This window comes from Cololabis saira, chromosome 23 (assembly GCF_033807715.1).
Source record: "Cololabis saira isolate AMF1-May2022 chromosome 23, fColSai1.1, whole genome shotgun sequence".
Taxonomy (NCBI): Eukaryota; Metazoa; Chordata; class Actinopteri; order Beloniformes; family Belonidae; genus Cololabis; species Cololabis saira.
The window spans coordinates 28,608,701-28,897,058 of NC_084609.1; the positions used below are offsets into that span (position 1 = coordinate 28,608,701).

At 40.2% G+C, this 288,358-nt stretch overlaps 4 protein-coding genes across 11 annotated transcripts; 1 reads left to right on the plus strand and 3 right to left on the minus strand.

Annotated features, from left to right (window-relative positions):
* Positions 1-2,767: 2,767 nt before the first annotated feature.
* Positions 2,768-138,626, minus strand: osbpl8 (oxysterol binding protein-like 8). Of its 8 annotated transcripts, none has more exons than XM_061714646.1 (24): positions 138,413-138,626; positions 114,023-114,107; positions 80,143-80,179; positions 76,525-76,725; positions 41,987-42,060; positions 41,154-41,234; positions 40,286-40,387; positions 37,347-37,550; positions 35,507-35,591; positions 31,868-32,033; positions 28,898-29,123; positions 26,959-27,143; positions 26,051-26,132; positions 25,853-25,951; positions 24,974-25,070; positions 24,795-24,893; positions 23,575-23,672; positions 22,802-22,891; positions 19,800-19,936; positions 19,524-19,709; positions 17,451-17,538; positions 12,988-13,090; positions 7,215-7,320; positions 2,768-5,905 (listed from the first exon to the last, which is right to left on the minus strand). In XM_061714646.1, the coding sequence occupies exons 2-24, from the start codon at positions 114,065-114,067 to the stop codon at positions 5,776-5,778; spliced, it is 2,721 nt and encodes a 906-aa protein (XP_061570630.1). In that variant the 5' UTR covers positions 114,068-114,107; positions 138,413-138,626; the 3' UTR covers positions 2,768-5,775. The 8 variants fall into 8 exon arrangements, with proteins under 8 accessions (XP_061570630.1, XP_061570628.1, XP_061570629.1 ...); XM_061714644.1 differs by having other exon boundaries at positions 17,385-17,538; XM_061714645.1 differs by lacking the exon at positions 138,413-138,626 and adding an exon at positions 119,826-119,885 and having other exon boundaries at positions 17,385-17,538.
* Positions 138,627-144,441: 5,815 nt separating this feature from the next.
* Positions 144,442-191,025, plus strand: zdhhc17 (zinc finger DHHC-type palmitoyltransferase 17). Its single transcript, XM_061714546.1, has 17 exons — positions 144,442-144,516; positions 158,261-158,364; positions 159,381-159,503; positions 161,296-161,373; positions 164,500-164,644; positions 164,857-164,921; positions 168,316-168,478; positions 168,587-168,712; positions 172,886-173,028; positions 175,366-175,466; positions 181,902-182,026; positions 183,606-183,668; positions 183,747-183,840; positions 186,069-186,152; positions 186,517-186,674; positions 188,481-188,575; positions 188,655-191,025. Exons 1-17 carry the CDS (start codon positions 144,454-144,456, stop codon positions 188,791-188,793), a joined length of 1,869 nt encoding a protein of 622 aa, XP_061570530.1. The 5' UTR covers positions 144,442-144,453; the 3' UTR covers positions 188,794-191,025.
* A 746-nt stretch (positions 191,026-191,771) lies between these two features.
* csrp2 (cysteine and glycine-rich protein 2) lies at positions 191,772-214,704 on the minus strand. Its single transcript, XM_061714252.1, has 6 exons — positions 214,566-214,704; positions 209,736-209,858; positions 204,375-204,543; positions 200,451-200,580; positions 196,571-196,664; positions 191,772-192,222 (listed from the first exon to the last, which is right to left on the minus strand). The coding sequence occupies exons 2-6, from the start codon at positions 209,845-209,847 to the stop codon at positions 192,146-192,148; spliced, it is 582 nt and encodes a 193-aa protein (XP_061570236.1). The 5' UTR covers positions 209,848-209,858; positions 214,566-214,704; the 3' UTR covers positions 191,772-192,145.
* A 5,803-nt stretch (positions 214,705-220,507) lies between these two features.
* Positions 220,508-234,206, minus strand: e2f7 (E2F transcription factor 7). Its single transcript, XM_061715220.1, has 13 exons — positions 234,054-234,206; positions 232,807-232,906; positions 231,584-231,877; positions 230,594-230,753; positions 230,243-230,479; positions 229,140-229,295; positions 228,000-228,143; positions 227,689-227,880; positions 227,519-227,603; positions 225,511-225,808; positions 225,275-225,422; positions 223,685-224,067; positions 220,508-221,723 (listed from the first exon to the last, which is right to left on the minus strand). The coding sequence occupies exons 2-13, from the start codon at positions 232,891-232,893 to the stop codon at positions 221,583-221,585; spliced, it is 2,325 nt and encodes a 774-aa protein (XP_061571204.1). The 5' UTR covers positions 232,894-232,906; positions 234,054-234,206; the 3' UTR covers positions 220,508-221,582.
* Positions 234,207-288,358: the final 54,152 nt, after the last annotated feature.

Sequence of the window (288,358 nt, forward strand, 5' to 3'; positions counted from 1 at the left end):
AGGGATGTTACATAACGTTAAATGTGTGAAACGTGTTTCTGCCATCACATTAAAAACGATGGTTTGTGTAAGGATGATCCCTCCACTTAAACATTGGTACTGTGTCTAAAATGTGGGTTTTGCAAATCATTGTACTGGGTTTCAATTTACATTTTTTTAAACTGGGGTTGTACTTACACCTTCTGTTGTGAATAAAATACCATGTTTGCGGTTCTATTTCTTGTTCTGCGATTTGATTATACAATAATCAAGTACAATAACGTCCATAAACCTGGCTCATGTGAAATGTAGGATAAAACAGTGAACCTTACAGAAGTTGGCAGCCGGATGTGGACCTGAGAGAAAGACTCTACGTCGCCCCCTGCTGGCAGTCAGGGTTATTACACTAATACACTGCTATTAATGATCCCTTGTGGTTTTATAGTTGGAAATATAACATTTTATATTCCAAATCAGAAGACAAGCTTGGGCCCAAACATTCAGACTTGAATTTAATTCAATTATTATTGCTAGTTTTACTACTCCTTTAGTTTTTTCTGGGCATGTGGCTTCTCAAAGTTTTCATGGATGAGAATCATAGTGAAGGATTATAAATAAACTGAAACCTGTTTTCTGGCCCTGTCTGTTCAGCCTTTTCTCACCAAAAGTAAAAGCAAACACCAGGGATGTAATGCTCCATAGTTTGGATAATAATGTACCTTTTATACCAAATACAGACAAGAGGAAGCCCGTATGCTATTGGTTTTTATTCTATGTTACACGTGACCATAAACTCTGGAGATGGAAGTTACAGTTGAGATAAAGATACATTAAATATATTCAGGTAGTCGAGTAGGAAAAAGGGTTCGTGTATGTGTTGTGAGAGACAGTATGCACCACATGTGTTTTATTTCACGAGACAAGGAATGGAAAAAAAAGTGACTTTAAAATCAGTTTTGAAAATCACAAAAACAGGACATGAGAACTGGTGGTCTGGACCTACGTGAAAAAAAACTGAACATAAGCCCACATACAAAAGAGGAATAAATAAAACGTTATTATTTCACAGACACAGCAACAACAGACGGCAGAGATCTTCCTTTCCCTCCGAGTTTGGTGTGCTAAAGAGAGAGAGGGGACGATAACGAGGAGAGGGTCTCCCTTCCTCTGTCTCATGTGGCAGGAACCTCTGGATGCGTAACTATGCCGATGTCTGAGGAGGGGAGGGGGAGATGGGGGGGTTTCTGCGGGGCGGCGTCTCTAAGGCTTCATATGGCACGTCCACACTAGAACTGTACGGTTACTCCGGCCAGAGTCTCTGGCTACATCTGTGCCCCGCAGTCACCCCCATAGACATAAATACGTAGAGGCCCAATTGGATGTGGCAAGACTGCTCTGTAAACTAATAGAATATGGATTTATTTTCATAAAGCGCCTTTCTACAAAGAAATTTACGTTTTACGTCTCATTTATTTATTCACACACGCACTAATATACTTGGGAAACAGTTAGGCACCAAATATAATATATTAAATTTGCTCAGATGGCAAAAATAAGAACTTTATTTATCCCACATAGGAGTAATTCATGTTATATCAGCTATAGAGAACAAGGTAGTGCCGACAAACAATATATATCAACAAAGCATATTTTACATAAACATATTTAAAATTTTACAAGTAACAAAATAACATATTTGAACCATTTTTCAGATTTTTTCATTTTTTTATTGTCTGAAAAATGGTTCTAATGTTATTTTATTGTCTGTTATTTGAAAATTGGTTTTGTTGATGAGAAAATATGTTTCTCTTTTTTTCTTATTTTTGTGAGGGTGGATATATATTGTTTTCCAGCACTACCTTGTTCTCTATAGCTGATATAACATGAATTACTCTTATGTGGGATAAATAAAGTTCTTATTTTTGCCATTAGAGAAAATTAAAAATATTATATTTGGTGCCTAACTGTTTCCCAAGTATATTAGTGCGCGTGTGAATGAATAAATGAGACGTAAAACGTACATTTCTTTGTAGAAAGGCGCTTTATGAAAATAAGTCCATTTACTTGTATTAGTTTACAGCGCAGTCTTGCCACATCCAATATGGCGGCAACGTTGACGTATCGCAGCAGTGGGCAAGAACACTTGATGGATGCATCTACGTAAATATGTCTATGGTCACCCCCCCAACGTCACCTCCTTTCCTCCTCGAAGCCCCCCGACTACACGAACCCATGTCTGACTCTAGAAGGCACTGGTATAGACTTGTTTCTCCAACATTCTAACATCTGGATTTTCCATGACACGTGAGCAACTGAGGCAAATGAGGATGCAGTGGAACACGCGTACAGACACACTCGGGCCAGCCGGGTCTCTCCGGGGCTGCAGCTGGCTCCCGCCATCGCTACCAGGTCTCTCCGTTACAACCTGCGTTGGTTTACGAAGTTTTCATCGCTTAACAGTCTGCTGACGGCGGAGGCAATAGGATATGTAAACGTCGACAAGGCTAACTTTATGACAGGCAAAACGTTCAGACAGTCCTGGAGTGTTTGGAGTCGTTTCTGAATTGGTTGTTGAGATGAAATCGTGACGGATGTGGTTTTGAAAGGTCAGGAGTTCCCAGATGTTGCCTTCATCCTTTTTTTTAAGCGACAAATGTCTCGGCGTATTCTCGACCCCTGGAAGCACACGTCAGTCCTTGAACACATAAGTCCTTAAAGACATCGGTCCATAAACACGTCGGTCGATAAACACGTCAGTCCATGAACACATCAGTCCCTAAAGACGTCAGTCCTTGAACACATCAGTCCCTAAAGACGTCAGTCCTTGAACACATCAGTCCTTAAAGACGTCAGTCCATAAACACGTCAGTCCTTGAACACATCAGTCCATAAACACGTCAGTCCTTAAACACATCAGTCCTTAAAGACGTCGGTCCTTAAACACATCAGTCCTTAAACACATCAGTCCTTAAAGATGTCAGTCCTTAAACACATCAGTCCTTAAACACATCGGTCCTTAAACACATCAGTCCTTAAACACGTCGGTCCTTAAAGACGTCGGTCCTTAAACACATCAGTCCTTAAAGACGTCGGTCCTTAAACACATTAGTCCTTAAACACATCAATCCTTAAACACGTCGGTCCTTAAACACATTAGTCCTTAAACACATCAATCCTTAAACACGTCGGTCTTTAAACACGTCAGTCCTTAAACACATCAGTCCTTAAACACATCAGTCCTTAAACACGTCAGTCCTTGAAGACGTCAGTCCTTAAACACATCAGTCCTTAAAGACGTCAGTCCTTAAACACATCGGCCCTTAAACACGTCAGTCCTTAAACACATCAGTCCTTAAACACATCGGTCCTTAAAGACGTCAGTCCTTAAACACATCAGTCCTTAAACACGTCAGTCCTTAAACACATCAGTCCTTAAACACATCAGTCCTTAAACACATCAGTCCCTAAAGACGTCAGTCCTTGAACACATCAGTCCTTAAAGACGTCAGTCCTTGAACACATCAGTCCTTAAAGACGTCAGTCCTTGAAGACGTCAGTCCTTGAACACATCAGTCCTTGAACACATCAGTCCTTGAACACATCAGTGTTTAAACACATCAGTCCTTGAACACATCAGTCCTTAAACACGTCAGTCCTTAAACAAAGGCCACATTTTCAAAGAATTATTCTGAATGTTGAGTTTTGAAGCGACATCTAAAGCTGGACATGTGCAGGTAGTTTCATTTATACTCGAGTGTTTAGGCCCACAAAAAAAAAACACACACACACAACTTTTGAGACTTAAAAGACGAAGGCAACAAATTGGAAGAACGACGGATCCCCACAAGACTTTTGGAGACTCCTCCCGGGGAACTATTGAGGCTGTTTGGAGGGAATGTTTGCTTATGCAACATGTTTCTAGTGGATAGACACAAACGTGGAGGAGAGGGATTTGTGCAAACATCTAGTGTCTTTACTGCAGACCTTAATGTTGGGGGGATGTGCACTACTCTGGAGGAGCTGCCCCCCCCCCAATGAATATTTACACAGTGATCAGGACTGACTGCTAGTCAACACACCGGGTTCGGCTGTTACTTCTACACCTGGAATGGTTCAACACAATTACAGTAGGAAAAAGTCTACAAATCTATGTCCTCTCGCTAGTAGTTTACTAAAGTGACTATTCTAGTTCTCCCGGTTAAAAATCGGAGGCTCAAATGCACTGGAAGAGCTGACGGATGCTCTGACCGTCGACAGACGTCTCCCTGGTCTGATCTGGAGTCTGCTGTTAAAACTGGGGAGCATTTTTTTTCTCTATTCTGCTCACACAATGAAAACCTGTAAGAAACCAGGTGGATTCTGGGAAATATGTATATTTTCACTCCTGCCATAAGTTAGAAGTGTGATTATTTGATCTGCCTCTGCGTATTGAGTAAGTATGACAACAACTACTTGAAGTTGACGGCAGTTTCACAGTGATAAAAAGACATTGCTCCACACTTAAACCCTTGTCAGACTTCAATATATCATCTTTAGACTGTGGTTGTCGTGGAGACTTGATAACAAAGACACAAGATGTGCATTAGTGGACTTCAGCGCTGCGTTCAGGTGCAGAAGAGGCAGCTGGTTCCTGTTTATGCAGAGGCTGCTGGGTGATTTGAAATGCCTGTAGACAGGAAGGAAAGTAGATATATTTCCAGGAGAACACTAAGTTAGGTCTAAGACCTGAGACAGCTCAATAACCTTGGCTGATTTTGTGTTTTTCTAGTAGAGAAAAATCAGCTGGGAATGCTTGGACAAAATCCATCAGCTCATTTAGTCCGAACGCCGGGAGGAGAGCGGTCACTGAAATGTAGGAAAAAAACTGAGAGAAAGCGACTTTGTGGCCCGCTGTTGATGAAAGCATCCGACCGATCACAGGGGGAACCCATAAACACGGCGCCAGGGGCGAGACGATTGAAATTTCAAAAGCATTTCTGCCTTAAAATACTGTACAAAGGGCTGAAGTCCGAACCATACTGGTTTGCAGATTGCTCCAAAATCTAGCCTTTTGTTCTGTTTCTGAGACATTTATACCTTTTTCCTTCTCTTACATGTTCACACATGGAATCCAACGCCCATATCAGAGTATTTAATAATAAGAATTAAAAAAAAGAAAGAAAAAATATATATATATATATATATATATATATAACATTGATTGGACCACTTTTTCTCCCTTTTGTTTCTCCAAGCAGACTTCTGTTTATAAATGACATGTAAAGCAAAGAACCAAGACGTTAGAAAAAAAGCATTAAAATGTAATGCATCGCACACATCTGTGTTACATTCTGAGTTGTGTTCCTTGTTTCTGTTTTCAAAGGTTCCCTGTCATCTGAGGTGAAATGTGATTCAACAGAGCAGCGTCTCTCCGTCAGAAAAAGCACAACAGAAACAAAAGAAACTGCTAAAAAAGATGGCTGCTGCTTGTGCCTCTAAGATCAAGGCAAATGAACGAGCTCCCGGGTGGCAGACGAGGCGTCGTCGCATCAAAATCCCCCCTCCAGCCGCAGCCTTGCTTTGAAATCTGTGGATCTCCCCCGAGACTTGGAATGGACCGGTTTCTAAATACACAGGAGTTTGTAAAAAGTCTGTGGAGTGGAGGCTCCCACTCTGGACACGAGGACAGGGTTTAGTAAAGACAGAGAGGGACAGAGGTGGAGGACACCGTCGTCCTGAGAGGTCCCAGTCCATGGGCCAAAGTGCTCCGCGCCGCGATGGCTCGACTTCAGCCGCACTCGCTCCGGCTTATGGCTGCTACTTGAAGACGTAGTTGATCAGAACCTGAAGGACGATGAGGAAGAGGATGACGACGTAGTCGCGCTGGCGGAGGAAGGAGCTTCCCTCCGTCCGGCTGACGGCACGGTTCCGCAGAACAGCGATGCTCCTGCAAACATAAAGCACAGAGGCCGGGGTCAGGGCGGCCGTGTGCAGAGCCGGACCAAGGTATAAGAGAACTAAGAGGCTGCTTAGAGCCCTGTGACCACTAGGGGGCACCCAAGAGTTAAAAATACAATAAAATAAAAATACAATTGTTTTTTTATGTGTGAGTGATGATTCTACAATGGAGTATTAGGGCCAAACTAAGACAAAAAAAAATGGAACTTAAATAATATTACGGAATATTACGGGAATAAAGTAATATAAAGTAATATATGAGGACTCTAACATATGAGAACTCTAACAGGAAGAGCACATGGGTGGAAGAGGCGCTGTCTGGTATAGTAGAGTATAGTATAGTAAAGTAGAGTAGGGTATATATAGTATAGTATAGTAGTGGTGACTGCAAGGCTAGTGGTGGTTCCATCTGCTGAAGAGGTTTTGTTGTTTCTCAGGAAACAATGAGGATGATCATAAAGATTTTCTTCTTCCACAAAAGACGCAATTTCTTCCAAGTCTGTGTGGTTTCTTCTCCGAAATAGACGCAGTCGTTTGCACAATCGTTTTAAAGTCCTTATACTGATAATAATTCCATGCTGATGTGCCAAAAGTATCTCCTCATTTTTGAAACCGATACCAAAATATAACTTCACAAGATGCTCAATATTCCTCATTTTAACACAGGGAGAAGAAGCTCTTCCTTCTCGTAATATTACGACTTTATTCTCGTAATTTTACGACTTTATTCTCATATTATGACTTTATTCTCGTAATTTCCAATTTTTTTTTGTCTTAGTTTGGCCGTTATACGACGGAGTATGATTCATACATTAGTAAAGGTATGTTATTTTACAAAAACACAATCATTCATATTATTACATAAACACTATAGTATTCTATCACTTTAAATATTAAGTGTAAATCCACCCCAGGCTCCTCTTGTAGCTCAATTTGCTCCATTTCAGATTAAAAACCATAGATGGTAAAAACCTGCCAGGCTGACAGTAGGATGATGGAAACAACACTGCTGAAACTGTGCAGCTCTTTGACCTTTGACCTGTTGCTTCTCTGTGTGGCCAGTAGGGGCAGTTGCTGACTTTGGAAAATATTAATTGAAAGATTTTTCTGCAAGTTTGTTAATCTGTTGTTGCTTCCATGGTCTTAATCACTGTGGATTACAATCTAACTACAACAAAAAGTTCTTACATCTAGTTTTACAAGTGTATTGTAATGACAGGGAAGAACATGAAATAAGTTTATAGAGGGCGTGAATGATCAATAATCAGTATTATTGGCAGTAATAGATGCCCTCTCACCTGTTAATGTCCTCCTGCGTCTGCTTTATGGATTCAATGGCACTTTGGAGTTCTCCGAGGTCGGCACCTTTTTTCCTCAACCGACTGTTGTGTTTGCTTTTGTGTCCTGAGAGGGAGAAAAGAGGAATGGATATTTTTTTCTCTATTCTGCTCACACAATGAAAAGCTGTAAGAAACCAGGTGGATTCTGGGAAATATGTATATTTTAAACTGTTATGTACGCTTTTGTACGGAAGAGTATTAGGGCCAGGCAGGAGAAAAATAAAAATAATAATTTAGGAGGAAGATTTTTTTGTCATTATGCACTTCGAGAAAAAAGTCGAAATGTCGAGATTAATGTTGAAATGTTGAGAAAAAAGGCAAAATTTCGACTTTAGTCTTGAAATTGTATTTCAACATTATTCTCGACATTTCAACTTTTTTCTCATCATTTCGACTTTTTTCTCAAAGTGCACAATAAAAAGAATCTTCCCCTCTCAAATATTCTTTCTCCTGCCTGGCCCTAATACTGTTCCGTACGTTTGTGTCCTGAGAGGGAGAAAATAAGAATTCCATATTATTCTCTTTATTAAGTCAGAGTCCCAGATACCGGGAGGATCCAGGACTTTAATAAGACAGAGAAAACAGACGAGCCTGCAGCACATTTCTTTCCATGGTGCCATGCAATCTAGGTGGATTCCTGAGGGAATGTATGATCAAACACAGCATACTGGCGGCTGTGATGGTGCTAAATACTTTGTAGGATAAAACTAAGAAATAAAACAAAAAGAGCAGAGAAGCCCGAGTATTTCACTTCTTCTCCTCTCCTGCAGCGGGTCCAGCCATCATCGTCTCTCCTAACATGTCCGGCTTTTCCGGTTCGTCTCTTCATTTTGTGAAGGACTGAAGGAGGTTGAATCCCTCATCATTCCTCCAATGGTGAAGCCCAGATGCTGCAGACTGAATACCCAGCATGATGCTGCTGCCACGGCGCTTGGCTGTAGCTATGATGATGATAATGGTGATGATGGTGGGAGCTGCTCAGCTGGCACCTCACAGTCATTATCTATGAAACCGGGCTTCATCTAGCGCTGCCTCTTCTTACACCGGGAGCAACTAGTGTTGTTTTTCTCCGCCCGTTTCAGTTTTAGGGCCAATCCCAATACACCCCCTACTTTCTACCACTAGCCCTAAAAATTAAGCCACAGGCGTAGGGCCCTTGTAATCTTCTCTAGTGATTGGGACACCACTTGCTACGTCACTGCGTGGTTTACGTTCGGGTACGTAAGCGACTGCGTAGTTACGTTTGCACATACGTCACACCATATCAGGAAGCCCAGAGCCAAAAGCTGTTTTAATTTCAGCTGTAGCTCTGTTAATATGCCACTTTATTAAGTTTTAATATTTTTTCCAGGCGTAAAAGTAACCGTTAAGATCCCCAACCTGGGCTCAGTTTATCCAAATAACGCCTGTTAAGAAATTTGATCCGATGTTTTCGGAGATGAGAAGAGCCGCCGGCTCGGGAGCTGATTTATGGTTCCGCGTTAAATCGACTTTTAACGCGGAACCATAAATCAGTCTTTATTCTGGCGAGGTTTGAAAAAGACTTGATTATATACATTCACTGAGTGAATATTATGAAAGTAAAATATATATTTCTCGCTAGAAATGTAATCAAAACGCATTTTTATGCAGAAACTAACTCAAAATATTGATTTTATATACTAAAAAATAATTAGTTTTTATTTTAGTCTAGTTTTAGTCAAAGATTGTATTTAGACAAACCCATTTTATAATTCAAACAAGGTTGACCATTTCACTTCCTACAAATCTGCCATCAACACAGCCAGGTCCACCTACTACTCCCATATCATCAACTCTGCTGACAGCAACACCCGGACTTTATTCTCAACTGTCAACAAACTCCTGAAACCAGCTGAAACTCCCTCTCATCTCATCTCCACCTCACAGTGTCAAGAGTTTCTGGACTTTTTCAATTCAAAAATTGTCAATATCCACCAACAACTGACTCTTCCTGCACCAACGCAACCCACCTTCTCCCAGCGGAACACCCTGGACCCTCCACCCTCCAACACCCTGTCCACATTTCAACTCCCATCTGTTGAAGGTATTAATAGACTCATCAAAGCATCCAAGAACTCTACCTGCCCTCTTGATCCTCTCCCCACTGCCTTAATTAAAGCCTGTCTGCCAACAGTCTCACCCATAATAACTGCCATAGTTCACTCCTCTCTTTCCACTGCCACTGTTCCACCATCATTAAAGACTGCTTCCATCACTCCCATTCTCAAAAAACCTGGTTTAGATCCAATCGACCACAATAATTATCGCCCCATTTCCAACCTCCCATTCATCTCTAAGATTCTGGAAAAGACAGTAGCAACCCACCTCCAGAACCACCTGCACAACAATAGCCTCTTTGAACCATTTCAGTCTGGTTTCCGCCCAAAACACAGTACAGAAACTGCATTAATCAAGATCACCAACGACCTCCTCCTGGCAGCAGATTCTGGCCTTCTCACCATCCTCATCCTCCTCGACCTCAGTGCCGCCTTTGACACCATCTCCCACTCCATACTCCTGGAACGCCTGGCTGGCACTGGGGTCTCTGGTACTGCAATAAAATGGTTCACCTCATATCTCTCTGACAGGAAACAGTTCGTTCAAGGCAAAAATGTACACTCACAACCATCACTCATCACACATGGTGTTCCACAGGGATCAGTACTTGGACCGCTTCTCTTCATTGTATACATCCTCCCCCACTTTGGAATCCAGTTTCACTGTTATGCCGATGACACACAACTCTACATCTCCACTAAACCAAGCACCTCCCTCCCCCCCCCCCACTCTTACTGACTGTCTCAACACCATCAATTTCTGGATGACAAACAACTTTCTTAAATTAAAAATCGTCGGCACAAGGTCCACACTCTCCAAGACCCACCCCTTCAATATCTCCATTGATGGTCACCCGGTCCACATCTCCTCCAAAGTCAAAAGCCTTGGCGTCATTCTGGACAGTGTTCTCTCTTTTTCCCCCCACATCAGTAACATTACCCGTACTGCTTTCATGCACCTACGGAACATCGCCAGAATCCGCCCATCTCTCACCCAGCACAACACCCAGGTCTTGGTCCACGCACTTGTCACCTCACGCATTGATTACTGCAACTCCATCCTCACTGGCCTACCCAAAAACTTCTCCACCGTCTCCAAATCATCCAGAACTCTGCTGCCAGAATCACCACCCGTACAAAACGCACTGACCACATCACCCCCATCCTCATCCAGCTCCACTGGCTACTTGTCCATCACCGCATCCAATATAAAGTTCTTCTCCTCACATTTAAAGCTCTCCATAACCTGGTCCCTCAATACCTGTCAGACCTTCTCCACCCGTACACCCCCACCCGTGCTCTACGCTCCTCCTCAGCTGCTCTCCTGTCTGTACCCAAATTTAAACTGGCCACTATGGGTGGCAGAGCCTTCAGTTGCTCTGCACCCAGACTCTGGAACTCTCTCCCCCCCTGCATCCGTCAGATTGACTCGATTGGACAATTCAAATCTCACCTCAAGACCCACCTGTTCAGACTTGCATATCCAGTCTAAATTTTTTTGTATTCTATTTTATTTCCTGTTGTATTTTATTCGTATTTTCTATGTTTTTTGTAAGGTGTCCTTGGGTGCTCAGAAAGGCGCCAACAAATAAAATCTATTATTATTATTATTATTATTATTATTATCTTATTACTATGGATCTGATTCTCCAACCAGAGGAAACTACTGAAAACATGGACATTAAAGATCTTTGTTAGAATATTTCATTTAGTTTTGGTTGACAAAAATGAAGACACATTTTATCAGAGTTTGCTTCCGTACCCGTGCGACTCGGAATGCGTGTTTAAATAAGCTTGGAAGAGAAAATCTTCCACAGATAGTAGCTTGTTTCGAGTCATGATGGATCGATTAACCAGCCATGGTATCAGGTGATGGATCATTTCCATTATTTAACGGAAACTGTTAGTTTGTGCACAAACGTCAGAGTTGTGTGCAAACTTGTAAGTGTGGCAAACACCGTTTAACATTTATTAGTGGATCTAGATAGACAGAAAAGAGCTCCTTCGAGTTGTATAGTTCTACACTTTTGTAAATAATTGCCATCAGCTATTGAAAACCCCATTCAAGTCCATTTTAAATATTCCAGTTTGTTGTGAATCTTTTGTTCCTTGAAACTGTTCTTGTGCAACCAACCAAATCCTGCCTAAGAGCAAATTATCCATAACTCTGCCAACAAATCATTGTTGTGCACGAAATGTCAGGCTACACATACATTTTTATATGAGTTTATAAATATTACAAATTTGCCAGCATTTTCGTTGCGTCTCGTCTCGTTTTCCTCAGGTGATAAAGGTTCGTTGATGATATTTACTCATAATTTTCCTTGACGGAAGCAACTTTAAGAGCAACTAACATGATCAGGTATTTGTAGGGCTGCCACCTTTCAGAAATAGAAATAAGGGACACCCCGATTTCAGCAGCGCAGGCGCCAAAAAAAGGGACATCCCTAAAACTTCTAAAATGCATAGAAATGTATTTATTCTATATGAACAAACAAACAAAATGCTTTGATTTAAAGTGCTTTAATAGCATTGAAGTTGCATGACTGTACAGACAGACAACCATACTGGGAACTGAAATGCTATGTATGTCCAAATCAGCCCAGATGTGCTGTATGCAGGTAAATATAAATATAGATACAGGTGAAGGTCGGAAAATTGGAATATGGTGTAAAAGTTAATTTATTTCAATAATTCAACTTAAAAGTTGAAACTAATATATTACATAGTCTCATTACATGCAAAGCAAGATATATTGAGCCTTTATTTGTTATAATTCTGATGATTGAATTGTTTATTGATGTCATAAAAGAGATAAAAGAGAGATTTTTTATTTGGGGTTTTCATAAACTGTGAGCCATAATCATCAAAATTATAACAAATAAAGGCTTGAAATATCTCACTTTGCATGTAGTGGGAAATAATATATTTGTTTCATCTTTAGTTGAATTTACTGAATCGAATGAAGTGACATGACATCAATAAATAACAGAGCGTACCAACATACAGGACTGTCTCAGAAAATTTGAATATTGTGATAAAGTCCTTTATTTTCTGTAATGCAAAAATGTAATAAATTCTGGATTCATTACAAATCAACTGAAATATTGCAAGCCTTTTATTATTTTAATATTGCTGATCATGGCTTACAGCTTAAGAAAACTCACATATCCTATCTCAAAAAATTTGAATATTCTGGGAATCTTAATCTTAAACTGTAAACCATAATCAGCATTATTAAAATAATAAAAGCCTTGCAATATTTCAATTGATTTGTAATGAATCCAGAATGTATGACATTTTTGTTTTTTTAATTGCATTACAGAAAATAAAGAACTTCATCACAATATTCAAATTTTCTGAGACAGTCCTCTATGTTGCTGTCTTTAATGTATCCTGTCCTTTATTTTGTTCATTATTGTTAGTTCGTTAGTGTGTGTGCGTGTGTGACAGACGTGCATGGGACAATTGAAATACGGAATAAACGGCATTCCGTATTGGTTCAATACGAAACGCAACTTTTAATTCCCAATTACATAACAATTCTGTATTTCAAGGGACGGACGGTCAACCCTGGGTATTTGTGTGTGTGGTCCAGGCGGCCCCAGGCCAACGTCTGGCCGTGATTGTGAATATGGACGTGCACTACTCACGCTCGCTGCCCGAGGAGTCCTGGCGGTCCGGTTCTGGTGAGGAGCAGCCGCTCTCCGGGCTCTTGGGCTTGTCGCTCTTGTGTTTCCTCTTTGGCACCGTTACCTATCGACACATGCACAAACACAGACATGAGCAGCAGTAGACGGCTCAGCTGGGCTCCACACGGCGTGCACGGCTACACGGATGCACATTTAAACGGAGGTAAATAAAGCAGAAGACGTCCCACCCGTCCAGACAGGTGAGAGGCAGCTGGCACTTCAGTGAGGGATCACTGACAGAAGTAACAACAGCAAGCAGCATCGCCGAGGGCTGGAGGTGCAGGTGATTCATGAACGATGCCTGACAAGTTCTGTTTAAACGCCCCATTTTAAGAAATTAAACTAAGAATTAATCCCTACGAATCCGAGTATTAATCCGAGTATTAGGGCCAGGCAGGAGAAAAATAAAAATAATATTTTAGAGGAGGAAGATTTTTTTTTCATTATGCATTTAGAGAAAAAAGTCGAAATGTCGAGATTAATGCTGAAGTACAATTTCGAGAAAAAAGTAGAAATTAATGTTGAAATAATATTTAAAGAAAAAAGCCAAAATTTTGTGAATAAAGTTGAAATGTTGGGAAAATGGGCAAAAAGGCAAAATTTTGACTTTATAAAAAGAAATTTCGACTTTACTTTTGAAATTGTATTTCAACATTATTCTCGTCATTTCAACTTTTTTCTCAACATTTCGACTTTTTTTTCAACATTTCAACTTTTTTTTCGAAATTTTATTTCAACATTAATCTCGACTTTTTTCTCGAAGTGCACAATAAAAAAAATCTTCCCCTCTTAAATATTTCTCTTCCTGCATGGCCCTAATACTCTTCCGTAAATCCGTCATTACAAGTCTGTGAACACGGAAAATACCATGACCCTCATGATGTGAGTTTGCAGGTCAGTTATGGCTTCTATTTACTTCAGTCTGATCTCATCCAAATGTTTTCCTGGCCGAAGCGAAGAGATTCATTTTGAAGTCAGAAGAAAAGGAAAGATGCGTCTCCCTTTTGGCTGGAAAGATTTGAAAGGTTATAAAACTGTCTGAAGAGATGTGTAGGCCTGTGTTGAAAAGATCTATTTTCTGATTCTAAATCGATTCTCATATTAATTCCTAAAAATCGATTCCTACCTGTATGTCTAAAGATTGATTTTTTTTCATTATTACATTTTCGCCCGGTGAACTTTAATCACAGTAGTCACGTCATTTAATTCACACACATGCTGTTGCAATTTCTTTCTTTTTTTCACTTTAAACAGATATTGAAAGGCATATTTGAGTTATTTATTTCTTAGTTATTTATTTCATACAAATAACTTTTGGAAATTTAGTTTTTGCCCAAAAAAGGAATGTTTTGTTGGACACGAGCATAACTAGTGCCATGTTTTTGCCTTTAAATATGTTTAAAGGTATGAAAATATTAAAATTTTCAGTCCTTACAGCATCATTAGCTGCCAATACTTGTTGAATCTCAATATAATACTAGAATTAATATGTTGCAGAACTACAGTCATATAATTCAGGCAACAGCTCAAAAAAACATTTTTAATAACACTAACCCAAATCAATATCGAATTGAATCAAATCTTGATAATCGATTCTGAATCTTAAGAATCGGAATCGAATCGATTCTTAAGATTTGAATCGATACCCAGCTCTACTTGTGAGGCTGGTTGTTGTTTTAGGATTAGCCAAAAAGACCAGAATATCAAAGTATCTGGAACCAAGCTGTACATATGTTTTCCCCCACAGAACTGCTCATCAATACATTTCAAGCAGTGTAAAAAAGAGTGATAAGCTAAGGATGCTTAATCACAGCCAGATCTAAGGATAAGGACGTCCGATCTGGACTCTGATCCAGCAGACTGCACCTGGTCTCCTCAGATCTGCCCAGTCAGAGCGTAAACAAAGCCTGCAAGATGATGGAGACAGATGCTGATTCATCTGCTGACTTTACTGGCTGCAGCATTCGGCGCGTTGTTGCTCTAAACTCACACTCATGCAAGAGAGAGGAAACAACGCCGTTCATCTGCCGCAGCAGCCTCGAACCTCGGGCCTTCCCCACACGCCTTTAACGAGCAGTGGCCGAGTCAAGAGTTCATTAGTGAACGCAAACATAAAAGATGAAGTCGAGGACGAGCACGGAGGGCATGGCGACCACCAACAGTCCGGTAACGTAACTCGACAAGGAGCAGTCACCGCTTTTACAAACATATTTACTGAATAGGTCTGTGTTGAAAAGATCAATTTTCTGATTCTAAATCGATTCTCATATTAATTCCTAAAAATGGATTCATATGTCTAAAGATCGATTTTTTTTTTCATCATTACATTACAACTTTTGGTATTTTTTTTTTGTTTATGCAGAAAAAAGGAATGTTTTGTTGGACACGAGCATAATTAGTGCCATGTTTTTGCCTTTAAATATGGTTAAAGGTATGAAAATATTAAAGTTTTCAGTTATAAATGCGTAAATTGTCTATATTTCTTTGCTTTATATACTGTCTTGGGGTTACATTTGCATAAAATGCTAAAAACTAAATTCTCATAAATGGGGAAAACTAAAAGCGATTTCATCCGTCTCTCTTTCCTCCCTGGATCTTTTTGGTAATTCTGCCACACAATGTTTCTGTTTGCAGTTCTATCAGCATTCTGGGAGCTGATTGGTCCTTACAGCATCATTAGCTGCAATACTTGCTGTTGAATCTCAATATAATACTAGTATTCATATGTTGCATAACTACAGTCATATAATTCATGCAACAGCTGAAAAAACTGTTTTAATAACACTAACCCAAATCAATATTGGAATCGGATTGAATTAAAGCGTGATAACGATTCTGAATCTTAAGAATCGGAATCGATTCTTGACATTTGAATCGATCCCCAGCTCTATTAGTGAATATAAAGAGAGAAACTTCTTTCCTTTCAGACTTGTGAACTTTACATATTGTAGGTAAATAGTTGTATTTCTAGAAGGAGCTGATGTCATGCATGTCTCCTCCAGGCTGAGGAGTAACTGTCTCTTCAGAAAACACTGAACACAAAGTTACCACTGTCAACTCCACCTCTCTTCCCTCCAAAGGACGCAAGGACAACTCATGGATTCAGTCCAAAGACGGCAATGTTTTATTTGCTTTCATAGTTTGTGAAATGCTGGTTAATCTGGTCAAGTTTATGTTTAACTGCTGTGTGATGGTTAATGAAAGCATTGAAGCATTGACTTCACTGGTTTTGTGTTGAATGAGTTTGCACTAAAATAATATTTCATTTTTCAGTAAAAAATATTTCATTTTGAGTTTGAAAAATTAAAACTATAGAATACAGAAGGATAATACAAAAGTGAAAATGTTACAATTCTGTTGAATGTTAAAACTTTACTAAAAATGTGGAAAGTGGAATGAAATAAGATTTTTCTTTATTCCATTTAAAAAGTTTAAAAGGCTTAAAATGCCACTTTTCCTGAAGAAGTAGGATAAGCAGACTTATGCCCAGCACAATTATTCATTTGTTGTGGGTTTATCCACTTCTTTTGCACTTTTTTTTTTACAATGCACTTTAATGCATTCAATGCATTTTTTTGTTTTAAGGCCTATGTTAATTTTTCAGCAGTCAGTTATAGGCATAATGTAAGCTCAAAGATGGAAAAAAAATATTTTGCTAATGTATTTATTTTAAGTTATTGTGCTTTGTTGGTATAATGTCTGCTGGAATATTTAAAAAATGCTGGGAAATTAAAAAATGTTCAGCTGTTCATGTTCAATAAATATTTCTTGTGATCAAAGTAAAAGATGCCTAGAGCACATTTATTTGATTTATGCAATGGTGAAAAAATTGGCAAAATAACTGAAAAACTGCAAAGAACCATGTTTGGTATGTTATTCGGCCAAGTGTTAATCATTATTTTCGGTTTCGGCCACAAATTTTCATTTCGGTGCATCACTAGTTTAAGTTGTTAACTTTTGTTTCTGTCTTTAAAGGTTTACAACCTATTGTGGTGAAGTGACCTAGCGACCTAAAGAAAAATAAAAGTTTGAGTTGGAAATTGGAATTGAGTTGTCCTTGCGTCCTTTGGAGGGGAAAGAGCGGTGGACTTGACGAGCACCAAGCCACAGCATGCAGTCCACATGATCGTCCATCTCACGGGGAGACAACAGCCAGCGCCAGGACATCCAATAAAAAAAGAGGAAGATGGACGAAAAGACACAGATGAAGGGCAGGCAATGATGGCGGCAGCACAGCGATGGTGACACAACGAGAGGAAGCGACAGCTGAGATGAGGCGCCGGGTGTTGCAATGGAAGATGGCTGAGACGGCGAAGATGCTTTCTGGTAAAGCTGGCGCTGCGATCGGGGCCACATACCTGGCACTTGCAATTGTCCCTCCGCGGCCCCTGGTTACTCAGACTAATAAGACTGCCAGAACGTACCATAGGGGTGCGGTGTCGGACCTTGGTCTGGATACAGCCGTCTTTCTCAAACTGGATCAGGTCGTTGAGCGGGTCCCAGGGCCGTGTGCTGAGGAGAGAGAAGAGAGACCGGAGGAGAGGAGAGGTGAGGACGGACAGAGCTGGTCTTTGTAATTTTAACTAAAGTAACCTGACTCTGCACAGTTCTTCAAACGCTCCAATCTTTTCTTTTTTTAATTTTAATATTTTATTACTTTACTATTACTATTTTATTTATTATTGTAAGGCACAGTAGAACAGGAATCAATTAAATTAACATTATTTCTGTATGGCAATCTACAATATATAGGATATTTGACACTATAACAATACTGTGCATCTCGATGGAATGAGAAAAAGATATACAGTCTACCTTCTAGGATGTTTTTCTTGATTTAAGGAAAGAACATTACACAATTCAACAAAAATAATATTAATAATGATAAATAAATAACCAATTTTTTTTTTAAGTAATTAAGTATTAAAGCTACACAGTATAAATTAAAAAAATAGATGAATAAAAAGGGAAAAAACTAAACAAAACAAAAAAAAACAACCAAAAACCAAAGAAAAAGTAAACAAATAAATAAAAAGGAAAAAGAAAGAGAGAAAAGAGAGCAGCCTGGACGTTACAGGGAGCCGCCACTAGATGGCACTCTGCCCTTTCAGCGCCACTCCAACCCGCTGAAGCACTTGCAGAAACATTTAAACAGGTAGTGTTGTTTTTTTCAGCCTGTTTCTATTGTAGTTTAGTCTAGTCTTTGTGTCGAGCTATAATTTTAGTTTTTATTAGTTTTAGTCATGTTCCTTCTCCTTTTAGTCGTGTCAAGTTTCAGTCGACTAAAAGTCTGAGTCTTATTTTAGTCTTATTTTAGTCAGAATTGTCCAGGACTATTTTAGTCTAGTTTTAGTCAAGGATTATATTTAGCCAAACCCACTTTACAATTCAAATAAGGTTATCTTATTATTATATTATTGTTACCTTATAGACTCAAGAATACATTCATTCCAGATACAGAAGACTCTAATTTGAGTTTACAACATATTTATTTTTCCGCATTTCTCCCCATCTTTTTCTTTTTCCACGACACATTGGGTTTTCTTTTCCACGTCTATGTAGGAAAGTGGATCCAAAGATGGATCTTCTTCTTCTCCAGCCCAGAGCAGATCCCCCGCGTTTCTCTATGTAACTTTGTTTTTAATAAAGTGAACCTAGAGCTCTGCGTTAACGGCATCAGCCTCTAACTCTGCAGCTGCATCTTTTGCAAATTATGTGGAAAGCTAAGAAGAACATTTTGCCAATCAATATACAGTAAAAAATTGAAAAAAGAGAAAATAAGTATAACTTAAAAGGAACAGAGATCTTTAAAAAAAAACAAAATTCAGGACAAAATTAATGGAACGTTGTGTTTCTGTAAAAGGTATCAGTTTATGGAACAATCTGGATACAGAAGCCAAAGAATGCAAATCAAACAATACATTTAAAAGAATAATAAAAGCCAGTTTGATGAAGAAATATCATGATAATTGTTAAGTTAGGTGGGTTTTCTTTTTTTCTCTCTCTCTCTTTTTAGCACCATTGTCATATTTTTTTCTTTCAATCAAAAAATAATATGTCTTCACTACCTGTGTTTGACAAAAGTTATTTTGTGTTATTTTATAACTTTGTTGTAGTTTTTTTTTTTTTTTTTAATTACGTTTATTGAATAGTGTTTATTTTTATTTTTTTTAATTGTGTAATTTGTAATTAAGGCCCGAGCACTGACAGTGCAAAGGCCCTTTTTTTAGTATTACATTAATTGAAATTTGATTTCTTAGGAAAGAGGGACAGATAAAATTCCCTTTCATTGAAGGAAAGATATTTGTTGTAATTATATTGAACTGTTTTGTTTTTCTTTTAATGAATTAAATAAAGAATAAAATAAAATAAAAATAAAATGTTTGTTAAAGAAAAAAAAAAAGAAAAGAAAGAAAGAAAAAGCAAAAGAAAAAAAAGAAATAAATAAAATGTTTGAGCTGCACGACTGGAACCTGGACTAAAATGAAAGGACTCACTCGGCATATTTGTAATGCCACTCTCCGGTGACCGGGTCCTGCTCAAACAGGGCGGGGTTCCACTCCTCACACTTGGCCTTGCGCTCGCGGGCCGACTTCCTCTGAGCTTCTTCCAGGAGGAACTTCTCGTTGGTGGCGTCGGTCTGGTCCTTGTTGTTGATGGCTCGGGTCACGTGCTGCCACAGTCTGTCGGGGCGGGAAGAGAGCGGCTACGTTTACATGGAGAAAAGGGGAAAAAACGAGCATTAAAACTGGGGAGCAGCTCTGACGTCCCACCTCTCGGACTCAAACTCCCCCTGCTCGTCGGGCGGGACGGTGCAGCGGGTCAGCCGGTCCTGCCTCAGCTCCGGGGTGGGGTTCCAGAACGTGTCCACCGTCCCCGTCTTCTTGTCGTTGATGAAGATCTCGCTGTCCTTTAAGAGGAAAAAAACAAAAACATTTATTTGCTTAATTCAAAGGATAGAAACAGTGGAGCTGTTATCAGTCATGAACAAGAAATAACACTTTATTTTTATTCCAATATCCAACAGGGACACCAGGTCCCTTAGTAGATCGTACAACAACCATCTGACTCAAGAATACTTGGGTATACGGGGAGGAGCTCTCCACACACCATGGTGACTATCCGAGCTTTAAAACTGAACCTGCTGACCATTACCACCTGCAACCTGTGTGTTCCACTCCCGCCCGCATCCGCTAAACTCTGAGAATTCATGCTGCACAATAATAGAGATGCATTGATTTAGTGTCTTCCTGTCCCGCAAGAGAAATGTCCTGGACAAATCTATCTGATTTAATGTTAACATGATGATTGTGGAGCTTGATGGATGATTGACAGTTCATAGGTCACCTGACTGAAAGTTAGATGATAATCCATCATTGTCATCATCCCACAAGCTATTTCACCTTTCACGCAGCATCAATGACTGCGTTTCCCTGCAGTCAATAACCCTTTTAAAACCAGAATATTAGCAATAACCCGGTTTTGCACGGCCATGTAAACACCAATAACTTTTGAATAACCGGACCCCTGGGTTACTCCTTTTAAAACCCGAATATTCGGTCATGTAAACGCCAAATGTAATATCCTAATCAAAAGGAACATGAATTTGTTTTCTGCGCATGTTCTTTTCACAAGGAATCTTGGTCTTTTGAGTCCAGGAAGTTCTTATAAACACGGAGAAACGCAAGACCCGGGGCCTCATTTAAAATGGAGTGCGTAGGATTCATACTAAAAGTGCACGTACACCCAAAAGCCGAAAATGGCGGGCGCAAAAAAAGATCCGGATCTATAAAACCGCGTGCACGCACATTTGCACGCAATGTTCGCACAGTTCAGCTGGAAGGTTGCGCAGGTGAATCCGCCTCATATCCCGCCCTCTACACGCCCATAAATGCATATGAATGAGCCTGCTGAGCATGCGCAGTGGCTTCCTCCAGCCTGTTAGGAATGAATGAGAGGGTGTCCAGCACGTGACACTGACTTTCACGGAGACCTAGATGTTGTAGATGAGGTGGAGGACAGGAAAACCACATTATTTGGTGGTCACAGTAAAAGTTAGAATAACTATATAAATAGTATACAATAAAATAAAGCGAGTGAGTGGCAGCACGCAGTTGCTGCGCTAAACGCTGTGAGTTCCCCGGTGCAACAGGGGGGGGCATGTCCCCCCGTCTTTTCAAAACCATGTTTTTTCCCCTTAATTTTTACAGTTTAAAAACTAACGGTAGGCTCAGCCTTAAATTGCAAATTATCAAGACACTGTATGAAAGCGATACGAGAACGGCCCCGCAGCCCTGCTTCACCCCCCTCCTCCTCTCCCGTCTCCCCTCAGAGCTGCTCAGGGCGGGTTTATGGTTCTGCGTCACACCAACGCAGACCCTACGGCGTAGGTGCGCGTCGCCACGTACCCTACGCCGTAGGCTCAGCGTCGTTTTAACGCGGAACCCTAATTTAGGCACCATACACCCGCACGCAAAGGTTTCACGCGCGCGCAAAACTCATATATATGAAAAAAAATCTGAGTCCCTTTAGGGGCTCCGTGGGGCTCCCTAAACGCAGCCCCTGATTTGCTCTGTCCTAAAGCGGTGGGTGTGAGGAGGTTCCCCGCGTGTCCCCGCGGCTGCAGCTCCAGCAGCACCAGAGTCCTGACTGACTGAGCTTCACACACAGAGGAACACGATCAGCGCTATTTTTATTTTATTTTATTATTTTACTATTTTAAGTCTGACATATGTTGTGATATGTGATGACATTATTAAGAGTATGACATGAATCTGGCTTCATTTCACCACCTCACAGCCTGCGTCGCCAGTTCCCCGTGTCTTAAGTAAATTCTTACGGGAGGGTCCGAGTTGCCGTAAAGATAAGCAGATTTTTCGTAGATGGCGGCTTCCGCAACTTTCAGGCGCTTTTTCTGCGCAAGCAAGCTTTATAGATGAGGCCCCTGATCACTTTTGGAGTGAGGAGGAGACTAATCACTTCATAAATGTAATGAAGGATATGAACATTTCTGCATTTGTAGACGGTAGAAAGTACCGGGATACAAGATTTACAAGAAGGTGAGCAGAAAGTTGCGCAAAGAAGCATTTGTTTTGGATTTGGATACAGGAAGAAGAAGCAGAAATGACGGGAATTGCGTCATCACGTTCTCCATGCGTCGCTGGTTTGATCCAGATATCCTAAATGATTAATTACCATGTAAACGGAATATTCTGAATATTTCAGTAACCGGAATATTAGCAATAACCCGAATTTTGACTGCATGTTAACGTAGTCAAATATGTGATTGAGGTTATAGCAACGAGATTAGGCTGTGAGTGGCTCAAATAACACTAATGAATAACATAAAATAGACAACGTTAACGAATGAAATGAATTATTTAACAAATTAACCACTTGGCCATTACATTACTGTGGAGGAAGAGAATGCTGCTGACCGACTGAGGTTCCAATCCCTGCGTCTCTTCCAAGCTGCTGCATAGACACTAAACGCACTTTCTCCAAATATCTGACTGGCCTTGCTTCGTCCTTGTTTTGTAAAGACCTTGTTTGAGGTTCTGTTCCACATAATTGATTTCCATCTTGTCGCTATGCTACATCCTGATCCTGCAGTGTTTTTTTAGCCGCCCGCAGCAAAGTTCAAACCCGCCTGCTCCCGCCAGATTTGTGTTGAGTCCCAAATCTGAGGAGAATCTGAGGAGAATCTGAGGAGAATCTGAGGAGAATCTGAGGAGAATCTGAGGAGGATCTGAGGATGATCTGAGGAGGATCTTACCCAGTGTCCCTCCAGCGTGGCCAGCACTTCCTTTCCCAGCTTGATCTTCCCGTTGAACTGATTGACGCAGTCGCTGCTGCCCAGGAACGGCTGAAAGAAACACAGGAGCAGGACCGGGACGGAAGGAGAAGAGGGAAGGACGGGGAAGAGGGAGGAAAGAAGGGGCCAGGAGAGATGAGGGTAATAAAAGGAAGGGCATAAACGAGAGGCCGTGTGGAGAGAACAGGAGAAGAAAAGCAAAGGACAAATAGACGCCCACATACGATTTACTGCCTGTAGTTACAGAGCAAAACTCAAGTTTATCTGTATTTCTGTCTCTGTTGGTCGCTTAAAACAAATCATTTGTCTCATTTCAGCTTTTATAGTTTGATTTAAGCTCATAAAAATAAAATAATTTGGTGAGAAATGCCAGGAAAAGGAGGAGAAAAGGATCTGCATCTCATTCTGCTCACTCCTGTGTTACAGATTTGAGTTTATCCGTTAAATACCTGTCGCTAGTTCATGGAATGACGATGCAGTGAATGATGTGAGTCGGGGTCGGGGGGGCGGGATGTTTTTCAGGGGAGGTAAAGGTGTGGAATGGTGGAAAATTTGATGGCATGGGTAGGCAAGGCATCCACAAAAGTCACGTGAGAAACACTGCAGCTTTTGTATTTCTGAAGCACTTAAGAAGCTGCTTCATTATTTAGTTCGAGGCTGAACGTCTCGTCCTACGAACAAACTGGCTACTATTATTCTACTACTATTCATCCAAAGCAGAGATGGAATGATACCTTCAGTTTGAATTCCAGCTGAGCGCTGTAGCCCGTCTTTTCACACGCTATCGTGATCTGACCGCCCAGTTCCAGGGTCATGGTTCCGTACAGGATACCTGACAACAACAAAACAGCAACAAAACAAACCCCATGACTTGTTTCAGTCGACACAGATAAATCTAGGACTGGGGATCGATTCAAATGTCAAGAATCGATTCCCATTCTTAAGATTCAGAATAGATTATCACGCTTTAATTCGATCTGATTCCGATATTGATTTGGGTTAGTGTTATTAAAAATGTTTTTTCAGCTGTTGCATGAATTATATGACTGTAGTTATGCAAAATGTATTATATTGAGATTCAACAGCAAGTATTGCAGCTAATGATGCTGTAAGGACCAATCAGCTCCCAGAATGCTGATAGAACTGCTTTCAGAAACATCATGTGGGTCAGAATTACCAAATAGATCCAGGGCAGTAAACTACGGAAGAGTATTAGGACCAGGCAGGAAAAAAATAAAAATAATATTTTAGAGGAGGAAGATTTTTTTTCCGAGAAAAAAGTAGAAATGTTGAGAAAAAAGTCAAAATTTCGTGAATGAAGTTGAAATGTTGAGAAAAAAGGCGAAATTTTGACTTTATTCACGTAATTAAATTGTATTTCAACATTAATCTCGACATTTCAACTTTTTTCTTGACATTTCGACTTTTTTCTCAAAAAAAAAAAATCTTCCTCCTCTAAAATATTATTTTTATTTTTCTGCTGCCTGGCCCTGATACTCTTCCGTAGCAAACACAGGCCGTATGAAATCGCTTTCATTTTTTCCTCATTTATGAGAATTTGGTTTTTAGCATTTTATGCAAATGTAACCCCAAGACAGTATATACAGCAAAGAAATATAGACAATTGATGCAATTATAACCGAAAACTTTAATATTTTCATACCTTTAAACATATTTAAAGGCAAAAACATGGCACCAGTTATTCTCATGTCCAACAAAACATTCCTTTTTTGGGCTTAAACAAAAAAATACATAAAAGTTGTAATGTAATGATAAAAAATAAAAAATAAATATCGATCTTTAGACATACAAATCGATTTTTAGGAATTAATATGAGAATCGATTTAGAATCGTAAAATCCATTTTTTCAACACAGGCCTAGGTAACTGGGTTGATCTACAGCACTGTTTTCAGTAACACAACACCAGGAGTGAGGTGCAGGGCGACCTCTGACCTTTACAGTGAGCGTAGGGCATATTCATCACGTAGTCCTCCCCTCTGTTGAGGAAGGTGAGCCGGCCCTCTCCGTCTAGGATTGCAGACAGGGAGTTTCCTGGAAGGCAGAGAAACGAAGACAACCGTCAGCAGACGGCGGGGCCCGACCCTGGAGGAGCTGGAGGATGAGTGTCGTACCGTAGAACTTGGACTTGGCCAGGATGCTGCCGCTGACGCAGAAGCCGTCTTTCCTGTTGCTGACGTAGAAGGCTGAGACGGGCGGGTGGTGGGACACCTGCAGGGAGAGGAGAGGAGAGGATGGGTTGCTCTGGGGAACATCTTAGATGGCCCTCATCGGGGGCCCACAACGGCCACAGTTACATGATGTTTTTTAATTCAGAATGAATTATTCCAAATTAAATAATTCTGAATTAAACTATTTTCCTTCGAGTTTACATGGAAATAGTAATTCTGAATTGAGGTTTACATGGAAAACACGTTTGATCGGCTTTCTCCAATTCCTCTACAGGTCTGGGGGTTGGGAAGGTTCTGATTGGATAGGGGGGGGACCGGAAGTTAAACTACCGGAAGAAAAACAAACTTAGCCGCTACAACTTTGAAAAGCTCACAATTTTTATGTTTCCTGTTTCCATCTGTTCTTTTAATTATTTCCAGGTCCTCCAAGCTATTTATTAAATAACTGGTCTCTGCTCTTGACCAGCGTTTACTGCGTGCTGCCATCTTGAAACTTTGTTTGGAAAACCAGCCCAGCGCGGAATAAAATCGTCATGGAGACAGACGGGCGAGGGAACGAGCAGAAAGAAAGACCGGAATTAATTTAAAGAGGAATGAGTGTAAACATGATCTGGAATTATTCTATTGGGATTTAAAATTGGAATAGACCATCCACTTACTTCGGAATTAAGTTTAATTCGGAATGGCCATTTTCATTCGGAATTAGGTGTTTACATGGTGATTTTTACTATCGGATTTAATTTTAATTCTGAATTAAAGAGGAATTAAACTTCCCATGTAAATGCACTCAACGCTGGCCCTCCTCAGGGGCCCTGCCGTTACCTGCTCTGCCATGTAGAAGGTCTTGCTGTTGGTCTTCTCGTGGAGCCACATGCAGCGGAACGTCTCCCCGATGATGGGGTTGTACGGCTTCTTCAGACCCTGGGATCAATAATGGGGACAAAACACAAACTGTGACTTCAGCTGCATTTGTTGCACAGAGAAAAGAAACATGAAAACCACTGAACGAGCTGAACTGACCTTTGGCTTCTTGTAAAACCCAGAGATGTACCATTTCACCACTTTCTTCATGCGGTTGTAGGCGTTCTCCTCCACTGCCGCTCTGGGAGAGAAATCAACATAGACTGATGCTCAACTACAGTCACTGGTGACTCAGTGTTTTCATATACTGGCTTTAAAGTGAAACTTGCTTGAAACCTGAAAATGCAAATCAAACATTACATTTAAAAGAATAATAAAAGCCAGTTTGATGAAGAAATATCATGATCATTGTTAGGTGGGTTTTCTTTTTTTCTCTCTATTTTTAGCACCATTGTCATATTTTTGAATCAAAAAAGAATACAACTATCTGTGTTTGACGACAGCTATTTTGTGTTATTTTGCTGTAGTTTATTTTTTTTTATTTATTTTTTTTTTTAAATTACGTTTATTGGAAAGTGTTTTTTTTTAATTGCGCAATTTGTAATTTTTTTTATTATTATTATTACATTAATTGAAATTTGATTTCTTAGGAAAAAGGGACACATAAAATAAGCTTAGTCTTCTTTCTGTTCCATTTCATTCAAGGAAAGAAATTTGTTGTAATTATATTGAACTGTTTTGTTTTTCTTTTAATGAATGAAATAAAAAATAAAGAAGAAACTTCAAAAATAAAAGCACACAACAAACACAGAAGTATGTTTGGCATGAAATGCCTAGTTAATCTCAAATCTAAAAATAAAAACAAAGAAAAACAAGATAAACTAAGCAGGTAATCGTTAAGGAACTCTCCAAACTTATTTCTAAGATTTTAGTTTGTTTTAGCACTTGGAGGTATGGAGAACTAAAACTAGCTACTGTCTGTTATTTCAACAGAAGAACAAGAACAGAGAAAAGTGCGTTTCCCAGATGTCAGACTACTGCGTTAACCGATGGACAGACAGACGTACTCTGACAGGAAGTCTGCGTGGTAGTAATAGTCCGACAGCTTGTCCAGGAAGGAGCGCGGCTCCAGGATGAAAGTAGGCAGTACAACCTTGGACAGATCCATGCCGGGTCGGACCTGCTTCAGCAGCGTCCAGATCAGAGACTTATTCTCCTCAGACACCGTCTCTGTCTGAGCCGCCTCGCCGGCCTGGAAGGGCAGAAGGAAACAATAAAAGGTGAAGTAGTTTTACCTCATATAACAATGTGCAATACAAACCTTTCTGGTTACTGATGTAAAAAAACCACGACTACATCCACAAACATTTATATTAAATCTGGCTGTTATTGTCAATTTCCTCCTGTCTGAACTTTAACTCCTGTGTTATGTGTTAAATTACTGTATTACATTTCAAGTGTGGAAATGTACTGAATATTAGCAATTTCACGCTTGCTGTTACATCCCCACACTATCGTGGAGACACAGACAGCCATCAAAGACTCTCTACTTCACTGCATCCACAAACTCAGTGATACAATATGGTAATTTCTCATTATGTAACAAACATTATTAAAAAAAATCTTTTGATGATTATTTAATTCAAGCTAAAGATGGAAATGATAGCTAGATATCCTATACCAATATGTCCTGAAGAAACAATCAACTATGTTCTTTCTTGTACATAAAATGAGACAGATTCTATTGCTAAAGGGGCGGTTTGGTTCTTTTACCAGATTCAACACAGCAATACTTCATCAAACACAGCGAGTATTAAGCAGACATGGACGGATGAGCTGAATGTACAATTGGAAGAAAAAGTATGGGATGAATGTTTGAAAAGTATAGCCAGGCACTGTCTTATACAGTTCAAGACGTTACATAGACTATTATTCTAGAGAGAAGCTGCACAGTTTCTTTCCCGACGTAAGACATTTTCCAGATGCAGGTCTGTGACTGGTAATTTAGTACATTCTTGTTGGTTATGCAGTAAGAGATAAGATAAGATAAGATAATCCTTTAATAGTCCCACAGAGGGGAAATTTGCAGTTTACAGCAGCAAAGGGGATAGTGCAAAAACAAGAGGCATCAATAGAAAAGTAATAACACAGTAATAATAACACATTATAAACAGTAAACTGGTATATACAATAATAATAATAAGAAAAATAAATAATAAGAAATACTAGTATATAAAAAGATAACAGACGGATATTTACAGATGGATATTTACATATTGCACGTTGCAGTGAAGGAAAGATATTGCACATTATTTCCCTTTATGTACATTTATTGTCAGGTTGTATGTGGTCTACTGTGAGCAGTGCTGGTTGTGTAGTCAACTTCATACATACTGGAAAGGTATTTTCCAGTGCTTCTCTATGGCTTATGGGAGATGTTGGGAGCCAGATTCTCTGGGCAACTACCCTTTGTCTTTTGCCAACAAATATCAGAAAAAGGCTATTCTGTTTGGAACTGAGATTGCAAAAAAGCTTATCCTCCGGACTTGGAGGGCAGACGCTGCACCAACATGTGATTTGTGGCTGAGAGAAATGGCAGGTATGTTTCACCTGGAGAGACGGAGACTTTGTAACGAAGACAGGGAACATGTTTAAGAAAATGTGGGACCCTGTACTGCAATGGTTTCAAAGAAAATACTAATGTATCAATGGGAACCTGCTTGCTGTGTATAGTAGTTATTTTACTTTTTACTTTGTACAGTTTTCTTTAATTATAATTAGTTTATTATAGTGATTGTGACCTTTACTATTTTCTTACGAGATGTGCTGAATCTGTTCAAGTTTTGTTTGTTTTGAGGGTGGGGGATGGGTTTTTCTTTTATCTTTTCATTTGTCTGTTCTATATCTTTGAAATACTGAAAAGCAATAAACATATATTACATTTTTTTTTTGACAGATTCAAAGTTTGAAAGCAATATAATTGCGGGAGCAAACGCTGTTTCGTACCTCCCCCAGCTCCTCGTGGGACTGCTCCATGTACGAGGTTTCCCTCAGATGTTCGTTGGGGTCCATGTCCACGTACGAGTCGTCCTGGCGCTCCGACGTGTCGCTGTCGCTCTCCTCGCTCTTCTCCAGGCCTTCTGGGTCCGACTCCTCGTGGTCCTGCTCTCCTTCCCGGTCAGATTTGTCTGAGTACAGGTCTGGGTCTTTCAAATGGTCACTGTCATTGAACCTGGGGAAGAAGCGTTGGAGTGGGAAGACATTTACTGGAACATATTGTGCTGAATACTAAAACACACCTCAATAACAGTGTGAAAACCCCCTGAGTGGAACCAGAGGGGCAGAGCTGCTTTAAGACACTTGTTACCTTTGTTTCCTAAATTTGGCATCCTTAATATCTATCAGATTAATAACCTCCTAATTGCTCAATTTGTATATGGTTCTTTAAATAAAACTCTTCCTAACTTTTTCCACAATTTCTTTTCCCCGAACAATGAATTTCATAATTATTAAACCCGTAAAGCCTCCCAGTTTCGGCCCCCACAATCGTGAACTATTTCATCTCAATGTAAGATCTCTTACAGAGTTCCAAGATATGGAATTCACTTCCTTCCCACCTTGTCAAACTTTCTCATGAATTAATTAATAATTAAAAAAATCTGTGAAACATATTTTGCTATATCAATAGCTTAATAATATGATGTAAACTTCTACTTACTCACATTTGTCTTTTTTCCTCATTTTTATACAGTATTGTAATTTTTTCTTCCTTTCCCTTGTCTTTTCTATTTTCTGGGGTATGCACTATTTACTTTTCTTTGTGTGTGCGTGCTGTGCGCGGGGGTGTATGTGCTTGTGACGCGTGTGTGTGTGTGTGTGTGGCGTGTGTGTGCTGCGTATGATATGCATTTATCAGGGTTCATACACATTTTAACCAACAAATTTCCATGACTTTCCTATGACTTGGCAGAAAGTTTCCATGACTATACATGACCTCTAAAACATCGATGTATGAATGAAATATAGAAATAAAACTATGTAAAAAGTCACTACAGTGGAGATCTAATGACAATTATGGTTTTATACAGAAATCTGTTTAAAGCGACACTACGTAACTTTTCCACCTTAATATAATATCAGAGTCATTGTGATGGTACATCAACTTCCAACAGGTTTAATGAACCTCTGTCATGGTCTGAGGGGTCTGTATCGCCTTCACTGGCACTATGTAACTTTGAGGAGCATGGTAGGAACCCTGCCACACTAAAAAACTACAAATCTTTACGTCTTTGACTGCTTTACGTTATACGTCACTTCCCCCTCCTTCCCGATTCGTAGTAGAGACTAAAATGGGCGGGGCGTGGAGCTCAGAGCTCCGCAGAAGCTGGTAACCCGTTGCTGTGTTGTGGCTGCAGCAGCTCCACACAACAGACGTGAGGAAAAGATCGCTAATGGTTTAACATTTCACCGCTTTCCTGCTCGGAGGCAGAACCACGCAGGCCAAGTATCTGATATAACAAAGTAAAAGAGTGAAAGAGTCGTCGGCTCGCTTGGATCGCGGCTGTAACGACCAAACCTTCCACACAGTAAAGCCTGAATTATGGTTCTGCGTTAAATCGACGCAGAGCCTACGGCGTAGGGTACGCGGCGACGCGCAATGTACGGTGCGTGTCGCCGCGTACCCTACGCCGTAGGCTCTGCGTCGATTTAACCCAGAACCATAAATCATCCTTAAACCACAAACACTCACACAGACGGGTCGGATCAAAACACGGGTTTTATTCCCCACTTCGTCAGCTAAACGCAGTTGCTGGCCAGCTCTCTGCGGTGCAATTAACCCCAATCTTCAGATAAAACTAGGTTGTTGAGGAAAATACATTAACTCTTATTTGTAGCTGCAGAGGAAAAAAATAATCTCACGAGGAAAACAAAAATATTGCTCACGCCTCGGAGCCTCTTCAACATAATATAGCAGTCAAAAAAGAAAAAAGTAAGAGTAATACAAAACACGTACTGTATGTTGTTGTACTATTATACAAATTTATTGAAACACATGGCGAGTCAAACATTTACCAAAGCAGCTGCCAAACACTAAACAAGGTAGCCGGAGACGGTGGTTCTGCAGAACTGCGGCAGTAAATCCCTACTAAAGAGTGCAACTCCGACGAGGAGCTCCATTCTTCAGTAGGGATTTCATATGGATCCAGACCGTTAATAATCATTATTTTCTCCATATACCGCTCCCTGGCTTCCTTGTTTAAGGTATCCCGGTAAATTCCAGTTCCTTTCCAGCAGTTTAACATCTTTTTTTTTGCGTTCCGTCTGTTCACTTGGTGAAACAGAAAAGCGTCCTGTCTTCTCTCATCAAAACAAAGGCACGCGACGGGACAGGAGTTTTCCGGCAGTACGCGCTGGTGCTCATGGGAAACGTAGTGTTCTTTCTGGTAAAACACTACCGATTTTGTCCAAAAGATGCCGCCAAACTTTTATAGTAATCTAATATAATCTGGTCACTCGATCGGCATGATGCGCAAGATGCTACAGTAGGAATGTCACGCGTGAGAACGCGCAAGACTTTTCGATACAAAATATTTATTGATCAATTTTAAATCTACCTTATAACTGTTATTACTAAATGTTATCATTAAGTGAGAAAAATTAATTCCATGACTTTTCCAAAACTTTTGGGGTGAACTTATGTTTCCAAAACTTTTCCAGGCCTTGAAAATTACATTTTCAAATTCCAGGACTTTTCCAGGTTTTTTCAAAACGTATGAACCCTGATTTATGTCCATGATAATGTCCATTTTTATGCTCATTTAAGGAAGTCCTCTTGTCAGGCCCCTAGAGGGTTGTTTGGACCTCCTTGAATATATGTTGTCTATTGTTTTTTTTTTGTTTTTTTTTTAAATGGTAATAGTATTACTGACTTTTAATATGTGGTAAATAAACAACAACAACAATTCTAGCACTCACTGGAACCCGTGCATGTTGTGAGCTCGGAGGAGACTGTAGAAGTTAATAGAATGCTCTCCACTGGTGGACACGGTGCTCATGTCCTCCTTCCCCTCCCGGATCATGGTCCTCTTCAGCAGGCCGGAGCACTTCAGGGCCAACTCCAGGGCGTCCATCCAGCACCGGCCTGGGGACACATGTTGGATGATGAGCAAACAGCAACAAAGTGCAACTGGGTCTGGTGCTTTTTTGTGACATTAGTTTTTCTGTGACTACACCCTAAAAGATGGGAATCGAGAACCGGTTCTTATTCAGAACCGGTTCCCAGTGTTTCAATTCCTTGGAATCATTTGCAAATTTTGCAAACGATTCCCTTTTTGATTCCAGTAGGAACGAATGACGTCATCACACATGTTGCATAAGTCAGCAGTCAATAGTACACGGCGCCTAATTAATCAAACGCTCGGCAGTCCGGTAACATTTCAGTAAAAAAGACGACAACAGGGCAACTTGAAATACTTGCTAAGTGAATATTTCGTCAAACGGAGGAAATACTACCAACATGCAAAAACATTTGTGTACACAGCAGCAATAACAATCAATCAATGTCGTGTTTTCGATCCACTCTGGACCAACGTCAGTAATTCTCAACCCAGCAGCAACGTTAGCATGTCCTAGTGAACGCTGCCTATCATGTTAACGCCATTTGCCTAGTGATTTCATGACCGGCGTAATGTGGTCCAGTTTCCTGGTGTTTGTAAGGACTCTGCCGGCAGCGTTCTGGAAGTTTTTCCATATCTTGTTTAGACAGAATCCCCTTAATTCTAGCAATGTTTTTAGGTGGTAATAGGCAGATTTAGTGATAAACTTTAGATGGCTGTTGAAGTTCAGGTCTGAGTCAATAATTACACCCAGATTTCTGGCTTGATTTGTAGCTGTCAATGACATGGAGCCAAGGTGAGTGCTGATCTTTTCCCTTTCATTTTTAGGGCCAAAAATGATCATCTCTGTCCTTTCTGCATTTAGCTGGAGAATACCTCCAGTTACCTCTTGCATCGTCTCCCAGTGTTTACTCCCTCGCTTCCTTCGTGCTGCTTGCGCTGGCATGTATATACTGTGTTTGTGACTTTAAGTATAATCATCTTGCATGAAATCCCAGCCTCCAACTACACTGGCTGTGGGGGGGTCAGGGTTAGGGCGACACTGATTCAGCAAAGTCATTATTTTTGCAAAGAAAGAGAAAGGTTTCTTGGGTCTCATGTGGCCTCACTGCCTGAACTGAACAGAACATTTCACACTATGGATATCTATGGGTATCTCACGTCATTAGATGAAATGGACGTGTGACCTTTCCACCACGACAACACAGTGGGGGGGTCAGAGCGGCAGCACAGGAGGGCTAGGAGCCCAACTGTGGGAAAAGGGACAGTTTTCCTGCGACTTAACTGAAGCCAGGAGCTAGTACTGGGTTGTACGCCAGTCCAACTCAGTAAGGTCTATAGAGGGAATGTGCATGACGTCACAGATGCGACTTCACAGCGGGTTACACCCACTGAGTGGCAGAAGGACTGAAAAATAAGCATAAGAGAGACAAAGGGATCGCTGCAATTCGCAGAAACAACTGGATTCCAGGCACCGAAACGTGGATTTGTGGTTCCCATTTTGTATCAGGTAATGTTGGATTTTTGGGTAGCTAATGTTAAACGGTCAAATCATAAAGTTTGGTGTCCTCATCACTTTAATTTCTACAACAAATCCTGCCTTGAAGACTTTTGTATGCCTTCAAGCTTTGCTTCGTGTATTTCCCCGGCGTAGAAATTAAGCACATATAAATATCAGGAAACTGGATTTGTGGCCAAATATTAATGTCCATGGACCACTGGTTCTTGGTAACTGTACCAAATATTAATGTCCATGGACCACTGGTTCTTGGTAACTGTACCAAATATTAATGTCCATGGACCACTGGTTCTTGGTAACTGTACCAAATATTAATGTCCATGGACCACTGGTTCTTGGGGTAACTGTACGGGTCACTGTCAGGTCCAACTGCCTTTAATTTAAGCTGATAATCGTCTGTTATCCCGTCTTCTCCACTAGTTGCAGCTGTTTTTGCTGATGTTTTGCCACTCAGTGGGAGTAAGGGGGCTGGTCCAGTGGGGAAGTGACGTCCATGCAGACCCTATAGTTTGCTGCTGTTTTAAACTATTTCAGCACCATGGAGAGAGACCTGGTGCAGCGGTAACAGACTCCAGTAAATCTTTCAGCACCATGGACAGAGACAGGGAGGAGAAAGGTTTTCCAAGTGCAAATCACAACCATGATGTATGGAACAGCTTTGTTATTTTTGGGAGTCTGTTTTTCTACAAGAAAAAAAAATTTCACCTACAACCTTCTTTTCATGTCATTATATCTCAAATGTAATACATGCAATACATGTTTTTGGACTTGGGCAATGCGAAGCATGTTTTACGTTACATTTAGCGGATGCTTTTATCCAAAGGAATTTGCAACAAAGGAATACAAAAAGCCACAATATTAAAAGAAACCATACAAAAAACAACAAAACATTGCTATGGCCCACTAAAAATGTAGCTGTGGTTTCCACCAGAACTCCACTGGAATTGTGTTTTGACCCTAGTAGTCGGTATAGTGCCATAAAAAGTTGCTGCAAGGAAACTAACTAACTGTCCTAATGCCGGTGGTGATTCTGCTACAGTATATTACGGGAGTTTTCAGTCAATAGTGTTGAGTCAGGCTAGCAGAGGTGGGGGGTTTGTAACCAGTGTCTGCAGTATTCAGGGCTTTGTTGTTGCATCAAAAAGATGACAATATATAGCAGTGGTCCTCAACCTTTTTTCAGTGATGTACCCCCTGTGAAATATTTTTTCAGCCAAGTACCCCCTAACCAGCGCAAAGTACTTTTGGTTGTAAAAAAAAAAAAGACCTAAAACAGAGCACTGTGCCATCAGTAACTGATTTATTAAACATAAAAATATTGCTGCTATGCTCCAACCACGACTCCATCGTTGGTCCAAGTGATTGACAGGTGAAGCCAGGTGATTGACAGGTTAGGTGGAACCATCCTGGTGTGGGGGAACTTTTAGGATAATAAGTTGAATAGCCTACTCCTGAAGATAAAATTCATTTTATGAATTTAGACTTATATTTTCCTCAATTATTTATGAAATAATTATTTTTAAAGGATTTTTGCATGGATTCTACTTTTTAAATATATGTATATTTTAAAATCTCACGTACCCCCTGGAGTGCCTTCACGTACCCCCAGGGGTACGCGTACCCCCATTTGAGAACCACTGCTATAAAGGGTTCCTAAGCTCCATACATCTTTTTATTGGGAAAATCTATATAACCTGACCAATGATGATCAAAGTGCAGTCAATAGTTTAAAAAAATATTCTTAAGCTGTAAAAGTTATTCATCAACAGATGAAATTAACTAAGTATTACACTGCTGACAAAAATATTTCACAAACGTACTTGTGCATCCCAATTCAATTCAATTCAATTCAATTCAATTTTATTTATATAGAGTATTTTACAACAGAAGTTGTCTCTTTTTCTCGCATCCCTATCATTAAATATAAACTCCTAATGTCGAGCATCAGAGAAGTAGCTGTGAATCATTTATTTCTCTTACCATCAGACTCAGAGGCGGCGCGGAAGATGAGGTGGCTGCTGGGTAACGGCTGCGTGATGGAACCCACAGCTTCTCCTTTAGGACCCTGAAGACGAGAAGAAACAGGAAAGAAACATGTTCATTGTTAAATAATTACTGGGATGAGAGGTGATGGGAATGTTTTATGAGCCAGTTCTAAGATTGGAGATTTCTTTAAGGTGTTTTAATAACTTCTCATTGAACTTGTTGTTTATTGTTTTAGTAATTTGTCATATGAACATTAATAACCATGGATAAGTGCGTAATACACTAGATATTGATATGGATGTTTTATTTTAGTCATTTATTTTTGAAGATACTCACTTGAGTAATTGTGCTAATAAGAATTTGATTAATTATGTGAAGCAGACGGATGTAGAATGAGAGGAAACCTAATAATGCGGAGGATGGAAGGAAGAGTGGGGCCGCTGTGGTGCAAACAACAAGAACACAGCCAACAACACATGGGAGATTACTGATGAAAACCAAATAACAGCAAGAGTGGACAACTGACCCGAGCTGGAAACAGAAACAAGTGATATACGAGCTGTCAATCCTATAAATGGCTGCTTGAATTAATCCTTTTCTTTGTCCTTCCTGTCCTTTCCTTTGTCCTCAAGGTAATATATGTACTTAATCAAATAATGAATCAACATCTGGGTCATTGTTTCCACTGCAGGGAACACATTTTATTTTTAAATGAATGCTGCTTTTACCCCATCAACATTTGTTTGCATTCATTTTGCTTTGTTCTCTGAAGGACAAGAGAGAGCATTCAAATTCATCTATCTGCATTTCAAACCACTCACAAATCCAAAAACACAAGGATTATCCTCTTTTTGCATGACACTTTCTATCCATGTCTTTTGAAAAATAATGTTTGGCACATTTTCCATGGCAACATAGAGCTATATATAATAGCAGATTTAAAGGACTGTTCATTTTCTCCCTTTTTTCAGTTAGATGAGACAAATGCTACTAACTCCATCATATCATATAGCTATAGCTAAATGGAATGTTGTTAAAGTAAAAGTTAAAAGTAAGTTTCCGTTTTTTTTTTAAGTAAAAACTTAAAAGCAAGGAAAAGTTTCTTTCCAAAAGACATCCTGAACAAATACAAGTAAATCATGTCAGTTACCATACATTTTTAAAGACTTTATACTTGTTATTCCTATAGCCTATTATTATTTTACATTTCTGTACTTTTTACTTACTTGTTGTTTTTATTTTAATTGTTTTGCACTGAGCAGGAGATGTTCTACAATTTCATTGTACATTGTATAATGACAATAAAAAGGCATTCCTTCATTCATAAGGGGACTGATACGGGGCAAATGCATAGATAGATAACGCTTTGATTTTACACGGTTGTTTTTGAATCCTTCAAGATAAAAGAGTAAATAGTGTATTAAAACTTTGTGTAGTTCGGGCAACGTAAACTTTTTCATGACTTCTCGTAAATATTTGCGCAAACTACGTAGTTATTCAATATTTTCTTACAGAGAACATAATTTTTTATTTTATTTTATTTAACCTTTATTTCACCAGGAAACAAAACTCATTGAGATTAAAAATCTCTTTTACAAGAGGGTCCTGGCCAAGACAGGCAGCAACACAGTAACATGATAATAATAATACCATACATTTTAACAAAATAGCTACTGGAGATACATATACTTGTGCTTCCAGTCATTTAAAAAAGCTGATGATGTTCCCTTAAGCAGGTATGGTTTCCAACGTTGGCTTGACGGCCTCACTGCACCCGGGTACTTCTAGTTTTTCATTAATGGAGGTATGTCTATACTCGGATACATATTCTGACCTTGACAGCCCAGATTGACTGTTCCAGGGGGTGGAAGAGCTTGAAGCAGAAGCCATCTTTCTTGGAGGGCCTCTCGATCAGCTCGCAGGCGTTGAGCAGCACCGTCCCCACCCACTGGCCGTTTTTGTGGGTTTTGTAGATGAGAAGGACGCCTGGCTTCAGCACACACCACAGCTTGGTCCAGCTCTTTAGACTGCCACGGATCTGCACACATGTGTGTAAGAGAAATCTCTATCATTCTCAGGTCCTGATACATGAAACATCACAGGGGAGGGGGAGTGTGCCTGTTTTTAAACAATATGGAAATTGTGCTTTGTGGAGACATATTTAGTTTAGTTTATTGGTCCTTTCAATTTCCACAACACAAATAATCGTAAGTACAGGTGTAAATCATCAGTGTAATACAAGAAATATATAATTTTTTGGTATATATATATATATATATATATATATATATATACACACACAGTATACATATACATATATGTCGAGAATAATGTTGAAGTACAATTTCAACTTTATTCTCGAAATTTCGACTTTATTCTCAAATTTCAACTTTATTCACAAAATTTCGACTTTAATTCTCAAAATTGTATTTCAACATTAATCTCGACATTTCGACTTTTTTCTCCAAGTGCACAATAAAAAAAAATCTTCCCCTCTCAAATATGTTTTCTCCTGCCTGGCCCTGATACTCTTCCGTAGTTAACGCCACCACACAGGACAATAAAACACAATCATATGTATGAGAAAGTGGGGCTCGACATGTGCTACCTGTTCATCCTGGCTTATTCTGTTGCATGAACGCCAAGTCAGGATGAGAAGGGGCAGCTTTTTTGTGAGCCAGTTGTAACTGTTCAGAGTTTTCTTGAGCAGTGAGGGTGTTCACAGATTTACTGATGCAGAAAGCGTGTTGCTTGAGTTTCATCAAATGAGAAACAGCTTACAGGGGAAACATATGAGGAGGTCAAATACTTCACCTGGTCCAACAATGTAAAAGTTCAAAGAAAAGAGGCAGCTGTCACTGCTGAGCTCAGGGAGTCACACAGCAGATGTATCCCAGGATACAGGCCACACTTAAGGAGCTCATCTGCTCATTACCTCTAACCATGGCTGATGCCACACTAAAACTAAAACTAGGTGTGTGTGAATACACTGGAACTTCATTTAAACATGTAATAAAGTCATTTCATAAAGTGGATATGACGTGGTAAATAGGGCTGTTTGTTGAGATTTCACTGGGGCTCCAAAGAAAACATAAAACATGTTGCTTGTAATAATAAAAATAATAACAGTAATAATAAAAGTTAGAATAATAGTAGACAGTAAAATAAATACAACCCTTCATAATGTTCATCAGCTTTATAATCATACTATGGGGTATAAGCTATAAAACTACGGAAGAGTATTAGGGCCAGGCAGGAGAAAAAATATAAGATAAGATAATCCTTTAATAGTCCCACAGAGGGGAAATTTGCAAGGGTATGATTTTTTTTTATTGTGCACTTCGATAAAAAAGTCGAAGTGTCGAGAAAAAAGTCAAAATGTCGAGATAAATGTTGATGTACAATTTCAAGAATAAAGTTGAAATTTTGTGAATAAAGTCGAAATTTAGAGAATGAAGCTGAAATACATTTCGACTTTTTTCTCGAAATTGCACTTCAACATTATTCTGGACATTTCGACTTTTTTCTCAAAGTGCAAAATGAAAAAAAAATCTTCCTCCTCTAAAATATTATTTTTATTTTTCTCCTGCTTGGCCCTAATACTCTTCCGTGATAAAACAATGATCACTGTGCTGAATGTAAATTTGCCTTTAAATGTTGATCCGGGCTAGTAAAAATGAGGTAACTGTCATAAATAACTGTCAAGTGCTTTTACTTCTAATCTGACAGGCAGCTAAAAGAGCAGGGCAGCCGGGTTAAGACACCCCGGTTGTGAGTGCTCTCAGCCGGGTGAGCTGCACAGGACACATCCCTGTGGGAACTGATCCGGCCCTGCTGTCATGCAGCTGGCTGCAGGATTAGATCAACCTCTTATCTTTCTGCCATGCAACAGCCCTCCTGTCTTAAGCTGCGTCCAAACTAGTTTGTTGTGATTTCAAAATGTAAAAGCTTTGTTTCACAGGAAAATAATGTCAACCAGAAGAAATACCCATTTTTTCTTGTGTTCTGAATGACGCGCACCTTTCAGGCGTCGACTAGTTCCAGGATTCCTCTACTACATTGAGAAGCATCACATCGTTACTTTTGTTTTTTAAGAGTTCAGGAATGAGAAATGAAGACATGAATGATATTGTACAGCAGCAGGTGGACGGTGATGTCAGTCTATTATTTGAATGTCAACAGAGCACAAACTAAGGATTGTACGGAAGAGTATTAGGGCCATGCAGGAGAAAAAATATTTGAGAGGGGAAGATTTTTTTTTATTGTGCACTTCGAGAATATAGTGGAAATGTCGAGATTAATGTTGAAATACAATTTCAAGAATAAAGTCGAAATTTCGTGAATAAAGTTGAAATTTGAGAATAAAGTCGAAATGTTGAGAATAATGTTGAAATACAATTTCAAGAATTAAAGTTGAAATTTCGCCTTTTTTCTCAACATTTCAACTTTATTCACGAAATTTTGACTTTTTTCTCAACATTTTGACTTTTTTCTCAACATTGTACTTCAACCTTATTCTTGAAATTTTGACTTTTTTTCTCGCAATCTTGACTTTTTTCTCGAAATTGTACTTCAACATTTACTCGACATTTCAACTTTTTTCTCCACATTTCCACTTTTTTTCCACATTTCCACTTTTTTCTCGAAGTGCATAATGAAAAAAAAATCTTCCTCCTCTAAAATATTATTTGTATTTTTCTCCTGCCTGGCCCTAATACTCTTCCATAGGACTGAACTGGGTTTAGTGGGAGCAGATACTGAAGCCGGGCTCACCTTTAGCCAGTCGGCCATGACGATGCCCGAGGGGTCCGTGATGGTGCTGAGCAGCTCCTTAGTGGCCCGTTTCTTCTCTTCCCTGTAGTTCTTCTTCTGCACCTGCAGCGAGCACAGAGGGGATACTAATGTAACTATCTGGACCGCTCCAAATGCTCATTTATCACACACCATTTCTCTCTGAATTACATTTGCTGCTAGGAAATCTCTAAAACTAAAAACTTTCTAACTGATGGGTGAGTAATGATTTGCACTTAAATTGACCTAATTTAATGCCATTTATGGGCTTTATTCATCTCTTCTTACTGCGTATTCCTTTACTGTGATAACACCTATACGCTATTCGGAAAAATAAATTACTTTTAGTGACATCAGACGTTTTAAAATGATGCATGACAGGCCATGTATACGGAAGAGTATTAGGGCCAGGCAGGAGAAATATAAAAATAATAATTTAGAGGAGGAAGATTTTTTTTTCATTATGCACTTCGAGAAAAAAGTTGAAATGTCGAGAAAAAAGTCAAAATGTCGAGATTAATGTTGAAATACAATTTCGAGAAAAAAGTCGAAATGTATTTCAACTTTATTCTCGAAATTTCAACTTTATTCACGAAATTTCGACTTTATTCTCTAAATTGTATTTCAACATTAATCTCGACATTTCAACTTTTTTCTTGACATTTTGACTTTTTTCTCAAAGTGCACATTAAAAAAAAATCTTCCCCTCTCAAATATTTTTCCTCCCCCATGGCCCTAATACTCGTCCGTACATGTAACATCCTGCACGAGTGAGTATTTTTATAATCATGCCGACTCTGAGAATTAGCATCTGGATACTCCGGAGCTAAGCTGCTTAAAGCTGTCTTACCTTGAGCGACTCTTTTTTGGTGAGCTTTCCTCCAGACGCTGACACATCCCTGTCTGAGCCATTGTACAGCTTCGTCTCCGACTTCCAAGACAGGGTTAAGAGCAGGAAATTAAAAACTGAGCACAAAATTAGAATGGATTCATCTCTGAGAACGTTCCCTCCCTGTTTGATGTATGTGGTGATGTTGAACTGAGTAGAACCACTGGAGGAGGCTGTTTGTCTCTGGTCATTAGAAGGACCCCGTAGGTTAAAGCATCCAGTAAATGACTAAATATTATCTGCTGTGTGTGTGTGTTCCCTCATAATGACAAACCACTGACTTAAACTGTTATGATCAACATCATTTACTGAAATCCCTTCATAACAACACCAATAAATAGCATCATCTTTCAAGTGCTTTAATGGCTGATGCATGTGTGTTTGTGTGTGTGTGGGGGGGTAATTCTGCCTTTCCACAGACAAGATTAATAGCCTTGTCTACAGATTTATGAATCATAACAAAAACATGCTCAGATTTGTGTCTGGTTCAGTAGTTGCGGCTGTGACTCGGGGAACGGAGACGCCCACCTTTGCACCGACATTCTCTATCATTCAGGACTTTGGCAGATAACTACATGGACCTCCTCCACATCACGCTCACTCCACAGAGGAAGCTCGCTTAGGGCTGTAGTAGTTGATTAATGTTTGATGTGTATCACAGCGTACGGGATGAGTGAGTCATCTCAATGTAGGCTATATGTCGTGCCTCAAGCCAGATGTGGAAAATGAAAGAAGCAAAAAAAACGGCCTCCACACGACAGCAGCAGCCAGTGGCCACGTCACACTCGTCTTACCTTGCTTTTAGAAATGGAGTTGGAGTCCTCTTTCAAAGGCAGAGACAACAGGTCCTCCTTCCCTCTCTCGAAACCTGCAACAAACAAACTTGCAGCGTGAGAAGATGCTCAGGTGTGCACCGTGAAACCTGCAGACAGGACCGGCCCAAGCCTCCGCTTGTAAAACTAGATGGAAGAACTTTTTGTTGTAATTAGATTGTAATCCACAGACCAATCTTTCAATTGATATTTATCAAAGTCAGCAACTGCCCCTACTGGCCACACAGAGAAGCAACAGATAAAAGGTGAAAGAGCTGCACAGTTGCAGCAGTGTTGTTTCCATCATCCTATTGTCAGTCTGGCAGGTTTTTACCATCTATGGTTTTTAATCTGAAATGGGAGCAAATTCAGCTACAAGAGCAGCCTGCGGTGGATTTACACTTAATATTTAAAGTGATATAGTACTAAGTGTGATACTGAGTGTCATCGACAGTGTAGGCCTACTAAAAGAAACACAATAATCAAATAGATCATTTATAAACCATTTACTGTAAACACGTTATCTACTTTAGTTTTGGTTTTAACTTTTTAACAACTTGTGCTTTCTATTATTTTACCTATTTTCTTGTCATTTTATTTCATTTTATTTGTTATTTATGTTTTAATTGTGTCTTGTCGCTTTTAATGTTGATGTAAAGCTCTTTGAATTACCTTGTGTTGAATTGTGCTATACAAATAAACTTGCCTTGCCTTTTAAATAAACTGCAACAGAAATGTGCAACAGCAATTAAGTGCAACAACAAAGTACTACAAAAATTAGAACTATAATATAAAATCACTCAACTTAGATAACAGTACCTCGTCAATATGTTCTCCATATAAGAATAAATTCAAATGTACAAAAACAGACATTTTAAATAGAATAAACAAATGAATAAAGAGTGAATGAATAAACAGTGGAGCTCTGGAGCCGAGAGGCAGTAATCAATATGCCAGCAGTATCTACTCTAGTCTGTTAACATAATATTGTATATTGTTTATGTATATGTTGTTAAAGTAGGTAAACACACACGCGCTCTTGGCTCAGCTTTAAATCCAGTTAAAAGGAAAATAAACCGAGAGCCACATCAAACCTTGTAAACGGTCATCAAGCCATGGAATTCTGCGCTGGCGGATATTTTTTTAGAGCAAATGTTTTTTAATTAATGTGGAGATGGAACAAGCCATTGCTTATTCAATCAGTCTTCAACTGAAATTGAATGAAACTTGATTAACTCCTGAAGGGAAGTAATATTTGTGCAGCTACAGGCTTGTACGGTAGCAACTAGGAAGGTTCACCACTTACTCTTCCCCTGATACACCCATCACTCTGGCTCTAGATCTGCACTAAGACCACAGGATCTTTTTTCAAGGGTTTGGTCTTTCTTGTATTTTTACCCAAATAGCCTCACTGACAGTATTATTAGCAGGATGTCAAAGTAATTCTCTGAATATCCTCCAGCTGATCCTAAATGAAGAGTGTTGACAGGAATCAGCAGGAGAGACCACGTCTCTCCAGTGTTAGCCTCACTCCATCAGCTCTTCCATTTTATAACTTGCGTATAAAGCCCAAAACGGCTTAGCTCCACGATATCTGCAAGACCTGATAGAGCCTTATGTTCCTAACAGAGCTCTCCGTTCTCAGAGTGCAGGTTTACTCATAGTTCCTAGAGAATCCAAATGTAGATTTGGAGGGCGGGCGTTCTGCTATCAGGAACCGTTACTAAGGAACCAACTTCCAATCTGAGTTAAGGAGGCTGACACCACCTCCACCTTTAAAACCAAACTGAAAACATTTATGTTTAGTAATAGAATAGTATATATATGTATAATAGTATATAGTAAACCTAGAGTTAGTGTTCAGTAAACCTCTAGTTAGTGTTAGTAAACCTCTAGTTAATGTTAGTAAACCTCTAGTTAATGTTAGTAAACCTCTAGTTAGTGTTAGTAAACCTCTAGTTAGTGTTAGTAAACCTCTAGTTAGTGTTAGTAAACCTCTAGTTAGTGTTAGTAAACCTCTAGTTAGTGTTAGTAAACCTCTAGTTAGTGTTAGTAAACCTCTAGTTAGTGTTAGTAAACCTCTAGTTAGTGTTAGTAAACCTCTAGTTAATGTTAGTAAACCTCTAGTTAGTGTTAGTAAACCTCTAGTTAATGTTAGTAAACCTCTAGTTAGTGTTAGTAAACTTCTAGTTAGTGTTAGTAAACCTCTAGTTAGTGTTTAGTAAACCTCTAGTTAGTGTTTAGTAAACCTCTAGTTAGTGTTAAACCTCTAATTAGTGTTAGTAAACCTCTAGTTAGTGTTTAGTAAACCTCTTAAGCCTAAACCACCTTAAGCCTGAATTAAAGTTCTGCGTTACACCAACGCAGAGCCTACGCCGTTGCCGTGACGCCGTTGCCGTGACGCCGTTGCCGTGACGCCGTTGCCGTGACGCCGTTGCCGTGACGCCGTTGCCGTGACGCCGTTGCCGTGACGCCGTTGCCGTGACGCCGTCGTGAACCCTTCGGACTTCGGTCACTCCATTTCGCCGCGGTGCAGTACCCCCCCAGAGCGCTAGTTGATACTTTGTTTAGCTTCCGGCTTTTCCGGTCACAGTGAATCAAAGAGATAAGGACAATTATTGTGCAGCAAAAAAAAAACACACACACAAGAAGAAAAGAGCGCTGAAAGTTCACGACTGCTTCACAAACTGGAACTGGAAATGCGTTGCTGCCAAGCAAACCAATCACAGCCTCTCGGTCTGCGTTGGATCTGCGTCGCCTCGACACGTAGTTACATTTTTTGGGAGGTGCACGTCAGGCTACGGAGTAGCTACCGAGAGACCCCCGCGTAGCAGCATACGGCATAGGTTTCACGCAGAACCATAATTCAGCCTTAAGTGTAAGTAAACCTCTAGTTGGTGTAAACTCTAGTGTGTTAGAGTCAGTAGTCATTGCTGCAGCTATAGAACAAGACTATAATAGTTAGTCTCAAACAGAGCTTCGTTGTAGATATGCTGCTATAGATCTAAGCTGCAGGGGGACACTGACATGATACCCCTCCTTCTCTTCTATCTCATCACCATAATTGTTCTCCATTGTTGTTGTAGTTTGTTGTGCTGGTCTACCCCCTCTTTTTCTCTTCTGTGCATGTTTGCAGGCCAGAGCTTCAGGAGCTGCGTGCTGACCTGCAGTCCCCCCTCTGATCATCCCACTGCTGCTTCCACCTGCCTGTGTGGATGTCTGGAAGATGCCTGCTGACATCCTGGCTTGATTTGCTTACTCTTAAAATGACAACGAATCGGCCTGAAAACTGGGTATATTACAGTTGAAGTACATCTTGAACCTTTAAAAGTGACTATGCCGGATCTTAAAGCCTTTAAAAAAACTGAATGACTTGCATAAGTATAGCAATAAAGAAACTGTGACTTGCATAACTATAGCAATAAAGAAACTGGTGAAGCAGAAGTACTCAGACTTCAGTTCCGCGGCTGACTGTAGCAGTTATTATGCTTTTCAGCCCAACTTTGCTCCGTACATCCACCACCTCTGTGTGTGATTTCCACTAGTGCGACTCCTCTCACACTTGTCAGAATCGCCTCAGTGGCCAGCTGGGATCACATTACATAACGCCGGTTAGAGATGCACACTGTCCTTGACAGCAACACAATCTGACTGCCTACAAGCTGGCACCCTCTACGAGCGACTGATCCGCACCCAGCTCAGATACGGGAGAAATGTGGCTCCGAGGAGCGTCCACGTTTCTCTGGAGCTTGGTTGGAAGAATGCTGCTTTCGAAAGTGGATCGGATGCTCACTCACCTACATACTCACTCCGCAGTTTTGGGGGACAGATAATCACAGTAGCCTAGCTTTGATTCAGTCTCAGGGACCTGGAATGGTTGCTGCTTGTGTCTCTGCCTGTTCTTGTGTCTGTGTTTGTTTTGTCTCTTACAGATCTCCAAGGCTTGTGTGCTCATTGTGCGTTTCCTTGTGTTTCTCGCGTTTTAGACTAGCAGCGGATGTCACCCCTCACCCCCCCTTCACATAAAAAAAAAATATATAAAATAAATATATATGATATATTAAAATATATATTATATATCCAAAATGCATATATATATGCCTTAGGTTTTTATCAACATGGTATTAACCATTAATATATATTCAGACAAAAAAAGAAAAAAAAGAAAGGAAAGTGGATCAAAAACTATTACATATCTATATATCTATATATTAATATAATATTTATATTTTCTATATACTTATATGGATAATTATGTAGTAATAGGCATGTTTACGTAGTATTTATATAGACTATATTTATATGGATATTGTGTAGATATAATAATAACAATAATTCATAAAAAATCATAGAGTTATAAAAGGGTAGGAACTCTTCCTACTCCTTTTTTCAAAAATATGTGAATATGAAGATGTTACTATTTATTTTTATTTTTTTATATACATGTTCGAAATAAAAAATAATTCATTCATTTTTTAATTCATTCATTCATTCATTCATTCATTCATTCATTCATTCATATCAATCAAGGATCTCTGGAAAGAAGCATACATCTCCATAAATACCACACTGGGAAATAAGTTGTACAGGATGAATCCAGATGTGCAGCTTACTCAAACTCAAGCAACAGATTCCCCCTGAGACCATAACATCTGGTCACAGCTCGGTCACAGTGACCAGATGACAGTTTTAAGGTGACAGAGAGCCTATAAATATTTGAAAGCATCTGTCTCTCTCTCCGTCCCACCTCTTGCCATCAGTATTCAGCTGTAAGAGTGAAGGAGCCACTGCAGTCTCACAGAGTTTTGATGTTTGTTATCTAGAAAGGAGTGAGCAGAGTTTTCTGAGGGGACGGCGAGGGGATCTGTTGCCGTGGCGAAGCAGGTACAGACTCTGCTCTGTCTGCTGATGTGATGCAGACATCTTTGCTGCTGGGTTCCTCCCTGGCCTTTAGTGCAGTCCAGAAACCTTTTGGCTATATCTGTATCTATAAATATTTTGTTATTGGTGCCTTCTCCTTTAATTCCTTTCAGCAGCCGCCTTCAGAAATAGTTTGTGGCTTATGCGTCCCAAAAGGAACAAGAACAAACATGATAATAAAACAAGAGCATCTACTGAAGGAAGATGCAGGAGTGCCTTTGTATCTTTCAAGAAACTTTAAATGAACATTAGTTCTATTTATTTTAAAATGACCCACAAACATAGAGTCATCCATTAACCGGAAAACATTCAGCGCTGTGATATGATCAAAGTAACCTGGTTACTAAATGAGACCTGAAGAGCCTGAAGGTTAAATCCAGTTACGGGTCTAAAACAGAAGCAGGATGGAAAACAGCAGCGATGGATGGATGCCAGTGAGGTTGGAGTCGTGGCTCGTGGGCCAAGAGAGGCCAACACCCCCTTCCCCCATCTGCAAATCAATCAATCTAAAATCAATGCCTTTTGTGTCCTTCTGCATGGATTTCATGTCACTGCCTCGGACGTCTGGACCGCCTCGACGTCATAGGTCCAGATTACAAGCTGCCCTTGGAGCCAGGGAAGGAGACAAGCATCACAGAGTTACCTAGGCCTGTGTTGGAAAAAATTTATTTTCCAATTCTAAATTGATTCTCATATTAATTCCTAAAAATCAATTTGTATGTCTAAAGATTGATTTTTTTCTCATCATTACATTACATTGTACATTATTGTTTATGCCCAAAAAAGGAATGTTTTGTTGGACACGAGAATAACTGGTACCATGTTTTTGCCTTTAAATATGTTTAAAGGTCTGAAAACATTAAAGTTTTCAGTTGTAATTGCATACATTGTCTATATTTCATTACTTTATATACTCTCTTGGGGTTACATTTGCATAAAATTCTAAAAACCAAATTCTCAAAAATTAAAAACCAAAAAAACATAAAATGGAAAAAATTTAAACAGAATGTGGGAAAAAATTAAACCGATTTCATACGGCCTCTGTTCCACATGATGTTTCTGAAAGCAGTTCTATCAACATTCTGGGAGCTGATTGGTCCTTACAGCATCATTAGCTGCCAATACTTGCTGTTGAATCTCAATATAATACTAGTATTAATATGTTGCATAACTACAATCATATAATTCATGCAACAGCTGAAAAAACTGTTTTAATAACACTAACCCAAATCAATATCGGATTGAATCAAATCTTGATAATCGATTCTGAATCTTTAGAATCGGAATCGATTCTTGACATTTGAATGGATCCCCAGTCCTAGTGTTACCTGATTAAACTCTTTATTTAAAAAAGAAGAAAAGAAAAGAAACAGCAACATGTGGTCTGGTGCTTGTCACACTTTGTTACATCTCTCAAATAAAAAAGATTTTTTTTTAAATGTTAAAAAGCAGCACGGGTAGAACAGACGTCAGGGAACAGCTCTGGGAGAAACTAGACCTAAATTCTGGGAGTCAATCCACCAAACCTTGTTCCTGTCATATGAACATGGACGTCAGGGCCTGTGTGTTCGTGTTTCTGGTGTTAGTTGTGTGTGACTCACACCTCGCTGCAGACCGACTCAAGCAATTCCCTTTAAAAAAAATATAAATGCAACTGCAAGATCGCACTGCAGACGGGCGGAGGGAGAGTGCAAATGGACTGAAAGGGCGAAGAGACAGAAAGGGCTGCGTGCTGAAACATTAATGTTTTCCTCATTTATAATGTCAGATACAGAATGAGAGCCAGCTACGGTGGACAGCAGCACGCCGTGTGTCACCCAAACGCTGACTATCAGAGCGGGGGCGACGACAAGACTCATTAAAGCTCTTTTTCACATCCCAAAACATGTTTTATGAAGCACTTGACACTGCAGATTAAGACCAAAAGGACGTGATCGCTGCGCACCGAAGCTTTCAACCAGACCTCTCCAAAGATGCAAGGAAATATAAATCAATACAAACAAAAAGACTGGTCCCGTAAAAGCAGCATTTCCAGGTTTTAAACTGGCTTTCGTGAGGCTGCAGTAATTTGAGGGAAGTATGGCGGTAGCCATGGCAACAACCGAGCTGAGAACAACAAATGGAGGAGAAATCTGTCAGACCAGTTCATGCTTCAATTTTAAAAGTGTTTGACACAGTAATAAAATGATGAAACCGGGAAGAAACACTGTCAAAACCTGTGAGGAAACGTGTTGATTGAATGAATTAATTACTTAAGTTTCTAATAGAATTTCACGTTTTCACTATAGCCACGTTCCTCTTCCTTTGGATGTTTAAAAATGTCTCACAACAGGCATCATCTTAATGGTCAATGATTCCTCCGATTGTACCAGCTCTCTGCAGTTCATGCCGACCTCAGCAGCCATCTAATTATGGACCACAGGACCACCGTTTTGTCCTCCCTTTTATTAGTCCCCATTGTCCCTCTAGAGGTCGGTTTGCCCTGCACTTCATCCCCGGCTACAACACTCCAACCCCCATTCAGATTAATGAGAGAAAGCAAAAACCTCAAGACAGGTCCATCTAAAAACAGCCAAGTATAACACAATTAGAATATAATTTTTCTCTCATTAAACTGAATGAAAAGAATGAATTAATTTATAGTTCAACTGATTCTAAGGAGAGTATAAATTCGGTGTAATTCCTCATATTTGTATTCATATAGTACCAATCAGTATAAAGCAACCTAAATGGTTTCTATAGATGAGGAAACCAACACAGTTACATCTTTAATTCCTTTAAACCGCCCTGTGCTGAGTGTGCACAAAGCAGCAGCAAAACCGGTGAGGAAAAAGTTCCTTTTAACAAAGAGACCTCCAGTGGGGATTTTCCACTCGTACCTACTCGGTTCTACTCATCTCATCTCGGCCTGGTTTGTTTTCCACTACGATTCAGCTGTGACGTATTTGATTGTGTATCTAAAGGAAGAAGACAACAACACTAAAGATGTAGAACCTGGAGGAGATGATAGATGTGCTGCTGGGTCTGTGACTTGTGTTTGATATCAAGTTAAAAAATGAGAGTGAGAGAAGCTATGAAGAGACAGAGCTCCTGTTAGATCTGGTTGTTCCTTATCACCGTCTAGATCCCTTTTTAATTCTCTCCTCAGCACCAGGTTTATGAACATCTGCACCTCAGAGTTGGATCATCAAACAGACTTTTGCTGCCATTGCTGGTCGAATAAAATGAACCAGAAGCCGTCAGAGTCGGTTTTTCCACTGATTTCCTCCTCCTGACTCAGACGTCTGACTCCAACCCCCCGACCAATCGGTGGTCTGTAGTGTGATGATGTCAGATACAGCCGACTCAACCGCTTAGAACCTCAGCAGAATAGATACAGAAAAAGTATCTACTCTGCACGTTAGACCCCTAGTGGAAAAGAACCAAACCGAGGCGAGTGGAGTCGTGCCGAGTAGGTACTAGTGGAAAAGCGCCACAGCAGAACCCAGTCCGGGCAGGGTGGCCATCAACCTCAACCGGACAGAGAAGAATCAGAGAAGCCACAATAGTGCAGGAGTACGCACCATGAGAAACGTGGAACTGCAAAGCCACACCGACCAGTTCCCCACTGTTGGAACAGCCTCTCTGAATTAACACAAAATGAAACTGTTACTCCAGCTTGTAATAGAAGGAAGCGACGGGTCGAGAAGTGAATCGGCCAGAACCACACTATATATAAAATACTATATGTAATACTGTACAGCCGGCGTTTACCTTCAATATTCAACCAGGATTCTGGTGTTTTTGTCAAAGCAACAGCACTAACCAGGGAATCATGAGCCCTGACTGGCACTCCGAGCTCCGATCAACTGCTGGATGATTTATTTATTTATTTATTTATTTATTACGGATCCCCATTAGTCCTCACTGCAGTTTAATTATTTAATTGTTTAACTAGGATCCCCATTAGCTACAGCATGACTGCAGCTATTCTTCCTGGGGTCCTCCAACATTTTAAAATAATACAGTACTAAACATAACATAATAAAAGCAAACCAAATACATGTACACTAGATAAAGAGAATATCAAATTAAAAATACTCTGCAAAAAGGCAGAGACATTCCACAAAATGAAGACAGCGAGTGAGGACATAAATACTAACAAAAACACTGCACAGTTAAGAGTTCATGTGAGGTCGTCAAAAAGTCTGAAAAGCAGTCCACAATTTCATTTCATTTGTAGTCTAAAACTTCACAACTGATCTAATACAGAAAAAAGAAAGAAAAAAATACATTCAACAGCAGTCATAACCAACTATGTTTCCATTTCCAGCAGGTCAGACAATCAGTCTCAGCAGCTGCTTGTTTAAGTGCAGTGAAGACTGTTCTTCCTGGGGTCCAACATTGCGAACATAAAACAAAAAATACAATTCTTACAATTAAAACATAAATAAATCTTTCAACCCTTAAATTGTTAAAACCAGCCAGAACCAAACAACAAAAAATATTCCATTTTATAAACTAACTAAAACTGACTTCCTTGCTAAGTAGTGCTTTTCTTAATTTATTTTTGAATCTAGCTTTATTGTTTATGGTTAAATGTGGTGGAAGCTTATTCCAATACGATTCAGTGAATTCATCTAATGAACCAATCAGTTTAATGAGCAGATTGTGGTGATACAGCACACTGAGGAAATGCTGAGTTACGATGGAGTTGACTTATTGCCTGGATGCAGAGAGACGTGAGGCCGTCCAGGCCTCGCCTGGCCTCAATACGCTCGGCTTTGACTCAAAGCTGGGAAAGAGGGAGGTGTCGCACATAGGCATGGGACGATATGAAAATTTCATATCACGATATTAGTGGACAAAAATATCACGATTACGATATTATCACGATATTAGCGTGTCGCTTATAAAATTCTTAAAATGCAAGGAAAAACACTAACAGTGGATCCACTGGTTCCTTCAGAACATTTATTCTCAAATCATTCTCAACACAGTGACACTTGAGGTAGAGAACAAATAGTGTACTGTAAATGTTATGCATTACAAAGTGTAAACTATAGTACCGGTACTTATTTGAACTTTCTTTTTTTGTAAGAAAATACTTCCCTGAGAGTCGAAAGAAATAAGTGACAAATAGAAATAAAGTGACAAAGTAGAGCCAAATGCACACTGATTGTATTACTCTCTGAAACTTTAACAGTGGCTGGCTGCCTGCTACTTAGTACGGCTCTCTGGAAAAATAATAAAATAAAGGCACTGCTCTGTAGTATACAAAACAAAAGCTGCATGGCCAACACAAAGATTGAGTGAAAATAAAGTGCCACAGTAGTCAAATGCACACGGATTGTACTACTCTCTGAAAAAATATTAAATAAATAATAATAATAAATAATATTAATAAAATACATGAAAAAAAATAACACTGGCTTCTACCTGGCTGGTAGCCTTGTGTGACAAAAAAAAAAAAAAGAAAATATTTGGCGATAATTACAGTACCCCACGATAACGTTATCGCGGCCGTTTTTTATTGCTATATACAATAATATCGTATATCGCCCCATGCCTAGTCGCACAAGAGAGTAGCCTGATAAGTGAAGGCTCTGCCTTCTACTAGGGAAACTCTAGGGAACATGAGTCAGGGAGGAGGAATGTGGCCCTTACAAGGGAACGCAGCCCTAAGAGGCTGCATGTGTGAGGAGAAGAACTGTCACTGCTGTTGACTCTATCAGGAAGAGCATGAGGAGAGTAGATCTCTACTCTCATGAGACCTCTGCACTGCTTTAGCTCCGATGGGAGAGTCCTAGTAACTTTGAGACAGTCTCAAGTAATATTCAAACAACACAGCTAAGACCAAAGATATCCTGATCATTTCCAGTACTCCAGTCGATTCCGATATTGATTTGAGTTAGTGTTATTAAAACAGATTTTTTTGAGCTGTTGCCTGAATGATATGACTGTAGTTCTGCAACATATTACTACTAGTATTATATTGAGATTAAACAGAAAGTATTGTCAGCTAATGATGCTGTAAGGACCAATCAGCTCCCAGAATGCTGATAGAACTGCTTTCAGAAACATCGTGGGGCAGAATTACCAAACAGATCCAGGGCAGCAAACAAAGGTAGGGCTGTATGAAATTGTTTTTATTTTTTCCCACATTCCGTTTGAATTTTTTTAATTTTCTGTGTTTTTTGGTTTTTAATTTTTGAGAATTTGGTTTTTAGCATTTTATGCAAATTTAACCCAAAGAAAGTATATAAAGCAATGAAATAAAGACAATTTATGCAATTATAACTGAAAACTGTTTTCATACCTTTAAACATATTTAAAGGCAAAAACATGGCAGTAGTTATTCTCGTGTGCAACAAAACATTCCTTTTTCTGGGCAAAAACAAAAGAATTCCAAAAGTTATTTGTATGAAATAAATAAATAACTCAAATATGCCTTTCAATATCCGTTTAAAGTGCAAAAAAAGAACATGTGTGAATTAGATGACGTGACTACTGGGATTAGAGTTCACCGGGCGAAGATGTAATGATGAAAAAAAAAAAATCGATCTTTAGACATGGGAATCGATTTTTAGGAATCGATTTAGAATCGGAAAATTGTTTTTTTTCAACACAGGCATAATCACACGCACACATAACAACTAAAAGTAGCCCAATGCACACTGAATAGATGCACTCTAAGACAAAGACAAAGGCCCATCACGTTTGATGGAGCGATATTTCAAGTGTGACGTGTCTGAGTGAGAGAGGGGCATTAGGCCGCCTGTATCACCATGGTGCTGTTGTGTGTGTGTGTGTGTTCTGTTCCTGACAGCTGAGCTGAGTTCACTTGTACTGCCCGGTCCGAGGCTGCACCTCCGTCCCTGCAGTCTCAGACTTACCCGCCTTTTCTTCTCAAGACGGAAAAGGATGGAAGAGGTTCAAACTACTGAGTCGTCCTAACAATATAGCCCAAAATAAAGTAATACAAAGAATCGACTACTTGATCGACATCGGAAAAAAAGGGATTGATCAACGTAAATCACAATTGAAGATATTGATGCTTTTCAAACTAAATATTTGGCATGTTGGAGTTATAATTTCAAACACAGTCCCTAAAAATTAGCTCTTCTGTGTTTTTACTCCCTCAAAGCAATTTAATTGAATTTTGAATTGAAATTTTTATTTCGAACATGAAACAGTAGTGAATACAAAACAAAACAATAATAATCAATAATAAAAAAAATATATATATAAATAAAAACATACATCCATCATAGTTAACATGCTCGAAAAGTGGAAGAAGGAAGAAGTAAAAAGTTAAATCCTACCCCCTAAACTCTATTTCATTATAATCAAAATTAATTTAATTACTATACAAAAAACAAAAGATATATATATATATATATATATATATATATATATATATATATATATATATATATATATATATATATATATATATATATATACACACACACACACATACACACACACACAAATGTTATATGAATATCAATAATAACACATCCTCACACCTATATACACTGATATTATAAATTAATATATCAGCAATGACACAGAAACAATACATCGTTTATGCACTTGTAATCTCCTGTTTTTAGCAATACACCACCAAACATAAATGGGAAATGAGGCACAATGGAGTGGTGGAGAGGCCAGTGTAACCATCAAGGAGCCATTATTAAACTGTCTACGTAATACAGTTGCAAAGAGTTTTGTCTGCAGACATGAGGTCATGAGGGCGTAACAAAACAGTGTGAAAAGCACAAAGAGAAGTCAGTGGGTACAAGCAGGCTGCACCGGCAGTCTCCTGCAGGAAATCTGGGCGGAATGAGGCAGCAAAACATGACTCAGGCATCTCGTAGCTTAGGAGACTTTTACAGCTGAAGGAAGCGCTACTTTGAAAGGGGAAAGGGCGCCGGGCCGTGAGGTCACCAGAGCAAATCCCAGACACAGACAAGCCTTAGGGAGAAAGATGATGGCAAACCACGGTTGTTGAGAGGACCTAAAGTCCCAGACGCCAGCCGAGGACCATGAATGTACCAGGACATTTTAAATCCTGCTTTAAAGTGCAGCTACTCCACATCAGATCCAGCATTTGCGGAGCTAAAAGCAGTCATCGGAGAAGGTGGAGCAGGAAACACCTTCTTTTTGAAAGCACGGGTGGCTGCCAGCGCTCGGCCTCCACGTACGTGTGCTTTTTAGCAGGATGAACTAAGTGAAGATCACGCAGTGAGCAATTCCACAAATCGACAATGAAGTGATTAAATCCTTCATATTCCGTGGGATTAAGTGCACTTTTAAAAATGAGGATTACTTCTGCACTTTGGGGGATCACAGGAACTGTGGAACACTGTAAAACCACATCAGCTAAGCTGAGGGTGATCTCTGCATTAGCACATGCTTAAAAGCCACAAACCATTTGGCTCTTAATGTAATAAAACATACACAGATATTAAAAGTCTCACAAAACCCCCCAAAAAACAACGGTGTGCAACACCAAAACCCTGCAAAGAGCCCTACGGTCTTAACCAGGGGTGGCCAACACGCGGCTCGCGAGCCGCATGCGGCTCTGTGCCCGGTGTCAGGCGGCTCTTGCGACTTTATTTGATAGGTGCATTGAAAGACAGACACGCAGGAAGTGGGGGCAAAATATGCCGTAACTGGAATCGAACCCGCGTCGTTGTACAGGGGAAGGTATTCATAGTCGCATGCTCAACCCGTTGAACTATACGGACGAGCGCTCATGTTTGTGACGGAAATAACTCGAAGGGAAAAAAAAAATAGTCCCATCTCTCCAGATTAGGGCTGGGCGATATATCGAGATTTTAATATATATCGATATATTTTCAAACGCGATATGGTATGAGACAATATCGTTTATATTGATTTATAAAAAAAAAAAAAATGTATGATTTTGATATAGCTTATTTTGTGACAAATTGACTTGAATGTTTTATTTGAGATTTGCACAAATGTTTTGTTATTTGTACGACTGTCAACCTCAGTGGAAAAGTCTGCCTGTTACTGTCTACATTGTATTAATTGCACAGTGTATTTTAATTTAATTGTTATGCAGGAAAGGGATATTTGTTTTATTTTATTCAAGAAACATTTTTATTCTATATATGCAGGCAGTTTATTTTTATTTCATTTGTTTTATACATGTTGATATTGTGCAGACCTCTGTTAATAAAGGAACCTGTGTGACATTTGGCACGAGGCTTTGTATTAAAACTGACTGTTTTTGTAAGGGTTTGCCTCAGAAAAAATGAAGCTAACAGAGATGCTATGCTATAATGCTTTGGGGGAAACCCCAATTATGGCACAGAAAAAATATCGATATATATCGAGTATCGCCATTCAGCTAGAAAATATTGAGATATGACTTTTGGTCCATATCGCCCAGCCCTACTCCATATGTAGCTCCGCAAGCCGTCTTTTGCTCGTCTTTTTTTTTGGAGACAGGCACCCGTCAATCCATTCATCCATCGTTAGCTCCTCCCCGGAGATCAACGTTTACCGTGAACATGCCTTATTAATTGTTAACGAAAATAAAAAATAAACTTTAACACCAGCTACTTTTTGCTACCTGCTGTAGCTGTCAAAAAATAACAGTTGGTTGTTGTCATGGATACATTGGTTGCTTTCCTGACGCGGAATGATATGCTGGGATAAGGCTTTAGAATAGAAGTCGTGGTATATAAGATAAGTCCTTTATTTCTCCCTGAATGGGGAAATTCTCAAGGTTCAAAAAGTAAAAAATATATAATTACGAAATATAAACAGTATACATTGGAATGAAAAATAATATGCTCATAATACCACTCTTAACAACCAATCAGATTGCAGGATTTCACCTTTTCCATTTTATAATGGTATTTTTATGTCTCAGAGAGAGCAGGGAGTGAGAGATGGGGTAGTTGATGTTGCTCTTTGCAGTAACACAGTAACCAATTGTGGCTCTTTGCCTCTGACTGGTTAGCCACCCCTGAGCTAAACAATAACCACAGTAGCTATACTATAACATGGTGTGCAGCAGCAGAAGTTAATGCAGTTAACCTGTTACATCAGTCACATTTAGTGTATGAAAACACTGAATAACCTGCCCGTGAGGAAAAACCCAAACTGGGCAACATTAAATCTGGAAACCCATTAATAACAAGTGTGTCACCCGGCTCCCTTCCAGGTGTAGAAGTCTGACCCCAATATGGCTCTTTTTTGGAACAACTGCAAACACCTCAGACTTCGGGAGCCGATATGGATTCACTCAAATCAACAAAAACCTTTCCTTAAACCGCATTCATGAATTTACAAGAACATCCTGTATCTGTGCAAGTGATGCCTAGAGATGTGACTAAGCGGTTACGGCAGTAAAAGCCGAGAAACATTCCTGGACGCGCTGGGAATCATCCTCTGAGAGGACTGTGGGTGCTGCGCCAGATCAGAGTTCTGACAAGTGGTCATACTAGGCCTGTGTTGAAAAGATCGATTTTCCGATTCTAAATTCTAATTTGATTCTCATATTAATTCATAAAAATCGATTAATATGTCTAAAGATCAATTTCTTTTTATTTTTTTTTATCATTACATTACAACTTTTAGTATTTTTTTGTTTATGCCAAAAAGAGGAATGTTTTGTTGGATACGAGAATAACTACTGCCATGTTTTTGCCTTTAAATATGTTTAAAAGTATGAAAATATTAAAAGTTATCAATTATAATTACATAAATTGTCTATATTTCTTTGCTTTATTTACCGTTTTCGGATTACATTTGCATAAAATGCTAAAAACCTAATTCTCATAAATGGGATTTCATACGTCCTCTGTTTGCTGACCTGGATCTGTTTGGTAATTCTGACCCACACGATGTTTTTTGAAAGCAGTTACAGTATATCAGCATTCTGGAAGGTTTTCTTTCTTTTTTTGCACTTTAAATGGATATTGAAAGGCATATTTGAGTTATTTATTTCTTAGTTATTTATTTCATACAAATAACCTTTGGAATTTTTTTGTTTTTGCCCAAAAAAGGAATGTTTTGTTGCACGCGAGAATAACTACTGCCATGTTTTTGCCTTTATATACATTTAAAAGTATGAAAATATTAACGTTTTCAGTTATAATTGCATAAATTGTCTTTATTTAATTGCTTTATATACTTTTTGGGGGTTAAATTTGCATAAAATGCTAAATACCTAATTCTAAAAACCAAAAAACACAGAAAATGGAAAAGAATAAAAATGGAATGTGGTAAAAAATAAAAGCGATTTCATACAGCCTCTGTTTTCTGTCCTGGATCTGTTTGATAATTCTGACCTACACGATGTTTCTGAAATCAGTTCTATCAGCATTCTGGGAGGTGATTGGTCCTTACAGCATCATTAGCTGCCAATACTTGCTGTTGAATCTCAGTATAATACTAGTATTAATATGTTGCGGAACTACAGTCATATAATTCATGCAACAGCTCAAAAAATAGTTTTAATAACACTAACCCAAATCAATATCGGATTGAATTAAAGCGTGATAATCGATTCTGAATCTTAAGAATCGGAATCGATTCTTGACATTTGAATCAATCCCCAGTCCTAGTTCATACGGACCCGTTTCATTCCCATTTTCCGATCCGGGCGACTGACGGTCCACAGATGAGTGGCATTTTAACCTCTGAGGATGTTAGGACAAACTTAACGGAGGGAGGCGTACTGTACCTTCCTACAGGAACTGTGAGGTAAAACTACAAGGGCAACAAACGCGTCTGCGATCCCCGTCACCCAGGAAAGAGCGTCCACCCTGCCGAGCACCCACCTGGCAGCGAGATGGGCGACAGCTCGTTGTAGCCCCCGAAGGAGGCGTTGCGGATCAGCTTGCGTCCGTCTGGGTGTGGAGGTCGAACGGATGTTGTCCCGCCACACGTGGAGAAGCGGCGGCGGCTCAGCAGACCCTCCTCCTTCATCATGGGGCCGGCGGCAGCTCCCCCGGAGGGCCAGGGGGAAGGGGCGAGGGCTGGGGGGACGGCCAGAAAAGCCCGAGGGTGGAAGGTCGAACGGTGATCCACTGCGCCTCACTCAGCTGGTGTGTGAGTGAATAAATCAATCAACACGCAGAGAGAAAAGCCAAGTCCAACAGACACACTGGCAAGCTCAGACGAGCAGACACGGAGCCGGGGCAGGAGGCTGTTTCCCTCTCACTTCCTCCAGATGACTGTCCCTCTCTCCCTCTCTCTACTCTCTCCTCTCTGTGAGTGAGAGCTCCTAAGTATTTAATAACGGATACGCTGAGCCCCGCCTACTGCCTCTCCTCCGCATGGGAGGGGAGCTGCATCTTGGCTTGAGGAAAAAAATATAAAAGCCCTGATATTCCAGGTCACAACTTCTACTGAGGCTGAATTTATCACTACGTTTTTGTTTTAAGCTCAATATTTTATATTCAAAAGGGACATCCCACTGCTTTTCAACCAAACTTCAGTGGTTAATCATTGCTCTGACTCTGACACCCAGCATACAGATACCAGCATACCTTTTCTTGTTCTAACGGGACTGTAATCTGGACCAATACCAATTCCAAATAGTGTTGTTAAATGTAACCACAGCATTAGAGACCCCAGCGGGAATCAGGGACTGGAGCATCAGCCACAAACTGTGGCAGCGTTTACTCACACCCAAGTACAGGGTGGAAATTACTCTGAAATCAATAGACGAAGCACCTGAGACTACGCTAAATTCTATACCTTGCATCATATGGCGCTTTTCCACTAGTACCTACTCAGCTCTACTCAAGTTTCTTTTCCACAACAATTGAGCACCTGGAGCAGAAGTAGGAGGTTGGAGAGAAGCTGCTGTGACGTATTTGATTGTGTATCTAAATGAAGAAGACAACAACACTAAAGATGTAGAACCTGGAGGAGATGATAGATGTGCTGCTGGGTCTGTGGCTTGTGTTTGATATCAAGTTAAAATATGAGAGTTAGAAAAGGTTCAAGCGGCAATGCTTTTTAATATTTTTTTAGTTTGTCTGCGCTGCTGAAAAGTCAGCTGGAGCCGTGAGCAGCTATGAAGAGACAGAGCTCCTGGTAGATCTGGTCGTTCTTTATCGCCCTTCTACATCCCTTTTTAATTCTCTCCTCAGCACCAGGTTTATGAACATCTGACCCTCAGAGTTGGATCATGAAACAGACTTTTGCTGCCATTGCTGGTTGAATAAAATGAACAAGAATCCGTCAGAGTCTCTTTCTCTGATTTCCTCCTCCTGACTCAGACGTCTGACTCCAACCCCCCGACCAATCGGTGGCCTGTAGTGTGATGATGTCAGATACAGCCGACTCAGCCACTTAGAACCTCGGCAGAATAGTTACAGAAAAGTATCTACTCGCCATGTTAGACCCCTGGTGGAAAAGAACCAAACTGAGGCGAGTCGAGTCGGGCTGAGTAGGTACTAGTGGAAAAGCGCCAAGAGATAGAGTTGATAATATATATCTAGCTCTCTAGCTGGTAGCTGCTTAAAAAGTTTCAATGTGGATGTTTGACTTTGACAGCAGCAAACGAGAGTATCTTAGGTACATAACGTGATCTTCATCAGCAGAGTTCAGTAGAATGCTATGGGTTTGTGTCCACGGCATTCAAGCCTTTTAAAATGATAACAACAACAAAACTTTACTTTACTTTACTCTGAGATGCTGCGTTGTGGCTCAAAGATGCCACCGAGCCGTCACAAACTTCCTGAAGTAAGAACTAATCTGATGAAGACTCGCCGGTGATGTCGGCAGGCTGGCAGGGCCTGCGAGACGAGTCCTGGGGGTTAATGCCCAGCAGCCGCCGAACTTAACATCCTCGTGAATAGCAGTGAAATGTCCCTTTACGAGAACTGTTCCTTTTTAATCCTCACAGCTTATAACTGCTATAAAGACAGGAGTCACCACACATACACACACAGACACACACACACACACAGAATACAGAAGCTCTGTTGAAGACAGAAGGAAGTCATCACACCACCACCACACCAGCCCTGCGGTGCCGTCTACATGCACACCAGCATTTAACATTTTCAACACCATGTGTCCTTTAGGTGTAGGCCTGTGTTGAAAAAAAATCGATTTTCTGATTCTAAATTGATTCTCATATTAATTCCTAAAAATCGATTCGTATGTCTAAAGATCGATTTTTTTTCTTCATAATTACATTTTCGCCCCGTGAACTTTAATCCCAGTTGTCAGGTCATTTAATTACGGAAGAGTATTAGGGCCAGGCAGGAGAAAAATAAAAATATTATTTTAGGAGGAAGATTTTTTTTTCATTATGCACTTTCAGAAAAAAGTCGAAATGTTGAGAAAAAAGTCAAAATTTCATCTTTATTCACGAAATTTTGACTTTATTCTTGAAATTGTATTTCAACATTAATCTGATTTTTTTCTTGACATTTCGACTTTTTTCTCAAAGTGCACAATAAAAGAAAATCTTCCCTTCTCAAATATTTTTTCTCCTGCATTGCCCTAATACTCTTCCGTATTTAATTCACACATGCGTGTGGTGTGAAACTATCAAACAATGAACATGGCGTCGAAGAGTAGCATCAACAAAGCGCTGGTTTTTAAAACTCCTGAACTAAATTAACTTTTCTTTCAATGTGAAATTAGTGAAATTATTAGTTCACTAGTTATTTTACAGTCATATAATTCAGGCAAGAGCTCAAAAAACATTTTTAATAACACTTACCCAAATCAATATTAGATCGAATCGGATCCTGATACTCTATTCAGAATCTTAAGAATCGGAATCGATTCAATTCTTGACACTTGAATCGATGCCCACCCCTTTTTTTGGTGTGTACAAATAGCTACGTAAATAGGAGGAGCATTAAACCCAAACACAATCCTAGTCTACCATACAAAGATGTTAAAGTTGTTTGCAGTGTTGACTAGTCGTATCTAGACAGGAAGATGGAAGATGCTGGATGATTTAGTGCAGATGCAAGTCTGTTGTTGCTGCGCTGACATCACAAGCACAAAGAGCTGTCTGGCAGCCGACGCCGACACCAATACAGCTGTGTGTTGATGTAGCTGCAGCTTAAACGATATATTTATTCAACATGACCCCGGCGTTCAGGCGGACATGACAGGTGAGAGTTATCAGCGTGGTTTATAGAAACTGACAGGATGTGCACACGGAGGGCAGAGCGAGTCGTGAACAGAATCAGCCTCGGGCATCGTCTCTGAAACCTAATCTGGGATGGAATTGATCAGCTGTGCAGCTGTCGGTCTCATCGTGTCCCGGCCAGCCGATCTGCTGGGTCTTTTTCTTCCAGACCTCTCCACCAACTTTTCAGGAAGACGCGTCACCTAAGATTGCACGTCCAGATAAACGCCGTAATCCCCTCCCAAACTGCGGTAACTAATTACTCCACACGGCTGTTAAGTCTGCGGCTCGACCTCCCCGACTCAAATGTAGATTAAAACAAGTAATTAGATGTCCTGCATGTACAATTCACATCCCAGCCCTAATTAATCCGCTTGCGGAGGGAAAGTCATTTTCCACAGGGCCAACAGCATTTTCGAGGTACTTGAGAAACCTTTTCTAAATATAGTCACTATCTGGGACATTTGTCGGGCTGATTCTGATGAAATTAGGACTGATTCTGGCTCATCGGTTCCACCCCTAGAAGCTGAGCCCCTACGCGCTCACTGGGGGACCGGGAGCCCATCGTCAGTCTAGCCCGGGGGTCGGCAACCATCGGCTCCAGAGCCGCATGCGGCTCTTTAGCGCCGCCCTAGTGGCTCCTAGAGCTTTTTCAAATATGTTTGACCTTTTTTTTTCCTTTTTTTCTTCTTTTTTTTGTTTTTTTTTTCCTTCTTTTTCTTTTTTTTCTCTTTTTTTTCCTTTTTTTGTCTTTTCCTTTTTTTCTTCTTCTTTTTCCTTTTTCTTCTTTTTTCCTTTTTTTGTCTTTTCCTTTTTTCTTCTTCTTTTTCCTTTTGTTCTCTTTTTTCTTCCTTTTTCCTTTCCTTCTTAATCTCAACATTCCGACTTTTTTCTCGAAATTTTGACTTTTCTCTCGACATTTCAACTTTTTTCTCAACATTTTGACTTTTTTCTCGACATTTCGACCTTTTCTCGAAGTGCATAATGAAAAAAAAAAATCTTCCCCCAGTTCTAACTAATATAGAAACATGCAGCATGTGTTTTCCTTCATTCTAAGGCTTATACAAGACTTTTCATTTTTTGCGGATCCAGACATATTTGTTTTTTGTGTTTTTGGTCCAATATGGCTCTTTCAACATTTTGGGTTGCCGACCCCTGGTCTAGCCAGACCTGCCTAACGTAAAGATCCAGTGTAAATCCACCTCTCACGTCCTCAAAGATGGTCTGGTTTTAGACAGGACTGTTGCCACGTCTCCTAGAGGTTTCCTGGGATATAAAACATCTTTCATGATCCCACAGAGCGAATGTAGCACCCAACATCCTGGCATTTTGGGTTCCGAGTGAAATCGTCAAGAGATAATCACGATTCCTCCAATAATGAACCACATAATTGTGGATAATTGTTTACTTTCTCATCAAACCCAATCGAGACAAAAAAAAAGGTCCCTTTTTTTCTTGTCTCTACAGATCCTATCATGGAAATGCTCTGGCTCACGTGTACTTTGTGTTTAACTTACGCTACAACGATATCTCATGTTGACTGTTATCATATAACCATTCAGGTCAAAACAGACAAATATTCTCACTGGCCACGGTTACATGATGTTTTTTAATTCGGAATTAATTATTCTGAATTAAATAATTCAGAATTAAACTATTTTCCTTCCAGTTTACATGGAAATAGTAATTCCGAATTGAGGTTTACGTGGAAAACACGTTTGATGGTCTTTCTCCAATTCCTCTACAGGTCTGGGGGTTGGGAAGGTTCTGATTGGATAGGGGGGGGACCGGAAGTTAAACTACCGGAAGAAAAACAAACTTAGCCGCTACAACTTTGAAAAGCTCCCAATTTTTATGTTTCCTGTTTCCATCTGTTCTTTTAATTATTTCCAGGTCCTCCAAGATATTTATTAAATAAATGGTCTCTGCTCTTGACCACCATTTTATTCTATTCTATTATTCTATTCTATTCAATTATTCTATTCGGATTTAAAGTCAGAATAAACCAGCCACTTACTTCGGAATTAAGTTTAATTCGGAATGGCCATTTTCATTCGGTTGTTTACATGGTCATTTTTACTCATTTTAAATCAGATTTAATTTTAATTCTGAATTAAAGAGGAATTAAACTTCTTATGTAAACGCACTCAGTCACAATTCCTCCAATAATCAACCACATTACCGTACTTTGAGTTTTGTTTTTGTATTTGCCTCATTTAGTATGCACTTATTTATCTTTAATTGTACTTGGATTTATCTTTAATCTATCTGTTTTTGGTTGTTATTTGTTTTGTTCATTTTCTTTTTTTCATTGTTTTCTGCTTTTTATTATCTTTAGTTTTTATTAGTTTTTGTTTTTTGTCTTGTTTTTCTTTTTAGTTGTTGTTCTTTGTACTTGTTATCTACTTTGTTTTATTCTGTTTAACTAAGATTTTATATTGTACTGTAAAAGTTTTTTAGAAATGTATATTTGTACTGTTGGACCCCAGGAAGAATAGTTGCTGCTGAGGCAACAACTAATGGGGATCTGAAATAAATAAATAAATAAATAAATAAATAAATAAATTACTGTGGATAATTGTTTACTTTCTCATCAAACACAATCAAGACAAAAAACGTTGACTGCTATCATATAACCATGCAGGTCAAAACAGACAAATCTTCTCTATGAAAAGTAAATCTGCAATAAATAAAAACAAAATGTCTTTGTGACATGTTGATGTTAGCAATAAATCCTTATCAATACGACAAAACCACTGGGAATTAAAACCAAAGCACCTACAGATAATAATATTGTTATTTTTACATTAATTCAAAGTAAATGTATATTGTTTCAAAGAGTAGCGTGTCGAAATGAGGTGTATTATCATACACCAGTCCAGCCATGACATGTCAACCAATGAGCTGCTGTCTATCCGACACCGCGGTGCAAGTGAAATATTTACTGCAGGCCGCCGGTGTCACGTGCAGATAAACAACTATAGTCTTACATAAAGTCTGCAAGGAGACCATGTAAGCCTGGGATTAGCTCTGGTTGAAAGAGGCTTTCCAAAACACGGCCCTGCAGGCATCTCTGGCTGCACCCCCCACCTCTGAGATGCACCGAGACGTCCCAAACCTGGCCGTCTTTTTTCACTTCATATCTAATCATTCATGCTGGTGTGATTTCCCTTCTGTCGTCAAGAGAGCCGTCGCACATATATGTCAAAAACATGCACACAGACAGCAGACAGCACAAACCTGTGGGTGTAAACTACAAACAGCACTGCTCTCTACTCTCTACTCTGGGTCTGATGAGCACTGGTGCTCATTACTGTACCTTGCCTTCCTCGGCTAACGCTTACAAGAAATGGTCCAAAGCTGAAGGGCAGACATCCGTTTGACGTCCAATTCAAGGCTACAATCCCTTCTGCTTCACACCCGAGTCGCATGAGTCCGCAAAAGCCCGTGGCTGACGGAGCAGAGCTCCCGAAGTGGAGATACTCCCCATCACGTCCCGGCGTTTCCACCATGTATGACATATGCTGTATCCCTGTGGGAGCTCAGTCCCTGCAGGGCCCGGCCACTCAGCGGACGGTACTGCAGGTGAGAGACAGGACGGTGGACCAGCCGTGGCCCAGGGTGCAGGTAAGACCGGCCCCCTCCGTGTGGTTAACCCCGTCTGACGGGCCGTAATCCCATCAGCTGATCCTAAATCCACGCTAACCCCACCGCCTCCACTACTTCCGTGTTTGTCATCTCAAGTGTCTTCTTTGATTTCAGTTCCCTCAGGCGGTTTCCATCGTGGCCACCTCTACACTAGGCCTGTGTTGAAAAGATCGATTTTCCGATTCTAAATCGATTCTCATATTATTTCCTAAAAATCGATTCATATGTCTAAAGATCGATTTATTTATTTTTTTGGTTCTCAGTGAGTCCCCAGGTTAAGACTTGCTTGTCTGACAAACTAAAGACACAAACACGGTTTGTCTGTGAAATCTTAAATTGATTTTTTATTTTTTTAATTTGTATTTAAAATAAAAAAATTAAATAAAATTAATTATTAATTAATAATGATTAATTATTATAATATAAATCATAATTAATAATATAATAAATAATGATAAAAAATATATAAATATAATATAATAAATATCAAATAAATATCAAACAAATACAATATATAAATATAATATATTATTATTATTATTATTATTGTTATATAATAATAATATTATTATTATTATTATGTATTATTGTTATTATATTATTTATAATTATTAATAATTATTATTAATTCATCATTAATTAATTATTAATTAAAATATACATTTCACATTTTTTTTTTTTTTATTTTCATGATGAAGCAACACCCAGATTAAGTGATACAACCCAAACAACAATGCAAATATTTCATGAGAGCACTGAGTGCTAAACTGCGTGTGTGTTAATAAAAGTGTTGTTGCACTTGATTAAAGCTGAACTGCTTTCAACAACAAGTACCCTCTGGAGATGTAGAAAAAATAAAACCGTTGTTTCAAAACAGAGTTGTCTGAGGGGGATTGAGACTCCATGAATACGACCCAACACACCTCAACCAGCTCCAAAAGATGGAGGGAATTTGGTTAGAAAAATATAATTTGTTTTTTTATTACTCCAAAAATTTTAAATAAACAACTGGGTGAGCAACAATATTGCTGGAGACAGTGTGGGCAATTGAGCGCCAACCACTCTCACATTTCCTGCTCATGTAAGAAAGTACAAGCATTTTGGGATGGGATCCTGAGAGCCATGGAGAAAGTTTTGGGATTCCTAAAGATCCCCGGGTTTGGTTTAGTTTAGTTTATTGGTCCTTTCAATTTCCACAACACAAATAACCCAAAGTACAGGTGTAAATCATCAGTTTAATACCAAAAAAATAAAAAGATTTTGGTGTAAATATATTCAATTTTAACTAAAACCAAGGACCAAAAGGTGTAGACTGAAGCCTAACTTTATGACGCCTACCCTTTTCACAAAAAATAAATAAATGTTAGCTTTTAAAAACTGGTGCATTTAGGATTTAGATAATGAAATAAAATACATAAATAAATCCATATGAGAAGTTGCCCGAGTATAAACAAAATAACTGTACACATACAGCATATTCCACATGTCATGTGTATTATACCTTTGTTTTATATGTATTAATCATTTTGTATTTATAGGAGCTTTTGAATTGTAATAACGTGCTACACATTTTATGAGTTATTTACTTAGGACTGATACAAGAGGATGTAATAAATAAAGAGGACATATATATTTTTAAAATTCTATCTATTGCGGCTCAGAAAGCCATTACAAGAAATTGGCTGAAGACGGATTCACCTGGACTGAGCCAATGGTTGGACATTGTAGAAGAAAAACGATCAATGGAACAAATTACCTACAGCCGACGACTTAAAACAGAGTACTTTGCAAGATGGACAGAATGGCATTATTATATAAGACAGTAGTGCCCCCCCCCTTGTTTGACGGGAGGCAGACAACGACCTGCCACCCACTGATGGATCGATGGCCAACACAGTAATGTCATTATTTCCAACCGTTCTAACAGTACTTAGGATTCCACCGGGCCCAGCGCCGTGACACTGGATGGACCGGACTCATCGACTGCAGGTACAGAGACACTGCAGCACAAGCAAAGTAAAGATTTGTCTCAGCCTCAAAGCCACGTCTGGGAAAGAGAAGAGAACATTCTCTTCCACCAGTGATTAGCTGGTGATTAATGGCTACAGTCATGAAAAAGAAACATTCTTATATATTACAGGGGATATGGACGTTTCATCTGCTCTGTTTCAGGCTTTGAAATAAGGTGCACACAAACTCACATACAAGACTATATATTTCTATTCATTTAACAAAAACGAAGCCAAAGTTGAGTCTTGTGATTTGTTCAGATGCGGCTTTGTTAACCTGAATTGTGCAACTGTCTTAAATGTTTTGTTTTTTGTTTTTTTTTGGGGGGGGGGGGTGTAATGATGTAATCAAAAGGGAATGCGTTAAAAGGACTGAGAATTACCCCCAATAACCTACTAGCCGAGCAGCACCAAGCTAGCACCCATCAAACATTTAAACTAATCAATACAGATATTTAAAAGTCCATCCATCTTCACAGCTTGAAGATGGATGTGAATCTTCTCCTCGTTTGAGTTTCAGAAACTCTGCACGTTGTGAGTGTACAACTTCCCTCACGCTAATATAAATAAAAGTTTAATGTCCCAATATTAAAAGATTTACATGCAGTTTTACTGTCATAAAACAAGTGAGCAAGAAAAAGAAGAAGAAATCTCTAAGCCCATAACACTGGCCTTGTGTCAGCACTACTGGGAGTAAAATCAGTTGCTATGGAAACAGATTTTATACTGCCCATGAATGCTGAGCCATTGAAGGCTATTTTATGCTATTATTTTTATGCTTTTAACCTGTATTATGTTTAAACATGTAAAGCACTTTGTGCTACATTTTAACGGATGAAATAAAGAAAGAGAAATAAAGACGTATTATTATAATGATCATTATTACTGGAGCTTGCACGTTTTCAGCTGACGTGTCACCCTTGTGGATAATTGTCACAAAGCTATTACATGAATAACGAGGCCTATTTGTCGTTTATTATTCCAGTAAGATTGAACAGGACAGCACATGTTCCTGGACCATGACTGAGTGTACAGGAAGGACATCCAGTCGTCCTGCTTATAAAAAAGGATATAAATACATATCAGCGTATTTAGATGGAGGTAAAAGTCTGAAGCTGTTAAGGAATGACGCAGCGCCAGGTTTTACTGAGATACTAGTTACAGTAAACACAAAGTCTAATAAGCATATCCAAACATAGCGTTAGCACTAGTCAGACAGGGCCCACTGAACTCTTTTATGACAGCGCCCTCTTGTGGAACAAAGGCCTTCCAACACACAGATGTGTTTATTTATTAGTTTATGATCCCCATTAGCCATCTCTCCGTTGTGGGAGTAATGGCTATTCTTCCTGGGGTCCTCACACAGGACACAATTATATACGTAATAAAAACATACAGAATAAGAATAAAGTATAGAATTATACATGGTAGTAACACGGAAAAAACTACAATATTAAAATGATAATAATAATTCACACCAACTCAATACCTAGGCTTATGAAACCAAAAAACAACAAAAGCTTACCAAGAAACCAAGCACTCAGATATTAGTCAGATATTATACACAGACCTTTCTAAAATCCTCTTTTTCAATTTGTTTTTAAAACCACTTATGCTTTCAAGTAATAAGAGCTCAGGTGGAATTAACAGGGCGGGATGCTCGGAGGTAAGTTGATACACCGAGGCCTCAACTCAACACACACAATCACCTGAAACTAACGTCTCTCTAGGACGGCACAGAAGAGGCCCCGAGGGCCTGAGCCCCTCACTGCAAAACAAGCCCTCATCAGAAGACTGATGAGGGTTTTAATAGTGAGTGATACCTGTAAAATATCTGATCAAACGTTTAGGAAGTCGTGAAGTCCTCACTGAGAGACTCCATTCAACTACAAATCATTTTACTCCCGGCAGGTGTGATTTGTTCTGGTCAATGTTTACATCCCATCTCAGGCCTGTACGATCTAGGACATGGCTGAGCAGAAAACAGACGAGGAGAGAACATGACCAGATCTGTGGTCATACTTAAGCCTGATTTAAGGTTCTGCGTTAAACCAACGCAGAGCCTACACCGTTGCCGTGACGCCGTCGTGAACCCTTCAGACTTCTCAGTCACTCCATTACCCCCCACAGAGCTCTAGTTGATACTTTGTTTAGCTTCCGGCTTTTCCGGTCACAGTGACTCAAAGAGATAAGGACGACTATTGTGCAAAAAACCAAAACAACCCAAAAAAAACAAAAAATTCACACACACGAAGAAAAGAGCGCTGAAAGTTCACTACTGCTTCACGAACCGGAAATGCGTTGCTACCAAGCAAACCAATCACAGCCCTCTCAGTCTGTGTTGAGTCTGCGTCGCCTCGACGAGTAGTTACATTTTTTCTGGAGGTGCAGGTCAGGCTACGGCGTATGCTACGGAGAGACTCCCGCGTAGTCGCGAACCCTATGGCGTAGGTTTAACACAGAACCATAATTCAGCCTTTAGGGATCTTAACAGAGCAGACCTCACAAAGGAAGCCCACGCCTCACCAGAGACACAGGCACACTGGACTATTCAATCAGAAAGCATGGTTACAACTGTTCTCCGTGCAGCTTTGGGTCTCTCTGATTACCGTCAGCTCCATCCCATCCTGGCCTACAGCCAGACAAACAAAGCTTCTTCGCCTGTGGTGGGGAATGTGAGGAAATGGACTGAGTACAGGGCTGTCAGTCTGAGGTGGGGGTGTGTAACACCGGCGCCCCACAAGGAACTGTCCTGGCCCCATTTCTCTTCACCCTCTACACCTCCGACTTCCAATTCAGCTCACACCAGGGCCACCTGCAGAAGTTCTCTGATGACTCCTCTATTGTGGGCTACGTCACAGACGACAGGGAAGAGGAGTACAAGGCCCTGGTGGAGAACCGTGTGGAGTGGTGCGACATTTTAGGAGGAAGAGAGGGAGCTCAGCCCCCATCACCATCAAGGGAGTGGAGGTTGAAAGAGTGGACTCCTACACCGAGGCTCTTACCAGGAAGGGGCAGAGCAGGAGGTTTTTCCTGAGAAGGCTGAGGTGGTTTAAAGTTTGTAACAGGCTACTGAGAATCGGTGCGTCCGAAATGCCATACTTAACAGTATATACTCAAAAAGTATACTTTTGTTCCGCAAACTTTTGAGTAAATATCAGTATTATGCATTAATTGGGATGTACTACTCAGAGCCACACGGCACTTCCTGCCGTTGGGAGGGGGAGCTGTTACCATGGTAACAACTCCTGTCACAGCAGCAGTAGCAGCTCTGCTCCGCTCTTTCCCCTTTATCCTGGCCCAAACAAGATGACATTTCTCCTGCGCTGTGTGGTTTTATTCTTACCTCTTCAACTTCTAACGAGAAACAGAAGAAGAATAAAAATAATGTGATACATGATGAACTCATCTGCTTAATATCTTATGGAAACCAAACCGAAATCACACCTAATTCCTCACATTTGAATTGTAGCGTGATGCTGCTGCTGCTGCAGCTTTGCTTGCTACCGGTAACGTTATCCTCCATTTTTGTTGGTTGCTAAGTATCTGCGCAGCAGTTAGCAACCAAACACCGCTGCATTGCATTGTGGGAAGTTTCTGCTTAGATAGTGTCCATCAATCCCATGGATCTATTATAAAACACACTTATAAATTTCTCCGGAATGAGTATGGGTAGTGTATACTATTGTGTACGTACTAATGTTGTAAAAAATCCCACATACTGTTTTTGCTACTCATTAGGGTGGAAGAATGGAATTTTGGATGCAGGTAATGTTTTACCAGTCAGTGGTCTCCAGTGTCCTATGACCGTGGCCTGCTGGGGAGGCAACGTCTGTGCCAGGGATGCTACCAGGCTGAACAAGCTCTGTGATGGGGATCGGGTTGGACAGCCTGGAGGTGGTGGCTGAACAGAGGATGGGGGAAAAACTGGCGGCCATGTTGGCCAATCCCTCCCATCCACTGCACATGGAGCTGACGGGGATGAGGAGCAAATTCAGTGACAGATTTGTCCTCCCCCGTCAGAGCACAAAGATTTGGACAGTCATTTATTCCAGCTGCAGTCCGACTCTACAACCAGGCCCTGCAGGCCCAGGGAGACCTGGAGCTGGAGCTGATAGGTAACTGACTTAGACTCTTATCTGCACATGTTGCACTTTGGCAAACAACTACCAGCACTTCGTGTTTGTTGGACCAGCAGTGTGTTTATATGTATTGTTGCATTGTCGGCTCTGTTTTTCTGTTTGTCTTCCTCTTTTTGAATGTCATGAGCTGTTTGGCAACTGATTTTCCCCAGAGGGGATAATAAAGGTTTCAATCATCAATCAAATGGACCAGTTTTTAGGGAGGACATGTGTGTGCAAACCAAGACATTCTGCATTCGGTCTATCCATCTCTGTGCACTTCCATGGCTTTTTATGTGATTCTGCCACCAAACAGGACAGGAAAGACTAGCACGGTCTGGGACTGGCCTTGTTTTCCACCCAGGACCAGCACCGGCCCAAGGTCGGGAACAGAGCAGGAAAGGTCACTCCAGACCCCTCACATCCTGGACCCCAACTGTTAGAATTCCTCCCCTGTGGTAACTGCTTCACGGTTCCCATGGCAACACGTTTCCTCACACGTAGCTCAGTGACTGAGGGTATTTGACGTTTACTTTCAACCAAGACTTTCCATTAAGAGATTCAACACTGATTCCGTTTAAATGTATCTCCAGAAGCAACAAATAAATTCACTGCTGAAAAGATGGAACCAAGATAGCAGCCTATTAGAATTAAAACTGAATTATTTTAAATTTCCATCAGTCATTCGGCAACCCAACAGTATCCAACATCCTTTTTTCTGTTTTTGATATTAATTTGTTTATTTTTTTGTTCTCTCTGCCTATAAAAGGATGCATAAAAACAAACATACAGGAAACCTGAGAGGCAACCAATCCTGAGGAAAACCTCAGAAATGTGGGCAGACGACTCACAAAAGTCCACAAGGTGTCACTGTGACACAAGAACGAGAACACCAGCAGTTATATAAGACCCCTCAACTGTACCATCATCTCTCAGGAGCCATAAATCCTCAACTTGACTCGTCCCGTTTCTTCTGGATGTGGACCTTTATCAGCGCGGGGAACATTAATCCAACATGTCATCTATAACCACCATACAGCGCAGAATTGATTTCTGAAGCACTGAGGTTAAGGGCAGCATCAGTATGAGGATGAACAGCAAGTGCACGTTCAAATCTGAAACTAGATTTGATCATAAGATCTGACACACAAGAATACTGAGGAAATTAAGTTTGTGGATCTGCTTGAACCAGTTCAACGTCGTGGTGAGGGTGGAGCATATGTCAGCTCTCACAACGGTGCACACTGAATCAGGGAGTAATGGAAAAATAACAATGTATTCTACATTTAGGATACATGGTAATTCTTTATATGATGCATTTTGAATCCAGACTTGTACTTTGAATGAACTCACTGCCTGAGTCTTGGAAATGCAATCATCTTATCTTCTGCTCTTTGTTTGTTGTTTAACTTAATCTGAATCCAGGAAGGAACCACTGATCACCTGTCCATTGTAATTTCTTTCTTGACTGTTTACAGACCCTATGACATTTGGCATTACACCACGCCTATAGATTATTATACATTTACTTACACAATCTTTTTCTTGGAGCAAACCATCAGTGTGCAGTTATACTTTGTTGTGATTGTATGCTGATCCCTTGCAAGGTTTTCATTAAGTGATATAAAGACCATTTGGTTAATTTGTCAGTCTTTATTTTCAGATTTCCACCACAAGGGCTCCTGAAGTCCGGTCCTCAAGGGCCGGCGTCCTGCATGCTTTAGGCGTTTCCTCGCATCAACACACCCTCATACAAAAGGCCGCGTCATTAACAGACCTGGATGGGAAGCTGATGACAACCATTCATTTGAATCAGGTGTGTTGGTGCAGGGAACCATCTAGAAGGTGCTGGACAAGGACCGGACCTGAAGAGCCTCGCTCTCAACCGTTATCAAGAAATCCCTAAAGCCACGGAGCTGCTTTTGTTTTGAGTATTAGGGCCATGCAGGAGAAAAAATATTTGAGAGGGGAAGATTTTTTTTATTATTGTGCACTTCGAGAAAAAAGTCGAGAAAAAAGTTGAAATGTCGAGATTAATGTTGAAATACAATTTCAAGAATAAAGGCGAAATTTCGCCTTTTTTCTCGAGATTTCGACTTTTTCTCGGAGTGGATAATGAAAAAAAAAATCTTCCTCCTCTAAAATATTATTTTTATTTTTCTTTATTGTGCACTTCGAGAAAAAAATTGAAATGTCGAGAAAAAAGTCAAAATGTCGGGATTAATGTTGAAATACAATTTCAAGAATAAAGTCGAAATTTCGTGAATAAAGTCGAAATTTCGAGAATAAAGTTGAAATACATTTCGACTTTTTTCTCGACATTTCGACTTTTTTATCGAAGTGGATGATGAAAAAAAAATCTTCCTCCTCTAAAATATTATTTTTATTTATTGTGCACTTCGAAAAAAAAGTTGAAATGTCGAGAAAAAAGTCAGAATGTCGTGATTAATGTTGAAATACAATTTCAAGAATAAAGTCGAAATTTCATGAATAAAGTCAAAATTTTGAGAATAAAGTTGAAATACATTTCGACTTTTTTCTCGAAAGTTTGACTTTTTTCTCAAAGTGCAAAATGAAAAAAAAATCTTTCTCCTCTAAAATATTATTTTATTTTTCTCCTGCCTGGCCCTAATACTCTTCCGTATTGGATCAGATAATACAGGTAGACTCACACAAATAACAAGAAACACAAAGGAAGCGATATTAAAGGACTTGAGAGGCTCCTGCTGCACTGTGTGCATCTCTTATTCCAGTTCAGCAATGTATGCATTGAGCAGAAGTGTGTAGCGTATCTCTAGACTAGTGTGTGTTTGAGCAGAAGTGTGTAGCGTATCTCTACACTAGTGTGTGTTTAGATCAATCTATGATGAACTATGTTTACACTCTAAACACCTTGTGCTCTCAATGAGCAGGTGGGACTTTAATGACCTGCATGATGCTCAGTGGGCTGTATGATTGCCAACCCTGTGATTCAACAACCAATCATTATTTCTACATTTCATCAGGGAAACTGCTGAAGTAGATTTTGCAGCTGTCATTTCAGCCCACACACACCTGAGGTCACTTTCAGATAGAACTTTCTGGAAGCACGTGGCCACATCCTTCTGAAGGGGACATTTCAGCGAGAAATGTCTCTAAATCCCTGGAAAAAGTTAAGCATTTTCAATCTTTTGCCGACTTGTAGTGATAAAATGATTATAAAATTTTAAAATGCAGTCTGAAAACAGTAAGTAAGACGTCATAAACACTGTCTTGTAAGCAACTTGAACGACACGTTTGCTAAGATTGCCAGAGATCACAGGGCAGAAAAGAAGGAAGATTACTGGTAAAACTAGCAAAAACTAGATTGTACAAGAATAAGAACAGATATGTTATCTCTTATTTTATTCAGAATAGTTTAGTTGAATTTAGCTCTAATGTGGAACAAAGTGGTGATGTGGTGAAGAGACTGTTTAGTGTGTGTTTATTTATTTCCGATGTTATCTGAACATTTTAGCCACCTTTTTTTTTGTCAGCTCAGAATATGCACTGCACTCTAAGTTGTAAGAAAGCTTTCTTTGTTGATTTCTTTTAGTTGTTCTTTATTTTTTTGCTGTTTTTTTTCTTCTTTTTATTTTGTTTTTTTTTTCCCGTCAGTTTTTAGGCTGTTTTGTGTGTGTGTGTGTGTGTGTGTGTGTGTGTGTGTGTGTGTGTGTGTGTGTGTGTGTGTGTGTGTGTGTGTGTGTGTGTGTGTGTGTGTGTGTGTGTGTGTGTGTGTGTGTGTGTGTGTCACAATGATCTGTAATTATGTAGTCTAACCTTCTTTGTGTTTTGTTTATAGTTTTCATCTTGTTGTGTTTTTTGGTTTTTGTTTTTTTTTAATTACTGTTTTACTTCCTAAATTGAGGGGAGGTCCGCTGCTTAAGCCTGTTGGCTTTTTGACCTCTCCTGTCACATTTGTTTTACTGTTTTGATCGTAAGTGTTACTTTTATTGTGTGCAAACTAATAAAAAAAATAAATAAATAAATTTAAAAAAAATTTAAAAAAATTTATAAATGGATGTATATGTCCCTGTTTTTATGCTATGTATGTCAAATTGCCATGTGTGTCTTTTGCCGTATTTTCTGGACTATAAGCCGCACCTGCATATAAGCAGCATCCGCTCTATTTAAAAAAAAAAAGATAGCCGCAGATATTTATGTTAGATTAGATATTTATTACATGTACAGAAGGATTTTGAACTGTAAATGATGTACATGTATGTACCTAAATAGATCCTTTCCTAACAGTGTCTTTTAACACGGCAGCAACTTTGCTGATTAAAACGGGACAGAACCAAGAGAAAGAGATAACCGGTATTTATTTATCTGTTTGAAATCTGCTTCTACTTCTATCTGCTAAAGAAGAAGTAGCGTATTCTTCTTTGCATTTATTTTGTCTTAGTTTTGATTCTAATTCCGGTTAGAGTGCCCCGAGCGGTGGAAGAAAAATCCACAGAATAGCTGCACCTTTGTATAAGCTGCACGGTTCAAAACCTATGAAAAAAGTAGCGGCTTATAGTCCGGAAAATACGGTATCTATCTAGAGCCCAAAAAAATCTTCTATTATCCAATTTTATTTTATTCTGCAGTAACTTATCTTACACCTCGACAGTCACCTGGTGGTATATCACCAAACGATGAAAGGAAATACAAGTAAATGAGTCTTACCATGGCAGTAGCTGACCCCTGGGCTGAGGCCGGAGGGGGTGGCCACGTGCTCCCTGCTGGGTGTTAGGAGACCTGCCTCCTTCTCCTTCTCCCTCTCCTTCTCCTTCTCTCTCTCCTTCTCCTTGTCCCTCTCCTTCACCGGCCTCTGGCTCATGCTGCCGGGGGTCAGAAGGACGGTATCATCCCCGCTCGCTACGACCGCTGCAGACGGAGAGAAGCAGCCAGGACGGGGAGGGAGGGGGGGGACAGAGAGAGATGAAAAAGGGAAGACATGATGACTTCCTACTTCTAACAGAGAACATCCACACAGACGGCCCTCTTGTGGACGTTTCTGAGGCACAGCCTCGTGTTTCATAACCCTGTTTGATGGCTTACATAACATCTGCTCTTGTCCATGTCATATGATTGGAAAAGAGGGAGTTTCATGGGGCAGATAACCTCAATATTCCACAGTTTCATTTCATCCATCAATCCATCCCAAATTTGAGAAACTTAAATGTGACCTTTATGGTTTTTTTTCTCTGCTGCAGATCTAAATAGCACTTCCCATATTTATAGAGATAAAGGCCCACTGGTGGTAAAATCAGTAAGTAAGTAAGATTAATTCATTTCAGAGATTTACACTGCAAAAACTCAAAATCTTACCAGGAATATTTGTCTTATTTCTAGTTAACATGTCTCATTTTTAGTCAAAAAAATCTCATTACACTTAAAACAAGACTCATTACCAGAAAAATAACTTGTTATTTGACAATTTTCACCTGTTTCAAGTAAACTTTCACTTGAAATAAGTAGAAAAATCTGCCAGTGGGACAAGATTTATCTTCTCATTACAAGCAAAAAAAATCTTGTTCCACTGGCAGATTTTTCTACTTATTTTAAGTGAAAATCTACTTGAAACAGATGAAAATTGTTGTTTTTCCAGTATGAATGTTATTTTAAGTGTAATGAGATTTTATTTTGACTAAAAATGAGACATTTTAACTAGAAATAAGACAAATATTCTTGTTAAGATTTGGAGTTTTGCAGTGTATGAAGTATTTTTGAATTGAAAATGATGCTACAAGACATGCTGATGCTCACTATCTTTTTAGATCAATTACTTCCACAACTTTATGTGAGACAATGTTGTTCATAACCAGTTAAGAATGTCTGCTGGGAGTCATGAATGTGGGTAAACAGACATGACCCCTTGCTAAAGAGCACAATTCCCTCCCTTTCTCAGTGAAAATCCTCAAGATCAATATCCTAGATCAGAACCCAGATCAGTGACTTTCTGATTCCTCATCTGGGCTATGTTTCCTCCATGGCAGAGGGAGCAGAGTTTTGACCAGGTGATCCCGACGCAACGCCGCAAACTTCACACAGCCAGGAGTTGAACCAGCAACCCTCCCACCGCCAAGTCAACCATGTTGTCTAAATCCCACGGAAAGGGGAGACTTTTATTGATCTAGGTGGACAATCAAACATTTAACACGAACATCTGAGGTACACGAAGAGAAAATATTTGCACGTTTTGTCATTTTCACCACGGAAAATAACAACAAAAACAGCAGAAAAGTTCATGCAGCCACACAATTACTAAAGCTGGGAATTTATTATGATCAGAGAGAAAGAAGGATAAAGAGATAGAGAGATAGATAGAAGGATAGAGAGAGATAGAATGATAAAGAGATAGAAGGATAAAGAGATAGAAGGATAGATAGAGAGATAGAGAAAAAGATAGATAGAGAGATAGAGAAAAGGAGAGAGAGAGAAAAGGATAGATAGAGAGATAGAGAAAAGGAGAGATAGAGAAAAGGAGAGATAGATAGATAGATAGATAGATAGATAGATAGATAGATAGATAGATAGATAGATAGATAGATAGATAGATAGATAGATAGATAGATAGATAGATAGATAGATAGATAGATAGATAGATAGATAGATAGATAGATAGATAGATAGATAGATAGATAGATAGATAGATAGATAGATAGATAGATAGATAGATAGATAGATAGATAGATAGATAGATAGATAGATAGATAGATAAACCTCTTACCAGCTGTGAGCAGCAGAGATGTAAATGTGATAAATGTGATAAATGTATCACTTGTTAGTGACTTAGCACTTCCCATCACTGAATCATGTGTGATCTTACAGGAAGCAGAACAGGAAGTAGACTCTTCAACCAGATAACAACAAACTCTGTGCAGTGGCAGGATCATAAAAGTCTTTCCATGTTTGTTGGAGAGGGATTTGAATTATTTAAACTTATTATCAACTATCTTGAATAAACTGTCCTTGAGTAATTAAAAAAAAAAAAAAAAAACAACAACCTGACATCAGAGACAGAATAACAAACACACAACTATGCAGGATCTACTAAAATCAAGCCCTCATGACAAACACTGGGCCATGACAGTAGAAGAAAGGGGAATAACGTCACACATTACTGACCCCGTGCCATAAAACACAAACAGGAACACATTTGAAAGACTGAAATTCCAGAGCAGCAGTGAGAAGTACGGAAGAGTATTAGGGCCAGGCAGGAGGAAAATAAAACAATATTTTAGAGGAGGAAGATTTTTTTTTCATTATGCACTTCGAGAAAAAAGTTGAAATATCGAGAAAAAAGTCGAAACGTCGAGATTAATGTTCGTTCATTCATTCGTTTTCATTTATTTCCAACATGTATAAAAAAAACAAGAAAAAAAGATAAGAGAAACAAATACAGGTGGGCATTCCACCTCATAAATAAAAAAAAACATCAAAACACATATTTCAGTTACATGTTCGAAAAGCAGTGGGAGGAAGTATAAACTTATTTAATCCCACCCCCTTTCCACAACTAAACATAAATGATATGCCTGTATTTACTTTTTATACTATACACTAATTTGTATAAATAAATATATATAATTTTTACAAAAATAACCTGTTTAATACCAGATGTAAGCCCTATCATAAATATAATATAACTATGATATAAATATAATATGACTATGATATAAATATAATACGTATATCTATACAATGTTGAATATATGTTAAAATACAATTTTGAGAAAAAAGTTGGAATGTACTTCAACTTTATTCTCGAAGTTTCAACTTTATTCTCAAAATTTCAACTTTATTCACAACATTTCGACTTTTTTGTCGAAATTGTATTTCAACATTAATCTCGACATTTCGACTTTTTTCTTGACAGTTCGACTTTTTTCTCGAAAAAAAAAATCTTCCCCTCTCAAATATTTTTTCTTCTCCTGCATGGCCCTAATACTCTTCCATAGAGAACTAGTAAAACCACTTTAGAAAAGGTCTTTGGTATTTCCACCAAAACAGCAGAGCTAAAAACTGTGAAATAAAGTTTAAGGACATAAAAACTTGCTTGAACTTGCTCAGCACGATCGTTTAATATCATTTCATTCATGAAAAAACACCCTTGTAGGAGGAATGTTACTGCTGGCACAAGCCCAAGAAAAGGGGATTGACTGTTTTCATAGTGAGGAAAGTTGGGCCATGACGGTTCTCTTTTATGCGATGGTTTAAATATCCATCCGTGATAACTGTAGTCAGCCCTAAATAGCAGCCACCGCCCCGAGCTCTTCCTCTGAAAGGTTGCTTGCTTACCGGAGGTGGCATGATGCTTTCTGGACTCTGCATGGGGCTAGCAGGGGACAAGGGGCGGCAACAGAAGAAGAAAAGTCAAAGAAAAGGCAGAAAAGATGATGGGGGAAAGACAGAGAGAAGCGGAAGGGATGGCAGGTACAGAAAGAAGGTGTCAAAAGTTTGAAGGATGAAGATCAAATGAAGCAGAGAGGTGTCCGCCATGTGTTGTTGAGCAGATGTTGGCAGGTTTGCGTGCAGCAGGAATGACGATAGTGGTTAGGATCAGCAGCAGCAGCAGCAGGGGGAGGTTGCAGCCGCGCGGGATGACAACAGATGATAATCATGAAAAAAAAGGAGACAAAAGACAGAGAGCAACAGTTAAAACGGACATTAGTGCAACCAAAAAGATAATCAGACACTGGCAATGGGGCTGGGAAGGAACGACAGAGCATAAGATCAAACAATAGGGACAAATAAGACCTGAGACTTGTGATTTTCATGTGTTTTGCTTGAAAATGACTGAAATTAATCAGAATCATTGTAATGTCAGTGACCACAACGAGAACTTGCATCATGAAGGAAATGTTTTCTGCAGAAATCAATACAGACGGACACAAACGGGCCGGTAAATGTCTATTTCAGTGTTAAGGAGTTATCCTCCGATTCAGGTGAAATCAAGAGTTAGCGACCTAAAAAATCTGTAAGGGAAAAATGATGTGTAAAGGGATGAGCATCACAACATCTGGGGGATCCAACTTGGGTTTTCAGACTAAGACACATATCATAGAATACAATATACTTTGTAAAATAAGGATTTCAAGAAAAATATTTCAAAAAATAAAATAAGGATTTCATTTATCGAGGGAAAAAAGGTGATCCAAACCAATGAATCCAATCAATCATATTAGAAATACATTTACTGCTTGATATTAACTCTCCCAGCGTGGTACAAAAAAAGTCTCCCCATCAGAGTTAACATAGATGTAGAATCAAACGACTGAGACCAACCCGGTTTTTAACCAGGCTGAACATACGTTTATTTCTGCTCTAAAGCAGGGCGGGGGATCCATTCAAATGTCAAGAATCGATTCGATTCGATTCCGATTCTTAAGATTCAGAATCGATTATCAAGATTTGATTCAATCCAATTCCGATATTGATTTGGGCTAGTGTTATTAAAACTGTTTTTTGAACTGTTGCATGAATTATATGACTGTCTAGTTATGCAACATATTAATACTAGTATTGAGATTCAACAGCAAGTATTGCAGCTAATGATGCTGTAAGGACCAATCAGCTCCCAGAATGCTGATAGAACTGCTTTCAGAAACATCATGTGGGTCAGAATTACCAAACAGATCCAGGGCAGCAAACAGAGACGCATGAAATCGGTTTTATTTTTTCCTACATTCCGTTTTAACCGCAAGACAGTATATAAAGTGCTGAAATATAGACAATTTATGCAATTATAACTGAAAAGTTTAATGTTTTCATACCTTTAAACATATTTAAAGGCAAAAACATGGCAGCAGTTATTCTTGTGTCCAACAAAACATTCCTTTTTTGGGCATTAACAAAAAAATACTAAAAGTTGTAATGAGGGGAAAAAAAAAAAAAAAAATCGATCTTTACACAAATAGTTCCTATTGTTACACCGTATCATTATTAACAGGGAACGCAAACGAAAAACGTGCCCCCATGTTCCCTAAGGGGCTCTGTACGATCATTGTGCATCATGATCATTAAAAGGTTCCAGAAATGCCAAGCATTTATAAAAAAAATGCTAAATGTCATCCTGGGGACTGGTGAGAACCGGATTGTCACCGGCAGCAGAGAAATAGTGAAAAGCTATGATCTGCTTACTACAACGAGGTGAAAGGATTAGGAAACTGTGAGTGAATGTTAGAGATTAGTTAACGAGACTAAATCTCGTTCAGCTCATTGGAAAACAGTCAGACCTGGACACAGCCACTTTCCTGCTACTGCACTGGGGGTGGGGGGAGTACATTCCTAGATACTTCCTAAATAATCCACAGATCTTCTTCTGACTTCCAAATAAAAAAAAAAAAGTCATCATGGTTATTGGTGCTGAAAAATAAATAGGAAATGAAAAGCCAGGAATAAAAACCTAAAACCTCCAGATGTCACTACTGAACAATATGAACGGACAGGCAGCTTGTGAAGCCCAGCACTGCTTCAGCATGATGAGAGTGCACTAATTATAGCAAGTGGCTCACTAGCATCAGCATTTGTTAGGCTTTCTTTAAAAAAATGACAATCAAGCAATTGTGTCTGCTTGTGGTAAATCTACAATTAAAGTAATCCTAAAAAGGTGACGACGTTCTGAGTCACTCACACTTATACAAATGTATATTTATAGTCTGCTTCTCATGTTTGGACAACGCTGGTGCTTTCCACTAACCGTGGAGCACGGGACTAAAGTTTAGGACTAACTCTAACATTCACTTCACTTTGTCCTTAAGCACTTTACTGATTAATAAAAGATTGCGTAATAAACTGACATCTTAAACAAATGGACAATCTTTCGTTTAAAGCAGGGGTGTCAAACTCATTTTGCTTGGCGGGCCGGATTTGACCAATTTTTTTCTCGCGGGCCGCACGCTCAAAATAACAAAAATGGTGCGAAAACATTTTTTTCTAATTTTTTTTTTTTACTATTGTTATCTAATCCAATATCAGTTTAGTTAATTTTAAAGGAAATATGCACTTTGTTTACACTCTAATTATGTAAAATATATTTCTTCAGGATCTTTTCTTGAAATTTCTCGTTTTTTTTCTAATTATGTAAGATACTTTTAATATAATTTTACAAAGATAAAGAGAAACAAGTATGTTTTTTTTATATTTCGCTTTTTTATAGGAAATTTAATTAAAAGCAAAATCTTTCTTATTACATACGAAAGTGTTTCTTTGTGATTTAGAGATTTTTCCAGTACAATTGTGTATGTATTTTTAGAAATTGGCGAGGATATTTACGCCAGTGTGCCAAAAAAGTCAGCACTTCTCTTCAAACTGTTTTACTTTGTCACTATCCTCGTATTCAAAATTGAAATTCTCAGAATAAATATCTTCTATCATCTTTTTTAGCAGTGATATTTTTCCTGCAAGAATATATAATAGTAGTCAGTTAATAAAAATAAACGACCGTCTAAAAAGAAATAAAATTGGCAAATGCATTCTAGAAAACTAAAAAAATTTTGAAAACTGCTCTCTTTGTGGAATAACGATGGATTTGTAGAAGAAATATATTATCGGATATGCTGCGATTCATGGCAATTATTTATGCCTTCCTTTTTAGTAAATTAACTTCTCGCGGGCCGCATGTAAATCTCTCTCGGGCCGCATGCGGGCCGCACATTTGACACCCCTGGTTTAAAGGGACGAAGTGTTTTTTTTAAGTAAGTAGCTTGTATAGAAGTTGGCGAGCATGTTTTCCAGCTCATTTTGACCACACAAGGGTCACTAATACTAATATATGTCACTAATGAAGTTGATGAGTGTTATAATATAATACGGCTTTCTTTTTCAAACCACTGATTCCAAATATGTGGAGGAGATGAAACACGGGGAATCAGAACAGAGCAACAATTTTTATAAGTAATACATGGTTGTGCTACTGGAACAGGAGCCAGAACGTACTCGATAAAAGTTAGCAAATACTCCTTCAGATGGTACTGAAACTGATATTTCCACGTGAACAAATGTCCTGTGCTCGGCTTTAAAGCCGCTTTGATCCTTTTTTTTTTTTACTTTGATATACACGGCCTAAAAAAAAAAAAAAAAAAATCAAAAGGTGCACTTTCAAAACAAATCCCACTACAGTGGGAGAAAAATCACAGTGAATATATTCAGTGAAGCAGACTGTAAATTGTTAGGACTAAAAGGATGCCAGTATCAACTAACAGAGTAGGGATGGCTCGGTCCGATCACATGATCGGAGATCGGGGGGGGACATAAGGACATGATCGGAATTTCTTTTTCTTTGATTTCACTAAATTACATTATTTATTGGTCTGTTATCAAGTTACTCCCCCGGCCCAGGGCCCAATGGGGCGAGATTTCTTTTTCCAGGGTTCATACACATTTTAACCAACAAATTTCCATGACTTTTCCATGACTTTCCCATGACTTGGCAGCAAGTTTCCATGACTATACATGACCTCTAAAACATCAATGTATGAATGAAATATAGGAATAAAACTATGTAAAAAGTCACCACAGTGGAGATCTAATGACAATTATGGTTTTATACAAAATAAACATTTTAAAACTGATATACCACCACTATGTTGTAGTATATGTTGTATAGTAACCTAATATAACTGTAATAATAACCGATCTGCATGATGCGCAAGATGCTCGGCAAGTCACGCGTGAGAACGTACGAGACTTTTCTATACGAAGTATTTATTGATCAATTTTAAATCTACCTTATAGGCTGTTATTACTAAATGTCATGATTAAGTGAGAAAAATAAATTCCATGACATTTCCAAAACTTTTGGGGCGAACTTATGTTTCCAAAACTTTTCCAGGCCTTGAAAATGACATTACTTTTCCAGGTTTTTTCAAAAACGTATGAACCCTGTTTTCTTTTTTTTTGTGGCACCACTTGGTTCATATTAGGTATAAAGCATTGTATTATATGTTGTGCTGAGGTTTTCACACTCACAGTCAAGATTAAAGCAAAGGTAGCAAGTGAATCTCCAAATGTATTTTGGGTAAAATCGTTGGTCATCAACAGCCATCTATCAACGTCATACATCATCATGGATCACTTGTCAACAGAGCAGTAATCCTGCAGCCTAAACATGAGTGGGAGTTAGAAACACAAAAGTGGAGCGATAAAACACAAAGAAAAAGAAAAAAAGGGAGCAAGAAAAAGCCAAATTGCCCAAGCTAGACGCATATTTTGTTGGCCCTAATCTTCCTCCTGTGGGAGATGAAGCTGACGTTGTTAGCAGTGATTCAGTGTTCGTTGACTTTTGTTTTAAGAAAAACCTTCAGGAGTTAGGCTTCATTTATCATCTGAAAGTTGTTTCCCAGTCCTATCAAAGATGCTGGGTTTTACATCCACATACATTAGCCTATTAACTCCATGAAAATGTTGTCCTTCCTTTGTCGTCTTAGCACCGCTCTATTTTATCAGAGCTGAGCACACACAGCAAGTCTTTCTCTGGACCTTATTTAGCAACACCTTTAGGTGATTCAAGATAATTCACCGATGCAAATCATCATTAACAAAGAATCCTCTCCGACCCACTTGGGCTCATGGTTCTAATCTGAGCCTGCTATAGTTATATAAGGTAGTGAATCAACTCTTCAGTTACATCTCACTGCTGTCATGGAACAGAAAGTGACAGACAGTGAAAACAGAATAGTCTCTCTGAAGAGACGGGGAGTGCTTACACGGGACAAAACAGCAATACATTACATAATGTTTAAACATCACTTGCAGCACATTTCTGACCTAGTTTCTCTCCAGCAGCAGGGGGAGAAGAGCTCATGGGCTGGTTTTCTTTTGTTTTCATATCTGAAAGAAGATTTGAATTGCAAACACTGTGTAATGACACAAAAGCTAAAAATGGATCTTATTTATTTAAATGCATGTGAAGCGCAGTGCTGTTTGTTTGAGCTGTGACTCAGAGACTTACAGTATGGCTTTACTCGCCACACTGCAGCTAGATCTTTCTCTTTTTTAAACCAGGAAACTGTAGCAGAGCAGCGGTTACTTAGAGGTAAAGCTTGGCATCATCAGTCAGGTGATGACAGACTGGAGCTCCTGCATTAGAGATGACGTTGACGGGTTTCTTTCTTTCCTTTTCTTACTGTATATATTTAAAGTGAGTTTAAGTCCCCAGAGGAAACACTTTTTCTCATCACATTTATGGCCTGTTATGACTGCCGTGTCGGGGGGGGGGTTTCACCTCAGGCAAACATGTGATGCGTCCTATTTTTTCTTTTAAGTATGAAGCAATTTGCATTATTTTTTTTTTTTTTCGTCAGAGATGGAAGACAACCCTACGGTAGAGTATTAGGGCCATGCAGGAGAAAAATAAAAATAGTATTTAAGAGATTTTTTTTTCATTATGTTCTTCGAGAAAAAAGTTGAATGTCGAGATTAATGTTGAAGTACAATTTCGACAAAAAAGTCGAAATGTTAAGAAAAAAGTAAAAAATTTGTGAGTAAAGTGGAAATTTCCACTTTATTCTTGAAATTTCCACTTTATTCTACAAATTGTATTTCAACATTAATCTCGACATTTCAACTTTTTTGTCGACATTTCGACTTTTTTCTTGAAGTGCACAATAAAAAAAAAATCTTCCCCTCTCAAATATTTTTTCTCCTGCATGGCCCTAATACTCTTCCGTACGATCCACCTATCAAAGGAGTATCTTACTTTCTTTATGTTTCCTTTATCCTTCCTTGGATGAGGAATGAACTCCCACACCGCTACGGATTGACATTATTTTCTGCACAAAGGAAGAATTAAGTATCTGGCTGATGTAATCAGGAGAAAACTGATGTTTTCCTGCTTGATATTAATATGCTCCTGACATTTTAATTCTGGTGGCAGTAAAAGTATTTCCGCAGTACAAAGGCCGGAACTTGAGCATCAGTGTCAACAAACGTGTGGCTTGTTAATTATAAACCTTTTCTTAATACCACACAGTCAGAAGTTAAAAATATACGTCAAACTGCAGCATCTGGGCCACAAAATGTTATTTCTATTGTCTTCCTTTTTGTTGTCTTAAACATCAGGTTTACTGTTCCATGATTTCTCCATTTGTGGATAAAGGCTCTCACTGACGTTCCCTGGAGTCCCAAAGCTTTAGAAATAGCTTTGTAACCTTTTCCAGACTGATAGATCTCAATTACTCATTTGATCTTGAATGTCTTTGGATCGCAGCATGAGGTCTAGCTTTTGAGGATCTTTTGGTCTGCTTCCCTTTGTCAGGTAGGTCCTATTTAAGTGATTTCTTGATTGAGAACAGATGTGGCAGTAATCAGGCCTGGGTGTGATAAACCACAGATACAATAGGGCCTTCGCACTGTAGAATTTTTTATTTTTTTTCCAAATTTTTTATTTTTATTTTTCCGATGAAATGAGGGTCTTTTTGCCCCCCTAAACGTGCCCCAAAAGTCACCAACTTTTGCACGCAAGCCAGGCCTGGCGAAAAATATGATATTTCATGGTTTGCATTAATGGGCGTGGTCTAATGGCTCAACAGCGCCCCCTAGAAAACTTCGTGCCTCAAGCCCCACAATACGGTTTGACGTACATGCACGAAAATCGGTACACACCTGTATCATGTCGCAACTTAAAGAAAAGTCTCTTGGCACCATGGCCGAAACCGAACAGGAAGTCGGCCATTTTGAATTAATCGTGTAATTTTGGCACAATTTACGCCATTTCTCCGGCCGCTTCTTCGCCCGAACCGTAACGTGCACCCAGGTGTGTTATACATCAAAATGTGCGTCTCCATCCTGCGACGATGCGCATTACTTTTCTTTTTCAAAAGTGTTACCGTGGCGACGATAGAAGCCAAAAAGCACGCCCACCCTTCATCTGATTGGTCCATATTTGATAGTTCCTACTTTCTGCCATAACTTTTGAATGGTTTGACATAAAGACTCGTGGGTGGTGTCATCGGACTCGGTTTTGAGTCTTTGAATATAATTGGTGCAAATTAGCCCCACCCCTTTGGGGCTAATTTGCTAGGTTTGGATTTTTGTTTCCCCTTAATAATAAAAACCTTCATTTAAAAACTGCATTTTGTGTTTACTTGTGTTATCTTTGTGTAATATTTTAATTTGTTTGATGATCTGAAAATTTAAGTGTGACAAACATGCAAAAAAATAAGAGATCAGGAAGCGGGCGAACACTTTTTCATACGATGTTGCTATGATGAGTCAGTGGCTTCGCTGTGGACGACGTTAAACTCAGAAACACTACTGCAGGACGGCAGGTCCTTTACAACGCCGACTGATTCATGGACTCCTGCCTTTCACGTGGGCCGAGCAGACGCACCGCTTTTAGCAGCACTCGTGAATCATGCTGTCGTGGCGTTACACATTTCATCTACACAAGGAACTGGGCCTCTAAAAGAAAGGAGAAATTACAATCAACCACGAGCACCTCAAGTCTGGAAACGTAGTTCTTTTCCTTTTTTAAACTCGGATCGTCGGAACTCTGATTTCACATCTTGTTGTCATTTCAAAAACTGGGGATGTTATGTCACAGAGAGCTCTGACAGAAGTTGACAGATAATCTAATGGACCAGGACCGATGTCCTTCCTGAGTGCACAAGGAAGGATGACGTCCCACAGGACACAACTAGCACTGTCTTCTCTCTCTTTTACTCCCAAACGAAGCACAAACACAGAAAATCTTCCCCAATAATTTCCAACTCACATTGGTGTCCCTTTGGAAATGTTACTGCAGTGTTTTAGAAAACAATCGAACAGCAGCAGCTTAGGGCCCTGATGTTACGTAAACAACAATAGTTGCTTAAAACCCTTAAGACAGAGCTATGTTGCGATGAACTGTCCAACTTTTCTCAACAAATTACTGATAATCCAAAAAAGATTCTTAAGAACGATCTCTCAGTCTGGTAAACACGAACCATCTGCACCTCTTTTTATGGATTATTCACTATTATCCATTCATAAACTTCATGTTTTTCATAAGTTTCATAATTTTATCAATAGAAAAAACAAGATCTTCCTGTCACTTTCCAGCAGTTTTTGACTTTTTCATCTCATTTTAATTCATATCCAACTAGACACAGTGGGAATCTTCATTTACCCTTCTGTCCAACATCTGGTCATCAATTTAATATTACATTTAGATCTAAAACTCTGACTTGAATGACTTGAATGTGTCACCGAAGTCAACATTATCTTTTACCTCCTTCAGAAAGTTATTAAAAAAAACACCTTATTCTGTCTTAACTTTCAATGTCTTTATCTTTAATGTAATCCAGACCTCTTTTCTCTCTTCTACGTTGATATTTATATTTTTTTTACATTATCTTTGTTACTTCATCACAGTTGTTGATGGGATGGAACTCTGTAAAAGCCCTTCAGGCTTTGTTCCTTCCATGCACTGTTTTTTTTTTTTAAATTGTGCTAAATAAATAAATGAAATGAAATGAAATGAAATGAACGCACATCATGTCACAGAATCAGAATTATGGCTGATAAATCGTCGGAAAAGAGTCAACACTGCAACTCGGAGGTTAGAGAGGTTAGAGAGTCACAACCCACTGAGAGAAGCAAACTCCCAGGGCGAAGGAAAAGCTCAGTGGAGTGATTCTGTGCAGAGAAATGGTAACGGAGAGTGTAAATCCTCCCTAGAGACCTGGCAGTGTTACGATATTTCCCCAGAGACCCCAGGATCAACAGGTTACACTTCAAGTAGTCAGAAAAGGACCGACTCCCTTCTTCTTTGGAGATGGGACCTATCTGATCAAATATCGGTGTCAGGGGCTATGCTGACACGATTAGCTGCTCAAGACATCCAAATCACAGCACTGCTTGGAAATATTAAACTCAAGCCCAAACCTTTAAGTTTCTATTGTTACAATAGCCCTTCTTAAATGAATCCTGGGAAGATGAAGCATTGCTGATTCTGCCGTACTTGAGAATGAATAATGTTCATTATTTTTCTATAGTTTATTTACTCTAATGGCGAATATTACATCTGAAAACTGCAAACATCATCATCAACAATGCCCTTTTGAGAGCAGAATCTCGGGTTATCAGGAGGTATATATCAAAGTGTTTGAAATTCAAAATAAGTTCCTTTCTGCTCCTTGTCCTGTTATAACTCCCATGTTGCACCAACAGGACTCTGCACTCCTCCCAACACGCTGTCAGGCTGCTCCGTTCAGACGCTCGGGAGCTGAAGCTGCAGCTCAAAGCTAACTGGATGATTTAATCTGATGGCTGCGCTTGAGATTCCACATCTAAACGGTTCAGCTGCGTTCAAACAGGCGCCCCTCTGTTTGCTCGGTGCAGCTAGTTAAAAAGGTCGGAGATCTTCCAGTGAGGTTCCTAAGGGGCGTGGATGCTGCTCTCCGATGAAATGACGGGCGTGCTGTCCGTGCACCATGCCCACATGCAAAAACTCAAAATCTTAACAAGAATATTTGTCTTATTTCTAGTTTAAATGTCTAATTTTAAGTCAAAAACTCTCATTACACTTAAAATGAGACTCATTACCAGAAAAATAACTTATTTGACAATTTTCACCTGTTTCAAGTAGATTTTCACTTGAAATAAGTAGAAAAAATCTGCCAGTGGGACAAGATTTATCTTCTTATTACAAGCAAAAAAATGCTTGTCCAACTGCAGCAAACGGTAAAGCAGAAGAGAGCAAAGAGTCCTGATAACATCTTTCTACCTACTACGTCCAGGACATATATTATCCAGAAATCAAAACTACTGACTCAAGTTCCTTCATGGCTACTTATTTTACATGTAGTAGTGCATTATGTCAAAATATATAGATATTTTTTTATGTCAGCACCACATGCTCTGCTCTTTGCAGCAGCAAAGAGTCTCTCACAGCTGGGAATAAAAATATTGATTAACCATGCAACGCTGAACATTGTAATTATGGTTCTGTTGTGAGGTGAAGAAGCAGACTCTTGGCTAAAGTCTGACTCCATAATTAAATCCTGAAAGGAATTGCTGGGACGTTGGCTTCATCAGAAGTGATTATAATGCCTGACTGGGAGCTTTGCTACTTTTCTAGCCAATTACCGGAGCACATGTGATTGGATTTAGGAAATGTAACGTTAGACCGGACGGTTCGATTAAACTCATGTGGTCAGGAAAACTACAGCATGTGATGATGAACAGGAAGTCTTGGGATTGGATTGGCTAGGATTGGTAAGGGTTTTAAAGTCCAAAGATTCTGAGATACATTCGACTTTAAAAAAAAAAAAACTGTGAAATTTATGTGAGCCTTATTTCCCAATAAAGACGAGCAGAAATGGAAAACTCCTGACGTGGAAACTGAACAGAAAGGGTCCTCAGTTGTTGAGATAACCGCCGCGGGGAGCCGTTCGTGTTCACATGAAGGAGTTCTAGTAGCAGCCAGTGAACTGAAAGATAAAGTCATGTCATGCCAGAACTGTGTCTCCGATACCGACAGTGACATTAAGCTTTTTTGAGAGCAAATTTTCACTGTCTGTAACGAGTACAACCTCCCAAATCTCACGCGAGTTGTGCTGAAGGCTGCCCATCACTGGTTAGATTAGTGCTGGGAGTCACAAGACAGCTGGTTAGTCTGTTTTCATCCTCACAAGATGAAGGTTTGTGTATCACCGAGTGACTGGGTTGGATACTTGCAAAAGAGAAGATTTAATTCAGGAATCCACCAACTGTTAGGCTGGACAACCGTCAACTTTCTGAATTTCCTCTGGCTCTCTTCATTCCGGGATATTGTACACTTGGAGCCACAGCACGTTTGCATTATGCCAAAGTACAAAATATTATTTGTTGGTCGAACTTACTGAAGAAAATCAGTGTGTTATTATAACCATCCTTCGTCAACTGTCTTTTACCTATGGTTCTAGGTGTTTTTTATTTTGCTTGTATGTTTGGAATACTTTGTATGTGGGTCAATGACGAATAAGGATTTTCAACAGGTCAATTTTAAAATAATAAAAAAAAGAATATCTATTGCAGTAGTTCAAACATTAAGAATGTTGTGTACACATAAATTCATATAAAAATTTTAAATTAAGTGATTTCAGAGTTTTTTTGTCAAGATGAATTGGCACTAGCCTTAAAAAAAAATCATGTGGTGCAACCATGATTCATATTAAAATAAATTAATTTCCTTAACATCTTGACATCTTTTTTTTACAAGTTTTCAGTATTATACAGAAATGGTTGTTTTTTTAAATGGTCACGCCACATGATATTTCATAAAATAGGCATCGTCAGTCAAACTTTGTTTGTATATTATGATGGAAATATAAATACAAATGTGTTGCAATCTTACACACTACAAGATACTTGGAAATCATGCCAGATAGGGCAGAAGATTGATTTAAATACATTTAGAGTGATTTCAAAGAAAGTTTTCAAAACAAGAGTCATGGTCGGACGGTCGCACCACATGACATTTAGACGCTTAAAAACAACAACAGAATCCCAAATAACTAGTATTTTTTGTCAAATTCGAGTCCATATGTGGGACAGGTAGTTCATATATCTGGTATTTCTTTTATCCATTTAAACCTTTTTTGAATTGAAAAAAAAAATCTGTTTTTCAGAAAATATAGGCATCACGCCATTGACCTATACACATTATATATACATTATGTGCACTTTTTGTTCATTCTCTGGTGGATACATATACTTTCTGTGGATATCAATGTAAATGGTGGAGGAAATTAGCATTGTTGTGCGTTATTGGCTATCTTAATGTTGATGGTTTGTAGAGATACTGGGATTCCTGGGTAATAGGGGGAAGGGTTGGGGTAGTCAGGATTTGTTTATCTTCTGTTTTGTTTTTGCTGTTTGTTTAGTTTTTTTTGTCTGTTTTATTATTGCTGCTGTAGTTTTTTTGTTTTGTTTTGCTCTATTTTTGCTATTTCTTCCTGATTTCATTCTCTATGCCAGAGGTTTTCAACTGGTTTTGTCCCAGGGACCACCATTATAACCAAGAAGCAACTCTGGGACCACTGCTTTAGGGGATGTTTGTTTTATTTTGCACCTTGATTTTAAATAAAAGTATGGCCCTATATAGGCTATTTATTAGCATCAGTGTATATTTTTATTTGCACCTTTTGCTATAAAAAACAAAAAAACAAAAAACAGTCAATGAAAAATGAACAATAGGAAGCCAAGAGGGCATATAATATTACAAAGTTAACTCTCACTCATTTGACATCATTTGGATGGGTAAATTATTCACAAAAATGAATAGTAAATGGAAAACAAATTGAGTCTAAATAAATATATATTTTTAAAATTATTGTTTTCCATTTACAATTTCACGGACCACCTGCAATACCGCCACGGACCACCAGAGGGCCGCGGACCACCGGTTGACAAACCCTGCTCTATGCCATTTATGACAGTACTATCAGATATGACGATCATCTTTTTACCATGAGATTCTTAATAAAAAATTGATCACAAAAAAAAACTTTCTGAATTTCCTGTGCAATCCAATTCCCCCCCGGCCAAGTAAACAAATCCTGCAGGCACAGACGCTCAGGCCAGCATGGACGTTTCCCTGAGTGATGAAGACCCAGGATGCTGAATGTCTCTCTAAAATAATATCTGATGAAGACCAACGTTAGATCAGTTGATATCCTTCTTAAACAAAAATCTGATTCTAATGTCAGCGTGACGTTGGACACTGCTGCAATGATACTTGTTGTTTGTACACAAAAATAAAAGAATAAGAAGTGGTTCTCAGGTCCAGATTAGCTCTCCCCTACTTTTCAATTTTCAATGTTACCACTTGGGTCCATCATTCGGCATCATAATATTCAATATCATTCTTATGCTGATGACACACAATTATATGTATCTGTTACTGCCGATCCTTTGAGCCCAGTCAATGACCTCATTCAATGCATTACAGATATCAAGTATTGGATGGCAACAAACTTTTTACAGCTAAATGAAGAACAAACAGAGATTCTTTTAGTTGGTCCAAGTGCTCTGAGGCAACATATTCTCCCTCTATTAACTCCTCTGTCAGTAAAACCTTGTGAACTTGTCAAAAACCTGGGTGTTATTTTAGATGCTGATCTTAACTTCCAGAAACACATAGCTAATGTCTCCAGGACTGCCTTCTATCATCTCAGAAATATATCTAAAATAAGATGCTTTCCGTCACAATCAGACTCTGAAAAACTGGTTCATGCCTTTATCTCCAGTAGATTAGATTATTGCAATGCACTTTTTGCAGGACTGACAAAGCAAGTGTTACATAAACTCCAGCTTATTCAAAATGCTGCAGCCAGAATTCTAACAAAAACCAAGAGGTATGAACACATCACTCCTGTTTTATCCTCTCTGCACTGGCTCCCTGTTAAACAAAGAGTAGATTTTAAAATACTTCTTATTGTCTTTAAATCTATGAAGGGCTTAGCTTCCTCCGAATACATACTGGACAGATCCCTTAGATCAGGGGTCGGCAACCCAAAATGTTGAAAGAGCCGTATTGGACCAAAAACACAAAAAACAAATATGTCTGGAGCCGCAAAAAAGGAAAAGTCTTGTATAAGACTTAGAATGAAGGCAACACATGCTGTATGTATCTATATTAGTTAGAGATTTTTTTTTTCATTATGCACTTCGAGAAAATAGTCGAAATGCAGAGAAAAAAGTCAAAATGTCAAGATTAATGTTGAAGTACAATCTTGAGAAAAAAGTCGAAATGTTGAGAAAAAAGTCAAAATTTCAAGAAAAAAGTCGAAATGTCAAGATTAACGTTGAAATACAATCTCAAGAAAAAAGTCGAAATGTCGAGAAAAGTCAAAATTTCGAGGAAAACAGTTGAAATGTCGAGATTAAAAATGAAAGGAAAAAGGAAGAAAAAAAAGAAAAAAGAAAGGAAAAAAGACAAAAAAATAAGAAAAAAAGGTCAAACATTTTTGAAAAAGTTCCAGGAGCCACTAGGGTGGCGCTAAAGAGCCACATGCGGCTGTAGAGCCGCGGGTTGCCGACCCCTGCCTTAGATCATCAAATAAGAGTTTTCTCATCATACCTAGAATCCACACTAGATCTGCTCATGGTGTTTTCAGTCACTACTACACTCTCTGGAATTCCTCTCCACAGGAACTAAGGTCTGCTCCAACAGTGCCCTCTTTCAAAAGCAGACTAAAAACTTACCTTTTTGCACAGGCGTTTGACTAAAAACTCTACATGGTTGGCTGAGTGATCGCACTTTTGTTAAAATTGAATTATGGTTGTTATTGTTGTTTTTCTCTTTTCATACTTTTTGTCTATTTCTGTTATTGTAAACTTGTAATTTTCTTTGTTTGTTTGTATATGTATTTGAGCACATTGAGTCCATGCTCGTCGTGTGAAATGTGCTTTATAAATAAATTTGCCTTGCCTTTGCCTCTAGAGGATATTCCTGTAATTCTCCTGTTTGCCACATGGTTGCAGCAGCTGTACATGATTCAGATAAATACTACCATCTGCTCTTTGAGGAGAAAAAGAAGTCTCATGATGCCGCGAGTCACAAGCTTTGGTCTCGGTGTTGAACCAGCGCCTACTAATAAACTTATCAGAGAATGGATTTACAATGCGAGGAAAATAACACCACGAGGGACATTTGTTTGGAATGCTATTTTCGTGGATACTAATTGGCACAAGGCGTGGCTTCTTCCTTTCAAATTCTGTGTTACAAACAAAATCAGAGAACTACATTTAGAAATACTACATTATACCCATCTGACACATTTATCTCAAAATTCCTTGACATCGAGAACAAATGTACCTTTTGTAAAACTGAACCTGAAAGTGTAACTCACTTGTTTTATGGTTGCTCATATAGTAGTACTATTGGAAAGAACTTGCATATATTATGTAAAACAACACGTAAAATCAACATTGAAGGGAAGAACATTACTTATTTTGAATTCAAAGAAAAGAAGTTATGTACTAATGTCAATCTTTATATTTTATTAGGAAAACTCACATCCATAAATGTACATTTCAAAATTGTTTTCCATTATTTAAGTTGTTTTTGATTGACGTTGATTATTATTAAGTCTCTTAAGTTAATTACAAATAAGAAATGTATATCAATGATGGATATCTATTCTGAGATTTTCAATCATTAAGCTGTCACAAATATAATTCTCATTTTATACGAGATATTATGAAGACTTTTATGTATTTATTCTTTTTTTATTCTTTTTATTTTATTTATTTTTCTTTAACTTAATTTATCACTCCTTGTAATTTATAGTATGTTTTATGTTTTGTTTTTGTCCTTGTTTTTTTCATTCTATTCTTTTTCAATGTTTGAATCCAAATTACTAGTTTTGTTTTGTATAAAACCTCCTGAGTCGAGGTTCATAAAAGGGTAGGCATAATAAGCCTTGGCTTCAGCCTATACCTTTTCGGTGCCATTTAAAATATTGGACTATTTTTATGTTGTATTATGTTGTATCTAAATGGACCGAAATAAAACTCAAAATCAATCAAATCAACTGTCATTGGTTGTTGTTGTTCATGATGCATGACTGTGCACTGACGCTGATGTTGCACAGGTTGTGAACTGAAATGACTGATTGTTGTACACTGTTTGTATATTGTAAACCTTCAATAAAACATCAATGGTGAAAAATAATAATAAAATGTTGGACCATCGCCGTGGACTCTGCAGAGCGCTCCACTGCACACGGCTGCTTGAGCGAGCAACTGGAAAAAAATACTGGTAGGCAGAAATATAAACTACGACAGTGACAGAAGAGAAGGCTTGGTTACATATTGGATAAATGTTATTTGTTCACTTTTGGTTATGTTTGTTATCTCTAGATAAAATGGACCTCCATCCGTCCATATTTAGGCTGACTCTGACCCCACATATTAGTCCACAGTTGTTTTAAAAGTCCGGTATTCCATCTCAGACAGGACTAAGAGTGCACACATCCAACAGATGTGTGTAGAAACAGATGTTTTGACACAAGAGCTCAACAAGAGTCATGCAAAATGGTGCAATCTCAAACATTCACGCTGATGGTTTCAGTCCAACTATCATTCTGTTTTCCATTTCTCTGGACCAGATATTATATGGACAGCAGCTCGTGTCATTTGGGACTTCGTGGAATATAAACTGAGACCTAACATCTCCATGGAGACATTTCAAAACTAGATTTTTAGCTCGAATACGAAGAACTAGAAACTTTGAAATCATAGGAATATTCCAAGGAGCAAACTTCTGACTGCAAGACTGCTCCAAAGGGTCCTCTTCTGTTATTTCTTAGCTTACTAATGCACTTATTAAACGTTCACAATGAAATCGCAGATCAAAAGGTTTGCAGACATGTGCATGATGTCTGTGTTGTGATGGTGAATTATTATGGAATGTCTGAGTTAATCAGAAGAATTTAACTACGGAGCATCGTAAGCGAGTGTGACTAGTTTGTTTGTCGGTTGTTGTGTGGATTCTGTTCTCACTGCAAACGAACCGCTCCAGGTCTGGAATGGAAGCGAGCCGAGACCAACTCTCGTAGAAGATCTCGGCCCGCTTGTTTTGTGCCGCATCCGAGCGCGATTGCTGTGTTCACATATACCAAACCAACCGATCTTTAGGGGGAAACGCTCCCTGTTTCGGAACAACTGCTCTAAACGGGACAGGTGTGAAAACACCTTCAGAAGCAGGCCAGAATCTGCACCATTAAACTCCCTTAAAGCTGTCAGAAAAGTAAGATGCAGAAAAAAATGTCTGGATCTACTTTTAAAAGGGGGGGGTGCAGGGTAGTTGTGTGCTACAGTTCCATCTGCAATGCCTCAGGGCCGGGATGCACCATGTATGTGAGTAAAGAACCATTAGTTAGTTGGTTTCAATTTATTGTCCTTTCGGAAATTCTTTTTGCATCTGTGACTGCGTTTCCATGCAGTCAATAACCCTTTTAAAACCGGAATATTGGCAATAACCCGAATTTGCACAGCCATGTAAACACCAATAACCCCTTTGAATAACCCGAATTTGCTCATATTCCGGTTTTTAAAAACCCCAATATGACCCCTGGGTTACTCCTTTTCTAACCCGAATATTGGGTCATGTAAACGCCTAACGGAATATCCCCATCAAACGGAACAGGAATTTGTTTTCTGCACATGCTCTGTTCACAAGGAATCCTGGTCTTTTGAGTCCAGGAAGTTCTTATAAACACGGAGAAACGCAAGACCAGGAGGAGACTAATCACTTCATAAATGTAATGAAGGATATGAACATTTCTGCATTTGTAGACGGTAGAAAGTACCGGGATAGAAGATTTACAAGAAGGAGAGAGAAAAGTTGCACGAAGCAGCATTTGTTTTGAATTTGGATACAGGAAGAAGAAGCGGAAATGACGGTAATTGCGTCATGATGTTCTCCGCGTGTCGCTGGTTTGATCCAGATCCATCCCTAATTATTAATTACCATGTAAACGGAATATTCAGAAAATTTCAGTAACCGGAATATTAGTAATAACCCGAATTTTGACTGCATGTAAACGTAGTCTGTGGTAGTCAGAATACATGGTCAAAAACAGATCAATATACAAGACAATTTGGCATAGAACGATTAAGTGCAGTATAGTACAACACTATACAATAACATAACTTAACAGCATGATCCTAAAGTGCTTCACACCAAACCTAGTGGATTATGAAGTTAATAATGCATCTATAATTTATTTAGCAGAGCTATACTAGAGGGTATAAAAGATCTTTTGGCCCGGGAGGTCCGCATTGTTAAGGAGCAAGGTGAAAGAAGAGCGTTCCCCTTGCAGGGCACATCTCATTTCTTGAAAAACAGCCACCGTGCAAGCAGCCTGTAGCAGGAAGATGCAGCTCTGCGTTACGGCGTCTGAGCCCTCAGAACTGCTCTTTGGGGGGATCTGGACGGCAGCAGCTGTTCAGCATGAACGGGCGCGTGTTGCCAGTGTGATTACGCTCAGCCCGGTCCGTCTGGATGCAGCCAAGGCTCCGGCGGAGCCGCTATTGTGGGGTGGGAGGCACAACAGACACACAGCCGTCCCTGCAAGACTACTATTACACACACGGATGCCACTAACACACAGCTAGTTTATTCTGCCTCAATCACAAGAACCAGGCACTCGGTCATTTAGGTGGCAATTAAGATCCGAGATGGCCTATTTTCTTGTTAATTGGTTTGGGTTCCAGATAGGAAATAATTGCACTTCATTGAAGTTTTGTTGTAAGCCTCATTAGGAATGTCATTAGACTAGAGAGCTGTGCATTCTTCTGTTTCCTTAGTGTCACTGGAACCCCGTCTGCAGCAGAGACAACCTTCACCCACTTCCTTGACACCAGGACATTAGACAAAGCTTTGGCTACCAGCCTGCAGACACTTTCCCTGCTCGTCTGCATGCACACAATTCTGTCGAGTCACTTCAAGCAAATATTATGGCGTGAAAATCTGCCCATCATCGCTGTGGAAACAATGTAATCTGTCTGTGCAAAGTGTGCAGTGAGTGCTGGCCTTCATTTAGCGCCAGCAGACGAAGCAAACGTGAACCCTTGCGTGGGGCGACGCTGCAGCGTCAGCTTTCCCAGGTCAAAACTTGTCATCAGACTGCTCAGATACAGATACCAGCTTTTGTGGCGCTACGAATAATCAACGCACAGTTTCATCACCTTAGCCTCAGTGTGACCCACCCGAGCCAGCGTCGGTCAAGGGTTACGGTTCACTTAGAAAGACAGGAACTAAATAAATAAATAAATAAATAAAAATGAAAGAAATAATAAATAATTAATAAAAAACATTTAAAAATAATTTAAAAATGAATGAATTAATTAATAATAAATTAAACAAATTAAAGTAAAAAAATAAAAATAAATTTAAAAAAAGAAAGAAAGAAAGAGGAACTAAAGAATAAATAAATAAATAAATAAATAAATAAATACTAATTAAAAAAATAAATACAATTAAGAAATAATGAATAAATAAAAACATTTAGAAATAATTTAAAATTAAATATTATATTACCTATAATTAATTAATTAATAATTAATTAAAGAAATTAAAGTAAAATAATTTAAATAAATTTAAAAAAGGAAAGAAAGAGAGGAACTAAAGAATAAATAAAAAAATAAATAAATCATTAAGAAAATAATAAAATAACAAAAGAAATTAAAAATATTTAAATAAATAAATAAATAACGAAAATAAATAAAGAAATAAAAAACATTTAAATACAAAAAAACTAAAAATAACGAAAATAAATTAACAAATTTAAAAAATTTTATTAAATAAAAAAAATTAAGAAAATTAAAAAAAAAAAAAAAAGATAGAGAGGAACTGCGTACTGCGTGACCGTCAGTCAAGGGAGGCAGGTTCGGCTGTGCTCGCCATCGGACCGAGAAGACCAAAAGTGGTATGACATGACACTCAGCACACACACACACTAAACACTGAAGGGAGGAGGCAGAGCAATGAGAACATGAATGCAAGAGAATTCCAGCCTCTTTTCTCTCTCTGCTCTTCTGCCTTTCTTCCTCTCCATCTTCCATTTTCAAAGCCCACAGCAATTTTCTTTTTTACTTGCTCCTCATTTGTGACATCACTGCCGAACAACACACCATCATTTTCCCTCTAGTTTCTTCTCATCCATGATGCCTTCGCTGCTGTGTATTTCATCTCTTCCCCTCCGAGTACAGACTAGAGGTTTACCTACAGCAGTCAGACAGTTTTACAACCACAGAGCTCCAAATCAGGGTTTTCGGTCTCGCCTCATCTGACACACCGACTTGAAAGACACAGGACGCTACAAAAACAAGGAAGTGGGCCATCTGAAAGCCTGCACTCAGAGCCACAGTTTAAATCTAATTTAAAAAAAGATACAAAGAAACTTTTTTTTTTCAAAATACAGATGCAAATAAACATGTAGATATGTACATTTATTAATATATGTAGATATATAGGTTTATGTTATGGATATAGATATGTTATATGCAGGTATGTATATAGATATATTGAGTTATATTATACATACAGTATTTATATATACCGTAGTTGTATGTAGATATGTCGATATATAGATTTATAATATTTTTTATGTATATAATTGAGGGTAAATATATGAACCAGTATATAGCATATCTACTCTTATATAGTTATTCAAGTATATTGTTATATCGTTGCTGTCTATTTCCTTATCTGCTGTCTATATTTATTTGTATTTTATTTTTTTACTTTTGTATTCTTCTTTTTTTAACATGCATGTTCGAAATAAAAATCTTCAAAATAAAAAAAAATAAAAAATCCATGAACCAGCCATGTTTCCTTTTCAAACCATTCAGCATTTGTGCAGTTATAAAGGAGGCTGGGTATTGCCATGATCAAGCCTGGCTGCAGAAACGGTACCGTGTTTCTCTGGAAAGTTCAAAACGTAAATCTCTTCCATGGTGTGAGGTGCACGTGTGCTTGTTCTGCACCCAGACAGCTCAAAGCTGCATTTCCCAGGAAAACAAGTGTGTCAGCTTCAGTCCCCTGGGTGCATGATGCTACTATGGGGAAGGTAGAGTCATCAATCAACTGTTTTCCTGCAGTAATTAACTAAACGGTTATTTCAGGATGGCTATTATTTAGATTTAAATAGAAACCGGTATGTGGAGTTTGGCAATCGTAACACCTGGCTGTATGAATAATGGACTTAAACTCACCCAGACGCCAGTTAAGGCAGGAAGTCCGGTCTTATTTAAAGTCACTGTAACTTCAGTTTGTTACAAATTATAAAGACACTGTGTAGAAATACTTGTAATTCTCGTATCCTCTCTTTAGAACAGCCTGCTGCCACAGATTCCCAAAGCAGTGGTTGTAACCGGGCATGTAACGTCTCGTTTACCGAGAGAAGCTCCTCATTCACATCACGGGAATCTAAATTGTTTTAGTTGAAGTTAATGTTACACAACCCCCGAGTTCCCCTCAGGAGCCTGGAAAATCCTGGAATAAACGCCCCACAAACCCCACACACAGTGCTCATCTGAACACTGGTGGTCATATTCAATTCAATTACATTTTATTTATATAGGATCTATTACAACAGAAGTTGATATACATACATAACATAACATACATTACATAAATTACATACATACATACATACATACATATTAGGGCTGGGCGATATATCGAGATTTTAATATATATATCGATATATTTTCAAACGCGATATGGTACGAGACAATATCGTTTATATCGATTTAAAAACTTTTTTTTTTTTTTAATGATTTTGATATAGCTTATTTTGTGACAAATTGACTTGAATGTTTTATTTGAGATTTGCACAAATGTTTTGTTATTTGCACAACTGTCAACCTCAGTGGAAAACTCTGCCTGTTACTGTCTACATTTTATTGATTGCACAGTGTATTTTAATTTAATTGTTATGCAGGAAAGGGATATTTGTTTTATTTTATTCAAGAAGCATTTTTATTCTATATATGCAGGCAGTTTATTTTTATTTCATTTGTTTTATACATTTTTATATTGTGCAGACCTCTGTTAATAAAGGAACCTGTGTGACATTTGGCACGAGGCTTTGTATTAAAACTGACTGTTTTTTTAAGGGTTTGCCTCAGAAAAAAATGAAGCTAACAGAGATGCTATGCTATAATGCTTTGGGGGAAACCCCAATTATGTCACAGAAAAAATATCGATATATATCGAGTATCGCCATTCAGCTAGAAAATATCGAGATATGACTTTTGGTCCATATCGCCCAGCCCTAATTTGAAAAAGATTCCCGTTAAGTGATATAGATATAGATATATATATATATATATATATATATATATATATATATATATATATATATATATATATATCACTTAACGGGAATCTTTTTTTTTCATTAGCATATTCATAAGTTAATCACCTAGAAAAAGAAAAGTCTCCATGATTGCAGCTCTGGTTTAATTATCTCATTTCTCAACATTTAAACCAAAAGGTAACATCCTTCATCATAATCTCTCTTCCTGTGCTGATATACAAGCTTAGGAATTAATATGTGCGTTTGCCAGCTTTTGTGCACTGAGCAATTCAGACCAAATAATAATAATAATAATAATCACATATCAATGAATTTGGTTGGTTATGACTGTTGTTGAATGTATTTTGTTCTTTCTTTTTTCTGTATTAGATCAGTTGTGAAGTTCTAGACTACAAATGAAATGAAATTGTGGACTGCTTCCCAGACTTTTTGACGACCTCAGATAAACTCTTAACTGTGCAGTGTTTTTGTTTTGTTCTCATTTCGCTGTCTTCATTTTGTGGAATGTCTCTGATTTTTTTTTTGCAGAGTATTTTTAATTTGATATTATCTTTATCTAGTGGAAATTTATTTGGTTTGATTTTATTATGTTATATTTAGTACTGTATTATTTTAAAATGTTGGCGGACCCCAGGAAGAATAGCTGCAGTCATGCTGTAGCTAATGGTTAAACAATTAAACAATGAATTCCTGTACGGTACTTTGAATCTTGTTTTTTAAGGACAACAGTTAGACGGCAGAGACCAGCACACGGCACCGCCACAAATCAGTCACGTTACACAATTCTACAAAGATGACGTCTTTTTTCCTCTCGTTTGTCAATAAATCCATGTTCTTCTTTACTACCGCCCACGGCTTGGCCCACCCAACACAGTTTTTATGTCTGGAGCCTCTTGGCAGGAGATATTCTGCATCTTCCTCTGCACTTAGTTAACTCTTAAATTCTTAAATAATCAATTGCATGCAAGCAAGCACACAAGCACACACACACACTTTGTGACCCTTTCAAAGTTACTGCTTATTTTCATCTTTCATCTGCAGTTTCTCTGCCAAACCAAAGCTGTGGAGGATAAACTTGGTTTTCCTGTTTACTTCAATTCGTCGACTTCAGTGGTGAGAATGTGTCTCATCAGCGAAGGCCAGCAACTCTTCTGTCAACAACCACAGAACCACCGGTGAAGCACCTGCCTCCTCGCTCTGTAAGAGAACCCCGGGGTTAAGCTTCACTTCTGGCTCTGTCTTCTCTTTCACATTACACTGACGGCAGTAATTACAAATATTGAGTTCTGAGTAATCCATTGTTTAAGTCAGGGGTTGGCAACAAGCGGCTCTAGAGCCGCATCTGGCTCTTTAGCGCCGCCCTAGTGGCTCCCTGGAGCTTTTTCAAAAATGTTTGACCTTTTTTTTTCTTTTTTTTTCTTCTTTTTTCCCCTTTTTTTCTTCTTTTTTCTCGTTTTTTTCTTCCTTTTTCCTTTCCTTTTTAATCTCGACATTTCAAATTTTTCTCGACATTTCGACTTTTTTCTCGACATTTCGACTTTTTTCCTCGACATTTCAACTTTTCTCAAGATTGTACGTGAACATTAATCGCGACATTGACTTTTTTCCCGAAATTTTGACTATTTTCTCGACATTTCGACTTTTTTCTGAAAATTTTGACTTTTCTCTCGAAATTTTGACTTTTTTCTCAACATTTCAACTTTTTTTTCAACATTTCGACTTTTTTCTCGACATTGACTTTTTTCTCGACATTGACTTTTTTCTCGACATTTCGACTTTTTTCCCGACATTGACTTTTTTCTCAAGATTGTACTTCAACATTAATCTTGATATTCCGCCTTTTTTCTCGAAATTTTGACTATTTCCTCGACATTTTTCTCAAAATTTTGACTTTTCTCTCGAAATTTTGACTTTTTTCTCGACATTTTGACTTTTTTCTCAACATTTCGACTTTTTTCAACATTTCGACTTTTTTCTCGACATTTCGACTTTTTTCTCAAGATTGTACTTCAACATTAATCTTAAAATTTCGACTTTTTTCTCGAAATTTAGACTTTCGAGAAACTAATATAGATACATGCAGCATGTGTTGCCTTCGTTCTAAGGTTTATACAAGACTTTTCATTTTTTGCGGCTCCAGACATATTTGTTTTTTGTGTTTTTGGTCCAATACGGCTCTTTCAACATTTTGGGTTGCCGACCCCTGGTTTAAGTAAATGGAAAAGTGACGTCATGAAAGCTGCCTGCTTATAATTTGAGACCATCATGTGAAAAAAACAACAACAAAGCAACACTTTTTGTATCTGTGGCATGTTGCTTATACACTGAAACAAAAGGTGGAAAGTGCATCATTGCTGAGAGGAAGTAACAAGTCTAATTCCCATCTTATGTTCGATTCTGTTACCATGGGAGCCAAAGTGCAGATCCTTGTTCCTGCACATGGAAAGATACACATCACACGATCCCGTGTAAAACCGGTCCTAAGAAGAGATTCTGTATCAGTTTTATAATCATAACATTTAAAACGTATTTGTTGAAAGAAAAACAAGAGCAAAGAGCTCCAGCGCTGACTAGTCTTGTCTGGAAATGTCTCGCTGGGTGGGCCGGATGTTCCAACTGCTGCACCGTCTTCGCTCTGACCCCTGAACAACTTGTGCTTTTTATCATTTTACCTCTTTTCTTATCATTTTATTTCATTGTATTTGTTATTTAAGCATACTCTTAAATTAAATACTTGATTTTTGATTTTGATTTTTGAAAACTGCGTGAAGTTACACTAGTGATGGATAAGCCCTGAATGCAGGCATTGTGACGTAGAATTGTCAAATTGGTTTAATTCACAGCACTAATCGGCACAGATTACTTTTGTAATACTGTATTTGACCCGGTCCGAATGTGAGATGAAAGAAGAAAAAAAAAAAGGTCTTAGAGGGCCGAACTGATATTATTAAACTTCTTTAAGTATCTTTTAAAGATGTAATACAGACTTTACATTTCATCAGTCACAGCAGCATACTCTATTGGTGCTACAGGAAATTGATAGAGACACAGCTTATTTAAGATTTCTTATTTTTCTTTGTTTTAATGAAAAACATTTAAATTTCCTATGTTGATATTTGAGTAGAAGCGCTTGGAAACCTCTAGGGCAGGACATCACAAGTCTACATCTAATGTTGTTACTATAGAATCAGTTAGGGTGTATTTTTTTTAAAACAGCTCACAGCAACAGTGGGGATTCCGTGAGAACTGGAACAAAAACCATCTCGACAGAAACACACAAAGCTAGCCAGGCCGAGAAAAATGGAAAGCAGCATGTCAAAACAGGAATATCAAGTGAAGACTAAATCAAACCTTATGAAGAACATCAAGAAATTAACTCAAACAAAAACAGAGATTCAAGTATTGCAAAGGGTCAATGTGGAATCCAGAGACAAAGTAGTATCTAAAGTATCTAAAAGCAGACGCCAAGGGCCGAGGTCAGGAAAACCTGTACTCATCAACAACTGGCTTGGTGAGCCAGCATCAAGCAACCAGACAGGTAAGAGGAACACGTTTATGTATTTCATAAAAGTAACATACATAATCCTAGCACAATAAGTAAGGAAATTTGTTGTAACACTGACTGCGTTTCCATGCAGTCAATAACCCTTTTCTAACTGGAATATTAGCAATAACCCGGTTTTGCACGGCCATGTAAACACCAATAACCCTTTAATAATCGGAATTTGCTCATATTCGGGTTTTTAAAAACCCGAATATGAGCCCTGGGTTACTCCTTTTAAAACCCGAATATTCGGTAATATGAAGCCTAACGGAATATCCCGATCGAATGGAACATGAATATGTTTTCTGCACATGCTCTGTTCACAAGGAATCCTGGTCTTTTGAGTCCAGGAAGTTCTTATAAACACGGAGAAACCAAGACCAGGAGGAGACTAATCACTTCATAAATGTAATGAAGGATATGAACATTTCTGCATTTGTAGACGGTAGAAAGTACCGGGATAGCGAGATTTACAAGAAGGTGAGCGAAAAGTTGCGCGAAGCAGCATTTGTTTTGGAAGAAGAAGCGGAAATTACAGGAATTGCGTCATGATGTTCTCCGTGCGTCGCCATGTAAACAGAATATTCAGAATGTCTCAGTAACCGGAATATTAGCAATAACCTGAATTTTGACTGCATGTAAACATAGTCAATGCCTCTTGGCAATAAATGTTATCCCTCTGTAATGAACCAAGGGCCGAGCTCAGGAAAACCTGTACTCAACAACTGGGTTGGTGAGCCAGCACCAAGCAACCAGACAGCTGCAACACCAAAGTCCACCGAGGAACCAAAACGCCCAAAGGAGGTTTCTAAAGCATTGGATGTGAGCCTTAACACCGCTGAATCCAGAAACCTCATCCTGAAAAAATGCTACCAAAGACTAAAGATGAGACATCACTGACACTGAAGAAACTGTTATAATAAAACTGTACCCACATGGAAAAAAAAAGGATATGAATGCATATAAAGTGCGTTATAAATAAAATGTATTATTATTTGCTCTGAATGCCCCCTTACTGGACACGTAAGAGAGATCAATAAGGTAGTAAATAACAGAGTCTTGAACACGAAGCAGAACCGTGAGGTGGTCTGGGCTTTAATGGATCAGAGTTAAAGGTCAATACTGCAGTAACACGTTCAGAAATGCAGTGGACAGAATCATATTTCAGCTTTGACTCCAATCTTTCCTTTTCCGCCAGCAACTTAAACACCTTTTCTCTCCCTTTTCTCCAGCAGCTGACCTGCATTTCCCTCCAAGCACACTCAGTTTTGTACTGTTAGCAGCTACACTGCAAAAACTCAAAATCTTACCAGGAATATTTGTCTTATTATCTAGTTAAAATGTCTCATTTGTCTCATCCAGGTAAATAACTTGTTTGACAATTTTCACCTGTTTGAAGTAGATTTTCACTTAAAATAAGTAGAAAAATCTGCCAGTGGAACAAGATTTTTTTGCTTGTCATGAGAAGATAGATCTGGCAGATTTACTTGAAACAGGTGAAAATTGTCAAACAAGTTATTTATCTGGATGAGACAAATGAGACATTTTAACTAGAAATAAGACAAATATTCCTGGTAAGATTTTGAGTTTTTGCAGTGTATAGAGCTAATCTGGAACGATGGGCTTAACGCACCTTTCTAAAAGGGGCAATTTAATAGCAAGCAAGGATAAAAGTCTTTTCTCATTCATTACAGCCGTGCAAATCTTTTCAGAGACGACCTCCAAGTCCCCGAGCATCCCTCCTTACCTCTGCACTACGTCAAGCCCATTATTCAGGGACACAATGGTTGCCTTTTGTGCCATTTGAAGAGCTCCTGTTCTTATCGACAGGCTACCATGCTTTTATTATATTATGCACAATGCAAATGACAACAGGCTGATGGGGGTTATTCTAAGGAGGGAGGCTGGCGGCCAGGCGCCTCCCGAAGCACCTCCTGCATGTAAAAGGGGAAGTAGCAGCCGCCTTAAACTGGGCATACACTGTGCGATATTTTAAATCGTTTGATTCAGCCCCATCTCACACTGCACAACTAGATCACTGAGATCAAAAGTTCACAGCCCACGATTTATGGTCTCACACTGTACGACCCGATGCTCTGATGCGACCCGTCTGCTCACACTATACGATCATAAACGGACTTCTGTTACTGAAACTGCAACGTCAAAAAGAAGTAGAAGAAGAGGAGGAACCCTGAAGTGGGAGACACCGAAGATGCTCAGCAAAAACAAACGCGCTGCCATAAGCCTGAATTATGGTTCCGCGTTAAATCGACGGTGTAACCATACGGTGCGCATCGCGCGTACCTTACGCCGTAGGCTCTGCGTTGGTGTAACGCGGAACCATAAATCAGCCTTTAGCAATTTGTGCCATTCTGAGTGGCGATACATGAAAAAAGATTAGACAACGCCGTGATTGGACAAGGAATTGGCTGGGCAGACGTGGGAAATGCGGTCTTTTTTTTCTGCTATTAAAACATGATTTGTAATGTGAATTTGCAACACTTTAAACTACAAATAATAGTTTTTGACATGACATCAGAGATTGTGCATGCCCTCTGCGAAAGGATGAGTCCAATTGGGTCGTAGCTGCTTCAACTGTGCGATTCCTTCACGAGGAGCGACCAGGATTTCAAACACGTTTGATTTTTTTATTAATTTAAATACATTAAAATTCTGGGATCTAGTTAACCTTCAAACCTTATTGATCATATATAAAGCACATCATAATCTCCTCCCAAGATGTTCTCAGAGGCTGTTCCAAATCCACAACAGTAAATATGAACTAAGGAACACAGGTATGTTTAAGAAGGCATGGGGAAGAACCAAAAGTAAAGAAAACTGTGTATCCGTGAAAGGTGTGAAATTGTGGAATTGCTGTGATGAGGATTTAAGAATGTGTACCTCAATTTATGTTTTCAAAAAAATGTTTAAATATAAAATGATAAACAGTTATAAAGAATTTTTTTAATTATGTTGGTATAGCTTATTATAGATTAACATGAAAATAGCTCCACGATATACCCCTTTTTGCATTATTGGTTTTACTATTTTTATATAATGCAATGACAGTTTCTCTTTGTTTTCTTTTTATATATTTCTTTTCTTATTTGTGTATTATCATCCACCGAATGATATACACCGCACAGGATAGGCTATAATAAGCCCTTGGCTTCAGCCTACTCCTTTTTCGGACATTTCTATTTACCTTTTATTTTATTTGTGAAACTAACATGTAAATGTTTCATTCTGTCCGAAATAAACCATTCATTCATTTTCTTGCGAGCACACGATTCATGATCGGGAGCTCGTCGTGAGGTGTTAATCTGTCGTCGTGAGGTGTTAATCTGTCGTCGTGAGGTGTTAATCTCTCGTCGTTACCCCACGTATACTGCACGAGGCACGACCAACGATTGGGTCGAAATTTGGCCCGATCCAAAAAATAGTCGCACGACTGGAAAATCGGCTCAAAACGAGCCGATAATCACACAGTGTCTGCCCGGCTTCACGGGCTTCGTGGAGCCTTTCATCTCCTGTTGGAAGCTATCGTCTCTATTAACAGACCATTGTAGCCAATCAACAGGGAAAGCCCGCGTTACAGCTCACGGTCCAAGTCCGGCGTCGGACTGGCACTGTTGTCCCATATAATATACGATAACGTGATAACACTGCCCAGGAAACAAAGCTCAAAAGGTTGATGCCTAAAATGCAAGCAAATACTCATTGGGCATAATCCATCCCATCAGAAAGAAAGGACTCAAAAGTAAATATACCAAGGAGACTTTGCAATTCATGCAGCAGCAGTTAAATTATGCAGCCCCTAAAATAGGCAGATGATGGGGCAGGGAAAGGAATTAGTGCAATAATGAAAGTGTTTTAGTAAAACAGCTCTCACTTTCAGTGGCAAAGAAATCAGTGAGGATTTAGGTCTGCACTCTTATTATCACTGGGTTTCTTACAAGATTCTCTTGTAAGATTTGTTAGTTAGTTCAATATTTAGAATCAAGAAAGTCCCGATTACAGTATTTATTAAGACATGCTTTGCAGATGAACGTGGTAAATGCTCTTGCACTTATATATAGGCCTGTGTTTAAAAAAAAATATTGATTTTCTGATTCTAAATTGATTCTCATATTACGGTAATTCCTAAAAATTGATTCGTATCTAAAGATCGATTTTCTTTTTCATAATTACAGTACATTACAACTTTTGGTATTTTTTTGTTTATGCCCAAAAAAAGTGCCTTTAAATATGTTTAAAGGTATGAAAACATTAAAGTTTTCAGTTATAATTGCATAAATTGTTTATATTTCATTACTTTATATACTGTCTTGGGGTTACATTCGCATAAAATGCTAAAAACCAAATTCTCAAAAATGAAAAACCAAAATTGACCGAAAATGGAAAAAATTAAAACGGAATGTGGGAAAAAATAAAAGCTATTTCATACGTCTCTGTTTGCTGCCCTGGATCTGTTTGGTAATTTTGACCCACGATGTTTCTGAAAGCAGTTCTATCAGCATTCTGGGAGCTGATTGGTCCTTACAGCATCATTAGCTGCAATACTTGCTGTTTAATCTCAATATAATACTAGTATTAATATGTTGCATAACTACAGTCATATAATTCATGCAACAGCTGAAAAAAACAGTTTTAATAACACTAACCCAAATCAATATCGGAATCAGATCGGATCAAATCAAATTGTGATAATCGATTCTGAATCTTAAGAATCGGAATCAAATCGATTCTTGACATTTGAATCGATCCCCAGCCCTGCTTATACACCACATTTCAAACCTCATCCAGGTTGGACAAAACACCTGAAAATGTGAGCATCAGCTGTCTGGTGAGTATAGTAACCAAATATAAACATTAATAATTTTATTTAGCTTGTGGGACTGTTTGGCTACAACATGGGACCCTAAGCAACGTCACATGACACGCAGAACAACGATCAAGAACCGTGGCCCGCGGTGCCCTTTTCCTTCTCAAGTCGCCTCCGTAATCGTAATTGTCCCTCGCTGGGGAGGATGTTAAATCCACGTAAGTGTGCGTGACCTTCAGTCATCAAACAGAAGCTGTCCCAGAAGTTCAACTAAATGCAGCAAAAACAGGATTTGCCACAGCGAGCCAGACAGGCCTGCGGCCGGCTGACGACATTAGCACCTTAAGCTGATCATTAAAGTCCACACAAGGTATTCTTAGAGCAGACGCCCTGGCGCTGATTCCAGGGAGAAACAGCAACTCCGTCCCAGTGAAAACAACCAGTTATTAGGGGCAAATATTAGCCCGTAGGAAAAAAACCAGGCCCGGTTATCCTGATGACTGATTATCCTGAATTAATCAACCGTTACTGTATAATGCATACTTGCTAAATCCTTTCCTAATTTCTATTTTGAGCTACCGGGTAACACCCCTGTTGTAAATACAGGACTGTCTCAGAAAATTAGAATATTGTGATAAAGTTCTTTATTTTCTGTAATGCAATTAAAAAAACTAAAATGTCATACATTCTGGATTCATTACAAATCAACTTAAATATTGCAAGCCTTTTATTATTTTAATATTGCTGATTATGGTTTACAGTTTAAGATTAAGATTCCCAGAATATTCTAATTTTTTGAGATAGGATATTTGAGTTTTCTTAAGCTGTATGCCATGATCAGTATTATTAAAATAATAAAAGGCAGTTGATTTGTAATGAATCCAGAATGTATGACATTTTTGCAATAAAAAGAAAATAAAGGACTTTATCACAATATTCTAATTTTCTGAGACAGTCCTGTATAATGAAATATAATTAAATCGTATAGTATGTGGATAGTTACAAAAACAAATGTAATTTTACTGTTATCAAAACATATTTAAATGACAGTAATACAAGTAGGAACTGAAATGGTAAACAGACTGAAAATAACTGCCCTATGTGCTATTTTCAGTTGAGAGGTGTAAAGCCGGCTGAAAAAAATAAACACACCATCCTTACAATTATTTCCTCTAAAAGTGTAAAAGGAGGCAGACAGAATCCCCTGTGTTTTAATGACAAGCTGAACAAAGTGAGGAAGATTCTCTAATCGATAGACACGTCATTAAGAAAGTTTACCACAAAGGGAAACATGGCGCAACAAGCAAAAGAGAGGGTTTGTCACAACACAATTCAAAAGCCTCCAAACGCAATATTCATCTCCCCAAGAGATCATTTTAACCCAAACGACACATTTTACTAAGGGATTTTTCTAAATGTAAGCTGCTTGGAAGAATATTTTGATGTGCATTCCAAAAACTGCACAAGACCGGATGAAACTTTCAAAATTAATAGAAAAGAAAACTTCCTAAATGTTTCAAGGCAACCACAAAGCTGGAAGTTCACCTGCTTTACACGGGCTTCATAAACGGTTGATGTGCAGAATAAATCAGCACTCACCGTCACTGACGGGGGGAAAAAAATACACCAGATAAAACATAATAAGAAAAAGGAGACCTTCCAGCCCAGATCAATGCATGGGGGAATTACTGGATTACTGGATTTGTGTGCGGCTGTTTCAGCATCTAAGTATCAATTTTCAAGGCTATTTCAGGAACTGGATGAGTGGGACTTGCTCCGGGCAACGAGTCGCCTCACCAGCTGATTTGCTGCTATGAACAGTCATGACTGCATCATAATACACGGTTCACGAGAGAGGTGAACGGCATCAATTTGTCTGCAACATTATTGCTCAGTTTATTATTTCAATATACACGAAAATGTGTGAAAGTTTGGGGGAGATGGGGCAAATCTTTGGAAATAAATATCACTCAATCAAGGAATGATTCTTTCAACATCATATTATTATTATTATCACCAATGTCCTAAAATATGTTGAATTATTTGCAAAAACCTTTTCAAGTCAGACTACAAAAGGACACTGGACACATTTTGCAGGTCCTTTGCTCAAGGCTACGTGCATATAATGCATTCTGTCTGACAAACAAATAAATAAGTAACACTATTGTTGCTGCACCTTGCTTTAGCTCTGATCACGGTGCACATTCTTTGGGCCATAGTTTCAATAAGGTTCTGGATCAGACTTCTGTCAACCTTTTCAATAAAGCTTCATGAAAAGAAAAGGAGCTCCAGTTTCCAGTTACAGTGAACTGAATGGCTGAGATCTACAGTCTCGTCAACACTTTCACTATTTGAACCTGATAAATCCTTTGTCTGCCATCTTTAAATGTATCATCTGGGAATAAAAAAAAGATGAATTGATGGAAACAAGTCAAGTTATCAGATGACCTATTTTATTATGCACATAACACAAGCCTGAGCAACTGATCAGACCACATGTCCGATGTTTACCTCTCAGTAGCCCCTCCGATGCACTGTATCAGTAGTTTTATCAGTCTCTTATTTTATTTGCTCCATAATGAGTTGACCTTTCTGAAACAGAGTCACGTCTTGTCTATAACGACAGGAAGCTACTTCCAAAATGGTACTTTAGGGAAGAGAGGCTGCTGCTCGGAGTCATTCTGGGTTAAATCACTGCGGTCCTTTTCCAATGACAGGTTTACTGTTTACTTTGTTAATCCCAAGCTGTTTTTGATGGGTTTCAGGAGGATGGATGGTGCATATTGAAAATTATACATAACTATAAATCATTTGAGCTGTTAAAGTACTGAAATTAAGAATTTTAAGCCAATTATTTCCTCCAATTTGGATGTAAATATCTCTAAATGAACGGTAGAGAGGCTGCTCTCCATACGCATGTTCATCATCTAACTGTGAAGTGTGTAAAAAGAACAGATAAAGACAGTTGAAATTCTAAATTAAATATGTTAAAGTCCAATTCTTTCTGCTCACCAAAGTTTTGTCTGGCTCCTGCTGGGACTCAGAAGAGGACTCCATGGTGGTAGAGGCCGGAGTCAGGCTTCTCCACGCTGCATGGCTGCCAAAGGGGAATAGAAATGGATTAGAACCTGTATAACATTTACCGTGTGCAAATTCTAACTAAAGTTAACATCAGCTGAACGTAAGCAGAGTAGAAGTTTTTTACTAGCCCACCTTGATTGAATGAAACTTTGTATTTATCGAGAGCTTAGTACATTTCTGCCACACAACATAAATTAATAAAAGTATACAGTACACAATGCTGGCCATTACTTGGTTGAAAACAAAAGGAGCTGCTGAGTGGTACAGATTACTGTAATGACCCAAACATGTGGCCATCAATCCTTTGAATTAATTTATCATCTTTTTGTTCTTATTCCATGTAGCCCATCCACCCGGTTTCTAGGCCTGTGTTAAAAAAAAAAAAATACATTTTCCGATTCCAAATCGATTCTCATTAATTCCTAAAAATCGATTCGTATGTCTAAACATCAATTTTTTTTTTCCATCATTACATTACAACTTTTGGTATTTTTCTGTTTATGCCCAAAAACGGAATGTTTTGTTGGACACGAGAATAACTACTGCCATGTTTTTGTCTGTATATTTCTTTAAAAAAGGTATGAAAACATTAAAGTTTTCAGTTATAATTGCATACATTTCATTACTTTATATACTGTCTTGGGGTACATTTGCATAAAATGCTAAAAAACCGAATTCTCAAAAATTAAAAACCGAAAAAAAAAAAAAATGGAAAAAAAATAAAAAAGGAGTGTGGTAAAATATAAAACTGATTTCATACGTCTCTGTTTCCTCCCTGGATCTGTTTGGTAATTCTGACCCACATGATGTTTCTGAAAGCAGTTCTATCAGCATTCTGGGAGGTGATTGGTCCTTACAGCATCATTAGCTGCAATACTTGCTGTTGAATCTCAATATAATACTAGTATTAATATGTTGCAGAACTACAGTCATATAATTCATGCAACAGCTGAAAAAACTGTTTTAATAACACTAACCCAAATCAATATCGGAATTGAATCGAATTGGATCGAATCAAATCTTAAGAATCAGAATCGATTCTTGACATTTGAATGGATCTGCAGCCCTGCTGGTTTCCTGGCTGCATTGTGAAGCCACTGACTGCTAAACGCTCAACATGAGTTCATGAACAAGTGGGACCATCTGTTAATTACACAATGCTTTTGAGGGGATTTGTGTGAGTGGCCAGCGTTGTGCACGGCGGCTGGACAAACTGCTGGATTACAGTCATGGTGACTGCAGGTCTGCGCTGATGTTGTTGTGGCGTCAACCCAGTGACATGACCCATGAGATGACATTGAAACAAACTACATTTATTGTTGTTGTTTTTCTAAAGCTGCACTGACCCGGCAACAATCTTTGCAAAATTTGGAAACAAATTAATTGAGTAATTTCAAACTCTTTGCTTTGAAAACAAAACAAAAACTGTCACTCAGGAAGAAAAAAAGAAATCCTTCGGTGAATGACTTTGGATTAAGTGGGCAAAGAAAGCCGTTTGGTGCTTAAGAGGAAATTTAATCATGTTTTGACCTTTGTGTGGATAAATACAAAAAGACATAATTTGTCCTGCCCCTGTCTGCCTTCATCCCCCCTGCTGAGATTAGTAATTTGATCATGAGAAAGAGCAATCTCATCCAGAGCAATCAGAGCTCTCCAGCCGCGCAATAAATACCTTATGAGAAAATGGAGACTGTTTAGAGTCCCGGAAAAGCACAGACACATGGTAAACACAATGCTGCGATAGCGGCCATCAGGGGGAAGAGCAGTTGGCTTTCAGCAGGTTGTAATCCGTTTATGCAGGACAACAGTCATCGCAGCTTTGCAGTTAAATGACATTCGACCAATTAAGTAAAACTATAAAAACCCCACAGTTCCCGGGAGAATTTACCATCCGCCGTTATCAACTTTTGTTTTGGTAGCATGTGGGGACGTGACTATTGCCAATTTCAGTCTGAGAGCTTCCTGCTGAAGGCACTGAGATGAGATATAAACAAACATAGAAGGGAGGAAGGAGATCCGGAGACGCCTCAAAGACAAATGATGGCTCCTATCAGACGGGAGACACGAAGACCTTCTGACAATCATATAGTCACCAAGTCCCTGGAGCCGTTTCTCTACTGATGTGATGCTCCAGCGCGCCAACAGCCTCTTCGCTCAAGCCAATACACATTTCTGGCTTCAATTCCCAAGGAGCTATCACACTAAAACAGATGCTTCGCTCTTTTCTGCAGGTGGGAAAATAAAGAAATCAGGCGATGCTTTATTCCTGTGTGTGTAGTGTGCCTGTGCCTGTGCGTGTGAATTTGTGTGTGTGTGTGTGGGTGTGTGTGCGTGTAACCTCTGGACTCATCCCAGGGGTGTCATCTGGCGTGTCACCCTATGCACAAGGTAATATCAATCCCCGCAGCTGTTTATTTCTGGTTCCATGATGATGGAATAAGCTTCCCAATGCTATCTGAGCGGCTCATCCTTCCCTCCCCTTCAGTCATTCGGAAGTCTCGTGTCTTTCAAGAACATCTAATCTCCTGACACTTCTAAAACGCTGCACAGCTGCTGAGCTGCAAACCGGGCAACCGGGGGTCACGCAGAGACTAAAATAATAAAACGACTCCATCACCCGGGAACTCTGTGAAGTCTTCAAACCATGTCAACAAAAACTAGCCAGAAACAACAGGAAGAAGCCACACACAAGTGTTTTATATAAGGAATGGACCAAGGGAAGAAAAGAAGGGTGCGAGCTATGTGAGGATTCATGGAGAAGACCAACAAAAATGAGGGTTTGTGACCTCTATGTTGAACCTCTTTGTCTTCCTTGTGGTGATGTCACCATGCTTTCTCACTGTAGTTTTATGGCGCTTTTCCACTAGTACCTACTCAGCCCAACTCGACTCGCCTCGCCTTTACGCTTTTCCACTAGGGGTCTAACGTGCCGAATAGATACTTTTTCTGTAACTATTCTGCCGAGGTTCTAAGCTGCTGAGTCGGCTGTATCTGACATCATCACACTACAGGCCACCGATTGGTCGGGGGGTTGGAGTCAGACGTCTGAGTCAAGAGGAGGAAATCAGAGAAAGAGACTCTGACGGCTTCTTGTTCATTTTATCCGACCAGCAGTGGCAGCAAAAGTCTGTTTGGTGATCCAACTCTGAGGTGCAGATGTTCATAAACCTGGTGCTGAGGAGAGAATTAAAAAGGGATGTAGACGGGAGATATGGAACGACCAGATCTAGCAGGAGCTCTGTCACTTCATAGCTGCTCACGGCTACCAACAGACACAGACCCAGCAGCACATTTATCATCTCCTCCAGGTTCTACATCTTTAGTGTTGTTGTCTACTTCATTTAGATCACACAATCAAATACGTCACAGCAGCTTCACTCCAACCTCCTACTTCTCCAGATACTGAATTGTTATGGAAAGAAACTTGGCCGAGTTGAGTTGAGTCGAGCCGAGCCGAGCTGAGATGAGTAGAGCCGAGTAGGTGCTAGTGGAAAAAAGCGCCAATCAGTGTATAGTGGCCAGACACCCCGAAACATTTGGCATGCCTATCGACTACGGCTCTGCACTCACTCTTCACTGACGATGATGGACTACCAACTGGCAACCATCCACAGCTTTTGCCAGTTGGCGAGCTTGGGGACTGGGGATTTAAAAATCAATAAAAGCGACTGAACAAAGCTAACCTGGCCTTGCTTTGAACTTATGCACCTAATCTTCCTGTACCGTTACCTGAAAGGTTTTAGCATTCAACGCGTATACCAGGGTTTCTCACTGAAGCCGGAGTCTCATTCTGTACCTATAAGTGGTAATGCCACGTTTACACAGAGCCGGGTATTTACAAAAACGGATATTTCTCCCTTCTACGTTTTGAAAAATAACATAATTTACATCTGATCGTTTTCAAAATCTCTTCATTTACACGAACCCGCATAAATACGCTGTTAAGGTGCTATGAGCATGCCAAACCTACAGGGGGCAGTGTAACGAGAAGCATAAAGTCATGCTAGCCAATCAGAATCCTGGAAAAAAACATCAACAAATGACACGAGTAACTACGGTGGCCAAACAAATTATAAACACAGGTCGCACACATGACGCTGGTGACGTTTCTGTCCGATAATGTGACGTTCTGAGGCCTAAATGTCCATTTCCCTCTGTTTACAAGCAAATTTGAAGACAAAGTTTTTGCAAATCTCCACTCTCACGCAATCTCCTCCATTTTAAGAAATTATCGTTTTTGGTGACTTTGAGCTTCGTTTTCGTGTAAACGAATGGCCAAAACGCATGAAAACACCACCTTCATTTAAACACAGTTGTTTTTACAAAATTACTTCCAATCTGACCTATCGTTGTTGACAATGAAAAATACATGTACAATATCACTAGAATTAAGTTCATGATTTCGTCCTACTGGACTTACTTTTGGTTTAATTCAGAAAGACGTATTTATTATCATCCCCATTTGGAGGACAACTACTCCCTTTAGCCGAGAAAAAGTCAACATATACATTCAAGAGTCCCGTGCATATTGAAGTAGCTTTCCCACAACAGTGCCACTACATAATGTAACAATTGGCACATTAACACGGGCAAATAGAGGACTGTCCAACATCCTTTCTACCGCTGGCTGAGCAGAGAGAGATATGCCTGTGGTGGGAGAGCAAACCGCAGGCTTACAAAGTACTTCTGATGGCTGTGCACTCACAAGCTTACTTGTAATTTGGTACATTTAAAAGTCAGCAAAAAAAAGAAGAAGAAGTGGAATTACTAAGGGTGTAACACTACAAGATGAAGTGCTGTTAGAAGCAACAAGGTGACTCTGAATTGAGCAACGTTCACATCTCTGATTCATTAGAACAGTGGATCAGAATGCTGATTGGGGAGGAAGAGAATGGGAAGGACTCAACACACACGCTGTCAAGGACACTGTGGGAACCTGCTAGTGTGCAGCCCGATAACAGGAGAAGGAATCCTGCTGCCTGGGATTGTGGCTGACTGTTGGCTCCTACCACCCAGAACAAGCCACCGCTCCCACAAGAGAGGGGATAGATCACAGGGAGAACGCTCCCAGAGCCCCAATACAGACCTGTATCGTGAAATTGCGTATGACGCATTCAGCTACAGTAGAATTACAGACAGCGTAGTTGTGTATACAATACCTCTTGCATAAGAGGAAATGGAAAAAAGATAAGGGGCAGAAGTGCCAGCACATGCAGCTCAATAACGGAGTCATTTCTATGACACATATTGAACGATTTGTGGGCTTTGGAAGGAAGTTCAGAGTACAAAGGTCAAAAGCAATATTCCTGTGACAAAAGAAAGACCTTACTGAAGGGAGAGCTGGAAGATTGCATGCTAGACATCATTTCTACGCGATTACTGATATGCAACAGTATTACATGTTGCATATCTTCATATCAACCTGGGATTTGGACAGTAAGTCTGTAGTCTGGCACCAGAGACTCTGAGCAGCTTCCCAGCATCAGGACACGTCATCCAGCTATGTATTATTTTATATCATTTAAAGATATCTTACACACAGAAAAACCCCAAAACCCAGTAAATGTACAAAAAGAGTAACGCTCTTGTCTCGCACAAGACCGTACAGAGACGACACGGAGCAGACCGAGTGCCGGTAAACCAAATTACATAAGCACAGAGGCATGGACGGAGTCGGTCCACGACAGCATGCACGTGCACAGGAGAATGGCGGGGGAATGGATGGAGGACCTACCTCAATCAGCTCGGGGAGCAGAAAGCACCATGAAGTTCCACAACAGAATCAGAGAAAGGAAACGAGCGCGAGTCGAGAGAGACCTTCAGATGACATCACCATATTTTTTCTCCCTCCTCCTCTGAAATGTAGGCTAGCGCTGCAAGGCTGCCAGTGTCAGCAACAGAGGAGCATTGAGAGCTCCCTCTGTGTGTGTGTAATGAGAGAACAGAACCTCTAAATATAAGCTTTCCCTGCTGTTCGGTACTGATGAGGTTTCTGTGTGTATGAAGCTATATATATACACTTGCACCCAAACCCTGCCTGCAGACCACAACAGGGCTGCTGAACATGCAAACACATGCACATAGGAAGCATTAAAGCACCACACATGGACACGAATCAGCATGACCTATTCTTAAAACCATGATTAGACTATTTCACATGCAAAACATCCGACGTACATCTACTAGGTTTATTTTAAGTGCTTGGACTTGGATTGAAGATCAGTTAGCCTTTAACAAGACACTTGGCAAGATAATAGAATTTATGACACGTGTATTTATTGATTTATTGTTTAGTCATCTTTGGGCCACTTATGAATATCAATAATCATTACCTACAGCTCTAATCATTACCTACAGCTCTAATCATTACCTACAGCACTAATCATTACCTACAAGTATGCCTGTGTTGAAAAAAATCGATTTTTTTTCCATTCCTAAAAATCGATTCTGCAGCTTTTCATGAAGAATCGATTTATTTTCATCATAGCATTACAACTTTTGGTATTTTTTTGTTCATGCCCTAAAAAGGAATGTTTTGTCGGACACAATAACTGGTGCCATGTTTTTGCCTTTAAATATGTATGAAAGGTATGAAAACATTAAAGTTTTCAGTTATAATTGCATAAATTGTCTATATTTCATTACTTTATACTGTCTTGGGGTTACATTTGCATAAAATGCTAAAAACCAAATTCTCAAAAATTAAAAACCGAAATAAACCGAAAATGGAAAAAATAAAACCGATTTCATACGCCTCTGTTTCCTCCCTGGATCTGTTTGGTAATTCTGACCCACACGATGTTTCTGAAAGCAGTTCTATCAGCATTCCGGGAGGTGATTGGTCCTTACAGCATCATTACAGCATCATTAGCTGCCAATACTTGCTGTTGAATCTCAATATAATACTAGTATTACTATTTTGCATAACTACAGTCATATAATTCATGCAACAGCTGAAAAAACTGTTTTAATAACACTAACCCAAATCAATATCGGATTCGAATCGAATCAAATCTTGATAATCGATTCTGAATCTTAAGAATTGGAATCGAATCGATTCTTGACATTTGAATCGATCCCCAGCCCTACCTACAGCACTAATCATTTCCCATTACATTATCCCCATGATCGAGTGGACCTTAACAAGAAAAAACATGGGTTGATTCTTGTTGATTATGCACCGTACTGTCTGTTAAAAGAATTAAATAATAATCTTACTTATCTGGGTCTTGGTGACCAGTGACCACACAGAGAAATATTTATAATCAGGTTGCAGGCTGCAGCCTGAGAGAAAACAAGATATTCCTACGTCAACAAGGCCATGTCATGCTTCAATCAGATATCGTTTTCCTTGGGGACTTTTCCAGAAACCTTCTGTTAACCTAATCTTAACGTTTAAATCACATTGGGTCATTTTGTCTTTCTTCCGTCTCCTCCTGGCTGAACAGACCGACTGTGTGACCTTTGCATGTAATGGAAGTAAATCTGACTCGGTTCTAGTCAGCATCAAGTCTTGAGACACATAGTCAGAGAGTCATTGATATAAATATGTAGAAAAAGGGCCTTTTTTTCCACAACACTGTCCTCTGGTAAATTTACAGATAAACAAAAAACAAAAAAAACTCTTATTAGAGCTGCATGGTGTGACATACATCCTAACAATGACCGTGTGCAGTGATCACCAGAATCTGGTTTTGAAAACAGCCTGGGAGGCAGCATGTCATCTGATCACGTTGTGTTTCTTTTTAGCAACATATACATGTGGACAAATGCCCCTGCTGGCGTTTATGCTCATCTATTATCATTTGTCCAATATCTGTAATTACACCTCAAACTGCTAGGTGGTGCCGTGGGTTCTTTTCTGCAGTGATGCACATTGCAGGGATGTTCTTTGTTTTGTTTATTTCAAGCACCAACTATCTAACACCGTGTCCTAACTGCATGCGATGCGAGCAAGCGTCAGCAACAAAATCAATTCCATTGCTTTATTTTCTATTGGACTGTCCTAACTGGCCACGAGCGACGCTGCGCAGCGTGACGCGGCGCGCCGCTTTGAGCTGAACATTTGTCGGATGGCTTGCTTCTATTCTCTTCCTGTCACTCACGTTGAAAGCCGGTTGAAAGCGCTGTAGGAAACAGTCATGGATGAGGAACGGCTGATCCATTTAGTTGAAATGAGAAGTTATCTCTATGATTCCTCCTCATTTCACTACAAAAACCTCAATAAAGTGGCAGCTGCTGAAGGGAAATGGACAGGGAGCTGGAAGTTTCACAACTTATTATCTAAAGCTTGTGTCTTTTTCATTTACCTTAATGTGATAGTCAGTCTCTGCTTAGCGAGAGACTGACCAATGGGAGTCGCAATCGCTTCGTCTCGTCCATTGACCTCGCTGAGCTGCGCGGATTCCAGCCAATCAGCGCGTCGCGAGGTGCTGCCACTTTAGGAGCGCACGGGCGGGTAGTGCGGTGAGTAAAAGGCGAGTTTCAGCTGTCAATCAAAATAACGTGGGGGCCCATAACGGTTTCAGTGTGGACAGAGAGCGTCCGATGCCACGCAGTGCGACGCGATAGTCGGACGCTCGCATGCAGTTAGGACACGGTGTAACTTCCACAATGAGCCCAGCCCTAACCCCTGTTTCAGTCAACGTGTTAAACGGTGTACCCCGCTGGCCGCGCTCAGCTGAAGGAGGAGCTGGGAGAAACGCCAACTTTGATTGACATGTGGTGGGCGTGGTCCCCTCAGCTTGCTGAGCAACATGGCTCCGCCCCATATGAAGGAAAACAGGCTTCAAAATTGGTCTTCAGAAACCAGTGGGTCATGTGACCTAATGCTTCGTCCATTGTTGTATACAGTCATGGTTTAGTTTGTCGAGAGTGTGGCTAGGTAGGTCCCAGATGCAGGAGACGAGGCAGGAGTTCCAAAGAAAAGTGATTTATTTAACTTTAGAAGGCAAATACGCTGCTGAGCAGGGTTAACCTAAAATCACAAGATCTTAAACTTGACCAAATTACAAAAACCTGACCTGATACCAAAACTGTGAAAAACCATGACCTTAACTCAATAATCGTGACATTCTTTCTATATGTAACTCAACCACAGCAACAGAACAAATAAAGTATATCTTATAAAGTATTAATATACCCATAAATATCCTAATTCCACACACACATCTATCTATATATATATATATATATATATATATATATATATATATATATATATATATATATATATATATATATATATATATATATATATATATATATATATATATATATATATATATATATATATATATATATATATATATATATATATATTAGGGCTGGGCGATATATCGAGATTTTAATATATATCGATATATTTTCAAACGCGATATGGTACGAGACAATATCGTTTATATCGATTTAAAAAAAAATAATAATAATTTTTTTTTTGATTTTGATATAGCTTATTTTGTGACAAATTGACTTGAATGTTTTATTTGAGATTTGCACAAATGTTTTGTTATTTGCACAACTGTCAACCTCAGTGGAAAAGTCTGCCTGTTACTGTCTATATTGTATTAATTGTACAGTGTATTTTAATTTAATTGTTATGCAGGAAAGGGATATTTGTTTTATTTTATTCAAGAAGCATTTTTATTCTATATATGCAGGCAGTTTATTTTGATTTAATTTGTTTTATACATTTTGATATTGTGCAGACGTCTGTTAATAAAGGTACCTGTGTGACATTTGGTACGAGGCTTTGTATTAAAAGTGACTGTTTTTTTAAGGGTTTGCCTCAGAAAAAAATGAAGCTAACAGAGATGCTACGCTATAATGCTTTGGGGGAAACCCCAATTATGGCACAGAAAAAATATCGAGATATATATCGAGTATCGCCATTCAGCTAGAAAATATCGAGATATGACTGTTGGTCCATATCGCCCAGCCCTAATATATATACATATACATATACATATACATATATATCTAATGTTTCAACAAACTGCTCTTCTTTGTAGTGTCGTGTAGCCAACAGCAAACACTTTATTTTTCTATGTTGTCATTGATACATCTGCTTGCTTGTAATTGTCCACTAGAGATAACAATTCTCTGCTAAAAATATAAGAACATCTGGACTCATCTATACTACAGTCTTGAGACGGATCCGAGCTCCAGCTGAACGCCTGACTATCAATATAGTTCCAAATCATGCCAATTCATTGCTTTTTTCTCTCTAAAAGTCACATCTAAGGCCGTCTGTCAGTAGCAAAGTCATCCATTTCACGTTTCCGTTTTATTGCAACAAGATTGTGTTTCCTGCAGATGCACCTGTCTGATAATGAGCTTAGTGTTCCGTCACTGGCCATGCTGATCGTAAAGGAAATGACTCAAATTGGGCCATTGCCTGAAGCCAGAAAAGATTAGGTTTACTGTGGCGCCGATTCACCGGGTCTCCGGAGCTCCACAGCAGGGAGAGAAAACAACCACGACGAAAGAGAGAGATCTCCCTGCTCCTTGTTTTGATGAATATGGGTGAAGGTTAGGGATGGGAATTGATACGATTTTTACAATTCCAATTCCATTTTCGATTCTACTTAACAATTTGGTTCTCTATCGATTCCCTTAAGCTGGGCATACACTGTGCGATATTTTAAATTGTTTGATTCAGCCCCATCTCAACTGCACGACTAGATCCCTGAGTTCAAAAGTTCGCAGCCACGATTTATGGTCTCACACTGTACGACCCGATGCTCGTAGCTGCTTCAACTGTGATTCCTTCACGAGGAGCGACCAGGATTTCAAACACGTTTGATTTTCTTGCGAGCAAACGATTTGTGATCGGGAGCTCGTCGTGAGGTGTTAATCTCTCGTCGTTACCCCACGTATACTGCACGAGGCACGACCAACGATTGGGTTGAAATCTGGCCCGATCCAAAAAATAGTTGCAAGAGTGGAAAATCGGCTCAAAACGAGCAGACAATCGCACAGTGTATGCCCGGCTTTATCGGTTCTCATTTGGGGAAAAAGGGAAAACAATGAACCAAATGGTGATGATATGATAGGCTGTGTTCGTTAGTTAAATAGTTACCAGCAGTATTATTAGCCAAGGACATGCTAACGTTGCTGCCTCTACTGGCTTAAGAATTACTGACATTAGTCCGGAGCAGGTCGAAAACACGACATTGATTGATAGTTATTGCTGCTGTGTGCACTAATGTTTTTGCATGTTGGTAGTATTTCCTCCCTTTGATGAAATATTCACTTGGCAAGTATTGCAAGTTGCCTTGTTATCGAGCTTTTGATCACTTGGGCGCCGTGTTTACTATTGACTGCTGACTTATGCAACGTGCGTGGTGACGTTTGTTCCCACAGGAATCGAAAAGGGAATCGTCTCCAAACGATTCCAAGGAATTGAAACACTGGGAACCGGTTATGAACAAAACCGGTTCTAGATTCCCATCCCCAGTGAGAGTAGTCTTTTGGCTCTCAGGTGGACCTTAAACTTGGTGCACCTAAACTATAACAGTTTTTTTGTTGGCGGGAGGTGGGAACTAAAAGCACGTATTCAGGTAGCAATGTGTTTTGCGTACAATGACGATGCATCTGCTTCTACATAAGTCTGTATGCGTTTTCTCTATTAGAATTATGGAAGCAGAGATACATAAATAGGTTGCAGGGGAAACATGCTAAATCCTAAGTCCTCCGAAGTTATGAATTTTAAATGTTCTTGAACTCCATTACCCTATGGAGAAAACCTGTTCTCAAAATGATTTCTTATAACCAAGCCATAGCACATCTGTGACCTTTACTTGCTTGTTTGGTTTCCCTGAAGGAGTAAACAATCCCATTTCTAAACACCATTCATGCAAAAATCCAATTAACTGTTTCAGGGCAAATCAATATTTTGTGGAAATGAACCAAAACATAAGAGGCGAGAAACGAGACAGGAAAGACCTTCATACTTTAAAAAAATGAAGTGAAAATAACGTAACACAAGTGGTCTATACACTGTAAACCAGATAGCTAATCAGAGATTCTCTGAGTTTTTAGTACTCTCTTTTATCATTCAGACCCATTTTACCATGGAAGTCTGCCACGGACTCAGACTGAGCTCTTCTGGTAGAACACTCTTTTTCTGCAAACATTTCTCTTTAAATCATTTAAATCACCAGGCTCCTTGAGCTTAGAAAATCTGAAAGTAAGCCTTTAAACAAAATGCTTATTCACAGACTTACCAGAAGCAAAAAGAGTACTTTGCAAAAATCAAAGAGCTGCAGCTTTTCATGAAGAAAAACTAACCCCAGTCACTGAACTGGCATTTATGTAACTTTCTTTTTGTAATCTTGTGTGTTCAAGGTTTGTTCCTGCACCTTCTCTATTTACTATTCTCACTTAAATTTGAGGTCAAACCTTTAAACTGTTTGTGATTTTCTCAACAAAACATCCTCAATGCTTCCACCAGAATTAGACCATACTTGTGGTCGACCAAAACTGCGTCTGCCTCCATTGCATCGTCTATATTTAGAGCTCAGCGATATGCTCATCATCCTCTCAGAGCCAGCAGCAGGACCAGACTTGCTGCTGGGTGTCCTCTTGAGGAAAAAGTAGCTTCAAGGGTAGGAAAAACCATTAAAAGTTGCAAAAACAAATAAAACCTTATTAGGTAAACAGTCCAACCCAACAAACATGCCTCTCACGCATGTTCATTTATTGGGTTGGGATGTTTATTAGCTCTGAGCGGAAATGTTGATCTAGCGCGAGAGCATGTGTCTGAGGCAGAGACGGACAAGCGGATAAAAAAAAACTCCTACTTAGCACAGTAAAATGTGTATGCGTGTTAGGGCTGGGGATCGATTCAAATGACAGTAATCGATTCAATTCCGATTCTTAAAGAGGACCTATTATGAAAAACAGGTTTTTTTCTTTCTTTAACATATATAAAGTGTTCTCCCCTCAGCCTGCCAACTCAGAGGAGGAAAGCAACCAAATTCTGCAGTGTCTGTACAGCCGCCCAGATGAGCCGTCCAGTGAGATGTGGATCTACGAGCCAATAAGATTCCGCCCCTGTCGTTACGTAACGACGGGAGCGATTTACATAGGTTGGCCTCCGATGCGTGAAACCACACCCACAACTAACTCCGCCGGCCGGAGCTTCCGCCATTTTTTCGTAGCGGTGTATCGCGTCATTCAGGCAGCCAATCAGCACAGAGCCTCATTATCATAGCCCCGCCCACTCAGAATCCTGCATAGATAATGAGGTTAGAGAATGGGAAGATAAAGACATGGTTTAGAGGCTGAATTTCTAATTTATTTAGCAAAAACAATCAAAAGCTTGTTTTTAAGACATTAAAGGCCTGTTTAAAATAGGTATTAGATACCATAATAGGTCCCCTTTAAGATTCAGAATCGATTATCACGATTTGATTCGAATCCAATATTGATTTGGGTTAGTGTTATTAAAAATGTTGCTGCATGAATTATATGACTGTAGTTATGCAACATATTAATACTAGTATTATATTGAGATTCAACAGCAAGTATTGTCAGCTAATAATGCTGTAAGGACCAATCAGCTCCCAGAATGCTGATAGAACTGCTTTCAGAAACATCATGTGGGTCAGAATTATCAAACAGATCCAGGACAGCAAACAGAGACGGATGAAATCGGTTTTATTTTTTCCCACATTCCGTTTAAATTTTTTGGTTTTTAATTTTTGAGAATTTGGTTTTTAGCATTTTATGCAAATGTAACCGCAAGACAGTATATAAAGTAATGAAATATAGACAATTAATGCAATTATAACTGAAAACTTTAATGTTTTCATAACTTTAAACATATTCAAAGGCAAAAACATGGCACCAGTTATTCTCGTGTCCAACAAAACATTCCTTCTTTGGGCACAAACAAAAAAAATACCAAAAGTTGTAATGATGAAGAAAAAAAAAAATCGATCTTTGGACATACGAATCAATTTTTAGGAATTAATATGAGAATCGATTTAGAATCGGAATATCAATTTTTTCAACACAGGCCTAGTGTGTGTGTGTTTGCTGCATATACGTTGTCATGTTCCTCAACCATTGTAAAAGTTTGGAGATTCCAGAGTCTTTGTTTGGATCATGTTTAACGATCACCGTCTGACTGCATGTTAACTATTTTTATCCTGGAAGTGTGTTTCATCTCAAACCCCCTCAGGTGCTTTACAGCACGCCTGCATGTGTACAGTACAGCGCCGGGCGCGGTGATTGATTAATCACGTCTGTCAATGCATCACACACCTACGCTTTATTGGGACAGGTCCAGCAGGTTCAACAACACCCAAGTATAACTCATCATATTGTAATGGTTTTAGTTCCTTTTGTTTCGTTTTGTTTGTTTTGTTTTAAATATTTAAAATTTGATCTCAAACACACTGACTAAAGAGCCATCTGTAAACTTTTCCAATGTGTTCACATGCTGAATGAAAGCATGTTAAGTCATAGAAGTACATACTGATTTTATTTAAATAACCAGAAGTCAACCCTTGAAGTGGATCCAAACCACACGTTATCCTAGAATCGTAACCAGTATCGCTTCTTGTCTAAGGCCACGTTTACACATAGTCGGGTATTTACAAAAATAGATATTTCCCCCTCTACGTTTTGAAAAATTCCATCATTTACACGAGATCGTTTTCAAAATCTCTTCATTTACACGAACCCCCATAAATATCTGTTAAGGTGCTATGAGCAGCCAAACCTGCAGGGGGCAGTGTAACGAGAAGATAAAGTCATGCTAGCCAATCAGAATCCTGGAAATAAAACATCAACAAATGACACGAGTAACTTCCAGTTACTTCCAAGATGAACGAGAGTATTTCGTTTGTGTATTACTTTTAAGTGTGACGTTAGAATATAAAACAGGTAAAATACAAGAAAATATTGACGGTTACAAACAAATTGTAAACACAGGTTGCACTCATGACGCTGGTGACGTTTCTGTCTCATAATGTGACGTTTCTGAAGCCCAAATGTCCGTTTCCCTCCGTTTACAAGCAAACGTGAAAACTGAGTTTTTGAAAATCTCCACTTTGGCGTTTTCAGAACTGATCGTTTTTGGCGACTTTGAGCTTCGTTTTCGTGTAAACAAACGGCCAAAATGCATGAAAACACCACTGTTTTTGCTACGTGTAAACGTGGCCCAAGGACAACTTTCAGATGAGGTTGAAACCGTTGCAGTTTTGTCGCATAATTTTGCAACTTTGGATTTTCTTGTTTCTTCCCCACTAAAATGCAACAGCCTGGGAAAGTTCACAAAGTTCCCCTCCCTGTACTGAGTCAAGCTTTGGCTCTGCCTGGCATTCGTGAGTTGACAGATGAGTTCACACTGTTTTTTTAAGGTACCGGTAGGCTGAAATCACCGTCTTCTGACAACCGGCTCGGCGGCAGCGTGTCACGGCCAGGATCTGACTCAGTGCACGTAGAACATTTAAAACAAAGTTCCTTATGAATTCAATATACAATATACTGTTCACACGGGAATGTTCACTTGTAGCACAGCCAGCTAAAAAGTGTCTCTTTTCGCATCTTCATAGTTTCTACTGACCTTTTTTTCATTAGAATATTGATTTTTAACTTTGGGTGATGTGCTGCTTAAAATATTTCTGCTGGTAATTCTGGAACAAACATCTGTCATGATCAGTAACTAGGGCAACAAGAAAGTTGGCAATGGCAAATTGAACCCAAAACTTTAAAAGGATGGAGTTTGTCCAAGACGATTTTATTCCCATCCAACATTAGTTTGATTCCTCAAACGGTTTTTTTTCTCCCCCCATTGAAGCTTTAATGCTCAGCTTTAAAACGTGCAGGTATTCCTGTCATACAGAAGGAAGCAGCGGCTCAAGTGGAAAGAACAAAGGTTCCCATAAGGCCAAAGCTATTCCCTCGAGGTTTTATGGGAAGGGACGGTGGAGTTAAAGGGCTTCCACACACACTCCTTAATCATGTACCAAACGTAGCTCGCTGGTGCACCTGCTGCAAGGCTGAGACAGAAACCATGCTCAACTTCTTCCTCTGAAGGTTGTTACTCGCTGGTGTAGACACGACAAGCAAATTAAAGGCGTGTTTGTTCAGTTTTGTTTGAGCAGACTACAAGGTTTTGTTCAATTTACTGTGATCATCAGCTCGTTTTCTCATAGGTGCAATAAAGGCAGGCTTATTTTTGTTGGATAGATCCACACTAATGTGTAACTAGGTAGCAACTATCTTGCTCTGAGCACATCTGGTGTTTGTCAGAACAAATGCTTCCCATCAGCCAAACCCCAGCCAGTGGCCGGCGCCTCGGCTGGGAAGATTATACCGAACAACCGCTCTGGCTTGGCACTTCAATAACTTCCTGAGCATCCGAGCATTAGTTATGATCCCTACCAACGTGCAGGCAGGGATAACAAGGCTCCCGTTGACAGGGGAGTGTGTGCTCGGCGAGACCATCCAGAGGGTTCTTGTAAAACCTTATAATAACAGTATCATTATAATAAAATAAATGATACAAGACCAAAGATGTGTACTTTATTTCCCTTTACTTTAAAGTTAAAACCCTTTTCATGTCATTCTGGTTTGAGCTGATATGAGCACCAACTGTTCTTTCTTATCATTCAGGAGCATAAATGTCAGCAATTTTATTTTCTACTTCAGAATAATGTGCTAATAAAAAGTTGCTGTTCTGCAGAATAATGTACCGTTGGTAAATTTAAGACTAAATGGAAATGCATATTTCCCTTAGACAGCATGCTTGTGATTCTCACAAACCAGGGGCAGGATGAAGCACATTAAGCAAAGCATCTGTTTTTTCAGGGGGCATCAAAAGATTATTATGAATAAATAACAGTGTTGTCCAAGCAGCATTCCAATGTGTGGAATCTTTTCCAAACATCATTAAGTGCGGCACTCAAACTTTTCTTCAATCGAGTTTGACCTAAACAAACAAATAAAACTATGCTGGATAGAGCTGGGGATCGATTCAAATGTCAAGAATCAATTCGATTCTGATTCTTAAGATTCAGAATCGATTATCAAGATTTGATTCGATCCGATTCCGATATTGATTTGGGTTAGTGTTATTAAAAATGTTTTTTGAGCTGTTGCATGAATTATATGACTGTAGTTCTGCAACATATTAATACTAGTATTATATTGAGATTCAACAGCAAGTATTGCAGCTAATGATGCTGTAAGGACCAATCAGCTCCCAGAATGCTGATAGAACTGCTTTCAGAATCATCATGGGGCAGGATTACCAAATAGATCCGATGAAATCGGTTTTATTTTTTTTATTTTTGAGAATTTGGTTTTAGCATTTTTTGCAAATGTAACCCCAAGACAGTATATAAAGCAATGAAATATAGACAATTTATGCAATTATAACTGAAAACTTTATATTAACTTAATATTTAACTTAATATTTTCATACCTTTAAACAAAAGGCAAAACATGGCACTAGTTATGCTCGAGTCCAACAAAACATTCCTTTTTTGGCACAAACAAAAAAAATACCAAAAGTTGTATTGTAATGATGAGGGAAAAAAAATAAATAAAAAATAAAAATCGATCTTTAGACATATTAATCTTATTTAATTTTTTTTCTGCTGCCATCTTGACCAGGACTCCCTGGCAGAAAAGATATTGTATCTCAATGGGACTTTACTGGATAAAAAAAAAAAAAAAAAAAAAAATCGATTTTTAGGAATGAATATGAGAATCGATTTAGAATCAGAAAATAGATCTTCTCAACACAGGCCTAATGCTGGATGTTCTTCACTGAATTTGCAGCCTTGTGCTTCTCTGTCAGACACACACACAACAACGGTGATGGTAGATAGTTAGGGGTACAACTACACTGATCTGGAGGAACCTGCTGTATGTTTGTACGCCAGGATGCTGGTGAGAGACCGGCACTGAGGCTGGAGGAGACAGGAAATACAGCAACCTTCTGTATCAGCTGCATCACTGGTTGGTGTTGACCATGGCAATTTCCATTTTTCTGTTGAATCTGAAAACTCTGGTGAACTAAGATTTTCTGTTTCAGCTAGCAAAGCTATTTGAACCTGAGAAAGAGGGTTAACTCAAAAAGTGAGGTGAGTTGCGCTCGGAGTCTGTTACCATGGAAACTGTGAGATCACACAGCAGCGGCGCAGTGAAGCTTGACAGGCGATGTTACCGACACAGGTTTGTCGTTTTCTAGGACTTTCATTCGTCATTTACTGACTTTATCATGGAAATGTTAACATTTTCATGTAAACTTAAACTGCAGCCTTAACAACATTTCAGACTGAATAGAAATGACTCTAAATACTGTTAGAGAACAGTTTTCACCACAAACAGCAAAAAGATCCTGACGTTACTTCAATAACTTATTGTTTCCTGAAGGCTATCTAGTATAATTATAGTACAGGACTGTCTCAGAAAATGAGAATATTGTGATAAAGTTCTTTATTTTCTGTAATGCAATTAAAAAAACAGAAAATGTCATACATTCTGGATTAATTACAAATCAACTGTCTTACAGTTTAAGATTAAGATTCCCAGAATATTCAAATTTTTTGAGATAGGATATTTGAGTTTTCTCAAGCTGTAAGCCATGATCAGCAATATTAAAATAATAAAAGGCTTGCAATATTTCAGTTGATTTGTAATGAATCCAGAATGTATGACATTTTTGTTTTTGTAATTGCATTACAAAAAAATCACAATATTCAAATTTTCTGTGACAGTCCTGTAAGTTATTATAAATACGTGTTAATAAATGATAAGTGAATGGGGGTAGGATTAAATAAGTTTACACTTCTTCCTACACCTTTCTGCACATGTAATTAAGATATTAAGTGTTAAAGTATGAAATTCTTTGTTTTGATGTTTTTTTTGTTTGCTTTGTTTTGTTTTCTCATCTTCTCTTTAATTGTTGTCTTTTACATGTATAAAATAAAATAAAATCAAGGCCGTGCATGAGGCGTGTGTGCCACTCAAAGATCAAGAGAGAATGTGGGGAAACAATGATCTTTGAGAACCAAAATATAATCGCAATTAAAATTTGATTGACATACCTAAACCTGGTCAAAAACACGTCTGCATAAATATTCTTGTAAAATGTGCCCACATGTGCCGAAGGATGGTGCTGATGAGCACCAGTACTGTTCCCCAACTCTAAGGAGATGAAATATTTGGGGAGTGCTAGATGAGGCAGCCGACCTGGACGTGAGCCAGCGACACCACAACAAGCTGCTCACACAAAGAGAAACCCACACAGCAGGCACAGATGGCTGCATTCATAAAATATGACAAGTGTTATTGAGAAACCACTAAAAGTGTAATAAACTTCTTGGACAGGAGGCTGTTTAGTGCAGCAGAAACGATGAGCTTCAAAAGAATTACAGCGGTCGTGGAGCCCAGACACCGGCTCCCAGCTGGACCAATCAGATCACATTACAATTAAACTATTTCAGACCGAGCGTCTGGGTAAAGCTGCAAATACAAGTAATGTTTAAAATCAAAAACAATGACAACGTTAAATAGTAATGTTCTGTTTCTATTATGAATCTTATATCCAGGCCTTTGTTTCATCCCTCCTAGACTAGTGCAAAGTCCTGTATGCAGGCGTTAGCTGCTCCTCTCTGTTCAAAGTGCTTTATAAATAAACTTGACTTTACATGAATCTAAATAAAAGGTGACACATGATATTTTTGTACCATTATTATTTTTTTTTTAATATTATATATAGGACTGTCTCAGAAAATTAGAATATTGTGATTTTTTTGTAATACAATTACAAAAACACAAATGTCATACATTCTGGATTCATTACAAATCAACTGAAATATTGCAAGCCTTTTATTATTTTAATATTTCTGATCATGGCTTACAGCTTAAGAAAAACTCAAATATCCTATCTCAAAAAATTTGAATATTCTGGGAATCTTAATCTTAAACTGTAAACCATAATCAGCAATATTAAAATAATAAAAGGCTTGCAATATTTCAGTTGATTTGTAATGAATCCAGGACATTTTTGTTTTTTTTAAATTGCATTACAGGAAATAAAGAACTTTATCACAATATTCTAATTTTCTGAGACAGTCCTGTACAGTTTTAAATGGAGTTGATGTTTATTTTCTGGAGTATGTTAATACACACATCCTTTGTGATTTTCATATCCTCCAAATTAATATTGGAATTATATTTTATCAACCAAAATTAAGAAATATGGCCACATCATCCAGTCCAATGTAATAAAAATAAATAAACTTTTTTGATTTTGCTTTGTGCAGAGAAATACTACTTGTGTACGACTTTTATCATTGAGTTATTGATTTTCAACAAACCACATCTTAATTATTGATATGGTTCTTTCCAATAAATATCAGAATTAAGGATGCTATTATAATACTCCAAAAGTACACTCTGCATTTAAATTTATAGCTACATACGCGCGCAGTCTGGGCAGCAGGCGGGCAACATGCTGCGGTTGGAGAAGGGCCCAATGGAAACTCTATTTGACTTGCAAATGAGTTGGTTGTCCTTGTGACCTCGTGCTGCTCCTTTTAACGAAGGTTTGCATGGAAAGTCTGGGATCGCCCTTCTTTACATGATTATGAACCATGGATGGAAATATGGAAATACTGCTGAAGACTGAGAAAGCGGAGGTTTCACAAACGTGCACAGAGTAGCATCTTCATTTGGGAACATCTCTTTAAGCAACATAGATGAGATTGTACTGGATACTATGAAAAATATTTCATAATTTCTCACTACATAAATACAGTAGGATGAATAGAGATGGTCGCATTGAAATTTACTTTCCAGGTTTCTTGGGGGTCTGTAATTGTGTTACCGTTTGACATGCAGGAGGTATATCCTTGAACATTATAAGCACTTTGAAAAGTTATACTGTATATTGCAAGTCTTCAGGTCATGCATTTTGCCGAATTGACATATTTACTAGTGGTAATATACTCGGTTTTTTTTTGTCTTGTTTATTTTATTTGCACTATGAGTGACGTTAAACATCAGAATCTGATAATTGTACATCCTATGGTAATGTCATTTTGTTTAGCTCAGTTAATGAACTGAATGTTGATCTATTAATGCAGTCGTAAACTGATGGGATTAAGATTTTGTTACGGTGAAATGGGAAGTGTGTGTTTTGTTTGAGAGCAGAAGCAGTTGTAATAAGCTGATTCATTTTGTTTCATTTTTGATATGATGGATTTTGTATTGACAAAATTACATTTGAATACAGAGATAAAGAAAAGCAAATATTTAGCATAATAGCAAATACAATTCTGCTGAGTGAAGCTGCAGTGAACAGAAGCACTCGTCGCCTGTTTCATTCGTTCTCCTGTTTTTACAGGACTCTTATCTGTGTGCAGACTCTCAGCCTGAGACCTGTTCCACTGACAGGAGGAGAGAGGACGTTTCATGACGTGGCAGTCGGGTTACAAGGCTGGTACCTGATATCAGGCCAGGAGCTACCGGATGCAGCAGCTGCCAAACACAATTAGGAAGAGTTCTCCCACTCAGTGTCTCGTTCCCACTAGTGACATTTATCAAGAGAAAGTGGTAACAGATCCCCAGGACTGAGGAGGCTGGAGCTGGTGTTCTGTCAATCCATGCTCCCCGCCGAGAACTACTATTTTGAGGTTCTGTGCATGCGCACAGTCGATTTTCAAAGTTTGGTTGCCACGCCCATCATTTCTTGCATCCTTTCAGTGTCTGCCTTTACTTTTATTATCAATCCAAAAATATTGATTTAAAATGGATTAACAGAGGGGGGCACGGTGGCGCAGCTGGTAGTGCAGCGGTCTCACAGCAAGAAGGTCCTGGGTTCGATTCCCGCCGGGGGACGCTGTGGGTGCTGAAGTGCGTGTTAGTTCCCCCATGACTTCAGTGCCCTTCAGTGCCCTTCAGTGCCCACACCATGGGTGGGGTTGGCGAAAGGATCTTTCTGTGTGGAGTTTGTATGTTCTCCCCGTGTTCCCCTGGGTAGCTAGTGTGAGCTACCCTCACAAAAACATGCACACAGTCCTGGGCTATACATGCCCCCTCTGGCCAACCGGGGCGCCAGATGGGGTGGGCAGGATCAGGCCGGAATAACGTGATCCTTCCACGCGCTACGTTCGGCCGGAGAAACCCCACCCTGTCTGGTGAAAAGATGCGGCCTGCTCACTCCTCAGGTTAAGGAGGAGACCTGAGCTCAGTGCAGGGCCCTCCCGGGGTTGGTAGAGGATGGCAATGCCCAGGACTGTCAGTAGGTAGGAGCACGGGGTGGTAAAAATGGGAAAAAAACCGGGATAAAAATATAAAAAAAAAAAAAAAAAAAAAATGGATTAATTGAGGAATAAGTATGCTTACATTCATCGTACAGTGGCAGTGAGTTGATTAGTATGCGGTGGCTCTTTAGCGCCGCCCTAGTGGATCCCTGGAGCTTTTTCAAAAATGTTTGACCTTTTTTTTCTTTTTCCTTTTTTTTCTCTTTTTTTCCTTTATTTTAATTTTTCTTCCTTTTCCCTTTCCTTTTTAATCTCGACATTTCGACTTCTTTCTCGACATTTTGAATGTTTTTTCTCGACATTTCGTCTTTTTTCCCGACATTTCGACTTTTTTCTCGACATTTCGATTTTTTTCTTGACATTTCGCCTTTCGCCATTTGCCTTCAGCTCCAGACATATTTTTTTGTGTTTTTGGTCCAATACGGTTCTTTCAACATTTTGGGTTGCCGACCCCTGCTCCAGACCCAATAGCAAGACATACAACATAAAAAATAAAAAACAAATAACAAATATATAAACATACAAACATACTCTTATTCATGAGAGTCTTAAAAGGCACGCATACCAATGTTTCCATAAATATATTTGATATCTGACCGAACTGCACCTGGGGCTTGTGAGCTTCATTATGATACAGTTTTGTGACTCATCAAGTCGAGACATAAACTTAAACATCAGGTTCCTCAAGAGAGCCTGTAAAGTGCTTAGCCCTGAGTCACAAAAGAGTTAACTAGCACTGCTACTCCTGGGCTTTTCCAGCAGTATCCTCAAACAGTCATATGCTTAAGTATCTTACCTGAATGCTTTAAGTGACGGGAGCATTATTTGACAGGACGTTACTGAACTATCAAATTATGCTACCCCAGAAATGAATTGCATTATTGCATTATACGATAAAGAGAAAAAGAAACAATTCTATCGCTTTATTTGATATTCATTCAGTCATTGGCCTTTATTTAACCAGGCAGGTCATTAATAACATTCTTATTTACAATGACGGCCTGGCAAGTGACAAGGACCATTTGGGGGGAAAGGAAGTGGGCTAGGGAGGAAAACAGTAAAATTGTAGCTCTAGACCAGCCAACCTGCTAGACCAAGCAGCAGAAATCGACAAGAACACCGTTGTTCTGCCAATTTCTGCTGCTTTGCCAAAAAAAGCTCCCTAATGGTTTTCTACCTTTGTAGAGCTACAATTTTACTGTGTTTTACTCCCTAGCCCACTTCCTTTCCGTCATGGCCGTCATTGTAAATAAGAATGTTCTTAATGACCTGTCTGGCTAAATAAAGGCCAATGACTGAATGAATATCAAATAAAGCGATAGAATAGTTTTTTTTTCTCTCTTTATCGTATAATGTTCACAAAGTGTAATGCAATTCATGTCATGGGTAGTGTATTTTGAAGGATCAAATACTCAACATCCCATATTATCAATTTTACATCGTGCAAGAAATGATTGGCGTGGCCAATCAAACTTTGAAAATCGACTGTGCGCATGCGCAGAACCACAAAGTAGCAGTTCTCGGCAGGTAGCAGGGATTGTCAGAACACCTGTAGCTCGGTGCAGAGGTCACGTGACTGAGGACCGTGCAGGAGCAGACAGCTGGGAAATAACAGCCAGCAACAGTTTCCTCAGGTCCTGCAGCTTAACGCTGATTTATGGTTCCGCGTCACACCGACGCAGAGCCTACGGCGTAGGGTACGCTGCGACGCGCAACGTACGCGCATCGATTTAACGCAGTACCATAAATCAGGCTTTAATGTGCAGATCTGCCTTTCTGTCCAGGGTTTCCCTTCACTCCTCGGGTTGTGGGACACTAATGGAGGTTTATAAACCACCACCTGCCTCCACCACTACACCCCTGAGGGTCCAGGAGAGGCAGAAGCCGCCACACTACCCACTAATCCTCACGTATTACATAATAACAGTGCTGGAAACAGCAGTCACGGCTGTCAGGGACATATTAGCGATTAAAAGCTCAGCTTTAACAGCTGCAGTTGGGTTTAGGATGTGTTCTGTCTGCCACTCACCTCTGCTCTTGTTGGTGGTCTGATCGCCTCACAGGGGAGGTTTAACCAGCCTGGTAGTAAACAGTGTTGTAGTCCCGGGGAGCGTGTTAGCCGCTAGCTGGTTAGTGTTTACTAACGTTACCAGCGACCATCATCATCTCTTCTCCCGGGGTTCTGGGTCTGAGAGGGTTACAGCTCCTCTGGACCAACTCCGCCCTGGTCTCTCCTGTCCTGTGACTGCTAATGTCCAGTTATTTGATGCCCCCAGCGCGCCCGCAGGACTGTTTCTGGTGTTTTTGTTGGAACTGTTCAATGTGGCCGGATAACACAACACTTCCGGTGTCACCTTTCAAAATAAAAGCCGCGGAAATAACTTCTTTTTTTTATTGAGCATTTTAGAGATTTAGAACATACAGACATTCAGCCAAACATTTATACACAAAAAACGTATGCAATACACAAAAACCTGTTCAATACAGTATACAATTAATGATATGTATACTCAGTACTCGAGTTGTAAAAAAAAAAATCAGGGGGGATGGTGGATTTTATCATATGGGGACAGATAATTTTTTATGATTACAAATAATATAATGTATTACAAATAATAGCACTGACCAAAACACCTGCAGAAATACTGCAGGAATGACATAGCAGCAGTTAAATGCAGCTTTCTGTAAGCTTTAAATATCCACTGGGCTTACATCAAATACATCAAAACACAACAATAAAAAACAGTTTTCTGAACTTATCAATATGATTCTGTCCTTCACAGGATAAGTAAAATGGATCACTGCAAAAACTCAAAATCTTAACAAGAATATTTGTCTTATTTCTAGTTAAAATATCTCATTTTAGTAAAAAAAAATCTCATTACACTTAAAACAAGACTCATCACTGGAAAAAACAACAATTTTCACCTGTTTCAAGTAGACTTTCACTTAAAATAAGTAGAAAAATCTACTTATTTTCTACTTATTTCAAGTGAAAATTTACTTGAAACGGGTAAAAATTGTCAAATAAGTTATTTTTCTGGTGTTATTTTTCTGGTGATGACTCTAAATGTTATATATTATATATGTACAGCACTTCATATAATATTAGTTCCCACCCTGGCTCTGACCTGTTTGACCTGCTGCCTTCAGGAAGACGCTACAGAGTCATCAGGTCCAAAACCAACAGACTGAAAAACAGCTTTTTCCCTAAAGCCATAATCGCCCTGAACAAAATGTGAATGCCTTCATGTGCAATTACTGTTTTTACCGTGCATAACTTTTTCCCGGCCTATCTGTGCAATATTCCACCACATGTGTAAATATGTGTAATTATCTGTAGATAGGATCTCACGTCTTGATTTGACTATTTAAAAATGCACCTTATGCACCTTAACCTTTTTATATTATTTATATTTCTTGTATCTGTTTGCACTGTCTTGCACTGGAAAGGTGATGCTTCTTTTAATCTCACTGTACCCATGAATAGTGACAATAAAGTATTCTATTCTATTCTATTCTATTCTATTCTATTCTATTCTATTCACGGATCCACCAACATGCTCGAAATGGAGTAGTAATGAAGTAATCACTTAACGAGTCCTACCCCTGAATCTTGAGTACATTCTTACATATAATTAGACGAGTTTCAATAACTGTTCAATACAGTGATATAATACTCAATTATATGAATATATAAATATAGTCAAAATCAAAGCAAATCAAGGCAAACAAAAGAAAAGAAAACAAACACCCAGCATTTAGTTGTGCTACTATGTATGTATGTACTAATAGAAGTTATTATAATGCATGGTATTACAATATTATTACTTTATTATAATACTACAATATAATAGAGAACAATAGACAGCAATGGTATAACAATATACTTGAATAACTATATAAGAGGAGATATGCTATACACTGTATATAGACTGGTTCATATATTTACCTCCAATTATATACATAAAAATTACTATAAATCTATCTACATATAACTATAACTCAGTATATTAATAGAGATATAGATACACAAATACTGTACGTATAATAACGTTCACAAGCTTACAACCTGCTTTATGTAATTCAGTTAACGGGACCAAAAGCTCGCTTGAGTGTGGATATTAATAATCATATGTTAATCATTTTGTGTTAGATCTAACGAACATCTCAGAAAATTATTTATTTTATTTTAATTATTTTATTTATTTATCTACTCGCAGTTTGGGTAAAAGTAGTTTGTTTTTTTTGTACCATGTATGTGAATATATTTTGAACCTCAAACCGCCTCTGTTTCATAAACGCATTTTCGTTTGCAACTAACATAAGATGATAGGTATGTTTTCACCGTGGCGATAATTATGGATAAATACATAATAAATGTATGACCCCCATCAAATAAGTTATGTGGGGTTTTCTTTAAAATTAATATACAATTCGATATTGGCAGATGAGTGGTATTGTCTTGTCTTGTCATGTGTTTATTTAGACCATTTCCTGTGGTAATTATAAGGTCAAGTCTATTTACTGAAACTGCATGGGATGAATACAGATGTTTGGAATTTCTCGTGTAAGTGGTGACATCTGGAGGCTGCTGGGGCTTTGGTCAGAGATCCATGTGGAGGATGGAGCATGAACGCCACCTACAGGCACAACCTGGTCACTACAATATGTAAACTATGTTTATGTACAGTTATTTTGTTTATACTCGGGCAACTTCTCATATGGATTTATTTATGTATTTTGTTTCATTCTCTAAATCCTAAATGCACTAGTTTACAAAAGCTAACTTTTTTTATGAAAAGGGTAGGGGTCATAAGCTTAAGCTTCAGTCTACACCTTTTGGTCCTTGGTTTTTAGTTAAAAATGTGAAAAAATTATATTTTTTGTATTACACTGACGATTTACACCTGTAATTTGGGTTATTTGTGTTGTGTGGAAATTGAAAGGACCAATAAACTAAACTAAACCTAACTAAACAATGCTGTCTATGACGGCCGTAAAATTTCAGATTAATATTCACTCATGCATTCGCCTGAATTTGGCTTAACGCCACCTCAGAATCCCTTGTTGGCATGTATGTGAGTGGAAACCAGATTACCTGGAGGAAACCACAGGTACTAGAAGAACACGCTGGTTTTAAGCAGCACAGGCTGTTACTGGACACAAAGAATCACCAGAGGTCATTTTGATTTCATTAATAAACATATTATTATTACTATTGTACCCCAAAGAGAGCTGGGACAAACATAACATGCCAAAAAGAGATTTCTTTCCAATTTTAATTTAGAATTAAAAAAAAAAAAAAAGATAGTTGATTGCTGTGCAAACAATTGCCCTGAAGGAGAGAATAACTTTTTGCAGACCTTCCCTCATCATTTTCTTTGACTGTCGCTCATATAACATATCTAATACCCACCTACCTTAACTATGCCATGTTAAATATGGAGGCTTTGATTATGACATATTCAGGCCATTTTGGATCACTGGGGTTCAGTGTTCTTATTTATTTAAATTTTTTTGTTCTCTTTAGACTAGAAGCACATACAACAACTACCCTCAATGCCAATATTTTGATGGTTGTAATAATGACTTGATGGCTAATTTATTCTGCTTTACAGTTCACAGACATACAGTAACTAAAGGGAATTGGAATAAAATCCCTCACACAAAATGCAAAACTGCAATTTTGGAAGAAAAAGAGATATAGAGGAGTTCTATGTTTGATTTTCTTTTCCTGCATAACCTGCCCGCCGTTATATATCTACGGTGGAAGATAGATTATACTGATTCAGTGTAATTTAAACAACTAACGATTCAGAATTGTATTTCCTTCCGTTGGTTTCCCTGTGTTTATGATATTCATTCTTTTGTCCTATAAAAAAGTATGAGTTTATATTTATTCTGTAAAAATGCATGCACCACATTCTTTTTTCTTTCTTTCTTTCTTTTAAACTCAGCAATTCCAAAATAATGCCAAAATATTAATCTTCTGCCAAATCTCTCGGGAATGACAGTCATCTTGAAGCAGATGTCCATCTGTTGTTCAGAGTCAGGCTGTGTAAGTGGTGAAAGTAGTTGTAGTATACTAGTATACAACAACTACAACTATATATATATATATATATATATAGATATATATATATTAAAGAGATATAAAGAGAATATACTCTTTATATATTAAAGAGAGAAGGCCTGACCTGGTACTATTGGTAATAAGTTGGACAAAAAAAGTAGACATATTAAATGAACATTAAATAATATTATATTAAATTATAAAAGATATTAGAGTAAAGATGTAGTAATGATGATGCAGTGTTTATTAAGCCTGCATGAGCCGGTGTTCTGCCAATCCTTGCCACCTGCCGAGAAATGCTACTTTGAGGTTCTGCGCATGCGCACAGTGGATTTTCAAAGTTTGATTGGCACGTCCATCATTTCTTGCACGATGTAAAATTGATAATATGGGATGTTGAGTATTTTATCCATTAAGAACACATTCTTATTTACAATGACGGACTGGCAAGACTCAAGCACCACTTGGGAGGGAAAGGAAGTGGGCTAGGGAATAAAACACAGTAAAATTGTAGCTCTACAAAGGTAGAAAACCATTAGGGAGCATTTTTTTGTCAAAGCAGCAGAAATTGGCAGAACACCACCCCCCGGTGTTCTGTCAATCCTTGCTCCCTGCCGAGAAATGCTACTTTGTGGTTCTGCGCATGTCCACAGTGGATTTTCAAAGGCCCAGTCCCAATACTCCCACTACCCCTACTTTTCAGCCCTACCCCTAAATTCTGCGCGTTCCTGTGAGGGTAGTGGTGTCCCAATTCCTCTTTTCACCTAGGGGGAGTGCACATATCGAGGGCTAGGGGGCATCAATCTAGACCTACACAGCGAGGGATTTCAGATGCACACTAACTGACCTAGGGCCAGAAAAATTTCCCAGAATGCTTTTCGTCGTCATTTGCGGACTGAATCAAAAAAAGAAAACATGGCGGACATTTCTTATTTTTTAGTGAATAAAATCAATATTTTGAGTTAGTTTCTGCATAAAAATGCGTTTTGGTTACATTTCTAGCGAGAAATATATATTTTACTTTCATAATATTCACTCCGTAAATGTACATAATCACTTGCTTGCTCGTTGTTGCAAAGTGTTTTTCAAACCTCGCCAGAATAAAGGCTGATTTATGGTTCCGCGATACACTCTTTTCATCCCCGAAAACATCGGATCAAATTTCTTAACAGGCATTATTTGGATAAACTGAGCCCAGGTTGGGGATCTTAACGGTTACTTTTACGCCTGAAAAAATATTAAAACTTAATAAAGTGGCATATTAACAGCGCTACAACTGAAATTAAAACATCTTTTAGCTCTCGGCTTCCTGATATGGTGTGACGTATGTGCAAACGTAACTACGCAGTCGCTTACGTACCCGAACGTAAACCATGCAGTGACGTAGCAAGCTAAATTTAGGGGTGGTGCTGAAAAGTAGTAGTAGTGGGAGTATTGGGACAGAGCCCTGGGAAGATTTCAAGGGCCCTAAAATTTATAGCTTGATTTTGTGGTAGTGAGTGAGGGCTAGTGGTAGAAAGTAGGGGGTGTATTGGGATTGGTCCAAAGTTTGATTGGCACGTCCATAATTTCTTGCACAATGTAAAATTGATAATATGGGATGTTGAGTATTTGATCCTTCAAAATACACTACCCATGACATGAATTGCATTATACTTTGTGGACATTATACGATAAAGAGAAAAAAACAATTCTATAGCTTTATTTGATATTCATTCAGTCATTCGCCTTTAATTAGACAGACAGGTCATTAAGAACATTCTTATTTACAATGACGGCCACTTGGGGTAAAAGAAGTGGGCTAGGGAGTAAAACACAGTAAAATGTAGCTTTACAAAGATAGAAAACCATTAGGGAGTATTTTTTCGCAAGGCAGCAGAAAGCGTCAGTACACCCCCCCCTCCGGTGCATCAGCGTGTTTGTTGACAGCTCCTCCTGAACCCCCTCCCTCAGCATCTCGTTACCCACAATGCAGAGCGCGCAGCAGCACCAAGATGGCCGGCGCTATGGAGGAGTATGAGAAAGAAGCTGGCTGCGTCCCGATCCTCCATCCAGAGGTAACGCTCCCCCCCGAGGCCGCTGCCCATGCACGGCCGCGGGCGCTCACACGACACCGGGGCGGCGGGTTGCAGTGCGGGGACGGCGGGATGCTGCAAAGCTTATTTCAGTGGTGTGGAAAAAACTCCGATGCCCCCCTTGTAAAAGCAGCCGCGGGGGGCGGCAGCAGGCTAGCGGGGCTAGCGGGGCTAACGGATGATTTATGGTTCCGCGTCACACCGACGCAGAGCCTACGGCGTAATGGTGCGCGTCGCCGCGTACCCTACGGTGTAGGTTCTGCGTCGATTTAACGCAGAACCATAAATCAGGCTTAATGCTGCAGCTCTCTGGCTGTGTCCACGCTAGCTGTCGGGCTGGCTGCTAACTGTATATGTATATATAAAAAGATACAGCGATTATAACACGTTTTCTCTTATTTATTTATGTTATTTATTGCAGATCCCCATTAGTCACTGCATCAGCAGCGACTGTTCTTCCTGGGGTCAATTAAAAATTACAATGCAATTAAAAAAAATACACAAAAAACCAATTGAAGAAGAAATATAATGTATGCATTCACACATCTACCAAAGGAAAAAGAAAACCAGAACTATTATCCTACATGACAAAGAATGATACATTAAAATGTGACATAAAATACATACAAAAGTTAAACATATATTAATATACAGGGTTCCTATGGGGGCTTGAAATCCTTGAAAGTGCTTGAATTTCAATGTTGTGTTTTCAAGGCCTGAAAATTGCTTGAATTTTAGTTAAAGTGCTTGAAATTATAACTCTGTGTCTTTCACAAAATTGGGATCAGACTGTATAGTTTAGTTAATACAAGGAGAAATAAAATCAGTAAGATGAAACATAACTAGATGTTTACAGCACGATACAATGTAGATAATTGTGATAAAAAGCGGAAAAAATAATTATGAGTATTATATATACTCCTGTAGATATTTTACCCCAGCGATAAGGTGCTTGAAGATTTGGAAAATGACCCTTAAAAGTGCTTGAATTTGACCTTGAAAAATGTGTAGGAATCCTGAATATAGTAATGATAACCTCAGTCAGCACTAATTTGATTAAACCAAAAAAGTATAAAGAAAATCAAACATTCATAACCCCTAACAGATTACAATTAACTGACAAAAACATTACTCACATTCTACAACATCCTCTTTCTGCATTACAGCTCTTCTGAGTATTTTCTTAAAATCAACTGTATTGGAAATTAAAACTAAATGTTGTGGAAGTCTGTTCCAGTATGTGATTGCCCTGTACATCACAGTTGTTTTTGAAGCCATCAGTTTTAGGTTTAAAGGTGAAAACACCTCTCAAGGCCTGTCTAGTGCCATAGTTGTGACTGTCACTAGTGAGCAACAGCTGAGAAGAGAGACTAGTAGGTTTACGTGACATATAAATGTTTTTCAAAAATATAATGATGCTACAAACTAGTCTCTCACCGACTCTCATCCATGACAATTGATTGTGCATTTTCTTCCACACTGTATCCAAAAGAGCAATGCAGAGCTAATTTGCAACTCTATTTTGGGTAAGCTGGATTTTGTTTAGTTCTTGTTTAGAGGCATTTGACCAGATTGCTGGGCAATAATCAAGATATGACAAGACAAGGGATTGTATATTACTGACAGTTGTTATTTCCTCCTGGTTTGGACTGACTGTTGAATTGTCATCCAACTTTCATTTTTTTTTTTTTCTGCCAACATGCCATGTAACGAGATGCATACATTAGTTATTGGACCTAGAATTTAAAGACGCTGTTGAATTTGTAAAGCAGTTGTTATTAAACATGTGTAATATTCTTGCCAGTCTCTTTAGCTTGCCACCCACTAACGTGATTGTGACGCATTCGTTACTGTCTTCCCCCATTTAGGTGAAAGTCATTACAACCCATTAATTTATCTTTCAACATTTCCACAAGTGTAAGTCATAGCTACTATGTGCATTTTTATTCTCTTTATTTATTCTTGCCAGTCAAAATAGATACAATTTAGATGAATCAAAAAACGTGTTGCATCACTGTAAGGATACAGTTATTAATGGTCAGTTTTAGATATATGACACTGTTCTGTACCTGTCCCTCACAAATGAAAATAAAAATAACCATCTGAACAGTTCAGGTTCCTGCTCTGAATAGTGGATGGATACTAACATAAACACATTAACAGACACCAAGAGGAATGTAAAGCTCGGCTGTGATACAGCAGCATGATGGTAGCTGGACAGTCACTAGTCTGATATTTATTATCCACTAAACCCAGGAGCTGCCTGCGTTTAGCTGTTGGTAGGTGATCACACGGGAACTCGGTGGTAGGTGTTGCATATAGCCGACAATGTGGTTATAACTTGTGTTTGTCTCTGGTATGATAGGTAGATAGATATGCAGTTTAGATTTATTTCATAAAATAACATTAATCCTAATTTGGGAATCAATTATGAAAAATGGATGTCCTGACATACGTATGATGTTGGGCCATTATATATCAAAGGTAACTACAGCCATCTAGCTAACACAGCTAATTGGGAACTATGCAAGCTAGATCAGCTCTTACTGCTTTAAATTGTGCCATCCTGACCCAAACCGAACTGTACTCTTCAGCGGAAATGTGTAACTTGACTTGTTTGAAAAGATTGAGAGACAGCAAGAGCAGTGACCTGGAAAGCAAAAGGGATGCTGTTTAATGAAAGATGCATGTATCTTGGAGGTGTGGTGGTTGATAAGCTGGTGATCGGAATCAGCAAGTTTCCCTCCATTTGGGATCAATATTACTTAACTAGGAACTCTTAAGATATTAAAAATGAAGTTAGCAGAGCACACAGTTTGCCGCCTCTATCTTTTTATTGCTGATCAAGTCAATGTATGCAGTTAATTATAATGAATTTGACTCCTCTTACACTTGAGGACACAGAAGCCACTTATGGCCCTTTTCCACTAGCACCTACTCAGCGCGCCTCGACTCGGCATGCCTCGTCCCGCCTCCACTCGCCTTTGTTTTTAAACACCCAGGTGAGAAGTGTTGAGAAGTGGGCGGGTTGGGGTGAAGCTGCTGTGACGTACTCAATTGCGCAACACGTTTGTTTGTGTCGGCGCTGATCAGAAATCAGCTGAGAAAAAACGGAGCGCCTGGTAGATCTGATCGTTCCTGTCTGTCGGATAAAATCGCTGCTAGCCGTTCGCGCTTCCTGATTCAAACGTCTGACCCCCACTAATCGGTGGCGTATTGTGATGACGTCAGATACAGGGCTGACTCAGCGCGCTTATGGCCCTTTTCCACTAGTACCTACTCAGCGCGCCTCTACTCGCCACGCCCTCGTCTTGCGCTTCTCCACTACGGGCTGAGGCGGGTAGAGGCTGGCCGAGTAGATACTTTTTCTATACCTATTCTGCCGAGCTTCTAAGCGTGCTGAGCCGGCACTATATCTGACGTCATCACAATACACGCCACTGATTGGTCGGGGGGCGTGGCCGTCACGTTTGAATCAGGAAGCGGGAGTCAGCGGGAGAGCAGCCCGCGGCTTCCTCATTTTATCTGACAGGCAATGGCAGCGCAAAAGTCTGTTTGGTGATCCAACTCTGAGGTGCAGATGTTCATAAACCTGGTGCTGAGGAGAGAATTAAAAAGGGATCTAGACGGGCGATAAGGAACGACCAGATCTACCAGGAACTCTGTCACTTCATAGCTGCTCACGGCTCCAGCTGACTTTTCAGCAGCGCCGACGAACAAAATAATAAAAAAAAAAAAAGCATTGCCGCTTGAAGCTTCTTTAACTCTAATTTCTTTACTTGATATCAAACACAAGCCACAGATCCAGCAGCACATCTATCATGTCCTCCAGGTTCTACATCTTTAGTGTTGTTGTCTTCTTCATTTAGATCCCACAATCAAATATGTCACAGCAGCTTCACTCCACCTGGGTGTTTAAAAACAAACGAGGACGAGGCGTGCCGAGTCGGGGCGCGCTGAGCAGGTACTAGTGGATAAGCGCCATTAGAACCTCGGCAGAATAGGTACAGAAAAAGTACCTACTCGGCCAGCCTCTACCCGCCTCGGCCCGTAGTGGAGAAGCGCAAGCGAGTAGAGGCGCGCTCAGTAGGTACTAGTGGAAAAGGACCATAAGGGGACTGGCAGCAGCCATTGTTGCTTTATGCAGGGCTTGATGGACATTAAATGGCACACATGCGTATGTCATTTCTTTAGTTATTTGATGGGTCAGTCAATAACAAGCTTTTTTCCATGAGCTTGGTCCATACATGGAAGAAAAGGCGCAGAGTAGAGAAGGTTGTCCTTCACATTACACTTCAACCTGAAGGTCGGTGGTTTGAACCCCCAGCCGCCTTGTGCTAGAGCAGGACACTGAACTGCGAGCGACCCTTGATATGGTCATCAGGTTGTAGAAGCCTAGAACTATTGTATAGAGCCACAGCTTATAGTTTAGGATTTTTCGGTTTTCAGCACAACGTCAAAGCTCTAAAAACTTAAACTGATGTTGATCAAAAGCTGAGAATACTGGAAATATTGTGGAATCATTGTATCAGGAATTTTTACATAATAACCCAGACTTACAAGATCAAAAACATAGAGGATTAGGCAGACTTGCCATGTAATGACGATAAAGTAATCCCTGGGAAAATGTTAAATAAATTATTTATTGGCCCCAAAAAATTATACTGAACTGGGTTGTCATGATTTTCCTCAATGAGATGTATGGGATTATCTTGATTAATAGGAAGCTTCATAGTTGAGCAGCTCCGGTTTTGTAAGTGGTGCTTTGATTAACAATATTTGGACCCCCTGTGGTAGCTGTATTGTAAAATGCTTTATGTCTATAAAGAATTTTAGTTCCCCAACCGTATTATTCATTCGTGCCCACTTACACACAGGCCTTGTGTACAGAGCAGTCGGGATAAAACATTTGGCGCCGCAGCATATCAACCTGCCATTGAAATAATTTCTTAAACAGATTTCATCTTTTTTTTTTTCTTCATAAATTTCATCCAGTTTAGGCCAAAAGTTGTTCCTCCTGTTTAACAGGGTGCCGTTTGAAATCTAGGTCATTGCATAGATTATATGAAGCGATCGAGGTGAAAAGTATGAGGCACCTGACTGGAATTTCAGGTGGAATATAAAGATTAAACATTTCTTTTCTTTGGTGAATGGAATAAATATCTGGTTTGTAAATGCAAACGAGTGTTCTGTGATAAAAGCCACATAAAGGTAGAAGACAGGCCTGGACACTTAATGAGATACCTCACTTGTAGAGCAGTGAAATATGCAAATTCCTTTTGCTTGGAGCATTGCCATTATCTCTGTTGTGGGAATGGATTTTCTCCCCTGCTTGCTCCTGATCCATGGGTTGTAATTGTGCCTTCAGTATTGAATTAGCTCCTTGAAATGACCCTAATTTCAGACGGAATGTGATTGTGAGCTAAAGCTACAGCCATTGAAAGGAACAACAAAATGATGGTGCGGCGTGGTTGCATGAAAGTGTTCACTGCAGAGACTGAGAAAACTGTCTTTCTCTCCTTTTCTGTTCCAGATTGAAATACAAATGTTGGTCCCATGTTGTGGAGCAGTTATCTGATTCTTAAACAATATCTGCTACTATGGTGTTTGTCTGCTGTGATCTAATGAGTATAGATTTTCAGTGACACGGTCACACATTTTTAGCTCAAGACTCCTAACCTCAGCACCCTGGGGAGTGGTTGCCATATGTCTCACTGACCAGTCAGGGACTAAAGCCACACCTGCTGCATGGCAGGACACACGAGGTTCCAACTAGGACTGTGTTGAAAAAAATTTCCGATTCTAAATCGATTCTCATATTGATTCCTAAAAATCGATTTGTATGTCTAAAGATCGAATTTTTTTTTTTCCCCCCATCATTACATTACAACTTTTGGTATTTTTTTGTTTATGCCCAAAAAAGGAATGTTTTGTTGGACACAAGAATAACTGGTGCCATGTTTTTGCCTTTAAATATGTTTAAAGGTATGAAAACATTAAAGTTTTCAGTTATAATTGCATAAATTGTCTATATTTCATTACTTTATATACTGTCTTGGGGTTACATTAGCATAAAATGCTAAAAACCAAATTCTCAAAATTAAAAACCGAAATACACCAAAAATGGAAAAAATTTAAACGGAATGTGGGAAAAAATAAAACCGATTTCATCTGTCTCTATTTGCTGCCCTGGATCTGTTTGGTAATTCTGACCCACATGATGTTTCTGAAAACAGTTCTATAAGCATTCTGGGAGGTGATTGGTCCTTACGGCATCATTATGTGCCAATACTTGCTGCTGAATCTCAATATAATACTAGTATTAATATGTTGCAGAACTACAGTCATATAATTCATGCAACAGCTCAAAAAACTGTTTTAATAACACTAACCCAAATCAATATCGGATTCGAATGGAATCAAATCTTGATAATCGATTCTGAATCTTAAGAATTGGAATCGAATCGATTCTTGACATGACTTGAATCGATCTCCAGCCCTAGTCCAACCTAAGATTCAATGGACAATTTAAAATTCAGAATATGTTTAATTGCTTTTTTCAGCACTTTTACCTGTATGTTTATAGCCTCTTGGTAAACATGTAGGTTTGAGAGGCTTAAAAATGCCCAGGCTCAACATGTCTCTAAGGTTAAATGTCAGATTTTTACAGAGCTGAGGTGGCAGAGCGGACTACAGTAACAGGCCAAATAGTCAAGGTATCAAGTCATCTCATTCTTTCTAGATAACCTTACATCTGGTGAAACAAAGATATTTTCCTCCCGTTTCTCATCTTTCAGGCAAGCAGTTTCCTCCTTGGCAAAAGATACGTGCTCATTTCTCCTTAATTGAGTGTCCAGATGAGGAAAAAGTCTGCACATTTTCCCTGAACAGCATGAATAAATGGTTGACTGAATTAGATATCATATTATGTGTGAAAAAAAAAAAATCTTTCATTGAAAACATTTTTCATTGATTTTTTGAGCTGTTGCCTGAATTATATGTATGTAGTTATGCAACATATTAATCCTAGTATTATATTGAGATTCAACAGCAAGTATTGGCAGCTAATGATGCTGTAAGGACCAATCACCTCCCAGAATGCTGATAGAACTGCTTTCAGAAACATCCTGGGGCAGAATTATCCAACAGATCCAGGGCAGCAAACAGAGGTAGGGTCCCATGAAATCGGTTTTATTTTTTTCCCGCATTCTGTTTTTATTTTTTCAATCTTCTATGTATGAAATAAATAAATTGCAAAAAAAAAAGAAAGAAATTGCAACAGCTCAACTGCACGTGTGAATTAAATGACGTGACTACTGGGATTAGAGTTCACTGGTTGAAAATGTAATAATGAAAAGAAATCCATCTTTAGACATACGAATCGATTTTTAGGAATTAATATGACAATCGATTTAGAATCGGAAATTCGATTTTTTTCAACACAGGCCTAATATATATATATATATATATATATATATATATATATATATATATATATATATATATATATATTATACAGTTGTACACTCACATTATTATGTACACCTGCTCTCTATCATAGGTACACCTTGCTAGTACCGGGTTGGACCCCTTTTCCCTTCAGAACCACCTTAATCCTTCGTGGCAGAGATTCAACAAGGTTCTGGAAACATTCCTCAGAAAGTTTGGTCCATATTGACATGATAGCATCTCGCAGTTGCTGCAGATTTGTCGGCTGCACATCCATGATGTGAATCTCCCGTCCCACCGCATCCCAAAGGTTCTGTTGGGTGGAGATCTGGAGACTGTGGATCCATTTGAGTAGTGAACTTATTGTCATGTTCAAGAAACCAGTCTGAGATGATTCTTTGACATGTTATCCTGCTGGAAGTAGCATCAGAAGATGGTCCACTGTGGTCATAAAGGGATGGACATGGTCAGCAACAATACTCAGGTTGGCTGTGGCGTTGACACGATGCTCAGCTAGTACTAATGGGCCCAAACTGTGCCAGGAAAATCTCCCCCACACCATTACACCAACACCACCAGCCTGAACCGTTGATACAAGGCAGGATGGATTTATTCATGTTGTTGACGCCAAATTCTGACCCTACCATCCGAATGTCGCAGCAGAAATGGAGACTTATCAGACCAGGCAACGTTTTTCCTTCTTCTGTTGTCCAGTTTTGGTGAGCCTGTGTGAATTGTAGCCTCAGTTTCCTGTTTTTAGCTGACAGGAGTGACCCGGTGTGGTCTTCTGCTGCTGCTGTATCCCATCCGCCTCAAGGTTCGATGTGTTGAGATGCTCTTCTGAAAACCTCAGTTGTAACGAGTGGATATTTGAGTTACTGTTGCCTTTATATCAGCTCCAACCAGTCTGACCTCTGGCATCAACAGGGCATCTGCGCCCACAGAACTGCTCCTCACTGGATATCTTCTTTTTTTGGGACCGTTCTCTGTAAACCCTAGAGATGGTTGTGCGGGAAAATCCCAGTAGATCAGCAGTTTCTGAAATACTCAGACCAGCCCGTCTGGCACCAGCAACCATGCCACGTTCAAAGTCACTTAAATCCCCTTTCTCCCCTGTTCCGATGCTGGTTTGAACTGCAGCAGATCATCTGGACCATGTCTACATGCATAAATGCATTGAGTTGCTGCCATATGATTGGCCGATTACAAGGTGTACCTAATAAAGTGGCCGGTGACTGTATGTGTATATATATTCCATCCGAATGATATCTCATATTGCATGTTTTCCACATATAATGCAGCCCCTATATAGTGAATTTCATTTGGAAATTTTAATAAGGATGGAAATAAGATGTGAAAGTTACTGCAGGAAGCTGTTACTATTGTGGCAGACAAGAAGGCTGTAAAGGCCCAACTGACTCTGCAGGGAACCCCGAGGGAAACGGTTGGGAGAGATGGTAGAGTTTCAGCCTCTGCAGCCCTGAGCTGTTGCCTCAGGTTACCCAACAACTCCACCCAGCTACTGTCATTTAGATGAACAAGAACCTGCCTTTGATGCCTTTCCTCTTCCCAGATAGTTTTTCAATTATGCAGCATACTTGCTATATTTCTAAATCTTGACGACCTCTGTGTACTGAACTCTTCTTCCCCTTCAATTGTTCTGACCGTCCCAAAGTGAGAATGTCCGAGGGAGGTGTAGATAGATGCTAACCAGATGCTGGCCCCGTTTCTGGGTGGTGCAGACTGAGGTTGGTTTCTGTGGCCGTACTGTGGAGGCTAATTGAATGTGAACGGCACAATCACTACATCTGCCTAACAGATTAGATCAACAGGCCGACGGGTCCTGTTGCAGTTATTCACCTTTTCTAATTTGATACTGCAGGCACCGTGTCCTTTCACAACTACCACAATATCGTTCTTGATGCATCGCCTTTCGTACAGCTGGTCCTCTTATCCATTTTTTCCTCTTTCATCAATAAATTAAACATAGCATTTCTTTTTTTTCTTCAGTTTAGGCATTTCTTAGGCCCGCTTTTACAGCGTATTCTGATTTATCGTGGAAGATAAATCATGGTTAAAATAACAAATGAGATACTGCTGTAATCCAGCTGTTATCTTTGTAACACAACAACTAATAGTTTTACAAGGTGCACATGCACGCGGGAGTTCCTCTGTCTGGTTACCTGAAATGACTTCTTCTCTGTGCCGAGTCTGGCGGTGCAAATGAAGCCTGTCAGCAGTAGGCCTGTGTTGAAAAAAAATACATTTTTCAATTCTAAATCTATTCTCATATTAATTCTTAATAAAAATCGATTCACATGTCTAAAGATCTATTTTTTTTTCATCGTTACATTTTCGCCCGGTGAACTTTAATCCCAGTAGTCACGTCATTTAATTCACATATGCGCGTGGTGTGAAACTGCGCTGGTTTTGAAAACTCCTGAACTAAATGAACTTTTCTTTAGAGAAAATGCTGGATATTTTAGCTTAAATTTCTAAATGTTATATAAGGTCAATGAAGTTCATATTATCTATATTTACTATAGCTTGTTTAGTTTCTTCTGTTATCGGACACAGATTGTCATGACATACCTGAAAAATGCCTGGTGCTTCATGGCCAGCTGTGTGTCTGGTGACAGAATAAATCAGACAAGCTAAAATGATTTGTTTACTGCATGAACTGTTGCAATTTCTTTCTTTTTTTGCACTTTAAATGGATATTGAAACTAAGGCCTATTTGAGTTACCGGTATTTATTTTTTTGTTATTTCACAATAATTACCGTATTGTGAAATTATTATTTCACTAGTTATTTTACAGTCATATAATTCATGCAACAGCTCAAAAAACATTTTTAACAACACTAACCCAAATCAATATCGGATCGAATCGGATCAAATGGTGATAATTGATTCTGAATCTTAAGAATCGGAATCGAATCGATTCTCGACATTTGAATCGATACCCAGCCCTAGTCAGCAGAGCGGTTTATCCCATAATCAAAGTTAGCTATCTAAAGTGTTTGCTGAGCTGTAAAAGCCAACTCCCAAACTGCCTTAAGATTGTAGATTGTTTTTGAGGTTTTTTTGCATCGTCGTTGAACGTTTCAAGACCCAATTTCGACCCAGTTTTTGTTGTAGGAAAGACATTCTCATATCTCTTGCTAGAATATCCTGTCATACATAGAGTTCATGTGATAGGCCTTTCTGTTGACATGCTGCAAACCACAGTTATCCTTGCATGTTCTCTTTTAGAAAGAAGAGACTTTCTCCCTGCAACTCTTCCAACAAACCACCCCGTTCAGCCGTCTATTCATCGTGCTGTCATGGACTTTAACATTTAACATGCTCAGCGAGGTCTGCAGTGTCTGAGATGTAGCTCTCGTAGCTCGCTTTCTTTTTTGTATTTTCTGGACATTTCACAGTCTGATCTTGGGGTGAATTTTCTTGGATGTCTGCTCCTAGGAAAACTGGCAATCGTCTCGAATGCTTTCCTCTTATGAAAAATCGTTCTCACTGCAGAACGTTGAACTTTTTTAAAGTGGTTTCACAACCATTACTGGATTCAGGCAGCGCCAGAGTGTTGTATACGTCTTAAGCTTTTGATGTTGTGTTAACACACACTTGAATACTCTACACCAGAAAACTGTCAAAGCTTCTGCTTTTCAGCCCAGTCCAGTAAGACTTTAATAATCCCTGGAGGGAAATTGCGTAACGTGAGTTGGCACGTTTACCAGTTGTAGTATTCCAACGGTCCAGATAGCAGTATTACTATCTGTACGTGGCTTTGTCCTCACCGCTTTATGCGGGAAAAACCCTGATTCACACGGCATGCGATGTGCTGCTAATCGGGGAGTGATACGTTTGGCCCACGGATTGACTGGGCTCCATCACAGCTCTGGTACATAGTATTTCTTCATATTTTCTTTTTGGCTTTTGTTGAATAAATAAGTGTATGATGGGAAGTTGTACGCTGTTGTTCCTCCTATGTCATATTTGACTATTACTAAGACCTATGATCACATGATTTTTATGTTATGGGTCAAAGACGTATAAGGCCTTTGAGTAGCCCATTTTTAAAATACCTAAAATAAAGATATTTTTGGCCATTTTCCAAACATTTGAAATGTAGTGTACACATACATGTATGTGAAAACTTCAAACAAAGGTATTTTAGTGTTTTTAAACCTTTAAACCGTCATTTGGGGCGACCATTTATCTCAAAATTAATAGATTTCCATAACAAAATGTATATTTTAATAAGTATCAGTAATTAAATTAACTGTTCAAGAAAGATAGACAAATTTTTCCTTTCATTTTTTGAAAACCATTTTTAAATACATTCTATCCATAATGGCAGTGTCACCCTCTTACTTACTCTAAAATTCATAAAACTGATTTAAAATGTGTACAAGGTGTATCCACTTATGCATGCTATACCAATAATTTATATTTGAACCAAAACTGATAGACATTCAATTTTGAATTTGATACAGAATTGCCATTTGTTGGTTACCCCACATGATGCTTTCAAGTTTAATCAAATATAACAGGCTAACAGTTAGCTATATGATCTAAGCTAGCTACTTCTCACCACATATCACTAACAAATTTACCTTCAAAATATAGATTTGCAAATAAAACGAATTATTTACAGTTTTAGGGTGGTCACCCCACATGATATCAAAATGTGACGTATACACTGCAGCAGTTAGAAAGAGGATTTATTTGTAAAGGAGAGAGAGACTACTGACCTGCAGGTTGTCTCTCTGGGACCCTCATAGAGTAACTGGCTGATGCAACATCCTCTTTGAGATGATTGTCAATATAAAAGTCCCTCAATTGTATTTTTTTCATGTCACCCCAGATGATAATTCAGACAATGAACATATTCGGACAAGATTAGTTTGTGTATTATGATTGAAATGTGTGTACAAATGTTCCATAACTTTAAACATCTAAATCTAAAACAAGTTTGAAAGTATGCCCAATAGGGCAAGCATTATTTTTAAATTGTTTTAATGTGATTTAAAACCAGTTGTCCAAACAGAAGTCAAGGCCGGACGGTCACCCCACATGATGTTTTCACACTTCAGATGGCAGAAAATGACCAATAACCAACATGTTTAAATAAAATAAGAGTGGGCACATGTAGAAGGAACGTATTAGACATACATGTTATATTTTTTATTCATTTTTATGTTTATTATTAGGTAAAAAGTTCCATCGGACAGAAAAAGTAAGCGTCACGTCTTTGACCCTTATACACAAAAAACACACTTAAAAGGGTGTATAACCTTTTTTTATGGAGACAGGAAGAGAGAGGGAGGGAGGGAGAGAGAGATAGAGAGAGACTGACTGACTGACTGAATTGGGATGAAAGAAAGAAAGAAAGAATGAATGAATTGGGACGAAAGAATGAATGAAAAAATTGGGACGAAAGAATGAATGAATGAATTGGGACGAAAGAAGGAGAGAATGAATGAATTGGGACGACGGAAAGAAAAAGAATGAATGAATTGGGACGACAGAGAAAAGGAAAGAGTGAATTAATGAATAAATTGGGACGGGACAAAGAGAGAATGAATGGGACGAAAGAATGAATGAATGAATTGGGACGACAGAGAAAAGGAAAGAAAGAATGAATGAATGAATGAATTGGGACGAAAGAAAGAGAGAAAGAAAGAGAATGAATGAATGAATAAATTGGGACGACGGAAAGAAAGAATTAATGAGTTGGGACGACAGAGAAAAGGAAAGAAAGAATGAATGAATTGGGACAAAAGAATGAATGAATAAATAAATAAATTGGGACTACATGCAGCGAAGGGCTGCAGAGCGGGATTGGAACCTGCAATTGCTGCAGGACTGTACCTCAGTACACGGGCCGCTGGCTCTAACCACTGTGGTCCTAACCAGAGGTCCAGGGTGCACAACATTTTCCACGTGACTACAGCCTGTGCCTCTTGTTGTTCACAGCAACTTAATTTATATTTTGAAATGTTGGAAACACGGTCAAGACAAAATGGCGTCACGTCCAAGATGTATATAATCACTTTATTTTCACAACTGGATATTTTCCCCTTCAGTGTTTTATTATATCACACACAGGTGTAAGATACCAGGTTCCTTTTTAGTTAACATTGAAGGTTTGCAGGTTTCAGACTAACCTGTGAACATCATTGTGCTTCCTGGTGCTAAAATAAAGCCGATGATATAATAAAACAGCACATGCTAACATATCTTTATGTTTTTGTTCTTTTTTTCCTCCTCCTCCAGGAAATTAAGCCCCAGACTCATTACAATCATGGCTACAGTGAGACCGTCAGCCGTAAGAACCACGTGGACGACTACAGCACGTGGGACATCGTCAAAGCCACGCAGTGAGTGCTTCATATATGTTCTCTGTTTATTCCCCACCTTGTTATTACTGGGGTCACATCCCTTCGCTTGAGTCTCGTTCCTTCTATTTCTTACCAAGTTGTCAGATCCTCCAATGCCGAATGCTAATAAACGGTGTTAGAAAATACATTATGAGAGGTGCAAAAAAATTTGTCCCTGAGAAGAATTAATATGATTTTTGAGCTGTTGTTGGCATTAACAACAGATGGGGCCCTTTTTCATTAGATGATTGGATGAAGCACTTGCTAAACAAAGCAACATTGGCCAGGGTTAGAACTATTTTCCTTCGAGTTTACATGGAAATAGTAATTCCGAATTTCCTTCCGAATTTACATGGAAAACCCGTTTGATCGGCTTTCTCCAATTCCTCTACAGGTCTGGGGGTTGGGAAGGTTCTGATTGGATAGGGGGGCGGACCGGAAGATGCATCTACCGGAAGAAAAACAAACTTAGCCGCTACAACTTTGAAAAGCTCACAATTTTTATGTTTCCTGTTTCCATCTGTTCTTTTAATTATTCCAAGCTATTTATTAAATAAATGGTCTCTACTCTTGACCACCGTTTACTGCGTTCTGCCATCTTGAAACTTTGTTTGGAAAACCAGCCCAGCGCGGAATATAAGTGTCATGGAGACAGACGGGCGAGGGAACGAGCAGAAAGAAAGACCGGAATTAATTTAAAGTGGAATGAGTGTTTACATGATCGTGGAATTAATCTTTATTTAAAATTGGAATAAACCAGCCACTTACTTCGGAATTCAGTTTAATTCGGAATGGCCATTTTCATTCGGAATTAGGTGTTTACATGGTAATTTTTACTCATTTTAAATCAGATTTTATTTTAATTCTGAAATAAAGAGGAATTAAACTTCCCATGTAAACGCACTCAGTGTAGCAACGTTTTCTTTTTTGTTAGTCAGTTTAAATGCGTTGGATGTGTTTAAGGCTTGGCTCCTCTGCTTGTGCTGTGTGTGACCGTCCTCCGTCCTCCGGTGCAGGTACGGCATCTTCGAGCGCTGCAGGGAGCTGGTGGAGGCGGGCTTCGACGTCCGGCAGCCAGACAAAGAAAACGTAACGCTCCTCCATTGGGCCGCCATTAACAACAGGATAGACCTGGTCAAGTAAGTAGAAACCTTACATTACATTTGAAAGAATAATCAAAGCCAGTATGATGAAGAGATATCATGATAATTGTTAAGTTAGGTGGGTTTTCTCTTTTCTCTCTCTCTCTTTTTAGCACCATTGTCATAGTTTTTTCTTTGAATCAAAAAAGAATACGACTATCTGTGTTTGACGACAGCTATTTTGTGTTATTTTATAACTTTGCTGTAGTTTTGGTTTATTTTTTTGTTTGTTTGTTTTTTTAATTACGTTTATTGGAAAGTGTTGTTTTTTTTTTAAATTGCGTAATTTATTTGTTTTTGTTTTTTTTTAATTATTACATTAATTGAAATTTGACTTCTTAGGAAAAAGGGACAGATAAAATAAGCTTAGTCTTCTTTCTGTTCCCTTTCATTCAAGGAAAGAGGTTTGTTGTAATTATATTGAACTGTTTTGTTTTTCTTTTAATGAATGAAATAAAGAATAAAATAAAAATAAAACCAGCCCACAATACCAGAGCTAAAGATTCAGGTGAATAATACATTAAAAAATGAAGGATTTTAACCATTTTTGCTCTTTACTATCATCATCAGAAAAAAAAAGTCACCGGTATTTAGCTTTTCACTTCTGTGGTCAGAACTGTATGTGAATTAGAGTTGTAAATGAATGATCTCTCTGTCCAGCTGTGACAGCAGACTTCCACATGTAATGTGATATTTCTAGTCAATAACGTTACGCTCGCCCTCCTCCACCTACAACAAGACTGATGGGCTTCTCTGAATCCCTTTAACAGCTGCTGGAACTGAGCAAACAACTGAACTGGGTTTATTTCCACCATCAAATTATACGGTAGTAATAAGTGAGCTAGCTTGGACTTGGTCTTTAATATTTAGAAATGAGAGAACTCTTCAGTTTGATTATTGGTGCTTTAGCTATTCACACTAAAATAGTTGACTCATTTAAATATGACAGATTAAAAAATGAGCCTATATGTAAATAGTTTCTGTTTGAAACCATCAGTCTTTTGTTTTTTTACCACTTTGGTGATTTTAGAGACAGAGAAGGACCCTAAACAAAGAACAAAACTGCTTAGAAATGTATATTTGGCTCTAAATCTGTTGCTCAAACTTCTTTTATGATTATTCTCGGTCACAGCTTCTCTATTACTTGTGTAAGCTGGGACTCATCACTTGGTGTTGCATACATGAAATCATGGACCCCCCCCCCCTGTTGAAGTGAAGGCTGTTTTGCTGGCTTTCTGTAACAACGGGGGTAAAATGATTACAATAACCACTTGCTAGTTGCTATTATAGTGCTGCAAAGCTGTTCTAAAAAGTAAGATGTGTGTTTTTCTACTGATATATCGGTAGTTCCAAATAACTTTACTTTCGTCCAGCGAACCATCTGGCATCTTTTTGAAAGTGAACTTGCCGTTCAAAAGTCCCTTTCCATTCCACATCTCTCCTCACTTTTCAAAAAAGTTCACGCAGTAATCCCCCATACTGTTCCTCAAGCTACGGTGCTGTCTACCGCCAGAAATTATATAATGCGCGTTTTTCTTTCTTTTTATCCTGCGCCTTAACTGTGCGTTAAAATAAATTGGCGGCGTTAAGAGGACGTTAAGTTAACGCGTTATAAACGCGTTAACTTTGACAGCCCTAAGTGGAATAATATAATAATATAAGCTATGTTGATGTATCTAAGTGTCATTAGTATATTGTAATATTAGTTATACAGGAAGATGAACAAACAGCAGTCCCATTCATTGAAAGACAAAGTATTGAGTTCCACTTGCTGGTTGTTTGTGTGCAGGTATTACATATCAAAGGGAGCCATAGTGGACCAGCTCGGGGGAGACCTCAACTCCACACCTCTGCACTGGGCCACAAGGTAACACACAAATGACATGGTCCATGCAGCCTCTTTTTCTTTGTTCTTTCCTTAAATTACAGACAGTAAAGTTGGCATAAGAGCCGTTATTAGGGCCCGAGCACTGACAGTTCGAAGGCCCTATTGCACATGTGTCAAACTCAAGGCCCGCGGGCCAGATGTGGCCCGCCATGTTATTTTATTTTATTTAAAAAGTACAAAGTACAAAATTCAAAGTACAAAATTATTTTTTAAGGATTGCAAAGAAATGAAGAATCCAAGAATTTGCTTACAACTCTAAATAATGGTGATATTATTCTGACCCCTTTAGCGTTTGTTTCCATTACCCCATTTTAATTTCGTCAGCTTGAGCGACTGCCGCTCAAGGCTGATTTATGGTTCCGCGTTACACCAACGTCGCCGCGTACCCTACGCCGTACCTTACGGCGTAGGGCCTTTCCGGCCCGCCTCTGCAGCGCAACTCCCCCGGGAGATGAGTCTCCTTCTCGGGGAGGCCGAGTCTCCCCGTCCGCCCCAGGTGTCTCGTAGGCTACGGCGTAGGGCAGGGGTATTCAACTAGATTCGGCCGGGGGCCACATCTGCAAAAGGACTGTATGGAGAGGGCCACACAATTTGAAAATTTGGGGGTTTTCAAAATGTATTTTGCACTCAAAGACGAAGACTTATGTAAATATAATACATTTGTATTATACATTTGAATATATCTAGTTTACATATGGATTAGGTATTAATTGTCTCCAGATTTAGTCATTGTGAATGTTAAATATAATATTCAGATAAAGAAATATTATTTTGAATGCAAGTTCATTTTGAAACCATGCATTGTGCAAACTTAATGACATTGATATTGACCTACTTTTAATAAAACACGCCATAATGACAAAGCACCACTTTCCACCAAGATTTCCTTATTTGAATATTATATTAAGAATTGAGCACAACCATTTTAGTCCATAGTAGCCAATTATAAAAATATTATAATTTTTTTTTTTTTTTTTTTTAAACAAACACCCCCTTTTTGAAATATGACCATGGGCCACATAAAAGCTCCTGGCGGGCCGCATGTGGCCTGCGGGCCGCCAATTGAATATCCCTGGCGTAGGGTGTGCGTCGCCGCGTACCCTACGCCGTAGCTCTGCGCCGGTGTAACGCGGAACCATAAATCAGCCCCCGCTGTGCTTTTCTCACGGCAATAGCCTACATTTTCATTTAATGTAAGACTTTAATTTGTAGCGAGTAACGACGTGTCCAATTTTAAATATAGGGGATTAAAAGTAAGATTTTTTTCCTTGAAAATGTAACGAAGTAAAAGTAAAAGTACAGAAAAATGAAAGTATCAATAAAAGTACAAATTCTCAAAAATCTTACTTAAGTACAATAACGAAGTACTTGTACTTCGTTACTTTACACCACTGTTTGATAGTTCCTACTTTCTGCCATAACTTTTGAATGGTTTGATATAGAGAGTCGTGGGTGGTGTCATCCACTAAATGTCCAGGCATGAAGAATCTACATTCAAGTCATACAAGCTTCCACTGCAGCCTGAACGTGCAGAAGGGTGCGAGGGCCCGTTCATCGCTGCTTGCAGCTTTAATTTATCTGGTTTCTGTTGGACGGCAGCAGCATGCAACAGAGATCCCAGGAGATCTACCCCCCAACCCCCTTATATCCGGGCAGACGGGGCCACATGACGCACTCAGCCTGAATTATTGATGGCTTCAACAACAGGCATCGGCAGCATCGCTGCTCCTCAAAAGTTGTGTGTCCCCCTCCAGCTGCCGGTGACCTTTAAGAAGCTGTGAGCCTCTTCTGCCTGAGAGCAGCTCCTCAGCGTTCAGCTTAAACTCACTCCTATCCAATGAAAACCACTTTAAAAAGAAAAAAAATGGTCCTGATCAAGTTTCAGCTCCTTTGTAATCAGATCTCCACTGCTCTATGGTTGTTAAGACAGTTGTCTTTATGCCAGGGGTTCCCAAACTTTTCCTGCTGCTCCCTGTGGTTCATAAAAACATTTTTAGCACATAAAAGCTTCTTTTTATTTTATTTTTTTATCAAAGTCTTTTTATTTGTTTTTTAATCATTATAACAGGACCATACAGTCAAACAGAAAAGAGAAACAAAAACAAGAAAAAAAATAACAGACAAGAAAAATAACTCCCAAAAAGTAGACATAAAAACAAAAACATATACAGGACTGTCTCAGAAAATTAGAATATTGTGATAAAGTCCTTTATTTTCTGTAATGCAAAAATGTCATACATTCTGGATTCATTACAAATCAACTGAAATATTGAAAGCCTTTTATTATTTTAATATTGCTGATCATGGCTTACAGCTTAAGAAAACTCAAATATCCTATCTCAAAAAATTAGAATATTCTGGGAATCTTAATCTTAAACTGTAAACCATAATCAGCAATATTAAAATAATAAAAGGCTTGCAATATTTCAGTTGATTTGTAATGAATCCAGAATGTATGACAGTTTTGTTTTTTTAATTGCATTACAGAAAATAAAGAACTTCATCACAATATTAAAATTTTCTGAGACAGTCCTGTATTTCCAGATAATCGTCAGACACAGGGCCAATATAAATGAAAATGAATGAAAACCTTTCCATTATATTATCAGCATCCAAACCCTCCATAAAGTTCAGGAAAGGCTGCCAGATCCTATAAAATGTCTCAGTGGATCCCCCAACAGCGTAGCTGATCTTTTCCAGTTTGAGATTAGCCATGACTTCCCTGATCCAGTGATTAGATGATGATGAGTCTTTCCATTTAAACCAAATCAGTCTCGGAGCCAGGAGGGAACGAAAGGCCATCATGTTGGTTTCCCGCTGCATAAATACAGGAGAGTCCACAGGAGCCAAACAGAGCAACGGCTCCACCGTTTTCCCACATACTTAAAAAGTGCCAAAGATGTTTTGCCAAAATAAATAAAGTTTAGGACAAGTCCAAAACATGTGCAGAAGAGTAGCAGGAGCTCGGCTTAAAATGCTTTTTTTTTTAGTCCCAGACCTTTAAATGACAGGAGCGATTAGCCGTGTCTGTCCTTATCTTTCAGTGGAACTTGACGGTAGCCCTCTGCATCTCTGGTACTTTACTGTGTGGTTTTCTGCTCTAAGGCAGGGCCATCTATCCATGGTGGTGCAGCTCATGAAATATGGCGCAGACCCGTCCCTGATCGACGGCGAGGGCTGCAGCTGCGTTCACCTGGCCGCCCAGTTTGGACACACCTCCATTGTGGCCTACCTTATTGCAAAAGGGCAGGTAGGAAAGCACCTCACACCTTTTTGTATTGCTACTGCTTCTAATGTTCTGTGCTTGGCTGTAATTTGGGTTTAAGGCACTTCAAGGGCTCTGTGTTTTGGCAACATTTTCTTGCTGGGGTCTTCCACCAGGGGGCGCCCTTTTACTTCAGCTGTCACCTCTTCTCAGTCCTGTACCACCTGAAGTTGTTTAAATGCTTGTTTCTCCTGTAGGATGTGGATATGATGGATCAGAACGGCATGACCCCTCTGATGTGGGCAGCTTACAGGACACACAGGTACGTGAGGTTCACACATGGAAGTCTGAATAAACCTGACAGGAAGGTTTTGAATGATCGGGTTTGGTAACACCCACGTCGCTGTTGGTAACACACAAATGACATGGTCCATGCAGCCTCTTTTTCTTTGTTCTTTCCTTAAATTACAGACAGTAAAGTCGGCGTAAGAGCTGTTATTAGGACCCGAGCACTGACAGTGCGAAGGCCCTATTGTATCTGTAGGAGATGTTTTTATTATTTTTCTTCTGACGAAAGGAGGGTCTTTTTGCTCCCCTAAACGTGCCCCAAAAGTCACCAAGTTTTGCACGCAAGCCAGGCCTGGCGAAAAATGTGATATTTAATGGTTTGCATTAATGGGCGTGGCCTAATGGCTCAACAGCGCCCCCTAGAAAACTTCGTGCCTCAAGCCCCACAATACAGTTTGTCAACAATACATACATCTTTATCGCATAGTTACTTGTTTCAACACAGTGCTCCAATTGGTTTTTTTCCCATTCACAAAACAGAACACACGAACATGGGGTGTTTTTTATTATAGTAATACAAGAAAATAGATACTTAAACAAATCTTGTTTAAAAGAGGTAAAAAAAAAGAAGATTAAACAAAAGCAGGGCGTTTCAGGGAAATATACATTTTCCATTGCTCCCAGATGTCTTTGAATTTAGATTGCTGCTGCCTCATCCATCACAAATATATCATAAATTATATTATACCATTCATCTATAGATGGGATGTCTGGCTTAAGCCATTTCTTTGTTATTGCTTTTCTTGCAGCTAACACCATGTGATAACTGCATGCGATGCGAGCGAGCGTCAGCGACAAAATCACTTCCATTGCTTTATTTTCTATTGGACTGTCCTAACTGGACGAGACGCAACGCGGCGTTTTGAGCTGAACATTTGTCGGACGCCCTGCTTGTATTTTCTTCCTGTCACTCGCGTTGAAAGCCGGTTGAAAGCGCTGCAGGAAACAGTCATGATGAGGAACGGCTGATCCAGTTAGTTGAAATGAGAAGTTATCTCTATGATTCCTCCTCATTTCACTACAAAAACCTCAATAAAGTGTCGGCTGCTGGAGGGAGATGGACAGAGAGCTGGAGCTGGAAAGCTGGACCGTTGAGGGAGGGTAGTTAGCAAGTTCAGCACAATAATATGGCCTGTTAGAGTTGAACAACAATTAATATCAATGGACGATTTAACATCAGCATTTATCTGTAGTCTACTCTGCACTGTGCAGCCGTCCCTCAAAACGGCGCGCAGCCAATCACAGCGGTCGGTCCACGTGGGTTTGACACGTCGTCGTCTGAGACTGACCAATGGGAGCTGTCAATCAAAATAGTTGGGGGCCCGTATCGGACCCTCTCTGTGTGGACAGAGAGCAGCAAAATGTGGAAAAAGTGAAGCGCTGTGAATACTTTCCGGATGCACTGTATGTCATAGCGGTTCAAGGCCGGCTGGGTCACTGAAAGGTGCTCAGGAGCTCGGACCGTTTGGGCTGTGTGGTGCAGTTTTCAGGTTGAACTTTGCTGCTTCACTTGATGCTGGTGTTTATCACCGTAGTGACGTATGCTGGAAGCTTAACCTGGAAGGTGTAGCGCTTAGAAATGTAGTGTATTATTTTTGCTATAATTGAGCCACCTAATTTCTCGTCTTTATCAAAATCATGCAGGATATGAATGCGAGTGTCTTTGTTCTTAATCATATCCACATCAATCTCAATTCGTTCTTTTAAAAATAGTTAGTCATTGGAAATCCAGTACACTTAAAAAAAAAAAGAAAAAGACATTTCAGAGTTCAATAATTCCACAGACTGGTTGAAATCGTTGACATTTTTTATCCGTATTTATTTCTTTAAAGCAGAGAACATTGTAGACCTTTACTACAGACAGCTGATCTGTGGTGTTATTGTTCAGTTTGTTCTAAGTTGAAGAAGATTGTTGCGGTTTGTTCGGATGAAACTTCAAATCTTCTTTCTAGTGAACCATCTACAATCCAGAGTTGTTCAGCCTGCCCTTGTCCAAATGCTGTGGCTTGAATTTTAATATTTAACTGACTGACGTCTTTAAAGTACGTGAGTGCACGTTCTGACATGAAGGTGAACTCGCTGCAAACCCACATCTGGGATTTGCAGCTGTCATGTATGTCTTCCACTTGTGAATCATTTTTCTGAGCATGGAAAAATGGACTCTAGGCTGAATAAATATATATATATTTATTCAGCCTAGAGTCCATTTTTCCATATATATATACATTTTGTCAAGTAAATAATGAGTTTAAAGTTCTTCAGAGCTTCTAGTTATTTAATGTGTGTGTGTGTGTGTGTGTGTGTGTGTGTGTGTGTGTGTGTGTGTGTGTGTGTGTGTGTGTGTGTGTGTGTGTGTGTGTGTGTGTGTGTGTGTGTGTGTGTGTGTGTGTGTGTGTGTGTGTGTGTGTGTGTGTGTGTGTGTGTGTGTGTGTGTATATATATATGTATATATATGTATATATATGTATATATGTATGTGTATAGGAAGAGGAAAAGAGCTTTTAAGGATAATTAATAGATCTGACTATTATGAACCAACAAATAATCTCTTTATTAAATATAATACTCTAAAATTCCTGATACAGTAGAGCAGAAAACTGTTTTATTTGCCTTTAAAGCCCAGCAGAAACTGCTTCCAAACTGCATTCAGGATTTGTTCCAAATAAAAGAAACCCACTCTGACCTGAGGGGGAAACTCACGTTTGAGACGACGACAGCAAGAACAAATGTTAAAAAGAGATGGACATCAATTAAGGCTAGAGAAATATGGAATAGTTGTAGATAGAACTGCACATTTTTAGGTCGTTTAAGTTTAAGAAAATGTTTAAAGAAAATATTGTAAATATAAAACACTATAACTATAAAGTACATTATCAAAAACATTCTAGAATGTGAAACATCAATTTTAATATTTGTCTTATTTATTTTTTGTCTTCTTTATGCATTGTTTGTTTCCACGGATTAATGATTAATGCTAATGTTTCTGTTTTAAGCTCATCACAAGAGAAAAAGGGTAGGCACTATAAGCTACGGTTTCAGCCTACACCTTTTCGGCAAAAGCAATGTTTATTTTACTTTTTCATTTTGTTTTGTAAAATAACTTGTATAATTGACCGAAATTAATTAATTAATTCATTCATTCATTCATATGTGGGACGTAGCTAAAAAACAGTCTGTTTCGACAGTTCAGCATCTTTTCTGGATCTCTTCTACTTATAACCCATCAAACCACCTGGGGAATTGTGTTGTACACCAGTTGAAATTTGTTTAAAGAGCCAGCTGTTCCTCTCGCCTGCGTCGGGGCAGACCTGTAGATCAGATGCCCCGTGCTGGGAGTTTGCTTGACTTGATTTCCTCTTCCTCCCCAGCGTGGATCCCACCCGGCTGCTACTGACCTTCAACGTCTCCGTCAACCTGGGCGACAAGTACCACAAAAACACGGCGCTGCACTGGGCCGTGCTAGCAGGCAACACCACGGTCATCAGCCTGCTGCTGGACGCCAACGCCAACGTAGATGCTCAGAACATAAAGGTAGGGCTCTCGGGGGAGCTGCACCCGCCGTCTTTGTGGAACTGGAGTTCTGCTCAGCCCGTCAGTGACAGTCCAATGGATCTGATGGTGTTTCTCTTAATTTGTCAGGGGGAAACCCCGCTGGACCTGGCCAAGCAAAGGAAGAATGTGTGGATGATCAATCACTTACAGGAAGCCCGGCAGGCTAAAGGCTACGACAGCCCGTCCTACCTGAAAAGACTGAAGATGGACAAGGTACAGCCACGTACTCGCCTGCTGCCATCACATAGAAAGAAAGAAACAACTATGCTACTTAGGGATGGGAGTTTAGAACCGGTTTTGTTCAGAACTGGTTCCCAGTGTTTCAATTCCCTGGAATCGTTTTCAATTCCAGTGGGAACGATCGACGTCATCACGCACATTGCATAAGCCAGCAGTCAATAGCAGTGGCGGCTTGTCAATAGGGGGCGCTAGGGCGCCGCCCCCATTAAAATTACAGGGAAAAAAAATATATACACAGTACACATAAATTACGTAATAAAAAGTAATTATCACATCTGTGCACTCATAAAATGTGTAACTTTTAATTTTTCAAGCTTATTTCTTCATGCTGGTCTCTAATTGGTTACTCAAAGACTCTCCTCCGGGCGCAGCTCTCTGCGACCGTGGCCAATCAGCGTGTTTCCTGTCATTCTTCATCCAATCTGATTGATTCATAAGCTGTCAATCAAAGTCACATCCCTGACAGTGTAGACGCGCAAATGCGTCTGTCACTCGCTACAAACGGAGTCACAGCCATAGACATGTATCCGTATCCGCCCCATGGAGCTGCTGCGATACGTCAACGTCGCCGCCATATTGGATGTTCAAGACTGCGTTGTAAACTAATACAAGTAAATGGACTTATTTTCATAAAGCGACTTTCTACAAAGAAATTTACGTTTTACGTCTCATTTATTCATTCACACACTCACTAATATACTTGGGAAACAGTTAGGCACCAAATATAATATATTTAATTTTCTGAGATGGCAAAAATAAGAACTTTATTGATCCCACATAGTAATTCATGTTATATCAGCTATAGAGAACAAGGTAGTGCCGAAAAACAATATATATCCCCCCTGACAAAAATAAGAAAAATAGAGAAACATATTTTCTCATCAACCAAACAAATGTAAAATTTTTCAAATAACAAAATAACATATTTGAACCATTTTTCAGACGATAAAATAACATCTGAACCATTTTTCAGACAATATCTGTCAATATCTCCTATATAATAACTGAAAAAATCTGAAAAATGGTTCAAATATGTTATTTTGTTACTTGAAAAATTTTAAATATGTTTATGTAAAATATGCTACATTTATATGTAGTATATGTATATGTAGTAATATGTAATAAAAAATAACAAAAAATGTGTTCAAGTAGAGTTTATAGTTGTGTTGTAATCCCCACTCGCCATTGCGCGCCCCCAAAAGTTTTTATCACCAGCCGCCACTGGTCAATAGTAAACACGGCGCCCAAGTGATCAAACGCTCGAAAGTCCGGTAACATTTCAGTAAAAAAAACGACAACAGGACAACTTGCAATACTTGCCAAGTGAATATTTCATCAAAAGGAGGAAATACTACCAACATGCAAAAACATTAGTGCACACAACATGCAATAACTATCAATGAATGTCGTGTTTTCGGACCAACGTCAGTAATTCTCATCCCAGCAGCAGCAGCAATGTTAGCATGTCCTTGGCTGACGCCATGCGTTACTGCAGGTAATTAATTAGCTAACAAAAACTGCCTATCATATTAACACCATTTGCCTCATTGTTTTCCTTTTTCCCCAAATGAGAATCGATAAGGGAATCGATTTAAGAACCGAATCGTTAAGCAGAATCGAAAATGGAATTGGAATCATAAAAATCATATCAATTCCCATCCCTAGTGCTACTTAACTACACTAAATCATCCAGTAGCTGGACAAAGCTCCAGTCTGATCCACTGGACAGCAGCACTAACGTATGGGGTTTAACTGTTAACGGTGGCTACGTGGGAAGCTTTGTCAGTTCCAGACATGATCAGAGCAGATTTCCAGGGTAGTCATTACCTTGGAGCCTCTTCAGCTGCTGCTGTCTGCTGCTGTCCGTGTGTCTGGCAGGAAGGACGGGGTTCATCATGTCTTCAATCACCGGCAGACAGAACAAAGCACAGATTAGCGTGTTTTCCGGACTACAAGTCGCACCAGCCATAAAATGCATAATAAAGAAGGAAAAGACATATATAAGTCGCGCTGGAGTATAAGTCGCATTTTTGGGGGAAAATGTATTTGATAAAATCCAACACCAAGAACAGACATGTCATCTTGAGAGGCAATTTAAAATAAAAATAGAATAGAGGCAACAACAGGCTGAATAATTGTCCGGTATGCTTACGTTACATGAGACAACTGAGACCGTGTCTGGTATGTTAACATAACATATTAAGAGTTATTCAGATAACTAGAGCATAAATAACATGCTAAGAAGTTTACCAAACCATCCGTGTCTCTTCAAATAACTAAAATCCAATTAAATCTTCATCCTCAGTGTCACTTTTAAACAACTCCGCTAACTCCGGAGGTAGAAGATACGGCACTTCCTCTTCTACGTCGCTTACGCCAGACTCATCTTCAGTTGCAGTTCACCCTCTTGTGGTTTAATGTGAAAATAACAGGTGAAATGATAAACCGGTGATAATGTGTTAATAATTTCACACATAAGTCGCGCCCCCAGCCAAACTATGAAAAAAACCGCGTCTTATATTCCGGAAAATCTGGTACTTGTGTCTGTTCTGAGCACACTTGGTGGTTGTGGATGTTCGTCTTGATGAAGCACATCTTTGATTGTTTCACAATGTTTTTATTTTAATCTTTAAACACGGTTAAACATGACTCTACGGAAGAGCCATGCAGGAGAAAAAAATATTTGAGAGGGGAAGTTTTTTTGTTTTATTGTGCACTTTGAGAAAAAAAGTCAAAATGTCGAGAAAAAAGTTGAAATGTCGAGATTAATGAAATACAATTTCGAGAAAAAAAGTCGAAATTTCACCTTTTTCTCAACATTTCATCTTTATTCACGAAATTTTGACTTTTTTCTCAACATTTCGACTTTTTTTCTCAAAATTGTACTTCAACATTAATTTCAACATTTTGACTTTTTTCTCGAAGTGCATAATGAAAAAGAAATCTTCCTCTAAAATATTATTTTTATTTTTCTCTGCCTGGCCCTAATACTCTTCCGTACTCCTGATAGGCCATGTTCAAATATTGACTTTTCTAAGAGTGTCTGATGCAGCAGGAACATAACTGGTAGTCATGTTGTTCTCTGAACATTTCTACGTTTTTTTAGAGTTTTAGGTTTTTTTTGAATGATGCTTTTCTATTTTAATTCTGCTTAAATCTTTTGTCTTGTATCTCATCTTTCCACTTACCTCCGGTGTTATTAGATAATAAAGGTAAATGACGTTAGGATAGAAAGTATCCCTGTACTAGTGTTTGGTTTGGTTTTGTAGATGTGGCAAGTAGATTGTAGACCAGATCTCCCATCAGCCCGCCGCTGTAGTGAGCAGAGCTTCATAGGTGGTCAGACCACAAGTCCCTCCCTTCCTCTCTGTCCTCATAGATGATGCTGGGTTCAGAACGCACACTGTCTGGATTATATCCAGTTATAACAGTCATTTCATCAGAGAGGTTGACAGGCACGTTTGTTGCAGAGCAGATTTAGGAGGTATTGTCTGATCTGTGTTACTGAGTAGACGTGACCAACAAGCAATGGCATGAAAAACCACCTAAGATCCGTAGGAACCGTAGGTTCTTTATTGCCCGTCTAGATCCCTTTTTAATTCTCTCCTCAGCACCAGGTTTATGAACATCTGCACCTTTTGCAGACTTTTGCTGCCATTGCTGGTAAATAAAATGCGAATAAAATGAAGACGCCGTCAGAGTTGCTGTTTCTCTGATGTCACATGCTGACTCAGACGTCTGACTCCAACCCCCAGACCAATCGGTGGCCTGTAGTGTGATGATGTCAGATACAGCCGACTCAGCAGCTTAGAACCTCGACAGAGTAGTTACAGAAAAGTATCTACTCGGCACAGGTAGACCCCTAGTGGGAAAGAACCAAACTGAGGCGAGCCAAGCCTAGTAGGTACTAGGTACCACTTTTTAGTAGGTAAAAGTGCCATAAGTGCACGTACATGTACTGCGTGTGAACCCAGCCGTGGATCCCCAAAGAAAAGAAGAACAAAAAGCCTGGATATGCCTGTTTTGTCTTTTCCTTGTTTTGGATGCTTCCTATTGTCAGTCTCATTGTTCTGTAATGTCCACACTCATCCCTCCTCTCCTCCTCTCTTCCTCCTCTCCCCCTCTCTTCCTCCTCTCCCCCTGCAGGAGTTTAGGCAGAAGGTGATGCTGGGAACGCCGTTCGTGATCATCTGGCTGGTGGGTTTCATCGCTAACCTGGACATCGACTCGTGGCTGATCAAAGGCCTCATGTACGCCGGCGTCTGGGTCTCCGTGCAGTTCCTCTCCAAGTACGTCCAAGTAACCGGTAGACGGGTTCACCCACAATCAGAAGGACTTTTACCTCATTTTTCAGTTGATCCTTTTTAAAAGTCTGTAGTAAAGGTTAGCACTACAGCTCAGCAATCCGCACGTTTTGCAGTCAGTACAGTAATCCCTGGCTATAATGCGGTTCACCTTTTACAGTCTTGCTGCACACGGATTTGCATTGTGCATCGTTTTCTGCATTCTGATTGGCTAAATTGGCTAAACAGTCTCCCCCCTGTGTCAATAACGTTGGTCGCTGAGAATGGCCAATGAGCTTCAGCAGCAGCTCAAGAACGGGAGCCTTAGATGAATCGTTCATTACAGTCTCAGATATAATCCATGGTGGCTTGTCGGTTTATAAGAATCTTTTTGCCCAGAAGAAAAAAGAGCGACAACAAGGACCCATAACTATGTTCTTCTCTTGAAGAATCACACCTGCACCGCGGGCTTTAGAAGAATAAGACACTACAGAGCGAGTCAGGATGCAGTGGAAGAGTATTAGGGCCAGACAGGAGAAAAAATGTTGAGAGGGGAAGATTTTTTTTTTTATACTTCGAGAAAATTTCGAAATTTCGAGAATGAAGTTGAAATAAATTGTACTTCAACATTAATCTCGACATTTCGACTTTTTTCTAAACATTTCGACTTTTTTCTCGAAGTGGATAATGGAAAAAAAATCTTCCTCCTCTAAAATATAATTTTTATTTTTCTCCTGCCAGAGCAGTGAAATACGCACCAGTCACAATTTGTCCTACTGTACTTATTGTATTGTTTTTTATAATCATTTTTCATTTTCTCCCGTTCAAATCCAATTACTCGGGTCACGGTGGGGCGGGGGCTGATCTCCGCTATTTGAAGCCTTGGATAATAATTTTAAAAGAAATAAAGGTTACTGCTTCACGGATTTCACCTATCGCGGGTTCTTTTTGGAACATAACCCCTGCGAAAAACCAGGGATTACTGTACTCTAAATACACTCTCTACCTCATCACTGGCTAAGTTTCCATGCAGTCAATAACCCTTCTCTAACTGGACTATTGGCAATAACCCGGTTGCGCACGGCCATGTAAACACCAATAACCCCTTTGAATAACCGGAATTTGCTCATATTCTGGTTTATGAGCCCTGGGTTACTCCTTTTCTAACCCGAATATTGGGTCATGTAAACGGCAAACGGGATTTCCCCATCAAAAGGAACAGGAATTTGTTTTCTGCGCAGGTTCTTTTTGCAAGGAATCTTGGTCTTTTGAGTCCAGGAAGTTCTTATAAACACAGAGAAACACAAGACCAAGAGGAGACTAATCACTTCATAAATGTAATGAAGGATATGAACATTTATTTATTTATTTATTATACGAACGCCAGACCAGATCAAGCTCCACTGGAAGACGCTGAAAAAGGCGACTTCTACTGGGCTGTTCATTATCCTCCGTGCTGCTGTTATTGTTGTTGTTTTGGATTTGGATACAGGAAGAAGAAGCAGAAATGACAGGAATTGCGACATGACGTTCTCCGTGCGTCGCTGGTTTGATCCAGATATCCCAAATGATTAATCACCATGTATACAGTGATAACCCTGTTAGCTCACGCATGGAAACACATTATTCCCAATGTTTCAGTAACCGGAATATTGACCTTAACCCCAATTTTTCACTGCATGGAAACGTAGTAACTGTAAATACCCATGTTCTTTCATGTGCACAGTATGTACAGTTCTGCTTCACGCAGTGAGAAACACACACACACACATACACACGTGCTGCCTGAATCCCGGCCGGCCATCTGGTCCCGTTGGGAGGTGGTTGTTCCTCTCACGGCGGTTGGCTCCGTGACGGCAGTGACGCTCCTTACCTGCCGTGTTAGCGTTATATTTACGGACATTCTTGAGATGTTTGCTTGCTGAAAAGCAGCTGTGAATAAGTCCAGCCGCACGTGTCGCCAGGTGAACGCCTCGCTCTGCTCCTGCTGCAGTCTGACTGCAGGATTCAGATCAAAGCCCCGGCCCAGATAAAACCGCATGTGCTCCGGGGGGCTACAGCTTTACATCTGCAGGGAAAAATGCCTTCATGTGTTCAACACACGAGCTGCCACTGCAGTTCTGTCTGTGGTGGTTAGCGTGGAGGATAATGCTGGGAAAAGTTAAATGTTTGATGTCGGTGCATTAATGGCGGTTTGATCACCCCCGAAGAGCATAAAACCAGAGTTGTAATCATGTAGAATTATGGCTGGAGCTGCGGTGCGGTAAATCTGCAGGGTTTAACCGATGACTACTGAAGAAAATTGCTCCTAATTAAAACTCTCCCCGTCTCTTCTCCCCGCAGGGCTTTCTTCGACCACTCCATGCACAGTGCCCTCCCTCTGGGAATCTACCTGGCAACCAAGTTCTGGATGTACACCACCTGGTTTTACTGGTTCTGGAACGATATCCTTTACAACAATACAAGAAAACAAGGGGGGGGGACACTACCGTCTTATATAATAATGTCATTTTGTCCATCTTGCTAAGTACTCAGTAAGTGTAGGTAATTTGTTCCATTGATCGTTTTTCTTCTACAATGTCCAACCATTGGCTCAGTCCAGGTGAATCCGTCTTCAGCCAATTTCTTGTAATGGCATTCTTAGCCGCAAGAGATAGAATTTAAAAAATGTATATGTCGATAAACGATAAAGCAACATTGCGGCTCATTAACAGTGAGGCCAAAGTCAAAAAATAAGAAATAAAAGACAAAACAGGATAACAACTTGGATAACAATATGGATATCAATGTGGATTCTTACAAATCAATAATCATGTCAGTAATCAGTAATAAGCAATAAGATAAAGGACATGTTTTCGAGGAAAAAACAAAAAAAATAGTAGTGGACTAGGGAAGAAAGAAAGTTAGATACCTAGACAATGTCCTTTATTTATTTATTTTAGACTTGATTCTTCACTTTTATTTATTTATCTTTTTATTTTTGTTTGGAATCACATGTCAACAATACATACATCTTTATTGCATAGTTACTTGTTTCAACACAGTGCTCCAATTAGGTTTTTTCCATACTAGAACACATGAACATGAGGTGTTTTCTATTATAGTAATACAAGAAAATAGATACAAATCTTGTTTAAAAGACGTAAAAGAAAAGAAAATTAAGCAAAAGCAGGGGGTTTCAGGGAAATATACATTTTCCATTGCTCCCGGATGTCTTTTGAATTTAGATTGCTGCAGCCTCATTGAGAAAGTAATTCTTTATTGCTTTTCTTGCATCCTCTTTATTTATTCCATCCTCTGGTATCAGTCCTAAGTAAATAACTCAGGGATCTTTAGGAATCCCATATCCCAAAACTTTCTCCATGGATCTTAGGATCCCATCCCAAAATGCTTGTACTTTCTTACATGAGCAGAAAATGTGAGAGTGGTTGGAACGATATCCTTTTCAGTGGCCGGTGCCAGCAGTGTGTTTGTTAGCTCAGCGGCCGCTGGCAGTGCTGTTAGTAGGTCTGTGATTTTGCCTCCTCAGTCTGCTAGTTCATTCATATTTACCCGCAATACAAAAAAAATACTTTGTTTTGGTACAGTTCTGTCAGGTTCCCTCCAATGGCGTTTTTCCACTAGTACGTACTCGGCTCTACTCATCTCAGCTCGTCCTGGTTTCTTTTCCATAACAATTCAGCACCTGGAGCAGAAGTAGGAGGTTGGAGCGAAGCTGCTGTGACGTATTTGATTGTGTATCTAAACGAAGAAGACAACAACACTAAAGATGTAGAACCTGGAGGAGATGATAGATGTGCTGCTGGATCTGTGGCTTGTGTTTGATATCAAGTTAAAAAATGAGAGTTAGAGAAGCTTCAAGCGGCAACGCTTTTTTATTTTGTACAGTGGACTTTAGTCAGAGCAGAGAGCTTGTTGTGGGAGTCATCTAATTTAACGGCTGGTTGCTGCACTAATGGGGGGGGGCGGGACTCTGACCCGAGCTGAGTGAAGTCGTGGTCGTGAGCAGACGGGTTGACACACGTGCACTCATCTTTAAACAGCAGAGGCTGCGTGAGATCAAGTCCTGGAAAACCACTTTACACGGGCCATTAGTCACGTGGAGGAGTCGGTGCGGCTCGGGCGCTTTTCTTGTCCTTGCAGGCCCGTGTTTGGACAGAAAGGTCCACACTGCCTGACTGTCACCTGACAAAGTGCTGAATGATTGACCCAGCCCAACATGACTGATCTAAACGTGAGGCAGGTCTGCACCGCTGGGAGAACACGAGTGGGTGTCGGGTGAGGGATGGGCCGGGATTCACACGAGCTCAGACGAGCCACGGCAACACACCGCAACGTTTGTTTCACAACTAAACTGCTTGAATAGAAAACCAGGAACATGCTAAGCAGATATGAGGTTTTCACTCCAACCTCCTACTTCTGCTCCAGGAGCTGAATTGTTATGGAAAAGAAACCAGACCGAGTTGAGATGAGTAGAGCCGAGTAGGTTCTAGTGGAAAAGTGCCATTATTAAATGCAGTACGCATAAAAGCATTTATGAAGTTCCTTGAACTAGTGTGCATCCCTCCAACCTCTGCGCAGCTGCATTTCAACTTTGTTGTCTCTTATTTTTATTCATTTCTAACTCCTGCTGATTCCGTTGTTAGCAGTTGAGTGTATGGTTGGCGAGAGGAGTCATGTGACCTCGGCTGATGCTCCTGTTTTCCTCTGATATCAGGAAGGCATCACTTTACTCTCTCTGACCCCCAGTTTTATTTATGTGAGAACTAGTGTTGTTTCTGTCAGCCTGTTTCAATTTTAGTTTTAGTCTAGTCTTTGGCTCAAGCTATCATTTTAGTTTTTATTAGTTTTAGTCACGTTCATTCTCCTTTTAGTTGTGTCAAGTTTCAGTCGACTAAATGTCTGAGCATTTTAGTCTTATTTTATATTATATATTAGTCAGAATTGTCCAGGACCATTTTAGTCAAAGATTGTATTTAGCCAAACCCATTTTACAATTCAAACACATTTATCTTATTATTCTATTATTGTTACCTTATAGACTCAAGAATACATTCATTCCAGATACAGAAGACTCTAATTTGAGTTTACAATGTATTTTTTTTCCGCATTTCTCCCCATCTTTTTCTTTTTCGACGACGAATTGGGTTTTCTTTTCCACGTCTATTTAGGAAAGTGTATCCAAAGATCTGAAGACTAAACTGGCATAAAGACTAAACCAGAGGAAACAACTGAAAAAATGGAATGGATTAAGGATCATCGTCTCATTTTGGTCAATGAAAATGAAGACACGTTTTAGAAGTTTTTATTTTGTTAATCTACGTTTTAGTCTGGTTTTTATTCCTCTACGATATTGCATTATATATTTAATTATCGTTATCGTCACGTGACCAGCATGTTTGTTGCTTCGTTTTTCTGAGGTGATGAAGGTTCGTTGACGACGATATTTAGTCATAATTTTCCATTGACGAAAGCAACTTAAGTGAGAACCCTCCCGGCCTGATAATCTGTTGAAGAATGAAGGTTTTTGATTTATTTTACCTTACAAAAGGGAACTATAATTTAAACTTGAGATGATATACTCTCGAAACACATCTGTTCCAACCTGCTGTTTTATTTGTGTGTTGGGCCTCATGTTTGTCAGCTCTGACCCATTTCTCTCCCTTTGTGGGCTCATTATGGGCGTGGGGGGGGTGAAATCAGATCTAATGACACGGAGATGTGGAAAGGATTTATTTCTGTTTTTAAATCTTTGTTAGAGTGAGATCTCTTTTTTTTTTGGAGGAACAGTTAGGATTTAGCTCTTACGTGGACTTCTGACTCGTTTTCCAGAGACTCCAGTCCCCCAGTAACATGATCCACAGGGTGTATCACTTATTGGATACCTTTGGTCTGCAGGAATATTTTATTCCTCTTTTGTGTCCACCCTCAGGAATGACGGTTTCTTTCTTTCCGAGCTTCAGGGGAACGCTCTGCGAAGCATTTGTTCAGCAACGGGTCAAACCACAGAAACGGTGCGTTGATCTGTCCAGAGGGCACGGAGATGCTTACGGAGGTCAATGGATTCATCCGGGCAACATCTCAGAGGCCTTTTTACTCGCAACGCTCGCGATGCTTTTCCACATCTGGATTTTTACTCCAGAAATGTGTCACGCGCTCAAATCTAATGAAGCGGACCTCTGAGTGTCCCTCTGGGATTCCTCTGACTCCTGCACATCTGCACACTGGATTAGCCTGCTGATCAGAGCGACCGGAGCAGGAATTCCTGTCTCAGGGCCTATCAGCTGGAAGCTTGTAGAGTTTCTGCTTGTTTGGAAGAGTAGGTTTGTACGGAAGAGTATTAGGGTCGTGCAGGAGAAAAAATATTTGATGGGAAGATTTTTTTTTTTATTGTGAACTTCAAGAAAAAAGTCAAAATGTCGAGAAAAAAGTCGAAATGTCGAGATTAATGTTGAAATACAATTTCAAGAATAAAGTCGAAATTTCAACTTTTTTCTCGACATTTCGACTTTTTTCTCAACATTTTGACTTTTTTCTCGAAATTGTACTTCAACATCAATCTCGACATTTTGACTTTTTTCTCGAAGTGCATAATGAAAAAAAAATCTTCCTCCTCTAAAATATTATTTTTCTCCTGCCTGGCTCTAATAATCTTCCATAGTTTTGACCATCATCTATGCTGAAATAATCTTATACACGTATGTGCTCTTTTACTCCAAACATCAACTACTTTTTCACAGTTTTTAAATTAGAAAATATGAAATCTGTTTGACTGTATGTAATGTAGAGTTTCTCCTACATCAGGATCTGTGAGTCTCTTCTCCATCAAATGCAACACCGTGTTCAGCAGCATCCCCTGTTATTTCCAGGGCTCTGGAGCCGAGCAGGGGAACTCTTAACAATAACAATAATGTTTGACTGCAGGTTATGCAAGGCTGCGGCTCCCAGAGGTGGCTCCAGAGTTACTGAGAGGAAAACAACTTTGTTTAAGCGCGTTGGGGAAAGGGAGCAAAGAGTTTATCAAGTCAAAGAGAGAGACGGCTCCGGGGTTCGTTTGTCAGAAACAACAGAATGTCCCCAGAGAGGGAGGAAGTAGGATTCACTCCTACACTGCAAAAACTCAAAATCTTACCAGGAATATTTGTCTTATTTCTAGTTAAAATGTCTCATTTTTAGTCAAAATATCTCATTACACTTCATTACCAGAAAAATAACTTGTTATTTGACAATTTCCACCTGTTTCAAGTACATTTTCACTTGAAATAAGTAGAAAAATCTGCCAGTGGGACAAGATTTATCTTCTCATTACAAGCAAAAAAAATCTTGTTCCACTGGTAGATTTTTCTACTTATTTTAAGTGAAAATCTACTTGAAACAGGTGAAAATTGTTGTTTTTTTTCCAGTGATGAGTCTTGTTTTAAGTGTAATGAGATTTTTTTGACTAAAAATTAGACATTTTAACTAGAAATAAGACAAATATTCTTGTTAAGATTTTGAGTTTTTGCAGTGTAGAAGACCGGTCCTCTCAGCTGTAGAAAAATCCAGTTCTACTGATGAATTGAGAACTTGAGAATTGAGTAACGTTGGCTGGAGCAGAAATGCATCTCTGAAACTGCTGTCCCTGAACCGTACGAGATGGTGGCTGAATCTGCGTCGTATAACTTTGAAATGAATGGCGTAATCACGCTTGGACCTCCAGCAGCACCTCTTGCTGGTATTGGATCATTTGTCCATGCTGGCTGACCGGAGGAGCCGCGGTAAACGAACCGTACTGGAAACGGGACCAGAATCTTTTCCTTTTTTCTGCCAGAGTGTCTGATTGTGGGATGTAAGAGGACGTTTGTTGACTGACGTCCAGCTGTGTGTTGCTGCTGGGGGTTTGGGCCTCTCACCTTTAGAAATGGGAAATTTTCTCCTGGAAATGTAAAAGCTTTCAGTTGGTTTCTTGTTTTTTAGTGATTGAATTGAAGTCGAGTGTCAGTAAGTACGGAGCGTTTCAGTCGCATGTGTTCAGGACATGGATTACTGTCGATGAGAGTTTGGCTTCACGGTGGTGTGTGTAGTACTTCTGAATAGGGCTGGGGATCCATTCCATTCCGATTCTTAAGATTCAGAATCGATTATCAAGACTTGATTCGATTCCGATATTGATTTGGGTTAGTGTTACTTAAAGTTTTTTGAGCTGTTGCATGAATTATATGACTGTAGTTCTGCAACATATTAATACTAGTATTATATTGAGATTCAACAGCAAGTATTGCAGCTAATGATGCTGTAAGGACCAATCAGCTCCCAGAATGCTGATAGAACTGCTTTCAGAAACATCGTGGGTCAGAATTACCAAACAGATCCAGGACAGCAAACAGAGACGGATGAAATCGGTTTTATTCTTTCCCACATTCCATTGAAATTTTTTCCATTGTCGGTTTATTTCGGTTTTTAATTTTTGAGAAATGCAAATGTAACCCCAAGACAGTATATAAAGTAATGAAATATAGACAATTTATGCGATTATAACTGAAAACTTTAATGTTTTCATACCTTTAAACATATTTAAAGGCAAAAACATGGCACCAGTTATTCTCTTGTCCAACAAAACATTCCTTTTTTGGGTATAAACAAAAAAATACCAAACGTTGTAATGTAATGATGAAAAAAAAATGGATCTTTAGACATATTAATCAATTTTTAAAAATTAATATGAGAATCGATTTAGAATCAGAAAATAAATTTTTTCAACATCGGCCTAGTTCTGAATAATGAACTCCGGGAGGATGTTCCTTCAGCTGGTTTTACTTTGCAGAATAAAACTAAATCCCAAGTGAACATTTACGTAGAAAGATCCGTGTGGTTGGTCGTCCTCCTTGACTTCTCAGCACATCTCCCCTTCGCCACAGTCCACGTGCCCTTCCTGATCACCACGCTGTTTCTGTTCTACAACTTTGGCAAATCGTGGAAGTCGGATCCTGGAATTATCAAGGCGTCAGAAGAGCAGAAGAAGAAGGTGAGTTTGCTGTCAGTTTGATGTTATCCGCATCTTGTAGCCCCATACTCCACAAAGACAGGAGCTACGATCTCACCTCGCCTGCTTTTATTTTGACACGTGTGTTTTGGAGCTGACATACGGAAGAGTATTAGAGCCAAGGAGGAGAAAAATAAAAAATAATATGGAGGAGGAAGATTTTTTTTTTCATTATGCTCTTCGAGAAAAAAGTCAAAATTTCAACTTTTTTCTCGAAATTGCATTTCAACATTGTTTTTGACATTTAGACTTTTTTTCTCGAAATTGTATTTCAACATTAATCTCGACATTTCAACTTTTTTCTCAACATTTTGCCTTTAATCTCAAAGTGCACAATAAAAAAAAATCTTCCCCTCTCAAATATTCTTTCTCCTGCATGGCCCTAATACTCTTCCGTACTGACATGTGCCGTGTCACAAGTTTCTGTCTCAGTGTTGCATTTTTACAGCAGACGAGCCCCCCCCCCCCCCAGACTCCACTCCATCCTGTAACTGATGAAAGCTAAATTTCCCCTGCATTGTCATCCCTCTCAGATCTACAAAGCTGCCCCCCCTGTATATCCCTCTTCCACCTCTTATTGTCCAACTCTGGTTTATTTGCTCAGACGTGCTGTAAAAGCACGCTCACGTAAACACAGCAGACGTTAGTGTTGTTTTACTTGTGCAGGCGACGGGAAACACTCCCTATAAAAGAGTCCCTATAAAAAGCAACAAGCCTTGAATGAGATCCAGATTCAGACTGGTCCGTGAATGAAAGTTTAATTTGATGGTACCTTGTACTGTTGTTTCTGTCAGCCTGTTTCAAATTTAGTTTTACTCTAATCTTTGGGTCCAGCTATCATTTTAGTTTTTATTAGTTTTAGTCACGTTCATTCTCCTTTTAGTCGTGTCAAGTTTCAGTCGACTAAAAGTCTGAGCTTTTTAGTCTTATTTTAGTCAAAGATTATATTTAGCCAAACCCATTTTACAATTCAAACAAGGTTATCTTATATCATTGTTATCTTATAGACTCAAGAATACATTCATTCCAGATACAGAAGACTCTAATTTGAGTTTACAACATATTTATTTTTCCACATTCCTCCCCATCTTTTTCTTTCTCGACGACACATTGGGTTTTCTTTTCCACGTCTATGTAGGAAAGTGTATCCAAAGATGGTTCTTCTTCTTCTTCTCCAGCCCCAGAGAAGATCCCTGCGTTTCTCTGTGTAACTTTGTTTTTAATGTACGTGAACCTAGATCTCTGCGTTAACGGCATCAGCCTCTAACTCTGCAGCTGCAGCGACTGGGATTGAGGACTAACGTCACCCAGAACTAAACCAGAGAAACTACTGAAAACATGGACATTAATTGGACATTAATTACGTTTTTTTCTCGTTTTGGAGTTTTTATTTTGTAATCTACATTTTAGTCTGGTTTTTATTCCTCTACGATATTGCATTATATATTTAATTATCGTCACATGACCAGCATTTTCGTTCCGTATCGTCTCGTTTTCCTCAGGTGATAAAGGTTCGTTGACGACGATATTTAGTCATAATTTGACTGTTTTTGTCTCCCAGACCATCGTGGAGCTGGCTGAGACGGGCAGCCTGGACCTGAGCATATTCTGCAGCACCTGCTTGGTAAACGCTTTCGCTTCATTAACATTCATCAGACAAGAAAAAGACAAATATTAACCCCAGATCCTTCTCTCCTCCAAGATACGGAAGCCCATCCGGTCCAAACACTGCGCCGTGTGCAACCGCTGCATCGCCAAGTTCGACCACCACTGCCCCTGGGTGGGCAACTGCGTGGGTAGGTGGCCACACCGCCGCGGGAACAGTGTTTGACCCACAGCATGTTGCTGCTCTTTAAGAAGCAACATGTGTTGCAGCGGCTGGTTCTGCTTAAAAAACAGAGAAATGTACTGATGATGAAGGAAATTAGGACGCACGCATGGGAATGGTGTCGAAGCAGCAGCACGTTTAGCAGGTACGGAAGAGTATCAGGGCCAGGCAGGAGAAAAATAAAAATAATATTTTAGAGGAGGAAGATTTTTTTTCTTTATGCACTTTGAGAAAAAAGTCGAACTGTCGAGAAAAAAGTTGAAATGTCGAGATTAATGTTGAAGTACAATTTCGAGAATAAAGGCGAAATGTTGAGAAAAAAGGCGAAATTTCAACTTTATTCTTTAAATTGTATTTCAACATTAATCTCAACTTTTTTTTCTCAAAGTGCACAATAAAAAAAAAATCTTCCCCTCTCAAATATTTTTTCTCCTGCATCCTCTTCCGTAAGCGGGGACTTTCTTTCTTTACTTTCTTTATGAGATTTGGTATGAATAAGTACGTGTTTAAGCATCCAGCAATGACACACAATGTTAATAAAACACATCTGTTTGTGGTCACAGACAGAAGTCTTGGTCAGAAAAATACTCCAAAGTGTCCATCCAGACCTCCAGGGCAGCTTGTGAATTCAACTCAATTCAATTTAATTTTATTTATATAGCGTCTATTACAACAGAAGTTGTCTCTAGGATCTTTCCAGAGACCAGAAAATGAACCCCTGAGCGATTATTACATAAACATAACATAAACACTGGCAGGTAGAAACTCCCCTAGTGGGAGAAAAACCTTAAGCCAAACAAGTAACAAGAAAAACTCCCCTTTAGGAGGGAAGAAACCTGTTGAATGACAACATGAACCCAAACCAGACCCGGAGGGAAGCAGAGATAAGCTGCTCTGTCGTGATGTCATGCGGGAAACGAGTGTCTACTGTCATGGTGGAGACAGTCAGGGAAGGAAGGAGTGTAGGTGGCTGAAACACTTCCTGCCGTTCTAACCGTGTGGTCAGGAGGAAACGTAAACATGAGGAACTGGTTCAACAAACACTTGTGTTGCTGAAAATGAGCGTTTAACCTGCCCCGTCTGGGAGAACGTTGGCCTGCAGCTGCTCTCAGAGTTCATGACTCATCTCAGAAGGTTAAACATTGTGGTAAACATTGAACACGCTCTAGTCCGCAGGTTAAGTTTGCTATCGCTGTAAAAATCACCCAACCTTGAAAGAGTCTAGGTTTTAATTTTCAAGCACCGCTTCATCCGTGTGAGGGTGAAAGTGGGAGAAAAATCAGTTTATGGAGCTCATATCTTACTGATGAAATAAAGAGATGTTGATCAGAAGTTTAGAATGAAGTTTGAATAGAATTACAGGTAGAGTAAACCCTATCACAATCAAGGCAAGGCGGGTGTATTTGTATAGGACAATTCAACACAGGGTAATTCAAAGTGCTTTACATCAACATTAAAAGCAGCAAGACACAATTAAACAGTAAATAATAAATAAAGTGAAATAAAATTATAAGAAAGGAGGTAAAATAATAAAAAGCACAAGTTGTTAAAAAGTAAGGGCAGTAGAGTACAGCAGGTACATCTCATTCTTATAATGGCAAGAATTACATTTCTATACGGTCAAAACGTACAAAGACCGGGTCAAATACAGTATTACAAAAGTAATCTGTAACAATTCCTAAGGTATGCAGTATGCATTTCCTTGAAGTAAATCGGCATGCACTGCAAAGGTTATCACCACCCACAACCAATTTGACAATTCTATGTCACAATACCTGTTTCCAGGTCTTATTTCACACAACTGACGAGAATTACGTTTCTATACGGTCAAAACGTATAAAGACCGGGTCAAATACTATAATAAAGGTGAAAAGTGGTCAAGAATTTTAAGATAAGGTCATTTCAGGCAGGTATTGTTTATGAAGGTGGTTTATTTGATTTCATTTCTATGTATTTGTTTCTGAATGATGGTGATTTAGTTTTATCCTCTGTGTTGTTTGTGACTAAGGGAGTTGTCTATTATTGTTTTGTTTGTCATGTATAATGTATGTCTGTTATGTATTAAGTGTTAATTTGTGGGCGTCTCCTCCCCTCCCTTCAATTCAGGCGGCAGGAGACGACCCAGACGTTCAAATGACACCAGAATGGTAGACGTCGTGCGACGTGACTAAATGACGTCCGTTTTTTATTTTACAGGAAGTGGAAATCACCGCTACTTCATGGGCTACCTGTTCTTTCTGCTTTGCATGATCTGCTGGATGATTTACGGCTGCATTTCCTGTAAGTACAAACCTTCCTTTCTATGGAGGGAATGCTCATGACGTCACAGATGCAACTTCACAGCGGGTTACGACCACTGAGTGTCAGAAAGACTGAGTGTCGGAAAGACTGAGTGTGACTGTACCAAATATTAATGTCCATGGACCACTGGTTCTTGGGGTAACTGTACGGGTCACTGTCAAGTCCAACTGACGTTAATTTAAGCTGATAATCAGCTGTTATCCCGTGTTCTCCACTAGTTGCAGCTCTTTCTGCCACTCAGTGTGAGTAAGGGGGCTGGTCCAGTGGGGAAGTGACGTCAATGCAGACCCTCTATATTAGCGGCTTTTCGCAGTACTTGTATTTCCACTTTTCTCCCCCCCAGACTGGAAGATCCATTGCGCCACCAGTTATGCCAAGGACGGGTTCTGGCTGTATCTGACCCAGATCGCCTCCTGCTCGCCCTGGATGTTCTGGATGTTCCTCAACAGCATCTTCCACTTCATGTGGGTGGCCGTGCTCATCATGTGTCAGCTCTACCAGGTGAGACGGAAACACTCGGATCGTCATCGCTGTCGGGCCACAAAGGGGGTGCTGGTTCAGTTATTAAAGAGTTAATAATAATCGTCTTACAAAAGTTATTGATAATTAATAAAAAAAGATCACTTATCAAAATGAATCAATCAAAAGGGGGCACCACCTGACTTATCAGGAAAATAATAACTAAACAGAAAAATCAGTCTCAAAGTTACGGAAGAGTATTGGGGCCATGCAGGAGAAAAACTATTTGAGAGGCGAAGATTTTTTTTTTTTGTGAAAAAGTCGAAATGTCGAGAAAAAACCAAGCAGCTCATATACTGAGCATACAGTCCTGCAGTGTTTGCAGGTTCCAATCGCGGCCTGCACCTTTGCTGCATGTCATCCCCATTCTCTCTCTCCACCCCCTTCCTGTCTGTAACTTTAATAAAGGGCCACTAGAGCCCAAAGAAATCTTAAAAAAGATTAAATTTCGCCTTTTTTCTCAACATTTCAACTTTATTCACAAAATTTTGACTTTTTTCTCAAAATTTTGACTTTTTTTCTCCGTGTTGATGAGCATGTAGCATTTGCAGCTCAGGGAACGCTTAGTGGAAGAGCTTTGAAGCCTGGAAGAAAAGAGGACAAGGTTGGGGAAGCCTCAGCTATTTAACCACCAGTGGGGACGCCTCCAAGGGGAATTCCTTAATTTCCTTTGTTTCTAACATGCGGTCAGCTGTAGAAATCCACACTGGTCTCATAGTGAGGCCTCAGAGCTGGGCCTTAAAGTTGAAATGAAGGCTCCCCATGTTCACATAGGACTGTGGGCCAACATTGCTGGCTTTGGGTCCGGTTCCACACACACATTGGCGGCTCTTTTGCATATTTTGTTGACGGGATTCACTGATCCCTCATTTTTCGCAGGGGTTACGTTCCAAAAAGAACCCGTGATAGGTGAAATCCGTGAAGTAGCAACCTTTATTTATTTTTTTCACAGTAATTATAGGCCTACAAGGCTTCAAATTGCGGAGATCAGCGCCGTCCCGCCGCGAGCCGAGTAATTGGATTGGAACGGGAGAATCGGTGCAGAACGATTTGTCGACATTATGGGTTTTGGAGAAAATTTGGGAACTTAAATTTGGCTGTTTTACGTACATGTACATGTACATGTACATTACATATTAAAACCATAACGTTATTGACACACAGGAAGTGCAGAAGCGCGGAGACTGTTTAGACCAGGGGTCGGCAACCCAAAATGTTGAAAGAGCCGTATTGGACCAAAAACACAAAAAACAAATATGTCTGGAGCCACAATAAATGAAAAGTCTTGTATAAGCCTTAGAATGAAGGCAACACATGCTGCATGTATCTATATTAGTTATAACTGGGGGAAGATTTTTTTTTTTTCATTATGCACTTCGAGAAAAAAGTCAATCTTGAGAAAAAAGTCGAAATTTTGAGAAAAAAGTCGAAATGTTGAGAAAAAAGTCGAAATGTCGAGGAAATAGTCAAAATGTCGAGAAAAAATTTGAAATGTCAAGAAAAAGTCACATTTTCGAGAAATGTTGAGATTAAAAAGGAAAGGAAAAAGGAAGAAAAAAAGGAAAAAAGAAGAAAAAAAAGAGAAAAAAAGGTCAAACATTTTTGAAAAAGCTCCAGGAGCCACTAGGGCGGCACTAAAGAGCCGCAGGTTGTAGACCCCCGGTTTAGCTAATCAGAATGCAGAACACGATGCACAATGCAAATCCATAAAGCAGCGAGATGTGGAAGGTGAACCGCGTTACAGCGAGGGATTACTGTATTTGCTCACAAACATGTGACGTGTTTCAGATCGCTGCTTTGGGAATCACCACCAACGAACGGATGAACGCTCGGAGGTACAAGCACTTTAAAGTCACGGCCACGTCCATCGAGAGCCCCTTCAAGTAAGTGATTAAATCACGCACGGTCCCCTGTATCAGTGTCCAGTTCTGACCCCCCCCCCCCTCTCTTCTCCTCCTCCAGCCACGGCTGCTTCAGGAACCTCATCGACTTCTTCGAGATCCGCTGCTGCGGGCTGATCCGGCCCGTGGCCGTGGACTGGACCACGCAGTACACAATAGAGTACGACCAGACGTCCGGCTCCGGCTACCAGCTGGTGTAGAGAGGAGAACAGGAGAGGGGCAGCCCCCCCCCCCCACACCCCCCCAGCCCCCATCGGCCTTCATATCTGAGCTGCTCTTCCTGGGAGCGCTGCTTTTCTTTTCTTTCATTTTGGAGTGGGAGGTGGCAAAGACTTTTTTTTTGGGGGGGGGGGGGGGGTTAAAGCAAGACAAGCATGCAGTTACGGGGCGGCACCATCACCCCCACCCCTGGGCCCCCTCACCACCACCACCTTTCTTACTATCCTAGTTACTCGTATCATCATCATGCGTGTGGTCCTCTCCCCCCCCGACCCCGGCCCCCCTCCCGGCCCTCTTGGACGGTACGAGCTGCCAAACCCCCCCGGAGAGGAGAGGCCTGCGGACCACAGGATTAGCCCTGCAGACGCCGCCATGGCGCCCCCCGCCCCCCCCCCACACCTTATTTATGGTCGATGTGCCCCGTACGTGTCGATGTCCCATCCGGAGCTGATGTTTCTGTGATATAAACTGTGGTTAGAGGAGCAGAGGACCCCCCCTCTGCTCCTTAGTGCGATAGGAATAAGGGAATGTCTTCTTTTCTTGATTTTGCACCATGATGAACTCTGACGAGCCGGTGGAGACTTTGCCAATGTTGCTGAACTTATCAGAGGAAAAAAGTGCGCCGGGGTTGGCGGCCGGAGGGAAATCCCACGAGAGTTTCCTCCGACTCCCAACCCCAGCGCAGAATATCCAACAGACAATGTGATACAGGTATATTTATTTTAAAACTATTTATAGATGAAGTAACTATGTTCTAGCGACGTCATTTTTCTGACATTTCACACCATTTTAGCTGAGTAGGTTTTATGACGGGAACTATTAAAGGAGTAGCCGTGTACCGGTGGAGCCCGGGAACTTTCCATCAGCAGGTACCGCTGGGTGTGTTTGTTACCGGCAGGTAGGAAGCAGAAAAAACACCCCCCCCTCCCCGGGAAAGAGCCGTTTACTTACAGGAAGGCTTCATTCCTCGTATGTTCTTCTTCTCCAGAAGCTGTAAAGTCTTATTCGTGTCGTGTCTTTTCGTCTGCCTCCGATATTGCACTGATCAACTTTCTGTTTGTTGGTTTTATTGTTGATGTTTTTTGACTCGGCTGCCACTTGAGGAAGAGGGACGCCCCCCCGGCCCCCCCCCCCCCACGCCGCTCTCTCCTCCTGGACGGACTGAGATGTAAAGAATGTGCATTTGTACAGAAACAGTTTTATTTTTCTTTCTTCTTTTCATCCGTGTTAGTTGAAGGTGCTCCTCTTCTTCTTCTTCTTCTTCTTCTTCTCTTTCTTTTTTAACGGAGATTCCCTCCGAGGACGCGGGAGCGACTAGTCCACATACGACTGTAGCTTTTAGTGACGTCCAACACTGCTGTCTATAGGCATTTCAGCCCCCCCCCCCCCCTCATCCATCCATCCCTCTCCAGCAGAGAGACCGCTGCATGTCTGGCCCGCTGCCGTCGCCATGGCGACAGCCTAGCAAGCTCCTGTCTGTAAATAGTGAACGTTAAGTATTCCTAAGTACTTTCCTTCATTATGTTGGGTTCTCCTTATCACATGCAGTAAACGTAGGGGGGGGGCAGGCAGGCGGGGACACGTGTAAAATATTTGAATGTTTCATGCTTGTGGATTCTGTTGTCGTTTCAAACGTGTTTGTTTTTCCTCTCTTTTGAACTGGGCGTGTCACGCGGCTGGCTTTGTTATACCACTGGATGTACAAATTGTAAATCAAAGACACTACAAAACCTGAAGCAAGACAGCCATTCCCTTTCTTTTTTTACATTTCTTTTTTCTAAAAGGTGAAAATGTGATCATGCAATAGATGTACAGGGGAGAAGGGAGGATTTCCGGGGGTCACGCCGCTGCCCGGGCAGAGAGCCCCCCCTAACCCCCCTCAACCACCACCACCCGCAACCAGAAACCAGTTTAGTTTTAGGGCAGAGTTGACGGCGCCAGGCTCATCCAGGACCTGAGTTCACACCCTCAGAAAACACGTCAGTTCCACACTAGTTCTTCCAGCAGCCTGACAGGCTTTAGTCTGCCCCGTCCCCCGACCCCGACCCCTCACCGCGTGGGAGAAGGAAAGAAGAGGAAGAAACCCAAGCACATGATCATCTCCAGTGCCTCTCTGCCCACCTCCAGACACCACTGTTATCTCCGCTTCAGATGTAAACATATGGGCATGGTTCAGTTTTAATGGCTTTAATAATAAAATACAGTCAAATGTGGACATTTGTTTTTGCTCATTTCTAACAACTTTTTCTTCTAGCATGAAGGTACAGAGGAGTATTAGGGCCATGCAGGACAACAAATATTTGAGAAGGGAAGATCTTTTTTTATTGGGCACTTTGAGAATAAAGTCGAAATGTCGAGAATAATGTTGAAATTTCGAGAAAAAAGTCAAAATGTCGAAATACAATTTCGAGAATAAAGTTGAAATTTCGAGATTAATGTTGAAATACAATTTCGAGAAAAAAGTCGAAATGTCGAGATTAATGTTGAAATACAATTTCAAGAATAAAGTCGATATTTCAAGAATAAAGTTGAAATGTCGAGATCATTTAAAGTCGAAATTTCGAGAATAAAGTTGAAATTTCGAGAATAAAGTCAAAATGTCGAAATACAATTTCAAGAATAAAGTCGATATTTCGAGAATAAAGTTGAAATTTCGAGAATAATGTTGAAATACAATTTCGAGAAAAAAGTTGAAATATCGAGATTAATGTTGAAATACAATTTCAAGAATAAAGTCAATTTCATGAATAAAGTCGATATTTCAAGAATAAAGTCGAAATGTAGAGATCATTTAAATGTAGAATGTAGAGATCATTTAAAGTCGAAATTTCGAGAATAAAGTTGATATTTCAAGAATAAAGTCGAGAATAAAGTTGATATTTCAAGAATAAAGTCGAGAATAAAGTTGATAAACAAAGTGTAAATGTCTCCTCCTCCATCAAATCCAGTTATTGACTGACAGCTCTGCAGCAGCAGCCGTAACTAACTAACTAACATCCTTGGAGTGTCTATAGGCCTACGAGGCATTTTGTAAAAACAGTTTGTTATAGTCTCAGAAGGTTGACTTAATTCTCGAAATGTTGACTTTTTTCTCACCATCTCAACTTTTTTTTTGAAGTGCATAATGAAAAAAAAAATCTTCCCCTAAAATATTTCCCTCCTGCCTGGCCCTAATACTCTTCCGTATGAAGGCACTTCATTAGGGGAGGGTTTGATGGAAAACCAGCATGGTGAGGGGATGGTAGGTGGGCGTGGTGGTGGGCGTTGGCGGTCGTCATGGCGATGGCGGGGGCCCCGCCCCGGCTTCACTGAGCGTGCACCAGAGCCCCGGCTTCACTGAGCGTGCACCAGAGCTCCGGCTCCTTGGCCGTAACCGAACCCTTTGGGCCCAAAGTTCTTGGCGTAACACGCTGCAAATAAAAAGAAGACAAAGAAACATCAGCAGGCTGCAGACTTCATGGCCTCGTGACCGCATTCTTGTGTAATTCGGACCACTACGTTTATCTCAATGTTGTATCTTTGTGTCTGGGAAGTGTCTTTGAGATCTTTTAAAAGCGCTCTATAGATAAGATTATTATTATTATTACTACTACTATGTGTGTCGGGCTGACGGCAGCAGACCTCAGCAGATCTCAGCACACCGATGAAAATCCCCAGGATTCACTGGTTCACCATCAAGAGTGACCTGACCTTCATCCATCTCAGTAACAGATGAGCACAATCATCATATCTGTTGCTGAACACATCAAACATTTACAGTCATGCAGACAGAGGGGTGAAGCTGAGGATGGGAGTGTGTTGAGGGGCTCTGCTTTGTTGCATCTCAGTTCTGCAGAGCAGCAAAGTGCTGAAACATCCTTCATTCAACACTTGGCTGTGTCTTGTTTCAGGGCTCAGGGTTCAGGGAGTGTTCTCTGCCAGGTATTAATCAGCCTAACGTTATCTGGGGACTGTGATGAGGCCCCAGCAGTGGGGAGCAGGAATGCAGGTCAACAACGAGGTCCATTGTTGTCCAGGGATTATGTAACAGGGATTCTCACAGACTCAGACCACGTACCGCCGAACTGGACCGTATTCAGCTGTACCTGCACCAGATGGAGCGGATCAGGTGGAACTAGCTGACCATCTGACTCAGTTGATCAGAGGTTTGGGTTGTGTTAGATGGCAGAAGTAATTTCTCCGGTCCTGGTCCAGGTTTCTTCCTCCTAAAGGGGAGTTTTTCTTGCCACTGTTTGGCTTAAGGTTTTTCTCCCACTAGGGGAGTTTTTACCTGCCATTGTTTATGTAATAATTGCTCGGGGGTTTATGTTCTGGTCTCTGGAAAGATCCTAGAGACAACTTCTGTTGTAATAGACCAGGGGTCAGCAACCCAAAATGTTGAAAGAGCCGTATTGGACCAAAAACACAAAAAAACAAATATGTCTGGAGCCGCAAAAAATGAAAAGTCTTGTATCAGACTTAGAATGAAGACAACACATGCTGCATGTATCTATATTAGTTATAACTGGGGGGAGATTTTTTTTTCATTATGCACTTCGAGAAAAAAGTCGAAATGTCGAGAAAAAAGTCGAAATGTCAAGATTAATGTTGAAGTACAATCTTGAGACAAAAGTCGAAATGTTGAAAAAAAAGTCAAAATGTCGAGAAAAAAGTTGAAATGCCGAGAAAAAAGTTGAAATTTCGAGAAAAAAGTAGAAATGTCAAGATTAATGTTGAAGTACAATCTTGAGACAAAAGTCGAAATGTCGAGAAAAAAGTCGAAATGTTGAAAAAAAAGTCAAAATGTCGAGAAAAAAGTTGAAATGCCGAGAAAAAAGTTGAAATTTCGAGAAAAAAGTAGAAATGTCAAGATTAATGTTGAAGTACAATCTTGAGACAAAAGTCGAAATGTCGAGAAAAAAAGTCAAAATGTCGAGAAAAAAATCTAAATATTGAGAAAAAAGTCGAAATTTTGAGAAAAAAGTCGAAATTTTGAGGAAAAAGTTAAAATATCGAGATTAAAAAGGAAAGGAAAAAGTAAGAAAAAGAGAAAAAAAGGAAAAAGGGAAAAAAGAAGAAAAAATAGAAAAAAATAAGAAAAAAGGAAAAAAAAGGGAAAAAAGGTCAAACATTTTTGAAAAAGCTCCAGGAGCCACTAGGGCGGCGCTAAAGAGCCGCATGCGGCTCTGGAGCCGCATGCGGGTTGCCGACCCCTGTAATAGACGCTTTTTAAATAAAATTGAATTGACCCTGGACCCTGGGCCGAGGCCTGGACGTTGAATAACGCCACCAACACCACTGTCCACTCTGTAATTGATGTTGCAGGGACGAGTGAAGGTGAACCTTTACCCTCACACTGGTACTTGAACCATCCAGGTGACTTCATTCATTTTCTGAGTGGATTTAGTTTCCTTTCACAAGCAGGACTTCTCCGGTTTCACCAGTTTTCTGCTTTAAATCTCAAACGTTCACAGTGACTTGTTGCAATGAGATGTTGCTGCAGCAAACACAGGATGTCTCTAGCAAGATAGCTGTCCACCCGAGACCAAACCGCAGCAGAGCAACCGCAGCGGAACCATGCGTGGAAGAGGTCAGAGTTGAAGTGTGTGTATGCAGCTGTTGCTGGAGCCGGTCCATCCAGCTGCTGCGGCCCCCCCACACACGCTACCAAAGGCTGGGCTGGAGCCGGTCCAGCCCGGTCCAGCCGGCTCTGCGTGCGTCAACACGGCCACAGCCACTTCCAGGGATCACACCGTGAAGGTGGTGGAGTGTGTGGAGAGAGGAAGACGGATCGTCGGCAGCGCCAGAGCTAACCGGGCTGGGAACCAGGCTCAGATCAGCGGTTGTTGGTTCCACCTCCATGAACGGCCCCAGGCCTGTTGTGACTGGTTGGTACTGGTCCGGCTGCAGGATCCAGTACTGGTGCTGTATCCGCTCTCAGCAGGATTACTCTCTCTTTTGCAGCTGCACTCTGAAGTAGTCACTTACCGCTCCATTGGATGTTTACGTCAACACACCGCAACATTCATCTTTAGGTCTTTGCTTTTTAGTGAAGGTAACGCTGTTAGAACTGAAGTTGACAGAACTACAGGACTGTCTCAGAAAATTAGAATATTGTGATTTATTTTCTGTAATGCAAAAATGTCATACATTCTGGATTCATTACAAATCAACTGAAATATTGCAAGCCTTTTATTATTTTAATATTCCTGATCATGGCTTACAGCTTAAAGCAGCACTATGTAACTTTTCCACCTTAATATCATATTTCCAGAGTCATTGTGATGGTACATCAACTTACAACAGGTTTAATAACACTTCTGTCATGGTCCGAGGGGTCTGTATCGCCTTCACTGGTACTATGTAACTTTGAGGTGGATGGTAGGAACCCTGCCACACTACTGGTAAAGCACTACCGCTTTTGTCCAAAGGAGCCGCCAAACTCAACAAAAGCTGAAAGTTACATTGTGCTGCTTTAAGAAAACTCAAAAAATTTTATTATTATATATTCTGGGAATCTTAATCTTAATCTGTAAACCATGATCAGCAATATTAAAATAATAAAAGGCTTGCAATATTTCAGTTGATTTGTAATGAATCCAGAATGTATGACATTTTTGGTTTTTTTTAAATTGCATTACAGAAAATAAAGAACTTTATCACAATATTCTAATTTTCTGAGACAGTCCTGTATTTACAAAGACTGGCCCGGTGTGATGATGTTGGGAACTTGGCTGAAACCAGGTCGGGATGCGTCCTACTAAGTATTTCCCATGTTTACAGTCTGAGTTCAGCATCCTGGGAAGTTTCTCTGTGTTTGTTTGAGGGCGCTGGACTAACACACTGAACCGGTCCAGCTTCAGATAGTTGAGTCACCAGACGAGTGACTCCACCTGAAAAGCAACTGATTTAACTAATCTCTCCATCTGTCCGTGTCTGCACCTAACGTCCCGTCACTCGACCCGTCGTCTTTGTTAAAGCTCTTTTTAATGGGATGCCAAATAAAACAGATTCAAGTCTGTTTCTGCCGATTCCAGCGGCCCAGCTGCAACTTGTTGTCCCGACTGGCTGATATCCCACCTCGCTGCAGGACGGATCCTCCCACCTGTTCTGGCAGGACGCCGCCGTCTTCCTCTTCTACCCACACTACAGTTTCAGCACTGCAAAAACTCAAAACCTTAACAAGAATATTTGTCTTATTTCTAGTTAAAATGTCTCATTTTTAGTAAAAAGAAAATCTCATTACACTTAAAACAACAGTCATCACTGGGAAAAACAGTAGTAGATTTTCACTTAAAATAAGTAGAAAAATCTGCCAGTGGAACAAGATTTTTTTGCTTGTAATGAGAAGATAAATCTTGTTCCACTGGCAGATTTTTCTACTTATTTCAGGTGAAAATTTACTTGAAACAGGTGAAAATTGTCAAATAAGTTATTTATCTGGTGATGACTCTTGTTTTAGGTGTAATTAGATTTTTTGACTAAAAATTAGACATTTTAACTAGAAATAAGACAAATATTCCTGGTAAGATTTTGAGTTTTTGCAGTGCGTCATGTGAACACATGAACTCTTTAAGGCTGCTGACCCAATGTATCACTCAAGGCCGTTTGGATTCATTTTGTTAGTTTGTCCCATACTGAATGTTGTATTTCTGATGCTCTGGTGCTCTGATCTCTGGCACCGTGACTGTATGTTTCGGCTGAACCAAGCGATGTTTTCTAGTTTTATTATGGGATCTGAGACTGTGTGCAGGGAAACGCGGCCCCCTCCTCCCTCACCTTTACAGTAGATCTCTCCATCCTTCTCCGTCTGCGTGGTGGACTCCAGGCTCTTCCCACACTTGGCACAGCGGAAGCAGTTCTTGTGCCACGGCTGACGGGGGAAGCAGAGAATCAGGCTTTTCATTATTCTTTCTTTCTTTTGTTTATTTTGGTCATCCAAAAAACAATGTTACATCGGTGCAACCATCATCATCATCCAGCACACATTGGGAACACAGCGAAACCAGAGAGGAACTACAGAGATGGCTCAAAAAGATGTGACCAAAAATGGTGTAGGCTGAAGCTTGAGCTTATGATGCCTATAACCCTATTATCACACACACACGCACACGCACACGCACACGCACACGCATGAAATTTGGTGTCAATGAATTACAATATATCTGTACAGTTTATTACAGTATTTTTTTATACCCGTTGATTAAGTCGAAGTCGAAATGTCGAGAAAAAAGTCGAAATGTAGAGAAAAAAGTCATAAAGTCGAGATTAATGTTGAAGTACAATCTCGAGAAAAAAGTCAAAAATGTTGAGAAAAAAGTTGAAATGTCGAGAAAAAAGTCGAAATGTCGAGATTAAAAAGGAAAGGAAAAGAAGAAAAAATGAGAAAAAAGGAAAAAAGAGAAAAAAAGGAAGAAAAAAAGAAAACAAAGAGAAAAAATTTGAAAAAGGTTAAAAAAAGAGGAAAAAAAGGGGAAAAAAAGAAGAAAAAGAAGAAAAAAAGTTTAAAAAAAAATGTTTTTGAAAAAGCTCCTCATATATTATATGGTGGGTGTGAAGAAGCAAATAAAAGCCCAGTAATAATAGTTACACTATGAAATTTGGTGTCAATGAATTACAATATATCTGTACAGTTTATTACAGTATTTTTTTATACCCGTTGATCATTTTAAACATTCTTTTGAAGGTATGGATTTAACTACACATTCTTAAGTCCTTTTCGCAACAATTCCATACTTTTACACCATTTACTGAAGTAAATGTTCTTTTGACTTTGTTCTTGCCTTTTGGTTTTTGAACGAACCAGCATTTCTCAGTTCATATTAGTTTTCCTGGATTTGGAGCAGCTGGATGCTGCGTGGAAGGAGATTGTTGTGAGCTTTGAATGGGACCAATAAGGTTTGCAACTTGACTATATCCCAGAATTTGAGAGTATTTAAATTTATAAAAAGAGCGTTGGTGGGCTCATGGAACGCGTTTCTCTGTATTATACGTATTATTAGTTTCTGTAATATGAAAATTGGTTTTAGATGGGTCTTGTATGTGTTTCCCCACATCTCCACACATTATTAGCTGAGTACGATGTTCAACTGAACTAATGATTCACACATGTTGCTCATCTCTCCTCCCTTTAAGCCGGTAAGGAGCCGGCTTTTCCCACGGCGGGGCGGGGGGGCCACGGCGTCTCAATTCACCCGAAAATTACAGGGTAGGATTTGAGCAGTGACAGGGAGGATGAGCTCTCTGATGACATCATCAGCTGGTGCAGCCACAGGAAGTGCCCCCACCCATGTTAATGTACAGCAGAAACCCTCCCACCGCAGAGTTCTCCACAGAAACATCAAGCGTGCCACTGCTCCGAGTCAGCGGAGAGAGCGTTCACCCGGGTCCCACAGATGTCAGGGACGCGTGTCCTGACCTCTGGAGCTGGAGCAGCGGGACGGCGTCAACTATGGCGCTTTTCCACTAGTACCTACTCAGCCCGCCTCGCCTCGGTTTGGTTCTTTTCCACCAGGGGTCTAACGTGACGAGTAGATACTTTTCTGTAACTATTCTGCCGAGGTTCTAAGCTGCTGAGTCGGCTGTATCTGACATCATCACACTACAGGCCACTGATTGGTCGGGGGGTTGGAGTCAGACGTCTGAGTCAGGAGGAGGAAATCAGAGAAAGAGACTCTGACGGATTCTTGTTCATTTTATTCAACAGGCAATGTCAGCGCAAAAGTCTGTTTCATGATCCAACTCTGAGGTGCAGATGTTCATAAACCTGGTGCTGAGGAGAGAATTAAAAAGGGATCTAGACGGGCGATAAGGAACGACCAGATCTACCAGGAGCTCCGTCACTTCATAGCTGCTCACGGCTCCAGCTGACTTTTCAGCAGCACCGAGACAAACTAAAAATAATTAAAAAGCGTTGCCGCTTAAAGGAGCTTGAGGCCGGATTGTGGCAAGATTTATGAAAAAATTGCATATACGTTTTAAGTTTTCTAGTAATAATGTCAGATGAAGTGTTCCAAACCCAAAAGAGTGAGCCCTCTAGTGTATCTCTCCGTTGCCTTGAACAGGCTGTGTGCTGCAAAATGTGCTGCAATTCCGGGCCGGAATTTCCCGCGCTGGGCTGTGGATGTGACGTCACATGACGCTGCATGTGCGTTCTCCCCGTTCTCCCGTGCCGGCTTCACTGTTGGCTGCAGTACCCCCGACGGCCGTCGTGGTGAAGGGTGGCGCTAGAGAGTCTCATTTCTTAAAAGGAGCCTCAAGCTCCTTTTAAGCTTAAAGGTTCGCTCACTGTTATTTTTTAACTTGATATCAAACACAAGCCACAGATCCAGCATCACATCTATCATCTCCTCCAGGTTCTACATCTTTAGTGTTGTTGTCTTCTTAGTTTAGATTACACAATCAAATACGTCACAGCAGCTTCACTCCAACCTCCTACTTCTGCTCCAGGTGCTGAATTGTTATGGAAAACAAACCAGGCCGAGTTGAGATGAGTAAAGCCGAGTAGATGCTAGTGGAAAAGCGCCACTAGAGCAGCCTGTCCCGGAGCGTCCGGCTGCTCCGGCCACAGCAGATCCGGACGTGTGTTCTCTCATCAGAATCAAGGCCACACCAAACGTGCTGCAGGCGGCTCGGCGCCGAGCGCTGTGTGGGTCCGACCAGACTAACCAGTTCCATCCGCGTGGTTTGTGGTGCGGGCGTGACCTCAGAGAGCAGCACTGACTCCTGCAGGGACTTTAAAGTTCACCTGCAGCTACTAACGATGGAAGAGGCTGAGATTGTCGTCATCAGAGTAAAGAGAGAAGAAGAAAGCGCTCTGAGATGAAGGAGCATCTTTCCAGGAGGAGGATGTGAGACCCACGCTGAGCACATCCTCACGTAGCACCAGACGCTCCACGCTGGGACACGTACACACTAGATATTACACGCGTTTAGAGGAAATACAACGTTTAAATTCTATGAAAGTTAGATTTGGTAATGATCCAGTTTTCATCTTTAAACATCACTTGTTTGATAGGATTTTCCTTGACTATTATCATTCTATTATTAAAAAAATAAGGTCCTCATCCAACTACTTTTTTTTTTTTTTGAGTCCGACAGATAAATAGATCCCAAAAGTACAGTTTTGACCATTTTCAAATTTTTTGTGTCATATTTTATATACTGGATAGTTATGTCAGTTCATTGATGACACTGATGGCGTATGAATCAAATATGATGCATTTAATTTTATGGGGTTAAAGGACAAATATTGATGAAGAAAAAGTAAAGTCATGATCAAAAACTTTGGGGAAAAAAAAAAGAACTGAAGATGTGTAATCCCGTGAGCTGTGCAGACTTGCAGGATCATGCAACCTCATAGGCCCAGTTCATAGTTGTCTTTATTTAACTGTACTTTGTTGAATATGCTTTATCTCCACTTTAAATTAGACTTCTCTTTTGCATTTACTATATTTTTTTTACCCTCAAGTTGAGAAACCACATCTGCACCCGTATGCCAATTATAATTTTCAAGGGTTACAGAGTGACTCAAGGGTTACCGAGTGACAACTAGTTTATATTTTCAAATGCCAGGTTGTGTCATTGGGTCAGGCTGCCCTCACAGGACCAGAAACATGATAATAAAAGTGAGATGTTTGGGCGGCTGGTCTCCCCTCACCTTGCCTGCTCCCATGATCTTCTCCGCCGCGTAGACGGAGTCTCCGCAGCGCGGGCATTTCTCCGTCCCCCCAAACTTCTGGGCAAATTTGGACGGGTTGGGGTTGGTGGTGGGCCTGTGTGTCTGAGTCCTGGGTGGGGGGCACATAAAAGATACAGCACAGATCAGTCCTCAGTACCCAGAGCCTCCAACACCAAAGTCTGTGGTGGTGTGTGCAGTAATAACTGGCTGCAGGTCCTTCTGGTTACGTAAACTCTTTCATAACTATAATCAGCAGACAGGGAGGCCAGGTTAAAGCTCTGGGGAGGTGTGTGTGTGTGTGTGTGTGTGTGTGTGTGTGTGTGTGTGTGTGTGTGTGTGTGTGTGTGTGTGTGTGTGTGTGTGTTTCTCACTGCGTGAAGCAGAACTGTACATACTGTGCACATGAAAGAACATGGGTATTTACAGTGACTACGTTTCCATGCAGTGAAAAATTGGGGTTAAGGTCAATATTCCAACAGGGTTATCCCTGTATACATGGTGATTAATCATTTAGGATATCTGGATCAAACCAGCGACGCACGGAGAACGTCATGACGCAATTCCCGTCATTTCCGCTTCTTCTTCCTGTATCCAAATCCAAAACAACAACAATAACAGCAGAATGGCGGATAATGAACAGCCCAGTAGAAGTCGTTTTGTTTCTTGTCCCTGTAGTTCGCCTTTTTCAGCGTCTTCCAGCGGAGCTTGATCTGGTCTGGCATTAGTACTAATCCTGCTTTGCGCAACTTTTCGCTCACCTTTTTGTAAATCTGGCTATCCCGGTACTTTCTACCGTCTACAAATGCAGAAATGTCTTTCATTACATTTATGAAGTGATTAGTCTCCTCCTGGTCTTGCGTTTCACCATGTTTATAAGAACTTCCTGGACTCTTGGGCCGCTCGGTGGCGCAGTGCAGCGGCTCATACAGTATACTGAGGCTACAGTCCTCCTGCAGCGGTCGCAGGTTCGAATCCCGGCCTGCGCACCTTTACTGCATGTCATCCCCAATCTCTCTCTCTACCCCTTTCATATCTGCAGCTTGAATAAAGGGCCACTAGAGCCCTGTTCCTTTTGATGGGGATAATCCAGAATCACGGCATACACTTTCATTGTTATGCTGATGATACGCAGCTCTATTTGTCTATGAAGCCGGATGAAACAGAACCGTTAGTTAAACTTCAAGCATGTCTTAGGGACATCAAGGACTGGATGTCCAGAAATTTCTTGCTTCTAAATTCAGATAAAACAGAGGTTATCATTCTTGGACCTGATAGTGCCTTATGTTCCTGGCAGAGTTCTCCGTTCTCAGAGTGCAGGTTTACTCGTAGTTCCTAGAGTATCTGCATGTAGATTTGGAGGGCGGGCGTTCTGCTATCAGGCACCATTACTATGGAACCAACTTCCAATCTGGGTTAAGGAGGCTGACACCACCTCCACCTTTAAAACTAAACTTAAAACCTTTCTGTTTAGTAAAGCCTATAGTTAGTGTTTAGTAAACCTCTAGCTGGTGTTGGTAAATCTCTAGGTAGTGTAAACTCTAGTGTGTTAGAGTCGCTCCTGTAGTTTCTTGTGCTGGCCCCCCTTTTCTTTTCTTTTTTCTCTTTTGTACATGGTGCAGCATCCTCTGCCGGTGGCGAAGAGCATCTCTGAATGCACAACACCGGAACCTGCAGCGTGGGAGTGAGAGGGGCAGGGTAACGGCCCGGTCAGGCGGGGGAGAGATTTTTCCGTCAAGACTCCTCTCCCTGGCCCTGCCCTTTTCTTTTTTTTTCTTGCCACTGTTTGGCTTAAGGGTTTTCTCCCACTATGGGAGTTTTTACCTGTCATTGTTTATGTAATAATTGCTCGGGGGTCATGTTCTGGGTCTCTGGAAAGCGTCTAGAGACAACTTTTGTTGTATTAGACGCTATATAAATAAAATTGAATTGAAGATATCCCGTTAGGCTACACATGACCAAATATTCGGGTTAGAAAAGGAGTAACCCAGTGTGTGTTTGAATGTGCAACATACTTCTCAGTGACGTGAAAACAGTCCAGACAGTAGACCTAGGTCTGCTGCAGGTCAACATCAGACCTAGTCTCAGACCTTGACCCCTGACCCCCAGCCCCGGGGTCTACACCGCGGCCGGGAACCGCTCCAGCCAAGCTGGAGCTGAGAAAGACGTGGCGTGTCTGCTAAAGCTGCCGGCGAGGTTCCTGCTCTCACCGCCTCACCGCTCCGCTGGGGGAGAACAAAAGCTGGTGCAGGGAGGGACAAAGCTGTATGGATTCAGGCCCCGAGTTATTACAGGAATGCTGCTGGGAACTAGATTGTAAATAACAGCTTAGTAATAGGACACCTTCACAAAGCGCCGTTCCTCCCAGTCCTCCCCAAGCCCCAGCCACAGACTCATTACTGCAGCGCTCTGCGTTAGTGAAGGAGGTAGGGGGGGGCAGCACACGGCCTGGCTGGGTTTGTGTTGGTAAGCTCAACAAGCGTGTTGTTTAGGGACAACAACCCCGTCACGGTCAGCAGACACGTCCTCCACACATCATTATGAGGCCCATGACCCTCCCAGTCTCATGGCAGCGCTAGTGTAGAGGCGACCGCTGCCTCACAGAGACACAGGGAGCACTGAACCCTTCTAATTAGGCCTGTGTTGAAAAAAAAACGATTTTACGATTCTAAATCGATTCTCATATTACCGTATTTTCTGCACTATAAGGCGCACCTTCAATGAATGACGTATTTTAAAACTTTATAAGGCGCTACAGTAGAGGCTAGCACTCTGTAACTCCAGTGTAGTTAATTTAGCCTGGAGTGAGGAGACCCATCCAATATGGCGGCCATGCTGGATTACGTTCCAGCATGTCATGAGGCGTCTACGTATATATGTCTATGGTTGCAAGACCTGTTGCGGCTCAATATTGATCCATATATAAGGCGCACCGGATTATAAGGCGCATGGTCAGCTTTTGAAAAAATTGAAGGCTTTTAGGTGTGCCTTATAGTGCGGAAAATACGGTAATTCCTAAAAATCGAGTCGTCTCGATTTTTTTTTCATCATTACATTACAACTTTTGGTATTTTTTTGTTTATGCCCAAAAAAAGGAATGTTTTGTTGGACACAAGAATAACTGGTACCATGTTTTTGCCTTTAAATATGTTTAAAGGTATGAAAACATTAAAGTCTTCAGTTATAATTGCATAAATTGTCTATATTTCATTACTTTATATACTATTTTGGGGTTATATTTGCATAAAATGCTAGAAACCAAATTCTCAAAAATTTAAAAACCGAAATAAACCGAAAATGGAAAAAATTCAAACAGAATGTGGGAAAAAATAAAACCGATTTCATCCGTCTCTGTTTGCTGCCCTGGATCTGTTTGATAATTCTGACCCACACAATGTTTCTGAAAGCAGTTCTGTCAGCATTCTGGGAGCTGATTGGTCCTTACAGCATCATTAGCTGCAATACTTGCTGTTGAATCTCAATATAATACTAGTATTAATATGTTGCATAATTAAACAGTTATATAATTCATGCAACAGCTGAAAAAACAGTTTTAATAACACTAACCCAAATCAATATCGGAATCGGATCGGATCGAATCAAATCTTGATAATCGATTCTGAATCTCAAGAATCGGAATTGATTCTTGACATTTGCATCGATCCCCAGCCCTGTTCTAATTGCTAAACAAGAGCCAGGCCGAGGCCCCGACTCTGAACTCTGCATCTTCCGCTTCACTAACTCTGAAAGGAAACTCTGCCGAGCTCAGACTGTAGCTCGGCGAGACGCAGCCGAGCAGAAGAGCACACAGAGGGAAATCAGGTTCTGATTTATGAGCAATGAGCCGACGCGGGGGTGGTGATTAAGCTCCTGAAAGGCTGCAGTGTGCGGTGCAGGGGGACTCACTCTTCCGGCTTGATCCCCAGCCGCTCCCCCCGGTCCATGTTGAGGGTGCCGGCCCCCTGGCCGTAGCCGTAGCCCTTGGGCCCGTACTTCTTCCCGTAGCAGGACTTGCAGTAGATCTCCTGGTCATGGATGGCCAGCGTGGTGCTGTCTAGACTCTTCCTGCAGACCACTGGGGACACGGAGACACATGCACTGATTGATGAGTGATATTTCAGGTGGAAGGGGTCAGTTTAAGGCTAAGCATGCAAGAGGGTCAACAACGCTCCAGTGTGACTGTCTGAGTGTATTCATGAAAAGTAATTAGAAGAGGTAGCTGAGCGGTTGATGGAGACTATAGAGGGACCTGTCTCCAAACTAAATTATTAATCTAAAGGCTCTTTAGAGGCTTGAAAGGGTGGAAAAACACGTACAGGAAAACTTCCAGCAGATCAGAGGTGGGTAGTAACGAGTTACATTTACTCCGTTACATTTACTTGAGTAAGTTTTGGGAAATTTTGTACTTTTAGGGGTAGTTTTGAATCACTATACTTTGTACTTTTACTTGAGTAGATTTGTGAAGAAGAAACTGTTTCTCTTACTCCGCTACATTAGGCTACGTTGAGCTGTTACTTTTCTTTTATCCCTTTTATCCGCGTACGCGTCAATCTCATGACATCCCTGGGTGATTCTTTGGGAAAAATGTTTGTTTTTGCATGTTTTGTCACATTTACACAGACTCAAACACACACAGAGTTTCTATGAGTTCATGTTTGTTCTAGTTCTGCCTGGTTAAAAAAGAAAAGTACAAAGGCTTGAAATTTTGTACTACTTGTGCTTAATTTATTTTTTTAATTCTGTTATAATTTTATTTATTTTATTATGTATTAAAAGTACTTGAATTTACTTTAAAAAATAGCTTAAATTAAAATAATCTTATTCATTTATTTTATTGATTTAATTTGCCTGAAGATGATTATTTTGTACTTTTGTTTGAATGGTTGTGTTAAATAAATCAGACATTACTCCACAGTTACTCAGTACTTGAGTAGTTTTTTCACCAAGTACTTTTTTACTTTTACTCAAGTAATTATTTGGATGACTACATTTTACTTCTACTTGAGTCATATTATTCTGAAGTAACAGTACTTTTACTTGAGTACAATTTTTGGCTACTCTACCCACCTCTGCAGCAGATTTGATAGTATTTTCTTCACATAGACTCACATAGAGCTTGTACTTTGAGTTTACGCCTCAAACATCGTGTCTGATCAGGAAAACAATCCTTCTCAATCCTTCACCCTATAAATACCCACCGTTCAGATACAATGATGGTTTTCAGTGTTCACATTCTTCCCAGATGTTTCACACAGTTCAGACAAATAAATCACAAGATAGCACCACTTCTCTCATGTTAACTCCTTCATAAGAAGCACGCTGCTTCCTGACACGTCCCTTAATGTGATCAGGAAAAAGTTACAATCCTTCACTTTTAATCTCAATATAATTATATTAATCTCAAAATGAATGCAATATTCTTTTATTCATTCATGTGCAATATTCTTTCATTCACTAATTTTTATAGTGTATATATATTTATATTGTCTGTTTCTTGTTTTGTTTTTACATAGCCTTTTACATGTGTGTACTTTTATGGAGCTGCTGCTTAATCTCATTATTCTATAATGACAATAAAGGCTTTCTATTCTATTCTATTCTATTCAGAGACAACCAGCATTATCTTTTATATCTCCCCCTTATAACATAACACTTATTTCTTTTCTATCCATATAATTCTATTTATGGGACTGCACTTTTTATTTTTATTTTTTTGTTTCTATTTTTATCTTTATTTTACATTTTTTATCTTTTTATCTTTATATGGGTGTTTGGTTTTTGGGGTGTTTGATTTGTAAATGACAGTGCCAATCGGGCCAGTGCTGTATTATTTTACTTTTTTTTATCATTTTATTTGTTATTTAAGCGTACTCTTAAATTAAATACTTTGAAAACCGCGTAAATTTATGGATAAGCCCTGAATGCAGGCATTGTGGCATAGAATTGTCAAATTGGTTTAATTCATTGCACGAATCTTGCCATTGTAAGAATGAGATGTACCTGCTGTATTCTACTGCCCTTACTTTTTAACAACTTGTGCTTTTTACTATTTTACCTCTTTTCTTATCATTTTATTTCATTTTATTTGTTATTTACTGTTTAATTGTGTCTTGCCGCTTTTAATGTTGATGTAAAGCACTTTGAATTACCTTGTGTTGAATTGTGCTATACAAATAATGCCTGTGTGAGTGAGATGGAGACGTCAATTTCCACAAGGGAAACTCCCAAAAGGATTAATAAAGTCGTCTGAATCTAAATCTGAATCTTTCTCTTACACAAAGTGTCTCATCCCTTCTCTTGCGGTGTGTTTAGAGCCTGTAGGTGGAAGCGATTTTAGCGGGGCCAGAACTACAAGCCTGTTAATGAGGCTTTCATGTACTTTGAGTTGTAGAAAATAACATTTTACAGCCCGTCTTTCCGCCTGAGAAGACTTGCTAAGCTGCAGCTGCATGCTGTCACACGCGGCTGCAGGGATTACGTCACCTGGCCTTCGCCGTGCAACCGTCTCCTAATGGTTTAACGCTTCACGAGAAGGGGGGGTGTCCTCTTATCTGGCCAACATCTGCTGCTGAGGAGATGTCTGTTTACCAGCCGACACGTGGACTTTTACATTTCCTGAGTTTTAGCCACCGCGTTTCTCCACTCAAGGGTCCTCAACCTTGCAGGTGTTGCCATAGAAACCCAGTATTAGCAGGAAGATCCGGGCGCAGAGAGACTGCACAGGCCCCGTCTTATGACTCAGGCACATTTTTCATCCTTGATACAAAAGAAATGAAAGTGGTGAAGGTCAAAAAGAGAGATAAATTGACAAACCAGTGGAAGTGAGGACGTGCCAAAGACATCATGTCCCCCTGATCCTCATGTTCCACTGGAGGGTGAGACAAAGCGGCCTTTGTGAGAGAAAAATAAACTCATTGTGGCTCTGACTGTTTGGGTCTGCTCGCGATGACAGATGAATCCAATTCTCCTCATAAAAGGTTGAGAGTCCCCGGCTGCTTAACCCTTCAGCGGACGGATCCCAGCGAGGGATGGACCCGGTGACCTGGTGACCAGCGAGGGGGGAACGCCGGGGAGGTGAGTGAGAGTTCAGGACCTTCAGACGCCCCTGACGGGTCCTGAATATCTGTTAGGTACAGTTAGGGTCCCTAAAAAATAAATAAGGGACACCTCATCTGCAGGGCCGGTCGACCCGATTACCTTCACCATTACTGGCATTACTGGTTGAATTTTTTTAGCCCCTTTTTTAGTGAGTGAAACTATTTTTTTAACTATTTGACTCGAACCTAAATTGAATTAGATGCATATTTTTGAATGCCACGAATGCATGGAAAACAAATTATTATCCAGCAATTCACTTTAATACAAAATAACAAAATGAACTGAATGAAAAAAGTATCTTTCTTAAAACAGAAACCGGTCCTGCTTAACTTAAAATGTTATATAAAACAATGGAAAGAACGCAGAACATCCATTCTGTAACAGTGCAATAACAAAAGTGCAAACAGAAAGTCTGTAGAAAACTTGTAAACATATTTGTGCTTCAAAGGCCATGACTGTAGCTACAGTTGTAGTAAAAGAGAACAAAATAACTTATGAACTCAACAGCTCAATGCCATTTTCCATTGGTGTAACGGTCCCTCGCCTAAGGCTTTTCCTAGGGTTACTTTGTTAGGCTTAGCTGCAGCCTTATTATTCGTTCAAAACCCCAAGTTCAAGCATTTAACCAGGAGACCATCACACATTCACGAATAACATTTTTATAAATTAATTGGGCCATGAGCATTTAATCGTGAGTGTCCATTAAATCAATTACTGGCAGAAACAGTTCGGACTGTGAAGCCAGAATTATGGTTCTGTGTTAAACCTACACCGTAGGGTACGCGGCTACGCGGGAGTCTCTCCGTAGCCTATGCCATAGCCTGACGTGCACCTCCCAAAAAATGGAACCAGCGTTGAGGCGACGCAGACCCAACACAGACCGGGATGGCTGTGATTGGTTTGCTTGGTAGCAACGCATTTCCGGTTCTGGTTCGTGAAGCAGTCATGAACTTTCAGCGCTCTTTTCTTCGTGTGTGTGTGATTTTTTTTGTTTTGTTTTTTTGCACAATAGTTGTCCTTACCTCTTTGATTCACTGTGACCGGAAAAGCCGGAAGCTAAACAAAGTATCAACCATAGGGGGGTATTGCACGGTGGCGAAATGGAGTGACGGAGAAGTCCAAAGGGTTCACGACGGCGTCACGGCGACGGCGTCACGGCGACGGCGTCACGGCGACGGCGTCACGGCGACGGCGTCACGGCGACGGCGTCACGGCGACGGCGTCACGGCAACGGCGTCACGGCAACGGCGTCACGGCAACGGCGTCACGGCAACGGCGTAGGTTCTGCGTTGGTTTAAAGCAGAACCATAATTCATGCTTGAGTGACGATACCCCTCTTCAACCAGAGTTTCTCACTGCAGCCATAGCACGATGAAGCCACTGCTTGGTGATGTTGTCCGTTTCGAGATCTCAGTTCAATGTCTAATATCACTTTCCCCAGCGCGCGATCAATCTTACAAACCACCCTGGTGATCAATTACAATTGGCATTTTAGGACTATTTTTTGACTCACAGTAATACGGGACAAAGTGCGTCCCTTTTCAGCTCAATAAGGGACGATTCCGTTTTTCAAGGGACGGTTGGCAACCCTAAATACAGTAATGCAGGCTAATGCAATAGCTGCCGGTGGCAGGTGGGACACGTCCACAGTTAACCGTCCTGGCAGCTCCTTCAAAGCAGCGCGGCAGGAGGAGTCACCTGACGCTGAAACGGGCACTTGTGGGGAAGTAATTGTGCTGATAAACCGACCTTTTCAACTCTCTGCACCCGTTATGACGACACTTTTCAAACATTTCGGAGCTAAAATGATTAAGCCCTTCGTGTGACTGGGATAAACAGGGAGTTTATTGTGATGATTCGAGGTTGCACTTCAGATATATTTTTGTCACAAGCAAGAAGCAAGTTTAGACATCATCGGATCAAAAGCTTCCCACGAAACAACCGTGTCTTTGCATAATTCCTTTCACAGTCCACATTCCAGCTACGGACACTGGGACCTTCCTGTGAATCTGCAAGCTGGGTATGAGTTAAAGAAGAAATCTAGTTAATAAAAAAAAGCAATGGAGTCAGTGGCTGCCTGTGTTGGGAATAAAAAACCAATGCAAAAGTTGTAAAGATGTTATGAAACAGCAGCTCCCTCCCCACTGAGGACAGTAAGTGTGAACCTACTGCAGAGGAAGCAGCACTTGTGGAAACTCTTCCCGTCACACTGCACCTCCTCGGCGTGGTAGACCGTCCCACCGCACGCTGAACACTTGTTACCTCCTCCCCAGTTGGGCATGGCGTCTGCTTCTGGGGACAGATGGAGAGATGATAATAATTAAAGCTGCAAGCAGTGATGAACGGGGCCCTCGCGCGTGCAATTTCCACCAATAAAGGTCAAGGACTCAAAACGAAGTCCGATGACACCACCCACGACTCTTTATGTCAAACCATTCAAAAGTTATAGCAGAAAATAGGAAGTATCAAATATGGACCAATCAGATGTAGGGGGGGCACGCTTTTTGGCGTCTATCGTCACCAGGGTAACGCTTTTGACTGAGAAAAGTAATGCACGTAGTCGCAGGATGGAGACGCACATTTTGATGTATAACACACCTGGGTGCACGTTACGGTTCGGGCTGAATTAACTGCTGAAGGAATGGCATAAATTGTGCCAAAATTACACGATTAATTCAAAATGGCCAACTTCCTGTTCGGTTTCGGGCATGACGCCAAGAGACTTTTCTAAGTTGCGAAATGATACAGGTGTGTACTGATTTTCGTGCATGTACGTCAAACCGTATTGTGGGGCTTGAGGCACAAGTTTTCTAGGGGGCGCTGTTGAGCCATTAGACCACGCCCATTAATGCAAACCATGAAATATCAAATTTTTCTCCAGGCCTGGTTTGCGTGCAAAATTTGGTGACATTTGGGGCACGTTTAAGGGGAAAAAAGGCCTCATTTCGTTCGGAAGAAAAACGAGGATAGAAACAAAAACGAGAAAAATTCCTGCAGATACAATAGGGCCTTCGCACTGTCAGTGCTCGGGCCCTAATAATAATAATAATAATAATAATAATAATAATAATAATAATTCATTTTATTTAGAGGTGCCTTTCAGGTCACCCAAGGTCACCTTACAAGAGATACAGTTAAAAACACACATTTTATAAGTTAAAATACAATGAATACAAAAAAAGCAGCAACTGAGAGCATAAAAAAGTACATAAATCAATAAATAAAACAAACTGGTGTAGTGTAGTGCACAGTGTCCGGTTAGAGTGAGTGAGTTTGAACAGGTGGGTTTTGAGTTGGGTTTTGAATGTGATGAAGTCTGTCTGTTTTCTGTGTGAGGGAGGGAGTTCCAGAGTCTGGGTGCTGAGCAACTGAAGGCTCGGCGATACGGGTAACTCACGATTCAATACTGTGGCGATATGTGGCCCACGATAACGATAATATCACGATACACGATATCTACGATATTCCATACATTGTAAGAAATTTAATCAACGATATAAGTGACTGAAAAAGAAAAAAATACCCATAAAAAGGAAAATGTCTGTAGTTATGCATTTATTCAATGCCAAAACTTCATACAATGTACAAAGAAAGTGCATTTGTATATGGTAGTACCTCACTGCCTCCTAGTCTAGTAAATGTAAACACTGTACAGCTGGACTAATTGAAGTGCATGAACGATCCATTATGTGTGTTGTAATAAAATATCAATATTTGCCGTCAGTTTACTGACTATTTATTGCAACAGAGAGCGCAACAATATATTGCAAGTTCTGAATGAGTTGCAGTCTGTCGGTGAGTTTGGTAGGGACGCCAGTGAGGCGTTGCAGTAATCAATACAAAAATACCGGATTATATCACTACTGAAGGGGGAAAAAATGCAGGATTATATCACTACTGAAGGGGGAAAAAATGCAGGATTATATCACTACTGAAGGGGGAAGAAATGCGGGATTATATCACTATTGATGGGGGAAAAAATGCAGGATTATATCACTACTGAAGCAATTGAAGAGGGAAAACATGTGGGATTATATCGCTACTGAAGGGATTATATCAAGGGGGAAGAAATGCGGGATTATATCACTATTGAAGGGGGAAGAAATGCGGGATTACGTCGCCGGTGACGCTGCTCTCCCCCCCGGAGGTTTCCTTCCTGTGGCAGCACCTTTTAAATACTTGTCACATTGAAATCATGTGGCTTCTGTCTCTGGAGCATATGACCACAGAACCCCCCCCCCCCCCCCCCCCCCCCGAGCCACAAACGGCCCCCTGAAGAAAACAAAACCAGGCTGGGTAAACAGCTCAACTGCAGCAGACTAATGCCCAGAGGAATGCACGTCCTGCCGGGGCCACAAACAACCACTCAGATAAACGCTGCTTTGTAACCTGACGGAGATCACGTGACCCCCGGGCCCTGACCCCCCCATCTCTGACAGTAATTACACACTCACTGGTTGGAAATGAGACAAAAGGCAGGATTTGGTGATCACCGGGGCAGAGCCGGGCCTGAGTGACGCCACACTCACAGGTAAAACGCTGTTATTCGTTTTTATTCTTCATTTCATTCATTAAAAGAAGAACAAAACAGTTCAATATAATTACAACAAATCTCTTTCCTTGAATGAAAGGGAACAGAAAGAAGACTAAACTTATTGTATCTGCCCCTTTTTCCTAAGAAATCTAATGTCAATTAATGTAATAATAAAAAAGAATTCAAAAAAATTACAAATTACGCAATTTAACCCTTGTGCTGTCTTCCGGTCAAGGAAGGAGGAAGGGAAGAATGGAGGAAAGAAGGAAGGAAGGAAGAAAGAAAATAAAGAAAGAAAGAAGGAAGGAAGGAAGGAAGAGAGAAAAGAAGGAAGGAAGGAAAGAAGGGAGGAAGGAAATAAGGGAGGAAAAAAGGAAGGAAGGAAGGAAGTAAGGAAGGAAGGAAGGAAGGAAGGAAGGAAGGAAGGAAGGAAGGAAGGAAAGAAGGAAGGAAGGAAAGAAGGGAGGAAGGAAGGACTGAACGGAGGAAAGAAGGAAGGGAAAAAAGAAGGAAGGAAGGAAGGAAGGAAGGAAGGAAGGAAAGAAGGAAGGGAGGAAGGAAATAAGGGAGGAAAGAAGGAAGGAAGGAAGGAAGGAAGGAAGGAAGGAAGGAAGGGAGAAAAGAAGGGAGGAAGGAAGGACTGAACGGAGGAAAGAAGGAAGGGAAAAAAGAAGGAAGGAAGGAAGGAAGGAAGGAAGGGAGGAAAGAAGGGAGGAAGGGCAAAAAGAAGGAAGGAAGGAAGTGAAAAAAGAATGAAGGAAGGAAGGAAAGAGGAAGGGAAGAAGGAACAGGAGAATTAGGTCATTTTGACCCAAAGACAGTACAAGGGTTAAAAAAAACCTATTTCCAATAAATATAATTAAAAAAAAAAAAAAAAAACTACACCAAAGTTATAAAATAACACAAAAAACTGTCGTCAAACACAGAGAGAAAAAAAAGAAAACCCACCTAACTTAATTATCATGATATTTCTTCATCAAACTGGCTTTTATTATTCTTTTAAATGTAATGTTTGATTTGCATTCTTTGGCTTCTGTATCCAGATTGTTCCAGAAACTGATACATTTTACAGAAACACAACGTTCCATTAACTTTGTCCTGAATTTTGGTTTATTTATTTTTTTATTTTGAGTGGATATGGAGGTGGAAAGTGAGCTGATTATTGTGGGAGTAAACACAGATGGCAGGAAGGTATTACTGCTATTGTGTGCTGCTGCTCCCAGCTGAACCGGTGAGGCTGAAACAAGTCAGAGCCTGACAGAGTTTCTGAGGAAAAGCTCGGAGGTGATGAGGTCCACAAAACCATGCGTGACAGATACAAATAAAAAGGCCAGTGTCTGAACTGGAAAACACTTCAGAGCCCCGGGACACCGGTGTTCTGTCAATCCATGCTACCCTATCAAAAAATGCTCCCTAATGGTTTTCTACCTTTGCAGAGCTACAATTTTACTGTGTTTTACTCCCTAAACCACTTCCTTTTCCCCCCCAAGTGGTGCTTGTCTCTTGCCAGGCCGTCATTGTAAATAAGAATGTGTTATTAATGACCTGCCTGGTTAAATAAAGGCGAATGAATGAATGAATGAATAAATGAATATCAAATAAAGCGATAGAATTGTTTTTTTTTCTCTTTATCTTATAATGTTCACAAAGTGTAATGCAATTCATGTCATGGGTAGTGTATTTTGAAAGATCAAATACTCAACATCCCATATTATCCATTTTAAATCAATATTTCAGGGGTAGCATTTGATAGTCCAGTAACATCCTATCAAATAATGCTCCCGTCACTTGATGAATCCAGGTAAGATACTAATACACTCACCGCCTCTGTAGGATGAATGTCAGCATACTTACACCTCAGTTAATCCATTTTAAATCAATATTTTTGGATTGATAATAAGTATAAAATAATAAGAAATAAAAGTAAAGGCACACACTGAAGGGCTGCAAGAAATTATGGGCGTGGCAATCAAACTTTGAAAATCGACTGTGCGCATGCGCAGAAGCACTAAGTAGCAGTTCTCGGCGGGTAGCAAGTATCGACAGAACACCGGACAGCTCTGGCTCCTCAGCTGAAACTCATTCATCAGTTTACTTTCTACCTCCATTCACTCACAATCTGAGCTGGTTTTAATTACATGCTTCTTATTTGTATTTTTTCGCCAAAAAGATCAGTATATTAGCCGACCATAAAAAAAATTAGAATAAATGACAAAGGCGGTGTGAACGTGTTGATTATAATGCACCGTGATTCTTATTCACAAAAAAATAAAAAAGTGAGTTCTGATTATTTCCCAACAAATTTCAACTGAAGAAGTGCACCACATCTACAAACTATAATCACATATATAACATTACTTCTTACTTACATAAAACATTTAATAGTAAAAGTGGTCAATGAATTAAACGGTGACAAATGGATTTTAAACGTTTACGTACACCAGGAGAAAACGCAGGTAGTTTACCTTAAAGTACGAGATAGTAGTCAGTGGTCACGAAGGGAGACGTGTGGAGCTCCGGCTCAAAGTGTTGATCGTGTAGCAGATGGTTGTGCCTCGGAAACGGGTTTTACTACACTGGAAACAGAATGCCACATACTCCACACATCTCCGTCTCCAGGAGGAGGAGGAGTTCCGAGGGGGCGTGAACGCAACACCGCCGCTGCGCTGCTGCTGCTGCGGTTGAAGGGAAGAAATGAGGGATTATATCTATTAAAGGGGGAAGACATGCAGGATTATATCTATTGAAGGGTGAAAAAATGCAGGATTATATCTATTGAAGGGTGAAGAAATGCGGGATTATATCTATTAAAAGGTGAAGAAATGCGAGATTATATCTATTGAAGGGTGAAGAAATGCGGGATTATATCTATTGAAGGGGGGAGAAATGCGGGATTATATCTATTAAAAGGTGAAGAAATGCGGGATTATATCTATTGAAGGGTGAAGAAATGCGGGATTATATCTATTGAAGGGGGGAGAAATGCAGGATTATATTGCTATTGGAGGGGGAAGAAATGCAGGATTATATCACTACTAAAGGGGGAAGAAATGCGGGATTATATCACTATTGAAGGGGAAGAAATGCAGGATTATGTCACTACTAAAGGGGGAAGAAATGCGGGATTATAACGCTACTGAAGGGGAAGAAATGCAGGATTTTATCACTATTGAAGGGGAAGAAATGCAGGATTATATCAATATATATATCATATATGTGCATCTATCTATCTTATTTATATATGTATATATATATATATATATATATATATATATATATATATATATATATATATATATATATATATATATATATATATATATATATATATATATATATATATATATATATATATATATATATATATATATATATATAAATAATATAAAAAAGAAGGAGACAAATGACTGGTGCAGATGTTTTCTGTCGTTCATCATAACATAGTTTATTAGATCATCTTTAAATTCTTAAAGCATGACTGTTAGTTCAAACTAGTAATTCTCCTGCCCCCTACTGGACACATAATGTAATACTTTTCTTTCCTTCATTTTAGAATCTAAGATTTAGATGAAAACTTTAAAGATACTGCATGGGTTATTGGGTGAATAGGTGTTGAAACTGTACAGCTGTGAGATGACGCTCCAGAGCTGTGTTGTGTTGCTGTAACACTTAAAACCTTTACAGATAAAGGTTTATAGATAAATGTTGTCTCTGGAAACAGACTGGCGTGCGTGCCAAAAAAAACCACACACCTTTAAAGGGATCAGCTGGAGACGTGTCTGGAAAAGTAGTGAATGTAATTACGCCCACTTCTGTCATCGCTGCAGGCGTGAAGGGAAGCTGCTCATTTTGAAAAGATAATTTGGTCTTTAAGCAAAGAGCAATCCATTATCTTGAAAGTATAAGCACTTCTGTCTTGTAAAAGGATTATGATGAGGTCGGATATGGGACGTTAAGACTGGAGACGGGAGACGGGCCCATGCAGAGGTGGCAGGGCTCCGGAGGTTGTGGAGGTTTCAGAAAAGTCCCAGCTTCATCTGTTCTCTCTGTCCAAACAGAACTGAAATGTTATCAAAACAAGGAAGGCAATCATCAGTGTAGCGTAAAGTTTACAGTTTACAAGGGAAGGAGGTGAAATGTGGAGATGTAAACAGGTCCAGGAGGCCAGGCCTGTCCAGGATTATCACATCTCTGACTACGTGTTAGGAGGTGGAGCTGGTGGAGCTGGTGGAGCGTCCAAATGTGGGACGTTCACAGGAAAACAAACCCAGATCAGAAGCTTCAGAGAGAAGATCCAAAGAAAAGCAAGACTTAACCAAACCCCAGGCCACAACGTCAGCCGTCTGCTTCACAGTTCAGACTTGAACTATTCATTACTCCCCAATGTTCAGTTTTACTGTCGTAGTTCGTCAAAGCAGCAACGTTAGACACTTTTAAACCATAGTGATAAATGATATCCATTAAATAGTGGCGTGAAGATAATAAAAGCCTCTCTGAAAGCTAGAATCAGAGGCGTCTTCAGTATTCACATTCATTACTCAGGTAGAAGTATAGATACTAGAGTTTAAAAATACTCCTGTAGAAGTTGAAGTATCAACTCAAGTTTTTTACTCAAGTAAAAGTATAAAAGTACTGGTTTCAAAACTACTGAAAGTATAAAAGTAAAAGTAATGTAAGGGGGAAAAAGCCATTAAGGACAAAAGCCATTGAAAATGAATGCATCTTAGTATAATGCAAATATATTAAAGAAGCATATATGTGTACTATTGAGCATTAACATGTGTTTCAGAGAGCAGCAGATATGATGACTAGTTGCCTATAAGTATTGTAATGGTGCAAAAAGTCAAACTTCATGTTCATGTTATCATTTATCCTAACCTTTATTGGAATGTACATCCAAGTTTAGTTGCAGGAATCTGAGGGAACGGATGTAAGAACAAAACTGGACAAGAACATCTGAAACAACCACAACCAAATTCACTCTATCCGGATGGAGCAATTTAACTGGATAGTTTTTTTTTAAAGGCCGAAATGAAATAGAGTAACGAGGCTGTTTTTAAAATGTAAGGAGTAAAAAGTACAGATAATTGCGTGAAAATGTAAGGAGTAAAAGTAAAAAGTCGTCTGAAAAATAATTACTCCAGTGAAGTATAGATAACCAAAATTTCTACTTAAGTAAGGTAACAAAGTATTTGTACTTCATTACTTGACACCTCTGGCTAGAATAAACCGGCAGGTACATTAAAATACTACGAAATAATACAAATAGTACAATAGTACGACATCCAGGTGCTCTCATCGGGACTCCCAGCGTGTTGGTGAACTGCAGGCTAGTTTTTCCAGTTTTATTGCCAATTCTTTAAACAGTTTCAGGCCGAGACTCAGCATCACGCAGCACTCAGATACAGAGGTATTAGATAACAAAAGGCTTTTATTGAATTCACTGGAGACCTCGGACAAACGAGTGACAAACAAATGGCTATAAACCAAACTAGACACTATACTCTGACTATAGAGAGAACAATTAACATTCCAAGAGGAGGGAAAAATAACTATAATAAAAAGAAACAAATAGACACAAAACGCTCTGTATGGAGGAAAATCGGCTTATATAAAATAATTTGGCTACAAACAAAATCACTCTTAAAGAGGAAAAAACCAAGAACTATGAAACTAGGCTAAGATATAAGTTAACAAACAAAGAAATCACTCTTTAACGAGGAAAAAACAGCCCACAGTCATCTAGCCGAGAGCACAGTCCCCAAGCATGACACACTGGAGAAGAGAGGATAAGGATAAGGATAAGGATAAGGATTTCTTTTCATGTCTTTTATTTAATCGTGCACGATTGCACCTGTTGTTATTATGTGTTAACATGGATAAAGAGTGTAAATGTGTATTAAGCATAGTCGCGAGAACTAGGACCACATGCTATATAGGAACAGCTTTGTCCCTGCTGTTTTTAAACTCTCTTTTAAACAAATCTTAACGCATTTTATTTATTGCTGAGGTCTATCCTGCGTGCAACTTATTTATTTCTATTTATTAGAAACCCTGGCCTTGGTTCTACCTCTATTTATTGTTCTTTGCCTTGTGGACAATATCTACTTTTATCCTGTTCAGTGAGCATCGTGATTAGCTGCCATGTCTGTTGTAAACCTGTTCTCTGTATTTGTCCTGTGTCAAATTAATGACTGTAAAGATTGTGTGTGAGACGGCTTCTTCCATCTACTGCAAAACAAAATCTACCTACAGCTTCTAATAAAGTCAACTTGAACTTGAACTTAATCTGTTTGTTCTATAGAGGGGATCCGCATGACGTCACAGATGCAGCTTCACATTGGGTTTCGAGTGTCAGAAAGACTGAGTGTCAGAAAGACTGAGTGTCAGAAAGACTGAGTGTCAGAAAGACTGAGTGGCAGAAAGACTGAGTGTCAGAAAGACTGAGTGGCAGCGTAAACTTTCAGTTTGAGCAACTGGAAAACATCTAAAATGGGAAAGGGCTGTTGTGCGATCGACTGTACTCATAGATTTAGCAAGAAATCAGAGTTATCGTTTTACAGACTGCCGAGAAATAAACTTAAGAGAGACAAATGGATCTCTGCAATTCACAGAAACAACTGGATTCCAGACACCGAAACGTGGATTTGTGGTTCCCATTTTGTATCAGGTCATGTTGGATTTTTGGGTAGCTAACGTTAAACGGTCAAATCATAAAGTTCAGTGTCCTCATCACTTTAATTTCTACAACAAATCCTGCCTTGAAGTCGGACCAAGCGTCAAGACTTTTGTATCTTCAAGCTTTGCTTCGTGTATTTCCCCGACGTAGAAATTAAGTTCATATAAACATCAGGAAACTGGATTCGTGGCCAAATATTAATGTCCATGGACCACTGGTTCTTGGAAACTGTACCAAATATTAATGTCCATGGACCACTGGTTCTTGGAAACTGTACCAAATATTAATGTCCATGGACCACTGGTTCTTGATAACTGTACCAAATATTAATGTCCATGGACCACTGGTTCTTGGTAACTGTACCAAATATTAATGTCCATGGACCACTGGTTCTTGATAACTGTACCAAATATTAATGTCCATGGACCACTGGTTCTTTGGGTAACTGTACCAAATATTAATGTCCATGGACCACTGGTTCTTGGTAACTGTACCAAATATTAATGTCCATGGACCACTGGTTCTTTGGGTAACTGTACCAAATATTAATGTCCATGGACCACTGGTTCTTGGTAACTGTACCAAATATTAATGTCCATGGACCACTGGTTCTTGGTAACTGTACCAAATATTAATGTCCATGGACCACTGGTTCTTGGGGTAACTGTACCAAATATTAATGTCCATGGACCACTGGTTCTTGGGGTAACTGTACCAAATATTAATGTCCATGGACCACCGGTTCTTGGGGTAACTGTACGGGTCACTGTCAAGTCCAACTGCCTTTAATTTAAGCCGATAATCGGCTGTTATTCCGTCTTCTCCACTAGTTGCAGCTGTTTCTGCCACTCAGTGAGAGTAAGGGGGCTGGTCCAGTGGGGAAAGTGACGTCAATGCATACACAGTACTGGAGTTGAGGGGGGATGGCATCCCCCCCTGAAATAAAAACGGTCCAAATCATCCCCCTGTAAAACTGCCATCCCCTCTTTCCATCCCTTATGTCATTTCATCAATGAATGTGGTTTTACTGCTATTTCAACATTTAGAGTCATCACCAGAAAAATAACTTATATGACAATTTTCACCTGTTTCAAGTCAATTTTCACTTGAAATAAGTAGGAAAATCTGCCATTGGGAAGATTTATCTTCTTATTACAAGCAAAAAAATCTTGTTCCACTGGCAGATTTTTCTACTTATTTCAAGTGAAAATCTACTTGAAACAGGTGAAAATTGTTGTTTTTTCCAGTGATGAGTCTTGTTTTAAGTGTAATGATATTTTTTTACTAAAATGAGACATTTTAACTAGAAATAAGACAAATATTCTTGTTAAGATTGTGAGTTTTTGCAGTGATCCATTTTACTTATCCTGTGAAGGACAGAGTCATATTGATAAGTTCAGAAAAGTGTTTTTATTGTTGTGTTTTGATGTATTTGATGTAAGCCCAGTGGATATTTAAAGCTTACAGAAGGCTGCATTTAACTGCTGCTATGTCATTCCTGCAGTATTTCTGCAGGTGTTTTGGTCACTGCTATTATTTGTAATATATTATATTATTTGTAATCAGCACAAATTATCTCTCCCCATATGATCAAATCCACCATCCCCCCTGAATTTTTTTTTTTACAACTCGAGTACTGTGCATACCCTCTATAAAAAATAAGTTTGAAAAAAAAAAAATAACATGACTGAAATCAAAGTACACAGAAGCTGTTTGAAAAACCTTTTTTATTTTGTTTGTAAAAACACTTGTAAACCAGTTTGGCCCGGAAGTGCAGCCGGCGGAGCCCCGGCGGGGAACAGTAACAGACTTTCAGCGGGAACCACCTCTTAGCTGGAGGATTGTGATAATCATCCCCTTCATAAGGAAAACCAGCACTTTAACAACCCGCACGTGAAAGCTTTGAAGGACAATGTAAACCCATAAAAGTACAGGAATAAAACAGAAATGTTTGAGGACCCTTTGGCATGAAACATCTGGTGGAAGCGATGATATGAGTTCCTGGTAGGTGACTGCTCTCCCTGGGTTATTATCTTTACAGTACTGTGTTTCACATGGTCCTACTCTAGTACCTGAGAGCACCGTCACCTCGTCCTTTATCATCAGAAACACCGCCAGGGCTGCAAACGTCTCTCCCTGACGCAGTAACGTTCAGATCGCGGCTCCGTGTAAACATTTAAGGCTTTAGTGATCGTTTCCCCTCACAGAGGCCGTGGCCTGATATTCAGCAGCAGATCAGCTGTTACACCTTCTCAATGTAACTCAGTCTGGCGGGGCTCAGTATTGACAACCACGGGTCAATTTACAATTAAACATTCATTTTAAATGCTTAGTGCTAATAAAACAATGTTACATGTTCCTTTACAGTCTCTGTAATAAACATATATTAGTTAAAGTATAAATAACAATGGGGCTATAATACACAAAAGCTGAGGAATTAAGTAGCTTGATTTGATCATGTCTTGAAAGGGGGAAATAAAAAAAGAAACACCAATCAGTGACCAGCTCCCATTGCTGGAGGGCCGTGTTACATCAGCACTGCTATCTACTATAACATCCCATAATCTAACCATGAGGCACATTTGAACAGTTAACGTGAACAGATACGTTTCTTTTCAGAATGGAACAATTCAGTACAAAATGATATTCATGTCGGCTTTTGTCTCTCCAGGAAGTTTCACCTTCCAGGAGAGCGTTCACTTCAAGTTACACCAGTCAGAGTGGCAGCAGCGTCTTTGAGTGACCAGAAGACGAAGCGCTGACGTTGTTTAACCATGTTTCACCACCGTGGAGCCGCGCTGGGTCAGACGGCGGCGGGGTGTTCCACGTCCAGCCTCCTCTGGGCCGAGCCTCTCCTGCGAGCGGCTGCTACGGTACCGGTGCTGCCCAGACTGCCCGGGGTCCGGAAGGAGGCTTTGGAAGAAGACAGGGGTTCCTTTGGCGTCTGTAGGAAGAGAGAAAGTTAGGAGGGATCTGGTTTTTTCTCTATTTGGTTTATTTTATTCCACGGCTGATCCTGCATATGTTATGTAAGGTGCTTTCAGACCTGTGTCCCGTTTGTTTTGTTCCGATTCAGGGGCTAAATCGATACAGTTGTTTCGTTTCTCGTTTGTGGGGTTTGTGTTCACAAGGCAACTGTTTGTAGCGGTTCAAAGCTGTTAACAAATGCCATGAGAAGCAACTGTTCTCTCATTGGTCAGAAAGGAACACGGAAGGAGTTTCCTTTTCCGTTCCCCGGGAAAAACAACAAGCCCCGTTCAGAGAGAGGGCGCAAAACGGCGACCGCCGCTGGCGATCCCGTTCATTTATGTGCTGCCGGCGCAAGAGCGGACCGCTCTGCGGGCGAGAGGCGCCTGCCGCGACGTTTGCGCAAACCCTGCCCGAATTGAACATTTTTTAATTTCACCGTGCCGTGCTGTGACGACATCTCAGCACGTCCAATAGGAGAGAAGCTGGTGGAGGCTGCACCGACTCTTCTCCTTGCGCCGCGGTCGCACATACACATGAATGGAGTTGTATCAGTTGCTGTGTCGATTATGTTCTCACTACAAAGAAAAAAAATGCACCGCTTCAGGTCTGGAATGGAAGCGAGCCGAGAACCTAACCCTAACCTCTCCTAGACGATCTCGCTTGTTTTGTGCCGCATCCGAGCGAGATTTCTGTGTTCACATATACCAAACGAACCGATCTTTAGGGGGAAACGCCCCCTGTTCCAGAACAACTGCTGCAAACGGGACAGAGGTGAAAGCACCCCAAGTCCCGCAGGACCCAATGCAAATCTGGCGGGAGCGGGCGGTTTGAACTTTGCTGCGGTCGGGATGTAGCCTAACTACAAGATGGAAGTCAGTGACGTGGAAAAGAACCTCAAACAAGGTCTTTACAAAACAAAGACAAAGCAAGGCAAGTCAGATATTTGGAGAAACTGCGTTTAGTGTCTGTGGAGCATCTTGGAAACAACATTCTCTTCCTCCACAGCAATATAATGGCCAAGTGGTTAATTTGTGAAATTAATTTGTTTAATTCGTTAACTTTGTTTATTTTATGTTATTTATTAGTATTAGTTGAGCCACTCACAGCTACTCTCGTTGCTATAACCTCAATCACATAATTGACGCGTGCAGGAAAGGTGAAATTGCTTGTGCAATGATGGCAATGATGGATCTGCATCTAACTTTGGGTCAGGTGACCTATGAACTGTCAATTATCCATCAAGCTCCACAATGATCATGTTAACAATAAAGGGGACCTATTATGACATCTAATACCTATTTTAAACAGGCCTTGAATGTCTTAAAAACAAGCTTTTGATTGTTTTTGCTAAATAAATTAGAAATTCAGCCTCTAAACCATGTTTTTATCTTCCCATTCTCTAACCTCATTATCTATGCAGGATTCTGAGTGGGCAGGGCTATGATAATGAGGCTCTGTGCTGATTGGCTGCCTGAATGACACGATACACCGCTACGGAAAAATGGTGGAAGCTCCGGCCGGCGGAGTTAGTTGTGGGCGTGGTTTCACGCATTGAATCTGAATCAGAATCTTATTGTCTCGTAGATCCACATCACACTGGATGGCTCATCTGGGCGGCTGTACAGACACTGCAGAATTTGGTTGCTTTCCTCCTTCTCTGAGTTGGCAGGCTGAGGGGAGACCACTTTATATATGTTAAAGCAAGAAAAAACCTGTTTTTCATAATAGGTCCCCTTTAAATCAGATAGATTTGTGTAGGACATTTCTCTTGCGGGACGGGAGAAGACACTAAATCAATGCATCTCTATTATTTTGCAGGCATGAATTCTCGAGTTTTGTGGATGCGGGCGGGAGTGGAACACACAGGTTGCGGGCGGTAATGGTGAGAAATTCAGCGGGAGCGGGATGAAGAAAACAGCGGTAATCTCTCCCTACCAGTGGTTGTGTCTCCGGCGTGCTGAAGCTGAAGGTCTGCCCGGGTCCCGGGGGGGAGCGCGGCGCCCCTGCTGGGGTGAGCAGCCGTCTCTGCTCCGGCGAGGCCGGCCCCGGCCCTGGACCCGGCCCTGGCCCCAGGCTGTACGGCGCCGCCCCCACCATGAAGTGGGCGGAGGGCATCATGGCGGGCAGGCTGAAGCTCAGCTTGGCGGGGCTCTCAGAGCCGTGCTGCTGCTGCTGCTGCTGGACCAGGGGGTAGTGGGACAGCGTCGCCGACGGCAACAGGATGTACGGCAGAGCCATGGCCGGCAGGGCACTCTGAGGGAGCGCCACGCCGGCAGACTGCTGCCCCGCGGAGATCAGCAGGTTCAGGTTGTTGTATCCTGGAGAGAAGAAACATCAAAACCATGAGAGCCGGATGAAGTCATTTCACTTCTAACCACTTTAATAATTGAACCGATCTCTTGGTCTGAATATTTCCTGAGGCTACTGCAGAGATGGTCTGGGGAAAGACGGGATCCGCGCCGGGGAGAGACGAGACTTTGAAGGGTTTAATTAATGTAAAAACTGAAATAAAATACAATCAAACTAAGTTTTGCTCCCGCTCTATTTTTAAATAAGCACACTTGTGTGCTTGTGTGTGTGTTCTGCAGCGCGTGTGTGTTTTGCGGCGCGCGTGTGTGTTTTGCGGCGCGCGTGTGTGTTTTGCGGCACGCGTGTGTGCAGCTCCGTCTCTGTAGACGGCGCCTTTTGGGTCGGTGCGCCGTATGTGTGTTTTAAATCTAAAAATGACACACAAAAATGAGGGTGCGCCTTTTCACACGGTGCGCCGAATGGTCGTGAAAATACAGTAGTCTAGTCTCTGGGTCAAGCTATCATTTGAGTTTTTATTAGTTTTAGTCACGTTCATTCTCCTTTTAGTCGACTAAAAGTCTGAGCATTTTAGTCTTATTTTAGTCAAATATGTCCAGGACCATTTTAGTCTAGTTTTAGTCAAATATTGTATTTAGCCGAACCCATTTTACAATTCAAACAAATGTATATTATTATTATATTATCTTTACAGACTCAAGAATACATTCATTCCAGATACAGAAGGATCTAATTTGAGTTTACAACATATACATTTTTCCGCATTTCTCCCCATCTTTTTCTTTTCCGACGACACATTGGGTTTTCTTTTCCACGTCTATGTAGGAAAGTGGATCCAATGATCTAAAAACTAAACTGGTTTAAAGACTAAACCAGAGGAAACAATTAAAAACATGGACATTAAGGATCTTTGTTAGAACATTTTGTCTCGTTTTGGTCAACGAAAATGAAGACACATTTATCAGTTTTTTATTTTGTAATCTACATTTTAGTCTCGTTTTTATTCCTCTACGATATTGCATTATATATTTAATTATCGTTATCGTCACATGACCAGCATTTTCGTTTTCCTCAGGTGATAAAGGTTCGTTGACAATGATATTTAGTAATTTCGTTGACTAAAGCAACTTAAATCTCATGAACTGCTTCCACAAAGCCGATCTCTCTCCCGACCTGTTGCTAGGTTACTGAGGTTTGGTGAAGCTCCAGCTCCATTACCTGCGTTGTTGGGTACGTAGAGGTAGTGTGATGGCTGGACGTGTTCCCCGCCGTGGCCCGGACTCTCAGTGGCCAACGGGCCACCAGAAAGAGTCCTGGTGTTTCCACTCTGTGCAAACTCTGCTTCCCTTCGCTGGTCCACTCTCATCTGGTTAAAAACAGAACAAAACCTGGACTAAGTGAACGTGGACGCGCTGAGGGAAACTTCCAGGACATTAAAACCGGTTCATCTTTACCGTGTCCCAGTCCTCCAACCCACGATGGTTCTTCTTGGCCGGTCCCTCTTCTTCCTCCTCCTCGCTCCTCCTCTTCCCCCCGGGGTTCAGCAGGGGTGACCTCTGACCCTGGGGCGTCTGCTCGGGCGTCTCCACCTGGTACAGCGTGAGCACGGAGGGCTGGGACAGGCTGGGCAGGTAGGCCAGGCAGTGGGACGGGGACAGGAGGAAGTGCTCGGGCTGGGGGGCCGGGTGAGGGGACGGGGGAGGCAGGGAGACGCTCTGGGTCAGCTGAGCCTGCAGGAGGGGGGTGGGGGGGCTGCCGGGACACAAACAAGAAGATACGGAGGAGGAGTTAGTCGTCAAGCTTTAACCCTTTCTGACCAACCATAGAACTAAGCATATTTCTACATTCAGGGTTCATACACATTTTAACCAACAAATTTCCATGACTTTCCCATGACTTGGCAGCAAATTTCCATGACTATACATGACCTTTAAAACATCAATGTATGAATGAAATATAGGAATAAAACTATGTAAAAAGTCACCACAGTGGAGATCTAATGACAATTATGGTTTTATACAAAAGTCTGTTTAAACTAACACTAATATACCAGCACTATGTTGTAGTATATGTTTTATAACTGTAATGACTGTAATAATAACCGATCTGCATGATGCGCAAGATGCTACAGTAGGCACGTCACGCGTGAGAACGCGCGACTTTTCTATATGAAATTTTTATTGATCAATTTTAAATCTACCTTATAGGCTGTTATTACTAAATGTTATCATTAAGTGAGAAAATGAATTTTCTCACTTAAAATGAATTTTCCAAAACTTTTGGGGTGAACTTATGTTTCCAAAACTTTTCCAGTTTCCTAACCCTAACCCAGAGAGACGACCTACCAATGCGTCCTCGTAAGAAAATTACATTTTCAAATTCCAAGACTTTTCCAGGTTTTTTCAAAACGTACGAACCCTGTACATTTCTGCATGCTATACTGCCATTTCATGGAATATTTTTATTTGTTATGCATCAAAATAACCCATATAAGACAGTATTTAATAATCTTTATGTCACAAGTCAGTACTCACTAAATAAATTGCTAAAAGGTGCAAATAACTACCAAAAAAATGTAAATCGTTTTTTAATTTTACATATTTTTCTGAATACAGAAATCCCATAGCTAGATCCCTCAAAAATGTCAATGGAAAAAAATTAACACAGAAGTATTTCAAACCACAGGAAGTTGATCTGGAATTAATACTTTAGTTTTTGAGATATATCATTTTATATATCGTGTTTAGAATCGCATCTTCATCCGGCGCTGAACTCAAAAACTTTGCTGACGGTAAACCGTTTATACTGTTTCACATGCACGGACTTTGGTGGATCCATAATATGTGTGTGTGTGGGCTTGTATAGTGAGTGTGTAGTGCGTGTATAGTGTGTGTGGGTTGTCGCTGAGTAATCTTTCATGAAAATCTCTGATAAAAAGCACAAACAAGAGCGTAAATTCAAAGCGACTACTTCCCCAGGGGAATAACCTCCCTTTTCACAGGAAGTGGCGTGAAATATACAACCTGATGACACGCTGACGTGATGATTTACGTGTCAACGTAGGACGTGCTCACAGCACACGTACCAGATCTATAAATAACCTGCAATAATTATGAAGATTTCCGGAATTTTACTGGATTTTTATGTGATTTAATGGATTAAAACTCTGTGACACTAAATGCAAGATCTATAAGTGAAACTGTTCCTGTTTAACATGCAAAAAGAATGATTGCTGTTTTATTTGGTTGTAATGGTACATACATTTTGTCATAAAGGGTTAAAGTGGAAGTTTGAATCTTCTACTAGAATCCCGGAGCATCTCAAACCAGATGCTCCTGCCCTTTAAGAGGCGTCAACTCCAAACACTTGGACACGAAGGGAACGGGGACGGACAGATTCCAGAGTATTAAACACATTCAGACCGAGAGGCCGTGAGAGAAGCGCGACCCGGTGTGAACTCACGTGGTGCTGTGTCCCGCCTGCAGCGGACACGCCGCGCTGCTGCTCACGTTCTTTGGTAAATAATCAGCCGGCTGGTTCGGCAGACCTGTAGAGTGGGAAAATAGAATAATAACATGTAACTTTCTGTAAGAACAAAAACCTGCTGACTTTTGGGGCTCCGAGCCTCTCACCTGTCAGGTGACGGGTGGGGCTGGCGGGGGCCGAGCCGAGCTGCTGCTGCTGCTGCTGCTGCTGCTGCTGCTGCACGGAGACAGACGTGGGCGTGATGCTGAAGACGGCGTGATGGGGCAGCGTCAGGCCCGGGAGGTCCTGGTTGGTCCCCGCCCGCACCGGTTCCGGCACCGCCACGCTCAAAGTGCTTCCTGCAAATAATTAGGAGTTAAAATAAGATCCATGCTGAGAAATGTGCTCGTTTAGCGATAACGGAGCAATTCTACTGACTAAAGAGTGATTTTAGGAGCTACGGGTCTTAGATCCGCACCAGAACCTCCAGAGTTGCTGAAGTCCACGGGTCCGAGCCACTTGAAAGCCGGTTTCCTGCCTCTCTCCTCTCGCACGTGGACCTTTTTGATGAGGCCCAGGCTGGTCAGCACGTTGGCGATGTCATACAAACGCCGCACCTTAGCTGCAGACACACAGAGATGAGATAAGATGAGATAAGATAAGATAAGATCCGGGGTCCTTTATTGATCCCCAGAGGGGAAATTCGGGTGCTGCAGCAGCTCAAAGTCAGACCACATGAATTCAGACTAAGGGCCAATCCCAATCCCCCCCCTACTTTCTACCACTAGCCCTAAAAATGAAGCCACAGCCGTAGGGTCCTTGTAATGTTCCCTAGGGATTGGGACACCACTTGCTACGTCACTGCGTGGTTTACGTTCGGGTATGTAAGCGACTGTGTAGTTACGTTTGCACAAACGTCACACCATATCAGGAAGCCCAGAGCTAAAAGCTGTTTTAATTTCAGCTGTAGCGCTGTTAATATGCCACTTTATTAAGTTTTAATATTTTTTCAGGCGTAAAAGTAACCGGTAAGATCCCCAACCTGGGCTCAGTTTATCCTAATAACGCATGTTAAGAAATTTGCACCAATGTTTTCGGGGATGAGAAGAGCCGCCGGCGATTTATGGTTCCGCGTTAAATCGACGCAGAGCCTACGGCGTACGGTACGGCGTAGGTTACGCGTCGCGGCGTAAGCTACGCCGTAGGCTCTGCATTGGTGTAACGCGGAAACCTAAATCAGCCTTTGTTCTGGCGAGATCTTCGCAACAACGGGCAAGCGAGTGATTATGTAGATTAGAAATGTCCGCCATGTTCTTTTGTTTGATTAAATGATGACGTAAAGCATTCTGAGACATTTTTCTGGCCCTCCGTCGGCGAGTCAGCATCTGAAATCCCTCGCTGTGAAGGGCTAGATTGATACACACTAGCCCTCCTTATGTCCACTAGCCCTACTGTACATGCAAAGAGGAATTGGGACACCACTACCCTCACAGGAACGCGCAAAATGTAGGGGTAGTGCTGAAAAGTAGGACTAGGGGGGGACTGGGACAGGGCCCTAAATAAACGATAAATTATAAGTATGAAAAATAAAAATACAGGGGAAGGGGGGGACTCTTACTCTTGTACTTGCTGTGGCTGGACGAGTCCTGGCTCTCCTCGATGAGGATCTTGGCGGCGGCGTCCAGCGTAACCGTCTGGGTTCTGGACACCAGGAACAGCATGACGAACTTCTGGCTCATGATGCGCAGAGACTTGTCCTTCCTGTTGGCTCCGGCTGCAAAAAACAAGTGCGTTATGAACAGGAGGTAAAGGTGCGGCTATCGAGGGACAAGAGCACCTCCGAGAACGCAGACCACTACTCTGTGAATGAATGGTTCCATGTTTCTTTTTCAGCTTTAATAGGAAATATTATGATGTTTATATGTGAAAACTGCATTTAGCTCCACGTGTAACACGTCAAGCAACGTTTAATCTAACTCAACATGTCTGTAAAAAGATTTAAACGCATGTTCATGTTTACATCAGATCTGATCCAGCGTTGTTTTCTGGGGCTGATACCGATGTAAATCACTGATGCCAACCGTTTTCCTCAGTTAATTAAGTTTGTAACTGTTTTCTTTCCTGTGACACCGCTGACTACGATCTCTGATAAATGTGATTCAGGCTCACGTACCAGATTATCTAAGCTTTAATTATTCCTTGAACCGGGGACGTGTGCTTCTGTGTTGAATGGCCTCGACACCTGGAGCTCACAGAGCCGTGCAGGACTGGGAAACCGGGACACGAACGTGCCCACAGCGGTGAATCACAACATGTAAGAGGCTGCTTTTAACTCAGACTCTTTATCACCATCCTGCTGCTCTACCGAGTCAACAACAGAAAACTGTGTTGATGACGAGCTGTGTGGGGTACGGTCGCCATAGAAACCAGCCTGCGGGGCTCAGGTTTGAGCTGCAGAGGTAACACGGCAAGCACAGGTCTAGTTTTAGATGGAGAAGCAGAAACTTTTACGAGAAACAAAACTGTTGAGAATAAAAGCAGTTTGGAGTTTTGACTGCTGGAGGCGACATGTCTGTTTGGCTGGAGATGAACCGGAGGAAGCAGATAAAGGTACTGGATGGAGGAATGGATGAATGGATGGATGGATGATGGATACATGGATGGATGGATGGATGTACAGATGAATGGCATTAATTCTAAAACCACATGAGTGTGTGTTACCGGTGGCGGCGTCTCCGTCCCCCCCGTCGTCCTCCGGCTCCCTGCCAGCCCGGGCCTCCCCGGCCAGGTCCAGCTGGGCCCGGTAGCCCTGCTGCCGGCCCGCCTGCTGCAGCTCCCCCAGCGTGGCCTGCAGACGCTGGCGCCCGTGCCACGTGTAGCTGTTCTTGGCTATCCGGCCCACGATCGTCAGGGACTCCAGCACGTTCACGATGTCGTAGATGCGGCGACGCTCCACGCCTGGATGAACGAGTACACAGAAGTTATTACATGAACATAACATAAACAATGACAGGTAAAAACTCCTTAGAACTGTATTTCACTGGGCAGTACCGCCCCGGCCCCTGTTCTTACCCAGACTGGTGGCCACTTCATCCAGGGAGATCCAGATGGGGGTCTGGGCTGGGGGGTAATCGGGGTAAAGGGCCAGGAACTTCTGGCAAAGCAGACCAAGACTCTTTTGCTTCCTGCTTGGCTTTTTCTCCACATCTTCTTCCTCGTCCACAGCTTCAAACTGCAAAATCAGGTATATATATTAAGAAAACAAACAAACAAACAAAACAAAGCAGACGGATGTTCTAGAAATTGGAGATGTGAAGGAGACTTGGATGTTGCCTCCAGCAGGCTTGTGGATTACATAACCTTGAACACACGTCAGTTTAGTACCTGAATGTAACAACTAGGCCTGTGTTGAAAAAAAATTTCGATTCTAAATCGATTCTCATATTAATTCCTAAAAATCGACTCGTATGTCTAAAGATCGATTTTTTTTCATCATTACATTACAACTTTTGGTATTTTTTTGTTTATGCACAAAAAAGGAATGTTTTGTTGGACACAAGAATAACTGGTGCCATGTTTTTGCCTTTAAATATGTTTAAAGGTATGAAAACATTAAAGTTTTCAGTTATAATTGCATAAATTGTCTATATTTCATTACTTAATATACTGTCTTGGGGTAACATTTCCATAAAATGCTAAAAACCAAATTCTCAAAAATTCAAAACAGAAATAGACCGAAAATGGAAAAAATTAAAACGGAATGTGGGAAAAAATAAAACCGATTTCATCCGTCTCTGTTTGCTGCCCTGGATTCTGCGAGCTGATTGGTCCTTACAGCATCATTAGCTGCAATACTTGCTGTTTAATCTCAATATAATACTAGTATTCATATGTTGCAGAACTACAGTCATATAATTCATGCAACAGCTCAAAAAACAGTTTTAATAACACTAACTCAGATCAATATCGGAGTCGAATCAAATCTTGATAATCGATTCTGAATCTTAAGAATCAGAATCAAATCGATTCTTGACATTAGTAACAACCTCCCACCGTACACACCTGGCAGTAATCTTCCTCCGCGTCCTCCACAGACGGATCTGGGCTGGCGGGCTTGGGCTTGTCGTTCTCGATGGGCCTGAACAGAACCTTCTTCATCTCCCGGTCCCGGATGTCTGGGCTGGCCGCGCTGATCAGCATCTTCAGGTTGGCCGTGGGCGTCAGCGGGTCGGCCAGGACCGTGCGTTTGATGGGGGTCACGTCCGTGCGAGGCTTCCTGTTCATCAGCAGAACGGGGAGAGCTGGTTCCGGCGTTTTCTGGGGGGTGGACTTTCTCCTCTCTGTGTACACGTTCTCCTGTGACGGGGACAGTCATAACTCAAGTCAGCTGGATCCTCTCATGTTTTAAACATTTAATTAACGGTTAATAACATTTTTCAGCAACAAGTTCCCATATCTTGAAATACTAATGTGTAAATTAGTATCTATCTGAGGATAAATCAATTCAAAAGATCCCGTTTGAGAAGTTTACATGGAGAGAAAGATAGATGTCATCACCCTGCTCCTGAAAATGTCTTTCTTACTAGAGATGCAACAATTGACCAGCAACTGATCGGTATCGGGCCGATAATGCCCCTATCGGTTTTGATCGGAGATCGGAAAATAATAGTTCAGAGCCGATCTGAGGACGTTTAAAACAACAAACGCCGCCTGCGCTGCGTTCCCACATCTCATACCGAGCTGTCCTAAGGGAGCGTTACCGCCTCGCCGGTGCGGGAGTTTTACAATGTCTGAAAAGGACAACAAATTTGCAGTTTTAAAGGTCCAAAGGAGATACCCCGAGGAGGAATGTTATAAAAGAATTTCAACACAATGAAGCTGATAAGACATTTGAAAGTTTTTCACACGAAGGAGTATATTGAGTTTCCAAAGTTGGCTGCAACTAAGGCAGAGAAATAACAGGAGGTGCAGCCACGCCGCTAACTCACCTGTAACAGAGACCTATAAACGACAGCAATAAAAATAAAGAACTACATTGTAAGGTAATGGATTCATATGCTTTGCTCATCAGTCGCTTTCTGTTGTAGAAGAGATGGGGTTTAAACGCGTCGTTAGCTAGCGCATTTATGGATTTCTCAAAATCGGGATCGGCGGATACTGGTTTTGGAGATCGGTGATCGGCCCTCAAAATCCTGATCGGTGCATCTCTATTTCTTACCATCCCAGTCCCATCAAATAACACTTGCCCCCATCAGAATCCCAGGCCTGCCCCCCCCCCCACCCACCTTCAGGTCTCCGTGGTCCCCGTCGTCCTCCCTCATCGTCCTCCTCGCCCCCCCCAGGTCCTTCAGGGCCAGACAGTCCGCCTCCATCGCAGACGGAAAACTGCAGCGTCATGAGAAGAAAGGGAGGAAGCAGAAGCAGGTTAGGTCACCGTCTCTGCAGGTTGGTTTGGTTCTGGTCTTTGTAGGTTTTGACCGTATTGAAACGTAATTCTTGCCATTGTAAGAATGAGATGTACTTGCTTTACTCTACTGCCCTTACTTTTTAACAACTGGTGCTTTTTATCAGAGGTGTATCATCCAGGTGGCATAAAGTAAAAATCCTGTCCAGCAGTTGTTCCAACCATCACTAAACCAGCTCCTCTGCAGGTAGATGGTAGGTCCTTAGTGAAAACACTGTTCTAAATGTACAGGCTGATCCAGAAACACAGCAGGGTTTTTATTTTATGGCATCTGGATTAAACACCTCTGCAAAAAACAACCAATTCCCATGTTGCAAACAGCAGAAATTGCTGTAACATTGTCTTCACATGTTTCTGCAGAGGGTTGGAACTGCTGGACAGGACTTTTACTTTATGGCACCTGGATTATTCACCTCTGCTTTTTATTATTTTACCTCTTTTCTTAACATTTTATTTCATTTGATCTGTTATTTACTGTTTAATTGTGTCTTGCCACTTTTAATGTTGATGTAAAGCACTTTGAATGACCTTGTGTTGAATTGTGCTACACAAATAAACTTGCCTTGGTTTGGTTCTGGTTTGTATAGTTCTGGTTAGTTTAGTTTTAGTTAGTTTGGTTCTAGTTAGTTTCGTAACTTCAGTCGGAACTTAATAATTTGGCGCAAAGACCAGCAGCTAACTAGCTCCTAGCAGCTAAGTGTCTATAACTCTGTACTTCCATCACCACCGCTGGTTATAACCTGCTGCCACTGATGCAAATGTGCAATTATATGCATTTCTATACTGCAATCCGTTACATTAAACCACAGTTATAAACATAGTTGTACCGTTAATGTGATAAACGCAGTAAAGGAGCTTGTTCGCTCAAATCGATCCACATTGCTCAACATAGTTGACCACAAATGAGTTTTTGGGCGGAAATACATGCCCCTAGATAACTTACTCACATTTAAATAAGGCATTTTAACTTTAATAAACTAGTAATGTCGGTATATTAGCTGAACTGACCAGGATATCATGAGTCAGAGTTGCAAACAGCAGGAAACCCCTGGAGGAAATATCATTCACCTTTAGTGGATGTGAGTGTGTAAGATACTCAGACGAGGCTCAGTCTGCAGCTTTACGGTCTGATTATCCTCTTCACGCTGACATGGTCGCTTGTTTCCCTCTTTAAAATTAGCGGGGAATGCTGTAGATCCTGCGGTGTCCTCCGGCTCTGTCCAGGGATCTGTCCAGCTGCAACACCCGCTCAAGCTTGTGTTTGGCGCCCTGCAGCAGCTGGATCTGCCGACCAATCACAGCCCCGCCAGGGGGCCGCGTCACGGGGCTCCAGCCAATCAGCATCGGCCTGCTCACGAGACCACGCCTCCAAGAGTCGTGTTGGCGGGGCAACGGCGCGCTTTAAGACTGGTTTATGGTTCCGCGTTAAGCCGACGCAGAGATTACGCCGTAGGGTACGGCGTAGGTTACGCGGCGACGCGCGCCGTACGTTCTGGGTTGGTGTAACGCAGAACCATAAATCAGCCCTCAGCCCAAGATCGTCGCGGCTGGAAAGAGGACTCACTCTGCAGCTGTTTCCGAGCCAAAGGGCCAGATTTAAGTTATCATCTTCCTACGGTTACAGATGTTTAATAACTGTGAAATACGAGTAACATCATGTGTTATAGATCCGTATATAGAATTTTATCAAAAGAAAATTATATGACGTATCAAATTAAAGTAAATCATTCATTTTCAGTCAAAACAATCAAATATCAATGTAGAATAACACTTAGCAAATCATTAACATATTAACTGACAAGTTGATAGTGTTATCTGATTATCTTTTTTATTTGTAATCACATCTGTTGAACCTTTTAAACAAAAAAAGGGACTAATATCCCCTTTTAATAATGCAAACCGGAGAGAGGTGGATTCATTGTCTTAATAAACAATCTTTGACTGTCCCCTCATGTGTTCAGCCTGTTCCCGTTTCTTCTCCCGGGGTGACTCTAGGGTGGCAAAGCTCAGAAAAGCAGCTGATAATTCCTTTAACTTAATCACCCAGGCCATTGTCTTTGCGGCTGGCTGTAATGAGCTGTGTGAAAGACAGACAGATGGGGGTAAACTAGGTGGGCGGGTGTGGGGGTGAATGGCGGGACCAGGACCGGTGTTCTAGCGCGAAAACCTTCCGCGGGAGGGAGAGGAGGACCCGCCCTGCACGTAGGAGCCTGGGGGCCAGGACTGAGGGCCCAGTGGCCCTGGAGTAGGACCTGGGGGCCAGAACTGAGGGCCTACTGGCCCTGGAGCAGCACTATCTGACCCCGGTCACTACAGTCCGATTGGGAGAATAAATAAAGCATCAAAATTATTAATTATGTTCATACATCTTACAAACAGTACTCGAGTTGTAAAAAAAAAAAAAATCAGGGGGGATGGTGGATTTAATCATATGGGTACAGATAATTTGTGCTGATTACAAATAATATAATATATTACAAATAATTGCACTGACCAAAACACCTGCAGAAATACTGCAGGAATGACATAGCAGCAGTTAAATGCAGCCTTCTGTAAGCTTTAAATATCCACTGGGCTTACATCAAATACATCAAAACACAACAATAAAAAACACTTTTCTGAACTTATCAATATGACTCTGTCCTTCACAGGATAAGTAAAATGGATCACTGCAAAAACTCACAATCTTAACAAGAATATTTGTCTTATTTCTAGTTAAAATGTCTCATTTTAGTAAAAAAAATATAATTTCACTTAAAACAAGACTCATCACTGGAAAAAAAAAACAATTTTCACCTGTTTCAAGTAGATTTTCACAAGTAGAAAAATCTGCCAGTGGAACAAGATTTTTTTGCTTGTAATAAGAAGATAAATCTTGTCCCACTGGCAGATTTTCCTACTTATTTCAAGTGAAAATTTACCTGAAACAGGTGAAAATTGTCAAATAAGTTATTTCTCTGGTGTTATTTTTCTGGTGATAACTCTAAATGTTGAAATAGCAGTAAAACCACATTCATTGATGAAATGACATAAGGGATGGAAAGGGGGGATGGCAGTTTTACAGGGGGGATGATTTGGGCCGTTTTTATTTCGGGGGGGATGCCATCCCCTCTCATCCCCCCTCATCTCGAGTATTGCTTACAAACATTTAAGGACACCCTGCTTTTTCCCGTTTTTTAATTGAAATGTATGCATTGTGTGATTTTATTTTGAAATGAAAGCATAGAGCATAAACAATTTACTTGAAATAAGGCAAGGCAAGTTTATTTGTATAGCACAATTCAACACAAGGTAATTCAAACATCCACATTAAAAGGGGCAAGACATAATTAAACAGTAAATAACAAATACAATGGAATAAAATTATAAGAAAAGAGGTAAAATAATAGAAAGTACTAGTTGTTAAAAAGTAAGGGCAGTAGAGTTCAGCAGGTACATCTCATTCTTACAATGGCAAGAATTACATTTCTATATGGTCAAATGGACAAAGACCGGGTCAAATACAGTATTACAAAAGTAATCTGTAACAATTCGTACGGTGAATTAAACCAATTTGACAATTCTATGCCACAAAAAGAATAAATTATGTTCACACATCTTACAGACATTTAAGGACACCATGCTTTTTCCCGTTTTTTATTTTAAATGTATGCATTGTGTGATTTTACTTTGAAATGAAAGCATAGAGCATAAACAATTGACTTGAAATAAAGAAAAAAAAGGATTCATGTTGCATGAATACAGTTGCAGAAGTCCCTTTATTTGTGTGACACTTGTAGGTTGATTTTCACTCATCTTTAAAGGCAGCTCATGGGGTTTAGGGGAGACTGAGCTGGCCACACCTTACGTTTTAAAGCTTACCATTTTGTTCTTTTCACGTCACGGCAGATCTGGCATAGCGCTGACTCGTGTCCTGGGTCATCATCTTGCTGTAGGATAAACGCCGGACTCATGCAAGTTTTATTTTGTAACCAAAGCAGGATGTTTAAATGGACATCACCTCCTCTCCTCTAATCCTAACTTACTTTTCTACATTCACTTTCTCTGCAGGTCTACCTAGCACTTTGTCATATCTGGCAACAAATATGATACTCTTTTTGTATATTTAATATTCTCAGCACTCAGGGACTCACCTGGGTTTGGATAAAAACATTTGCTAAACGAGTAACTGTATTTTCAACTGTGGTACGCCCAAAAATAAGGTAAATAAAGCAATCCCCATTATCATTACTATACAATCTATAGTTGTTTGGATCACAGCCTCTATTTATAAGTGCTGTATTTAATTGGCACTTTAATAAAATCTTTATCTTTCCACACCCCTACAGGATACTGGCCCTTTATAATACTGCATAGTTCCCTCGCTCATTTCTTGCAGCATACACAATCCTAAACTGAAAATGTAAAGCCTTGAGTTGATCAGTTCTTCCCATAAAAACAGACAACACTCTTCATGCAGCTTCGAGCTCCAGAATAATCTCCAATTAAAGCTGTAAGCAGCGATGAACGGGCCCTCGCACTCACGGCCACTGTCCCCCATAAGCATATCAGAAATGACACTACCCACGAATCTCTATGTCAAACCATCCAAAAGTTATGGCAGGGAAAAGTATTCTAGGGGGCGCTGTTGAGCCATTTTGCCACGCCCATTAATGCAAACCATAAAATATCAAATTTATCGCCAGGCCTGGCTTGCATTCCAAATTTGGTGCCTTTTGGGGAACTATCAAATATGGACCAATCAGATGAAGGGGGGCACGCTTTTTGGTCGTCTAGCATCGACACGGTAACACTTTTGAAAGAGAAAAGTAATGCGCGTAGTCGCAAGATGGAGACGCACATTTTGATGTATAACACACCTGGGTGCACGTTACGGTTCGGGCCGTATTAATTGCCGAAGGAATGGTATAAATTGCGCCAAAATTACACAATTAATTCAAAATGGCCGACTTCCTGTTCGGTTTCGGCCATGGCGCCGAGAGACTTTTCTTTAAGTTGCGACATGATACAGGTGTGTACCGATTTTCGTGCATGTACGTCAAACCGTATTGTGGGGCTTGATGCACAAAGTTTTCCGGGGGGCGCTGTTGAGCCGTTAGGCCACGCCCATTAATGCAAACCATGAAATATCAAATTTATCGCCAGGCCTGGCTTGCATGCAAAATTTGGTGACTTTTGGGGAACTATCAAATATGGACCAATCAGATGAAGTGGGGGCGCGCCTTATGGCGTCTAGCGTCGCCACGGTAACACTTTTGAAAGAGAAAAGTAATGCGCGTAGTCGCAGGATGGAGACGCACATTTGGATGTATAACATATCTGGGTTCACAATACGGTTCGGGCCGTATTAATTCTCGAAGGAATGGCATAAAGTGCTCCAAAATTACGCAATTAATTCAGAATGTTCAAAATGGCCGACTTCCTGTTCGGTTTCGGCCCTGGCGCCAAGAGACTTTTCTTTAAGTTGTGACATGATACAGGTGTGTACCGATTTTCGTGCATGTACATCAAACCGTATTGTGGGGCTTGAGGCACAAAGTTTTCCGGGGGGGCGCTGTTGAGCCATTTCGCCACGCCCATTAATGCATACCATTAAATATCCAATTTTTCGCCAGGCCGGTCTTGCGTGCAAAATTTCGTGACTTTTTGGGCACGTTTAGGGGGGCAAAAAGGCACTCCTTTTGTCAGAAGAAAGAAAAAAAAAAATTCCTACAGATACAATAGGGCCTTCGCACTGAAGGTGCTCGGGCCCTAATAATTCCTGCAAATACAATAGGGCCTTCGCACTGCAAGTGCTCGGGCCCTAATAAAAAGTGTTTGAATTAAATGCAATACTTGAACAATTGGAACATCATTCACACAGACACATAGATGTGTAACTGTGTCTGTTTATTAGCAAATACAAATTTAAAGAGCATATTGCAGGTTAGAATTTTTTCAAAAATTATACATGACCTTATGTGAAAATGACTATGTGAGAAGTTAATGTAGGATTTAATATGTTTTACAAGACATAAGGGCACGTATTCAGAGGAAAAAGTGGCTGATTTTAGCCAAGCTCCTACAAACGCTTTTTTTTTCGAACACCGCGTCATATGACGCAGCGGGAGGGAGACGTCTCCACAGCTCTGCCCCATCTGACTGCCCAGACCCCGTACACACGTAGCCGGGTATCTGCTAAACCCAAGATATTTTCCTACGTTTGGACCTGTCATCCACATGAAAACACAAATAAACGAATGTTTAAAAAAAACTCTGGGCAAAGTGAAGATTTTTGAAAACTCCGTTTATGTAGATGCGTGTAGACAGAGACAGAGAGCTGTTCTGCGTTTTCGAACGTCACATTATGCTCCAAAACAACAACAAATCTGCTCTGATTCTGACGTCTAACGTGCGACCCAGAACTACAGATGGTCCACCATCTGTCCTCCAAGATATTTATTAAATAAATGGTCTCTGCTCTGGACAGCCGTTTACTGCGTTACACCGACGCAGAGCCTACGCCGTAGGGTACGCGGCGACGCGCAGCAAAGCTGCAGCTGGGCTGCGTCGATTAACGCGGCAGCTCCGTGGTGGGACACGGGGGGGACTCGAGCTCGTTATCCGAGAAGGAGGCGCCGCTCCCGGGGAAACTGCGCCGCAGAGGCGGCCCGGAGGCCGGATGACCAGATGATCTACAGGTTTGGAATGCTTATGAATGTGGTCGAAAACGCAGATCTTCGGTTATGTGTGGAAGGTTGTTTTTTTTTTTAATAACGATGTTATGTGGATACAAAATATTAAATTCGGTTTTAAAAATACCTGGCTATTTCGGATGCATTTAATCAGAAAAAAGAGAAGATAATAAGCCTGTTTTCTGTTTAGAAAGTACAAACGTAGACAGATTACAAGTACTCACCCATTTTTAAGGAGTTTCGGAGTTTCTTTCAGGAGCTCACGGGCGGGTGCTGCAGTGAATAAAGGCGGATTTATGGTTCCGTGTAAAATCGACGGCGTAGCCTACGGTGTAGGGTACGCGGCGCACGCAGCGTTCTGTGCGTCGCCGCGTAACCTACGCCGTAGGGTCTGCGTTGGTGTAACGTGGACCCATAAATCAGCCTTTTAAAAAGCTAGTTTCAGCTGTCAATCAAAAGAACGTGGGGGGACTAACGGGTTCGTAATTATAAGGCTGTGGCCCGTCATATTGGTGTGAATACACATTCACAACCTCTTCAGTGTCACAACTAATATTAAAATCCATTAGTTTTCCTATTGTTGAATTCACCGCGCTCCCTCCCGCCACGTCACTTCCGGTTCAGCTTTTTCAGATGCGGAAGTAAAATACTCTCACAAAAACAACTCCGGAGGTCACTGTAGTATATATTTATGCGTATTTCAATGAAAATTCAGTTCCTACATTATTTTCCTACACATTGATTCACAGGGGTCTCCAACCTGCAATATGCTCTTTAAGACTGTAGTGTGGATTATCTCATGCTAAACAGTGAATGAATGCCTGCAAGTACCATCATGATTCCCCCAGGGGATGGAGATTTGTAGTTTATTCACATTCTACTAATTATATACACTGTATTTACTTATTAATGCTATTGTTGTTAATATTAAAAACAGGGATTGAAAATATATATGGTTTATAACAATGGATTGTAAAGATGTATTGCCAATTTGGAGGAAAACTCCTTTATGTTTTGTTAGATTGATCTACAAAGCCAAATCATGCTCATCGATTTCCCCAAATAAAGAATTAGAATTCTAGGACATTGCAAAATTGCAGTGCATGACTAATCAATTGAATACATTAAGAAGAGAAGATTTGAAATACACATTTTTATTGGTGAAATTTGTTTCATAAATGAAATTCAAAAGAAAAAGCTAGAGCACATCAGCAAACCAATTAGGCCAGGTGCATTATTCAAAAATGCAATACAAATACAGAACACAGAAATAAAATAAGGCTGAGTCTCAAATAGGCACTTAAGCAGACTCTCGGTTCAAAATTAAAACTAAAGCTGACTCAATACAGCAATTCAAGAAGTAATACCTGTAACGTTTACAGTGGAACTTGTCCGGACATGTTTAGCGTTTAAATGATAATTCAGGCTGGAGCAGATAGGAAAATTATGTTTTTACTAAATGTGAAATATCACTGTGTTCATGTTGATAGTCCCGTCACCATGAAGTTTATGATCGTATAAGACATCGTTTTGGAAGTTATCTTACTCCATATGCAACCCGATTACTAAATGTCCGACATAGGTCCGAAGTAGATGGGGTTCAGGTGTTTGCATGCAGTTTAAAAGTCCGAACGATGTCTTATACGATCAGAAACCCGAACTGAACCTGAACTGCTGCAGGTAAACGTACTGACTGAGAGCTACGCGCCGACTAGTGGTGTGAAGGCTGCATTGCTACTGTAGCCTGGCGAGCGCCTGTGAGTCCGAGCTCAGGCCAATTAATTATACGGACAAATCGTTTTACACATGGATTCATTTACAGATTTGCCACGGCAGAAGTGTGTCAAAATCCACGTGTACAAACACAGCCAATCGAGAGCTGATTTTTTGCGCAGACATAAATATCAATACAGACACACAAATCTTTTTACACACACACAAATGTGAATACGGACACACAAATAATATTGGAACAATAATATCCCCATACTAAACTCCCATCACGCATGACTGAATCTGGGTTTCTATCTCACAACTCGCTCTTCTTTTTTTTCTCCTCCTTGTGGAAGACTTCTCCATCAGGTTGCTCTCTCCACTTCAGAGTGACTCCGGTCACTCCGTCCTCCTCCAGTCTGTCCTGGAGCTGGGAGACACAAACAGGACACACTTTCAAACACAAACTGAATCTATGTTGGTTGTTTTATTATCATAAATGCTTCCAGAAATTAAGCCGTTTCAATTCCACACTTGCCTGTTTCAGGAGATCTGCTTTCACAGCAGGGTCCTTCAGGTCCACAGAGTCCTCCACCTTCAGTCTCAGCTTCACCACCTGCTGGTTTTCTACTGAAAACAGAAATATCAGTACATATTTACTTCACACATTCTTCAAATTGTATATGTTGTTCTATGTGTACTCCCTAAAACACTCACTGGGATAACTGTAGCAGACAAACGGTAATTTAGTTTCACAGGGCAGAAATTTCCATTTTCCTGATTTTCCTGATGCAACACCACAAATAACTTTCAACGAGTTGATTGGACTTGCAACACCATCTTCATTGATGAACAAAAAGCTGCTCCCATCAGACCAGTAAAAGTCTGGATCTCTAAACAGACCGATCCATGTCCAGTCAATCAGACCCAAGCTATTGATCCCCTGGTTCTCTGCATTGTTCCTCACGGTGGCCAGGTCCACGAAGTTCTCCCTGCAGTAACTCTGAGCGTTGGGCCAGCTCATCGCCACGTTCACAAGAACATATTCAGGATTCTTTTGGGTTCCTTCAGTTTCGGTTGTACAAGAGAGATACATTTGTTTGAGTTATAACAATATTAATAACATAAACATTGAGATATGCCTTTTTTGATATTACCTACCTCTGTAACAGATGAATGGATAGCTAGAAGAGCAGAAATGATCTATCCAGACAAGGCCCTCTTTAATCATCACGCAGAACTGACCACTTGAACTCATGTCAGGTTCAGTACTGTACCAATTCCTGTAGTCAGCCCCAGTACCATTGAACCCATCAGACCACCTCCAGTTGATTTTGTTGTACAGACCGATCCAGAACTGACCAGCGTATGAAAGTGTGTTCATGAGTTGGTTCAGTTCTTCAGAGTTCTGGACGGTGGCCAGGTCTGTGTATGTCTGTCTGCAGTAGGTCTGAGCTTCAGTCCAAGTCAACCTCTGATCAACAAAGTGGTAGTGACGGACGAGGCAGGTAGAGAGGATGAACCACTCTGAGATAAAATATCAATTCCTTTGATTATTTAAAGTCACTTTAAACTAACATTGTCACCTACCTTCATTATTATAACGTCACACAATTTTAAAACATCATCAGATAATAATAAAGGAATAACTGACCTGAGAGAAACAAGACACGCAACAAGATCTTCTCCATCATGATGCTGCTCTGTGGACGATATAAGGAGAGTGAATTCAGCATTAAAGGAGACCTATTATGGCATTTAATGTATATTTTAAACAGGCCTTGAATGTCTTAAAAACAATCAAAAGCTTGTTTATTCTACATAAATCAGAAATTCAGCCTCTGGGCCATGTCTCTAGTTTTACCGCTTCTAGCCTCCTTTTCTATGAGTGATTCTGAGGGGAGGGGAGGCTATGATAATGAGGCTCTGTGCTGATTGGCTGCTTGAATGACGTGTAGCAGGGGAGGGAACAAAGCCTCACAACATATTTCCCTCCCATGTGCAACACTTATTTTTGTTGGGATGTTGTTTTGCACTGCTACCAGAGGTGTCTTCAGTATTCACATTCATTACTCAGGTAGAAGTATAGATACTAGAGTTTAAAAATACTCCTGTAGAAGTTGAAGTACCGACTCAAGTTTTTTACTCAAGTAAAAGTATAAAAGTACTGGTTTCAAAACTACTAAAAGTATAAAAGTAAAAGTAATGTAAGGAGGAAAAAAGCCATTAAGGACAAACGCCATTGAAAATGAATGCATCTTAGTATAAATATATTAAAGAACCATATATGTGTACTATTGAGCATTAACATGTGTTTCAGAGAGCAGGAGATATGATGACTAGTTGCCTATAAGTATTGTAATGGTGCAAAAAGTCAAACTTCAGAGGCATGTTATCATTTATCCTAACCTTTATTGGAATGTACATCCAAGTTTAGTTGCAGGAATCTGAGGGAACGGATGTAAGAACAAAACTGGACAAGAACATCTGAAACAACCACAACCAAATTCACTCTATCCGGATGGAGCAATTTAACTGGATAGTTTTTTTTTAAAGGCCGAAATGAAATAGAGTAACAAGGCTGTTTTTAAAATGTAAGGAGTAAAAAGTACAGATAATTGCGCGAAAATGTAAGGAGTAAAAGTAAAAAGTCGTCTGAAAAATAATTACTCCAGTGAAGTATAGATAACCAAAATTTCTACTTAAGTAAGGTAACGAAGTATTTGTACTTCGTTACTTGACACCTCTGACTGCTACAGCCAAACTAGCAATTAAGTTTATTGTATCAGTTGTGTGCCATGCCTCATGGAAGTAGACATACGGTATGCAAAAACCTTTTGGATTATCTGACCGAGAACTCTTTTGCATTTGTGCGCCTCAGATTCCAGCAAACAGCAATATTTGCATAAGTTCAGTTGCAGCATAGATCAACTCTTAGAAACACTCGTTTGTGGCCATTCTATCAACAAAAGTTGATGACTCACTGGAGCGTTCATGTGAATGATGCAGGTTTTCCCTGCAGAACTTTGTAAAGTGACAGGATGAGGCACCTTGACCGGGCAGCAAATGTAAAAAAAGATAAAATAAAATAAAATAAATATTAGTTCTGTTTTTAGTCATTTTTATAAGTCACATCTTTTTATTGATTTTTAACTATCAATGCATGTAATTGTAACCATGTTAGGCACCCTTGTTCTCTACAACCTTCATGTTAGAGTAGTAGTAAAGCAGTAACTGAAGATGATCTTCAATCATCTTCAGTTACTTCAGGGGGAGGGAGGGGGGTAAAAGTACTGTAAATACTTTATTAAGTGCAGTTTTTTACCTGCCATTGTTTATGTAATAACTGCTCGGGGGTCATGTTCTGGGTCTCTGGAAAGCGTCTAGAGACAACTCTGTTGTATTAGACGCTATATAAATAAAATTGAAAAATTGAAAATTGAAGCAGAACCTAAACATTATCGACGCTGGAGCTCAAAGTTGTGGACGCAAAGTCTTTGGTTTATCCCACTTTTCTGGTCACAGTGAATCAAAGAGATAAGGACAACTACAGTATTGTGCAAAAAAACAAAACAAAAAAAATCACACACACACGAAGAAAAGAGCGCTGAAAGTTCACGACTGCTTCACGAACCGGAACCGGAAATGCGTTGTTACCAAGCAAACCAATCACAGCCCTCTCGGTCTGCGTTGGGTCTGCGACCTGTTGACGCGTAATTAAAATTTTTGGGAGGTGCAGGTCAGGCACGGCGTAGCGTGCGCCGTGGGGTGCTCATCGCGGCGTAATGCACGCTCGGCGAAGATTTAACGCAGAACCATAATCCAGCCTTAAGGAGTCCTACCAGGCCATGTAAACCTGTCCAGCCTGTCCATACTGTTACTGTCTGCACCATGCAGTAAACAACATATTTCCCTCCCATGTGCAACACTTTTGTTTGGATGTTGTTTTGCACTGCTACAGCCAAACTAGCAACTAAGTTTATTGTATCAGTTGTGTGCCATGCCTCAAAGAAGTAGACGTATGCAAAAACCTTTTGGATTATCTGACCGAGAACTCTTTTGCATTTGTGCGGCTCAGAATCCAGCAAACAGCAATATTTGCATAAGTTCATTTGCAGCATAGATCAACTCTTAGAAACACTCGTTTGTGGCCATTCTATCAACAAAAGTTGATGACTCACTGGAGCGTTCATGTGAAGGATGCAGGTTTTCCCTGCAGAACGTTGTAAAGTGACAGGATGAGGCACCTTGACCGGGCAGCAAATGTAAAAAAAGATAAAATAAAATAAAATAAATATTAGTTCTGTTTTTAGTCATTTTTATAAGTCACATCTTTTTATTGATTGTGAACTATAAAAAAATCACACACACACGAAGAAAAGAGCGCTGAAAATTCACGACTGCTTCACGAACCGGAACCGGAAATGCGTTGTTACCAAGCGAACCTATGGAAGCATATGAGGGACTATATTCAAATTAAAATGCATTTGCAGAAATGCTTTTTCATTTTAAGAATGTAGCCGCATTATTTGAGTCAAAAATAAAATTGATAATATATAATCCGAATTGCATTTTAATTTTCGTATTCAACACTGCTCATTCTTGTACTTAATTCAAATTAAAAAGAAAAAGACGTTTGAGATTTAATTTTCAAATCATGCCTCAGCAAATAGTTCCCAATATTCAATTTTAAATCTAAAATTTGAAAATTAAAATGCATTTGCAGAAATGCTTTTTCATTTTAAGAATGTAGCTGCATTATTTGAGTCAAAAATATAATTGATAATATATAATATGAATTGTATTTTAATTTTATTCTTTACGCTGCACATTTTATGTCATAATCAAAAAGAAAACAAAGAGGACATTGCTTTTTCTTTTTCATGCTCTGCTCGCAAAAAAGGGGACAAAATTCGAAAACGAATTCGCAATCCCAGCGGCGCAGGAGAGTGACGTCACGGCCCGCCCCCGCAGCTTCTCCTGTTCTCCAGCTGCAGCCCAGAAACCCTGGAAACCGCTAAAGTTTTTTACGGTGACACCGTATTTTGCCGATTTCCCATAGTCTGTTAGAAAAGGTCTGATGTCCTACAACTCTAACAGAGTTCTAGATGTCAACATGAGACACAGACAGTAGCGCGGCGTTACCCCTCGTTCACACTGAAAGCGTCAAGGGCGTCCCGACGCCAGCATCTCGCCGCTTGGTGCAGTCACACACAAAGCGTCAGTGCCTGCAGCGGGGCGGGGGTGGACGGGGTTTCAAGCTGCGCTGCAGAACTGAAGGGAATAGTGGGAACAGCCTACACATATAGCGTACACATCTTCAGTTTCCTATTTCACCATAGATCACACTTTGGGACGCCTTCTTTATATTTTAGCGTTATTTCCGCGTAGATAAGAGTGAGTTTGATGCTCCTTAACAAGTTTGGTCCGCGGATCAACATCAACCCAGCGAGCACTTGCTCCCGGTGGCTGATTTATGGTTCCGCGTCACACCAACGCAGAACTGACGGCGTAGGGTACGCGGCGACGCACACGGCACCGCGACCCTACGCCGTCGGCTACGCCGTTGATTTAACGCAGAACAGTAATTCAGGCGAAGCTGCAGTCTGTCTACGCTGATACTGACACACCGGGTCGGAGCAGATTTGGTCATGATGTTTAACCTGTGTTTTGTGATTAATAAGCACAGGTTTTTTTTTTCGTTGGATCAATGTAGCAAATAAAATCGTTGGGACCGTCCAGCTCCTCACCCATCAGATACATGTTTCATGTGATCAGTTCATGTAAAAACGGCAGTCAAACCAGAAAAATGTCAGTTTGCTGGATGAAATATATTAATTCCTGATAGAATAAGTTTATTAGTGCACAGCTCTGCTACTGTACGCATGTGAATGAGTGTATGTTTGTGTCTACATGAAAGTACAATCTGCATTGAGAGTTCTCGCTTCGGGAATCCCGGTGTGTGATTGGACGACGCCTCGGCGTCACCGCTGCTCATTTGCATAAAGTTCAGATTTTTCAACTTTTAAATTGACGCGCCGCGCCCGCCGCCCGCCGCCCGCTGCCCGCCGCCCGCCGCCCGCTGCCCGCCGCCCGCTGCCCCCGCCACTCCTGCCGCCCCCGCCGCCCCCGCCACTCCTGCCGGTCCCGCCACCCCCGCCGCCTCTCGCCGCCTCTCAACGCCCGTTTTTCATAGACAATGAATGGCAGCCAGACGCCTATGACGCCCGTGACGCTTTCAGTGTGAATGCAGGGTCACTCTACACGGAGCGTTGGTGCCGGGCTGACTCCTCCTATTCAGACACGTGTATTTGTTTGCAACCTATGGACCACAAAATGCAAAGGAGCAATGTCGACCGACAAGGTACAGTAATATTACCGGATTTTGTCACAAAAATGACTTTACTAGCATTTTCGCTTATTTTTAGCATAATGTTTGCATATGGAGCATGTTATTTTATTTATTCCAGCTTTGTACATAGACGAGTTGCATCAAGTCCAGGCAAGGGACATGCAGAAATTCTACCCCTGTTCTTGTCCAGCGTGACAGTCTGACCGTCAAAGGTATGTTTTCATACACTAAAGTTGTCACTTCTCAAAAGTACACTTCATTGCATGGTCAGATGTGATTATTATTGTTTTCTGAATTTGGAGAGCAGAGTTTGGCATACAGGGTGTGTAACCACTGACTGTGGAGCCAGAAAATGTTTTAGAGTCCAGGTAAATTTTTATGGCTAAATATTTACTCTAATCTAAATTGTATGTTTTGGTCCTGGTTATAGCATGCATTTCCTGAAAATTACTGCTGAGGAGCAGCATGAGTCTCCAGATGAGGAGGAGATCAATTATTTGAGAAAAACAATGTAAGTGAATGTTTGTGAGTCTTTTTGTCTTATTTTGTTTTACTCGTGTGTAATTGGCAAAAGTATTCAAGGCACTTGCAGGTACGCTTAATTTTGTGGTTGATTCAAAATTAAATGTACCTGCGAATGCCTTGAATTGTTTGCCAGAAACACACTGAAGAAGGGGAAAACGAAAACGTGTGACGATAAATATATTTTTACACTTGGAATTGCTGTTCCTTTCATCCTTTTGAGCTATACTTTATTAGGAATTCAGCACACAGTTGAGTGCATTGTCTCCTACTTATTCTACTGGTGTGTAATTCCATTCTGTTGTGTTTATGTATGCTCACGTGCAGCATTGACATCGATGATCCAGGTCAGAGGTTCAGGAAAAGGAGACAGCTTTGATGAGGAATATATCCCTCACCTTTGTTTATGGTATGCTCTACTTATTGGTTGTACATCAAGTATTTAGAAAAATGTATAAAAGTACATATGTATTATGATATATATATTATACATATAATATGTATAGTACAGACTTTATTTGAAATGATAAAGTACTATTAACACTATATGATATAAAAGTGAGTAATGTGACAGTAACAGAGCTGTTGTTTTTTTCTCAACTAACAGGACAACTTCAGACTTCGAGAACTTCCAAAATCACATCCTGATGTTTGCAGGGAAGCATTTTGGCTTTAGCCCACCTGGATACACAGCTCAGATGTTGCTTGTAACACTTGGTTACAACCACCGCCTCCCTGCACGAAACCGTGATGGGACAGAAGATGTAAGTTGTTGGGGTTTTTTATATCATAGTTGTCTGACACCTGAATAGATTCTTAGCACTGTTACCATATCTCGTTGTGAAATTGTTTTAAATTATGTTGTTGTTTTTTCCCAAGTTACCGATGGTTTTATAATAAAAACTTGAAGAGCGGGAGTGTGTATACCTGAAAGAGAACAAGGACTATGGCTACATCCCTGAACTACAGAAGGCCACTCTTTCAAAGAGGCTTCAGAGTGGAAAGGGCCTTCCCCCGAAACAGAGTCTGAGGCCTGGAGATCCAAGGCCCCTGGGTCTGCTGCCACATCACAGCCACCTCCTACACATGAACTGGTAAAAACTAAGGTGTCACGTGGAGATGCAGGTCCTCGTGATGACAGCTAAAACTTTGATTGCCTGTTGTTATATCTGTCTCAATACTCGGGAGCAAAGCTCCAGGATTTCAGGACAGAGTAAAATAATTCACTGATAATTTCTTGTTCATGTCTTGTCACAATCCCTAAATAAATGTTGCTGTAATTGCAAATGATCTGATTATCACAACCTGTTTTCTCATAATTTCTCACTTGAATCAAAACCTCTGGGAGATTCTCTGCATTTGGTGTTTTTCACAATGAATATATTTCTGAGCTGTGTTAGATACACAAGACCACGACCTTGGAGCTGCAGCCTGGTGCAGGTGAGGGTGGGGTCGCTGGAGTGGGTGGATGCAGGCGTCCTCAGCAGGACGCCCTGAAAGAGGAGAGGAATAAAAAGACACAGCCTTATAGGGAGCCATGTTGCTTCAGCTCTAGCAGCTGGAAGCAGCTTTGTATTTTCTTACTTTCATAAGTTTCCAGGGTTATTTGTAATGCTGATAATACTGTATGTTCCTTTCTGGTGAATAAAATGTTGAGAAAAAGATATACTTTGTTGAAAACTAACCGGTATGTGTTATTTAGAGAAGCAGGAACCAAACAGAGTTTTGAATAAGTATAAAGCAGGGCTTGGTGGTTAGCGCTGTTGCATCGCAGTAACACGGTGGCTCCTTCGACTCCTGACGGGGGCATTTCTGTACAGAGCTTTTTCCAGGTGCTCCAGGTGCTTCAGCTTGAATGGATGAATGGTTTTTATTTCGGTTTCAAGCCTTGTACAAGCCTTTTTACAAATCAAAAAATGAAAAAGTAAAATAAACATTGCTTTTGCCAAAAAGGTGTAGCTGAAGCCGTAGTATATAGTGCCGACCCTTTTTATCTTGTGATCAGCTTAATATGAGACATTAGCATTACTTCGTGGAAACAAACAATACATAAAGAAGACAAAAAAGAAATAAGACAAAATATAAAATTGACGTTTCACATTCTAGAATGTTTTTGATAATATATTTTATAGTTATAGGGCCTGATTTACTAAAGGTTTGCGTGCGTAAAAACGTGTGCAAACTTGACATCACCCGCAAACCAATGTGCAAGCTGATCTACTAACAGCGTGCAAAGAGGACTGTGCCTCTCAAATGAGCAAAATAGCACACGCTGTTCATTTAGTACTTTTGCCCTGATGAATAATCAATATGGGCCGTACCCGCCAGAAAGCGCTAAATACTGGGAGGGGAAAATGCAAATAGGTTAATTTACCACACGCAATGAGATTTACCAAGCCTGAAAGTTTTTGCGGGGATTGTGATTGCGTCTGTATTTAATAAATTCGAAAGGAAGGTGCTAATCTGTCCAGCATTACGCAGGGATGCTTGTTGGTGCCTGATTTGAGGACTGGGGTGGGGATGGCTCAACTTGTGGTGAGGATTCTCCACATGCAAAAGGAGAAATATTTTATTTGAATGTTAAATCGAGTATTATTCAGCAAAAGGTTGCCACAGGAGGCACCTTCATTTTTTTATTTGTGATTATAAATAAATCACGTGTTTTCATGGAGAAAAAAGTGTTTCTTATTGTGCTCCTACCTTGTTCTGCAGTTGGCTCTAGCGTGTCATACCCCGGTATCCCAGTTATCCGCTCCTCGCAGAAGGTGAGCTGCACCTGCTGCTCAATGCTGGTTAGAGGCATCTCTTCCGCAGGCCCTCCACCTGTCTTGTTTGCCGAAGTTTTATTAAAGGCCACTTTTTCTTTAGTCCTTCGCCTTATATCTTGCCACCTTCTTTTAACCTCATCTGCCGTTCTTTCTGTCTTACCAACTGCATTTATTCTATCGCAGATTTTCTCCCATATTGCGTTTCTTTTGGTAATGTTTAAATTTCTTTGCTGTAGTTCATGAATGTGTTTATTTGCCTCTTCCACTAATATCTCTAACTCCAACTCATCAAATTTCATTTTGCGCTTGCAACTATCCTGCTTTCCATCTATGGAGGATTTTTTGTGCCAAAATTTAATAAATAAATACATAATTAATTAATTAAAATGGGAATTAAATATATCATTAATTAATTAAATGTGTCATTAATTAATTAAAATTAGAATGAAATATGTCATTAATTAATTAAAATACAATTCATTTAGTGTATAGTAAAAATATATATTTATTATTTCAGCATTTAATTAATTAATGACATGATTTCGTGTTGCGTGTGAATCATGAAATGTAAAACTGCATTTAATTAATTAATGACACATTTAATTAATGATTTCGTGTTGCTGAATCATGAAATGTAAATGTAAAACTGTCAGTTTCACTCGTCAAACTCAGTGGGCGGAGCTAACGCGAATCTAGTGGAATCCACTGCTTTGGATTTTCTAAACATGACAGCTGTGAGTTTGGAGGATTTTCGTGAACTTTGTAGAGAGTTGGTGAGCGATATCTTCGACCTTGCAGAGTATGTGGAAGCAGGACCTGCTGACCCCGAGCATGTAGCGTGTAAAGCAGAGGAACTGCTCGAAGTTGTTGGAGTTATTTCTGCACTTTCCCATCTTGACTTGATGTGCAGGGGAACCAATGAGGTGTTTGGAATCCGCCCACTGAGTTTGACGAGTGAAACTGACAGTTTTACATTTACATTTCATGATTCAGCAACACAAAATCATTAATTAAATGTGTCATTAATTAATTAAATGCTGAAATAATAGATATATATTTTTACTTAAAATGAATTGTATTTTAATTAATTAATGACATATTTCATTCTAATTTTAATTAATTAATGACACATTTAATTAATTAATGATATATTTACTTCCCAATTTAATTAATTAATTATGTATTTATTTATTTAATTTTGGCACAAAAAATCCTCCATATCCATCCAGACTGTCCATGGCGCAAACCGTAAGACACGCAACACCTCATTTAAATACTGCGGTTTGCACCTGTTATCAATTGCGCACGCAATCTTAGTTGATCACCCGCAAAACACACGCAAACAGCACGTGCAAACTTTTTCAGTGCACACGCAATTTAGTACTCTTTATTTAGGATCTTAGTAAATCAGGCCCATAGTGTTTTATATTCATTTACAATATTTTCTTTAAACATTTTCTTGAACTTGTAGATAGAACTGCACATTTTTAGGTCGTTGTCACAACTATTCCATATTTCTCTTGCCTTAATTGATGTACATCTCTTTTTAATATTTGTTCTTACTGTCGTCATCTCAAACATGAGTTTCCCCCTCAGGTCATAGCGGGTTTCTTTTATTTGGAACAAATCCTGAATGCAGTTTGGAAGTAGTTTCTGAACTTCTCCAGCTTCTCCAGGTACTCCATGTACTCTTTCAACTCAAGTTTTTAGTTCTTTTAAGGTACAGTTTTCAGAAAAGGTTTAAATTTATGGATATAAAGAAAGAAAAGTGGACAAAAAGAAGTGGCATCTCCTCAATTTTGTTTGTGGCACAGCAAAGCTGGCCATTTACGTGTCCAGAGGGAACAAAGTTGAGGAGCGGCCAGGTCAGGATGAGTTTGAGTTTTATAGAATGTCCAGTGACATAAAGCTTTTAAAAATGTTTGGTGCCATGATGATGTTTTATGCACTGTTGAAGACAACCACATTTGACATTTCACTGAGTTCTTATAAAGTTAATTTATTGAAAAGTTGTGAAAAAATAAGTGTTTTTAAATGTGTTGTTTTTAATAGTGCTTTTAACTGAAAACTGTACATGTGTAAAATAAAGGTGAGTTAAAAATCAAAAATCTCCAGCTTCTCCAGGTTCAGGGACTCCAGCTTCTCTCCACAATCAAAAAACATGGATTTCAGGTTAATTGTTGATTCTTAATTGCTCACCGGTGTGAGTGTGTGTCTGTATATGTGGCTCTGTGATGGACTAGCAACCTTTTCAGGGTCTCTTTCACCGCTGCCTTTTCCCTGAAGAGAGCTGGGTCCAGCTCCAGCAGGTCCCTGAGACCCTAAATGAGTAAAATCATAAAATGAAGTACTTTTTTGGGGGGGAAGTCCAAGTTGAGTAATGTTCATTTCCAACATGTCTCCCACAGGGAAGGAGTGGGTGTACCGTCTCAGGGTTAGACGGTTATTTTCTGTGCTTGGGTCCTTCTCTGATTGTGTCCTCAGTGGGGCATGTTGGTACAAGTCCAGGGAGCGTTGTCATGGAGACAGCCATCTGTTTGAGCTGCAACAGCCAACTGTGACTCCCGCTTCCACACTTCCACATGTTTCTTCACATATGAAATAGCGTCAGATTACATTTCAGTGGTAAACTTAGTTTAGTACCTGTTTTAGTGTAATGTCAGCGTAACACTCCTGTGAGAGTGCATTATCACCCCCACCTGAACACCACACATCCCGAATCCAGGTTTGAGCAGCATCATGTTGTACAATGGTTATAAAATGTAATCCAACCCAAGGATATTTCAGTCTTTTAATGCTTTTAACGATAAAATCATGTATAAAATCAGTAATTTGGCTATTTTTGACAAGAATTTGCACAAAAGCTTGTTTCATGTCAAAGTAACTATTTTTGATTTGATTTGATTTTTATTGTACATGTAAAAGACAGCAATTAAAAGAGAAGATAAGAAAACAAAACAAAGCAAACATAAAAAAACAACAAAACAAAGAATTTCATACTTTAATACTTCATATCTTAATTTACATGTGAAAAAAGGAGTAGAAGAAGTGTAAACGTATTTAATCCTACCCCCATTCACTAATCACTTATTAACACGTATTTATAATAACTAACTATACTATAATTATACTCACACACTGACCTATACATACATACACATAGTTGAGTATTTCTATATATTTGTACACACATGCCCATATACTGTCTCAGAAAATTAGAATATTGTGATAAAGTTCTTTATTTTCTGTAATGCAATTAAAAAAACTAAAATGTCATACATTCTGGATTCAGTACAAATCAACTGAAATATTGCAAGCATTTTATTATTTTAATATTGCTGATTATGGTTTACAGTTTAAGATTAAGATTCCCAGAATATTCTAATTTTTTTAGATAGGATATTTGAGTTTTCTTAAGCTGTAAACCATGATCAGCAATATTAAAATAATAAAAGGCTTGAAATATTTCAGTTGATTTGTAATGAATCCAGAATGTATGACATTTTTGCATTACAGAAAATAAAGGACTTTATCACAATATTATAATTTTCTGAGACAGTCCTGTACTGTAAATATACTTATTTACACCATACTATCTCTATATTAACTCCATCTGCTCTATATCTATATCTATCTATATCTACACATACAAACATATATACATACACATACACCCATACATATATATATACACACACATGCATACATACACATACATAGCTGCCCATTTCTGTACATAAATATAAAAAAATCTACCCATTCACCCAATAGTAACACAATAGTTTTATATCAGGCCCCTAAAACCCCTTCCTCTTTGTACCCTGTGAAAATCATGTTTTTATACTTGTTTTTAAACTGGTTAATGTTTGAACCTTTTTTTTATATTCTGAAACCATTCTGTTCCATAGTTTAACTCCAATGACTTCTATAGACAATCTTTTCATAGTTGTTTGTGTTTTACAAGTCCTAAAATTTAGAGTAGCCCTTACTGTAAATTATACCTGCCCTCTCTGTCATAAAACATTTCCTGTAAGTGAGATGGTAATAAGTTGTTCCTAGCTTTATACTGTACATGAATTGTACTGTTTGGAATTCCACTGTCAAAAAATTTGATTATTTTAGAATTGAAGAATAATGAATTGGTGTGTTCATGAAAACCAGCATTATGAATATAGTGGTTGCAGTGAACTTTTATATTTATTTCCCCAACTATTGTTCATTCACTAAAAAATATTCAGTGTTTTCCTAAATATTCAGCACCTTTAAAGGGACTGACCTAAGTGAACGGAGGAGCAGCGAGCTGATGCCAGCAGCGTCCCAGTTAGTGAAACGGAGGTCACCTGAGTGCTGTGGATGTGTGTCAAGGGTGTACAAAACAAGCCGTGTATTTCTGCTACCATGGCAACACAAAGACAAAAGGACACCCCAAGCGACTCCGAGAAAAGATCGTTGAGAAGTGAACGACAGGAGATGCTACAAGCAGTACTGGAGTTGTAAAAGAAAATCAGGGGGATGGTGGATTTTATCATATGGGGACAGATAATTTGTGCTGATTACAAATAATATAATATATTAAATAATAGCAGTGACCAAAACAGCTGCAGAAATACTGCAGGAATGACATAGCAGCAGTTAAATGCAGCCTTCTGTAAGCTTTAAATATCCACTGGGCTTACATCAAATACATCAAAACACAACAATAAAAAACACTTTTCTGAACTTATCAATATGACTCTGTCCTTCACAGGATAAGTAAAATGGATCACTGCAAAAACTCAAAATCTTAACAAGAATATTTGTCTTATTTCTAGTTAAAATGTCTCATTTTAGTAAAAAAATCTCATTACACTTAAAACAAGACTCATCACTGGAAAAAACAACAATTTTCCCCTGTTTCAAGTAGATTTTCACTTAAAATAAGTAGAAAAATCTGCCAGTGGAACAAGATTTTTTTGCTTGTAATAAGAAGATAAACCTTTGCCACTGGCAGATTTTCCTACTTATTTCAAGTGAAAATGTACTTGAAACAGGTGAAAATTGTCAAATAAGTTATTTTTCTGGTGTTATTTTTCTGGTGATGACTCTAAATGTTGAAATAGTAGTAAAACCACATTCATTGATGAAATAACATAAGGGATGGAAAGGGAGGATGTCAGTTTTACAGGGGGGATGATTTGGACCGTTTTATTTCAGGAGGAATGCCATCCCCCCTCATCCCCCTCAACTCCAGTACTGGTTACAAGAGGATTTGCAGCTCACTGGGGATCCTGCAAAAATCCTTTCAAGCCATCGTTCAGAAATGGAAATTGTTCCATTTCTGAACGAAGCTGTACAGGAAAGTGACAAAGATGAAGCCTCACCTCAGCTCCACGTATATCTGCCCTGGTTATCCCCCTTAGATCTGCAGTTTACTCTGTATCTTTTGAAAGTTTCTAAATAAAACCCTGTATAAATATTTATGTGTGTCACAGTAATTTCCACTTCCAGGAACTAAGTTTCCTCGGCAGAGCCGTCGCCATGAAGACATACCGTATTGACAATATTCTAAAATGCATTATATTCTTTGTTTTACAGTTTTTGTTTTGTTTCATTCATTGTAGTTAGGAAGAAGAACTCAATCCAAATCAGGACGACCAGAGAAGGACGTGGACCTCAGTAAATAAAGGTTTCACAGGCATCGTTGGCATTCATTCAGAGGATTGATTTGAAGTCAATAAAAGCAGCAGAAATTTGGCTCCAATTAGAAAATCTATAACAGCTTTACGTTTAAGTCATTAATGGTATGGGCAGGCACATTAAAGCCTGTCTCATGTGATGGAACAGTGAATAGATATGAGAAAAGCTCTGTCAAGAGTCTAAAAAATAAATGAATGACATAAAACTTTATATAGAAGATACAAGACCGTTAACCTTCTCACAATAAGACACAGACTTGAGATAAATTGGGTCCCTGGCAGGGACTCCCTGCAGCAGCACAGGTCGGTGCTGAAGGGGGTGCAGGTGTGAACATGACCAGCAGGGGGAGCTATTGCACCGGTCATCACTGGTAGTGACGGAGGAGATTTCTCAATGTTTTCACTTCTGACGTGCCCCAGACAGGGACACAGGACCTCAAGAAAGGGTTTTTATGAAAATTATAATAATGATTATAAAAACACAGTAATAAACATTATAAAAGAGATGTATGCATTCAATTTTGAGTGGTACTCAGTTGTCATTCTCAATATTCCCACAGGAAGTGACAGGCTTGACTTCAGCTCACTTGGTTTTGGTTGATGGTGGGAATGTGGCTAATACTGGTTTAAACACTTTCAAAATAAAGTCAAACAATCAAAGATTTGGTCATACTTAAAAAAAAACTGGGTTATTCCTCTAAGTGAAAAAAGTCATCTAGAGGGAAGAAAACCACTTTATTCAAAGTCTGCAGTGAGTGAATGAACTAAAGACATTTAGAAGATGGAAGGGAAGTGGTCCGTTGTCTTCTCCTCCAGAAGAAGACTAGATTGGAGGTTTCTTCGGCCGTCCGCGGATAATCTTCCAAACTTTGCTCTGCAACCTCTGCTTGAGCTTTAATATTTACTCCTCTAGGACACATTGAGGAAAAACTATTCTCGCTGGGTTACGTTCATTAGTACAGGGCTCTTATGCCATTTCTCCTTTCTTTCCCCTCAAAGAACAGGTATTTATTTAGACAACATTTCAGGCATTATGAGTTTATTGTCACGGTTTGGTTTCAGTTCCTGTTTTATTTTGAAACCTGTGTCTTTGTGTTTCAGTTCTGTCTTTACTTCCCTGTTTCCCATCTGCCCTGATTTTCTGCACCTGTGTGTCGTCAACCCTTCTGTGCATATCTTGTCTTTCCATTGCTCCCTGCTGGGCCGTACTGTTTCGTCCCTCGTTGTGCCATGTCATGTTTTTGTAGTTTGGATTTATGTTTTAGTTCTGGTTTTGCAATCCTGCTAAGCAGCGCTTTTCTTTGATTTAAGTTAATAAATCACTATTTGTGGAACTAACTATGTTTTAACTTTGCCACTAAGCTGCATCATCTTTTCCATCATCTATACCAGCTTCTTCCTATTTAGGGTCAAGTGGGTCAGTTGGAACCGTTACAATCAACCTTATCATCACATTGATAGATGGGTGAATATTACTAGATGATATGAGCCCAAACAGCTCATTTGCTGTTTCTGTCACTGTCATCTTTGACACAACACGAAATACTAAGCTGGTTGCAGGAAAGAACATAATCACCGTCATGCACTAAGTGGATTGTGTGATCATGATGCTTTGCTTCATTTAGGCGACAACAAAGAAGACGGACAGGAACAATGAGATTAGGGAGCAGTTACACTGCATACACTGCATATTAATAATAATAATAGTTAAATAAGAATTGCTTCTTTGATGTTCTTCTACAAGGGGAAAACATGCATGACAATGATGTTGATCAAAGGGGAAAAATACAAGAAAAAGGCAGGAAGCAATGTTGAGTTTCATGAAGAGAACATTAAAGCTAATACGAAGTGATGCGTTTATTCAAAACACACCGACGAGGAAGAAGCTGCCAATGCCGCATTTAAGTGGTTATTTTATATGTTATTTCTAATTAATTAGTTAGGTAGTTGCCTAACTTGTTAATGGATTTCTTGACTCGTCAGCACGGGGAGCCCTCAAACAATGTCAAAGTTCAGGCTGCTTTCGGCTCATTTCAACTTTCTTTTCTCTCAGATTCGCCTTAAAAAACCTTCTCATACCCTGATTTCCTAGACCGCAGAATAACTTTCTTCTCTGTTAGCTTGCAGCTGTTGCAGCAATGTCCTCTTTAGGCTTATTTCAACTTTCTTTTCTCTCAGATTCGCCTCAAAAAACCTTCTCATACCCACATTTCCTAGACCGCAGAATAACTTTCTTCTCTGTTAGCTTGCTGCTCTTTCTTGGGCTTCTCAGACCCAGGAGTACCGCGGGAAGTCCCTGAAGCTTTTGAGAGCTTTAACAGTTTTCATAATGAGATGGAGCTGAGCCGTGCAGCTGATTCCCATGTTGAGGACATCAGTCTGATGTTTGGCCGTTATGTTACAGTCTATCAAGACTTTCTCAGTTTTGAATGGTTCGTTGAGCTGTCGCCTTGTAGTTTAGGGATCTCTTTTCTCAATGTACCTTTGCATCTTTGTAAAGTCTGATGCTGTTCAACCCTCGCACGGTGATAAGGCTCAGGTCAAAATGAGCCAAGCCGGAATGAAGGCCCTCAGTTCCCCCAGAGGCCTCACCTAACCAATAGCACCTCACAAGGGTTAACATTTATGGCACTTATGCCCTCGTTTCTTTTTAATACCCAGATCAGAAGTAGGAGGTTGGAGTGAAGCTGCTGTGACGTATTTGATTGTGTGATCTAAACAAGGAAGACAACAACACTAAAGATGTAGAACCTGGAGGAGATGATAGATGTGCTGCTGGGTCTGTGGTTTGTGTTCCATATCAAGTTAAAAAATGAGAGTGAGAGAAGCTTCAAGCGGCAATGCTTTTTAATATTTTTTAGTTTGTCTCTGCGCTGCTGAAAGTCAGCTGGAGCCGTGAGCAGCTATGAAGAGACAGAGCTCCTGGTAGATCTGGTCGTTCCTTATCTCCGTCTAGATCCCTTTTTAATTCTCTCCTCAGCACCAGGTTTATGAACATCTGACCCTCAGAGTTGGATCATGAAACAGACTTTTGCTGCTGTTGCTGGTCGAATAAAATGAACCAGAATCCGCTGTCAGAGTCGCTCTTTCACTGATGTCACATCCTGACTCCAACCCCCCGACCAATCGGTGGCCTGTATTGTGATGATGTCAGATACAGCCGACTCAGCAGCTTAGAACCTCGGCAGAATAGTTACAGAAAAATATCTACTCGGCACGTTAGACCCCTAGTGGAAAAGAACCAAACCGAGGCGAGGCGAGTGAGGCTGAGTAGGTACTAGTGGAAAAGCGCCATTACTGGACTGCTTTATGGCATCAGGGAGCAAAAAAACCCACCTCAGTATTCTCAGCTCATACATGATTATGGATTTTAGGTGGGCCAGGAGTGTGCCACTGTCCTCCTGGGTGATGAACTGCAGGGCGAGGATTGCAGATAGGTGGGGGTTCATCTAGGCCAGGGGTGGCAACCCGCGGCTCTAGAGCTGCATGCGGCTCTTTAGCGCCGCCCTAGTGGCTCCTGGAGCTATTTCAAAAATGTTTGACCTTTTTTTTTCTTCCTTTTTTTCTTCTTTTTTTCCTTTTTTTTCTTCTTCTTTTTTCTCGAAATTTTGACTTTTTTCTTGACATTTTGACTTTTTTCTCGACATTTTTGACGTTTTTCTCAACATTTCGACTTTTTTCTCGAAGTGCATAATGAAAAAAAAATATCTTCCCCCAGTTCTAACTAATATAGATACATGCAGCCTGTGTTTCCTTCATTCTAAGGCTTATACAAGACTTTTCATTTTTTGCGGCTCCAGACATATTTGTTTTTTGTGTTTTTGGTCCAATATGGCTCTTTCAACATTTTGGGTTGCCGACCCCTGATCTAGGCAAAGGGCTGGACTGGAGGTGAACCACGGAGATGAACCTAGCTCCATGAAGGTGAGGCCCACGGAGAGGTGACCGTCGCTCTGCTGCAATAGGGACAGCTGCAAGAAATTAAATGACTTTTATTCAGTAACTTTCAATGATGTGTAATTGTTTTCATTATCCCCTTTATCTATCTATCTTTTCTGGTGTTATGGGGTTCCTGTTTTATCTTGAAACTCTGTCTTTGTGTTTAGTTTGACTTCCCTTGTTCCCATATGTCTTGATTGTTTGCACCTGTGTCTTGTCAAGCATTTTTGTGAGAATATATTGTCTTGTCTTTCTGTTCTTCGCTGCTCATTTGTTTTTCAACCGTTGTCTTTCACTCCTGTCCGGTGGCACTTTTAGGTCGTCTTTTTGATTTCTGCTGTTTTCTGTTTAAAGTTTTTGGTCCTCTTTTTTTTGCTTTTTGTGTAACAAAGGACTTTTTCTTTGTTTGCAGTTTCTGCCTCCTGGAGAGTTCCTGGATTCTGGTCCTCACCACAACCTCACCACACGACTCTGTCTGCTCAGTCGCCTGCTCAGTTTCCCCATGATCTCCAAGGAAAAAGTCCTTGTTCTGAAGATTCGGGGGAACAGTTAAAAAACACTTTTTCCCCTCATAATTACGACTTTTACCTCAGAATTCTTCAAACAAAGTCAGGATTCTGACTATTTCCTTGACTCGGTGATGTGTGTCGGACACACGGATCTACAGCTGCAGGCAGAAATTACAGATTAGAAAAAGTCTATTGGAGAAGTTTGAACCTTTAAACCATGCTTATTTCCCAGCCATTTAGGATTCACTTTTTCTTAAAGAAGATGACTTTCCTCAAGGTCGGAAGTTTACTTTCATCAAAAGCCTGACTCAGCGTTTTGTCTGTATATCATTGAAGCTGAACATTATTAGAATAAAATTAATCCAATAATTTTATGTTTTTTTTTTAAATTCATGTACTATATTTTTATTCTATTATGAGTATTAAAACAAATACCACTGGTAACAGCACTCAAGACTGCTAGGTGTGTTACAACCAAAAACGTAATAACGGCCAATAATGTAATAATTTTGGCCATTTCAAATGTAATAAAGCCAATAGTGTAATAATGTGCCAATAATGTAATAAAAATTTAGAGTCAATAACGTAATAACTTTTTGCCGATAATGTAATAATTTTGTAATATTTTTTTAATACCAGGCCAATAACGTAATAACCAGCCAATAATGTAATGCCTTATTACATTATCGGCAAAAAGTTATTACGTTATTGGCTCAAAAGTTTTATTACATTATTGGCACATTATTACACTATTGGCTTTATTACATTTGAAATGGCCAAAATTATTACGTTATTGGCAGTTATTACGTTATTGGCCGTTATTACGTTTTTGGTTGTAACAAGGTGTCCTCCGTGTTTCCATGTCACGGGTTTGTAGTTTTTGATTCTTTTTCCGGGTTTTGGCCATCCTACTAAGCAGCGCTTTGGTTTGTTAAATAAATCACTGTTTTGGGGAAACTCGGGACTGAACTTCCCTCCATTCAGGACTTGCACCACCCCCCCCCCCCCCCCCCCCCCGCCCCCCCCCACCTGGTAGACGCTACAGAGAACTGAGCACCAAAACCAAAACCAGCCAGGTTCCTCATCGTCATCTGCCAGACTCTCAGTGGTCACAGAGTGTTGGATATTTGTGCAACATCTTCATGTCTGTAAGTAGTAGTTCTGTCTTGCATATGATATTTGGCTGCTGTAGCTTTAATTTCATTTTACTTGTGTATTTATTCTTAGTTTGTATCGAACCAAGAGAGACAAAATCTTCTGTGTCAAATTCCTCGTCTGTTTGCACAAACCTGGTGAATAAAGTGGATTGTGATTATTTTGGTTTCCCTGACTGTTGATATGGTATTTTGTTCATGGTTGCGGTGCATAACAGTGAAATACAGTGCAGCTTCTAACACCAAACAATACCAACAGCTCTAACAGATTCATCATAGTCTAAAAGCATTTTATTATGTTGCGGTGAAAACAGCTCTGTTCGGCCAGTGTAAGAAGTACAGACACTTCTTACTTGGTCAGGGAATAATTTTGGCACTTTCACTGAGAGACCTTCATTGGATTCATGGTTGAAACAGATCCCCTATTTCTGTGGATTTTCATTTATTTAAAGACGTTATTCGGTTGGATCTGATTAGATTAGCCTCAAACAGAGATCTTATAACAACCATTTAATCATTTTGTCCTGAATCAGGACCTTGTCCTACTAAAACCTGATATTCAAGATCAGACGTTCTGGATCCAATTTTGCGTCAAAGTTGCTCAAAACTTCAAACAATGACAACGATCTGATATACATGCACACTTCCTTTTAAAGAAATTTTGATTAACAAAACCCCTAACTTTTAAGAAACGTATAAACTTCTTTGATTATGAAGAATAAGAACCCCTAAGAGTCATATTAGAGTAACATTTAGGTATTGCCCCAGGTCCGGGGCAGGTTTTCCACACGCAGGACTGGGGCAGGTTTTCCATGTCCAGGGGCCTCATTTATAAAGCTCGCTTGCGGACAAAACAGGGCTTGAAAGATGCGCAAGCCACCTTCTACGCAAAGGTTGGGATTTAAAAAGAAAAAACTAACCGAAAAATGTGCGTATCTCTACGCCAACCCTGACCCTCCCGTAGGAACAGTCTTAAGATATGGAGAACTGGCGACGCAGGCGGTGAGGTGGTGAAATGAAGCCAGATTCATGTCATACTCTTAATGTCATCACATATCAGACTTATAATAAAATAGCGCTGATCGTGTCCCTCTGTGTTTGAAGCACAGCGTCAGTCAGGACTCTGGTGCTGCTGCAGCCGCAGTGCAGGACACACCGGGAACCTCCTCTTAGCCCACCGCGACAACCGTAGAGTGACTGAGGGCAGAACAAATTTACAGAACACTTTACGGAGCCCCTAAAGGGACTCAGATTTTTTTTTAATATATGAGTTTTACACGTGCGCATAAGCCTAAATTATGGTTCCGCGTTCAAACGACGCAGAGCCTACGCCGTAGGGTACGCGGCGACGCACACCCATGCCATAGGCTCTGCGTTGGTGTGACGCAGAACCATGAATCAGCCTTGAGCAGCACTGAGGGGAGGAGGGGGAGCGGGGCTGCCGTCCTGTCTTCCCATCGCCTTCGCAGAGGGTGTCTTGATGATTTGCAATTACAGACTGAGCCTACCGTTAGTTTTTAAACTGTAAAAAGTGGGGGGGACAAAAACATGATTTTGAAAAGTTGGGGGGGACATGTCCCCCCTGTCCCCAGTGGAAATTGTGCCATGGCACTCACAGCGTTTAGCGCAGCAACGCCGTGCTACCACTCACTCGCTTTATTTTATAGCCTACTATTTATATACTTTTTCTACTTTTACTGTGACCACCAAATAATGTACTTTTCCTGTCCTCCACCTCATCCACAACATCTCGATCTCAGTCTCCGTGAAATTTAGTGGCATGGTGGCTCGACACGTTCATTCATCCTGACGCACAAACAGGCTGCAGGAAGCCGCTGCGCATGCTCAGCAGGCTCATTCATATGCAAATATAGTCATGAACTACTTTGCATTGCCCATTTTTGGTATGAAGTGAGCGTGTAGAGGGCGGGATATGAGGCAAATTCACCTGCGCAACCTTCCAGCTGGACTGTGATTTATAAAGAGAACATTGCGTGCAAGTGTGTGTGCACACGGTTTTATAAATCCAGATTTTTTTTTTTTGGTGCCCGGCATTTTCGGCTTTTGAGTTTATGTGCACTTTTAGTATGAATCCTACACACTCTTTTATAAATGAGGCCCCAGGACCGGAGCAGGTTTACCACATGCAAGTCTTAGTTCAACTGTGAGGTGCAACATTTACTTTCAATACAATTTACTTCACTTTATGTGTAGAGTGCCAATTCAAAACAAAAGTTATCTCAAAGTACTTTACTCAGAAAAGCAGTCCAACACTGCCCAGTTAGTCCAGTTGAGCTCAGTCCAGTTCAGCTGCCACCTCCCTAAGTTATCCATCTGTTCGATTTGTCTTTATTATGCTCATCTTTTTTTCACCTGCAATAAAAATGCTAACCTGACCACTGATTTGGAGTTGTGTGAAGGTGCAAAGGAATTCAGTTTTGAGTTTAATAATGAATAAACTGTTCACCTTTCCATGATTCATTCATTAATTTCACTTTTTATAAAGTGTGTTTGAGTTTGAATTTGAATGATCAGTTAGACGTTTAAGCAATTGAACTTTACTTTCTAAAAAGCATAACATTAGTCTGACTGTGTGCTCTTAAGGTACCTGACATCATGCCAGCGTATAAGCCACCTCAGCTTCACGTGACGGTGGGTCTCCTCAGGTCATTTAGTCTCTTTCCTGCCCTGCGTCCCTGAGGCAGGGGATGAAAACCAACAAGTTTCTCGAGTAAATATCTAAGTAACTGGCTTTAAAATTTAGAAGCTTTAAAAATGTTGCTTAATTCCTCAAAGACATTTAATTGCTGTAAGCAGCATCATGCAGTTGATGCTGCAAAAACTAAACAACGAAACTGACAATTGATGACTGATTTAAATATTGTGTGATGAAACATCAGAGCTGGAATAAACGCAGACACGCCACAGAAAGTGTTTATGTGCACAGTTCATCTGTATATTTGCTTATTTCAAAGATGTTGATCATTAATGGCTTCGTCATGATTCTCTACCTGTTTTTATTCTGGTTGCTGAATCTGCCTCTCCGGTTGTGTGTGTGTGTGTGTGTGTGTGTGTGTGTGTGTGTGTGTGTGTGTGTGTGTGTGTGTGTGTGTGTGTGTCACCGTTGGCCTGGTGACCTGACTGTTATCTTCCTAGGTGCCAGATCACCATCTCATCAGATCTTCAGTCGTCTCTTCACTCAGCAGCCAGTTTTGCACAAACATCAGCCCTTTCACATCCTAGTTTTTGAACATTTTGGTCCTGAATCTTCAGTTTGCTTCTCTGGTAAAGAATTTCTCTGTCAGCTGAAGCCTCAGCCGACCTGCCACAACACTCTCCTTGTCCATCCCAACCCTCACGTCAGTCGTTCACCAGTGTGCTTCCTGCCTGCGTTCACGCTGCCACTCCATCATCCAGCTCTCCACAACTCCTCATACGCTTCATAGTTTTCAGGATCATATTAGTAAACATTACAAAACATTTCCTAAGATGCAGTTTCCATGGAAGTTCCTGTCACAACAGCAACACTAACACCGTTTCCCCTATTCAGCCTCCTGCGCTCCTCAGCGTCTCAGTGTCAGTGTCACTGCTCTAAGCTCCAGAGCAACTGTCTCAAGTTCTTCCCCTCACTCCCATTTCAGGCCGTCACACACGTTTACCGTCTGCTCTGCAGGGTGACGACGCCGGCGCTCATACCAACTGACAGCAGTTTTAACACACATTTGTTCAGCTGCACTGCTTAGCAGCACAAGGTGCAGCCATTACAGCAGGGGTCACCAACTATGTTTGTCAGACGGCCAGAATTTTAACAGACAGTCACCTTGGGGAATGGAGCCTCTAATAAAAATTAAATAAAAATCAAATTTTGGCATAACATTATTTGATGTTTATTGTTTATATATTTTTTCCATTTTCCATTTTTTCCATTTTATTACCAAACTGAAGGCATTTTTAGCCTTCATGAGTCAGTTTCCTATCACCTACACCAGGGTGTGTCAACCGGTGGTCCGTGGCCCTCTGGTGGTCCGTGGCGGTATTGCAGGTGGTCCGTGAAATTGTAAATGGAAAACAATAATAATTTAAAAAAAAAAAAAAAAAAAAAATATATATATATATATATATATATATATATATATATATATATATATATATATATATATATATATATATATATATTCTTTAGACTCAATTTATTTTCCATTTACTATTCATTTTTGTGAATAATTACCTATCCAAATTATGTCAAATGAGTGAGAGTGAACGTTGTAATATTATAAGCCCTCTTGGCTTCCTATAGTTCATTTTTCATTGACTGTTTTTTATTTTGTTTTGTTTTTTTTTTATAGCAAAAGGTGCAAATACAAATAGACACTCATGCAAATAAATAGCCTATATAGGCCCATACTCTTATTTAAAAGCAAAGTGCAAAATAAAACAAACATCCCCAAAAGCAGTGGTCCCAGAGTTGCTTCTTGGTTATAATGGTGGTCCCTGGAATAAATGTTAGGCTAAACAGTGCAACGAGCCTGTCCTCATTTCGTAATGTATAGAGTCATAAATGGGGATTACTGATAGTTAAGAGTCTCAGTTGTTGCTGTTTTCAGTTGCTTTAATAGTGTGGACCACATGATATTTTCTCTTTGATCCTCATTATGTAATCCAGTGGCGGACCGGGTTTACGGAAGAGTATTAGAGCCAGGCAAGAGAAAAAAAATTTGAGTGGAAGATTTTTTTTTATTGTGCACTTCGAGAAAAAAGACGAAATGTCGAGAAGAAAGTCGAAATGTCAAGATTAATGTTGAAATACAATTTTGAGAAAAAAGTTGAAACTTCGTGAATAAAGTCAACTTTTCAACTTTTTTCTTGACATTTCGACTTTTTTCTTAAAATTTCTATATTTTTCTCAACATTTTGACTTTTTTTCTCGACATTTCGTTTTTTTCTCAACATTTCGCCTTTTTTCTCGAAATTGTACTTCAACATTAATCTCGACTTTTCGACTTTTTTCTCAACATTTCGTCTTTTTTTCATCATTTCGACTTTTTTCTCAACATTTCGACTTTTTTCTCGAAGTGCATAATGAAAAAAAAATCTTTCTCCTCTAAAATATTATTTTTATTTTTCTCCTGCCTGGCCCTAATACTCTTCTGTACGGGTTGGACGGTTCGGCGGGTCGGATTCGGATTGGGCTGCCAGTTGATGATCACTGCATTCCAGCATGACAGGGAGCAGAAAGCTCTTTCTGTTACATAGTTTAGTGTGGTGATAAATGTCTTTACAGCAGATCTGATCTGACTGGCACCATGTTCAGCGTCAGATTCACCATGTCTTCACAGATAGATGCCGCTGGCACGTGTGCTGGATTATGAATTAACCAGCCAGATTGTCCCTCTCAGTCTGAGCCTGAACCCACACTACATCCTTTTGTCTCAAACACATTTCCTGGAGTCTTAATGAAACGTCTATGAGATTCAGCCATCCATCCATTATCTTCTTCCTATTCACATAACAGAGCCGGTCCAACTCCTCCTTTTTCACGATGAATTTACTTTTCATTTCATAGCTGATGATAATAGGAGCTATTAAATTATATGAAATGAAAGAACTCAATCTGCTCTGCTTAGTTAGGAGTGTTACATATTTGAAGCCGCTATGCAAATGTACATTTGGACACAAATTACACTCATTTACTTAAAGGAGGTCATTTCCAAGTGCCTAGTGTACTCAGCAGCTTCCTGAGACAGAACTGAGCTCACACAGCCAAGCGGGGATGGAAATGCTCTGGGAAGTAAATAATTAGGAGATCCTGCTGATACCTTTCAAGCATATTGATATCACCCCCTCACTCATCTTCTCCCGCTTTATCCATTCCCGGGTCGCGGGGCAGCAGCCTCAGCAGGGATGCCCAGACTTCCCTCACCCCAGACACTTCCTCCAGCTCCTCCTCCAGCTCTTCCTCCAGCTCCTCCTCCAGCTCTTCCTCCAGCTCTTCCTCCAGCTCTTCCTCCAGCTCTTCCTCCAGCTCCTCCTCCAGCTCTTCCTCCAGCTCTTCCGGGGGGAGTCCGAGGCGTTCCCAGGCCAGCCGAGAGACATAGTCTCTCCAGCGTGTCCTGGGTCTTCCCCGGGGTCTCCTCCCGGTGGGACATGCCTGGAACACCTCCCTAGGGAGGCGTCCAGGAGGATCCGGTACAGATGCCCAAGCCACCTCAGCTGACTCCTCTCAATGTGAAGGAGCAGCGACTCCGAGCTCCTCCCGGGTGACCGAACTCCTCACCCTATCTCTAAGGGAGCGTCCAGCCACCCTGCGGAGGAAACTCATCTCGGCCGCTTGTATCCGCGATCTTGTCCTTTCGGTCACTACCCAAAGTTCATGACCATAGGTGAGGGTAGGGGCATAGATTGACCGGTAAATCGAGAGCTTTGCCTTTCGACTCAGCTCCCTCTTCACCACGATGGTCCGGTACATCGACCGCATTACTGCGGACGCTGCACCGATCCGTCTGTCAATCTCACGCTCCATTGTCATGATATTGATATCATGAAAAGATGATTTAAAGTTTGACTGCCCCTAGCAGGTGCCCCAGGCCTCAGGGTGCGGGGGTGAAGGTAAGGAAAGTGAAACAGGTAACGCTTCCCATCTCCCAGCTTCAAATTAACGCCGGAGTGAGGAACACAGAAAGCGGGAAAGCTGCACCTCTAATTTCGTCGAACACGTGAAATGAGAATCTGTGAAAGTGGCGTCAAGATGAGTCAAAGGGAAACGAAAACGCCATCAGATGTTTAACTGCCGTAAAAGCAGAGGTGTCAAGTAACAAAGTACAAATACTTCGTTACCTTACTTAAGTAGAAATGTTGGTTATCTATACTTATTTTTATTTATTTATTTATTTAAAATGGGACAGTGCATATTAATGAACATTTACATGTAAATATGCCAGATTATAGCCTCAGGCTAATTTCCATCTGTAGTCCCCTGGCAGGTTGATGGTAACATGAACATAAACGAATCAGAAAAAACAAAGACAGAAACACATAATACCACAACACAACACGAAACTCAGTACAAAGAATAAAAACAGGAGACCAACGACCAGTGTGTAAACAAGTCTAAACAGTAGAGTACAGTTATAGTGGATATATGTTAAAGTGTTTATATTTTAAAGTGCTTAGTGCGAGGAGATAAATTATATTGCACAGGAACCAAAATGGAGTATACATATTGCACAAAACCCATCGTTAATATAAATTGCATAATCAAATTGCACATTGCTCTACCGTATCTTTACTAATTGTATTTAATATATACATATGTATATATACACATATATATACACACATACGCATGTACAGTACGTACACACACAAATATACACACATATATATACATACACCTACACACACATATCCATACCCATGTCTATATACATACCCCAGACAAGCCCAATCTGAATTATGCATGATCACAGGTTTGGTTGCCTCTTAACCACATCTTCAAGTACTTCACTGGAGTAATTATTTTTCAGACGACTTTTTACTTTTACTCCTTACATTTTCACGCAATTATCTGTACTTTTTACTCCTTACATTTTAAAAACAGCCTCGTTACTCTATTTCATTTCGGCCTTTAAATAAAAACTATCCAGTTAAATTGCTCCATCTGGATAGAGTGAATTTGGTTGTGGTTGTTTCAGATGTTCTTGTCCAGTTTTGTTCTTACATCCGTTCCCTCAGATTCCTGCAACTAAACTTGGATGTACATTCCAATAAAGGTTAGGATAAATGATAACATGCCTCTGAAGTTTGACTTTTTGCACCATTACAATACTTATAGGCAACTAGTCATCATATCTCCTGCTCTCTGAAACACATGTTAATGCTCAATAGTACACATATATGGTTCTTTAATATATTTACATTATACTAAGATACATTCATTTTCAATGGCTTTTGACCTTAATGGCTTTTTTCCCCCTTACATTACTTTTACTTTTATACTTTAAGTAGTTTTGAAACCAGTACTTTTATACTTTTACTTGAGTAAAAAACTTGAGTTGATACTTCAACTTCTACAGGAGTATTTTTAAACTCTAGTATCTATACTTCTACCTGAGTAATGAATGTGAATACTGAAAACACCTCTGCGTAAAAGAATGAAGAGTACACAATCTGTTACATGTAAAAGATACCCTGGGGGTGTGCTACGTTCATGTAACGGACCGGCCTGCTTCGTACACTTCATCCCATAATGCAGTGGGATGCTACAGCCAATGGGCTGCTCTCTGAGCAGCTTTCATTTATACTGCACGATAATTGCTTTTATGGTATGTAATGCACTATTAATAACTCCCGTAGCAGTATTGCATGCTGTGTTGAATGTAAAGTATGGAGTGTGGTGTTTTTTTCATTTCAGTCATAGTAAAACACCTGAAAATAAGACCAACCTAAAGCATGTCAGTGTATTTAGCAGCTTCCTCCCTGACTGTCCAGTCAGGTCAGACTCATCAACTGAATTTGAACAAACATGTATTTAGTTACAAACTGACAACACGATATCACTTTCAACTGAATTAAGGGGGATCAATACCCCACAGGAAATTCCCGGCTGTAATTGACAGCGTGGATGAGGATGTTATCAGACACTCAAGAGCAGGAGCGTCTGCACTGAGAGGGAGGGAAGAAGAGCAGAATGTCACAGCGCTGTTGTTAAATTCATTGTGATAGATTTACTGCCCTTCACTTTGGTTGAATCTAGCAGTTTTCGTTTTGTTATCTTCTGTGAGCAGCGATATACGGTGGCCGAGACCCGCCATTGCTGAAAATAAAAGTAACGCTGCAAACAGAAACAAACGCAGCTGCAAATTAAAGAAACGCTGCAAATAAAAGAAACGCTGCAAATATAAAGAAATGCCGCTGCAATTAAAAATAAAACGACGCAAATAAAAAAGCCACAACGGAAGTGAATTACCAGGGACTATTTTTGCTGATGCACCGGTGTTTTTATGCGAGAGGAGAAGTCTCTGACCACCACACACAGCTTCAACTTCAAATTCATACAAATAACTATTGTTACCCACGCTTTAGAATATTCTTGGCATTATTATTAATAATAAAAACAACAACACCGGTGTCCTCTCGCATAAAAACACCGGTGCATCAGCAAAAATAGTCCCTGGTAATTCACTTCCGTTGTGGCTTTTTTATTTGCGTCGTTTTTTATTTTATTTGCAGTGTGGTTTCTTTATATTTTCAGCGTTTCTTTTATTTGCAGCGGCGTTTCTTTTTGTTTGCAGCATTTATTTTATTTACTAAGCGTTTATTTTATCTGCAGCGGCGTTTGTTTCTGTTTGCAGCGTTACTTTTATTTTCAGCAATGGCGGATCTCGGCCATCGTAATGATAGGCTTGGAAAATACAGTATAATTCAGTTCAATCCAGCTTAATCTATATAGCGCCGCCAAAACATGACAAATTTAATCTCAAAGCACTTCGACATCATTGTTTAATTCATTCCAACTTAGTCCAATTAATACAAAGCCAATAAAGCCTCCAAACTAATAATTATTAATTAATTTTTATTATTATTATTAATTATTAAGCTAAGGAAACCAACAGATCTAATCAAAGCTTTCCGAGCTTTGATTAGCTTTGATAGGAAGAGAGGATGTCTGCTTCCCAGACACACACTTTAGAGCAACATAAGAATCTCCAACCAGGATGAAACTCCAACCAGGATGAAACTCCAACCAGGATGAAACTCCAACCAGGATGAATCTCCAACCAGGATGAAACTCCAACCAGGATGAAACTCCAACCAGGATGAAACTCCAACCAGGATGAAACTCCAACCAGGATGAAACTCCAAACAGGATGAAACTCCAACCAGGATGAAACTCTGCCTTTTGTCCAAAGAAAACCAGGACAAATAGCAGAATCCCTGTTCCCCTGAATTGGAAGAAGTGGGTAAACATAGTGGAGGACTAGGTGTAGATCAGGGGTGTCAAACTCATTTCACATCGGGGGCCACATACGGCCTCGGTAGATGTCAAGTGGGCCGGACCATTAAAATTATACCATACATGCTATATATGTATGGAAGTCACACTCAAAATATCATGTCTTTCCTTTGTTTTGGTGTAAAAAAGCGCAAGAACATTAGGAAAATGTTGAAATTCAATGAACATTCCTTTTACAAAACATTTCATGGAACACCTCATATTTCCTTAGACAAATGTGCAATTTACTTTTATCATTCACATATATGCATTGCAACTGATCCCACTGATTGTGCAAAGGCACAAAACTTAAACAATTAATTGGTATTGAAAAATATAGTAATGCACTTTAAGATTAAATGAGATTTATAAAGAAGCAGATGGCGCATTGATACCGCTGTTGTCTTCTACTCTGATCAAGACAGTGCGCCCCCTAGCGGATAATACACGAATTTCATCTTATTAAAAATTTGAATTCCATGTCTTTTATGCATTTTTTCACTGCAGGCGGGCCTGATCAAACCTCCTTGGGGGCCGGTTCCGGCCCACGGGCCGTATGTTTGACACCCCTGGTGTAGATAATGGTTGGATAGTTGGTGTTTTTGGTTGTCTATTGGTTTATTGTTTACGCACGAGTTAGCAAGTCAATTTAATGGTTGTTAATTAACGCTGTGATTTTCTGCTAATCCTCTATTCCTTATTTTAATTTCTGTTCATTTGTGCGTGGTTCGTGCCCCCCAGGTTATGTCTATATGTGTGTTAATGACCCCTCAGTGTGTTCACCTAATAAAGCTTCGTCCTCTGATTAATCTGTAAATCCCTCTGAGTGTCTGACTCTTGCTTTTCAGCGCTCACAGCTCCTACCGAGCTGCTGTCCCAACAAGAGTCCCAAGACCACTGCTGGCTGCAGTTTGTTTCATTCTGCCCACACTGTCGGTGACGACGGACTCGGTTTTGGAGCCAGTTCTGACCTGAGCAGTTGTTCAATGAACAGCATATAATCCCACAACCGTGCTGTCGTCCATCTAGCTGCACACAGCCCTGTGACCGAGGCCCGACTTCTGACATCACATGAAAGAAGTTACACTGCTCTTATGACTGTAATAGTCTCTGTTGAAAGAGTTGTAAGTATGAAGAAAGCAATTTTTTAGTAGTTTAATGTGTATTCGTTTGCACATCCATAATCTTTCAGTTGTTCCTTTAAGCGAGGAAGATGGGAAATGAGATTGGATGTATTAATCAGGGGCAACCACTAAACTTCTGAGGTGGACAGCCTCCCCCGTTGGAGAGCAGGTAGGATGTCTACATGGTCAGGAGTCCCTGTGTAGTGAAAGGCTCGTCTAACTCATGAACTATGAATCAGTCCAGATACCCACTGGTTCACACTCAGTCCCATTGCAGTCCTCCCCAGGGCCGGCTCAAGCCTCCATGGTGCCCTAAGCATTTTGGGCCCCTCTATTACTGCCAATAATACTGATTATTGATCATTCACACACCCACTATAAACTTATCTCATGTTCTTCCCTGTCATTACAAATACACTTGTAAAACTAGATGTAAGAACTTTTTGTTGTAGTTAGATTGTAATCCACAGTGATTAAGCCAATGGAAGCAGAAAACAGATTAACAAACTTGCAGAAAAATCTTTCAATGAATATTGATCAAAGTCAGCAGCTGCCCCTACTGGCCACACAGAGAAGCAACAGGTCAAAGGTCAGAGAGCTGCACAGTTTCAGCAGAGTTGTTTCATCATCCTACTGTCAGCCTGGCAGGTTTTTACCATCTATGGTTTTTAATCTGAAATGGGAGAAAATTCAGCTACAAGAGCAGCCTGGGGTTGATTTACACTTCATATTTAAAGAGATATAGTACTATAGTGTTTATGTAATAATATTAATTATTGTGTTTTTGTACAATAACATACCTTTGATAATTTATGAATCATCACTCACACATAAAAAAAATATTTATTTTTTATTTTTTTTACTCTTGGGTGCCCCCTAGTGGTCACAGGGACCTAAGCAAGCCGCTTAGTTCACTACCAGCCAGCAACCAACTCAGTCCTGCCACCACCAGCATCCAGACTCCAGAGGGGCTCCCGCCCTGATGCCTCCCTTTGGGGATTAGCTTTAAAGCATCCAATCAAAAGGAAGATTAATATTTGAAGCATCAAAATGAGTTTATAGCTCGAAGGGCCAGATGAAGGGAAAGCAACAATAAACGTAGGTATGTTACACGGGTGGACGGCAAACTGCTCGCCTTGTTAGATACAACAGGTTAACATGTAGTTACACCCACGCCAGACACACATCAGGCCGTACGCCTGCGACCTTGTGGGCTCCTGCTGGACCACCAGCTGTTCTCCCCGTTCACTAACTATTCCCTGGATCTCTCAGTCAGTGCCGTTCATCATAAATATTTACAAGCTGTCAATAAACGTCCGTCCAACAACTCATCATCTCTATCTCTCGGCCCGGCCTCCACAGCTGTGGTGAAAGTCACTGTAAATGTGATTAAGCCGTAACGCGGTGCTGATGAGGGAAGAGTTTCGGATTATTACATTCACATTAACAAGAGTGTTACCTTCAAAACAGACTGACCATCCCGTCAAAGCAGAAACCCCTAATATTTTTGAAGGTTGATTCCCCTCAGCTGAGAGTGCACTGAAAAAAATAAATCTAAGCGCATGTAAATATAACATATTTAAACCTGTGATATTAACAATTAAAAATGAAGTTTGCAGCTTTACATGAATACATCTAGTTTTGAACTTAATCTGCATTTGTTCAAAAAACAGACATTGTGCATTTATTCCTTAACAAGCAGTATTTATGTAATCCCAGTAATCTTTTCATTTACACACAATCAACAAGCAACGATCCTGTTGTATTTACCTTTCCTTTAACAATTTTAATCTATTGGGCAGATTGACCAACGTTTAGATGAAACTTGCTTTATTTGTTTAAGTAAAACAACCACAGTAAAAAATATCTTGCTTGATCTACTTTTAAAAATTAAGGCAACTTTTTCGCATGAGATTTTTATGTAGATTAAGAAAGACTAGTCTTTGTATAAACTACTTAATTTTTAGTATGTACAAAATTAATTTGCAAGTAAGGTCAACTTAATTTTGATAAATAAAGTAAACTTAACACAATTAAGTTGACTGTACTTGCAAAATGTATTATTTACATACAAAAAATTAAGTAGTTTATACAAAGACTAGTCTTTCTTGATCTACATAATAATCTCATGCAAAAAGTTGCCTTAATTTTTTTAAGTAGATCAAGCACAATATTTGTGTGTAACAGTGTGAGATTACACGTGTTTATCTGCTAAAATGCTGACATCCATCCATCCATCCATCCATCCATCCATCCATCCATCCATCCATCCATCCATCCATCCATTTTATATACCCCCTTTATCCCTTGCAGGGTGACGGGGGTCTGCTGGATCCAATCCTAGCTCATCACAGGCGAGAGGCAGGGGTCCAACATTCAACATGTTTGATGTTCAGTAAATTTTGTTGGGTTTTAAAATCCATCGGCCACTAAATCAGAATGACACAACACAACTTTCTTCAGGTGTTTTAATATTTTCACTATCGATAAATCATAAAGGCTTTTCACTGCAATTCTTACGCAAAACACACGTTTTATTAAAAGTCTGACCAGAAACACAATTCATGTTTGTGACAGCTTTACATTATTTATTTATTTTTATTCTATTTTTTTTTATTTTATTTTTTTATTTATGCAACTCTTTTTCCCTCCGACGCTGCTGGGTCAGTCCTTTGCTGCATTCTCACTTAAAGGAGACCTATTATGGCATTTAATGTATATTTTAAACAGGCCTTGAATGTCTTAAAAACAATCTAAAGCTTGTTTTTTCTACATAAATCATAAATCCAGCCTGTGGGCCCTGTCACTAGTTTTACCGCTTCTAACCTCTTTTTCTGCGCCTCATTTTTAGGGAAGGGGAGGGGTATGATAATGAGGCTCTGTGCTGATTGGCTCCCTGAATGACGTGTAGCAGGGGAGGAGAATAAACCCTCGCTCCGCCAGAGCAGCCCGAGCCTGTAAATTATCACAACACTGAATTTTCACAAGTGGCAACTTTTTTGTTAAAAAAATAAAATATGAGTTGTATATAAATAACATTTATGCACTATTTAAGCCGGATCTACCCGGCGGATGCTGAACGCTGGCCGCGGAGCCAAGCCAGGCGCCCGGGAGCAGCGCTGCTGGATCAGCGCGCATCACCGCGGCTTTAACCGGGAAATATGACCGGTTCCCACCGGCCGGGACCGCAGGAACTGGCCTGGACTGGTAGCAGGGACTCCCGGGGACCGACCAGCGGAATTTCAGCCGGATCCGCCCGGCGGATGCTGCGCGACGGGCGCCGCAACTCCACGGCGGGCGCACAGATCCGCTCCGGAGCGCATCCGCGGCGCATCGCCCGTTACCGGGGATCAAACCGACAGATTTGCCTGAAAATCTCGAAGGGTGAAGCTGGTCCAGCCTGGGACAGACCCCCGAGGACCCAGCTCCCAAATCACCCGGGAACCTGCATGATTTAACCTGGATCCGCGGCGCTGCGGCGCCGCGTCCGACTGGCTGAAGGATGGACCGCTCCAGCCAGAGCCAGAGAGCTGGTTGTGGGCGTGGTTTCAGCAGCGGAGGCTGAACCTATGGAAATGAGCGCCTATGGTGACGTCACCCTAGGCGCAGATTCAGAATGGCTCAAAAAAAGGCCACGTGACACTGGGGACTCAGTCCGGCGGGGGTCAGAGAGCTTGCAGAAATTCATGGTATTTTGTCTCCCCTGTGCTGGCAGGGTGAGGGGAGACCACTTTATATATGTTAAAACAAGAAAAAACGTGTTTTTCATAATAGGTCACCTTTAATAGTTACACTTTTTCTTCCCATTTTAAATTGTGGTCCATTGTTTAGCTTTGCAAGCACTGCTAGAAATAATATTTTCAGAGTTGTCCGAGGTAATGACCTACAACATACTCGTCTGGACAACTGTTGGTGTCTTCAGCTACAATATATACCTGATCCCAGACATCTTTCCCACTCATCACACACTGCTTTGGAAAAGCATTCGTGCTCTCAACTTCTCATTTAGTGCATTTCCTATTTAACAGGTATGCTTTTAGAGTTTTGCAACAATCCTACATCAAATATCAGGAATTGGTGAAGTGAAAGTAAAAGAAAAAAGAGTTGTTAAAAAAATCTAGTGCTAACTACATTAAAAACACACAGTTGCAAATGTACATTATTCATCTGTTTTGACTGATGATAATAATACACCCATGACACGGTCCACAGAGACGGAACAGAGTGCAAACCATGTCTTTTACCTCTGCTCACACCAGACAGTTATACGCAATTAAGTGAGCAGCTTAATAGCGTTCCAACCTTATATTTCATGGAGCGTGCATCTTCTGAGATCAGCGGTGCAGCTTTGTGCAGCCGTGCAAGTGTAAATTTGAACACCAATTAAATTTAACAACCCTTGAACCATGTATGAGAGAGTGTACAGTACCTGGCAGTGCTCTGACACGGTGCTCAGGAGCTCATGCTGCGACGCACCACACTGGTGTAAAAAGGACTTGACGGGCAATTTTGTTTGAACATACTTTTATTTCCCTCGCCTGCAGTTCAACCGTGGAAAACTGCTGCTGAGCAGTCTCAGATACATTTTTTGTTGCAGCTCAGGTATCAAAGTGGCAAAATTAGACTGAAGTAGCGTTGCCACACAGGACCGAGCAAAATAATTAATTCACAAAAAAACTTGATAAAATACAGGCTTCAACCTCCATTTCTCTGTAATATAAGTTTATAGAAGAATGTGAAACTGTGGGTGGAGGTGACTGGTGGAGGTGCAGATGTGACTGGTGGAGGTACAGATGTGACTGGTGGAGGTACAGATGTGACTGGTGGAGGTGCAGATGTGACTGGTGGAGATACAGATGTGACTGGTGGAGGTGCAGATGTGACTGGTGGAGGTGCAGATGTGAATGGTGGGGGTACAGATGTGACTGGTGGAGGTACAGATGTGACTGGTGGAGGTGCAGATGTGACTGGTGGAGGTGCAGATGTGACTGGTGGGGGTACAGATGTGACTGGTGGAGGTGCAGATGTGACTGGTGGAGGTGCAGATGTGACTGGTGGAGGTACAGATGTGACTGGTGGAGGTGCAGATGTGACTGGTGGAGGTGCAGATGTGACTGGTGGGGGTACAGATGTGACTGGTGGAGGTGCAGATGTGACTGGTGGAGGTACAGATGTGGCTGGTGGAGGTGCAGATGTAACTGGTGGAGGTACAGATGTGACTGGTGGAGGTACAGATGTGACTGGTGGAGGTGCAGATGTGCAGCTGTGGGTGGAGGGGCAGATGTGACTGGTGGAGGTACAGATGTGACTGGTGGAGGTGCAGATGTGACTGGTGGAGGTGCAGATGTGACTGGTGGGGGTACAGATGTGACTGGTGGAGGTGCAGATGTGACTGGTGGAGGTACAGATGTGGCTGGTGGAGGTGCAGATGTAACTGGTGGAGGTACAGATGTGACTGGTGGAGGTGCAGATGTGCAGCTGTGGGTGGAGGGGCAGATGTGACTGGTGGAGGTGCAGATGTGACTGGTGGAGGTGCAGATGTGAATGGTGGGGGTACAGATGTGACTGGTGGAGGTACAGATGTGACTGGTGGAGGTGCAGATGTGACTGGTGGAGGTGCAGATGTGACTGGTGGGGGTACAGATGTGACTGGTGGAGGTGCAGATGTGACTGGTGGAGGTGCAGATGTGACTGGTGGAGGTACAGATGTGACTGGTGGAGGTGCAGATGTGACTGGTGGAGGTGCAGATGTGACTGGTGGAGGTGCAGATGTAACTGGTGGAGGTACAGATGTGACTGGTGGAGGTACAGATGTGACTGGTGGAGGTGCAGATGTGCAGCTGTGGGTGGAGGGGCAGATGTGACTGGTGGAGGTACAGATGTGACTGGTGGAGGTGCAGATGTGACTGGTGGAGGTGCAGATGTGACTGGTGGGGGTACAGATGTGACTGGTGGAGGTGCAGATGTGACTGGTGGAGGTACAGATGTGGCTGGTGGAGGTGCAGATGTAACTGGTGGAGGTACAGATGTGACTGGTGGAGGTACAGATGTGACTGGTGGAGGTGCAGATGTGCAGCTGTGGGTGGAGGGGCAGATGTGACTGGTGGAGGTGCAGATGTGACTGGTGGAGGTGCAGATGTGACTGGTGGAGATACAGATGTGACTGGTGGAGGTGCAGATGTGGAGGTGTGGGTGGAGGTGCAGATGTGGAGGTGTGGGTGGAGGTGCAGATGTGGAGGTGTGGGTGGAGGTGCAGATGTGGAGGTGTGGGTGGAGGTGATGCTCTCAGCCTCCCACCAGGTGGTGTAGAGATGACGTGTCAGAGATTGTTGGTAATCGCCAAATTTCAGTCCATAAAACCTCCATGTTTCACTCCACAACGGCAGTTTCATGGAAAAGAGTCATAAAGACATTGTTGCTCATATTTCAACACGGAATAAGTCGAGTCAAAAGATACTAAGGATTAATGTATCCATGGAAACTCAAGCTCTACCTAATTAACTTCGTTTTTTCTTTGACTTTTATGTTTGACTCCATTGACACTTTCCAGGTTTTTCTCCCAGAACCCACGGACATTATTATTTATTCTCTGAACCAACCACACCAGGGGCCTGTACTACGAAGCGGGATTTGGGGTTAGCGAGGTAACTTCAGGTTTAACCCTGGGTTTTCAGGACTACGACGGTGGTTCACTTCTTACCGGGGTACATCGCCATGGTAACTTATGCTGAACAGCTAACCTGCTCCGGAGCAGGTTATGTTCAAGATACAGATCGCCGGGTATAAAAGCACCGCCCACTGACCAATCAGCTCTCTTGGAAAATGACATGCCCTTTCGAAGAGAATCCAGTGGAGCTTGGTGCGCGGATCGTGAGAGGATCCCTCCGATCTTCTTCTTGTCATTTTTTTTTCTGTTTGCTGCAAGTAATGTCAATGCTATTTCATTGTGCTTTTGTATACACTGATATCATCCTAAAACAGAGAGTGAAAGAAACACTAAAGCCTTGTACTTGTTGTACTTCTAAGATATGAAAGTGAGCCTACTTACCGCTTTGAATTATGTTTTTATATTTATTTTTTATTTGCTCCCATGTGCGTTTCACTCCGCTGGGGTTGCAGCTGAAGGAATGAATGAATGAATGAATGAATGGTTTATTTCGGTTACATTACATTATTTGCAATTCAAACTGTGTGTGTGTGTGTGTGTGTAAATGACAAAACACTTTCATACAAGTTTACACGCATCAGTTTCACACAAAAAAATAATAATAAACTCTGTAACTCAAAAAGGAATAGGCTGAAGCCAAAGTTTATATTTGCCTACCCTGTACTTTCCAACAGAAAACCCAGATTATCTGCAATATGAAAAGAAACAAAAAGAGAAATTTCCCTTTAAATTGTTCTGCTTAACCAAATTATACTCCAATCATTTAGCATTGTAATCCTTAATTATTTTACTTTTCAATATTTTTTTAAAATTCAACAGAGATTTACACAGTTTCACTTCATCACAATGAGGCTACAATTGTCATACACGCCATACGAATACATCTAAGCAAGACATGCATTTAACAGAATAGACAACTGTAATTATAGTCAGATCTACTTATGCCCTAATGATGGGGCAGTGATGTTTATATCCCTATGAACTTACGCATTTATACAGTCAGCGATCTTTTGCCAGCTGTCTTTCCTGCATTTTGCAGCTGCAACTGTGTTGCTTTTTGCCTGTATTATATGCCTATACTCATCATATTTCCGTAAAATTATTGTTTGCTCTTCGCTACTGAAATAAGCGGCTCTGACAGCGGACTTCTCCATGCTTGCGATTGGTCAAGCGCTGAAAACACCGCCCCTTTTATGTGCACGCGCTCATATCCAGATTGGAGAAACCTGGGTTGATATACCGAGTTGATAACCACCGTCGTGTGACCGCTTAGCGTGATTGCAATTGTCCGGGTTAGTGAATCTGGATAAGGAAAAGATATCCTGGGTATGTTGAACTTGCTTGGTAGTACAGGCCCCAGGTTGCCTTCCCAACAGGAAAGAACGGAAATGAAGACACAAATTAGTAACCTTTTACTCTGATACCTAGATTTGGATTCACACCAATCCACCTTCCAGACCCTATTACTGCCAACGTTGTTCTGCCTCACCATCAGTTAATGACCAGGGGCCTCATCTATAAAGCTTGCTTGCGCAGAAAAAGCGCCTGAAAGTTGCGGAAGCCACCTTCTACGCAAATCCTCGGATCTAAAAAGAAAAAACTAACCGAAAAATCTGCTTATCTTTACGGCAACCCTGACCCTCCCGTAAGAATTTACTTAAGACACGGGGAACTGGCGACGCGGCTGTGAGGTGGTGAAATGAAGCCAGATTCATATCATACTCTTAATAATGTCATCACATATCACAACATATGTCAGGCTTAAAATAATAAAATAATAAAATATAATAAAATAGCGCTGATCGTGTCCCTCTGTGTGTGAAGCTCAGTCAGTCAGGACTCTGGTGCTGCTGGAGCTGCAGCCTCCTCTGCACCGCTTTAGGACAGAACAAATGAGGGGCTGCGTTTAGGGAGCCCCGCGGAGCCCCTAAAGGGACTCAGATTTTTTTTCATATATATGAGTTTTGCGCGCGCGTGAAACCTTTAGGTGCTGCTTGTATATGGTGCCTAAATTACGGTCCCGCGTTAAAACGACGCAGAGCCTACGGCGTAGGGTACGCGGCGACGCGCACCTACGCCGTAGACTCTGCGTCGGTGACGCAGAACCATAAACCCGCCCTGAGCAGCTCTGAGGGGAGACGGGGGGGAGGAGGGGGAGCGGGGCTGCGGGGCCGTTTTCGTATCGCTTTCATACAGTGTCTTGATAATTTGCAATTTAAGGCTGAGCCTACCGTTAGTTTTTAAACTGTAAAAAGTAAGGGGAAAAAAAACATGATTTTGAAAAGACGGGGGGCATGTCCCCCTGTTGCGCCGGGGAACTCACGGCGTTTAGCGCAGCAACGGCGTGCTGCCCCTCACTCGCTTTATTTTATTGTATACTATTTATATACTTATTCTAACTTTTACTGTGACCACCAAATAATGTGGTTTTCCTGTCCTCCACATCATCTACAACATCTCTGTCTCCGTGAAAGTCAGTGTCACGGTGGCTGCTACTTCTAGCTTCTAATTCATTCTGACGCACAAACAGGCTGCAGGAAGCCACTGCGCATGCTCAGTAGGCTCATCCATATGCATTTATGGGCGTGTACAGGGCCATTTTAAATGAGGCCCCAGGGGCCTCATTTAAAATGGACTGCGTAGAATTCATACTAAAAGTGCACGTACTCTCAAAAGCCGAAAATGCCGGGCGCAAAAAAAAATCCGGATCAATAAAACCATGTGCACGCAGACTTCCACGCAGTCCAGCTGGAAGGTTGCGTAGCTGAATCCGCCTCCTATCACGCCCAGAAATGCATATGGATGAGCCTGCTGAGCATGCGCAGTGGCTTTCTGCAGCCTGTTTGGCGCAGATCCATAGTTTGGCGTCAGAATGAATGAGAAGTAGCAGCCACCGTGACACTGACTTTCACGGAGACCTAGATGTTGTAGATGATGTGGAGGACAGGAAAACCACATTATTTGGTGGTCACAGTAAAAGTTAGAATAAGTATATAAATAGTATACAATAAAATAAAGCGAGTGAGTGGCAGCACGCCATTGCTGCGCTAAACGCCGTGAGTTCCCCGGCGCAACAGGGGGACACACGTCCCCCCGTCTTTTCAAAATGATGTATTTGTCCCCCCCACTTTTTACAGTTTAATAACTAACGGTAGGCTCAGCAAATCATCCAGACACTCGGGACGGCGGCCCGGCAGCCCCCGCTCCCCCTCCTCCCTCCCGTCTCTCCTCAGTGCTGCTCTAGGCTGTTTTATGGTTCCGCGTTACACCAACGCAGAGCCTACAGCGTAGGGTACGCGGCGACGCGCACCTACGCCGGACCATACGGCGTAAGCTCTGCGTTGGTGTGACGCAGAACCATAATTTCGGCTGTAACAACATGAGCGCACGTACCCGTGCATGACAGGCAGAAACACACGGGGAGAAGGGACTATTTCTTTAATTTTTATTTTATTAAAAACTTTATCCTTATGAACGCAATTGTTATATAGTCCAACTTTCCTTATTTTAATCAGAACACTTTCTTTTTTCCTCTTCGGCGTGGAGTAGTGGGCTCGGAGCGGCAGCCCCCCCCTCCCCGCCCCCCCCGCCGCCTGCTCCGTTATCAGCACTATTTTATTATAAGTCTGATATATGTTGTGATATGTGATGACATTATTAAGAGTATGACATGAATCTGGCTTCATTTCACCACCTCACAGCCTGCGTCACCAGTTCCCCGTGTCTTAAGTAAATTCTTACGGGAGGGTCCTAGTTGCCGTAGAGATACGCAGATTTTTCGGTTAGTTTTTTCTTTTTAGATCCGAGACTTTGCGTAGATGGCGGCTTCCGCAACTTTCAGGCACTTTTTCTGCGCAAGCAAGCTTTATAGATGAGGCCCCAGCTCTCTGTACGCGGGAGGAGAACCAGGATACTGATGCTGCCTGTTCCCCCATTGGGGGCAACAATCTTTTGACTGAGTCGCTTGAGTTCAGGGCTGGTGTCAGACTGGGCTGAAGCTGGCTGGGCTACCTCTCGTTGTTATAGTCTGGGTCAGGGTCCGACAGATGAACGGTACTGAGTGTAAACTGATGCAAACACAGTTTGTGTGTGTGTGACGCCTGCGCCTGTAGATGTAATGTAGGGTAAATACACCTTTTTTTCTGCGTAAATCCTGATTTCCCCTGAAGCCACATCCTCTCACCTTATTGACTGTCTGAACAAACTTTAGGTGCAGATTAAGATAAATCAAAAAAAGCACATACTGTTAAGGTTTGATAGTGCCTGTTTTATTTTGAAGCCTGTGTCTTTGTGTTTGAGTTCTGTCTTTACTTTCCTGTTCTCCATCTGCCCTGATCGTCTGCACCTGTGTCTCGTTTACCCTTCTGTATATCTGGTCTTGTTTTTCTCTTGCTCCCTGCTGGTCCGTACTGTTTCCTCCCTCTGTGTTTCCATGTCAGCGTTTGTAGTTTTGATTCTTGGTCTGGGTTTTTGCCATCCTGCTAAGCAGCGCTTTGGTTTTTATTGTTAAGTACAATAAATCACAGCTTTTTGGAACTCCTGCCTCCTGCTCTTCTACATCTGGGTCTGACTCCAACCTCAATTCCTAACACATACTGTATTATTTTCCTTCTTCGATGGGGAACTTACCCGGAAAGGGTTGATAAAGTAATATCTGATCCTTCAAACTCCTAATCTTCTACACTGATTCAGCATGTTTTACAGTTTTTTACTCAGTGAAAGGGTTTATATGAAGTATATCTCCAATATATTGAGTGTGTGCTTCCATCCGTTCATGTCACTACAGAAACTGTAAATAACAGGATGATCCCACTTTCATGCTTACACAGATACATGTGTTAAAACAAGTGTTTTATCGGGTCACTCTTTTCCATCAACATGTTTAAAAAAACTTGAATATGCAAATTTGTCTGAAGGCATAATGCTGTGTTTTCTTTGTGAAACTGAAGGAAAGATGCTACTGCTTGATATTTCTGTTGTTGCAACTAAACATCACGTATTAACGCTGTTGCTTTAACTCACAGCTCACAAGTGTAAAAAAGAGAGAAGAAACAAATATATTACTGGTTCAAACCTTTTCAATCACTTCAGTGATAAAGATTAGACATTTTGAGGTAATTTTATTCATTTATTAGTTTTAGTCTAAAGTGGGCAGATACAGTCAGTCTGGAAAGTATTCAGAACGCTTCACTTTTCCCACATTCTTTTATGTTACAGCCCTATTGATAATAGGAATAAATTAATTTTTTTTTCTCAGAATTCTACACAAAATAGGAAACAGGATTGTTTCGAGGCACAAATCTGGGGAAGGGTACAGAAAAATTTCTGCTGCTTTGAAGGTCCCAGCGAACACTGAGGCCTGCATCATCCTTAAATGGAAGAAGTTTGGAACCACCAGGAATCTCCCTAGAGCTGGCCGCCTGCCTAAGCTGAGCAATCGGGGGAGAAAGGCCTTAGTCAGAGAGGTGACCAAGGACCCGACGGTCACTCTGTCAGAACTCCAGCGTTCCTCTGTGGAGAGAGGAGAAACTTCAAGAAGGACAACCATCTCTGCAGCAATCCACCAATCAGGCTTGTATGGTAGAGTGGCCAGGCGCAAGCCCCTCCTTACTAAAAAGCACATGGCAGCCTGACTGGAGTTTGCCAAAAGGCACCTGGAGGACTCTCAGACCATGAGAAAAAAAATCCTCTGGTCTGATGAGACAAAGATTGAACTATTTGGCATGAATTCCACGTGTCGTGTTTGGAGGAGACCAGGCACCGCTCATCACCTGGAGAACAGCATCCCTACAGTGAAGCATGGTGGTGGCAGCATCATGCTGTGGGGGTGTTTTTCATCAGCAGGACCTGGGCGACTAGTCAGGATTGAGGGAAAGATGAATGCAGCCATGTACAGAGACATCTTGGATGAAAACCTGCTCCAGAGTGCTGTTGACCAGGACGACGCTTCGTCTTTCAGCAGGACAACGACCCAAAGCACACAGCCAAAATATCAAAGGAGTTGCTTCAGAACAACCATGTGAATGTCCTTGAGTGGCCCAGCCAGAGCCCAGACCTGAATCCCATCAACATCTCTGGAGAGATCTGAAAATGGCTGTACACCGACGCTCCCCATCCAACCTGATGGAGCTTGAGAGGGTCTGTAAGGAAGAATGGGCAAAACTGCCCAAGAATAGGTGTGACAAACTTGTAGCAACCTATTCAAAAAGACTTGAGGCTGTAATTGCTGCCAGAGGAGCTTCTACAAAGTATTAAGCAAACGTTATGAATACTTATGCTTATATGATTACTTGTTGTTTTTATTTTTAATAAATTTACAAAAGTTGCATCAAAACTTCTTTCATGTTGTCATTATGGGGTGTTTTGTGTAGAATACTGAGAAAAAAAATGAATTTATTCCTATTATCAATAGGGCTGTAACATAAAAGAATGTGGGAAAAGTGAAGCGTTCTGAATACTTTCCGGACTGACTGTACACTTCAGCTGATTTTAACACTGAGTTAAAATGTAACATCTTTACCTCAAACAGTTGAGAAATAAGCAAAAATAATCTTTAAGAACAATGGAAAATTGATTAATACAGTTAAATGAATAAGAAAAGGAAAAAAAAAAAGATTAGTAGTTCTAAATCAGGAGCAGGAGGAAAGAAGGACAGGAGAATTAGGTCATTTTGACCCAAAGACAGTACAAGGGTTAAACCTAAAGTGTAATTTCCACTGATCAGTCCTCGTCCAGGCTCCTGCTGGGGTGAAACAGCGCCCTCTGGTGTCCGCTGTGGGCGCTGCGCTGCCCCGCTCTCCCCGTGACGCTCTGCGCTCCGAGCTGCTGCTCCGCTCCGTCTCTCATCCTCAGCACCGCAGTCCCCCCGTCACACGCCCGAGCCGATGCCGGCTCCCTCCTCTCTAGGAACACCTCTGGAGGGTATAAAGCAGCTTTTTACACAACTGCGCCCCTTCTTTTACCCGCTCTGGCTTGCCTGTGAGAATCAATAAAGAGCTCCGATAAAGACAGGACCTCCTTTCCCTCAGTGGCGACGCCAGGAACCAGGTAAGATCATCCTCCTTCAGTTATTCAGGAGAAACGTGTGGTTTTTGGGGCCACTCGTAGATGTGGTGATAGGTTGTCAGTGGCTCAGAGCGGCTTCTGGGAATAAACAATCCGACATGGATTGTTCCAGATTCCCTGCACCTGCTAAATGAGCCTGGCTGCGATGGGTGTGTGATGTATAAATTACTTCTGCAAGAGGCTGACAGATCAACAAGGTGCCCCAGTGACTGTTGATGAAGCAATTTTCTGATGCTCCTTCCAACATTGACAAGAGTTGTCAGATTCCTGGTAATAATCATAAAGGAAACAACAGGATCCACTATATTATTTTGATTAGAACCTATATAACTTTCATCTGGACACAACTTACTGATATTTGCGTTTTGATTGATGATGACACCAGCAGAGTGGGAGAGGGGCAGATGTTCCAAGGGGGTATCACTCTGTTTTTCCTGAGCTCTTCCTTCCTTCATAATGACTAACTTTATGTGAGGCAGCTGCAGAGGAGACGTTTCCATTTGTCACTCTGCCCCTGCTTCCTTTTCTCCTGCAAAAATACCCCCCAGGCTGAAGAGGGTCCCATCCATGTCGTGGAAAGATTACCTTGGGGGAAGCCGTGGTCTGTGATGTGCTTTTATGAGACACACACACTCTCCTAATCTATTTAGTATCGCTCACATCCTGCTCTCGTGAATGCCTGGAACATTTTTAACAATGGCAGAACAGATTCAGCTGAATGTAGCTCGGATTTGGCTGCAAGGGTCTGTAGTACTTCCCTGATAAGAACCCCCACAAAATCCTTAAAAGTGATAGTAAAAGCCTGAAATGGATGTCACGGCACAGCCAAGACATCATGATAGGGACTTCCATTTTTTGGGCAGTAAAATTCTTACTGAATGAGTTATTTTCCAACATTTCCTAGAGGTTCCCATTGGTGCATATTCATCCCTTGTAATTTCAGTGGAAATAAAATAAATAAATAGAAAAACAACTGTCAGGTTATACTCTTATTGCCTACTCCAGGGAATATAAATGCCTTCTGCAGAGGTTCCTATCACCCTAACTGACCGACAGCCCAAAGATGAGTAACTAGTGAGTTGGTGCGAGGGAGGAGCTGGCCGGGAGCCCACTGACAACCCGCTCCTTCCTTCAACCAGAAGCAGCAGAGTGGAAAGGGCTGACGACAACTAATGGCGCTTTTACACTAGTACCTACTCAGCCTGACTCGACTCGCCACG

What these genes read in the sequence shown, in the direction of transcription:
- osbpl8 (XM_061714644.1), bottom strand. Translation starts at nt 114,067, where the DNA reads ATGGAGTCCTCTTCTGAGTCCCAGCAGGAGCCAGACAAAACTTTG. An exon ending in AGGGGTCAGCTACTGCCATG is followed by an intron (nt 42,061 to 76,524) that starts GTAAGACTCATT and finishes TGTTTGTTGCAG; the next exon opens with GTTTCGAGAGAGGGAAGGAG. An exon ending in AGTCAATCTGGGCTGTCAAG is followed by an intron (nt 35,592 to 37,346) that starts GTCAGAATATGT and finishes TCTCGTCTTCAG; the next exon opens with GGTCCTAAAGGAGAAGCTGT.
- zdhhc17 (XM_061714546.1), top strand. Translation starts at nt 144,454, where the DNA reads ATGGCCGGCGCTATGGAGGAGTATGAGAAAGAAGCTGGCTGCGTCCCG. An exon ending in AACAGGATAGACCTGGTCAA is followed by an intron (nt 159,504 to 161,295) that starts GTAAGTAGAAAC and finishes GTTTGTGTGCAG; the next exon opens with GTATTACATATCAAAGGGAG. An exon ending in TATTCTGCAGCACCTGCTTG is followed by an intron (nt 183,669 to 183,746) that starts GTAAACGCTTTC and finishes CTCTCCTCCAAG; the next exon opens with ATACGGAAGCCCATCCGGTC.
- csrp2 (XM_061714252.1), bottom strand. Translation starts at nt 209,847, where the DNA reads ATGCCCAACTGGGGAGGAGGTAACAAGTGTTCAGCGTGCGGTGGGACG. An exon ending in CAAGTGCTGCTTCCTCTGCA is followed by an intron (nt 204,544 to 209,735) that starts GTAGGTTCACAC and finishes CCGTGTCCCCAG; the next exon opens with TGGTCTGCAGGAAGAGTCTA. An exon ending in TGGAGAGATCTACTGTAAAG is followed by an intron (nt 192,223 to 196,570) that starts GTGAGGGAGGAG and finishes TTTTATTTGCAG; the next exon opens with CGTGTTACGCCAAGAACTTT.
- e2f7 (XM_061715220.1), bottom strand. Translation starts at nt 232,893, where the DNA reads ATGGAGGCGGACTGTCTGGCCCTGAAGGACCTGGGGGGGGCGAGGAGG. An exon ending in CGGAGGAAGATTACTGCCAG is followed by an intron (nt 230,754 to 231,583) that starts GTGTGTACGGTG and finishes CTGATTTTGCAG; the next exon opens with TTTGAAGCTGTGGACGAGGA. An exon ending in CCCCACCCGTCACCTGACAG is followed by an intron (nt 227,604 to 227,688) that starts GTGAGAGGCTCG and finishes CCCACTCTACAG; the next exon opens with GTCTGCCGAACCAGCCGGCT.